At 42.5% G+C, this 259742-nt stretch overlaps 1 protein-coding gene across 1 annotated transcript; it reads right to left on the bottom strand.

Annotated features, from left to right (window-relative positions):
- Positions 1-40362: 40362 nt before the first annotated feature.
- LOC121338032 (vasoactive intestinal polypeptide receptor) lies at positions 40363-145596 on the bottom strand. Its single transcript, XM_041408575.1, has 13 exons — positions 145496-145596; positions 103975-104071; positions 89542-89649; positions 81087-81190; positions 75252-75352; positions 72769-72901; positions 57044-57197; positions 54649-54709; positions 52320-52389; positions 48407-48498; positions 43209-43338; positions 42399-42440; positions 40363-40598 (listed from the first exon to the last, which is right to left on the bottom strand). Exons 1-13 carry the CDS (start codon positions 145550-145552, stop codon positions 40407-40409), a joined length of 1341 nt encoding a protein of 446 aa, XP_041264509.1. The 5' UTR covers positions 145553-145596; the 3' UTR covers positions 40363-40406.
- Between the last annotated feature and the right edge of the window lie 114146 nt (positions 145597-259742).

The raw sequence follows: 259742 nt of genomic DNA, 5'->3' as shown, positions 1-259742 counted from the left end.
AGCAGTTGGGCGGAGTGGAAATCTCAGGCTTAAATATCTGCATTTTAGCCAGGAGGAGGTGCCACCCTCACCTTCCCTGCTGCCCTCAGAGCTGCACCTCCCTCAGGCTTTCAGGAGAGCCATAGCTGCAGAGAATTTGGTCCACAGCACACTGCAGGATCCAAAATACCCACTGCATCTTTAATCTTTTGTATGCTAATACATGTCTAGACAAACCAGGGCAGCTTGTGCTGAGCTCAGCTCCCTGCTGCTCCTCTGGGACACTGAAAATTACATGAGCAGCAGTGAAGAAGATTTTATTTTATTTTATTTTATTTTATTTTATTTTATTTTATTTTATTTTATTATGTTGGAAAGTACAATTTTCAACACCAGGCTTTCAACTTGGCAAATGAAAATATACCTGGAATAGGTGAGGGACTCATCTGACAGAGACTCTGTCATGATTGATTATGTACAAACACATTCTACATCCACAAAAAAGAAAAAGTTAAGTAGCCAAAACAAAATGAGTGAGCAATGAGTGCTCACCCACCTTTGGATGGAGGTACAAGGTTCATATTCTTTCTGCCCTGTCCTCCTTTTATCTTTATTTTCCCATTGGTGGAGATAAAATGGGAAAAGGAAAAAAGTAAGAGGAAACCAAATGTTCAAAGTGCTGAATAAGCTGCGAGCAGTTCCCCTCTGAGACCTGTAATCAGAAAAGGGATTTAATAGTCCCCATCCAGTCCTTCACTGCCTGCATTTGGAAATTGTGATTATAGCACCAGTGGCACATGTCACAGTGATGCATATCAATCATAAAATGCCCTCCTCTGCTGGGAATACAGGATGGGCTTATCCATCTTCATCAAAATAAATCAAGAGCCTTTGTAAAGAAGGTTTTCAGCCATAGGTCACCACGTTGCCTGGAAGCTGCAATTTAGGAAGAAAAATGTGATTAAACTTCTCTCAGTTTCTGACATGGGGGTATGTGGCAGAGTGTTTAAAGCTGTGGAGTTACACACGGCCTCAAAATGCCTTGAGGGAATGCTGTGTGTTCCCAGAGGAGAGGCAAGAAAGCCAATTTGGTCATTCCCCTGCTAATTATATTAGGATTTGGTGAATTTAGCTGAGCCAACATCACTAACAGTGACCAGAGACTCCTCAGCAGTGGTACTCAGGAGCTGGAAAAGCTGGAAAATCTGGGAAAGCTGGGAAAATCTCCTGGGCTGTTCCTTTCATTGCATCAGGATGAAATTTCAGGGCAAAAATAGAGCTGAAGGAGACATCACAGCTCTGATCCATCACTGAGATGTTAGGACTTTGAAGCTGAAATTACACAGAGAAAATGAGGCTTCCTTGGATTAGGGCAGCTCTCTGGAACTGTCTGGAGCAGCTCTTGGAGCACCACAAAGAGAAAAGGAACAAACTCCTGTAGGGCACCGTGGAGGCTGAGACCAAGCAAGGAAAAACTGTGATGTTCCAGCCAGGAAAAAGAGTGTGAGTCTGGCTGCCAGCTCCTCTCCCAGAAAACATCTGGCTCACACCAGCCTGGCTGATTCCCACCCACTGATGGAGAGATGCTGTGTCTGGGTTTGAAAAGACAGGTGTCTGCTAAAGAAAGCAGGAGCTTCTCTTGAAATGGAAAATGTAAATCCCCTCCCTCTGAATCATTATAATTTTGAAATTAAGGGGCTCTCGGGCAAAGATACTCTTGGGAGTAGGAATAACAGATCTTTATTAAGAAAAATAAAATTAAAAAATGCAGTAATAGAAAACAACATTGTCAGAATACACCCTGTGGGTCAGGGTGATGGCACAGTCATGAAGAACTGTTATTCCTATTTCCATATATTTGCCTGAGAGCCCCTTAATCTTAAAATTATAATTATTCAGAGGGAGGGGGTTTACATTTTCCATTTCAGGGGAAGCTCCTGCCTTCCTTAGCAGGCACCTGTCGTTTCAAACCAAGACAAGAGGGCGTTCATTTATCTCTGTTTTCTCACCGAGAGGGTTGAGGGGAATGTGTAGATACGAGGCTGAGCAGTGCTCTGCACATTCTGGGGACAGGTACTATGACAAATGCACGTGGCTCATTCAGATGGAAAGTGCTGCCTGTAGAGATGCTGTCACCACGATGGATGAGTGCATTGCCTGATCCTCCTTCCCACTTCTTGTGGAGTGTCAGGATTCACAAGGCTTTTTTCCATATCAGCCACCCCTTTTTGTCTAGGTTAGCAACTCTTGAGCCCTCTGACTTTCCCCATGTTTCCAGTAGCCACTAAAAATCAAAATCTCAGTGCCAGGTTTGGGATTTTGGGGGCAGCTGAAGAATGAAAGTAGATGAAAAGATGAAATCTGAATGTACTAGGTGGCACCATGGAGCCAATCTGGTGTCTTGTTCTTCTGAGAAGTTTGCTGTGGGTAAATTTAAATGGGATTTTGGGAAGGAATTCTTCCCTATGAGGGTGCTGAGGCCCTGGCACAGGGTTCCCAGAGAAGCTGTGGCTGCCCCTGGATCCCTGGAAGTGCCCAAGGCCAGGCTGGATGGGGCTTGGAGCAGCCTGGGACAGTGGAAGGTGTCCCTGCCCATGCCAGGGGGTAGAACCAGATTTTTAAGGTCCCTTCCAACCCAAACTCTTTGGGGGCTCAGTGATTTCCCTCAATGGATCTGAGTGCTGACTGCACTAAAATGTGCTTGAAAACATTTTAAATTTGCAGCCCAAGTTCAGCCATCTCTGCTGAAAACACCAGGGAAGCAGCAGATGCAGCAGTGGATTTTTCAGGCTTCTGGATCTTCACTCCCCTGATTGATACAGCAGCACAGAGAGTTCAAGCAATCCCTCAGAGAAAAAAGAGTCTCTCAAACAAACAGGAAAGAAACTAGTGTTTGCTTAAAATGCTAAACATATCCTAATTAGTAAATAAAGTATAATTCAAATAAGGCTTAAGAATTCCTGCCTGACACTGTTATGCCACTTGTGATATTTGTGTAGTAGGAGAGATGAAAAAACCCCACAAAATAGATGAAAATCAATGCAAAAGGAAACAAATCTTTAGATTAAAAACGGAGATTCAGAATCAACTCTTTCTTTGAAGATCCTTTGCAATCAGCAGAAAATAAATATCCCTAAACTTAATGAAATTCAGTTTCCCAAGAGCAGGGCTTTTTTACAGGTAGGAGCTTAAGCATGGACACAGCCACAGCAACAACTCCTCTTTTATTATCACAAATACGAAATGACATGAATTTATTGAAGACAATTATAGGAACAACACACAACGTTCACCTCTGGGCAGCAGATCCCCAGAACTCTTTACAGCACTGGCTTATCTCAGTTTGTATGAGCCAGGCTGTTAATCATTTCTTTGATTTCATTTTCTGATCTGTGACCAAGGAAAGTCTGTGGCTCAGTTTTCACTCTTGAACATTTTACCCCTTGCTGACCCTTTTGTGCTGACACTATTGAAGTCAAGTGATGTCTATTTTCCCTTATTTGTGCTCCAGTGTGTGTTGCTCTCTGAAGCTCTGGTGCATTAATAAATGCATTGCCAATCTTAATATACCCCATGCTGGTCATGGGGCTGAGCATGGCCTTGTGAGAGCTTCTCCCCCATAAACAACAGAAATATCTCTCCAGGTAAATTTTTGCCTCATAGCTGGGAGGAAAATCCTTATTGTCTTATGTTGCAAAATGTGGCTGGGGGTGTGTGTTCTATCACCATCTGTCACAGGTGGGGCAGTTCTCTCTGTTCATGGGACAGTTTTCTTTATCTCTCCCACAGCCAATCCTCCCTCCAGGAGATCTCTGCTGTCCATGGCCACTGAGTGTCCCTGCAGGGCTGATCAAATTCCAGCATCCCATGGGGAGATGCTCCGCCCAGGGCAGGAGCCAAGCATTCCTACCTGGATACAATCTGAGCCTGGAACAGCACAGCAGCCTTTGCCCACTGCATTCCCAGAGGAGCAGCTTTCTCCTGCCCTGCATTCCCAGAGGAAGAGCAGGCCCATCTCCAGCAGCCCTGGAGCTGCAGAGGAAAACTGCAGCCTTGTGCAGGATACCTGCTCCAGAAGAAGCACAGCTGGCACTGCAGGAGGGCTGAGCCCCCATGGGATGGGACTGTGCCACCACCTGACCCACAGGGTGTATTCTGACTCTATCAATGTTGTTTTCTATTACTGCTTCTTTTTTTAATTTATTTTTCCTAACAACTGTTATTCCTATTCCCATATCTTTACCTGAGAGCCTTTTAATTTCAAAATTATAATAATTTGGAAGGATGGGGTTTGAATTTTCTATTTCAAGGGAGGCTCCTGCCTTCCTTAGACACCTGTGTTTTCAAACCAAGGCACTGATGGTTCTTGGAAAGAGTTCATACTGGATGGAGTGGTCCGGGACAGAGATTGGGTGTGAACTGAAAAAGGGAAAATTTAGACTAAATATTAGGAAGAAATTCTTCCCTGTGAGGGTGGTAAGGCCTTAGCAGAGGTTGCCCAAAGAAGTTATGGCTGTTCCATCCCTGGAAGTGTCCAAGGCCAGGTTGGATGGGGCCTGGAGCAACCTGGGATAGTGGAAGGTGCCCTGTAGGTTAAAATTAAATTCTCTCCCAGTACAAACCATTCTGTTCTGTAACTTCATGACTGAAGGTCTCCAAGGGCTGTGCAGTGCTTTCATCCATGGATTCTCAGGTGTGAGAGAGTCACTCCTGAAGGTTTCTCCCACACCTACACTTCCCAATCTGTGTACAACAAATTGCTGTGACACTATTCTGACAGTGTGGCACTTGCTCTGTGACACCAGGTGAGCCTGCACAGGCCCAGGAGGGACACCACAGGCTGGGCAGGACAGGGAGGGGGAGCACATCCAGCCCTGGATTTGTGAGCTGCCATTTATTTGGGCCACGTCTCCTCCCCAAAAGGTCCCTGCTCTCCCAGGTGATGCTTTGTGCTGCAGTGGGAAGGGAAGCACTGAACAAACCACAGGAGCTCCTAAATTTACTTCTCCCACATCATTTCCACGGCTTTTTTCTCCTCCTGTTTCAGGCCATGTTGGACTCCACATCTTAAGAGTTTTATTATTTATGAGTCGCTATCAGCTGAATGGAGGCAGATCGTGTTTTATTGATGTCCTTTCAGATTGAGCACAGGCTGGATGGCTCCTGGAGCATTTCCAGGAGTCCCTTCACTTTGGCAGGGATTGCAAGGCTTGTACCAGCCCTCCCCACTGCAGAAAATCCTGCAGATTTCCAGAGTTTTAGCTGGAAGTGTTTACTATCAAGACATTTTTATCTTTACTATCTTTACTATTGACTTTACTATCAGGTCTTTACTAATGTCTTTACTATCAAGACATTTGCTTTTTAAGAAAAAGAACCCAAAAACCACAAAAAAAACAAAAGCATTTTTCCCTCCTTTTTTTTTTTTTTAATAGATCTGATAAATACACAGACATAAAAAAAGAAAGATTAAAAAATGACAAAAATAAGTGACCTCTATTTGTCACAGATCCCTTTTACTCCCTAATTTTTGTGTGTGTGCTGTTACATCACACGTGATCTTTGACTTTGCCTGTCTAATGTGTTACTCCCCCGCCTTTAATCAAGGGAACAATTGGCAAATCAGGGAAAACAGCACTGGGAGATGCTCTGGGGCATTTTGGGCTTTAAGAACATTTTGTAAAAGCAGTTGTAAACTCAAGTACTTGCCTTGTATCTTGTCTTTATAAAAGTGGGGCTGCTGCTCTGGCTGTGTTAAGCAATAAATGCTGAAATGTGTAAGAAAACAGCTCTAAAATATTCCAAGTGCTCCAGTTTCTTTGAGGCTGCTGCATGGCTGATACACATAATTCCAAGCATATATTTTGTACTTATTAACATGCAGAAAACAGCAGCTTCTGCTCTTTTCCTTGGAATCCTGCTCTCCAAACCCAGCAAACTGCACACGGCTGCAGCGGGAAGCTCCAGGCTCCCGGAATTCCTGGGCAGGAGCAGCAGGATCAGGTGGCTCATAGGGAATTCCTGTGCTGCAGATGCTGTCCCTGGGGACAGGCACTGCCTGCAAACCCACAGTGCTAAGGGGGGAATAAATCCCATTTCTTGGTAAATTTGCAGCATCGGGAGCTGCCTTCCTGATATTTTTTTTTGCAGACTGACAGCAGAAGTTAAGGATGCAGATGGTGTGCCTGTGGCTGCCCTAGTTTTTGGCAGGGAAGTCTGGACAAAAGAGGAGAATTATCCCAGAGCTGGATAACTCCCAGTGGCAGGATGTGTGGGATGGGCCTAGGACAGTGGGCACTTCCAGGGTTTTGGAATTTCACCTCTGAACGAGTGCAGAATCTGGCCAAAGTTATTATCCTGGAAGAACAGAAGGGGGAATCCCATTAATGTCTTTTTACCTGAGGTATGGTTTTGCTGTGCCTCATCCCAGCCCTGCTTTTTATGGAGCTGAGGGGGGATTGCTCACCATGGGTTCAGCTCTAGGGAGGGTCCCCAGAGTCTTTGCAGTGTGTGGATGAGAGAATAAGAGCTATGGACAGCAGATTTTTGCTCAGGGTTACTCCCTGGGGAAGGTACCAAAACTCTTGGAAGGTCCTGATGACTTGTGAAGGCTGAACTAGAACAGAGGCTGGACAGAGCTCTGGAGCAGCTGGAGGTCAGTGTTAGGGAGTGGAGAGGTGGTGGGAGCTGCAGTGGGTACAGCCAGATATCAAACCTTCATCCTGAGGCTCTGCCTGATGTAAAAATACCAGCTCTGTGGGGCAAAACAGATAAAAAAAGTCTCCATCCAGAGCCTGGCCTCATCCTGAGCACAACTTGGCAGAAGGAACTGTTCAGGGAGCTGAGAATGCCTCAGGAGGGCTGGTGTTTCCAATCCAAGCTTCCCCTCTTTTCTCCTGCAAGGACAAATCTTTCTGGTCCCTGCTGCCTGCAGGTCTGTCCCGTCTCAGGTGTTGAAGGAGAGCTGGCCTGACCCTCACCCTCAGCGAGGGTGGCACCTCCGCCTGGTCCCTGGGCCACGAGAGCCACAGCTGAGCTGCCCATGGTGCCAGCAGGGCTGGGAAGGGCTCAGAGGGGCTTGAGAAAGTGGGTCTGAATCACAGAATCATGGAATGATTCAGGATGGAAAGAATCTTAAAGCCCATCCAGTTCCATGGGCAGGGACACCTCCTGCTGTTCCAGGCCGCTCCAAGCCCTGTCCAGCCTGGCCTTGGACACTTCCAGGGATCCAGGGGCAGCCACAGCTTCTCTGGGAACCTGTGCCAGGGCCTCAGCACCCTCACAGGGAAGACTTTCTCTCCCTAATATCCCACCTAAATTTGTCCAACCTGGCCTTGGACACTTCCAGGGATCCAGGGATTCAGGCTCCCTAATATCCGACCTAAATCTGTCCAACCTGGCCTTGGACACTTCCAGGGATCCAGGGCCAGGGGCAGCCACAGCTTCTCTGGGCACCCTGTGCCAGGACCTGCCCACCCTCACAGGGAACCATTCCTCCTTAATATCCCACCTAAATCTGCTTCCTTCAGTTTAAATTCATTATGGTTAAAGCTGTGCATGGTGCTGACAGCTCCTCTCTCCCTATGGCCACCTGTGCTTCATCCCAAAAACACCTCTTGGAAGACACGTCTGGTGGGGACCTTCTAATCTCAGGTCAGGAGGGTTTCATGCTCACTGCTGAGAAACCAGCTCTGGGATTAGAAAAATCACCAACCTGACCAACTCTCTGACTATTTCTGTGGCTCTTTAAGCTCCGTGTTCCTCCGGGAAGTCCCTTCCTAGAAGGAGTTTGCAGCTCTAACCCAAGGCTCCTCTAACACTCTCCAGTTCAGGGAAGTTGATCTCCTGGAGGGGAGCCTGCCTTTGTGCTGAGCTGTGGAGAAAATCCCTGTGAATCCCTGGCTTTGTTAAAAGCTGGAGTTTGTATGAAGTGAGCCCAGCTCTGGGATTTTCCCAAACACACCCAGCACTCGCTCTGACTTTGATCAGCAAACAGAAGTCATCTCAGGAGGGTGTTTATTTTTTTTTTAATCTTGGGTTAGGGCTCAAATGTCTTTGGTGGGCATCTTCAAAAGCTGCCCTGGCCCCAGCTGCTGTGCAGATAACAACGAGCTGCTCTTTGAAGCTGGGATCTGTGTGCCTGCTGTGTCAGGACTTTGTAGCACTGAGCATCCTTGCTTTGGGATCAAGGACCCCTCTGCCTCTGTTAAATTTCCTGTCAGAAATGAAGCTGTATCCCTCTGACTGGAAACAAGAGAGACTGAATAGCTTGGACAAGGAAAGTCCACAAGAAGGAAGAGGAAATTTGGGCTCATTATTTTGTGTCCTGATTTTGGCTGGGACAGAGTTAATTTTTTCCCTAGCAGCTGGTACAGAGCTGTGTTTTGGGTTTAGCATGAGGATAATGTTAATACCACACTGATTTTCTGGTTGCTGAGCTATGCTCACCATAAGTCAAAGAATTTTCAGCATTTGCCAGCAAAGAAAAGAAGCCATTGCAATGTATTTGTTGTAAATATTCATTATATTTGTTGAAAAAATTGCTGGCCCCCAAGTTAATTTGTCTGCTCTGAGAGGTGGTGTGCTGGATCTTAGAACTGTGCTGTGTGACCCTTGCAGGGTGTGTTCCCTGATGTGCTATTTTTCACCTGTGGGAACTGGGATAAGGTTATCCCATTGTTGACTTTGTAGCACTGACAGGATGGAATTGTTGGTTGTGGAAATAATCTGGTGTTTGTGCTCATTATTCCCATCCAGACTTTATGAGCCATCTGTTGGTAATTACTGATTGTTATACCTTTTTATCTTTTCCCTTTAGAGACTCAATCCATGGGGATGACACCTCCCTTTGTCTTCCCCTTCTCCTCTAGGCTAACTACGAATTTTGAATATCCTTGGGATGTTCAAACCATCATGTTCCCATTGCCGTAACTTCTGAACGTGATCCAGGCTTCAGCTTGAACAACCATTTCAGAACTCCATGCAGAGATCTGCCCCAGGGCTGGATAATTTCCAGGATGTGTAGGATGGGCCTAGGACAGTGGGCACTTCCAGGGTTTTGGAATTTCACCTCTGAACGAGTGCAGAATCTGGCCAAAGTTATTATCCTGGAAGAATAGAAGGGGGAACCCCATTAATGTCTTTTTACCTGAGGGATTTTGGTGTCTCCCTGGGGTGGGATAAATGGCCAAGTTTCCTGTTTAAGTAATTTTAAGTTTCTGCAGAACTCTTACCAGGAACAGCTGTAATCTGCTTCCAAACAATGTCTGGTTTTCTGGAGCCCTTTTTACACTTGTTTTTTCTCCACAGATGGAGCTGGATTAAGAACAAACCTCTCCTGGATGCTCTTTATCCATTCCTGATGGTTCAGACCATCCCTTTATCCTGCCAGAACTCATCCAGCATATCCTGCAGCAGTTCTGTGGCATCAATGCTACCCCTGTAGTTGTGGGGTACCACCACGTAGGATTTTGGATCCTTTGTATCTGGAAAGAAGGAAAAATGTGAGCATCATGTGAAGAGCCCATGTTCAATTATGGCCAATAGAAACGTCCATCATCCCAATCTGAAAATGATTCAGTTCTGAAAACCCAGGCCTAAACCCCTGCAGGCATCAACCAGCACCACTCCAGAGGTTCTTCTCTGAGGTTCTTAACGATGCCACCATGTTTTCAATAAAGGAGATGCTCTAGTTTCAGTTTTGGAGAAGATGAAGGGTATGAAGAGTGGATGATGTGGCAGAGGAAAATAATAGAATTGTGGAGTTGCAGGATGGTTTGGCTTGGAAGGGACCTTTCAGATCACCTTGTTCCAAATCCGTGCAGGGACTCCTTCCACCATCCCAGGTTGCTCCAAACCCTGTCCAGCCTGGCCTTGGGCACTGCCAGGGATCCAGGGGCAGCCACAGCTGCTCTGGGCACCCTGTGCCAGGGCCTCGGGGAGGAATTTCTTCCTAATACCTAATCCAAATCTGCCTTCCTTCAGTTTAAAGTTATTTCTCTTGTTCCGTCACTCCACACCCTTGTAAAATGTCCTTCTCCAACAGTGCAACCTCGATGAGGTTAATAACTTATTTGTGATCCTTCAGCCTTGCAAAAAGGGCAAAATTATTTTTTCTACAAGCCAGATATTGGAAGATTTTGAACAAATCCTCATAAATCTTTAATGCTGATAAAGAACTCTACTCAAGCACTCTTAAAGCTGCGAGGAGCTGAGCTGGGTCCTTTTCTCTGTGAGATTCTCTACTTTTCCTGTGCCAGAGCTGCAGGCAAACCACCATGCATTGGTTATTCTGAGCATCTGGGAGTGTGACCCACTTACTGCACAGGATCTGTCAGTGGAGAGCTGCACAGAGCTCAGACCTGCCTGCAGATAATTAGTATTTCCTTTGTAACTTCCTAAGGAGGTGGGCAGAGGGGGGATATGTTGAAGAATATATATAAAAAAAAAAAAAAGTATTTCAGGAGCTTGCAGTAGTTTTAATTTCAAGCCTGGCCAGGGTCCTTTTTGCCTGTACTTTGGGGCTGAACTTTTAAAACCCAAAACATATCTATCACTATCCACATACATGTGTGTGCATAGAAAAAGACAGGAATATATCTGGAAAATCTGTCAAGCTCGGAGTGCCAGCATATAATTAACAGAGCAATCAATCTGGAGCATAACAGACTGAGCTGCTCTTACTGTCAGTGAGGAGAGCTATTTAACCTTTTCTGGGCCAGAAAAGTAGTGGATATTTATATGTATATATCTATCTATATCTATATCTAATCTATATCTAATCTATCTATATATCATCTATATCTATATCTACAGCTATATATATATCTAAATATATAGACATTTTTATATATTTATATTATATTATATTTTTATTCATGATTATATTTTATTATTAACTATTATGTAGATAGTTATATATATGCATATTAAATTATTGTATAATCTATTATTGTATAATAGATATTATAATACTGATATAATTAAAATTTTATATATATTTATATATAAAAAATATTTCCAGTGGTGGAAATATCTACTGTCAAGCTGATTTGTACAAAAAAGGAATAAATTTTAACCCCAGGCTTGACAAACCAGTTCTGGGAAGAGCCAAGAATTCCCATAATGTTGATGTCAATGCTGTGCACAACTAATTTCTCCTGCTGGAGTGGAACTGCCGGGGCCAGGGTGAACCATGAAGGGGGATTTGTAGATCTGCTGTTTGGAAAGAGGAGGGGTGAGAGTTTCTCCATCAGCCCCTTGGAACTGTGCTCCAGAAGGGATTTGCTCGTGGAGAAGGTCTTGGGGGGGGAGGGTTGAGCAGCTGAACATGAGCCCAGGGGTGCCCAGGTGGCCAAAAAGCCACTGGCACCTGGCTGGATGACCAGTAGGGCCAGGGCAGGGGTTGTCCCTCTGTACTGGGCATTGGTGGGGCTTGGAGCAGCCTGGGATGGTGGGAGGTGTCCCTGCCTATGGAATAGGGTGGGAATGAGGGAATCCTTAAAGTCCCTTCTGACCCAAACCACTATGGGATTCTGTGATTTATCCAGGATTTCTGTCCAGTTTGGGTAACTCACAGAGAGGGGCTGATAATTCTGCATTTGTGTGGGTGGTGATTGGTTTCTCTGGGTCTGGATTGAAGGCACTTGAGATGGTATTTCGTGTTCGGACTCAGGTGTTTATTATTCCTTATCAGTAAAACAGGCTCACTACTGTGAGTTCAGCTTTTCATTAGAAGGCACAAAATGGCCACAATCTCTTGTTCCAAGTCTTTTAAGACTAAACTATCCAATTAAGAACTGACACCTGGATTATTTTCCCTTTTAACCCAATAACTGATCCCAAAGAACCCCAATGTGGACTTTTCTGCCCAATTACAAAATGCCACCAAAACCCATGAAGAAGAAGGAAGAATAAGGTAAAGAAGAACAGCCTGCCTCCACCCTAAAACCTCCATCTTGCTTCATATTTATTTCTATATTCTAAAATCCCCAACTCTTAAGTTTTCCACCCTGTGATATTACACACTTCTAACCAACCACACACCCATAATCCCAGTGCTATCAATCAATTTTGGAAGCCTTCTCCACAGCCTCAGGTCAAATGCAGTGTTGTCTTGTGGGTCTGTGCCTTCAAACACAGAAAGTTTAAAAGTCTCAGCATCCAAGGTTCCAACAGGTGATGCTAATTAACAGTGTCCTCCCTGGAAGGATCAGAAAAGACACAACAAGGTGTAAGGAGCACAGCTCGGGAGAAATTCTGCCTCTCAGAAGAGATACCACCCCAGAGATTGGATTTCTAGCAGCCATTGCCACCAAAAAGCCACTTCTCAGAAGGAAAATGGGAATTTGGCTGAGTTCTCCCTCAGAAAATTACACTAAGGACCACGAGAGTGTTGACATAGACTTCTGGCTGCTGCAACTTTTGCTGCAGTTTGGAAATTCTCACTGCTAAATAGAGATAATACTGAAAACACCTTTCTGTGGAAATGTCAAGAATTTAGTGATTTATTTCTGTGGAGTATACTTGTGCTCCATTTCCAGCTTTGAATCATCCAGTTTCCTCAGGAAAACTCTTCTCCTCTTCTGGATGTTGGATCTTAGAGAAAAGTGTCTCCTCTGCAAATATTTCTAGGCAGGGAAGAGTGTAATGAAAAACTGGGCAATATTTTACAGTTAAAACTTCTTTTTTTCCATGGGAGACATTCAGATATAGAGGCCAGAATGTTTATTCTTCTGGTTTAATAATAAAACAGAATGTTTATTACTGGTATTTTCAATTCATTTGTGTAGAAATGGGACAAACAGCAATTTTGAAATGTGCTTGTATTGCCTCTTTTCCTGCTTTTCGGAATTAAATCTTTCACCTTGTGGATTTGAATGAAATTTTGAATTTTTAATGGTACCATTTGAGCAAAAAGCCCTTTACTACAGAATCTCTTAAAGAAAACATTTGAAGCTGAGACTGGTGCTTTTGCACCATTTATTACTTTGTGGTCTTTTTAAATTTTTTTTAAGAATGGGATTTGTTTTATCCTGAAATGATTTTTTCTGTCTGATTTATGCACAAGCTGAGAAAGCAACTCTCTTGGAGCTCTATTAATAAGTGCTGTGAGAGGCCGTGGGCTGCAGCTGATGAAAAGTTACTGCATAAGTACAAATCCATATTATTCTATATATTTATTAAATAAAAGGAGTGTTCCCCCCCCCACCCCCCTTTGACTTGTGCTGCTACATTTATATGGGAAAGTGGAATATTTTTCTTTAGGTGCTAGAAACTTCTGTTTGAAGACACAAGTACAAATTTGCTTTTCCCTGCTGAAAACTGAATTTCCTCCTGCTGAAATTAGGAGGAAAAATAAGTCTTGGAGGGGTTTTGCCTGCCAAAGATACATGCAAACCTTTTTAAGGTTCTGCATTCCCTGGAGTTTCTGGGATGAAGGGATTTTAGGACATTAAATGTAATTTTGCTGATATCACTGTGTTTGTAGTTGGATCTGAAGTGTTGGGGTTTTTTTTTAGCCGTGATGTCAACATGGAGAAAACCTTAATTTGGGGGTGTTAATTTTCCAGCGGGCACAAGGGAAATGCTTTTGGAGAACAGGAAATGGTCCTGACCCAGATAAAGGACACCTGGGCAAGGACTGGGAAGGTGCTGGTGGGAGGCCAAAACTGTAACAAAAGCTTTTCTAAGGGCTTGAAGAGTTTGGGTGAGCCTGGGACAGTGTTTGGTTGCTGGTGAAGGTGTTTCTGGAGAGTTTCCCTTTTTTTTTTTTTTTTTTTTTTTTTTTTTTTTTTCTCTCTCCTCAGGTCAGAGTTCTCCAGTGCACCAACCTGCTTTGGAGGGCTTTGTAGCTTGGAAATGAAGGATTTGCTTCTACTGACAGCACAGACCATATTTTGGAGAGATCTGGTATTAACCCACTTTTTCAGAATGTATATTTAATGTGAATGCCAAATTAAATAATTATGAAATTCTTCTGTAAATTAAATAGACTCAAATAATTGTTTTGTTTCCTCATGTCCTTTAAGACTTCCAGAACAATTATCTCAAGGCTTCCAAAGCATCCAAGAGGAGGATGGAAGCTCTTATAGAAGCAATGGTGGACTTAAGACCTGATTGTCTTTTAGGACTCTTCTCTCACACTATTGGTGAGCTATGAATAGCACTGGAGAACTATATCTATAAACAATGGTTGTAGAAAGAGAGATAATTGAATTATTTTATTCTAAGTTTCTCTCAGTTTCTACACTGCTTCCCAGGATTTTCCTGAGAGAACTATGTCTCTCTCTGTTCAGAGGATGTGTAATTACTACATAGGGGTGCTGGTCAACAGTGACTGACCATGAGCCAGCAGAGTGCCCTGGTGGCCAAGGAGGCCAATGGCTCCTGGCCTGGGTCAGGAATGGGGTGGCAGCAGGAGCAGGGAGGTCACTCTGCCCCTGTCCCTGCTCTGCTGGGGTCACACCTGGAGTGCTGTGCCCAGCTCTGGCCCCTCAGTTTGGGAAGGACCTTGGGACACTGAGCACAGCCAGAGGGGACAGCGAGGCTGGAGAGGGGCTGGAACACAAACCCTGAGAGGAACCCCTGAGGGAGCTGGGGGTGCTCCCCTGGAGAAAAGGAGACTCAGGGGTGCCCTCCTCACTCTGCACAGCTCCTGAAAGGTGCCTGTGCTCAGCTGGGGCTGGGCTCTGTCTCCAGCAGCACTGACACAACCAGAGCACACAGCCTCCAGCTGCCCCAAGGGAATACAGGCTGGATAGCAGGGAAAAGTTTTTCACAGAAAGGGTGATAAAGTTATGGAATGGTTGCCCGGGGAGGTGGTGCAGTCCCCATTCCTGGGGGTGTTTAACAAAGCCTGGATGTGGCACTGGGGGCCAGGGTTCAGTTGAGCTGTTGGGGCTGGGTTGGACTCGATGGTCTTGAAGGTCTCTTCCAACCTTGTCATTCTGGGAATTCTCTGAAGATGTGCCTGGAAAGGTTTGGGTTGGATATTTAGGAAAAATTCTTCCCAGAAAGGCTGGTTAGGCATTGGGACAGGCTGTCCAGGGAAGTGGTGCAGTCGCCATCCCTGGAGGGATTTAGAAGATTCCAAAATGTGGAACTTGAGGACGTGATTTAGGGGTGAACATGGTGATAGTTTTGGCTTAATTCTTGGACATAATAAAGTCTTTTCCAACCTTAAGTATTCCATGATTCCAAGGTGGTGGCCATGCCCATGAGGATGCTGCCTGAAGGTGAGAATCAGGTGTGAATTAAAACCCTCACAGGTTTTCCAAGGCTTGGAAGGCTGGGCTGTCAAATCATCAATGGATTAACTCAGGATTATTTAACTCAGGATTATTATTATCCAAGAGGGCTGATTCCCTGAATTCAAGGAACAAGGATTGCTCTGCACCTTTTTCCCTAACAAAAAACCACATGCAAAATTCAGCTTAATTGCAGAGCAGCTGGATTGGTTATTTCATCACAAAAGAATCATGACAATGCATAATCATGGAGAGCAGGATATTTACAGAGACATAAAAAATGAGACCTTTTTCAGTGAATAATAGAGGGCAGGGATACATAGGAAATTATTATGCCTTTTTTAAAATATGTACTTGAAAGAATCAGCTTTATCCCAGCTCCTTCAGTGTTCATTTTTTCAGGGGAAAATCAGGGTCTTGCTCAGGTTTCTTGAATACAGAACTGTTTCTAACACTTGCATATTGATGCCTGCAGCATTGCAAATTTAATAGATGCACCTCATTTGCATAAATCATTTAAGAGCACAGCTCCATGGGGGAACAGAGAAAAAATTAGCCTCAATATTTGATCCAAATCCTAATGAGGCCAATGGAGAGACTCATCAGGGCCCTCCCACACCATTCCTGCCTCAGCTGGGAAGCCCAGTGGCTGCTGTGGCTGCATTGGGGTGGCAAAGGTGCAGTTTTTATTCTCACCTTTGACTTCTGGGTAACCTTTAACTACCTGAGCTGTTTATTTATGTCTCTCATTCCTCTGTCTGATAAAGAAGAGAACTGTTAAAGAGAGTCTTGTGAAATTATTTGGGGCTGGTTCCCAGCACATCAGATTTGTTAATTTATCCTGAAACTGGGGTCTTCAAAATTAATGTTTAACCCTTGCTGGCTACAGTCAGGTGCTGATAAAAGCCCAGACTATTTCAGGCAGAGTTATTTCAGCTGCCTCATTCCAAATTAACTTTGCTGCCTGCAGGACACAGTAATTTGCCATAGAAACTTCCACCCAATTCCATGGAGCAGGTCTTTGTAAAGGCACTTGTTCTGCTGATGGCAACGTGTTCAACCTACAAGACAAACACAGATCTTCTGGATTTGATCTCTGAGGTCTTTCTGACCTTAGAAATTCTGTGATTCTCTGTAGGTTTCCAATTAGCTCCCATCCTTGCCCAGCCTGGTGGATTTGTCATGCTGGGGAAGTGTTTGCTGGTTTGAGGTTCTTGTGAACAGTCAGAAAGGAATCTGGGAAGTGTCTCTGTGGGAAAAGCCCTCATGAGGCTAAAACCTTGATCCCAGTATAAAACCTTGATCCCAGGCTGAAACCTTCAGGCAGCAGCCTGAATGCCCTGGTGTGACTTAACTGCCAGGCTTGGAGATTGACAGTTGGATGGAAGTTGATTAATTATTATAAATATTGGAGTAAAAAAAATCAAGGGAGGTTTTAACCTTTTTTTTTTTTTGAGTGAGTGTTTTTCTGGGGTGTCTCCTGCTGAGAGCTCACTCCAGGAAAAATAAATGTCTTTAATTCATTGAATGAAACCATGAATAGAGCAAGAAGTGTTGCTGCTAAATTTGATATCTGTATTATCTTCCAACAAAAGGGAGAAATTTTGCTCCAGTGGCTTTGGGCTAGATCCTCACACCTGAGGAGGAAAATCTTCTTGTGCCTCAGAAACCATCCCCTTGGGCCAGGCCACTGCCAGAGAAGAGCCCAGAGCTGTGGCTAACACTGCTTTAGTGGTTTTTGGTTAAATTCATGCATTTTTGAGGTGCTCTGTCAAAGTGACAAAGGTTTTTCCAGCACAGAAGGAGCACAGTGAGACTTCAGGAAGATCTTTCTCACTTTGTGTGCCACTGGTGGGAGTGATGTCTGCAGAGAGAAGTGTGGTTCCATGAAAAGCATTTGCTGGAGTTAAAAGTAACTGGATGGGGGCAGTTTAATGCTGCTTCATTGATTAGCACCTAAACCACCCAAAAAAAATCTCATTTATAGATCCATTCATAGCACACAGAGTGTTTATCTGGAGTAGAGACACTCAGCTGACTGGTTTTGGAGCACAGGAGGAAATAAACCTTGCCAGGCTCTTTCCCCAGGCACCCAGTACTCCACTTTCACCATCACAGTGAAAATCCCATTTCTCCCCTCTGCCAAAATTTCTTTTTGGCCATGATAGGCTGAGAAAAGAAAAGGGGCAGTACCAGGAAACACTGCAGAGATCCCAAATTATTCCTATTCTGGACCACTACCTGGACATGGATCTATTGTTTTCCTGAGTGGAGGTGAGAAACGGCCCCACAAATCTGCCTGAAGTTTCAGCCTACAAATATGCCCCAAACATTTTAATATATGTAAAAATATTTTACTTACACTACGCTCACCTCATTTTCCTGTTTCCCCCACAAACTGAACAATTTGGGCTAGGCATGCCTTTCCATCCTGTTTATCCTCTTGGGAATGTTTTTATAGGGAATGTGTTTCTGGAATGGTTGAGCAGGTTCCAGTGGCAGGGGCACTTTCCCTTCCTTCATCTTGCAGTCTGTTTCTTTGAGGGATTCCAGCTCTGCTGCAGAAAAGGGATGAGAGCCTGAGGGGTGATTGATGTCATGGGATGGTGTTTCTGCTGTTTATCCCTATTAAAAAAAGGTAATATCCTTTTTTTTTATGGGACATTACCCACTGAAGTTGCATTTCAAAAGCACTTTTAAAACTGCAAAGCCAACCCTTCGAAAGGGGCAACACCAGTGGGACTTGGGCAATCCTAAAGAGAAGGATAAGGGGAAAAATACTCTCACATGTGCCTGCTCACGCTGGCCCTGAGGTGAAATCCCAATAAACAAGTTACAAACCAGACCAATTCATTTACATGGTTTGTCTGCCTTGGGGAGAGACTCACAGAAAAGAGGAATTACAGAGGGCTGGAATGAGTCACTGCACTGCCTGCAAGGCTGAAGGGAGCTGGGATCACTGGGCCTGTGAAATATTTGCTGCTAAAAGTAGATAATAGGAATATAAATATCTAAGCATCAATTTAAATGTAAACATAAATATGAAATAAGCATAAATATAGATATATTTCTTATAAATAAAACATAGAAATAGAAATATCCTATAAATTCAAAGCTGTACCAGGAGAAGAACATCCACGGTCACCTCATCAATCCTCCATGGAGCAATACATGAATTTTAATGCCCATTTCTGAAAAGTTTGGGGAGAGGAGAAAGAAAATCCTAATCCATGGAGAGCAGGGGTTGCCCTGAGGTCAGGTTTCTTCCTCGTGACTGGTTTTGGTGGCACTTCAGACACCCTAAAGCCAGCTCAGGGATGCTGTTCATGCCATCCTGCTGTCCCAGCAATGCCCTTGTGACCTGTAAGGTCTGACAGTGAAAAGAAACCCAGAAAAAATGTGGAATAGACACTAAGGATACAGCTACTGCAGTGGTGGAATAGGTTTGAGATCCTTCTCTGGTATTGAGGCCTGCTGCAATGGCCCATTTCTATTTTATTAAACTTTGGCTTTCCAAAATGTTTCCATCCAAAATGTCCATCAGGAATGACCCTTGCCACCTTCTTCCATGAGACACTCCCAGAAATTCTTTGGGAATGTGCCATTTATCCTCAGCACAAGGCACACCAAGGAGTATTGTAGCAATATCACTACAGGACTGATCAGTTTGAGTGTCTGGAAATGTTCCCTGGCACTTTTTGGACGTAATTTCAATTATTCACAGGACTGTCTACGTGGTTAAATCCAATCTGCAGACCTGGTGTTATGGTAGCAGGGTCACAGGGCAATGCACCATTGTCTCTGTGGTCCTTCATGGAGCCACAGAATGGTTTGGGATGGAAAAGACCTTAAAGATCATCTCATTACACCCCTTCCATGGCAGGGACACCTTCCACCATCCCAGGCTGCTCCAAGCCCTGTCCAGCCTGGCCTTGGGCACTTCCCGGGATCCAGGGGCAGCCACAGCTTCTCTGGGCACCTGTGCCAGGGCCTTACACTCTCACAGGGAAGAACTTCTTCCAAATATCTCATCTAAACCTGACCTCCTCAAATTAAAGCAATTTCCCCTCGTAAATGTGACAAAAGTCCAGAAAACTATCCTTGGACAAAAAGAGAGTTTTTGCCACAGTAGCAGAAAATGTTTTGGAGGAGGAGCTGTAGCACCTGAGTGAAAACCCTTGATTCTCTGTTTTTTTCTGTTTATTTCTGATCTGTTTAATCCAGGGATGCAGCAGAGCTTCCAGACCAGAGATCACCCAGGGTTCTTGGAGGGAGGGCAGAAATGCAGCCCCTCCTTTTCCACAGAGGAAGACAGGCTGGTGCAGAGATGTGGAAAAAGCTCATCTGAACCACATCCAAACCTGCTCCTCCTGCTGTGTCTCCATCATGGCAAAGCCCAGAGAAAAAGAGGGATTCAGAGAATTAAGGAGTGATTTGTGCTGGAAGGGATCTTAGGGATCATTCCTGAAGTTAGGAACAGTTGCTTGAGGTATCATTCACAGGAAAGAAAAAGAAAGATTTTTCTTCATGCTGTGGAAATGAGGAATGGGAGAAGGACAATGAGTTAATATTCTTTTATCTCTCTTTCAAGTGCCTCCAACAGCTGTCAGGCCCTCCTCCCTCCTCCTTTTGGGCTCCCTGCCAGTGCACTGCACCTCTTGAGCAAGGAGAGAGCAGCTCCTCTGCATATTAATGTCTTACAGCTCCTACAGGGGCCAGGCTGGGCGAGGACACCTCTCACAGACTGCTTTTAATTCCTAGCATGCAGAAAGGGCAACGTGCTGTGCAACCCTCTGGGACACTGTCATTATCACCCCTAATAATGAAGGGATGGGGCTATTTTTGGGCTAAGAACGATTTATTGCTCAGATAAACATCAGTCTCAGAGGCTGTGAGATTTTAGAGGAGCAAGCAGTTGGCCATAGCTCAGAGTAGTCATAAGTTCTTTGTTATAAGGCAGTGTAGAACTTTCTAACCCATCAGAGAGTTGTCACAGGGTTTCTTTTGCTTTTCTGACCTATCACCTTTACTTCTCCTGCCCTGTGGATATTTTTATCCAGGGGGCTTTTGTCTCACGTGAACAAGTATATTTCTATTATAACTTCTAAACTGTTATCTCTTTCTATTCAACGTCAGCCCTACATTATAAACCCTACACCATCTTATCAATACAGTTTTTTACTTAAAGCATATTCCTACTTACAGCTACAGAAACATAAGTTTATGATTTTTCTGCTTAACATCTGTGTATTGTATTTTTACATCAATCCCAGCTTCTCCCAAGGCTGCAGATCAAATGCTTTCATGTCTGTGGAAGTTTCTATTTTTTTTATTCCCACAGGACACCCCATGGTGCATCCCCTCTGCACAAAGGCTCCAACACAGCCTGCAGTAAAGTGCAAAGCTGCAGCACACACTGCACACACCAAGAGGTTTGCTGCTTCTACCTGACAAGAAAATCCTGCAGGTGCCCTGTCTGCAGTTGGAAAATGGCCCATGAGGGCAATGAAGGCACCTGGTCCTTACCTGTGTCTCACCTGTCACAGCTGCATCACCTGAGCTGGCACTGCAGGAGCTCAGGTCATGGTGTTTGGTAAATAAATACTGTTGGTAAAAGGCAAAGATTGTCTGAGGTTGTATTCTGAATCAGAGGGAGCTCTAGGGACCCCATGCTTGTTCCCATCTCTTGGGGTTTAGCTCCTTCTCTGATTCCAGTTGAGGAGCTCATTCTGGAAAAGCCGTGGGCAATTTGGCTGTGCAGTCTGTCCTTGTGCTAAATAGGATTAAGCTGAACTCACCCAGTAAGCAAATCCTCTTCTGTACAAGAGAATTTCATTTTAGGGTAGAACAGAATTATTCTGTCCCGAGCACACACACGGAAGATTGTGCAGTGATTTGTGTGCATCCCAAAGTCCCACCTGACCATCCTAGACATGGATTCCTGGAATGGTTTGGGTTGGAAAGGACCTTAAGGGTCACTCAGTTCCAACCCTCTGCGCATGGACAGGGTTGGAATTAGGTGGTCTTTAAGGTATTTTCTAACCCAAACCATTCTGTGACTCTATGAAAAACCACGGTGACATTGATACATTGACCTGTGACCCTGCTAACATAAAATCAGGTTTGCAGGTTGGATTTTAACCCCCTAGACAGCCCTGTGAACAATTGAAATTATGTCCACAAAGTGCCAGGGAACATTTCCAGACACTCAGTTGATCACCCATATAGTGAAATTATTATAACCCCGCTTGGTGTTTCTTGTATTTGTTTTTCTGCTGCTACTGCTGCCTGCATAAAAATGTGGTTACAGAAGTAAAATAAATGAGCCTGATCACACCCCTGATCAGCTTGAGAAATTTCTCTCACAGTTACACCCATTAAAACAAAGCTATTTTAGGACAAGAAAAATTCAGAAGGAATGAGTTTGAGAGGCTCATGAGGCTTTGCAAATCCAGTGCAAAACTTAAGGCATTTAGGCAGCAGTGGCAATACTCTTACATGGTATGGACCAGGCATCTTTTTCCTTTAATTTTCTTTAATTTCTTTAATTTAATGCTGGAAGCTTTCCAAATGGCTTATCATTGATGATTTTAAATCAAAACCAGACAGTTCACAGAGGTCAGCTGCAGGGGTGGCACTAACTGGCTGAACTTGGCAATGATGGCACTGGCAGCTCAAAAGAACGTTTTTCCAAGTAGAATCTTCAAAGCTGTCAGCAGATTCCCCACTCTTGGTTTTGATCCAGGAATGGTCACAACGGGGAAGCTTGTCACAAAATATTAACCCCAGGCCTGTCTGGATGGAGAGGTGACAACAGGCAGAGAGATCTCCCTGGTGTGACCCACACAAGGAGATGTGGAGATCTCCATCCAAGACCAAATTCCTCCTCTCCAACACACTGTGTTAACAGAAAACTCCCCATCCCTGGAAGAGCCCAAGGCCAGGAAGGGTTGGAGCGACCCGGGATAGTGTGAGGTGTCCCTGCCTGTGGCAAGGGGTGGAGTGGATGGTTTTTAAGATCCTTTCCAACCCAAAACATTCTGGTATTCTGGGATTCTCAGAATGAGTCTGTGTGGCCAATGTCTTATTTAGCAGATTTTGATCAGTCTTTGTGGTGCTGCAAATTCCTCCTTGGGCATTTTGTCTCGGCTGCACCCCTAATTCCAGCTCTCATCTTGCTCAATTAGCACAAGTCATTCTCTGGAAGTTAATTCTGTGATTCTGTGGCAGGATTTCTTGCAGCAGAGGTCCTCGTCTGCTTGTCAAGCTCTCCTTTCTCTGCTTTAATTCACCTTCTAGGCAGACAAAACAAAAAAAAATCACAATTGAATGCTTTTATTTGAACAAAACTTACCAATTTAGCCCACTTCAGTGAATGAAAAAGGATGGCTTTGCCTGTCTCTGTGTGCTGACATCATCCCAGTGTCCATGGATCAGAAGGCTTCATTATTAAAAGATGTAAATGAATTAATAAGGAAGCCTTCATATGCACCTTTGTGACTGTTCCAGGGGTATGAGTGCTGTGTTTCTCAGAGTAAACCAGGTGTGGCACAGAGCTCAGGAAAATTGAAAACACATACACAAAACCAAACCTCCCCTATGAAAAGCTGCCTGATATGTTTTCACATGAGGTCGTGTTAACCAAGCTGCCATGACTCAGACAAATGGTCTCATTTGCTCAGATTTTGCACAGAAAGCAATACACAACAATTCTAGCCTGGGCAGAAATGGCAGAAATGATGGTGTCTGGAAGAGGACAAATCAAAACAGCTTTTTGCCTCAAACACAGACCCACTCATGGTTATTTTGTGGGTGAATGGAAATCTGTGAATGCCTCTTCAACGTCCTTGTTTCTCTGTTGTTTCTCTGTGGTTTTTGCTTGGCATTTCCCAAATATCAGGCATTCCCCAAAGATGCTGTGAGGAGATATCCTGTTATAATTGCAGCAAGACAACAAGGTCAGGGGGATAAGTGAGAACAGGGACAAATAGAGGTGAAATGTGTTTGGCCTTTTTAAACTTTGGTTGCAAGTTTGCTTTGTACTTGGAATGTCTTTGTAATTCTTTTTTACTTTGGATTTCAAGCTTAGCTCTACCAGCAGCTGTGAGTCAGGCACTCCTTCCTACCACTGGCTTGAGCCTTTAACAGCACTCCTTGAATTTCTGCATGGTCTAGAAGCTGCTCTAAATCCCACCAGTGGCTGGGAAACGAAATCTCAATTGCCTGACTTTCAGTTGGATTTTGTGGGGGGAGTGTTTGTGAAAACTCTTCTGGAAGCCAGTATGGAAAATGTGACTTTTTCTTCCAGTGTCAGAAAGTTTATCTGTAAGGACACAAGCTGTCCTAATTTCTCTTAGGGACAGAGAAAATGAGTCTTTCACCTTTCTATTTAGGGCACTGGTGAGGTTGTTCAGTCAGCTTCTTCCTCAGCAAGACCACCTTTCCCCACCATTACTTCCCTCTTTGACATCCTACAATGTGGATGCTGCAGTCTGGTCAGAAACAGAGTCAGATAAACTTTCCCAGATATTATTTTGAGAAGCTTTAAGAAAGTGTAGAGAAAAAATGAAAACAATTCTTAATCTTTACAACTAGTGTTTTAAACGTGTTGTTTTCTTGTAAGATGTTTACAAGAAGGGTGTTATTCCTAATTAACCAATAGCGTGAAGAGTGTTAATTAAGGACCAGTCAGGTCCAGCTTTATTGTAATTGTCTATAAAAAAATGTGTAGTGTCTAATAAACTTTACATTTACCTTCTGACTTTATTCTGTCACTTTATTCACCCTTCCTCAGTACAACAGCGACACTCCAACTCCTTGGACAACTTACAGCTACTGTGATGTATTTTTGGAGCCCAAAGCAAATTTGGAGAAGCATCGTCAGCACAAACACAGGCTGCTGTGAGGAGAAGGAGCAGCAGGGGAAAGCAAAAGAGGATTCTGGCCATTTTTAAAATTCAAAGACATTGAGGTGGATGACCCTTTTGCATACCGTGTTCCTAGATGGTATGAGGAACTGAGCCAGGACAAAAACTCCCAGCAGCAAACCCATCTTCTTGCATGAAGTTCTGGGTGTTTTGATGACTGATGTTTGCAAGGTCACCCTGTCTGGGAGCAGCCCTTTCCCTCCCCCTCGTGCCGTCTCTCGCAGTCGTGGGCAGTGACATAACGTGCAAAAGTGTTTACATCCTCCTGGAGAGCAAGAAACTGGGAATAAAACATGGGAAAAATGTAATTCCAGCTCAGTCACTGAAGAGCTTTGATAAAAATAAGCAAAGACATCAGATAAATACATTCCTAAGTTACCAGGGAGGGATGAAGCGCTCTGAAAACCACATTGGGTAATGGAATGATATAATCCCCCATGATATCCAGTAGTTGTTCATTCCATTGCTGTCAGTTGCCTTTTTCAGACATTTAGAAAATGCAGGGAAACCGTGTTGAACGTTCCTGAAGGAGCTGAAAATAGGCTCTTCATGTGCAGGAAGAGGGAGGCAGTGGAGAAGGTGGAGGAAAGCAGGAGCTGCATCCTGAAGGCCACAGACCTTGGCTCCATCTTCAGCTACAGCCTCGTTTCTCCCACAGCGGCAGCTTTATCCAGAGTGTTTTTTTCTGTCTGGGATCTTGGAAGCCATAGCGTTGCCCTTGGACTGTAGTGCCTTGCCCAAAACTGTCCCAGACAATCAATTAAAATTTAGCTCAATAGATTTTGTAGCCAAAGGAAAAAAAAAAAAAAGGCTCCGTGTTTTGTAGTACTTACAGTCAAAAAAAATTATGCAACAGTGGGTGGATTGTCCTGGCCAGGCATCAGACATTGCCACTGCTGGTCTCCAGCTGAGACTGCCCCAAGGAATCCTTTATTCAAGGAAAGAAATGGGCACTTTGGGTGAGGTTTTCCAGTGCCCAAAAACAGGCTTGGAGAGTTGTGGCAGATGCTGTGGGCCTTGAAAAGAGAGTTTAGATGGGATATCATGAAGAAATTCTTCCCTGTGAGGGTGGGGAGGCCTTGGCACAGAGAAGCTGTGGCTGCCCCTGGATCCCTGGAAGTGTCCAAGGCCAGGCTTGGAGCAACCTGGGACAGTGGAAGGTGTCCTTGCCCATGAAAGGGGTGGAATGAGAGAACGTTGAGGTCCATTCCAACCCAAGCCATTCTGTGATTCCATGGTATTGACCAAGTCTCCCATGGTTATAAAGAGATTCGCTGTAAAAATGCAACCCAGGAAAGGAAAACATGATTTCATCTTGAACAGATTCATGGCAAAGTTGAAAATTGAGCCTGAGAAGTTTTTCTGAACTGGTTGCACGGATGCTGAGCTGTTTTTTGTAGCCACAAAATAAACCTGTGGAAAAATGCCTCGATGTAATCACACATTGGAGAGACACAGAGTCAGCAGAGAGCAACACACATCTCTTGTCACACGTGCAGCAGGATAAATGGAATAAGCAAAGGTCTGATCTGTTATTGCTCCCATCTGGAGGGTAAACCTGACATTTCTATCTGCCAATAGCAATTTATTGTGAAGCAGAGCTGCAGGGAAGGTTTCCTCACGCTAAATCAACGAGTAGAAGAAATGAACCTTGTGTTACAACCAAATAAGAAGCTTAATCACAGCCTACATGTCTGGCTGCATAAATAATTCAAATACATACAGCTGCAATTTCAATATATTAAACCCCAACCTCCCAAACAGCCCTGTGAAAAACAAAAATTAATATTCCATTAGTAAAGAAACGGAATAAATTGAAGTTCAGATTTGTTCTCATTTTGTCTTTGGGGAAGAAAGAATTTTTTACAACCCACAAGGAAAAGAACTGTATTAATGATCATCTGGGGGTTATTCTATCCCAGTAAATCTCTCTTTGCTGGAGCCACAGTCAAATTCTCTCTGTTGAACCCAGAGTGCCCCAAAAAATTCTTCCTCTCACTGAGCCAAGGTTATGAGTTTTAGGTGTATTGTTGGAGGTAGAAAATGTTTTCGCTACTTTTTTAAAAGCTCTGAATTTATGTTTTCCTTACCATTCACTAAGTGCTAATGTAGCAAAGATAATTATGTTCTTAACAACAGCAGTGTCCTTTTGGTGACAAGTATCTTTTAATCCTGTAATTTTTAAAGTTTCCATAAGCATTGCTCACAAAAAAAAATTCTTATTATAAGAATTTGAAGTGAAATGGGTTTGTGCAACATCTTCTTTATCACACCTTTTTTACTGGTGTTGTTTCCCATGATACACATTTTTCTTCACAAGAACTTGTTAGCAATTTCTGTATTCACTAACCTGTCAGGAACCAGAGCAGCTGTGTCTCAGAAGGCCAAAGACAGCTGTGGATGCTGGTGGTCCATCCATTCCTTGGATGTCCAGTGTTGGAACCCTGGCTGAGGACAGTTGATCCTTCAAAGGCCCTGTAGAGAGAGAGATGGGCTCCATTTTTATTTTGTCAGAGTGCAGTGCTGCAGAATTCAGGGTTTGTGAGACTGTTATAGAATAAGATAGATAAGACAGGTAAGAACTAATAAACATCTGAGTCTAAACACGAAATATCGTCTCAAGTGCTTTCAATCCCAACCCTGACAGAAGCAGAAAAGAAGATAAAGAACTGACAGTCCAAGTTCTGCTTGGCAGCACCTCTGTTGTCATCACCTTAGACCTTTGCAGAGCAGTTCACACCCATCAAGAGTCCCTAAATCCCTCCTTTATGGTTTCCATGCAATGCATTCAGCAGGGGGAGGACTTGGTGTGATGCACATTTTGCACCTCTCAAACAGAAAAATTGGGAATTTCAGTGTCTTTGTCTTTTAGTTTCCAAAGTCTCAAATCAGACAACTCGGGGTTATTTAAATATATTTAAATTGAGTATAAATTTATCTGCTGCACCTGCACAGATGAATTTCCCCCTAAACTGAATTAACTACATTGACAAGAACTCCCTGGAAATGAGTTCCAGTGAGTGGCTCTGACATTAATAGCTGCTTAACAGACACCTAAAACCAGGTGAGAGGATTTTCCTCCAGAAAGCCAATACTAAAATAACAAATATGTAAAAATTAATTAACAATTCTTGTTGTGTTTACAAGGTTTACAACAGTTTTTCACACCCTGTCCCACCCAGCAGAGGGAAACCAGTGTTGCTCTATGTGCAATGAAATGTAGTTTTTCAGCTTCTCTCTGTAGAGACACATTATTTTTCTGAACAAAAACATTGGGTGGAAGGTTTATCCACATTCTAGGGCTGAATTCTGGCTGTGGGATCTATTTCTGATGTGAGGAATTTGTGCTCACCCAGTTAAGATTGGGTGAAGAAAGCAAACCTATCCAACTGAAGTGCTCACACCTGGAGAAGGTCAGAACAACTTTAAATCAGGGTTCAGAATTAACAGGAATTCAGAATAAAAGAAATTTTCATTGTTCACATCACCAAGCTGTGCTGTGTTAGTTTCAAGGGGTTTTTTTGTTTTTTGTTTTTGTTTTTGTTTTTGTTTTTGTTTTTGTTTTTGTTTTTGTTTTTGTTTTTGTTTTTTGTTTTTTTTTTTTTTTGTTGTTTTTTTGTTCCTGAAATGTAAAAGCTTTGGTAGTGAGCTTCTGCATCCAGATGACAACAATGAGCACTCTCATTTATCTTCATTGCTGAAGGCTTCAAGCCTGTGTGTCAGCCTGCACTTCTGCAGCACCTTGCCAGCCCTTGGCTCCTCGAGGACTTGTTTTCCTCCTGACAAGAGATGTGTTCCAGCTGTGTGTGTGGGACCCCATCTCAAAAGCTCCCTGGAAATTTCTTTCTTGCTGGAGCAATTTCTGCTTTAAACTTTGCCTTAATGACACCTAAAATGCTTTTTCCTTGTGAACAGACCATAGCACTTGATGTTGAATCTGAAGAATTTCACTCTTGTTCAAGGCTTGGGCATCTTCCAGAGCTGGCATATTACTATGGATGTGAGCAGCTCTCCAAAGAACATTGCATTAATTTACATTTTGCACTGTAATTAGATTGGATTTGAATGATGAGAGTTGCTGAGTTCTATACATAGTTTTTTGATGTTAGCAAAGGTGCTCATTGACTCTTGCTGCTCCTGAGCTCCACAGAACAACCCTTGTGTTTCTCACCTGCCATGAGAATGATGTGTATTATAACTACAGAGAAGTAAATCATTGTGTTCATAGAAAAAATGAACTGATGCAGTTGGATATTAAATCCTAGAATGGTTTGGGTTGGAAGGGGCTTAAAAACCACCTTGATCTATCCTGCTGTCATGGGCAGGGACACCTTCCACTAGAGCAGGTTGTCCAAAGCAAGGACTCAGTCTTGATCTGAATTGTTGCCCTCACTTTATTTAGTTGCCCTGAGTCCTTTTTTGCAAGTCCTTTTGACTTTACCTCTTCTCTTCTCTTCTCTCCTCTTCACTTCTCCTCCCTTCTCTTCTCTTCCCTTCTCTTCTCTTCTCTTCTCTCCTCTTCACTTCTCCTCCCTTCTCTTCTCTTCCCTTCTCTTCTCTTCTCTTCTCTCCTCTTCACTTCTCCTCCCTTCTCTTCTCTTCCCTTCTCTTCTCTTCTCTTCTCTCCTCTTCACTTCTCCTCCCTTCTCTTCTCTTCCCTTCTCTTCTCTTCTCTTCTCTCCTCTTCACTTCTCCTCCCTTCTCTTCTCTTCCCTTCTCTTCTCTTCTCTTCTCTCCTCTTCACTTCTCCTCCCTTCTCTTCTCTTCCCTTCTCTTCTCTTCTCTTCTCTCCTCTTCACTTCTCCTCCCTTCTCTTCTCTTCCCTTCTCTTCTCTTCTCTTCTCTTCTCTTCTCTTCCCTTCCCTTCCCTTCCCCAGCAGCCAAAAAAATACAATCACTTGTTCACACAAGCCCTAATCACTGATCCAGCTGATGAATTCCAAATTTTTCCTTGGAGATGGGAGAGCTTTTGAGAGCCCAGTATTGAGTTGTACTCTATAATTTTGATTCCAAGCTTTATCCTTGCCCAGTTCTGGCCAAAATTACAGTAATTGTCTCAGAAACTGAAGGTTCCTGGCCAGTAATGGAAGCAGGGGAGGATAAAACCATCCAGTCTTCTCCAGGTCAGGAAATTTGCAATGAGATCCTTGGAAATGTGACCATCACCAACTGGGAAAGGGCTGAGTTCAGACCCAGCCAAGAGGGACCTTCTCCCATCATGGACCAACATGTTTGGAATTTTCTCAAAAGCCAGAGAATTTCTGAAGCCTCCTGTTTAGACTCCTACCTGTGAACTAAACAGGACACGAGGAGAGCTGGAATTTAGTGGCCAGCTAGATCACACTTGATGGGAAACACTTGATGGGATGGAATGAAAACCTGCATGCATTCCCCCAAAAAATCACATTACACACATAAATCTATTCCACGTAATAAATTCCTTCATCACTGCCAACTGAGGTCATATTTCTACCAGATCCCCATATTTTTTTTAGCTGTGAGCAGAGAGGACACAATGAAATATTATGGATTTTAATGGCTTTATGCCAAAGAGCTCGGGATTAAGTGGCTGATAAGGAGCAGCCATTGAATTAGGTATCCCAGAGCAATAAAACTGTAAGAGCTGGGGGAGGCAGATTCTTGGCAGCAGTGCCCAACTCAGTGTTGGGCCTTGCTGCTGGTATTTTACTTCCTTTGTAAAATAAGTTTCACAAGTGGATTCAGGTAAAAAAAATGGTGATTGAGTGCTTTGTCTCACTTTTCAGGAGACAAAGACAAATTTGCAGCTGTTGGTTCAACCCTAGTTTATTTCACATCAAATACTGGCATCCCCGTGCTTTAAAAGCCACTTCCTTGATTTGGAGCTGTTATTAAGTGACAGAACTCCTGTTTGTCACCCAGGACAAATTATCAAGGTATTGAAGTTCTGAGTTTAATTAATTGCCCGATCCCTGGAAATGTTGGGTGGGGCTTGGAGCAACTTGGTCTGTGGCAGGTGTCTGTCCTAGACTGCAAGGCAATATATATTCTATTTGCCATCTGTCGGAGGTGGGGCAGTTATCTTCTGCTAATTGGGAAGTTTTTTTTATCTCTTCCACCAACCAATCCTCCCTCTGGGGAGACATCTGCTGTAAATGGGCTATTGAGTGTCCCTGCATGACTGATCAAATTCCAGCATCCCGCGGGGAGATGCTCCTCCCAGGGGAGGAGCCAAGCATTCCTACCTGGATAGAATCTCAGTTTTTGGGACACCAGAACAGCCTTTCCACTGGATTCCCAGAGGAACAGCTGCCTTTTCCACTGGATCTTCAGAGGAAGACTCCACCCTTCTACAGGATCCCTGCTCCAGCAGAACCACACCTGACACTCCAGGAGGGCTGCAGCCACAATTCCAACTGGACTGTGACCAACACCCTGACCAACAGAGTGTCAGGTTGTATTCTGACTCCGTCAGTGTTTTGTATTATTGCATGCATTTTACTTTTTAATTTTTTTTTCATTTGCTAATAAACTGTATTTCTGACTTGGAGTCCCTCACTGGTTTTGCTTTCAAACTAGAACAGTGTCCCTGGCCATTGCAGGGGGTGGAACAAAATGAGCTTTGGGGTCTCTTCCAACCCAAACCATTCTGTGATTTTATGATTCCTCTTAGTATTTGGACAACAAAATGTGCTTTATATGTTCCTGTCTTCCCCAACAAGCACATCAAATCACAGGTTTACAAGCCAAATGTTTTCCTTTCTTTTTCCTCCCTCTATCTCAGTCGTTGTACAATAATTATGTAGATTTGCTCTGCAAACCAAGGGCAGGGGTGATTGATGTTGGCTGCTTTCAGCATTCCAAGTTACTTCCTGTACCCTTAGGCTGTGTGTGGGGAGGATTCAAGGTGTTGATCTAGACTGGCAGGAGTGGAGATGTTTCCAAGAGGAGAGGTTTAATCAGTATTGATGGGTGGGGATGGACTCTAGGAGAGGTTTACATCCATAAAAAGGGATCTGTTGCCACGTACAGGAAACTTCTGCCTCTCTGGTCTTTGGATGCAAGGCCAGTTTAGTTATGAGCTTCCCACACCTGGACCAGTGCCTGACAGGAGCTGGTGGAGTCCCCACACCTGGAGGTGTCCAGGGAGGGACTGGAGGTGGCACTCAGTGCTCTGGGCTGGTGACAAGATGGGGATCAGTCACAGGCTGGACTCAGGGGTCTTGGAGGGCTTTCCCAACCTCAGTGATCCTGTGATTCTGTGACCTGGGAAAAGGCTATTTTAGATGACATTGCCACTCACCTGCCTTTGTTCTTGTGTGGCAATACAGGGATAAAGTGTTTCTAAAATCATGGGATATTCAGGGGAGTTGGAAAAAGGTTGGGCCTGGTAGGCCCTGGGAAAATGTTAGGTCTTGCTGGATCATGTGAAACTGCACCTGTAAAATCATTTAATGACTATGATAAATATGATTGTTAAATGTGATGATTGTTTGGTAATTGGATATAATTATTGTTTAATTGTAACAAGAATCATGAGAAACTATGTTTGGGAGGTTTGATGGAAATTACAAAAATCCATGCTTGGATGAAACCAATATACACAATAGAACAATACAAGTTTAATAATGAATATGTAGTTATATAATGATAGGGGTATAAAAAGGTGTTCACCCCAAACCCATGGCAGAATCAGATTTGGGTCTGTGCCCCTGACACCCAGAGCTCTTCAATAAAAGCACCTGCATATAATCATTCTGTGATTATGTGTTTCTGAACGCTAACGAGTGCATGAGGGGTTCTACAGTAGGAATGATTGCCCTGTGAGCACTGTCAGTGTCAGAAGAGGTTTCTAGGCTTTCAGAAAGTGCAGTGTTACAGCTGTGACACCAAGCCTAGGCTCTGTGTGCCACATGTCCTTGGGATCCTCGGACAACCCAGCATTTCTCTGGGCTGAGGACAGCCAAATCACCTCTGTGGATTGTACTGAGTCACAGTTCATGTATATCCCCACTGGGAGGGTGTAGATACAACCAACTGCATGTGGAATGAAGATGATTTAACCACTAGGACTGATCCACTACATGGGAAATTGCTTTAATGTCATGGAGATCACAAAATTCCTCATCCTGGTATTTTGCCACGGAAACCACAGGGGATCAAAGGAAGAGGTTGTCATTTGCCATCTTTAAACATGATTCTTTCTAATAGAGAAAGATGCTTTTGCAGTCATGAAAACTGAACTTACACAGAGAAGCCCTAAAAGGCAAGCTCAAAACCTTCCAGAAATTGTGATTGCATGTTCCATCGAATTCAGAATAATGGTGTGTGCCTAAGAAAAGCCATGCCTTGCTCTTTGCCAGCCAGGAAGGACACAGAGGGGACCAGAGAGGGTTGGGCTGATTTTTTTTTTTTCCAGACTTCTCAGATGACCTTCAGCAAACCCACTTACATTAATTTCTGAGCAGTGATTGGAGTTCCTCATGTGGAAGATGTTTTTTGGTGGAATGGGATTATCCTCAACTCTACAGACACAGAATAAATGTAATTGGCTGGTTTTCCCTTTCCCCAGCCCTCACAAGCTGTTTTCCCAATTTCTGGCTTAACCCACAGAGAGATCCAGTGGAAGTCAGTACAAACAGCTTCACTTCTCAGAATGGCCCAGACCATCAGGCCCCTTGTTTTAAATGAAAATGGTTAATCCATGCAGAAAGAGGGACAAATATAGCCAAGACCTGTCATTTCAAGTTGTAGGTTTGGCCTTTATCAGCAGTGCCAGCACTGGGAGTAAATCAGTTTAAGAAGGGGGTGAGTGGCCCTATGGACATGGAAAAGCTCACGACCTCTTGCTGAGATCTGTTTGCACTGCCTGATATTTGTGTGCATCAAATCATTTGTCTTTGATATGAACAATTATGGTTCACTTGTGGTTGCCTGTCGAGCTTTCCTCCAGCCCAGAGGAAGGCTCGTGCTTTGTTCTGAGCAATAAAGATGTTTGCTGGGGGGTATTCCAGCAACAATCAGCACATCTGTGTTTCTGTGTGGGGTTGTACGTTCCTGTGATTGCAGGAATCATCTCACACCTGTGGATTGTGACAAAATTGTCACAGTGTGGTTGTGATTTCATGGTTGTCACCTCCATGCATCAGTCCTGCACCCAAAGGACAATCCGTGCACCCAGCTCATGTAGTGAGGGAGGTTTTGGGGTAAATTATGTTGGATTTGGTACTGGTTCTTCTGCTGGCACAGATGTTCTCAAAGAAGGTCTACAGAGAACTCCCATCTACTTGAAGATGTCCCTGCTCACTGCAAGGACTAAATGGCCTTTAAAGGTCACTTCCAATGTTAATATTTCTATGATTCTCTGATTTTAAGAGTGATTTGGTCTATCAGGTTAACCTTTCAAAGTATGAGATCATTATGCTTAACTCTAAGCAAGAGCTTCCCCAGTTCACAACTTCCTTCTTAGTTTTCCTTCTCTGTGTCTTCTCCAGGACTGTGAGGAATAAATTAAAATATCAGGTGGAACACCTCAGACGCAATGTCTTCACGATGGTTTTATTGCTTGTTTTCAGCAGTGTCAACCACAGAGAAGAACCCCCTCTGAAGCAAGGAGGCGAACCAAATCCAAAGAAAAAAAAAAAAGAGGAAGAAAAAAAAATAGCCATTTCATTGCATATGTACAGAGTCAGACCAAAAATAAATAACATCAGGCAAAAGGCCATGGAACAAGGCAGAGATTTCACCTGTGCTGAGCAAGCAGGCCTGTTCTTGCTGGCATGGAGGATACATCACAAGCACCTGGTACAGAGAAGCCCACAGAGACAGAGATTCTCTGCTCACAGCCAGTGCCCATCACCCTCTGCTGCCAAAGCCTATTTACAGGAGGGCAGAGCAGAGGTGTTTACAGCTGGAGTGAGAAGGGTCAGGTGGCACCAGCTGCTGACCCACAGCTTGAGGTGTTTGAAACAGGTTCTGAAAAATGCACTTTTGAGTTCAAAACTGCCTTTTCGAACTCGATTTATCGTCATTGTATCAAAAATGTGGTGTTTAGTTTTATCTTTTTAAATGTGCTCTTCAGATTTCCTCTATCTACAAATGTACAATATCCACAAAACTTGGGTGTAAAACACTGGTGCTCTGCTGCTGCCAATGTGTGTGTGTGTGTGTCCTCAGGGTTTGGCCCTCAGAGCACAAGTGGGCACTATTTTCTTTACAGACCTGTAGCCTCCAGTCCCAAATGTTTGCTTTTCTCCCCTGTGATTTCACAGTATTCTAGAAATAACCAGAGTTTCAAACCCAGGGCTCTTCAGGATATAGGACAACATCATGCAAGTTAGGACGTTCAGGAAGAGGTGGAAAAGATGATCTGTTCTCCCAAGAAACTCCTGATTAAAAGACATATTTTCATCTGCACAGGTCTCCAGGGAAAATAACAAGGTCAGTCACTGTAATTACACCTTATCAGACTGAAATGCAAATACTGGGTTTGGAGAGGGGATGAAAAGCTGACTGGGTGAAAGGAAATGGATTGAAATACACATTTTGGGACATCTGACTCCACCTGCCAGTCTGGGACTGGAATCTTTTCCTTTTTACAGCAGTTTAGTGCCTGAATGATGCCAGCAGAGTCCTTCTGCATGGATGTGGGTGTGTGTGAGCCCCTGCTCCTCAAGGTTCATCTCCAGGTGAAGCAGCTTCGTGGTGCTGGCCCCATCAGCACCGGGGTGGGAAAAGTGCAAATTTGCATTGTAAGCCAGGGAATTCAGGATTGCAATCCCTGTCCCCAGGAGTTTGGCACATTCATGGCTGCAGAAATGCCATGGGGGGGGGAAGCACAGGGCTGGGAGGGAACCTGGGCTGTGCAAAACACCCAGTGGGACACAGCAGGAGGAATGTTTTTTGTGGGCTTTCCTGTTACAGCTGCATTCACCTGCCAGAGAAGGGACATTGCTTCTGGTCCACCTGTGTTTCCACAGTCCATTTACCAAAACAAGATGCTCCTGTGTGGTCAGAGTGAAATAAGCTTCATGGAGACACACATTGGCACTTCCCAGTTTGAGAGATTCCCGTTTAGTCTGAAATTATTTTGTATTTTCTTTCCCCATATTTCCTTTCCCCTTGTTTAAACCCTGGGGTGAAGCTGGAAGGAATGGAGACAAAAAAATCCCCCCAAACCCCTTTAATCCCTGCCATGGAGCCAAGCGGTGTTCATTCACTCCTGAGCTTTCTTTGAAACTTCATTTTGCTTTTGAAAAGCTAACAGCAATCTTTCATTAATCAGCAGGTGCATTTCTCTCTGAAAGCATTTCCATCAGATTGGAGCAGAGATTTGGGTTTAATCCCTCTGCCCTGTGGCACAGACATGACCCTCATTGCTTTTGAGATGAATGGGAACCCAGTGGGATACAGAGAAAAAAGGAAATCTGATGATTAGTTCATGTATAAAATATCTTTTCTCCAGCAACACCATCCTGGAGAAAAACATAACTTTTTTCCTAGCAAAAAACCCCAAACAAACCACAAATAAAACAAAATGCTCAGATCTTTAATCTTCTGGCCTTTCCCCCTTTTCATTCCACAACTGCAGTAATGCTGCTGCTCCTGCATTGAACCTGGTACATCTAGACCTTGACAATAATTTATTGTTTATATTTTAATTGTTCTACACTTTTTAATAATTTTAAATAATTCAATCACTGAAGTATAGAAGGGGGGGGGGGGCGGGGCTTACTCTATCCCTGATGTAAAAAGGGAATGCTCCAGAATGAAGAAAAAATAATTATTTTGAAGGCAAATCCCAGTTGAATGCTGGTGTAATTCAGGAGTCACTGCAGCACTGCAGTGAGCTGACTGGTGCAAGCAGGATCAGAATTTGGCTTTATTTCTATAAAGAGTTTTGGAGACCAAATTCATGATCCTCAAAAACATCTGTGCCTTTTAACAGAGGCAGAAGAAGCTTTCACAGGATTCCCAGAATGCCCAGGTTGGAAGAGCCCTTCAAGACCATCGAGTCCAAGCCAGCCCCAACAGCTCAACTGAACCCTGGCCCGCAGTGCCACATCCAGGCTTTGTTAAACACCCCCAGGGATGGGGACTGCACCACCTCCCCGGGCAGCCATTCCACAACTTTATCCCTCTTTCTGTGAAAAACTTTTTCCTGCTATCCAGCCTGTATTTCCCTTGGTGCAGCTGGAGGCTGTGTGCTCTGGCTGTGTCAGTGCTGCTGGAGAAAGAGCCCAGCCCCAGCTGAGCACAGGCACCTTTCAGGAGATGTGCAGAGTGAGGAGGGCACCCCTGAGTCTCCTTTTCTCCTTTAATACCTTTTAGGAGGCACACCTCTGATCTTTGATGCAGCAAATGGATGCAGTTGCCCTGCTGGGGTCATTTCTGGGGTCAGGGGGTCAGGCTGGAGCTGGGGGAGCAGCAAAAGTGCAGAGCTCTGTTCTGTGCTCTGTGTGGGGCCAGGACACAGGGCCAGGTCATGGGGCCAGGACAGCTCACTCCACGTTATCATCTGCAGTGAAGTCCTTGAATTCCATTTTATTGATGAGCTGGATGAAAAACAGAGTAGACCAGGCCAAGTTATGGAGCCAAATTCCTGCACTAAGCCAGTCAAACAGGGCCCAATCCCAATGCCATCACACACTTGATTGCTCACGTCCCCAGAGTGAGAAGATTTCACTCTTTATAAAGTGATTCCACCCCCAGCTCCTCTGTTTTCCTGGAACACGGGGCCAAGGCAGCTGGGCTGGCAGCTCTGCATCGCTGACATTGCCGTGCCTGTCACAGCAGGTCCATTCAGCACATTCATTTCATCCCTCAAACATCCTTGACAGCAGAGAGGAGGCGTGGCTGGATGTTCAGTAATGAAAGAATTGTCAGTAGGGTGCCTGGGGGCACAGCTCTGGCATGCTGATGTACTCCACACATTTTGAAGGAGCCCCCTCAGCCTAGGGAACATCCCATCTTCAGGTTCCTGTGCAGAACAGCCTGGTGGGGAGTGTGACAGGCTGCAGAGGAGCCTGTGGTGGGGGTAAATCACCAGCTGGGGTTTTTCCCTGTCACATCTCCAAAAGACAAACCTTTCCTGGCTGTCTTTGGCACATGGCTGGTGCTGGCAGGGGTTAGCACAGGGCTGGAACACAAGAAAAGCTGCAAACACACAACTTTCCTCCTGAAAATGGAGAGGAAAAGGGAGCACAGGGAGAGGAAAGGGAAGGTGAAGATCAGAGGGAAAACGCACCGTGTGTCTCACAGGATGGCTCACAGGCTTTCCCCCCAGCAAGGCTGCCTGGAACAGATGGGAAGGGATTCCCTCACATCCCACAAAGGAGGCTGCTGGCAGTGGTGCTGCACTTCTGCTCTACAGCTCTGTGCTCCAGTTCCTCTGCTGCTTGGCTGGGACGTGAAATTCCAGTTCACACCTCAGTGGATGCATTCCCAAGATTAGGCAGTGTTCCTCTGCAGCCCATCAGCTTTGTTGGGTATAAATATTATCATGACAGATGAACAGGGGGAATGGCTTTGCAGCCTGATGGATCCAATCTTTCCCAGACTGACATTGCTTCAAAACTCTAAACCAGTGAGACAAAGCGTTTTACATAACTTGGAAGCTGAGACAGAATTTTTCTTTGCTTCTTCTGGGCTTACTTGAAGTTAGTAATTCACCTGGAAAAATGCAGGTCAAATCCTTGCTTTGAACCAGGCACAGCAGAAGAACTGGAGGTACAGGTGGGATTTCTCCAGTATTTCCTGGGTGAGTCCTAATTCAGGTCAGAAAACGCTCAGCAGATCAACACAAGCACCAAAAACAAAGAGAATCACAGAATATCCTGAGTTAGAAGGGACCCACAAGGACCATCGAGTCCAACTCCTGGTCCTGCACAGGACAACCCCAAAAATCACACCAAGGACCTGAGAGCATCATCCAAACTCTTCTTGAACTCTGACCAGGACCACTTCAAAGGTTCTTGCCTCTGAGAACCTTGCGGATTTCAATGGGATATTGTTTGAGGGCTGTCAAGGCATAAGTGCCTCAATGCAAGAAAAGTGGGGAAATTTTGAGCATCCTCTTGTTTTCTCTGCATTTTGGGAATCAGGGAGCTGCATTTTGATGATCTTATGGCACGTCAGAGTTGGATCCTCACTGTTGATGTGGGCTCAGTGTAAAGTAGCCACAACAAAGCTGGCTCACACCTGGCCAGCCTGGGGTCACCAGCACTGTAATTCCAGGAATTTTCACATCTTCCTATCGTTTTAGGACCTACAGGCCGGGTAGCCATGGCTACACTGTGACAGGATCTGAGCTGGCTCCCTGCAAAATCAGGACTGCAAGTTTGCCCTTGGTGGATCAGAGTTCCTCATGGCCCTTTACTGACTCTAGCCGCCAATGCTGTTCTCAGCCCCATACCTGGAGAAATACTTTGGGAGCATCCAGCTCAGCTGATAACAGGCTCTGGGAATGGTGATGGCATGGAACTCTGCCCTGTCAGGACTCAGAAAGGAACTGGATCTGCAAGTCTCCTCCTGAGCTCAGTGTGGTTTTAAGGCCAACACCCCCCAACCCCACTGGGCTGCAGGTGCTTCCCTCCAATGAGCTGCATTTCATTTTGGAGAAATAAAGCAGGCAAGTTGAGACCTCTGAGCTCTAAAAGAGGAGCCAACCTCCCTCTCCAGGTGCCTGTGTTGGTGACCCAGACACTTCTTCATGAGGACACGTTTTAGTAGCATGGCAGCAGCCCAATTTCTGAGGGTACATATGAGCTGGGCAGGGGTTTCCCACTCTCAGCACAAAACTTTTTCAACCCCACTCAATGCAGTTGAGTAGGACACAAACATGAACATCTGTACCCTGTATTTTGACTTTGGGACTGTGGGGTTGCCTCAAATGAGCAGGACTGGGCTTTAACATTCCTCCTTTGCCTCTTTACCATGAAAACAAGAATTTAAAAAAACCTACTTTCTTGGTTTTAATGGGATCCTTCAAGTAGGAATTGCCCCTGTATGGAAACTAACAGGTCTTCAGAAAAGAGGTAAAATGCACACATACATCTTAAACGTCTAACAATGCCTTCACATTGGATGAAAGCTCCCCACAAAAGCTGAAGAAGAAATCCATTTAATAGCTCCTTCACTCCTTCCTCCCTCCTGGAGTGCCAGTTGTGTGCTGAGGCAACCTTGTTCTGATGAAAGCAATTTCACCTGCTGCTGTGACACTAATTTTTTTCATCTGGCTCCTTATGGCAGCTGTGACTCAATTAAGGATCACAGGGCTCTATATTTCCCTTTCCTGACAGTGTGTGCTAAGCAAGTGCAAATGAATTACAGCCCAATTATTTCCCCCTGATCCCTAATGATCCTGGGTGCATCCATGCACCGAGATCTTTGGGACAACTTAAAGAGAATGAAAAAACACAGCCGTGCTCTGCTTTTGGCATCTGGCCCTGGTTTTTATACATGCAAATCGAGTTTCCTGTTCATGGAACACAACCAAGCAAAGCACCATGTCACCAACACAGCGCAGAGAAGGGCGTCCTCACGCTGGTCCTTCTCAGTGGTCTGCTCTTCCACAGGGTTCCTGGGAAGCTCCTGCTCCCAAGGATGGTGGGGAAATAGCAGAACACACTGGGGCATCCTCCGAGGGGCTCTCCTGGTGCTGCAGATTCATCTCCACCTGTGTAAAACGTGGGGGCCATGTGCTGGCCTCTCCATTCCTGCTCATGTTCCTCCTGTCCCTTCTCCCCATGTCCCCAGCACCACCTTTGGTGCTGTATCATCACCTCATATTCACAGGAATTTTGGCACATTCATATGTTTGGTGGGTTTTTTTCCCTGCTTCCTGCCTCTGTCTCTCTTTTACTGGCTCATTTTTTTTAGAAAAAAAAAAAGTGCAATTTGTCTGTTTTAGAGATGCCAGTTCTGGTAAAGCCACTGAGGACTGAGGCTCTCCCTCCCTTACCCCAGTACTTCATTATTTATGACACACCAGCATCTCCCAGGCTGTCCTCAAGCAGCTTGGACAATTCCTCAGAGCTATCAATCCCTGAGGGCTTGAAACTGAAGAGTGAAAGGCCTGAAAAGAGGGAGAGCAAAAGTGTTTCTCTGCCTCTTGGCTTGTCCAATCTCATCCTGGATGCCAGCGGCTTTTCCAGTTGCGTGTCCTCTGTTGGCTCATGTGGAGCAGGTCATTTCACAGGGGTTTGCCATGGGATCACTGATTCCTGGGGATCCTCGTGTCCCAGTTTTGGATGCTCAGTGCCTGGGGAGCCTCTCACACCAGGGAGAACTCGGCCTGGAAGCCGGAGCAGCGGCGCGTCTTTGGCGAGCACTTGGTCAGCATGGAGATCTGGGTGCTGAAGTTGGTGCCGTTGCTGCCCAGGGAAGGGTGGTGGTACTTCATGTCCGAGCCCAGGAACCGCTCCAGGTGCCACCTCCGCCACTTCCTCTTGAGCTCAGCTTGCACCTGGGCATGGGAAAGAGAAAAGGCAGCACAGGGCATCACTTGATGTTGTTCACAGAATTCCCAGAATGCCCAGGTTGGAAGAGACCTTCAAGACCATCGAGTCCAACCCAGCCCCAACAGCTCAACTGAACCCTGGCCCCCAGTGCCACATCCAGGCTTTGTTAAACACATCCAGGGATGGGGACTGCACCTCCTCCCCGGGCAGCCATTCCACAACTTTATCACTCTTTCTGTGGAAACCTTTTTCCTGCTATCCAACCTGTGTTTCCCTTGGTGCAGCTGGAGGCTGTGTGCTCTGGTTGTGTCAGTGCTGCTGGAGAAAGAGCCCAGCCCCAGCTGAGCACAGGCACCTTTCAGGAGCTGTGCAGAGTGAGGAGGGCACCCCTGAGTCTCCTTTTCTCCAGGGGACCACCCCCAGCTCCCTCAGGGGTTCCTCTCAGGGTTTGTGTTCCAGCCCCTCTCCAGCCTCGCTGTCCCCTCTGCCTGTGCTCAGTGTCCCAAGGTCCTTCCCAAACTGAGGGGCCAGAGCTGGGCACAGCACTCCAGGTGTGACCCCAGCAGAGCAGGGACAGGGGCAGAGTGACCTCCCTGCTCCTGCTGCCACCCCATTCCTGACCCAGGCCAGGAGCCATTGGCCTCCTTGGCCACCAGGGCACTCTGCTGGCTCATGGACAGTTGATGTTGACCAGCACCCCCAGGTCCCTTTCTGCCTGGGCACTGTCCAGCCACAATGTCCCCAACCTGTTCTGACCTCATTATGTGAGCAGCCTTGGATAACCCACCTGCCCCAGGGCCAAGAGTTACTTTATAAAGGCTACTAAACTTGGCTTGGACATAACTTTTACCCACATAAAGGGACACTCCAGTCAGTAAATTACTGGAGCAGAAATCCCTGAGCTTCATCAGAAAGGAAATTCTCATTTATACAATCAAGGTGCTGGATTACTTAGCTTCAATGACAACACTTGGTGAGTATAATTAATATGCTTTCTTTTTCACTGCCCTATTTTTTGTTCAAATAGAAATGATTTAACTACAGCTTGTTTGTAAAGCTGTCAATACAGCTGTGCTTTTTTTGACAGAAGCTGCTTGTTGCTGCTCAGAGTGTTTACAGAAATAACCTGGTCTATGTCATCCCAATTCAAATCCTGAACAAACCTGGCTACTGTCCTTGTCCCCTCCTGCAGCCCTCTAGTGCAAATTTTTAGGTAACAGCATGAATTAGAAGGAACAGCTGTGTCTGAAGGGCTCTGGGATAAACAAACACAGGAACAGAACAATCCCAGGATGAGAATGCCAGGACTAAAACGTGGGAAAGTCAATATTATTCCTGCAAGGCAGAAACACGTTCACCTGCACTGCTCTGTGCAGTCACAGCAATGCCTGTGATGGTTTTGGCAGTGGGTGTGATCCTGAGGAGGATTCCTGGAGGCACTAAGCATGAACAGGGCTTAGATGGGATTTATCCTGCTGTGCTGAACGTGGTGCTTTAGGATCAGGGATTGTGCAAGTTCACACAGGAGTTCTGCTGATGCTGTCTCATGAGGAGAGGATGGGACCAGCAGCAACTCTACAGTGCACACACAAGTCTGATGTGTTTATTAATTGTTGTTATTAATTGTGCTGAAAACTGTCAGGCAAATGGTTGAATTATTTTCCTGGAGAGACAGTTGTGATTGCATGCTTTCCCCCAATTCTGTAACACCAGGATCAGGAATGGGACACTTCTCAATCCACTTTCCACATGCATTCATTTTGGCTGCAAATATTAACCAAAAAACCCTGATGGTCTGGTCTTACCTCTCCATTGAGGAAGCAGTACAGAACAGCCACCACAAAACCCTGGGGAAAGGAGAAACCAGGATTTTAGCACTACAGACAAGGAAAGAGTGTAGATCCATTCAGCTCCCAGAGGAAAAATCGCACAGCCACAGAAGTGTTCAGGTTGGAAAAGACCTCTAAAGTCATTAAGGCCAACCACTCCCCCAGCACAGCAAGTCCACCACTGACCCAAGTCCCCAAGTGCCACATCTGCACAGTTTTTGAACACTTCCAGATGCCAGATGTGCAGCGATGATGATGCAGACAGGGATGTTAATCATTCACCACTGAATGAAACTTGCTGCTCAGAGCCCCATCTGCCCTGGCCTTGGACAAGTCAATGATACAAAAACTGAACTGATGTGCTTGTTTTTCTCCCTTAAGTAGAAAAAACACAGAGACACCAGTGTAGAGAGGAATATTTTCTTTTCATTTCCTAAAATGAGGGAAGAGAATCTCCTTCTGGAAAAGCCCCATCTGCCCTGGCCTTGGACACATCAGTGATACAAAAACTGAACTGATGTGCTTATTTTTCTCCCTTAAGTAGAAAAAAACACAGAGACACTAATGCACAGAGGAACATTTTCTTTTCATTTCCTAAAATGAGGGAAGAGAATCTCCTTCTGGAAGGCAAAATATAAATTTATCTTTCATTCTGGCCAGGCTGGAGTGAGTAGATTTTCCATAAAGGTACAAGAGCAGTATGGGGCATGTCCAGAAAAAAACCCCAGGTACAGCTTGTTGCATTTCTCCCTGGTGACAGACCTGGTGACCCAAATGGTGGCTTACCTGGAATGACCCAACCACGAGCTCAAAGACCAGCTTCACTTCTGCTTTGAAATTGTCAGGGAAGAAAGCAAACATGATGTAGTGAATGCCAAAGAGAGGGATCAGCAGCAGAGTGGACTTGGCCAGCCTCCTGTTGGAAAGAAAAACATGAGCCACGAGGGAAGAGGGAAGAGGGTAAGAGGCTGAGGAATCTGCAGCTGAGGATAAAATAAACCCTGAAATAAACCCTGAAAAATTTGCTATTTCTCCTTGTCCCACAGACTGCAGATGGCTGGTGATTTCAGACCTGGTGGCACCATAAAATGTGACATTTTTATTCCCAGTAGCTCCACTGGTGGTATTTCTTTCTCCCTCCTCTCTTCTTCCCCTCCCACCAGAGATCTTTTTTTCATCCCCACAAGCTAAATCATCATCTAGCAATGTCTTTGTTTGCCTGGGATTTCTGAAAATTACAGCTTCTGGGAGAGAAATGGTATGTTTAGCTCGGAATAATGACAGGCTACTGCACAATGAATGTCTCCAAAGGAGGGGGATGAACAGTATTAGTGCTTAATGGCATCATGCTGGGTAATCAGGGGTCTAATTAGGAAGAGATGATAATGTATTAAATGTAATCATTATTTAAAAAGTAGCTGGCAGAAAGAAAATGAAATCAAGGGTCTAAGGATGCTTGTGGGGGTTTTGTCTCCCTTGGTCACTCGTATCCTGTGACATCTCCCCCTCTCTCAGAGGCTTCTGGAGGAAATAAAGCTGAGGCTGGGATGTTGGAAATGCTCATTTTTCCACCTGGAACCCCTCCACCTCCAAAGCCTCCTCAGGCTCAGACCTCTCAGACCCTCTTCATTCATTTGCCACCTGCAGGAGCCCACTGGGAGGCTGATGTGGCAGCTTTGTGCAGAGGATGCTCATCCCTGTGCATCCCAGAGCTCCTCTGTAGCTCTCCCTGGGCCTGGCCCAGAGACAGCTCAACATTAAGGCTGTGATTGGAGGCTGTGGCTCATTCCAGGAAACATGACAGCCTGCAGGAAGATGAGGAACTTTACAGGAGTTTGCCTTTCCCACACCCCTCACTAGCAGGTACATCCCTGCTCATAGGGATCAAAAATCTGAGTTCTCTGAGGAACATCAGCCTAGAGGAGGAGATGTGATGCTACCTTTGAGTCCCACATTGACAGAGATGCTGTTTGCAACCTCCAGTGGATTAGGAAATTTTATCTTATCCTTGCAGACAATACTGGGACCTTAATTGCAATATTTTCCCTCCTGGCTGGACTGTGGTGATGAAAAGGACATTAATGACAAAACTTGAGCCCCCTCCTCCAATTTGCACACCTCACACCAATCTCTTGTTCCCAACACTGAGCTTCACCAGATACTGAGTTTTAGATTTTATTTTGGCATCAAGGCAAGGGCTCTGTGATTTTTAAAAGACTCCACCCCCTAAACACTGCACTCAGGGAAGTCATCACCCAGTCCCAGAGTGATTTCTCCCAGGAAGCTCAAGCCTGGCTGTGCAGGAGGCAGAACTGCTTGGGGGATTGTCTAAAGCTGGTTAAATCTGCTGGAAACCATGGATTCTCAAAACCTTCATTACTCTGATTCCCAGCACATCCCAGACAGATGATGTGGTGACAGGTAATTTTGGGAGAACACGTGTCCATTAACCTGCATGGAACCTGCTCCTGTCCTTGGGAGTGGGCAAGAGTGAACCAACATTTCAGTCACGCTCCTTGAAATCATAATGGAAAAGTTACTCAGAGGACTTTGATGACAATATTGATCCACAGACATGGACAGAATGGAGAGATGAATTTTGCTCAAGTTTTCTGTTGCAGAAGACAAATTCTATTTGCCTGAAATATTGCTGTCCCATTCTTGCACATGTCCCTGTCATTTCCAGAAAACTGTTTTGGGAGACTTGTTCTCAGAGCTTCCAGTACATGAAAGCCCATTCTCTGTCTGCAGCATTAATGAGGGAGTCAGCAGCACACCTGAACTTCCAGCCTGCAGCTAAGCTCAGTCCTTCTGGAGTTGAACAATGCTGTCAGCACGTCAGCAGGCTGTGTTTGTAGAAAATAAACAGTATAAAATACACACAAGAAGGAGGGAGAAATGCAAATGAGATATCCAGGATGCTGTTTGTTTAAAACAGATTTATCTCAGATTTGGCAGGAGGAATGCACATGGAATCACAGAGGTGTTTGTTTGGGAAAGACCGCCCAGACCATCGAGCCGAAGCTGTGCCTGATCCCCACCTTGTCCCAGCCCAGAGCACTGAGTGGCACCTCCAGGGCTTCCTCGGACACCTCCAGGGATGGGGGGTCCACAACCTCCCTGGGCAGCCCCTTCCAATGCTTCACAACCCTTTTAGTGAAGAAAGTCCTCCTGATGTCCAACCTGAATCTCTCCAGACACAACTTGAGGCCATTTCCTCTCATCCTGTCACTCGTTGCCTGGGAGAAGAGCCCGATTCCCATCTGGCTCCAACTTCCTTTCAGGGAATTGTGGAGAGCCATAGGGTCACCCTGAGCCTCCTCTTCTCCAGGATAAACACCCCCAGAGTTCCCTCAACATTTCAGCAGCAGTTTTCTGCTAAGAATTGTTGGGTCCTGCAGTCAAACCCCATAAGTCTCTACAGATTTCTCTCTGAAAGTAAAAATCTTAGGATCACGCTGAGAACTCACCTTGGTGAGATCTAAACTTCAGTTTCAGACAATTAATGTTTGTTTGCATAGGAAAGTGTGGTGTCTTGTATCTACTGCAGTGAATACAGTCGAGTTTTCCAGAAGTGGCTGGTGGCCAGGTGCCACTGTATGAGGGGACAAGTGTCCCATAGGTCCTGTGTCCTTTCTGACAGGTCCGTGCAAGTACTGGAAGTGTCCTGAACCACCTCATGTGCCTTGGAAACCTAAAATTTTGGGGCCAGGTTGGAAGGAGCTCTGAGCAACCTGGGATAGAGGAAGGTGTCCCTGCCATGGCAGGGGGTTGGAACTGGATGAGCTTTAAGGTCCCTCCCAACCCAAAATGTTGTGGGATTCTATGATTCTGTGAAGTGAGCAACTGATTCATTCCCTGAATTTTCATAAAAATATTCCATGATATTTTTATGAAAATCCTTTTGCCAGGATCTTGTCTCCTGAGAAGCTGGGAACCTTCAGCTTCTCCACGTTTTGCTGCTTTGGAATGTGATCTGGGCAATTGTTTACCCAGCATGTGAAATTGTTTTTACTTGATGACCAATGACAGCCACCTGTGTTGAGGCTGTGAGCAGTCACAAGATTTTATCTTTCCTTTCCTTTCCTTTCCTTTCCTTTCCTTTCCTTTCCTTTCCTTTCCTTTCCTTTCCTTTCCTTTCCTTTCCTTTCCTTTCCTTTTGATGCCTCTTTTCTTTCTATTCTTTTTAGTATAGCAATATAATATAATATAATATAATATAATATAATATAATATAATATAATATAATATAATATAATATAATATAATATAATATAATATAATATAATATAATATAATATAATATAATATAATATAATATAATATAATATAATATAATATAATATATATAATGTCACAATATAATAAATCAGCCTTCTGAAACATGGAGTCAAGATTCTCATCTCTTCCCTCATCCTGGGACCCTCGAACACAACCACAATTCCCTAGTGGAACTGAGCCATCTCTCCAGGTGGTGAAGGAAGGTGAGGATCTGTGGTGTCAGGATCAGTTGTCCTTCAGCAGAACCCCCTGTTGAGCAGGTCAGTGAGGGGAACTCTGTGTTTTACCAACATGCCCTACATTTGTTTACAAGGCAAAAAGAGCTTTCCTGGTAGCTCCACCTCACTGGAAAATGTGTTCTGAACCCAAAGCCCAGCATGACCTCTGAGATAATCTGGGCATAACTCATCAGGTGCACGTTGGCAGCACTTTTGCTGAGGTGAACAGGAGCCAGCAGTGCCAGGACGCTGCTCAGTACTAGAAATTATTTAAATATGCTGATTTAATCTCTGCACCTGCTGCAAACCTGGGGTGCAAAGATAAAATTCCCAGTTGGAAATCCAGAAGGGCAGATGGTAGAAAGCACAGGGTCTGGTAATGTAGGTGTGTTGTGATGACAGAAAAATAGGTAATTGGCTTTGGCTGCTGCCAGGAAAATTAAGGTCAAACACTGGCATTTCCTTTCATAAATTTGAGAATCTCTCGAGGCAGATGAAATGAATAATTCACCACCACCAGAGAGAAAGTCTCAGTGCCGTGGCTGGGCAGGATTTAAGGAACATATTGTTACTTTTTTCCATCCTGCAGGAAGACGAACTGAGATTTTCCAGGGTACCCAAAAGCACAGCTCCCTCCAAAGACAAAGATTTACAAGCAGTGACTGTGCAGACACTGGACTCTTTTCATTTAATTCTTTTCTAGGAAACATTTAATAAATACCCAGGATAGCTGAAAAGCGGAGCCAGAACAGTGGGAAGAGTCAAGAATAACCTGGTCTGGACTTTTATTTTATTTGCATTGAAGCCAGAATAAATCCATGCAGATTTCTTTCACTCTTAAAATACTGCAGCTGTGACCAGCTTTGGCCACTGAGAGAAAGATGTTGATTTCTCTGGCATGTTGTTCATTATATAAAGCCCCATTAAGGTCAACCTCATATCCCTGGAATAAAAGTATTAAGTAAATTAACACTTCTAAGACAGTGATTCTTCTCAAAAGAGAAGAGAAATGTATTGAGCTAATCCAATCTTGTTTAGAGATCTCTTTTAGGATAAGGAAAATTTGCCACAGATCCTACTGAATGGTAATTTTCTAGATCTCTCTTTTAAAACTCAGATCAGGAAAAAAATCCTGTACACTGTGGAGAGCAACTTTTTGTTTTCCATCAGGGTCCTTCTGCCTTCAAAATCCAATAAATATTTAATATTCAAAGAAAAATTATATTTGGCTTCATTATCATTATTATTGCTCTCATTTCTTCATCATTAATCCCAGAAGAAATCCCTCTCACCTGCCACAAACTGACATAAAACCTGCCCAGCTCTTTTAGCAAATGCTCCATTTCCTGATTTTTAATCTGCTTTAAGCAATTAAAATTAATTGATTTTGATCATTAATCAAGACACAATAATGAACTATCAAGCAGCCAGGCAGGTTTCCCAAAAACCACTTTTAGGATAGGCTTGGCAAAGTGTGGGACTTACGAATATTGGCTGGTTTCATTGTGCCCAACATCTGGGGAATGCAGCTTCTGGACTAAGATACGGATGATGCAGATAAAGAGGATGAAGTTCACCTGTGGAGATGGGAAGAGAGGGGTAAAACATCAGCATTTTTCTTCAAGGAAAAAAGCCCATCACTAGAGGGGAATTCCTCTCACTGGAATGGGTTTTGCCATGGAAGGAGCTGCCGTTTAACAAGCCATGAGCAGAGAGCCCCTCTCGGGGGCGGGGGAGCACATGGAAAACCGACACAGGATGGCATCTTGGGCCTGACATCAGCCTGCTTGGGACTTCGTGTCATACATCCCAAGTATGATGATGTCAAGCCCATAGAGCACAGCTCCGCACGACGTTCCTGCTGCGCGCGCGGGGAGGAGCCGCGGCACCGGCGGCTCGCGAGGCGGTGACATGGGGCCAGCTGCTGAGCGTGGTGAGCCAGGGAAACCAAACCAAAACACGAAGGATCCACTCCAGCGGGCCTCTGCCCAATCCTATTTGATGCCGTAGGATTTAGCTTTTTAGGTTTTTCAGATCCTGTACTGCTTTAGGGGATAGCTCTAAAACTCCACAGCCTGTCAGCTGCTGTTCTCCTCTTTTATTCAGACAAAACAATTTCTCTCTGGGCCTGAAAGTCAGGGACACCTGACTGTCTCAGGCCCTGAAAAGTATAAACAAAAGTGAGCAAACTGGGGGTATATGACTTCATTACCTGCAGCTGTAATTTGAAGGATTTAATGCCTCAGGCTTTAGCTTTTTAATTATTTTTTTCAGATTCTCTGCTACTTTAATGTCTGGATCTGAGCTTCATATTAGGGGATGGTAAGCTCTCTTCACAGAGTAGGCAGACACAACAATTCCTTCTCTAGCTGGGGACCCAAGGACAGCCAATCCAGATCTCAGGCCCAAGAGCATAAAAAACGATGGACTGAAGAGAGAAAAACAAGCAGGATGGGACTTCATGGGCTGGAGCTGTGGTTGGACAATTAACTCCAACATGCAAATGGACCAGAACTTATAAAAATGTGAGATCTCATGACCAAGCCCTATTTTGCTTCCATCTTGGAGCCATCCAGGCAGAGCCATGACTGTGGCTCTGGTACTGCCAGGGTGTGGCCTTTGAAGGCTCTTCAGTAAACATCCTCTTTATTCCCCTTAACTCTGTCTAGCCTCTGTTCCAGCTGCTTCAGGCACCAGTATAACCCCCGGTATGTAAATAGACGAAACTTAAAACTGTGAAAAACTCATGAGCATTGTCCATCCTGGGTGTAGCCCCTCTCTGAGATTTCTGACTGCCCAATGGTATGTAAACGGACCAAACTTATAACTGTGTGAAAAACCCATGACCATTGTCCATCCTGGGTGTAGCCCCTCTCTGAGGTTTCTGACTGCCTAAGGTGAACCTTTGAAGGCCTTCAATAAATACCCACTTTTATTCTCTTAATCTTGTCTAGCCTCTGTTTCAGGTAGCCACTCCAAGGCATCATATTGGTCATGTTCTGTCTTGTGCAGCAAGGGATAGACCTCACCAAGGTAGTGGGGAATATTCCATCTTGGGATGTTAGACCAGAGCAGTCTGGCTGATATCCAGATTTTAGGTGGTTCTTTTCACCCCAAAATCTCACAGTGCCCTACCAATGTACTCAAGCAATGTAAACCTTATTTAATAGCAAAGGTGTAGAGCTAGGAGTGGGTATGTCCTGATGGCATGAATTGAATTCAGATCTGCTGCTTTCAAGGTCCTCTCTGTTGAGTCATCCTGTTACTCATGCAACACAGACAACAGAAAAGCAATGACAGATTTCTGGGGACTTAGTTCACTTTTAGTTTGGCACACAACCCCTTTTTTTATCCTTTCATGGTCAGTGAATGTGCAAACAATTCTAGTTTTTAGAAGCTCAGCAGCTGGAAGGGATTGTGCTAAACCAGCCAATCTGATTCCTTGCAAAAATAGATTATAAGATTTCTTCCAGCAACTCCTACACTTATCACAACAATAGATGAATAAAACAGACTGAAGCCCATCTCTCAAATAGACACTCTTTTTACAAAGCCTATGAGTGACTGGATACCCATTGCATTTCTTGGTTATGATGCATTGCTTAATAATTTCTTACCTATCCTGAGCAATTTATCATAGTTTCTGTTTGTATTTATTTCCTTTAAAAATGGTTTGTGTGTCTGATTTGGTAGGAAGTGAAATTTATTAGTCCCAACCAGTATTACCTAGATCAACTACACTAATGATCATTGATAACACACAAACTGCTGCAAGGAAGGCAAGAATGTAGCAATTAAATTCTGACTGCGTTGGCTTGGAGAGGTCAAGAGCACACACTGACTGGAGTGGGTATATGGGCTTGGTATAACCTTGGAATTCCATGGCAGAAGATACAGGAATCAGGATTTTTAGATTATTTTTTATCCCTAGAATGTAATCAAAGAGAATCAATGTGTTCCCAGTGCTTAACACCTTGTACACAAGATATATCTCATGTTCCTTGAAGATCTTATAGATCTTGTACATGTATTTCTTCATTACACTGAGATATCAGCTGTATTCCTGTGGATTTGGAGGAAATGCTGCATTACCCCCTGGAGAAACCTGCTGTTCATCAGCCAGTGGCTATCATGCCCTTCCTTTAGGACAGATTTATAGGATATCTGCTGAGAGAAAATCAGGAACTGCTGGGTAAATTCTGTTTGGCAATGAAGAAAAGATTTATTGGCCAAAAGAAAAGACAGACCCATTGATCCAAGAGGAATAAAAGGGTGTGTTTTTTGACTGAAAGCTTATCTCAGGAAAAGCAAAATACTATCTATAGCTTTCCAGGATGGTATAAATATTTGGAGATGTGTCATCTAAGTACTATATTTCTTTCCAATGAGGTAAACAGAGCAAGATGTCATTACTGAAACTTTCAGTCTGGAATCCCTGCATGATAAATGCCACAGGAAAAAAAAAATAGTCTTCTTGTAAAAATCATAATGTACGTGGAATAAGAAGATAAGAAGGATGTCTAAGGAAAGATTTATCTTCAGAAGAGATTGATTTTATTTCTGTTGCCTTTTTTTTTTTTTTTTGCTTCCCTTGCAGCATCTTTCACATAATTTAAGAAAACTCAAAACTAAGTTTAACTCCAGTTCATTTGATTTTAAGGTTTGGATCCATGCCCAACAGAGAAATATTCAACAAGGATGGAAGGACCCAGAGTTCCTGAGAAGTGTCCTGGTTTCTATGGTCAGGATTGACCATATCCAGAGAATTAAAATAAAACACTTCTGTTGATTTTTCTGGAAATTAGCCAAACTCCTCTAGAACTTATTCCAAAATACGCAGCTGGAATGCAACTCTGTACTGGGTGCAAGAGGGAAATTCCTGAGGGAATTCATCTACTCCCTTTTTATCTGAGTGGAAATTCACGGTAGGACTCATGTTAATTTGTAGTGTTGACGTCTGAACAAGTGTTGACATGACTGAACAAGCCATCCTGGTCAGCTCAGAAACAAAACCACTCCTAGCACGGGTGACCTGATGGAATTCACCGATTCCTGAGGCAAAATGAGCCTTTCCTGGATGTCCAACCACATTCCTCCATCTCCCATGGCCACCCCACCAAGGAGATGGAGGTGGTCACAGCTACATCAGGTCAGTTCCACCCTGGTGGCCTCAAACTCTCAAAACTCAAACTCTTCCCGTGGTCAATGCTGTAGGTGAGGGTGTTTATCTGCAGGAGGAATTTCCTCACCTTAAAGCAGATGTCCAATGTACAGTGGGATTTTACCTGGCAGTGCATTTCCCATGGACATTTACAGGACACTTCTCAACAGCCCTTCACCCCTCCCCAGTTAGGACTAAAGACGGCTTTGCAGCCAGCAGAACGTGCTGATACTTTACCAAAATAGACACCAAAATAGGAGTTTTAATGATCCACCAGAATGGGGATTCCACTATTTCCTCCCAGCACCTAAAAAGAAACAAAGCCAGACTTAAAACATCAAGCACAGCAAGCAAGCAGGTCTGTAACCTTCTCAGCTTTCCCTAAAAGCTAAGTTTTGCTAGGCTGGGTTATGTGAAGAGGACTAAACCTCATGTGTATGGACTGGGAATGGCCAAAACTTGCTTTGCAGTGGCTGTGAGCACTGGTAGGTACCAAATATCCCAGAGGTAATGCCAATTTTTTTTCCCTTGGCCACAAAATGGGCTGGAGGATGTTAGGCAGGGTGAATGTGGGGGAGAATGGTGATTTTTCTTAATTTCTTCTACACTGAGCTCTGCTGCAGGCAAATTTTATGGAAACCATGAACACTGATCAAAATTTATGAAAAGATTCATCAGGCTCTCCACCATCCTGGATGGAGGGGGTTTGATAGGCACTGAGCAATTGGCACCAGCAGAAGGAAAAAAAAAAAAAAAATCAAACCAAAAAAACCATCAGATCCTTCTGAAAAAAAAAAATTCCAGCCAGTGGTGGGGTTAGTCCCATAAATCCAGCAAGCTGCACCTGAGCTATGGATGGTGCTAAAAAAGTCCCCAGGGTCCAGGGTGGGATTTATTTCATCCTGAAGCCAGAGCTGTCTGCACATACCACCCCTCACCTGGGACTGCATTTTAAAGCCAGCAAGGAAATGAGAGGAAAGGACTGATGTGGAAGTGACTGATATTGCTTGGGACACCTTCATCTGCACAGTCAGGTGACAGAAGGTGCATTTTTAGGAAAGAATTCATGGAAATTGGGCTGTTTTCATGTAAGAATAGATTAATTGTGCCAACTGCACACAATTTCACCCAGATTCAGCTCCTCTAATTCCAAATGTTGGCAGGGAAGGCAGGAGGAGATGAAGAGAGGCACTTTTAGGGCACAGTTCCTGAGATCTGTTTTAAGCATCAACTTTAGGATGATAAAAATTGCACTCTGTGGACTACACTGACTAAATCTGCCCTAACTCTACAGGGAGATAAAGAAAATTTCTCACATACAGACTCTTGCAGTTAGGTGTGTGCTGCCCTTTCATATAGAATTAAAGTGGCCCTAATTACGTCTAGTGCACTTCATTTTTAGAATAAATTGAGACAGTGTGAATGAAGGTCACTTTCACTTGGACTTACAATGTTTAAATAAAGTCTTAGTGCTGTTTAACCAATCTTACCTAATTAGGGTTTATTTAATCTGGATTAATTTCCTGTAATTTTTCTCTGCAGGTAATGAAAAAAAAAATCTGTGTTAGGTATTAATATATCCTGTAAATTCATTCCCTGTTTTACTCAGCACAAAAATGTAGGGTTTTAAAGGCCCGAGAAAATGCAAAGAATTCTGTATTTTTATTAAGAATTTTTGGAGCTGAATGGAATGTATAGTAAGAAAAACTGGTATCCAGAACGGTTAAATCCTCCTGTCTCTGTCTCATTGTAGAGGCTATTTATTAACAGAGTAAATAAGGTCAGTTTTATGCAGATAGAGTGAAACCATAAAGGAAGTGAGTAGCCCTCAGGAAATGTGCTGGCATGACTATAAATCAAAAATGCAGTGAGAAATCTGAGCTGCTTCTTGTAGTGAAAAAGGGGCAAATCAGGACACATTTGGAGGGGAAGAATGCATGGGAGAAAATGGATTTAACTCCAGGATGCAAATGCAAGAAGTGAGGGAAGGCACACTGAGGACAGAATAAGCACTTGATTCTGCATCTCTCTGGGGTGTTTTCCCATAAAACCCTTTCCAATTACTGCAGTCTGACCTCTTGAATAAAAGCAAGAATGAGGATTTCAGGATCAAATCCTCTCTACTTGCACATATCCTTGGATAACTCTGGTGTCTGCCTCATTTTCTTAGCTGCATTCTATCTGCTTCTTATACAAAATATCAAAGGCTGCTGCTAGGTGAAAAGGGATGAAGAATAGATCCTAAAATCTGCTTGAGAAAAAAGAAGAAAAAAAAAATTTGTAGCCTTTTCCTGTGGGAGAGAATTGGGTGTGTTTATAAATTCCCTGCCGCATGTTTAGGGTCAATTCTGCAGGGTGCAAAACTCTGCTCTGAGCACAGGACCAAATGCAACCACCAAGGTCTAAAATGACATTTCAGGGAGACCCTGGAGCGTTTCCTGGTTCCTGGTCAGAGGGGAGAGGTGCCACTGCTGCTGTTTTTTGGGTTGCTAAGGTTGCAGGGCTTTTCTTGGCCATAAAGGAAAGCAGACTTATAAAGGAAAGATAATTGAGTGGACAGGCTTACCCAACATCGAAAAAGTAAATCCTGACAATTGTCCAGGCAGTGATGAACACGGAGGGGGCACCTGAGGAGAGAAGAGATGGTGTTGCTGTCAGAAATCATGATCAAATGGTTACCTGATTTCATTACCAGATTATTTAAAATCTGCCTCATTTCTCAGGGCTGTTCTCCCTCGCTCTCCACCTCTCCTGAGTGTCTGAGGGGATGCCTTCCCTCAGGGGTGGGAAAATACTTCACATTTTCAACCCTCACATGCCAAACAGGCAATGTTGCCTTTCCCTCCCTGTGGCCATGCAAGATCAGCTCTCTGGAACTGCTCCCAGCATGCTGAAATTCCTGTTGCAGTGCTTAAAAAATCTTCCAGGGGTGAAATGCAAGGAATAAGAATCACTTGAGCCACCTACAGTGTGGACACCTGTACCTGAGGAGGTCACCACAGGCTCTCCTGAGCACCAAGGGGCAGAATTGTGTGTTTCTCACACACTTGCATCCAGCTACGTTAAACGTTTGATTTAGAACAATAAATATGAAATATCCCTGGGCTCTTGTGCCCTGTAAGGGAGCCTGGAGTGCCAGGTTCACACCCAGCTGGCCAGGTGAAGCTGCCTCTGCTTCTCACTCCATGGTCTGCCACTTTTGGGTGGTCTTGTCCCATCCTTGTGCTGGCTCTTTTCTCTCTCTAATCCTTGACTGGATTTAGGTTGCAAATACTCCCAGGAGGACACGCCTCTTTGCTCTGTGTTAGTCACAGATTGTGTACGCTTTATTACCAGTGATTTCCAAGTGCAATGGTACTAAAACCAGTAAAAACTGTAATTAGAGCATCCAGATTATTAATTCATGCATGATCCATTCCAGATCCATCCCTGATGCTCTTGCAAATGATGGATGACTGAAAGGCCAAAAGTTCCCTCAGGCACTTGCCAAGTTCTGGAATTGCCCTTCTGCACCCAAGCAACCTCAGGACACGTTAGGAGTGCAAGAAATGTCCTTTGATTTAAATAATTACCTTTATGCATTTTTCTTTAAACTTTCAGCTCTCCAGTGCTGAAATAAAGAATATCTGGAGGGCAAGGTGAGTTTAACAAAGGTCTGACCTGAGGAACTGAAACAAGACCTGCTCCCATCATCCTCCTTCTGCCCAGAGCATGGAGAATCATCTCTGCTTTGCAGTGTGAAGCCAAGCATAGCTCCTGCCACTTTCTATGGAAGTTACTCCATGGATAATTGAGCAAATCCTGAGTCCTGGCATTCCCCTGGACATGACACAATTTTATTTTACCTTTTCTTCTCAAGATTTTTCCCTGCTCTTATTATTTCTCAGTTTCAGCTATTGAGAGCATGCAGTAGAAAGTTATTCACTTAATTAAATATAAATCTTCAACTAAATGGCATGAAAGGGGAAAAAAGGTCTGTTTCATTTTTGAAAAAATAAAAGTTGAACTGGTAGGATTAATTTGCATAAGTCAGCAATTCAGTTGTGAGTAACTTTGTGAAGATTTTAATTCTCTCTTCCTTACCATTTTTCTAATTTTATTTTGTTTTGCTTATTTTATTTTATTATTTTTTATATTTTATTTTATAGTATTTTATTTTATCTTTTCATTATATGATTTTAATTTAATTTTATTTGATGCATTTGAGACCGGATTTGCATTAAGACTGGAGAAATCACCAATGCAATGAGCAGAAGGTTATCAGCATTAGCACACAGGTGATGGGATCTCAGGGCAGCTGGCTGGCCTGAATTCAGTGTCTGGTTCAGTCCAGGAGTTCAGCTTTGCTGGGATCCATCCTTACAACTTAAGGTCAATCCGTGATATCAAAATTGGAATTCCTTCCCAATATCCAATCCAAATCTACTCTCTGTGAGTTTGAAGCCATTCCCTGTGTCCTGTCCCTCCATGCCTTGTCCCCAGTCCCTCTCCAGCTCTCCTGGAGCCCCTTCAGGCCCTGCCAGGGGCTCTGAGCTCTCCCTGGATCTTTCCCTTCTCCAGGTGAACATTCCCAGCTCTCCCAGCCTGGCTCCAGCTCTGGAGCAGTTCCGTGACCTCCTCTGGAGCTGCTCCAACTGCTCCACGTCCTTCTCATTTTGGGGACCCCGTGGCTGGATGCATCTCTGCAGTGGATGTCAGATGAGGAGAGCAGAGGGACAGAATCACCTCTCTCAGCCTGCTGGTCGCGTTTCTTTTGGTGCAGCCCAGCCCAGTTGGGTTTTTGGGCACGTTTTGAACTCATGTCCAGCTTCTCATCCACCAACCACCCCAAATCCTTCTCGGGACTTAGTGGGGGGTGGGTGCTGCCTACAACATCCCTGCCCCACCTGAGTGCCCAGGTATCTGTGCTAAATCCCTGCTACAAAGAGCAGGCAGGATCCCCTCCTGCAGGAGACGCGTACCCCAGCCGATCAGGATGTACCACCAGAAGTACTTCCTCTCCGAGAAGAAGGAGATGACCAGCAGGGTGTGGAGGTACAGCCCCTCCACCAGCAGCCAGAAGAAGTTGGCCATGACACAGTACTGGAAGAAAACCATCATGGCCTTGCAGCCCACCTGGAAGAGAAGAAATGAGCAGTGGTGAACTCCCTGGCTGCTGAGAATTCCAGACTTTCTGTGCTGCCAGGCACTGACCCCCAGGAGAACACTGCACTGACCTGAGGCCGTGGAGAAGCTTCCAAAATGGAATGACAGAACTGGGATTGTGGGGGTGGAGTTTGAATAGAAGTGTGTGATATCACAGGGTGGGAAACTTAGAGTTTAAGGTTTAGAATACAGTAATAAAGATAAAGCTAGATGGATGTTTTAAAGCAGAAGTTAGTCCTTGTTCACCTTCATCATAAATTTAAGTAGTATATTGTAACTAGATTAAAAAATCCACATTACAGACCACGAGTAGCGGTTTTAAAGCAGAAGTTAGTCCTTCTTCACCTTCTTAATCATAAATTTAAGTAGTATATTGTAACTAGATTAAAAAATCCACATTACAGACCACGAGTAGCTAGTTATTGGGTTAAAAGTAAAAATAACATGTCATTTCTTAATCAGACAGTTTATCCTTAAAAAAACCGTATAAAGAAAAATATAAAACTCCATTTTTAACTTATTAGAAAGAAGTACTATAAAACTCACACTTTATGAGATTGTAATGTAAATAAGAACTAATAAACATCTGAGTCCAAACAAGAAATACCATCTCACATATTTAATCCCAACCTTAACAAAAACAAAAAAACCAAAGCAAACAAAAACAAAACAAAACAAAAAATCCACGTAGTGCTGCCCTGTGTTAGGAACTGCAGCACATTCCCACAGGAAAGAAATTTCCACTAAACTACCAGTGACCCTTGCTCTGGGTGTATCTTTGGGATTGCTTTGTGCAGCACCTGATCTCCTTATGAAATGAATTCTGTGGTGAAAAGTCTACAAGAAGTTGCTCCTCTTTAGGAAAAGAAGGACTGGGATATGTATTTTTACAATAAAGGATAGGCAGGAGAAGCAGGGCAAGCACACAAAAGCATGCACAGGTTTTATTGCTCTGGAAGGGCAGAGATTTGAAAAGGGAAGGTGAATTGTTTACCTTAGGAAATGAATAATTAAACACAGTAACTTGCTTTGTGGAGATTTCACTGCAGCACAGGTAATGGGAACAGTTCCCTCAGCAAAGAAATAAATACAAATGGAAATTTCTGACACTTGGCACCCACTGCATCATTACACATCCTCGAGGTGTTGGCTCAGCAATTGTCCTGCTGCTTTCAGTGGGTCTGCCTGGGTGATACCCTGCATTTTCTGGGGCAAGTGTTTGCTCTCACTCCCTGGTTGGCGGCACTTCCCTGGTGTCCTGCGCATGTAGAACGTTCAATTTAGAGCAACAAGACCCCATTTTACTCTCTACTCCTTTCCTACTGAAAGCAATTGCTATGAAACACTGGTTAAAAGAAGTGTGGAAAGAGTTTTTTTCAGTGCCACATGTTTAGGGAGGGACTGTCCCCACCCTCACCCATAAACACATCAGTGTGCGACCCTGGGGACCCTGTTGGGCTCCTGAAAACCAACTTTTGTGCAAATCAGCTCCCTCCTGTGAGGCACAGACACAGACTGAGGGGTGCTGATGGGGGAAGGTGAAGGCAGAGCAGGATGTGAACTCCCTTCCAACTCAGAATATTCTCTGCGTGACTTCAGGGACTGCCAGGGAGGGAAGGTGGCACAGGGCTGGGCTGGCAAAGCTGGGGATGAAACAGCCTCATCCCAATGGCATCACTGTGGCATTCACATTCTCTGAAAAATCCCTTCGCCCAGGATTTTTCTCCTGGGAAGCTGAGAAGCCTCAGAGAAAAAGAAAAACAATTCTTATCTCATTTGCTTCTCCTGTGTTGTGCTCATGTGGAATGTGTTTGGAGATTGTTTACCCACAGGTGATTGTTTCATTGGATTCTGGTGTGAGTTGTTTTCACTCTTTGGCCAATCAGTGCCAAGCTGTGTCAGGACTCTGGAAAGAGTCACGAGTTTTCATTATTATCTCTTTAACATTCTGTAATTATCCTTTCTGTATTGTTTAGTATAGTTTAGTTTAGTATTCTTTAATATAATATAGTATCATAAAATAATAAATTAGCTTTCTGAGAACATGGAGAGAGATTCATCATTCCTGTCTTTGTCAGGGATCCTGGCAAATACAATACATCACCACACCTTTGGTTTCTCCCTGATTTTGTGTACTTGTGGCTGTGTGACATTGCCACCCCTCCTTCCTTTCCCCCAAAGCCTGAGTGCCTGCTTGGTGTGTCTGCAGCCAGCAGGGATGTGTGTGTGAGTGAATTCCTCCATGGTTTCACTCTGTGGGTGTTTGGCCCTAATTCAGCAGTTCCCAGGTGAGACACGAGGTTTGAAGGGGCAGATCTGATGCATCTCAACCACCTGCCTGTAAAACAAGGATTTCCCTTGGGGATTGTGCACCAGGGAATCACTTTTGGATGGTTGCACTGACTTATGGCAGAGTCAGGAGCACAGCACAAGGGGCTGCAAAGCTTCACAGGACAAGGGAAGGCTGCTCACAAACAGTGCACGTGGTTTCTGCCCAGCAGGAAAGGAAAGGAAATCCCTCAGGAAGGGATTTCCAGCCTGACTTTGCAGAGCTATTGCTGTGCAGAGAGAAAGCTTTGCTGAACTCGTTTTTTTTTAAGCAAATATTTGCTTATTTGTGCATTTCCTACCACTCTTGGAATTTTTGGTTTTACCTGGAGAAAAGACCTTTTTGAGCAGCATTTTGAGTGCATGAAAGTAATGTCTTGCAGCCAGGGATCTCCTGTGGCACTGGAACAGAGCTGGATGCACTGTCCTGTCCTTAAAATTAAATAATAGCATTTTTCCACTGCCTGGGCTTGCTATTGTTGCCTAAAGCGGGTAAGTTTAAAGCAGATATTTCCAGGAGAGGTGCAGTTTGATTGCTGATGATTCCATTGATCCTCTTTGACAGTGGCACATTTGGAAAACAGTCCTTCCTGGCTTTTGGGAGACCTTATTCCATGCAGCACTTGGTAATGGGTCTCCACCTTCCTGACTGATTAAATTCAGCCTCAGAGAGGCTGGTTTAATGCTGGGGAATAAAAATCCTCTTTTATGTAAGATATCTTACCCTTTAGATGACAGGCACAGGGCAGAGATGAGCCATTACATCTCTAGAATTTATTTTTTTCCATAAAGAGCAGAGCTCACGATGTGTCACTGTTGAAAGACTAACATGGGGCTATTTTTAGAACAGACATTTTCAAGAGAAAAAGCTGAATTACATCAGTGCTTTTGCTACTCTCTCTTCTTCCACAGGCTCATTTACAGATTATTTCCTTGTCATTCCTCAGGGATCTTGCTCTGCTCATGTCCACAGCAGATGTGGCAGTGAGATGGTTTTTCGCTTGATTTTGTGGCTCCTCTCTTGTTCCTCTCTTTAGAGCTGCATCAGGGATGTGCCGTTTGCTTTTCCCATGAAAATCCCTCCCTTTCCACATGTGTTTCCAATGGCTGAACTCTGGGAAGGGCTCTGCCTCCAGCCAACGAGGCACTGGGCTCTTGACCCCTCCTGACAAACACTTGCACCCCAACACATTTGTTCCCCTCTGCAGATTCCTCACAGCCAATAAGAAAATCTAATTTTGATTATTGTAAAAGTTTGCTTGAGGGTGGGGCCTGTCTTAGACCTGCTCGAGGGCTTTCAAGAGGAAGAGGCAAAGAGAAGGGACACAAGGGTGGGGACAAGAAGGCTGAGAAACAATCCTGCCAGGCTTTTGTCTTGTGCCCATATTTTACTCTTGGGTAATGTTAGCCCTGATAAAAATATCTTTCTCTTAATTTTTAGGTGGGTCAGCTGGTCACTACATCAGTTTTATGACCCACCTATAAAAATACAGTTCAGGTGCTGGAGGCAGTAATTAGCTCAGAGCTGAATCTGCATTAAATATACATATATCATTCACCTCAGTAGCAGTAACTCATCCATAGCTCCTGAAATTTGTTTGTCTGGACAGGCTGATAAATTTATCAATGTCAATAAGAGCAGCTTAGTTAGACAGGAATTATTCTGAGATAATTGAGATACACGCACACCCAACACGCATCCATGACCAGCCTCCCGTGAATGCAACAAAACTCTATAAAAAAAAGCAATCACTCCACAGAAATGCCAACACAAGCCTCCCTTGCCTTCTTCAGCAGGGATATGGTTTGTTACAGGTTCAGGATTTGGGTTCAGGAAGGATTTAGACCAAACAAGTACAAAGGAGCAGTTGAGTGATTGATACCCCACAATCTGGTCAATAAGAGCAGCTTAGTTGGACAGGAATCGTTCTGAGTTTTTGAGGTACACACACACCCAGCACGCATCCATAACCAGCCTCCCGTGAATGCAACAAAACTCTATAAAAAAAAGCAATCACTCCACAGAAATGCCAACACAAGCCTCCCTTGCCTTCTTCAGCAGGGATATGGTTTGTTACAGGTTCAGGATTTGGGTTCAGGAAGGATTTAGACCAAACAAGTACAAAGGAGCAGTTAAGTGATTGATCACAATCTGCCACAGTTGGACTGGGAACACTGGAGTCTCACTGCCCCAGCCACAAGAATCCCCCATCACCTGATTAGAATAATGGAATAGTTTCAGTTGGAAGGGACCTTTTAAAGGTCCCATCCCTGTATGGCCTGTCCTGTGTCTGGACACAAGCCCCGTGCAGACCCCACGTTCCTCCCTCGTACCCACAAACTCTGTGCCTCCCTGCAGGGTGGAAGCTTTGGGGCAGGGTACCAAGACTTCTCTAAGTCAGATTAAAGATACATTGAAGACATTCCGTGCGATCCTGGTCAGTGACGCAGCTCCTGGCGTTATTTATGGGGTTGGGACAGTGCATCCAGCAAAAATGTGGGCTCAGATTTGCCTCAATCCATCAATCATGAAACCTTGAGACCTCAAAATCCTCCTTTAAGGTAATTTGGTGCTGTTACCTGGGCTACCACCAGCCCTGCAGCAGGAAGAGATTTACACTGAGATTCCTGCAGGTGTCTTCCACAGAAGGCTGATAAAAGCTCATTTTCCCAGTGACAGATTTATCCAGTATTTTTGTTTTATGCTGCCCAGAAGACACTGTGGAAGGGCTGCTGACTGACTGGTGCTGCATTTGCACACAGCAAGAGCTGATCTTCTCCCCAGCCTGGTCAAAGAGGCTTTCTTGACCTTATTTAATCTATTTTCATAGATCCCACTCATGACCTGGAAGATGGGACAGCACTGGGCAGGTATTGCCTGCTTTGGAGATGCTGAAATCATGAATTTCCAGCACAGAGACTGGCCCAACCCTCCATGTCCATAACTACAGTTCCACTTTAGACACTCATAATCATAATTAAATTCCGGAATACATCACTTTTGATCTCTCACCACCCCACTCCTTCTGTTGAGACATCCACTTTAACCAAAGCATAATGAAATCTGTAATAATGATCCAACAACCAAATGACTGCTCTGCTTGTAAGATTACACAACGTGATTAATTCCCCATCTCACTATCATGGCACTGGAATTCATGTAAGTGTCGAATTCCCAATAATTTTATAATGTAACTGCTTTGTCCATGGCTTAACATGGCCCATTGATCTCTGTGCATGTGGCATGGAGATGTCAGGATGGACTTGGTTTCCAAACACGTTTTTAATTTTCACAGAGGTTTTTCTCTGCTTTTAACTTAACATTTAGTTCACAGAATTAGAGAATCATTTGGTTTGGAAAAGATTTTATTATCATTGAGTCCTCCTGTAAATCCAGCATGCCAAGGCCACCACTAAACCATGTCCCCGAGAGAGAGAAAGAGAAAGGAAAAAGAGAAAGAGAAAGAAAAAGAAAAAAAGGAAAGAGAAAGAGAGAAAGAAAAAGAGAAAGAGAGAAAGAAAAAGAGAAAGAGAAAGAGAGAAAGAAAAAGAGAAAGAGAAAGAGAAAGAGAAAGAAAAAGAAAAAGAAAAAGAAAAAGAAACTACCTTATGTTAACTTAGCCTTAGCACACCCAACCTGTTGTGTAACAACAGCAAAAAAGCAAATTAAAAACAAACAAGCCAGACTGCCTGGCAAAAAGCCATCACTTTAATTTCTTCCCTCAGTTTAATTGCAGTTGTAGACCAGGTTCAAACAGGTGGGCTATAAAAAAGCCCCACAAAGTTTATGTTTGATAATCAAAGTGAATTGTCTTCAAAACCTGAAATGAGATAACTCCCAAATCAATTGGGTGCCTTTGACTCCTGCCCTCCCTCCCTGTCACGGGCTGTGACAAGCAGGGAATTTCCAACAACAAATTGCTGCACTAGTGGGTGGCTCTGCAGGTTTTCCTGGGAGATACACAGAAATTTAGGATGTTAGGAACAATATCTATGAATGAAGAAATGTGATTCAAGAAATTCTTAAAAGGCCATCTTGACAGAAGTAAAGTGGCTCACGATGGAAGCACGTGGGCTCCAGTCTGAAAGCCTCTGTGAAAGCAATTTATGATCTATCAGGACTTATGAAAAATAAAAGACCTTCATGGGAATGGTAATCTTATGTCTTGATGATGAACCTTTCGGAGGCTTCAACTCTAAGTGTAAAAATGTATTATTATTCATGTAAGTGTCGAATTCCCAATAATTTTATAATGTAACTGCTTTGTCCATGGCTTAACATGGCCCATTGATCTCTGTGCATGTGGCATGGAGATGTCAGGATGGACTTGGTTTCCAAACACGTTTTTAATTTTCACAGAGGTTTTTCTCTGCTTTTAACTTAACATTTAGTTCACAGAATTAGAGAATCATTTGGTTTGGAAAAGATTTTATTATCATTGAGTCCTCCTGTAAATCCAGCATGCCAAGGCCACCACTAAACCATGTCCCCGAGAGAGAGAAAGAGAAAGGAAAAAGAGAAAGAGAAAGAAAAAGAAAAAAAGGAAAGAGAAAGAGAGAAAGAAAAAGAGAAAGAGAAAGAAAAAGAATAAAAGAAAGAGAAAGAGAGAAAGAAAAAGAGAAAGAGAAAGAGAAAGAAAAAGAAAAAGAAAAAGAAAAAGAAACTACCTTATGTTAACTTAGCCTTAGCACACCCAACCTATTGTGTAACAACAGCAAAAAAGCAAATTAAAAACAAACAAGCCAGACTGCCTGGCAAAAAGCCATCACTTTAATTTCTTCCCTCAGTTTAATTGCAGTTGTAGACCAGGTTCAAACAGGTGGGCTATAAAAAAGCCCCACAAAGTTTATGTTTGATAATCAAAGTGAATTGTCTTCAAAAACTGAAATGAGATAACTCCCAAATCAATTGGGTGCCTTTGACTCCTGCCCTCCCTCCCTGTCACGGGCTGTGACAAGCAGGGAATTTCCAACAACAAATTGCTGCACTAGTGGGTGGCTCTGCAGGTTTTCCTGGGAGATACACAGAAATTTAGGATGTTAGGAACAATATCTATGAATGAAGAAATGTGATTCAAGAAATTCTTAAAAAGCCATCTTGACAGAAGCAAAGTGGCTCACGATGGAAGCACGTGGGCTCCAGTCTGAAAGCCTCTGTGAAAGCAATTTATGATCTATCAGGACTTATGAAAAATAAAAGACCTTCATGGGAATGGTAATCTTATGTCTTGATGATGAACCTTTCGGAGGCTTCAACTCTAAGTGTAAAAATGTATTATTAACAGTGCAGGCAGATCAATTTAACTGGATTCATGGTCACTGCCTGCCTCAGGCACAGTAAGAAGAGGTCCCAAACCCACATTTTCCCTGTTAACTTCCTGCTCTGCACCCATGGTACCCCAGAAACATTATGCAAGAGTACTCTAAAGCCTTGCCAGTGGCTAATTAATTCCATTTATCTTATCCTGCTTTCCTTCAGGTCACAATCCATCACATTTTCATGCACCCATCATAGCCCCAAGAGCACGCCATGCAATACTTGCCTCATGTCAGCTGTCACTGGGCAATTTATGAAGCCATTATAACCTGGATTTGTGTCTGGGCTCGTGGATTTGTTACCACTTCATAAAGCAGAAATGCCATTCCCAGATGGATGAGCTGGGCTGTACAGCCTGACCTAGGCACATCTCCCTTCCTCAGCCTGCTAAGGCTTTCCTGCTGCCATCAAAACTGTGCAGCAATGGAGACATCAGAAAGAAGCTTTTGGATCCATTTCTATCTATTTCTATTTCTATTTCTATTTCTATTTCTATTTCTATTTCTATTTCTATTTCTATTTCTATTTCTTTCTATTTCTATTTCTATTTCTTTCTATTTCTATTTCTATTTCTTTCTTCTATTTCTAGTTATTTCTTTCCTGTGCCTCTTCCACCTGCAACAAGGTCATGCCACTGATGAACCTGCATGGAGCATTGTATCCCTCATTAGGGAATAATTTCTGCAGAAAGAGCTCAGTCCAAAGTCATATGAAATCCAAAGTCCTAAGACTTAATTTAAAGCCAATTTAAACTTGTCTTTTCTCTGTACTTTCACCTCCTCAGTGCCAGCTGAAAGCGGCAAGGCATTTATAGAAACAGAATTCCAGAATATTTTGGGTTGGAAACCTTAAAGATCAACCAGTGCCACCCCCTGCCATGGGCAGGGACACCTTCCAATGTCCCAGACTGCTCCAAGCTCTGCCCAACCTGGCTTTGGACACTTCCAGGGATGAGGTGAGGATTTACAAGGAAATTACATGAGACAGCTTCTATTTCATGTGCAAAGCACGGCAGGAGCAGATCCTGCAGTGATTAAAAGAAATGGAGTTGCACCTGTAAATTTTGTATTAAAATAAATGGAGTTGCACCAGTGAATTTTGTATTAGAATAAATGGAGTTGCACCTGTAAATTTTGTATTAAAATAAATGGAGTTGCACCAGTGAATTTTGTGTTAGAATAAATGGAGTTGTACCACTTTACACTGATGAAAAATGTGGTGCACAGGGCTGCTTTTCCTGCCTTGCCCACTTCCCATGCAGGCTTCCTCAAATCCAACACTGGATTCAGGATTCAGGAAGAAACTCTTCTGCTTTCCCTCACACAAGAAGCAACTTTAAGCCCCGTGACTGTGATCCTCCAGGCTATTTAAGAATTTCTCTTTGCTGATTTTAACAGGGGTTATGTAACTGTCAGTCTTGAAGGACTCAGCCTTTTTATTTTGTCTCTTAGGAATCCTTGTTCGATTTTTGGGAGCCATCTTGTGAGTATTTCTGAGATGCTGATTAGCTCTGGCTGGTCTAACCTGGGTGTCAGATGACTCAGAGTTGAGTTCAGGTGCAAAAATAGAATTATCTTGGTAAATGGGTTAACTGTGCCTGTTTTGTGCTCATCAATCACAGGATAAAGGCTCTCATGAGCACATCTGCAGTGACAAGCCAAGTCAACCACAAGGCAGCAACTAAAAAGAGAAGGTGGTTGGGGTTTTAATAAAGCCCCTCCTCACACTTTTCCCATTTTCCCTCTTTTTTGATGTGTTGGTGCCAGCCCATGATGGTGGCAGTGCTGTGTACAGGATTACAGAATCACTTCAGTAAAGAAAATTCCTCCTCCAGAGCTCTGCCAGTCTGACCTTTATTCCAGGGTTGTTTCCTTCTGCCTCCATTCCTGGGTTATTCCTCCTGCCTCCATTCCTGGGTTATTTCCTTCTTCCCTCATTCCTGGGTTATTTCCTCCTGCCTCAATTCCTGGGTTATTTCCTCCTGCCTCCATCCCTGGGTTATTTCCTTCTTCCCTCATTCCTGGGATATTTCCTTCTGCCTCCATTCCTGGGTTATTCCTCCTGCCTCCATTCCTGGGGTATTTCCTTCTGCCTCCATTCCTGGGTTATTCCTCCTGCCTCCATTCCTGGGGTATTTCCTTCTGCCTCCATTCCTGGGTTATTCCTCCTGCCTCCATTCCTGGGGTATTTCCTTCTGCCTCCATTCCTGGGTTATTCCTCCTGCCTCCATTCCTGGGGTATTTCCTTCTGCCTCCATTCCTGGGTTATTCCTCCTGCCTCCATTCCTGGGGTATTTCCTTCTGCCTCCATTCCTGGGTTATTCCTCCTGCCTCCATTCCTGGGGTATTTCCTTCTGCCTCCATTCCTGGGTTATTCCTCCTGCCTCCATTCCTGGGTTATTCCTCCTGCCTCCATTCCTGTTTCTTTTCCTTCTGCCTCCCTTCCTTCCCTTTGATTTCTTTCTGTTGTTTTGCATGATTTACAGGACCTTTCTCTAGGGCTTGTTTGGGGTTTGTTTTGTTTTGTTCTTTTTTTCCCTTCCCCTCTGTTTTGCTGTAAACCTCAGATTGTAGCAGTGATCATCAGATATCACCCAAGGAAACAGCTGACTCTCTAATATTTGTTTTGCTTTAACACAAGTGCATAAAAAAAACCTTCTACTGTTCCATTTCTCCATCAGCCTGCAAATTGTGGTGCTCCCACTTGGAGCTGAGTAGCCTCACTGCTGGAAATGAAAATGTATCTGTCTTCAACTTCCATAAATAAAATTCATTTAGGGGCCTGTAGCTGTTATCAGTTTGTCCTGGGGGAATTACAGTAAAAAACCACCAATTTTTTCCTCTGAAAATATGAGATATGCATGTAAATTCGCAACTGCTGAACTCCCACTCTCCTTTGCAAAGAATAATTTTTGTGCTGGAATTTTTTTGTTTTACTGGAATAATACAAAAGGGAAAAGATAAATGATGTGATCTCCCTTGGCTGAATCTCCAGCAAGGGGAAACTTGCAGAGCTCAGATAAAAATGCCAGCCTGAATTTAATCTGTAGATTCTGATCTTTGTTTATAGCAAACTGTTGGCTTTGTCTTCAGCAGGGCTGGAAATGTAAGTGGTTCATCATTATTATGCCATCCAGATATGACAGTAATGAAACTATATCAAAACCTATCCCTAAACCCACAAAAAATTAAATAAAACCACTATTGAAGTGTTCAGTTCAATCCTTCTACCACATTTGTTGTTTTGACTTGTTTTCCACAGGGTGTTCCCAAGGGAGAGAAGGAAAGGGGAAGATAAATTGTGGGAATGCCAAGAGGGAAGGGCACTAAACCTAAGGAAATCAGTGAGGAAAACTAAAACTTCTAAGGAGGACTCTTGAGTCTGGCAGGGGGAAAAACAAACAAAAAACCCAAACCAAACCAAAACCAAAAACCAAAAAAACCAAACCAGAAAAAAATGAAGGCAAATCCAGACTCTAAAAAATTTTCACACACAATTAACAATTTGAAGATGTAACAAAACCATGTGCAGCGAGTTTTCCATCAGAATTGACCAATTAGTGAGACAGAACATAACCTGAGTGAGTCAAAACTAATACTGAGGAAGTCGAATTGAAGAATTATTGAAGAACTCAGGGTGGGTGGTTCCACAGAGCCCTCTGAGCCTCATCATCTCCTCATCCATGTGCTTAAAGCCCCAGCTGACAAACACACTCCAGCAGATGCCTGCTTTTAATCCATTTAAGCCAACAGGATAATTCAGTTACACATAATCACAATTAAAAAGCTACATAAATACACTATGAGAGAGAGGGAGGAAGTGGATTTGGTCTCCTGATGGTACCTTGAGCAGAATGTTGTGTCTGTGCATGGCCATCACACCCCTCTAGAAAATTCCCTGCAGGGTTTTGTTTCTTACTAGAAAATCCCACAAAAATCCACTTTTGGAAGAGGTCTGTCTAAGGATTCTCCATGAGCTTTAGTATAAGTCTCTGTTTATTTGGTGAGAGTTCTTCTCTATTTGTCTTCTTATAATATGTATTGTGAATCTGTTAAGATTGTGGTGGTAATATATTTGCAGTCATAAGTTACTAGATCATAATTACTAAAAGTGTTTTTTAATAGTTGCTTGAAGTAGGGAGAACTTAAGCTGCTCTCTTTGATTGTTTGTCTCAAGTCTTTAGTTATGCCTTGTGTCAGTGGCACATAATTGGGATTTGTATTTTGTTTGCCATATTTTATTGGTATGGCTATTAATTTTAGTTATGCTGTGTGTCAGTGGCACAAAATTGGGATTTGTATTTTTGCCATATTTTATTGGTATGGCTATTAATTGGGATTTGTATTTTGTTTGCCATATTTTATTGGTATGGCTATTAATTGGGATTTGTATTTTGTTTGCCATATTTTATTGGTATGGCTATTATTTGTGTTGGTGTCATGTCAAAATCTCCTTCCTTTAATGTTTTTTTCTTTCCTAATTTCTGCTTAACTGGTAGAATTTGGAATGTCTCTTGAAGGATCTTTTGTATTATTATCTGAGCTGACTCTTGGAATACGAGGAAATGGGACTAATTATCTGTTTGTGTTCTGTGGGTTTGTGTCTTGCAAAGATGCTCCTTCTTCAGGCTTTGAGGCTGTATTCCTTCCTTCATTCAGTGTGCCTAGAGACAAATCTAACAGACTGGGACATCTGGGAGGAGGAGAAGGAGTGAGGGACCTTTACAGAGTCACCAGTGCTGAGTTTCCTTGTAGGAAACAAGGAAAACAAGGAAACGAGTTTCCTTGTGGTGTGGGACAAGGGGCCTTGCGCAGGTTCTGGGTTTAAAGATCATTTTAAACCTGCTCCATTTAGTCATAAAAACAAGCCCTGCTTGTCAGCTCAGGGTCTCTGCCCAGTGAAAACAAGTTGATTTTTTCACCCAAGCAGCAAGACTTTTCTTTCCCCCAGGAGTGAGTTTATCCATAAAGCAGGACCAAGGACCACACACCACTCTGCAAACATCACCCAGTGCTGGCTCACACCATCCCTCACTGATGCTCATCACATGTATTTTATATTTTATATTTTGGCTGCACTGGCCCTGAAATGCTTAAAGCCACGTTCTCAGGCACTGTGGCCCATAGAAATGCTTAATAAATTAATTTTTCAGGGTGTTGGTTCCTGTTGAACTCAGTAGCAATCCAAGCCTCTGAGTTTAAAATGGTGGAGAGTTAACACCACACCTAAAGTGTCCCAAACTAGATAAAATGAAGTAAAAATGCAGTAAAGCCTATTTAAAAAGGGTTTTTTTTTATTACATAGACATCTTCTTGTGTTGAAGTTCCTACTTGATTGAAGCATTGACACATTTGTTGGTGGAGAACTTAACGTATTTTTGTGTGGCTAGAGCACAAAACATAACTTAAAGTCTTCTTACTGCAGCAGGTAATATCAAATTGAGGACTTTGGTGCCTTCATCAGAAATGCTGGGAGAGGTTTCTATTAATTTGGATTTTATAGTCCTAAATTTGTTCTGTCTTTACCCTTTCATTCCCTAAAGGAACGAAGCGCGGCACTTCCTCATCTAGAGAAACACTTTTATTGCTTTGGGTTTGCCCTGTTCTAAACCAGAGTAGCAGTGAGAGCATTCAGCAAATTGTTTGTTCAGATTTCTCCCCAGACTGAAGGAGCTCAAGGCCACATCCATTACATACACAGCCTTCAATGAATTTTGTATAAAATTCTGACTCTTTGAATTAGCACCAGGTCTCCCAAGCCAAGCTTTATCCTGCAAGTTCAAAGCACAAACTAAAGCCAACCTAACCCAACCAGGAACACAATGGATTGTATAACAATTTTTCCTAACAGATTAATGTTAGGAGAGGCATTTTGTGTCAGTGTTTTTAGACTGTGACCTAAAAAGTTGCCCAAAATGCTGGTTCAAGACTGGTGCAGATTTTGCAAGGGGTATGCTCAGCCTAATGTTGTACAGACAGATTTGTCTCACATCAATTTATAACTGTTATGTGTCATCCAGCCATTCACCCTGAGCTGGCAATCAACTCAAAAATCTTCTGATTTCTACAACAAAAATGTTGTAGCCATGGGGCTACCTGAAACTGCAGGTATTCTGGATTCTGCAGGTAAATTCTGTATTTACTCCCAGAAATGTTTCTGCATGGATGAGAAGCAAACATTTCTCACTCAGCTCTCTGCAGCTGTGCCTCAGTCCTGATCCAGCAGAATCCAGGGCAAACTCCCACAGGGATCAGAGGTGGGTTCACACTCCATGGCATGTCATGGCTTGGCTGCTCTGCCAATTGGTATTGACAATTAATCTGTGTCAATTTGTTCCAGTTTCCATGTCTTTCTACCCATTCATGGACCTTCACAAGAAAATCCCATTCCAAGAGTTCAGATCCTAGTGAATCACAGAGAGGAAGGAGCACACAGGGAAAGGAATCATTTTTTGGGAAAAGCTGAGAGGAGGCTGCTCTGGGTTTCAACTGAGAGATGCTCAAGCAGAAAGGTCATTATAACAGCAGGGACAGGACTCAGGGTAAGAATACAGGAAAGCCAGCAAGCAAGGATGAAATTGGGTGGATGGAAAAGTGAATCTTTTTTTCTGGTGGTGTATGACATAAAAAACAGGTCCAGAGCTATCAGCAAGCAGCTCATTAGTGCTCTGAATTTACTATGGAGGGCTCCTGTTTTTTGTTTTTTGTTTGTTTTTGTTTTTTTTTTTTGTTTGTTTGTTTTTTTTTCCCTGGATAACTTCTGAGCACATCTCTTCATTTTGGTGATTTCAATTTCCTGCCTAAATTTATTCATGACTGGTGTCCTCTTACGTCAGTGTTGCCTGTAGATAAACAGCCCTTCTCCCTCCTTAATGTTTGCTCCAGCTGATAACACTGAGTTTGAAAGGCAAAAAAATGACCCAACTCCTTTATTCCCCTTATTTATCATCCCAGTAGGGAAATCTCGCAGTTGCAGACAGCGAGCGTGGGATACTGATTCAGATGAAAAATGGATGATGATGTCTGCACAGAGATTTCCTGCCTGAAGTCCTGCAGGGATCTGGTCACTGGAGCCCAGAGAATCACCCACATGCAGGTGCCTTCTCCCAAAGGACTGAACAGCATTCCAGACTCCAGGGAACAGATTAATTAGAGTCCACCATCTATGGATGCACATAACAAACACACAGCTCATGTGGAAGTACTTATCCCATAGATAACTAAAATTAGTTATGTGAATTTGGATTTGACTCCCATCCTCATGGAAGGAAAAGGTTTCATTGAATCCCTAAACAAAATCCCTAAAATCCTTTGACCAGGATATCCAAGAAATTAGTATGTGGCTGGGAGATGGACACAGGACTGACAGGAGCCTCAGAATCCTGTACAACCTCATTGTGGCTTTGACCTGATGAAATCCTTAAGGCTCAAAACCACCTCTAAGACCATCAAGTCCAGCTTCAGAAAGGACCAGATATAAAATATAAATATATACATGTTGGACTCTGGTAATCAATTTATTCCTTCTAAAATCCTTAAGGTTCAAAAACACCTCTAAGACCATCAAGTCCAACTTCAGAAAGGACCAGATATAAAATATAAATATATACATGTTGGACTCTGATAATCAATTTATTCCTTCTCCATGTAAGTCAAATGGCAGAAATTATGGATTTTTTTTCCTTTTAAAAATGAGGAGGATTTGAAATCTTCTCAAGGTACCACCTCACATGCATTTGCAAGGTAATTTTTGGCGCATTTCTTAAGAGGGGCAACAAAATGAGGTGGAAATTTTGAGGCTACTAAAGCACCACTTCACATGCATTTGCAAGGTAATTTTTTGGCACATTTCTTAAGAGGGGCAACAAAATGAGGTGGAAATTTCAAGGCTACTTACTGAACTCACGAAGCAGTGCTCGGACTCCCCACTTTCAAACAGGATGACATCCTTGATGAAGACTGCGATGGCTCTCATGATGAAGGACATGAAGAGGTGCATGTGAATGTAATTTCGAGTACAGTGTAGTTTTCTGTTGGAAAGAAATGAAACATTTCTGAACAGCAAATCTTCTCAAAAGCATTGTTTTTATATTTACACGTTTCTTCTGCTATGACATAGAGTCCCAATTAAACATTAGAAACCCTGAGACAGGCTCTGGTGATGAGCATCACCACAAATCCACTTAAGCCTCCTTAATTCCACAGAACGTGGCAATCCATGTATCTGTAGCAGTACTGCTGCTTTTTCAATCCTCAGAAAAACAGGAAAAAATACAGGATGACAGAAAACAGGTCCATCCCACTGCTCTCCACTGGAAAAGAAATGTTTTTGACTGAGCAGACTGCGCTCATGATAAAGGGCTTTTTTCTACAGAATGTTTCTGCTGCTGTAATTCTTTTCAAAGTGAAATGTCTCTTCAAGCAGGCAAATAAATTCTTAGCATCTGTTGCCAGAATTAACACATATTACAGACTTTCTGAAATAATATGAACTATATTTTCATTTAAAAATTACTGGTTGTTAACGATACTGAGAACTACACCAGAGTTTTTCTATCCCTTGCCTGCTAATATTTTGAAGACGAATTCTGATCAAAGAGGAAACTTTTTTCAAGAGAGAATTTCCATCAGCCAAAGTGAAAGGCCTGATAGTCTGGAAATGGGCACTGGCAGAGGTTGTGCAGCTAATCTCTGATGATGGCAAAGTAATGGGGCTGAGCTGAGTCCCCTGTGCCTGCAGGCCAAGGCAAGTCAAGTTAAACTGTTTTCCCCCAAGGAAAACCAGGATCCTCAATGGTTTCACCAGCCTGGCTGGCACTTTGTATCTTTTGGAGGTAATTGGCATGTGTCTGATTGACTTCTCCATTGTAAGAGGAGTGGAGAGAGCACTTGGGAAGAGAAGTGCTGAGCTCCTGAAGGGTGAGGCCAGCATTGATGTGAGTTACCCTAGAAAATGTGCTCTGTCTTACATGAGGAGATGGAACCTCATCCAAAGGGCTCTTCCATCTCAGCTTTTTGCTCATCTCCCTTTACATAAATTAATTTATAATAGGAGATGATATATATGCAGACTTCAAATTTAGATGCCTGAATCTATTGCAAAAAAATAGAGAGCAAGGTACATATATGCAGACTTCTTCATTGGGGGCACCCAAATTTAGATGCCTGAATCTATTGCAAAAAAATAGAGAGCAAGGATTAATCCATTTGCTGCAGTCTGGGATTCCAATGCCACTTGGTGAGCTGCAGATTATCTGCCCATCCAAATTAATCCATTTGCTGCAGATTCCAATGCCACTTGGTGAGCTGCAGATTGTCTGCCCATCCATCCCCGAGGCCCTGGATCTCCTGCAGGCCCTGCATCCTACCTGCCACACTTGTACCTATCCCAGGGACACCAGCAAGTTTAAATGGTCCTGGGTGTCTCTGTTGTGCCATAGAGTGACAGCAGGAAGTGTTTTTGGAAAAGTATTTGGGAGGAATCAGGCTGCCCAGAGAGGCTGTGGGTGTTCCATCCCTGGAAGTGTCCAAGGCCAGGTTGGATGGAGCTTGGAGCAGTCTGGGATAGTGGAAGGTGTCCCTGCCCAGGGGATGGAATGAGATGATCTTTAAGGTCCCTTCCTACCCAAACCATTCTGGGATTTTGTGATCCTGGATGTTTTTAGATACCATTTTGAATACCTACTTTAGGTAGAAATTCCCTGATATCAATGTACAGGACTCTATAGACTGTAGCCCTCTAACAGAGATCCATCATAGAGCAATCTGCCTTTGGTGAGATGAATCCACCCAAATAATTGGATTGGGGTTACAACTCCCAGGCAAATGTCACAAATCCCACACCAATACATGCCACCAGGATATTTTATGAAAAATCCCTTTGCCAGGATTTTTCTCCTGATAAGCTGGGAAGCTTCAGCTTCTCCATTTTGCTGCTTTGGAATGTGATTTGGAGAATTGTTTATCCCAGCATGTGAATTGTTTTTACTTGATGGCCAATCCCAGTCCAGCTGTGTCGGACTCTCTGGTCAGTCACAGGTTTTTATTATTCATTCTTTTCCAGCTTTCTGATGTATCCTTTCTCTCTATAGTTTAGTATAGTTGTAGTATATAATTTTCTTTTAATATAATATCATTATATAATAAATCAGCCTTCTAAGAAATATGGAGTCAAATTCATCTCTTCCCTCATTCTGGGACTGTTGCAAACACCACAACAAAAACACAGTGACACTGAAAGTTGGAGGAACCTTCCTCCCCTATCCAACGCAGACTGACAGAAATCTTGTGCATCTTCTTTTAACACTCATAGCCTGCACAGCCTGTAAATCTGCAGCCTTTGAGCCTTTTCCCTGAGCCTTTTTCTGTTGGTGGCCTTACCTGAAGAGACACAGAATGATCATGGCAGCCGTGAGGGCGATGAGGGACAGGGTGTGTCCGATGGTGTAGCCGGTCTTGACCGTTCCGTAGAACGCCGTTTGCTGGTGTGAAAGAAAGAACACAGAGCTTTCAAAGAGGTCCAAAAAATCCTAAATGCAGCATCGCTGACTGCTGGGACAAGGAAATCATCCTTCTCCACTCTCTTAAAACACCTCTGACTCCTTCGCCCTTTAAAATCGCCTCCAGTAGTACACGTGACTCGAACACCGCCGGTGTGAGCATGGAGAACTCATCTGGTTGCAGCAGGGCTTGGATCACTCCAAACCCAGGCTAAAGTTACACAAGGGAAAGGTTCATGCTGGAAGGAGGCTGATTTGACACCTGCTCCAGCCTAAAACCTCATGGAACAGGAGTGATCAATGTTTAGCTAAACAGTGCACGACACTGGGTCTGATGTGGTGAGAGCAGTCAGATTAATTTTATTCAGGAGGTCTGAGGGCAGAACTCTCTGGGAAATTGATTTGCTTTTGTGGGATTTACACTGTTGTTTCGGCAAGTAAGACGTTCTCACTGTTAACTCAGAAATATGTGTTAAGTTGGAAATTGGTTCGTGATTTTTCTCTTTGACAGCACATAGAGGGAATCCCTGAGCATGGAACACTGCATGGATTGGATCCAAGAGGGAATCCCAGTCTAAATAAAATGGGCAAATAAGCTCTCCAAAGCTCTCTAGCAACACTCTAAATCAATAGTTTTTGATTCTGCTGGAAGGAGGCTGATTTGACACCAGTCTAAAACCTCGTGGAGCAGGAGTGATCAATGTTTAGCTAAACAGTGCACGACACTGGGTCTGATGTGGTGAGAGCAGTCAGATTAATTTTATTCAGGAGGTCTGAGGGCAGAACTCTCTGGGAAATTGATTTGCTTTTGTGGGATTTACACTGTTGTTTCGGCAAGTAAGACGTTCTCACTGTTAACTCAGAAATATGTGTTAAGTTGGAAATTGGTTCGTGATTTTTCTCTTTGACAGCACATAGAGGGAATCCCTGAGCATGGAACACTGCATGGATTGGATCCAAGAGGGAATCCCAGTCTAAATAAAATGGGCAAATAAGCTCTCCAAAGCTCTCTAGCAACACTCTAAATCAATAGTTTTTGATTTCCAGCTTTAAAAAAAAAAAAGAAAAAATCAAGAGGTAAAATTATTTAGACACCCCACCATTAAAAAAATAATCTAAGTTTTTATGAGAACCTAACTCAGTTTATGGAAAATTTTATTTTTTCCAGCTCTTGACTGACCATCCTCTGCCCTTCTTGTGACAATCTTCTACAAAGAACCCAAACAACCAAAACCACAAAGAGCAGGTTAGGCAGAAAATCTAAACCCAACCTTGTTTGGAGAAATACTCTTCCATAACATTGAGAGCTGACATTTTTATGTGCTATTTTCCCAGGCTTTGACAAGTATTTGGTACTTTACAGAACCAGTGAGGCTGGGATGAGTTGCAATCCTTTAGCATTTGCACAAGCCAGCTTGGAGGGGGGTTCAAACAAGAGAGTTTTCAGAGATAACACTGGTCATATCTTCCACAGATCTCAGAGGTAGTTCAAGCACCGTGTCCTTCCAGCCATGTCACTGAGAGCTTTGGGTCACTCTGAATCGATAATTCAAAGGTTGCAGGATGATTTATCTGCCTGGTCTTGCCCAGGTAAAGCTCTGCAGGTGGGGCCTCACCTGAGGGGGGCAATGGGACAGAACCCCCCCTTTCCCTGCTGCCCAGGCTGTGGGATCAGCCCAGGATACAACTGGATTTCTGAGCTACAGGGGCACATGGTCAGCACATGTCCAGCCTCTCATCCACCAGCACCCCCAAGAGAAAATCTTCTTTCCAGCCTTCCTGGAGTTTGGGATCCCAAAAGCTCTGACTTTCCTAATTAAAGCAGTCAACCTCCCTCATGTTGATTTAATCTTTCTCTATTATCTCTGTTTTTGATGGCACCAGAGAAGAACTGTTCCAGGAAGGATTTGGCCAGCAGAAAAAAGGAGTTCGTGGTAGGGCACTGCAGGGGGAAGAGGTTGTCCCACACTTCATTTAGGAGAGCAAAGCAGGCCTTCTGCCTCTTAGAGTTATTCCCAGGAGCAAGCTATGCACAGAAGGTTCTTGGTGTTATTCAACAAGCAATTCCCTGCTTTTCCCCTCATATTTTATGGTGACAAATTTATCATTTTTGTGCAGAGAAGGATGGTTCTGCATGCAGTTTTAATGCAGGATGTGGGGTCATCTCTGCTCTGGAAACAGCACATAATGGCTTCTCACTCTTCACTGCACTTGCTAATGACAATTGGTTCCTATTTCAGAGATATCAAAGCAGAGAATTTGACCCAAGATCATAAATGGAAGTGAAATTTCACTCAGGGTCCAGATTATAAAATGTTCTTATTAGAAAAGAAAGGGATGCAGATAAGTGCAGGCATTGCATGCCAGGATGCCTGACTGTTTTACAGAATGAAATCAGGCAACTTCATCATTGTCTCTTTGACTTCTAAAAGCTTCTGCCTAATTTCACAGGAGTGTGATAATAACAATTATTTGAGGTAGGTGCTAAATTGAGATTAACTGAGATTTATTTTCCTTGGTTTCTATTCAGTAACCTTAACATTTGTCCCTTGGTTGACAATGGGAAACATTTACAAATTTGAAAGGAAAAGAAGAAAAATACTGATATAAAATCTTTCAGGAGCCAAGTGTTTTGGGGTTCATGTCTTCCAGCCCAAAGTCATTGGGGTTCCCTCGAGAGTAAATGAAGAGAAATTTCTTTGGAGAAAAATGTGGGCAGAAGAGACCTCTGGAGGTGTCTTTATTTCACCATTTTCAGGCAGAACCTACAGAGACCAGGCATTGCAACCCTGGATACTGAGAATTTTAAACTTTCTGTGTTGAAAGGCACAGATCCTCAAGAGAACACTGCATTTGACCTGAAGCCATAGAGAAAGCTTCCAAAATTGATGAATAACACAAAGATTATGAGTGTATAGTTTAAATAGAAGTGCGTAACATCACATAGTGGAAAACCTGGAGTTTAAAGTTTATAGTAATATATATAAGGCAAGATAGAAGTTTTAAAGCAGTAGCTAATCCTTCTTCACCTTCTTCTTCATGAGTGTAAGTAGTATTTTATAATTAGATAAAAAGTCCACATTGCAGACCACAAGTAGTTAGTAATTTAGTTAAAAATAAAAATAATTCAAGTGTCATTTCTTAATGAGGTGGTTTTTCCTTAAAAGGCCTTATAGAGATAAATACAAAGCCATTTTGTAACTTATTAGTGAAATGCTGTAAAACTCACAACTTACAAGACTACAATATAAACAAGAATGAATAAACATCTGAACTCAAACACAAAATACCATCTCTACGCATTTAATCCCGACCCTGACCAAAGCAAAAAAAAAAAAAAAAAAACCAAGAATAAAAAACCACAATAACCCTGGGGTGGCCCCTCTGAGCAGATGGAAACACAGCAGGGAGAAGAGCATCACATCTGACAGAGGAGCAGGATAACAACCCCACTCCCCACTTGCTAAAGCACCACTTTTAAAGGTCAGCTTGGAGAAGGGCTCATCATCACTGCACGGACCCCAAGAGCAGCACTTTGGTGCCCGCATCATCTGCTGCTTTAGGGACTGCCAGAATTCACAGCTAAAACCTTTCACCTTGCCTTTATTTATTTTTCATATTTTTTCTTGCTATTTCTGACCTGAGACCAAAAGTTCATGAAGTTTTTGACTCCTGGAAGCTTATCAGTCTTTCCTGGACCTCATGTCCTGTACAGCCTGCTGGTTTTTTTCTACTCCCTTTACTTCTTGCTCCCCAAACTCACTGCCAATTCAACAACAAGGAAACAAAAATCTATTCTTCTTCACAGGCTGCTACTGAATGTTCACCCCCCTCAGCCACCTTTCACACGAATCGGACTTTAACAGCAAGAAAAAAAACTGTGCAATCAAGGGAAAATAATTAAGAAAGCATTAAAAGAACACAATAGAGGTTCTCCTGGTAACACGGCACTCTGGCAACGCTGCACTCTGGCAACGCCGCAACCTGTTGGGTGGCAGGAGCATGTCCCAGAAATTCGCAAATGCCCTGTGCAGCAGGAACACAAACCAGAGCTCTGGGTGGGGGTCCTTGCACAGCAGAGCTGCTTTGGTTGGTTTCTGCAGGCACACAGCTCAGTCTGAGGGATGGACACTTGAGCATGTGAAGTGCTGGCTGACCCCGAAGGCAGACTAAGGCTCTCTTCAGCACAGTCCTCGAGTTCTTTGTGCACCTCTGCTTTTGCTCTTTTCTGCTTTCTTTCTCACTCAGAGCTGGCTCAGCTCTGCTCAGATCCCCTGTTAACTCTTGGAGTGCCTTGGCAGTGTGTGACCGTGCACAGAGACCTCTCACCATAACGAGTCACAGAACCCCAGAATGGATTGGGTTAGAAGGGACCTTAAAATCATCTCATTCCACCCCTGTCCTGGGCAGGGACACCTTCCACTGTCCCAGGTTGCTCCAAGCCCTGTCCAACCTGTCCTTGGACACTTCCCAGGATGGGGCAGTCACAGCTTCTCTGGGCATCCTGTGCTGGGGCCTCACCATCCTCACAGTGAGGAGTTTCTTCCCAATATCTCATCTAAACCTGCCCTCCTTCAGCTTAACACCATTCCCCTCGTCCAATCACTCCATGCTCTTGTGAAAAATCCCTCTCCAGCCTTTTTGTAAGCCCCCTTTAAATACTGGAAACAGACGTTAATTAATTATTGAGATTCCTTTGTCCAACATTCACTAACACTGGGGTATGTCTTAAACAGAAACAACAACAACAACAAAAGGATGAGCAGTGATTTAATATAAACACATTAACCTATTATATAAAAATATAAATACTGTAATGTGATTGCAGTGAAATATAACCTTCCATGCATAAGCTTTTTCTTGTTGACTGTGGGACTGCTACAGGTGATTAGTTTAGATTAGATGCTGAACTTTGAGTTAGGAGAGGTGAATCTTGCTTCTAACATTTGTTATCCTCTTTAGACTTTACCCCTCATGTCTCAGCATGCAGCAAAACCATAACAAACTCCTTCCTGTGGAGTGATAATACTCTGCAAAGCTAATTATACCTAGGTCAGTGATTGCTAATTTATACACAAACAATATCCCAGAGAACTTTTGGATTTTCTATCAAAATTTAGTAAAATTTTGAAAATGTGTGTTCCCTATTGTGATGTAGATATTTAGCTGGTTGAGATCTGCAGAGCAGCAAAACATAATTTTTATGCCTTTAGAGTTTTTGATGCTTATGTTGCCATAGAAAAATTGGAATCACCATATCTGCTTAAGCATAAAAATAAATGTGGAGGGCTTGTTTCAAAGTGCACTGTGGAAAATAAAACACCTGAAGTTATGTGTGGGCATCGCATGGGCAATGGTCTGATCTTCTCAGGTCCTGACATCCTGGAAATGTTGGATGTCCCATCCCTGGAAGTGTTCAAGGTCAGGTTTGGAACAGCCTGGTGTCCCTGCCCGTGGCAGGGGGTGGAATGGGATGATCCTGAAAAGAAGTTCCCCTCCATCCCAAGCCATTCCATAATTCCACCAGTCTATGACGTCAAAGGGAAGATCATTTCCTTGACCAAACATTTGAACTCTGCTCCCAAGGATCCTCAAGAGGATCCTTCCCTCTTGAGGAATCAGACGGGGAACGGGAAAAATTGGGCATGGGAGGATCATACAATTTGGATACTGATCCCTGTTAAATCTTTATGTCCACCCATCCAGGTTTACAAACCTCTTCCCCTGGAGTGCTGTTGGAATCGTATCCACAAGCTACAGCGTAGGGTGCAGGGTACACATCTGACCAGCCCTGGCTTGTACAATTCCTGGTCACATTCCCTGGAAGAAAAAAAAACAACCCATGATTTAAAAAGAAACCTTCAGCTCACTGTTAAAACAACTTCTGCCTCTTGTGGTATAAATGCCAAAGCAGAATTCTTGTAACACTTAGAGAAAAACTCTCATACTTTTCCCCTGTTATTAATTTTTCATATTACACAGAGCTTATAAATGGGAGTCACCTATTCTGTTTTAAAGTCCAGACCTCAGCAGAAAAGTACATTTTAATACAGAGGTGCACACAAAACATCTCTTCTAGTGGTACCATGCTGCCAGTTGTACCCAGACCTTTGGTTCCTGGCACTGCACCAGTATTGTTTGAATGTTTTATTGTCACACTGACTTTGTTCCTGGAAAATTTTTATCTAAACAGAGCAGTGAAGTATTTATGCCTTTCACTGTGCCTGTGAGAAGCCAGGACAGGTACAGATAAAGGGTTTATTTCACACCATGCGGATAAGGCTGGGGGTCTGGGAACTAAATCCAGTCCTCCACACCCAGACCTTGCCTACAACTGAGCCCTGATCAAATGTGATTCCTGGGAAATGTACTGCACTCTGCTTTGTGAACAGAACACTTCAAATTTTGGCTGTGAAGGGAGAAAATCCACACACTGACAACCTGTATTGCCTGTTTTAACTTGCATACTCCAGGGCAGGAAGATTTCCTGGACTGTCAAGCTCGCTGAGTGCCTGGGGCCTCTGACCAGCTAAAAAGAGCTTTAATTAACACAAGAACATCTCAGTCCCTCAGCCAAACTGTCAAAACTGAAGTTCATGTGGCTCTTTGGCACTCAGAACTGCCTGATCCATCCAGGATTGTAAGAGCAAAGCACTTCTCACTTTGTAAAACATCTCTGCTTCCTGTCCCAGCTGGACCTCAAACCCACATCAGCTTAATCCAGCAAAAGGAGAGACCAGCACTCAGGATAAGCCTTACCCCAAGAGGTTTGTAGGCTAAAAGGCCAAGATATGGGTTTGTCAGGAAATAACAAAGCAGAAGTGCACCCAACACTGCACATTGTAAATTCACCCAGCAGCTTCTCTGACCACCAGTGCCCACCTCACTAAAATCCCATTATTGAGGCATTCCACTGGTGCCATTCACCACACAAATCTGGAAAACTGGTCAACACACCAGAATGAACAAAGAGAAGTCAAGCCTTGCTTCTTAAGGTAAAACGCGACATCAGTGAAGCTCAAAGAGCTTTGCAATCATTTCCAACAGCAAAGCTCTTTGCACACAAGAGTAAAGAAAACTCCTGCATGTGGGACCAAATCAGTTATGCAGCTGTGAGTCACAAAAATATTTGAGTATCACCTCCAGCAATTTCTGACACCTGAGTCATCAGAGCATCTTCCCAACCACGGGCCTGCTCTGCCCTGAGATCAGCAGCAGACAATGCCCTGCCTGAAGTCACTCTCCAGTCCCTGTGACAGATGGATTTTGACATTAAACTTGCCCCTTTAATCTGTCTTTGTAGCAGATCTGAGTCCAGGAGGGCTCTCAAAGGTGCTTTTCTTCATTTTCAAGCTGCTCCAGAAGCAGAAAGTCCAGCACAGCTCCAAGGGCTGCTGTTCCAGGCTTTCCCTGCATGGCCACTGTTTGCAGTTCCTTCCACCAGGGTTCATGTCAGGATCATAAAGGATCTTGTGCAAACAAATCAAGGACATGACTGTGCGGTGCTTTCAGCTTTTCTGAGTTGTGCAATATCTGTTATTTCTCCTTTGTTACAATGGATCCCATTATCTGAACTTCACTGCTTCCCATTTCCTGCTCAAAACTCTGTTTGGGGATGGCTTAAGATTTCACGGTGGTTTTAAATCTTTGTTTCTTATTCTCAGTGAGCTAAGGTGTGTTTCTTTCGTCTAGTTTTTCTCCTATTTCTTCTTTTCAATTGCATTTCCTCACAATTTCGTGATTATTTAAAAACTCTCTCCTCTCTCAGTACCTTCAAAAATTGTCCCAATGCTTTAGCAGATGTGGAGACCAAGGCAGAAGGAAGAACAATGACAAAGCATCAGTGGAATTAAAAAAATAATAATAAAAATTACTCTGATTTTAGGGAAACTCACTTCCCAGAGAAGTTTTTCTGCCACCCTTTGCAGCTCATGTCACTTTTAGATGTGGAAATTCACAGACATGGTGTGATACAAGACACCTTTCTAAAACCTCTCATGTTCACCTGATGTCTGAGAGGTACAAAAAGTACAAGGTTAAAAAAACAAAGGTTTGATCAGACCACAACTTGCCTCAAGTAATGGATGATGTCTCTCATCAGACAAAACAACATTTCTAATTCCAACTATTTAAAATATCACTTTCTATACTGAAAATGAGCATAAAATTTGGGAAAGTGTCCCACAAGCTTAGCTTTCCTCTGAGGCTTACAGACTCAGGTTAGAGTGAAGCATCACACAGATTTTTATGTTGCAGTGTCAAATCCCAGCTCTGAATATCTCATGAAAATGAGATATTTTTTTGTTGTCTCATTGACTCTTGTTTCTTTCCAGACTTTGGTCATGATGTCTAATTATTTATCAATGGAAAGGCAATTTTTTCAAAGCAACAGAAGTCATATTTGCCATTTTTCAGAGCTGTTTCTCAGTAATTTGTGTAACACAAGCTCTCCCAAAAATGAGCATCAATGGACTACACTGAAAATCTGGAGTACATTGAAAATGACAGTAACAGAAAACACAAACTTTCTGCACTTGGAATTTATCTCCAGCCTTTCAAAGTTCACTAGATTTCCCAAATGTCCCCATTTCCTATCAGACAGGAGCTAAAATTTTCAAGCTGTACTCCTGGAGATTTAATGAGAAAGGAGACCAGGGGTTTATAACTCCACATAATTAGCAATGCAGAGTGGAGGAGATTCATTGAGAGATGGGAAGCATCCCAGTGCCAGCAGGTTTGTGCTCCAGGCTCTCCTCTGTGTTGTGGAAAAAGAAGAGGCAAGTCCCTGGTGAGAACAGAGTCCCCTCAATGTCATGGTATTAGCTAAAGCCATGAATTAATCTGGGTTTTTTTGGTGGATTTTGTATTTAATTTTATCAATGTTACCACTGTCAAAGTGGTGTGACTGTTCCTAAAAGCAACGAGGTGAGGTTTTCCATTAAAAAAAAAAATTGAAAAAGCCATGACTAACTCTAATTTATTTTGATAATAACCTCGTAATGCCTTGCAAGAGCTCAGTGTCCTGCTTTCTTTGCATCCCAGAATGTCTGAGGCTGGAAGGGACCTCTGGAGGTCATCTGGCCCCAAACCTTTGCTCAGGTGTGGTCACCTAAAATGGAAGCATGACTTCGAATCCTTCAAGGATGGAGGCTGCACAAGCAAATCTTGTCTCAGAATTTAGAACCATGAAATCATCAAGCAATGGTTTGGGTTGGAAGGGACCCTAAATCCCAGGTCCAACCTCCCTGCCATGGGCAGGGAACCTCCCAGGAGACCTCCTTGCTGTCACTGAGGAATTTCCTTCCATGATTTATTCATGACACAGCATAAGAGGAAGGAGGAGTTTGTGGAACAGAGATAAAACCAGAACATTTTCTTTATCAGAGGTGTTTGATCTGAGTGGGAGTCAAACACTGAACAGATGAACTGAATAAATGCACGGAGCTGTTGTCTTGCTCTTTAGGTTTTTTTTTTCTTACTTAATTTCTTTCTGCTTCTCATCTGTTTCAAACACACCCTTTTAACTCTGAGACATGTCTGAAAGTTCATGTTACAGGTGAAGTTTTACCTCTTTGATCTTGGAAAACCCTGTTATTGGCTTTTAATGGGAATTTGAATTCAGACAAAGAGATCTGAGGTCAATCATGGCTCAGGGGTGTTGGGTTTTGCCCCCCTCTTGCTTTCCTTGCCCTTTTCTGTAACAACTTCTAAAGCAGAGGGGAAGGTGTGCTCTGCCCAGCTATCACTGCTGCTTCTCCAGCACCATATTCCACGGACATAAATCAATTTTTTCAAGCAGAAATTATTAAAGCAGTAACACTTCTATTATCTACCATTCCCGAGACACCGCTGAGCCCACTGGCACATCTCTGCTTTCATTTTTGTTATTGATCTGCCCCACTGTTCCTGGGAAACACTTGAATCTTGCAGACATCTTGCACTTAGCTGGATGCTGAAGTGCTTAGGCCCGGGAAAAAACTTGTGGGGAAAGTTGTGGCCGGATAATTTCACAATTTGTTTCCTCTGCCTCAGTCGTGGTCACACAATATCATTCCTTCAGTGCAATTTCTGCCCACTGTTTAATGTTATTTTACATTTTTGTATTTCATAACCTCATGTCATTGTAGAACCTGTGGCATTGGGTCAGCACATCAAACAAGACCAACTTAATTTTCTCCCTTTGTTGTTTTTCACACCACTTGGCCTGCAGATATTGCTGCCACATGTCCAGTGCCCTGAAACTTCCTGCACCCCATTTTTGTGGCAAAACTCAATTTTCCCTTATTTTCCTTTGCCCTACCTGCGCATTTCACTTCTAAGAGCGAAGATCCTGATTCTTAATAAATACAGATAATTCTCCCTTTCTTAACAATAACAATGTTCCCCTTGATTAGGCACCTTTTATAAACTGTTTTTCTCATCCTAAAAACAGAGCTGTCAAATTTTAGGACAAAATTCTCATTAGATCTTTTCATCCTGCAATTATAGGATTCCAGGAAACATTTAGGAAAAAAATACGCACATTTTTGGGTAGAGGTGGAGGTGTAGCACCAATCCTTCAGAGGAGTGGGGCACAAGCATTGTGAGACCTCAGGTGCAAAAAAAATCATGGAATGGTAGAATGGCTTAGGTTAGAAAAGCCCTCTAAGGTGATAAAGTCCAATCACTAACCCCACACTGCCAAGGCCACCATCAAACCATGTCCCCAAGTGCCACATCCACACGTTTTTGAACACTTCCAGGGATGGTGATGCCCTCTCTGAGCCTCCTTTTCTCCAGGTAATTTTGCTTTTCTGATATGAAGGCACATGTGGACAGCAGAGAACCTGAGCAGGTCAAGAGTTCTCAGTGAAGAGAACTCCAAAAAAACCACACTCAACTTCTTGGGTATTTTAATGACCATTGTAGCAAATAAATAATGGGTATGGTTCATTTTGGGGTTCTTTAGAGAGGTGGTGTTGTCTTCTTCTCATCTGCTCTCTCTGCTCATCCCTATCCTCATTTTATTCAATTTTTGCTCCAATTTCAGAAGCAATGCAGAGTAAAAAGTGTTCACGAAGGAGGGGAAAGGAGAAGGGAAATAAATTTAGAACACCCAAGGAAAAAAGGAGTTTGGCAAGCCCAAAACTCAGATGGATCTCACCTCGCTGAGTGGGATTCCAGAGCTTGGTTGTGCCCATCCTCACCCCCTTAGGTCAATTAATAACAGAGCTGAAGCTCAAAAACGGTCAGTGCTAATTTAACTTGTGCATGGTGGACAATTTGCTTTTGGAGAAACTGTGAGACATAAATCCCTGTTACAAATGTCATCCATGTATGGAAGGAGAGCTGGAACACTCTGGTCAAGGGGTGGAAAGCAATGCACTTTAATAATGAAAGGTGCCAAAAATATTTTCATCCATCTCCCTCACATGGCGCTGATGAACGTCATGAAATAATGAAAATTTTCTGGATCTGTGAATGCCATAAAAAATTAATGTCAAATGACATCAGGACAGTTTAAGGTTTTTAAATGCCATGAGACATTTTATCCTTTATTAACCATGAGATGGGATATTAGTCATTTGAAGAGCTTATTCTCCATGAGGCAGGAAAATCACATTAACTCTTTGCTCCCTGGTATTTCACTCTTTTCCTGCTATAAACACATTAAAAAGATTTTCTCTGGCTCACAGCTTGATAAAAGCTTTCCTGTTCCTGCAAAGGGATCAAAGAGTACGACACAAACATTACCCAGATGATTGAGTTCCTTGAAAGCTGCTCAATGACACTCACTGCTACAAAGGAAGAGCTGCTTCACAACATTTAATGGCATTAATTTTGCAACAAATCCTATAAAACAGGAGGCAATCTTCCCCTCCCTTTATTTAAGACCATCACTGCTTTCCCTGTTTGTTGATGGTTGTGTACAAAGTGTCTGGCTCAGAGAGAATCAAAGCTGCTGCTTCTACTTTGGGGATGGCATCAGTTGTTGTGCTGGTGCTCTGCTGAGGCAGAATTCAATCCTGTTGGAAGACATTCCCATCTGCCAGAGCCACTCTGCAATATTTTGATTGTAAATGGAGAGAAATACAGGGTTTATGGACGGTATTAAACTCATCCTGGAGTGGGAATCAAAAAACCAGCTGAACTGTATCTCTAAAGGTGTTACCTATTTAAAGGTATCCAAGATGGTATTAAACAGGAGGAAGAGGCTCCAGGATGAGCCTGTTCCTCACCTCTGACTCCAAAACCAGCTCAGAGAGTCCTTGAGGTTTAAAAAGACCTCTGAGAACAGCAAGTCCAACCATTAATCCAACACTGCCAGGTCCACACTAAACCACGTTCCTATTTTTGAGCATTTCCCTTGGACAACGAATCCACCACTTCCCTGGGCAGCCTGTTTCACTGCTTGACCTTTATATATAATCAAATTATACACAATATTCTCCTCATCAGTCAGCTCTGGTGGGATGATGTACTAAAGAGCATTTTAAAGAGATTTTTATTGGTATTTTGCTAACTCTGCTGGTATATAAAACCCAGTGAGTGAATGCTGTGCTTCGGGGAGGGCACAGAGCAGGAACAGCAGGAAATTATTCCACACAGCTGATCCCATGCACAGGGGTCTTGTCCTGCAAGATGTGATATCACAGCAGCTTCTGCCCCTTCTCCCTGGGTGTTGACACAGGCGTGATGAGCTACAAGGGAATTTTGGAAATGAGGAAGTCCGTGCTAGGATAGTGTTGGAACCCTGGCTGCTGGGAATTTCAGATTTCTGTGCTGCCAGGCACTGACCCCCCAAGAGAACACTGCATTGACCTGAGGCCGTGGAGAAGCTTCCAAAATGGAATGACAGAACTGGGATTGTGGGTGTGGAGTTTGAATAGAAGTGTGTGATATCACAGGGTGGGAAACTCAGAGTTTAAGGTTTAGAATACAGTAATATAGATAAAGCAAGATGGAGGTTTTAGGGCAGAGGCTGGTCCTTCTTCACCTTCTCCTTCTCCTCATTCTTCTTCTTATTTTTCTTCTTCTTCTTCACCTTCTTCTCCATGGGCTTGGGTGGTTTTGTGTAATTGGATAAAAAAGTCCCCATTGCAGCCACGGGTGGTTGGTTATTGGGTTAAAAGTGAAAATAATTGAGGTGTCATTTGTTAATTGGACAGTTGATCCTTCAAAGGCCTTGCAGAGAGAGATGGGCTCCATTTTTAGTTTGTCAGAGTGCAGTGCTGCAGAACTCAGGGTTTGTGGGAGTGTGACATAGATAAGAATTGATAAACATCTGAGTCCCAACAAGAAATACTGTCTGGCAATTTAATTTCGACCCTGGCAGAAAAAAAGAAGCAAAGAATCCACAGGACAGGACTCCAGGGCTTTTTAATTTCCCTTCTGTGCCTGTAAGGAATTTTGGTGTGGCCTTGGGCAAGTCATGTAATCAGCATGTGCTGGTTAATGAATGCAGTGCCCAGATCTGTTGAACAGGGATGATATTGTGTTCCCACCCCCATTCCTAATTTATCCTGTGTGTTTGCATTACAAAGCTTTAAAAATTGAGGGTCAGCTCAATGCAGGATCTCCAGTGCAAAATAACTTAATTCTCTGTTAAGACCTTCAGGGCTTTTATAATAAAAATAGTGAAAAAACTATAAATTACCAGGAGGCACAATCAGCCCTTGCTGCACAGCCCCTTGAGACCTGAGTTTTAAACTAAAACTTCTCAGAACACCCTGAGGAGTGAGTTAAGGTATCTCCTCCATTAACCTCCCTTGCCCATTATTTGTCAGGTTAATTCCTTGGCCTGTGGTCAGATTTGTCACTCCAGCAGAAAAAAAACCCCAACTTTATTACGTCCAGTTCCAGCTTGTTCATTTTCTGTCAGAGACTTAATTAATGATTGTGCTAAACTGCTCATTTTGCACAACAAACACAACTGTTCCACAGGTTGATTCAATTTTCACTGCACAACATCCATATTATTGGATTTCACCAGGAGCCATTTTTGCATCCCTGTGGTCCACAGCAGTGCAGGGAGGATGTTTTCATGTTTGGGAATTCACGGATGGCTTGGAAACCTCCTTCACCTCGGGCTAAGAGCTGGTTCCTCCCTCTTTATTGAGAAGTTCCCCACGTGGAATGCTGAGAAACCCCGCTGGGAGTGAAGCTGTGGAGCTGATTTGGGATTTGCTTACCCAGGTAGGAGGTCAGGAATCTGAAGTACTTGGGGCATGGCCGCACCACGACTTCTCCCACCTCTGCTTCGGGCCAGCACGTGATGTTGTCCCACTGCCTCCTGCAGCCTGCAGAAGAGAGAAAAGCAGATGATGGAGCACTCAGGAGTGCTGGACGCAGCAGAGCAGCTCTGCAAAGGTGTGGAGGGCCCCTCACCCCGGCACAGGCACCTTTGGGAATGAAAACCCACTGAATATCTCCTTCAAACACACAGCTTTCATCTCCCCCAGTCCCTAAAACTCAGCACTGTAATTTTCCAGAGACCAGTATGGATAGAACAGCAGATAAGGGCAAAAAAATAAGGCAAATCAGGCTTGATACAAGAACAGTGTCTTCTCCTAGATTAAAAAGGCAGAAATTCCTAATTAAATATCTCTCTTCCTTGCCCTTGTTGCCCTGTTGTATTAAAACACTTGATCTGGACCTGTGAGACATTGTCCTTTCCTTCTGTGTTTCCCCCACATCCCATCATCTTTTCCTTCCCAGTGCAGTGACTGTGCAGCTCTCACAGCAGCAAGGAACACAGATGACAATCAAGGACCAAAATCTCTTCACCAGGAGCAGTTTTCTGCTTAAAAAGGGAAAAGGCACAAAACATTGCTGGAGGCTGAGCAGGGACAGTGCTGTGGCCAGGAGAGGATCCCTATGGAGGAATGAGGGAAGGTGTCACATCCAAACTGGGAATGAAGGAATAACCAGCATAGGGAGGAAAAATAAAAGGGTTTTGTCAAAATGAGGCACTGCTGAAGATTTTCTGTGTAGGATAAAAGATTTAGTGGAAAGAAAAATACCATGTCCTTTCCACAGATTTCTAATGTTTTGATTTTACCCTTTTATTTCTGAAAAGGCATTAATAACACCCCATGCATGCTGCATTGTTGGATCATGTAACATTAACGCTGAAGCCAAAAGGAGTTGGCAGGTTTAAATTAAAGAAAAAAAAAAAAGACTCAAACACATTTTTGCATCGATATGTCACCATTTGAGAGTTCTTAGCAGAATTTTGACATTTTTCCCCCTGCTTTACATTTCCAACAGGCAGGCACTTGAGTTGCTGCCTGGTGAGATGGATGGGTTGTCAGCACAGCTCCCTGTTTCCAGCACCTCTGCTCTCAGCTATTTGTCACAGCCCATCAGATGGAAACGCTCCCCCAAATGTGACTCCCGAGCTGTTGAGGTCACCAGCCCCACAGCAGAGAGCCTGGGGTGTGAGGAACAAAGGGGTGACAAAACACTGAGGAAATCCTTCTCAAGTGCCACCAAAGGGAATTCTGAGAACCCTGCACTTGTTGGTAATTACACCCAAATTCCTCCTTTAAATCATCTTTTACTCCTTGAGTAAGGGAAGGGCTGGTGCCATCACCAGGCAGATCTGCCTCAGATCAAGAGAGAACACACAGAAATGCTTTGAAGCTGAAAAAGAACCCTCAGCTGGCTTTCAAAGTGATTTTACAGGTTTTTCCTCCCCTCCCCTTTCACGAACAAACTGAACTTTTCAAATAATGAAGTCCTGAGCTGAGTTTATCAGAGCCTGAAAAATGGAATAACTGATGGTATCTCCTTCATGCAGAGCTCATTAAAAGTCAGGTTTCAGGTCCTTGTATCAAGTGCCCAGCTCAGCTCTCACAGCCTCACACTTATCTCCCAGCAGCTCCAACAGTGTCAGGATATTAAAGATTCCATGGAAAATGATTCCATGATGGAATATTTCACGTTCTACAATCTTTTCCTCTGTCAAGTGCAATAAATTAGAGTGCAGCCATTACCTCTTGATAGGTTATAATGCAAAATAAAAGCCATCTGATAGCATCAGATGGCTTTTTAAATGCCCTGAATTATGCACTCTGAGAGTTTTGGTGATCTGTATCTTTTTCTCTGTTGACATTTTTCAGCACCACCTGTGATGTGTGAAGAAAGCTTTTAGGTGCTCACTTTTGTATAAAAAGCTTTTTTTTTTTTTTTTCCTGATAAAAAGAAAGTGAAACTGGCCTTGCAAGGCGCATAAAGTGTATTTTTACAAATTATTGCTTCTGTAAACACACCTCATACCTGCCTTTTAGCTCTTACCACAACAATCTTCCTCATTGCTGTCCCAGACCTGCTGAAAATATTTTTGCAATAAATAAAGAAGGGAATGGAAAGCAGAACTCTGGCTGGCAGTGCCTGGCACCACAGGATCAGTGAATCTTGGAATGGTTTGGGCTGAAATGGTCCCTAAAGATCATCTCATTCCAAGTCCCTGCCACTATCCCAGGCTGCTCCAAGCCCTGTCCAGCCTGGCCTTGGACACTTCCAGGGATCCAGGGGCAGCAGCCACAGCTGCTCTGGGCACCCTCTTCTAACAGGGCTGTGTCTTTCTTGAGCTAATTATCTGCACTTCAGGAAAATCAGGAATTTTTAGTGAGTAGAAGAGAATAACTGGAGTTTAAAGAATTGGAACAAATGAAGATTGATACTGCAAAATGCTTTGCATGCACAGTCCAGTGCTGTAATAATCACAAGTGCAGGCAAAACTTTGTGCCCTTTCATCTGACCCAGCATACAGACAACATTTATTAAAGAGCCTTCCAGAAAATGCTTTTATTCATCCCAAAGATTTTATCCTGAAAAGTGCTGGGATTGGGGGCTTGGCAGGCAAAAAAAAAAAAAAAAAAAAAAAGTCTGAGAGCAGAAACAGCAGCACTGTGCCTTGAAGGAAGGAAATCCCTCCTTTCCCTGTGGCATCACTTGGATGCAGCAAAGATGACAATGTTGTGCTTGGAGATTGATAAGTGCTTCCCCATCAATTAATTAATTATAAATGTTGTGCTCTACCTTGCACTCATGTTTGCAGGGAGGCTACAAAGGTATTTCTCAATCCTCACCCAGTGCAGCAAGTGCCAATGAGTCAAAACCACACCTACTCTCCATTTCCATCAAAAGAGCTGCTCTGCTCACGTGCCTGCCCCAAAAACCAGGGGACACACACTGCCAGGGGCTGTGCTTTGCCTTGGGAAGGATCCCAGGTGAATCTGGAGGAGCTCTATAAAAATTAGTGTGGCTTTTCCAGGTCAGCAGCACTTACTCTGGGTGTCTCAGGTGCAGTCTTTAAACCCTTGTCATTATAAAAACAAACTTAAAAAAAAATTAAATAAGTATTTTTTTTTTAAACAAGAGGGTTTTCTTCCCATTTTAATTATTGTTAAAAAATTAAATAAATATTTTTTTTAAAACAAGAGGGTTTTCTTCCCATTTTAATTATTTTAACTGTGACTCCCACACCCTCAGCTTTGCCCTGCCCTTCCTTGCCAGACCCTGAAGTGCTCTCTGGGGCTGAATATCTTCTGGAGGGCTGCAGGGAGAAATCCTAAAGAAGCTGGAGCTCAGATCCCTCTACCCAGCAGCTCAGCCTTCCTCTCTGCAAGACAAATACCCCACCAGCAAGCCAAGGGCTGCACCAGCCTCACTCAGAGCCCTCCTCTCAGAGGTTCTGGCTCAGAAGTAGCTGCAAGTGACACAGTGACACAAGAGCTCTCATTTCCTATCCCTTTAAAAGGCCAATAAACAGAAAACAGGTCAGTTCTCACACTGGTTTGCAGAACTGGCAGACTGGAGCATTAAAAACCCATTTATTGGATCCATATCTACATTTACAGCAAATTGTGGTCAAAGCTTATCTAGGAAGCAGCAGAGAATAACTTTGCCTCATGAATAAACATGAATTCCAGAGCTTTGGCACAGCCCTGAGATGGGACCTGGCTGAGGAAAGAGATAAATGGCAGCAGGCTGGTACCAGGCACTCTCTGAAGCCAGCAGAACTCCCAGTTCAGGGAAAAACCCTTTCAGCACATCAGTCTTTCACTGAATCATGGAATTATTCAGGTTGGAAAAGACCTCCAAGGGCATCAAACCCAACTTCTGATAGCACACCACCCCCAAAGCCTCACACCAAATTCTCCCTCATGCTTGGGGTAACTCCAGGTCTCTTCTGAAAGACATTCCCCCACATTTTGCTCTTGGAATCCCTGTCCAGATGCAGGGGTGCCCATTTGACACCTGGGGTGTCTCAGGAGCTCTCAGCACCCTCAGGGATCACAGCAAGGCCAAGGCACAGCTCAGTGAAGCCAGGCTGAGCTATCCCAGGGCACCATCACAGCCTGGTGTTCTGCAATAAAATCTCATTTTCGCTCCAATTTCATACCAGCAGGCAGTTTCCAAAGCCTCAGGACTGTAAACAGCCACGGGGTGACATTTATTGTCCCCCTGACAAGCCCAGCCTTGTGGCTTGCCTCGTTAAAAGCATCTCATTACAACCAATTATCACAGCATCAGTCTCCCTGTCCCAGCTGAGCTCTGATCTCTCCCTGACTGAAAGGACAGACCCCAAAAGATGGTGCCTGCCACAATCCATAGCTCAGCAGCACCCAGGCAGTTTGAATTTAATCTCAGTGGAGGAAAAGCCACCATCAGCCCTGGGTCACTGCAGCCACCACAGACCAGAGACCTCCCAAATGAGGGATAATTTTCTATTAGAAAGTTGTATGAAATATAAAATACCGTAGATAGATTATTTTTTCTCCCATAAGTCTTGGCAATTAAATGTAATTGGATTTAATTCTGAACCCAGGAAAATTGTTGGAATTCACAACCTCTCGTGTCAAGGCACTGCACAATTTACATGCCCACTGACAGAAACATTCTATCCTTTGCTGAATTCATTTTGAACCTGCTCATTGCTTCTTTCACTAGGAACTGCTCAGTTCTTTTACAAAGACAGAAATATTCACAGACTAACCACAATATCCCTTTCCCTGGGGAGAAAACCCATAAAACGCTCTTTAACATCCCTCCTCGGGCTCTCTTTTTCAAGCTGAAGTGTCCCAGCCTATTCAGTAGCTTCCAGCATGGAAACAGCTCCCTGTCATTTCTCCCCTGTATCTTTGGTGGGTTTAATTCTACCCCATCCTGCCCTGGGATGTTTTACCCTATTTTTCTGTGACAGATTGGGTTTGACTGGGGTTAGTTTGGCTCTGAGGTGCCACTAAATGCATCCCTTGCAGAGTAGGGTTTTACCCTATTTTTCTGTAACAGATTGGGTTTTCTGGGGTTAGTTTGGCTCTGAGGTGCCACTAAATGCATCCTCGCTCCCTTCCCTGAAAAAGTCACTGCTGTGCCCTCCTGTCCCCAGTCCCACTCACATTCCAGCACCCTTTGGGCATCTCTCCTTCCCTGAGCTCCATCTCATCACATTTTTTATTTTTTATTTGCATCACCACTGGCAGAGTGCTCTGCAGCAACCCCATCAGAGCTCCCCTTCCAGCTTTCCACAGCTCTGTGTTTAATTTGGGTATTTTTTGCCTGTTGTGCTGCCTGCTCTGCCTCCAGCCCTGCAGGCAGGATGTGACAGGGAAACCAAGAAGCTGAGGGAAATCCACAATTCTGCCAGGGCTGTGACCCCTGCCATGGTGGCATTTCCTTCCCACCACCCATGAGCTCTGCTGGTGCTCATCACTCACTGAGGGATTTGCAGCTCCAGCTCAGCAGAAAAGCAATCACAGAAGGCAAAAAGGATCCCAAAACTCAGGGTAAGTGAAAAGAGTTTGCTTTGGGCTTTGCCTCAATATCTGTGGCAAGTCTGTGATTTCATTTTTCCCACAAGCTGGACTTGATGATCTGAAAGGTCTTTTCCACCTTAACAACTCCATGGTTCTATAACAAGAACACCATTAATTACTATAAAACCTGGTTTATACTATTGCAGTTTGAAGCTGTCCAAGCACTCAACGGGAATATATTAAAAACTAACTTTCTTCCAAAATGTTTTGGGAAATTTGACCCAAAGACATAAGAAGGAAACCTCACCTTAAAGCCTCCAGACTGAGTCAGTCTAATCAGCATGAAAGAAATCACCAGTGACTGTTGCTGGAGGGTGATTTTTAATAATGAAAATCCTGAGATTTTCCATCAACAACATCTATTGGGAAACAATTTTGTTTTTAAAAAAAGTTTGTAATCTTTCAGCCTTTTCTAACCAACAAACTAAATAAACACTGGGCTTTTTTAATCCCTCCTTTTCATAAATCAAGTTTGTGAGCTGAGCCCTTCTGCCTAGCTCCAGAACATGTAAACTGAAAGAAAAGATCCAAGATTTAAGACGAAGGTTTACACAGGGTGTTGCCAAACCATGACTTATCTCCCAGCAGCCTCTAAACAAGATCTCCAGTGCTCTGAGACAGAGCGTGCTGGAAGGATTGTTCCAGGGTTTCCTCACTCAAATCCCTCTGCTCTTCCAGGACTTGTAGACAGCTGGATTTGTAGAGAATCAGACTTTGAATTTAGGGACCTTCCTAGATGGTTTTTCCCATATTGGCATCTCCAGAAAGAAATTCATAGCAAAGATGAGTGGCTCAACCTCTAGGAATGCTTTTCCCAACTTCACTTTTGGTGTGTGCAGTATTCCCCAGGTAGAAAGGGTGGATACCATCATGAAAGTGCTCTGATACAGTCAATATTAATAGAAAAACTGAAAGAAAAGATGAGGAAGGAGAGTATTTTTAACCAGAAATCTCATGGGATTTGAGAGGGACAAACACGGGCTGCTGTCAGAAACAAAACCTCTGCATGGATTTAATCTGAGCTCCAGATTAAATTATTAATTTAACTATCCAGAGCTTTGGAAATACTTGGAATTTATTTTCCATTGCACCAATGCCACTTTCTCTTTATTTTTAAAACCTTTGCATGGCTGTGTGCATTTATCTATTATCTCATGTTAAAAAAAAATAGAACCAAAACTTCTGCTGGCATTTAAAAGTGTGGCACATTCTCCAAACTAAAATGCCTTTTCCAACATAAATTTATGTCCACTAAGTGGCTGCTAATCCTGACAAACCCCGGGACAGCTGTTCCCAAATCAAACAAACCCTGCTGCTTGTTAGAGAGCTTCCAGCCAGGAGTCAGCAACAGCAAAACCAAGGCAAAGCCTCCATCCCTGCTGTGTTTTAAGGCAGAAAACAGATGTTGGAACAGCTTAATATCCATGGAAAGGTGAGGTCAAGGTGAAAATCAGGGAGGAGTGATGCGATGCTGTCTGGGTCTGTGCTGAAATTTCATCCTGTTTTTGGTGGGTGTCTGCACTTCAGGTAGGTGGGTGGGCCCAGACAAGCAACTGAGGGATGGATCACTGTTGGAAACATGGAATTGCTGATGTTGAAAAAACATTTTAAATCCATTGAGGCCATGAGTTAACCCAGCATCACCATGTTAACCACTGAATCACATCCCCAAAATTCAACTGAGAATTAGCAGTGCTCACTGGAGAGGTGGAGCTAAATCCCAATTTTCACTGAGGCTGGGATTGCATTCCCCCCTTCTGAAATACAGAATCGTGGAAGAGTTTGGGTTGAAAAGGACCTTTAAAGGTCCTCTCATTCAACCCCTTTGCCATGATTTCACCTCAGCTGGACAAATCCCCTCCGAGCAGCGAACACCAGCACAGAGATTATCTGTGAAATGTGGGGTTTTTGTTTAAATATCCCCTCATTTTAAATATTTTGACAACAGGCAAGACAATCTGAACAGGATTCATCATGTTCTGAAAGAGCTGCCTCTCCCTGGCCAGAACACACCAGAGATACCCAAACCCAAGTGAAAATCCCCTGCCAAACGTCATTCCCATGCCATGGCTGTTTGCCCATGGAGCAAGAATGGACAGAAAAATAACTATTTTCAGGGAAAATTCTGTTGATTACTGCTTCCTCAGAAAGAAACTCCTGGTCTGGGAGAACAGCATCAGCTTCAGGCTGGATGAAGGCAGCCAACACCAAAGTCTGGGGTTCGTTCTCAGGGTTCAGGCTGGTTCTACCATTGTGACAACTCTGCTCCTTCCTCAGGTTTCAGGGGCCAGCTTTCACAGCAGAGTCTGCAGAAGTTCTGCTCTGAAAAACCCATGGCAGATTTCTTTATTTTGAGTTTCCAGGGAGTGGGTTCCACCTCTGCAAGAGCTGCAGCATGAAGGTGCTTGGGAAGAGTCCCAGGGAGAGGAGGGAATGGTGAAGGAAGACCTGTCCTACTGTGTATTGTGATCATTGCCAAAGAACTGGGAGAAAAATTCCTGATAAATAAAAGGGAGCTTGACTTTGGTACTGCTCCTACATGACAGTCTGGGGTTTAAGATCTTGATGTCCCATGGCTGAATTTTCTACTCTTGTAGGAGAGGTCACCCTGTCAAGGAATGCAGGGGACTGATGCCACACCTGGGAGTTGCCCAGTGCTGCTGGTCAGAGCAAGAATGAAACTAAGAGACCCTTTGTGTCTCCTAGCCTGGAGTAATAGGAAAAAAACTAAATTGAAAATTAATAAAAGAGAATGTGGCAAAAAGTCCAGCAGGTCCCTTTGCCTTTAGAGAGACCATCAAGATCAAACACATTTTAGGCTGAGTTAACTGATTTTTCTGAGTATGTTGATAGAGGTTTGATTGAATTTTTGATTTAGCACACCAACAGCTGCCATTTAATGCCATTCCTGTTGTCCCAGGATTTTTGAAGAGGCTGATGAATGTGGCACAAGACTTATGAGAGTTCTACACAGTTCTGAAATGACAGAATCACAGAATCTTTGAGGCTGGGAAAGACCCCTAAGGTCAGCAAATCCAACCACCAGCCCAGCACCACCATGCTCACCACTGATCCACATCCTCAAGTGCCACATCCACAGATTTTCCCACCCTGCTTTGGGCACTTTCTGGAATTTTTGAGCTGGATCAGCCTTCTCCAGCACCTGGAGAGCTGCTGATAACAGGATTGTCCCACAAATCCCACTGACACCTCATCTGCCCCAAGAGGGCTTATGCAACTGGGAGGTGAGAATTCACTTGAACTTTTCCAAGCAAGGAACTATTAATTATTTCTTATCTTGCTGCACTATAAACAGATGGTGATGAATAAACAGGCTCCTAATTTAAACTTCATCAATGTTTTTTTTCCAGCTTGATTTTTAATTTCCATATGTTCACTGCTTCTCCTCCTATCAAACTTGATTTGACTTCTTTAGGGGGGACTGACAGAGACCCCCCAGGCTCCAAATTTGGCTTTTTTAGTCAGCCTCCACTGTGGAACAGCAAAAGCAGTATTCAGAGTTTAAGCAGCATGGGCCATTTCCCACCTGGATTTTTTTCCATGTCACAGTGGTGATGATGAGCTTGCAGAACTCATTTCTATCTCACAGGTGTGAGGCACATGAAAGTCAAGCAGTTGTAAACAGGCATTGGGAGGGGGAATGCCACTATTTTTTCCCCATGTTTTCCATTTTTCAGACTCTGTAATTGGGTTTTATTCTGTTTCCAAGACAGACAGGGCTAGAAAGCAAACAAAAAAGAGCAGTTTTGAAGGACTAGGGGTATCAGGCCAGGTTGGACGGGGCTTGGAGCAGCCTGGGATAGTGGAAGGTGTCCCTGCCCATGGCAGGAGGTTGGAAGGAGATGATCTTTAAGGTCTCTTCCAACCCAAACCATTCCATGATTCTGTGATTCCACAAAGGTTATGCTCCTTGCACAGCTCTTGGTCTCCAGAGCTGCTCATCCCACCCAGACACGAGTCATGGCTCCTTATTCAGCTGTTATCCCCTAAATAACTCTCCTGCTTCTGAAGGAGTATCTGACTGCAGAGCAAATTAATTAGCAATAATGGGATAAACAGATAATGAGCTGAGCCGGCCGACCTAGACCTGATTGATTTTCCTGCCTTTTTAAAAAAGAGAGGGCTACTTTTAAAAATTTATTATCATTTAATTTGTGTGCTTCAGTTTAAGCTGAACTGTTTGTAAATTAAAACCATGGAGAAGTGAAGCTTTCTCCAAAAAAGAAAAACAAAACAGAAACACTCCTCTGTGCATGACATAAAAGAGGCAAGTGAAAGTCAGCAGGAAGCAGTGCAGTGGTGATTCCTGCCTTGCAGCCATCAGGAGCTCAACAGAGAGGGATTTGCCTCTGTCTGTGAGTCTGGGAAGGAAATCCTCTTATTCCAGCCCTTGGGAGAGCTTCCCTCCTGCTGCTCAGTGCATTGTCAGCTGAGCAGCCACTGTGTTGCTCACATATATCCTGGAAAAAGCACCTGGAGAAGCACCTGGAGCTAAATCCCAATTTTCAGTGAGGATGGGATTGCATTCCCCCCTTCTGAAATACAGAATCGTGGAAGAGTTTGGGTTGAAAAGGACCTTTAAAGGTCAACTTGTTGAAGTCCCTTGCCATGATTTCACCTCAGCTGGCCAAATACTCTCCAAGCAGTGAACGCCTGCACAGAGATTATCTGTGAAATGTTTTTTTTTTTTCCTACACACCTGAGCTGCTCACTAAGATTTTAAATGTTTAAATATCCCCTCATTTTAAATATTTTGACAACAGGCAAGACAATCTGAACAGGATTCATCATGTTCTGAAAGAGCTGCCTCTCCCTGGCCAGAACACACCAGAGATACCCAAACCCAAGTGAAAATCCCCTGCCAAAAGTCATTCCCATGCCACGGCTGTTTGCCCATGTGAATCTGGTCTCTGTCTACCTGTTCCTGATTTCAATGGCAAAGAACCCACTACTGTGTTGAATCACACATTGCATTTGATGTCTTTGCCAGTTATTTCAGCATGGAAAGAACACCAGGGCAGAGCAGTGCACGGCCAGTATGTTGGGTGTCCTCTGATGGTTTACAAACTTCCTTAAGAGCCCAGACTTTGATCTTGGTGCTGTTTGGTTCTCCTCTGTACACACTGCCAGCTTCAACTGCTTTTCCCTCTGGATTTCCCTCTCACTGCATCTTCTGCAGCATTTCCTGTGCTGGAGAAGTGACTCTGGACATTCAGAGTGATGTGTTGGGTTCCCACAGAGAACAAATTAAATAAACTTCTCCTCAGAGTCAGGCAATATTTAGTGACCCCTGTGCTGTAGAATCACAGAATCATCAGGGTTGGAAAACCTTTAAAATTATCAAGTCCAATTGTCAAACCTCCTCAAGTATGGGTAAATCCACAGATACTGAATCACACTCCTAAAAGGGAATAGATTTACATGGAACATCTCCTTCGAACCGCCTGCCAAGGGCAGGGACACCTTCCCAGGTTGGTCCAAGCCCTGTCCAGCCTGGCTTTGGACACTTCCAGGGATGGAAGAAATTTAATCTGAAAAGAAACCTGGTTTTCATGCATGTTCAGCCCCTGTGAGGAAGGGGTGGATGTTTGAAGACAAAAAAAAAAGAGGGTTAAGAAGGACATTGTTGTTTATCAGAGGAAATCTACCTGCTTAACCCCAGCCAGTGATCAACCTCAGCACCATCAAGTGCTCTTAACAAGTGACTAATGTGCCTGACACATCAAATTACAGCTGTGATTAAGCCCTTCTGATCAATACAATTGATAATGGCTCCTAAACAAAGCTTTCTTTCCAGAATGTACCAAGGCACCGTGTTTATTTCCACTCATTTGATTAGAAAGGATAACAAATCACTCCTTAAGCCTCAAGTGATTCTCCTTTTCCTGAAAAGCTGTGGGAAGTGCAGAAGGCAACACAACCACCTGGCCATAAATTAAATTTCAACACTGCAGATCACAGGGAGCCTCAATTGCTTTCCATCCTCCTGTTCTGGTGGATGGAACTGGGTTAAAATCATGTTTTTCCTCAGAGTTTTACTAGGATTTCTCTTTCCAGCAACACTCAGATGAAACAGTCATCACCTTCATATGATCTCATATCATCACCTTCATGAGATTTCTCTCCAACAAACTCCCCCCTTGCCCCCACCCATCCAAGTTCAAAGTTTGATTTTACAGCTCAGGCACATAAATTGAGTTGTGGAGCCCCACTCCAGAAAAAAACACATTCCTTGACCTACTTGTGCTCTAATGCTGTGAACACTCTGAGAGGGAAATGTCACCATCGTATTTTCTGAAAATTCCCTTTGCCCAGGATTCTTCTCCTGGGAAGCTGAGAAGCCTGAGAGAAAAATGAAACCAATAATTATCTGATTTGCTTCTCCTGTGTTTTGCTGCTTTGGAATGTGGTTTGGAGATTGTTTACCCACAGGTGATTGTGTCATTGGTTTCACGTGAATTGTTTTGACTCAATGGCCAATCAATGCCAAGCTGTGTCACAACTCTGGACAGAGAGTCACGAGTTTTCATTATTATCTTTTAGCCTTCTGTAAGTATCCTTTCTGTATTCTTTAGAATAGTATAGTTTAGTATTCTTTAATATAATATAGATCATAAAATAATAAATGAGCCTTCAAGAACATGGAGTCAGATTCATCATTCCTCAGTTCATCTGGGAACCCCGAGGATACAAGAGGGAAACACATTCTATTCAGGCACTTGGAAATTGTCTGTCCACACAGCACTAACAGAATTCTCCATACACTCATCCACATCACCCATTTCAGAGCCAACAATTCTGCTTTTCCTGTTGCCTCCAGGGCAGTTGTGAGTGTCTGGATAATAAATTCCAGTGTTGAGCTCCTAAATACCTGCTGATATTTTAGGGTAAATGGATGCCAACTGCTTTCCACAAAGGAAAAGACCTTAAAATCATCTCCTTCCACCCCCTTCCATGGAGAGGGACACCTTCCACTATCCTAGGTTGTTCCAAGCCCCATCCAACCTGGCCTTGGACACTTCCAGAGATGAAGAAGCCACAGCTTCTCTAGGAACCTGTGCCAGGCCTCACCACTCTCTCAGGGAAGAATTTCTTTCCAATATCCCATCTAATCCTACTGTCATTCAGCTGGAAGCCATTCCCCATTGTCCTGTCATTCCAGTTCCAGTACTGTCTCCATGGACAAAACCATTTACCTGGGCTTAAATCTACAATTTCTGAATCAGTCCAATTCATCAGTAGTGACTGGTGGAAATGCAGATTTATCCCAGTCCAATATTTCAGCAATCCATCAGGAAAAAACCCTCCAAATTAAATCTACAATTTAAATCTACAAAATCAGTCCAATTCATCAGTAGTGACTGGTGGAAATGCAGATTTATCCCAGTCCAATATTTCAGCATTCCATCAGGAAAAAAACCCTCCAAAGGATTTCTATATACTTGCTTTGGGCATTAATGACTTTCAGAATTGGGAAAAATACTTCCAGTGGTTTAGTTCTGTTGTTACAGGAATGGAAAAAAAAAATAAAAGCTGTTTTGGATTATACTTTCCAATGAGAAAAATCATTTTGGAAAAGCAGAAAAAGTATCATCACTTCAACTATTTATTCTCCTTTTTAATGTATTGTATTTAATTTAATTTCTTTAAATATCCATGAAAACGAAATTAAGCATTTAGCTGGCTTTCAGATGAAGGTTTTTATCCACCCAGAGCTCTCCCTTTACTGGATTCCAGAAGAACATTTCTTCAAAAGGCTCCATTTAAATGCACAAGGACACTTGAAACAGCTTCCAAATCAAAGACAACCATCCCTTAGCAGATAAAAGCAGGGGCCAAAAGCCTTCCTGGCATCCAGAGAAGCTCCTCCTGGGATCAGCTTGTCCCAGGACTCTGCTCCATCAGAGCAGTCCTTCACTCTGTGGCCTGGCTGCAAACATTGCCAGTGGAGAGTTTCCTCTTCCACTTTTCCCTCTTTCGGGAGGAGGGATGAAAATCTCAAGCAGGATTTCAGATTCATCTTCCCAGCCCTTTTCCCAGCAAAATTATCTCTGCTTTTTGGATCCTGACAGTCTCACCTGGGTTCCTACACACAGACACGGGGCTGGTAACTTGAGAGAGGTATTTGGAGGGGGAGAGATCCAACTGGATGTCTTAATTTGGGGTTCTGACAGCTCTGCTGCAGGACAGGGTGGGAGGGGATGGGGCAGCACCAAAACCTTCCTCCTTTCCTGATCATTGAAGCAGGAAGAGGCTTAAGGAGACTGGAGACACTTCCAGGGGGATTTCTCAGTGTGATGAGTGCTCCATGAACAAGGAGAGGATCTCAGCTGCCTGTCCCAACTCCAGAAATCCTTCACAGCCTCTGCTCCACCATGAGGACAGGAGCAATTTGGGCATAGGGAAGGGAGGCCAGCTCAGTCAAAGGAGATGCTCACAATGACTTCCCTTAGCGTGGTCCAAGACTTAGGGGAACTTCAGGCTTTCAGCTCCCAAGGAAAAACTGGAAAAATTCCAGTTCAAGGAGGTGGACAACTGTGGTTAAACCCACTGAAACACCTCAGTCAGGCATTCCCAGCCAGGAGGCTCCAAGGGAACCTGCAGAGCTGCTGGAACTCTTGGTTGGCTTTGGAAACACCCATTTCACTCCCTCCCGAAGAGCAGCTGGAGGAATCCTTGCTCCAGCAGCAGAAGGGCTGGAAACAGCCAGGACAAGGCAGCTGTGAGGCTGAGGGAGGTGGGATTACTGGCCAGGGAGGGACAGAAGTGTTGCCATACCTGAGGTCTGGTTGTCCCAGGTCAGCTCTGCCAGGCACTGGCTGCGCTCCTCCTCGATCTCCTGCATGATGCTGCACTCTGGTCTTGTGCTGGACGCCTGAGGGAGGGCACAGAAGCAGAAAGTGAGCAAAGCCCATGCTCAGGGAGGCATTCCTGGGGATTCATGGCCTCGTGAAGCGAGTTGGAGCTCTCCAGGACCATTGCACAGATGTGCACCCAGCCTTATTCTATATTTGCTCAAGAGGAGGGAGAGCAACCCAGAGCTGCTGAAAAAAATCAGCATTTCCCTCCATTTCCTTAGATAAAAACCCCCACAGCCTATTTTTTTTTTTTTTTTCTGATGATCAGTGTGATAATTCACTTGTGGGGAACTTTGGAAGAATTCAAGACAGGACCTCTGAATTGTTTTTGATGATGCAGTTTATTTCTCTTATCCTCTGCATAGGCAGGAAGGGTGAGTTCAGCTCACATCTTTACTGCATGGTTCAGAAGGTCACAAGACCTCTAGTTACAAGACCTTTTAAGGAGTTATTGACCAATAAAACACTGCCAACAAGGATATTTATGTTTTTGACTCAATCCTTAAATATTTAGTCTTATGGACCCATGCTGCAGTGTGAGCTTTCTTAGCCAATCATGTCATGACACACAAACCTACAGTACTGCATTCTAAACTCCTTGTTTACATCTGTAACTGCTTTTATTTTTTCTATATCTTAAACTCTAAACTTTCCTTTACTCAGCTTAACATGTCTCTGCTTTAAACTCTAAATCCACATTCTCCCTTCTAGCACCTGAGTTTGGGAGCCTTTTCCAAGGTCTCAGATCAAATCCTGGGTTTAATTCTAAGCTGTGGCTTACAGGCCCAAAGTTCTGAGAGTTCTTTGCATTTTGGATTCCAACAGATCAGGAGCAATTCTGCTGATCTATGCTCTGGAAACCCTGCCTGGCTAACCAGCAGCACCAGCTATGTAGGGCAGGGCAGATTTAATATTCATGCCAGGAGCAGTGGGATCTGTGCTTCATGGTTTATTCCCTGGCTCCTGGCTCTCAGGCTAATTCATAGCACAACAAACCCCAAATCAAATAAGAACAGAATCTCTGATGCAGATTAGGAGATCAAGGAGCTAAAAAGCAGGAAATTCCCAGTGACAAGGCTTTTTCCCCTCAAGTGGTTTCTCCCCAGTCAGCCCTAATCAAGTTCTGTTTGCAATACAACAGTGGCCATAAACGTTCAGGTAATTAATTGTGGACTCCTCATAACATGCAATTCATTAACTGCCTCAATCATAAAATGTGGAAATGGTGATTTTTACTCCAAAAAAAAGGAACTCACACATATCTCAGTGTCTCCTTGTCACCAATGTACTCTCAGCTTGGAGGGGACACCTTGACCATTGCTATGGGCAGAAACTGAGGCTGCTCCCAACCCCAGCTCTTTTAAAGGGATTGGAAAGGGCATTCAACAGGGAGAAAGCTTTTCAGAAATCCAGCTTCAAAGAGGTGGAGAGAAGGGAATGATGTCAGGAGAGCCAAGCCTTGGCTTGAGTTCATACTGTCACTGTTAAATGTAATGTGGGAAAAAACATCAGCGGGGTGAACTTCAGGAAGAGACCATGAGGACACAGGAGAAGTGATTGATTCAGTGTCCCCTCTTGAGGGTTTTGGGATAATCACATATTTTCATCAGAAATAGGCAGAGAAAATAAATTAAGAAACCAAAAATAATTTCTTGCCTCGTTTCAAAATGCGTTGAGTTATTGCTCTGTTGATATATTTGCCAGTCAAGGTTTTAAGACAAAAAAAAGTCCAGCAATCCTTTGAAGGAACAATTGCTTGATGTAAATTTGGGTTAAGATTATAAAATAATTTAACACATTAAATTAATCTCACCATTTCCTATTAACCTATCCTGCTCTCTTCCCTGTTTCATGCCATGCCTGGTTCAGATTTTAATTTCCTTTAGGTTGGGAGTGGGCCTTGATTAGTAGTGTATAAACAAATAATTGTGGTTTTCTAGTCAAATTAAAAATAAATAAAAATACAAACACCAGAAGAAGGGGAATCATTTGGAGTCATCTTCATTCTCAAATATTTCTTTTCCCCAAAGGGAAACAGATCTTTGGAAATTTCATCTTGGCTCATCTGACATACCATAGAGTTATTTTGTTTTGATTTACAGTTGTTCTTGCCATTTTATTTCAACCTTAAAAAAGCACAAGGGGAAGCGTGAGAGATTTGCAGAACACTTGCTGGAAAAATAAAGATTGAAATGTTTTCAAAACATTCTGACTTTTTCAAGGGGAAGTTTTAACTCTCTGGACTTAAACGTTTGCCAAATTCATCTCACATCTATAAATACCTTTGGTTTTCACTTTATAAATTAATTCATACTACTCTAACTTTGATCAGGGCTGGCAAAGCACTCTGGAGTTCTACAACAGATCTAAATTTTTTTTTAGGCAGTAGATTTTACACCAAGCCCATTAGCAAGTATTTCACTGCCACTTCTTCCCTTCCCCAAAATCTCATGCCTGAGTTGGATAATTGTATATTCACCTCAGTGGTCCAATATTTACTTCTGAGTAAGTGGTTTTATCACCTTTAAAAACCAATGAGGCTCTGTTTTGAAAAGTGGGCTTGTGACAGGCTCAGGTAAACTTGATTATATGTAGAATCTTAAGTTTTTTTCCCATACAATCCAAAAGAAAATATATCTATGTTAGGCAAAACTCTGAAAAAAGAGTGTCCAGTAGCTAAATACCAAAATACAGAAGATCTTGGATTTGTGGTGCTGGTGCTGACTTCTTGTGAGCTTTTAGGGAAGGCGGGTGCTCACAACAACCCCAAGAAAAACTGCACTTTTGTGGCAGGCATATACTCTGGAAAAATCCCTTCACCCAGGATTCTTCTCCTGGAAAGCTAAGAAGCCTCAGAGAAAAAGGAAAACAATTTTATCTCATTTGCTTCTCCTGTGTTTTGCTGCTTTGGAATGTGGTTTGGACATTGTTTCATTGGTTTTGTGTGAATTGTTTTTGACTTATTGGCTAATTGGGGCCAAGCTGTGTCGGACTCTGGAGAGAGTCACGAGTTTTTCGTTAGTATTTTTTATTCTTCTGTCTGTATCCTTTCTGTATTCTCTAGTATAGTTTAGTATAGTATTCTTTAATTTAATATATATCATAAAATAATAAATTAGCCTTCTAAGAACATGGAGTGAGATTCATAATTCCTTCCTTCATCTGGGAACCCCGAAAATACAATACACTTTGAGAGCAGAGGGGCTGGAAAAAGCCCTGGGGGTGCTGGTGGCAGCAGCTGAAGATGAGCCCAGGTGGGCAGGAAGGGCAGTGGCACTTGGACTGGATCAGGAATTGGGTGTCCAGGACCAGAGTGAGGATTGTCCTCTGTGCTGGGCACTGGTGAGGCCACAACTCCAACCCTGGGGTCAGTTTTGGGCTCCTCATGGCAAGAAGGACACTGAGGGGCTGGAGTGTGTCCAGAGATGGGAATGGAGCTGGGAAGGCTCTGGAGCACCAGGAGAGGCTGAGGGAGCTCAGCCTGGAGAAAAGGAGGCTCAGGGGGGACCTTGTGGCTCTGCACAGCTCCTGACAGGAGGGGACAGCCAGGTGTGGCTCTGCTCCCAAGTAACAAGTGACAGGACAAGGGGGAAGAACCTCAATTAGCACCAGGGGATGTTTAGTTTGGATATTAGGGAAAATTTCTGCACTGAAAGGGTTAACCTCAGCACAGGCTGCCCAGGGCAGTGGTTGAGTCACCATCCTCTGGAGATACCTAAAAGCCCTGTAGATGTGGCCCTTGGGGACATGAGCTAGTGGTGGCCTTGGAAGTGCTAGGCTAATGACTCCTCTTGATGATCTTGGAGATCTTTCCCAGCCTTAATGATTTTATGATCCCATAAAGAAAGAGTGGGATGTATCTCAGCTCCTCTGTCAGTGGGACACATCATCCTCAATTTCAGCTGAGTCAGAGCTCTGTGTTTAGTCTGACCTGATTTTTTTACCATTCTTCCAAGTCCACAGAGAGCAAGCAAACACCAGCTCTGAAGGCTTTCATCCCACTCCCCTGCCTGTGGTTGGATGGCTTCAAACTTAAACACCCAGCACTCAGCTGGAAAAGGTCAGTGATGCGTGAATTTAATGTCCACAGACCTTTCACTCAATCAAAGTCAACAAACAGATTCACACTGGAGGACTTGGAGTTTATGGCTCATTTTGCACTTTAACTAAAGAAGTAAATAAATAACTCTATCACTCGTTGTTCCTCCTTCAGCCTCCTCAGTGATGACAGCAATAACCATGACATGTCACAGCAGTCACTGATACAGGCTGACAAAGGCAGATGGAATAAAAATAACCCAAAAAGATCACAGTTTTGGGCATCATTAGGAAACAAGATGTGGGATTTTTTGCTGGGGGGTCATCAGGGAACAAGTTCAGCTGCCTTAATTCCCCCCCAAGTGACAAAATGCTCATGTGGTTGGAAAGAGCCCTGAAGAGCTGTCAGTCCTGCCTGGCAAAGGGGACATTCCCTGGAGGAGGGGCTAAATAATTCTCTTTCTTTGGTCTATTCCTCCTGGAAAAGTTGAATTAGACTTTATAGACAGCTTTGTACAAACTCACTTTACTAATTCTCCATTTCTAGGCTGTTTTTTACTATGTTGTGTTGTTCTGTTTGGGTTTTTTGGTATGGAAAAGGCAGAGTTTTTGGGCTTCAGCCTGCCTCCTTCACTGCAGTGGGCAACTGACCACACAGACAAAGGGCTGGGAGCACATGAGTTCACTTTTCCCATCCAAAAAGTAAATATAAAGCAAAAAAGCACAACAAGCTCTGGTTGCTCATGTTGACGTCAGAGGGTGAGCTGTAATCCAGTTTCTTGGGAATGTCCATTATGGGTGAAGCTGAAATGTGGTAACCACCCCCTCAAATCCCTCCTGGCATGCCCCAAACACCCTGTAAGGTGTGGTGGGTCTGTCAGGGGTTTTCCCACTCTGATCCCTGAGCAGCAGGATGAAGGGAACATTTTTCTGGATGTGATTTCTTGCAGCCCTGAGCTCTGCAGCAACTCTCACAAAATGAGGAGTTGTAACCAAAGTCTTTATTAATGAGAGTTTTCCTTCCCAACAGATCCCAGGAATTGTTAGAGGATTACTGTGCAGTCTGCTGCTGCAAATAAAGCCTTTGTGTACACTGCTTAATTACATACAATTCCAAGGATTGCCAAGAGTGGAGGAGCTGCAGAAATGTTTAGTCTCATCTGCAGGGCCAGAATATCCAGGGGACACGTGGCAGATCCTCAGAGACAGGTGGGAGTCACAGAAGAAGGGCTGTGAGCCTCAAAATGTCCCTTTCTCCTGATCCCAGGTGTGGGAAATGGGTTTGTAGGGAATTCTCCAAGCCTGACAGAAGGCTCACACAGTGTGTGCATCTCTGTGCAAACCTGGAGATGAGAAATGCTGACTTGGAAATGCCATGGAATAAGACAGTGTTGAGAGAGAAATGGAAGTAGAAACAAGTTTCAAAAGATGACCTAACAAATAAGACTAGATACTTTAGAGAAATTGAACTATAAAATATACATTGTAGTAAGAACACAAGAAGTCTTTTAGATTATTGGCTTTGAAGCATTTTCAGCATGGTGTGGCTAAAGCTGATAAGCCAAGAAACACTTATAATGTATTATAATTAAAAAATAGTTAGCTTCTAATTATAATTAAAAAATAGTTAGCTTCTAATTATAATAACATAAATTATTACATCTGTATTGTCTCACCCTTCACATAAAACTAAAAGTTCTTAAAACACCTCTCAATCACCCCAACTTCAAATAAAAAAAAATAAAAAATCCAACACCCAGGGTGTTCCTGGGCTCACTGGTTGGAGACTCCAGAGATGAGAACCAGGGTGACCACAGTGATAACAGGATTTGGAGTCAAACAAAGGAGGAGAAGAACTGAAAAGTCTTCAGATGATGAAATCCCACCCCTCACCCATTTCTGTCCAGCTCCATGGAAGTGGACACAGGTTCACTTCCAGCTCTCTGAGTGACAATTTCTCCCCATCCCCACCTTCCCAGAGCTTCTGTGAAAATAGGAATGCAATAAGAGAAGAGCAAGTTGCCTTCCTAGAGTTTCTGTGACTTGACTTCAGTCACTGCTCAAGGTGGAGATGAAGTTTCTTAACCCTTTCTCATGTGAACCACAAAGGAAATGAAAGATTTTAGCAGGCAGACTCTTATTTCAAGCATCAGAAAGATAACCTCCCTCTGGCTTTCATCCATACTCATTATTTGTAGGAACACAGGACTGAAGGAACTTCTCTCAAAACAACCCTGGCTTTGATTCCTTCCCTAACTTCATTCAGCTCTGTCTTAAAACTAGATTTTTAGATTCTTTTTTGTTTTTGTTTTTTCTTTTTTTCTTTTAAACATCCTCAGGAAAATACAGATTTATTCCTAAAACCCCTCTGATTCAGCCAAAAAAACACAGTGTAAAAGTGCAAGAATGAGAAAAGGATGACACCAAGGATGTTTTTCCATAGTGATGAGTGACACAATTTCCAACAATAAGGCTGTCAAAAGCTGCAAAAGCTCTGGTGGCCTGCGGAAAATAAATTTTTTAAAAAGGGAGTATTTATGAATTATCATAATTATTTGCTCTTCTGAAGGAGCTTTGTGTAAGAATCCAAAACCATGTTACAAATGTCATGAAGTAAATTTTAAGTATCAGTAATATAGACAGAATGGAAGATAAATCCAAGTTTAAAACATCCCAAACCTCCTGTGTGCCCTTTGTAGGATCAATCCAGGAGGATTTGCAAACCCAGTGGTTTTTAAACAGAGAAAAGTTATTTTCTCTTGTGTTGTGAATAAATTTCTCTGTGACCAACCAGCAGTGAGGGACCACAAGCAGCAGCACACGTCCCTGGGAGACTTTCACAAATAAAAGAGGACCAGGCAAATGCCCAACTCTCCTGACTCCCACTTAGCTGCTCAAACCACTGCACTTTATCTTCCTGCCAAACATAATCCTGCCAATGACAGATCCATCCCTTGATGAGGAAAGCAGATGTCTTTTCCCAGCTCATTCCTGTCAAACAAAGGCAACTCGGCCAAATCAATCCAGCAGCTTGGAGGCTCAGAGCCTTCTTTTAGTCAGATTGTCCCATTTCTGTGGGAGATCAGGGAAAAAGGAGAAAGGGAAGCTGAGCAGCTGTGTTCCTTAACTCCTTAGGGACAAGCTTGCAAATGCCTCTGCTGGAAAAAAAGAGATGAATTGGGGGTTTTAAGGAAGAAGAGAACCCTGGAAATTCAGTTATGACACACAACTAAAAGAGAGGCAGCACCTGAGTGAATTCAAACGAGCAGGAGGCAGCTCTGGTGGCTGGGTAAGCACCTGAAATGATGAGCTGGAGTAGCCAAGAAGCTCAGAGTGAGGATCTGAATCCAGGCTGTTGCAGGAACAGAGGGATGCTGCAACACTGGGATCAGCAGTGCTTAGATCTGCAATTAAAGCACTGCAATATCCCTCATGGCTGAAGGAAAATAAGAGAGGAACAACAACAATTATCCCAAAATGGGTAGGCACAGGGACAGAAAGGAAGGAAAGTGGGCTCCAATACCTGCAGTGCAAATTATCTTGTAGCTTTCCCTGAACTACTGATCATTGACTACTTTTAATTTTCTTTTCCCTTTGGGTTGAGGGAAGTCTGTTCTTTTTAATAAAAATGTTCTAAAATTTACCCATTAAACTATTTAAACCTCCTGGAAGAAATTCAGCTCCAAAGCATCTGCTCAGTCAATGACAGGAACAGCAGGAACACAAAAGGAAATACAGATCCAGACCTGCTTGACCCCCAGGGCTAGGGAACAGGATTTAGGGATCTGTGGGCAAAAAATGATGTGTTTGTAATGTAAACATCTACATCTATCTTCACACTGATTATCCTACCTCACCTGAAGAGAGAAGCAGGAACTTTCAGGGCACGAGTCACTCCCAACTGAAGGAAATGTCTAAAATAGACAAAAGAAAACTTGCCCTGCAGTGCTTCACCCAGGGAGCCTGAGGCTGGGTGGGTGGGTGCCTACTCTGCCAATATCTGAAGTTAAATGAGCCAAACCCCACAAACCTGGGCTCACCTAAACAGAATCATCCCCTCCAGACAGCCCCATCCTCCCCTGGAATTCTCCAAGAGCAGATGGAGGTGGTACCTGGCAGGATCCCCCTAAAGAAGTTGAGTGAATGCTTGTGAGTGCTCTAATTTGTTCACAGGCTGGGTTTTTATTCCAAGACACAGCAACTTTCACATTCTGCTGTTCAGGAAAGGCCCTGGGCTCCAGCAGAACGTGCAGGTAAGCTGTTAATACTGTCCTGAATTTCTGCTCATCCAGCCCTGAGTCACCATCTGAGCAGCCACCTCTTCACTACTGTGCATAGGAAAAGTGTTTCCTAATTCAGATGCAGGCTCAGAAGGGACTGAAAAACCTCAGATGCCAATTCCTGATCCGTCCATCCATCCATCCATCCATCCATCCATCCATCCATCCATCCCTCTCTGATTCTTCCCCTGAGCAACCCCAGAGTGCCTCCACCCAGCCCTGCCTGATTCCACTCCAGTCCATTCCAGCTCTGCCACCTGAGTTTTATTTTCCTCCTGAATCCAACTCTGATGTCACCCCCCAGCAGGTCCACCTGCCATGACATTCAGCCCTGGAGCTGGACTCAGACCTGGCCAGCTTTCCCACAGAGCTGGGAGGCTTTTTGGGTGGGGTATTGCAGGGGGGATCCCAAATCCAGAGGAGTTGAGTCTGGCAGGTTGTCCACAAGAATCCATAAGCTGGGAGCTCTATGAAGAGCCTGGCACAAAATTAGAGCTTGATCTAAACCACAGTGAAGTCCCTGAGGTTTCTTTTCTGTCACTCCCCAGACCTCTCCCACTGCCTGGGATTGGTGTGCACACATCACAGAAGACACAAAACCTTCAGAAAACAGGACCCAGAGGCCTCCTGCAAGGCTGATAATTGGGGATCACTTATGACCAGGGAGCTGGACGAAGCAAACTGGGCATTCTCCAGTTCTCAGAAAAGCTGCAGTGGTGTGGTTTGAGGAACAGCAGTTTTGGTCACAAACAGGCAGCTACTGTAAAGTTCTAGAGGAAGTGAAAGCCCTGAGGTTGTCTAGAAATCCAGTGTGACCACACCATCAGGAAAGGAAGGGCTGGAGTGACAGATACAGGCTTGCCCTACTGGAAACCCTCAGAGCTGGAATAAGAACCAACTTCAATTGGAGTTCTGGGGATGTTTGGAGAGGAGGCAAATCCTGTCCACAGCTTCTCACAGTTTGGTTTTTTTTTCCCCCATACACTCAGGTAAGGACAGCAAAGGGAAATGTTACAGAACAGCTTTAAACTGAAAGAAAGTGGGTTTTGATTGGATATTAGGAAGGAAATGATCCACTGGGGAGGCCCTGGCACAGGTTGTCCAGGGAATTTGTGGCTGCCTCATCCCTGGAAGTGTCCAAGACCAAGTTGGATGGGGCTTGGAGCAGCCTGGGACAGTGGAAGCTTTAGTGTCAGTATCACATCCTGAAGAGCAACCAGGAGGAGACAGAAACAAGAAACAGAGAAAGCAAGAAAAAGGGCATGCATAAAATAATCCTTCCTATGGGCTGTGTTATCCAGCAGGCACCACAGTGCCCTTCTAGAACACAGTTTGGGATAAGGTTTTAACCTTCTGGGCTATCAGTACCTTCCACATCTTTTATCAAACCAACCTAAGAGCAATGCCAGGATGATTTTAGTATTTGTACATCACTTCCACTCTAAGCTAGTGGTCCTAAACAGGGCTTGTTTGTGCCACTATTCAGAGCTTTCTATGAAAATCCAGGTATGTTCCTGGAACAATCCACAAGCACGTCTCATTTCAAAGAATTCACTCTCAGAGGGCTGCTTTCCTACAAAGGGGAGCACAAAAAATACAAAGGTGTTGGCACAAGATGAGTGTGGTTCATTCAGACATTGGGCAAAAAAAGGAATGTTCCCTCTTTCAAATGGAGAAGAAGTGGCTCAGTCAAGGCTCTGGATGAGTACATTACTCATGGCTTTATAAATCATTTTTGTCAGAGCCCTCTAGTGAATGGTTCTTCACAGATGGTCTGAAGCATCCAGGTGTGCCTTCCAGGAAGAAGGACATGCTGGGGTGAGCTCTCAGCCTTAGGACAAAGTCATTGTTCCTAAAAATGAGGGAGTCAAAAGTGCCCCAGTGGTTTGGAGCCGCTCCAAGCTCAAGAGCTTCTCTGACAAAAATCAGGACAGGGCCACCTCTCCTCCCTTGGCTGAGGAGGGTGGGACACAAAAGGACAACTGATTTGTAAAATGAGTGAAGCATAGCAAGGTTAGGACAACTACAGGGAGCAATGCTGCCATGGAGAAAAAGGCCTCACAAAAATGGGCAAAACCACACGGGGAGCAAGTGAAGAGATCCTGACCTAAGCCAGCACAGGAGGGACACATGGACAGAGCTGAATCAGAACAGAACATGCTGGAGAACACTGATTGTCCAGGAATCTCCTGGAGGAAAGTTTTAATTAAATTTAAGTTTGTCAGCTTTGAGTAAAGACATTTTTGATAACCCTCCTGTGCCCAATGGCCAGAGCACATAGAGGACATCATGTATCTGAGCAGCTGCTGAAGAGGGATATCCTCATCAGGACTTAGCAGCCTGCCCACAGATTTTAGGAGGAATTTAACAGTCCTGGAGGAGTAAACATTACTGGAATCAGTAATCAAAACTATCAGCACTCCCCCTGCACAGTCCTGTGTGCAGGGTCAGTATGAAGACATGGGAATAATTCAAAATGTGGTTCCACTCCTGTTGCCTGAAAAGGGAGTAAAAGCCACAGGTTGAACAGGTTGTAACATGAGCCCAAGAGCCTGAAAAGGTGACAAATAGGACATGACACACACTCGCCCACGCTGTCTAAACCAGGCATGCACGCAGCTCTTCCACCTGAGGAGAGCACTGACATCTCCTCAGGAGCCCAAGGGCCACACTGAATTCTTCTGACAGCTCCCACCACCTTCCTGCTCACAAAGAGATGCTGTGACAGGGCTGCATCCCTGCCATCGACACTTCTGAGCACACAGCTGAGTGCCAGGTGATCCCAGTGAAGGGTCAGATGGTGGAAACACTCACATTCCAAACGCAAACAACCCCAGTATCTTCCATGTTTTAAACACAGAATTGTGGAATGGTTTGGGTTGGGAGGGACCTTGGAGAATCATCCCAGTGCCAGGTGGGACAGGTGAACCCAGTGAAGGGTCAGATGGTGGAAACACTCACATTCCAAACGCAAACAACCCCAGTATCTTCCATGTTTTAAACACAGAATTGTGGAATGGTTTGGGTTGGGAGGGACCTTGGAGATCATCCCAGTGCCAGGTGGAAGAGGCGATCCCAGTGAAGGGTCAGATGGTGGAAACACCCACATTCCAAACACAAACAACCCCAGCAGAACACAGAATCATGGAATGGTTTAAACACAGAATCATGGAATGGTTTGGGTTGGGAGGGACCTTGGAGATCATCTCATTCCAACCCTCTGCCATGGGCAGGACACCTTCCACTATCCCAGGCTGCTCCAAGTCTCATCCAACCTGGCCTTTGACATTCCCAAGGATGGGCCATGGTGAAGCTTGACCAGGGAAATGGTTTCCAATAGTTTTAAGGAAGCAAGGATCAAACCCTCTGGCTTCCTGCAGGGATTCACCACCCCAGCTTGGCTGTTGGGTGAGAGCTTTGCTGCCCATCCATCCCTGAACAAAGCCAACTTCCAGCACCCTCAAACTGTGCATCAGCTTGTGGTGTACCTGATGGTTAGGAAGATGATTAATTCTGCTTTATTCCCCCAGGCATTTCCTTTTGTATATCCTTGCCTGCTAACAGCACAGATGGGGGAAAGAGATTAGAGGGAAGATGTTCCTGCTTTGTCTGGTTAAAAGGGAAAATAGAGAAGAACACAAATGATACAGAAATGAGTATTTTGATGCCAAAACCAAATCTTAGTGTATAGCATCACCAGGCCTCTCTCAGGTGATGCCACTGGCTGTAGATCTCAATGTTTTACCATGATAGTGTCTTTAATGTCTTTTGACAAATGGAGAAACCAAAGCAGAAAACACACAAAAAAAAAGGGCCCACATAAAACCAACCAAAAAAAATCCCAAACTCAAAAGAACGTAAGGAAACCTCAACCCACAAAAACCCCACCCAAAAACCCACAACAAAACTGTCAGTTGGTCTCTCTGCCTTCAAAAACTCCTTCCTTATAGAAAAAAATAGACAAAGCAATAACAAACGCCCCCTAAATATGTCACACTTTCTGTTCCCAACATTTAAATGTCTCTAAAAGACCTTTCCAGGTGCCAGTGTACATTGACATCCACATCTGTCAGAGAGAGATGAAATATTGAAATGTTCTCCTCAAAACACCCTGGTCTGCCAGCAAAGAGCCAACAGAAAAAGGGAAAATTCGTGTGGAAAAAGGAGTGGGAAAGAAAAGAGTTGGGCCCTTTTTCCATGGGAAAAAGAGGAAGACTTCAAATCTTAATTTAGGAATATGGGATATGAGGAAAACAACAGGTTAGGCAATTAGGAAGGTAAAACCTGAGATGGGCATCAGTGATCAGGACACCTGGGAAGAGAATCTGGGAAAGAAAACAATGTTTAGAGCAGCAGGAGGGGCAGAAAACCTCTGAGCATTGCTAGAAGTCTCAGCCTGGCTGTCAGGATCAACTCAGCTGAGCAGAAAATGCCTTTGAGCAACAGGGCTAAAAAGAGAACAACAGGAAAAGATACCAAGTGAGATTACTATGCAAAGAGATGAAATTCAAGAGAAAGCCAAATATAGCATCAAGAAAATGAGAACTCACATGGAGCCCCACCCCAGCTTCTGTTCACTGGCTTCTCCAAAGAACTGGAGGTGAAAATACAATTTTTCTAATGCAAACTGGAATAGTTACACATTAAAATGATTTAGCGTGAATAATTGAGAACAACAACAGGGCTGGGTGTGAAGCAGTGTGGAAACTGATGTGAGGTGGAAGCCACTCAGACAGGAAAAACGTGCTCAGATGGCATGGTGGGAGTGGCACCATCTGGCTGAAAGTCAACAAAAGTGAAGATTTTTTTATATGTAGGAAGGAGAGGGGAGGGAAAAGATCCAGACAGCTCTCAGCAGGTTAATCTGAGTTAAATACACGGGACTTTTGAACAGGACTTGAAAGAAAGAGTGATGGAAAGTGGCAGCAAATGGAGATGAGGACAAAATAGAAAATGTGGTTTATTGAAAGTAAATCACAGCAAGGTAACTTACAGGTTTGTTTTATAAATGGTTTGGTTTGTTTTTTTGGTTTTGGAGAGATGAAAGTCAGTGGATTTAAACTTTCTAAACCTCATTAAAAAGTCTGATTCTCTGCTAAAAGGAATGACTGCCATAACAATGGGCACAAGGATTAATAAATCTGGGAGGAAACTAAAGGACATGGCCCAGTGAGACTGTGAATTCCTCATCCCTGGAAGTACCCAAGTCCAGGCTGGATAGGATTTGGAGCAACCTGGGATGGGGGAAGGTGTCCCTGCCCATGGCAGGGGGTGAAATGAAATTTTTAAAATCACTTGTGTGCACACATCTGAAAATGGCCAATCCAGATCTGCTTACGACTAAAGATGGGGCAAACATCCTTTAAAAGGGACAGAGAAGGGTGATTTAAAGGATGCTGATGGTGCCTTTAGAGTAATCAGCCCTTCACAGCCACCTCCTCCTTGCTTTAGCAACCCCTACCTGCCTGACACCTTTTCCATCAGGAGCTGGATCTTTCCTGGCTCTAGCCCAGCATCCCTTGGTCACATAAAACCAGGACAGCAATAACACTTGACAGCTCCCCCAGGAACTGCAGCTCCTGCAGCAGGGCTACAATTTCCTGACTGGAAAATAAAGGAAAAAAAAATAAAAGGAAAATTAAAGAAAGAGAAAAAAGATAGTAACTACATTCAATTTTGGTTCTGATGAAGAAAGCATCAGAAACAGCATGAAGAAACTAAGGCAAAAAAATTTTCTGATTCTCCAGAACTCCTCAAGTGTGTAAAATCAATGAGTTGAGAGACAGGCAGCAGCATGCTGAGCAGCAGGAATATCAGTGAGGGGCACGGGGAACATCTCCTTCCACAGCAGTCACCTCCAGCAGGGTGAGAGAGGAGGAAAGCAAAACTGCTGGGAAGAAATCAGCTCATTATTTATGCTTCTTCTTACGTGCTGTTCAAACACTGACTGTAACATGGGATAGCAGAGGAGGAGGCTCTCAGGTGTCCCTGTGAGGTCAGCAGGATTTCAGCTCCCAAATACCTTCTGAGATGGGGTGATTTCAGACTGACACTCAGCCCCTCTGTGGATGCTTAAAAAAATATCACAGCTCTGCACAAAGTCAGTAAAAAAGTGGCTATTTTGGCTGCTATGGCCTAGGGAACTCCTGATACTCTCTCAGTGGTTCTGAGCAATGAGCTGACAGCACAATTCTGAGACAGCCAGGAGCTCTGGGCAGCTGAATGCAAGAGGATGAGCCTCAAAAAATACTCAACCCTGTATTGGTGACACTGTCATTGTCACCCCCTAAACACAACCAAGGATTAACCAATTCTCCTCACTGCTGGAAGTTTATCCAACAGAGCAGCAAAGTCTCACAGGTGTGAGTTATCCCTTTATCGTTTAACAACCTGTCCTGCAGTAAATCTGACCAAGGGATTGCCCCAGTCACCCCAAGGAGAGGATGCAGCAGAGGCATCGTGGTGACCACAGCACAGGCAGTACCTGGTGCTGTCTGATCACTGAATTACAGAAAAATTGGCTGGAAGGGATCTCAGGAGGGCTGGCCCAGCCTTCAGCTCGAAGCTGGATTCACACCAATATTACTCTTGCTCAGCCACAGACTCCTCTACCCACAAAACCTTCCAGCATGAAGACTGCACAACATTTCTGGGTGATTTGTTTTGTTTTACAACCCTTGTAGTGCATTGTTTGTAGCTGCTCTTCAAGCACCTTCTGACTATAACCTTATGTAGAACCTTGAGGTCAAAGAGGAGCCACATCCCCCCCTTTTACACAGCAAATGTTCCTCTACACAGCCAGGTGTCCCCCTTGTCACCTTCACAAATAACAGCCAGGAGATTTGCATTGGCAGCCTGCTTGCAAGGGAAAATTCTAAGACAAAATGAAGTCAGAGAGGTTTCCAAAGACTTGGGAGGATTAGGCAGGATTGCACCTCATTTCCAGGTGACTGTCACAACGTACACCCTGCCTCACCACTGAGAATGGCATTGTAGGAATGATTAAAGGTCTGGAAAACCTAGGAAAAAAAAATGATAAAAAAGCTAGGATAAAAAAATAATAATAAAAAACCAAATGGTAAAAAAGCCCATCTAAACTTAGGGAGAGAGAAAGCAAATGTGCAATCAATCACAACCAGCAAGTGCCTAAAGGATAAGACTTCTTCCCAAGGATATCTATTTAATGTGAAGAAAAAAAAAAAAGGGTTTAAATTCCAGGGACTGAACTCTCTAAAGAGACAAATGAGGATTAGAAGAAAAGCTTTGCCTGGGGATGGTTTAACACTGCCTGCCAGGACTGGCCAGAAGAGCCTTTCTGGAGTGTCTCTCCCAGATCATTTGGCTGTGTTTGTACTGCAGGTCCAAGGAAGAACCTGATGGCTGGAGTTATGCAGGTGGTAAAACTAAATTTCACAGAGGCAACAGGTGAACTCCAGAGATCCCTTCCAAACTCAGCTGGCCTGGTTCTGCATGAAAGCGATATTGAGTTTGCCAAGAGTAAAGGGAAAAGGTGTAATTCTTGGGATTTGTAACTATTAGAAAAAAAAAAAAAAACACAAAGATTAGGACAGTCCGTAAGAGCCTGACTATTTTATCCCTGTTTAAAAGTAAGAAATCCCAGAAATGGTTTCTATAACCTTTTGTTCCATCCTTTATCAGTGTCCCCATAGACCTTAACCCATTCCTGGATTTCTCTCTGCTGACCATCAAAAAGACTTGACCTATATTTTGAAACTCTAGATTTCTGTGGCTACAATTTAAGGCTTAAATTTGTAGTTCTACCTTACCAAATGTGTGATTCTAACCAGACTGGTTATGGAGCTTTTTTTTTTTTCCTTCTGCTTTCTATTTGCAGAAGTTTTATCAAATACTTAAAGACAAGTTGTGAGTTGTCCCTCACTGCTTCATTTTCTAGAATAAACATCCCCAGTTCTTTCATTTTTTTCTTCCATGGCATTTTTCAGACATTTTATCATTCCTCTGGCCCTGCCTGGACTCCAGTTTCAAGTGTTTTTACTCCAGAACAGATACACGTGCTCGGGTTAAAAATCTGTCAGGGATTATTTGCTTCTTTTTCCTTGGCCAAAACAAAAGTTTGGTTCCAGTTTATTGTTTATCTTACTTGCAGCCTAACATAGTCAGCAGCCAGAAGTAAAAGGGGTTGTCTATCAACTCAGCCCAGCCTCTGTGGAAAACTAACTAAAACAGGCAAAAAAACTCTGAGAAATTCTGATTTTGCAGGTGGAGAAGTGCATAAAGCTGGGGAGGACAAAAAGTTCTGTCAGGAACAGAAACCCAGGGTAATTTTTCCAAGTCCCTTATCTAAGTCTTAGTGATGTAACCACCCTTCAGCAAATTAAAATATCAGTGCACCAGATGAACTTTGTGTTGCAGAGTCACAGCTGAACAGGGAAGATGAACTGCAGGGAATAACATCAACCCCAAGGAAAAAGCAGGAAAAAAATCCCAGAAAATGGCATCCCCCTCCATCCCCTGAAGTGACACCACATATTCCAGTAGCTTTTAGATATGTATTCATGTTGAAGCAGAAGAGTAAAAGTAAAGCCTTGTGCTGCAAAATCAACACCAAGTGATAAAAATAGGAATTATTAAAAAACAAACCCCAACATTTCCTCATTTTAGTTCCTCTCCATTCACACAGCCCAGCAGCTCACATGCACATGAGTGAAGCTCACTGAGGACTACCCAGTTTAACAAATTCCTGGGAATTCCCTTTTCAATAAGGGCTGTATTGTCTTCAAACATCAGGAATTTTGGACATTGAAGGAACGAAGGTAATCAGGGAATCACAGAATCAGTCCTCTATGGCTTTACTTATCTTTGAGGGTTTGTACAGCCAACAGGACCAGTCAAACCACAGACCTTGGCACCACAGAATCATTTAGGTTGGAAAAGACCTTCCAGACCATTGAATCCAACCATCATTGAGTCTTTCATTAGTAAATGTGAGAACAACACTAGGCTGGGAGTGTGTGTTGGTCTGTTGGAAGGCAGGAGGGCTCTGCAGGGAGATCTAGAATGGTTGGATGGATGGGCTGAGTCCAATAAGATGAAGTTTAATAAATCCAAGTGCCAAGTCCTGTATTTTGGCCACAATAATTCCCTGCAATGTTATAGGCTGCCACAATACACAGAATATCACCATACAATTTCAGAAGGCTTTTAAGCATTTGCCCATACAGAGTAACACCAGACCTCACCAGAAGGCTTCAGGAATCCAACCATGGAAAGCAACAGCACATTACTTTAGAAAGCTGCAAGCAGCCACCTCTATTGCTCTTTAGCCCAACCTTTTATACCTTCATGTTCATGCATTGCCCCTGTGTGCCCTCTGTTCCCTCTGTGATGGGTCAGCACATCTGGGCACTCCATGGCTCATTGCTGTCAGTGCTGCTCCCCTGCTTCTCACAGCTGCACCCACTGGGGATGAGATTCTGTGTGGTTCTGTGTGATTAACTCATCACCCTGAAATCCACCAGCAAACCATGTCCCCATGGCACTGGAAGAGCAACCAGTGTAAGATCTTCATCTGCAATCTCCAGCCAGCAGCAATGTCCTGTCAGAGTTTTAATTCAGGGTGAAACTGGAAATGACACCTGCAAAGCCACATAATGGATGACTCACAGTGAATCCAGCCAAGTTTACCCATTCAAGAAGGATAAATGTCAGGGCTTCAAAATGGTCTGGATTGGGCCATGGGTGAGGGGTGGAGCTGGCAGGGTTAAGGGTTGGGCTCGATGATCTCTGAGGTCTTTTCCAATCTAAACATTTCTGTGATTCTGCGGATGCAGAGGTGAAATTGCACAAGCAGATTAAAAACTTCTTTAAAACTCCTTCTGCAACAGCTTGAGCTGCCATCAAAGTTTCTAATCACAAAATGCCCTAGAGGAAATAACCACAAAAACCATTCTAAAGGACTAAGGTGCTTCATTAAAGAATAAAAATAATAACAACTAAGAAATCCAGCCCCTCTTCCCTCGAGAGTTTGACCTTGAGCAGAGTTCTCTTGGCCACATCACACACTCCTGGATATCCCAGATTTCCCACAGAAGCCATCAGCCACAAGAACACTTCAAGCATGGACACGTAACAAACATAGCCCAGAGAATTCTCTGAAAACATTAAGTGACAAAACCCAGCCAAGTTCTTAAGCTGCCATCCATGCCCCATGAAGAGGAATATGTTCTATAAACACATGGATATCTCCACAAACAGTGACACCAAACAGGAGAGCCCCCATTGCCTGTGTTCTACTGACTGGAAGCTGAGTTTAATACACAGCACATTCTTTTTCCTTCTCTGGTTTTATTAATTGTACCAAGTGTAAATCTGTTAATGAAACAGCAGTTAAATTGTTCATAATAACATTAAAACCACCCCCCTGTGAAATGAATGAGGTTCCCCACTCAGGTCCTCTCTGCGGACTGTGGGAAATTTCCATGTGCTGTTTAGAGTGTTAATTAAGGTGGGATTTTGAGTAAACAATTGTTTAGGGAGTTGATCACCGCTCTGTTGATCCTCTGCACCTTTCTAGGGAATACCATCCCAACGATGCCATTAGGATGATATTATCCTGCTCCCACTGACAAGTTGCCATCACTGTCTTCCAGGAAGCAATACCAGAATGTTGTAGGAGCCCATTAAAATATCCCTGCTGTCCCCCAAATGATGCTTCTGCAATAAAACCCATCTTTCTCTCATGATCTCTGCATCCTGACAAAAAACTTCCTCCTCCTGATGGCCAGGTACCAACTTGAGGATGGGGGACCTCCTTCACCTCCTCTTGGTTGTCCTGTTTATGAAATCATGGAATCATGGAATTGTTTGGGTTGGAAGGGACCTTAGAGCTCCTCTCATTCCAGCCCCTGCCATGGACAGGGACATCTTCCACCAGACCAGGTTATTTTTCACACACAGATCATAGTTCTGGAAGGAAGGGCCAGGCCACCAAAGACACGATGGTGCCAAGCCAGGCACAGTTTCCCAATGGAAATTATTAACTTGGAGTAAAAACTTCATCGCAGCTCAACCATGAATTAAAAAGGGGGGAATCGGAAATGAAAATAAATAAGTGAACCAACAACTGACTGTTTACTAAACTAAGGCAAACAGAGATGAAGAAATACAAACAAAGCATCATGAAATTTAGAAACATTATATGAGAACCTGAAGATATCGGGAAAACTCTGCAGCTGGTAAAGATAAGAGATTAATGAGAAGTTAATATTTTTAGTTGTTTTGTTGGTTTTGTGTTGCTTGTTCTGCTTTTTTTTTTTTTAATTTAATTTGTTTTGAGTTTGGTTTCCTTGGAGTTTTTTGAGTTTGGAAATTTTTTTTTTAACAAAAAAGTTACAACAGACAAAATTTTACAGACTGTGCACTCCAGTAGAGGAAAGTTCAACATGTAATAATTTTGATCTGTATTTGGAAAGCAGCAGGGCAACACGCATGGCTCTGCTGATGACAGAGAAGCTTTTTCCAGCTCATTAGTAACAAAGGCAGATGTTAAACAGCATCCCCGAGAGATAAACATTTAAAATTAGCAGGCCTGGACAACTTGCACCTAAGAGCATTTGTAAGAGCTGGCTGAGATCTGTTTGAAGCCAGCCAAATGCAAAACCTGGACTGGAGAAAGAACAGACTCAGTGCAGACCTCCAGTACAGCAGCCCGGATTTTGGGAAATAAGTGATGTGGCAGAGAATTTGGGGATTAAAAGAGGTAAATAAGTCCACTTTAACTCCCAGTGTGTGCTGCTGGGAAAAGGCAAACACAAGTGTTTGCTGGATAAACTGAGCAGAGAGGAAGGACAAGAAGAAAATTCTCCTTTTTTACATGGCACTGGAAGATCTGTCCCATGACACACTGTCAAGAATTTTAAAAGGCCAATAAAAACCAAAGGAGGGTGTGGAAAGGAAGCACAAAAGGAAGTAGAGGAGCTCTGCATCCTTCTGCATGCCCTCAGGTTATCTCAGTAGCCACTGGGAGCACGTTCAGGCAACTTAACCAGGTGTTGGATGTGCTCAGAGGCCCTTTGCCATCACAAAATTCAGTCCAGCAGAGTAAAGCACAATGGACATGAACTAAAAACATCTGAAAATCCATAACCCTCTCTAGATGATCTCCAATAATAGCAAGGGCCAGGGAAATGTGTTGGGCTGCTCATCTCAGCCCCTTAAAAAGCAGAGTTCAGCAGAGCACAAGTTACATTTTATCAGAAACAGGTTGTTGGACTCAATTTACTGGAGGTAACTGGTGAAAATTAGCTGCTTTTAATAACCTGCCAAATAAAATAATCTGTCCTTCCCATCAGGGATTACTCTAATCTTAATATAGCTCCAACTGCATGGACTTCCTGGGTTTTGATGTCAGATTTTGGCCCAAGCACTGAGATGTTACATTTTCCTTGGACTTTCCCAAGTAGCTGTTGGCTTCCACTCATGAAAGCCCACTTGCTCTTGTCTGGAAAAAAAACCCCTATATTTAAATAATGAAGTTGCAATAATGTTCTCAACTGCAAAAGGAGGAAATGCTGCTCAGATGTCCTTGAAAACTCCACTTCAGGGGCATTTCTCTATGATTAACACCTTGGGTTGGAAAAAGCCAGGTCAAGGTCTAACTATCCATGTCATGGAGCAAGAAGAGACAAATTAAAATCATATTGATCCTGATGGAGCCACAGGTGCTCCCAGTTCCCAAAGTTTCATCAGGAAACTTGCAGTATCTTCTTTTTTTTTTTTTCCTTTTTTTTTTTTTTTCTCCATATTCAGTACATCCTGGTCTAGTGGAAGGTGCCCCTGCTGAGAGCAGCAGCTTGGAATGAGATGAACTCTAAGATCCCTTCCCACCAAAGCCATTCCATGATCCCAGCCAAGAGAGGAGCAGCAGCAGCAGTACCTTCAGGTCACCTTGGTGGCGCAGAGAAGAAAGGTGCCAAACCTCTGTAATCCAGCTGATAAATAAATCAGAAATTCAAATTTTTTTCTTTCTTTTCTGAATAATTTTATGTTTTTTTGCTGCTGGCTTTGCTGGTTCTTGGGGTTGCCAAAAGTGACCAGGAGCTATTGGTATTTCACCAGTGCAGACAGCGACATGGAGCTGGTCCCTGTGCATGCAGGAATAGACAGAGAAATTGCACCCCAAGGCAGAATTCCTTTGCTGCCCGAGTTCCAGGTGAAATTCTCATGAGTTGGGAGAGCCCATGGTCCAAGGAAAGGTGTCTGAGGGACCCGTGCCCTCTGCTGCCCTCAGCTTCCTGAACTGGCCCTACCTGGGGGCAGATAAACCCAACCTCAAAGCTCCAGTGACCACAAAAGCAGATTTTGACATTTTAATCTGAAGCCTGGGGATGTTTTTACAGGACAAAAGGAGGATCTGCTTCTATTCTCACTAAAAATGAAGAATGTCTGGAGTCTCCCTGTCCTCTGCATAACATCTCCCTCAGTTCCATGTGTGGGAGAAAGAAATCCATCTTGAATGAAGGAGATGTCCTGAAATTCCAGGGAATAGACACCATTCCTACTCTTTTTTTTTGTTGCTTTTGTTGTTGTTTTTCTGTTCTTCAAAGCAAGAACATCCATGTCATCAGTTCTGGGCTTGCTGGACCCCACAAAGCCAGCCTGGGGCTGGGGACACAGTGAACTCTGGCTGCACCTGCCCTTCAGGAGCTATTTGGATGTTACAAAAGAGAAAGGATTGTGCAATCCCTGTGCCTGCAGATGTGCTGTGGGATCCCAATTTAACTCTCTTGCTATCTGAGGTGCCCCATCCCATAAAGGAGGATTGCACTGCTCGTGGTTTGTCACTTTCATCTGGGTCTTAACCTGGGAGTGGGGACCTAAAAAGCATCTTCAGGGCTGGGATTTCACTACCCAATTGTTTCACTCTTCTGGCAGAGTTCAACCTTTTCCTTGAGGATCCTCAGAGCTGAAAATGCCTCTCAGTAGCACAAGCTTACACTGCCATGGCAGAGGTTGGTCCAGCAAGGCAAGCTCTTCCAGACAACAAATTCAGGCTATTGCCAACAGGAAAACCATGTTTAAGTCAGGAGTCCTTCAGAAACTCTTCCCAACTCCACAGCCTGCCAGCCAGCCCAGAGAAAAATGAGGATTTTCTGTTCAACAGCCCAGGCTTTGCCCACTGCTGTGAACTTTGTGTTCAGCATCATCTGGTTCCTATCATTAACTTCCCTTAACTGGGTTTCCTGCCCCAAGGGGTTGTTTCCTGCCCCCAAGGGGGTTACTTCCTGCCCAGAACATCCCATTCCCAGCCCTGCACACATTATTGAGGGCCAGTTTTTGTAGATGGGAATTTATGGCACTTTTAAATCACAGCCAAACCAGCGCCAGGATCCAGCTGTGCCCCGTGCATCCATCAGGTTTATCAGGCTGTGAGCATTTCTGGCAGAAATTGGCTTCTCCAAGTGTGGAAACGCAGCTTTACCCCTTAATTTCACTCCTTAATTCCCAGCTTTGGGCTTCAGGGAATCACACAGAAGGCACAGCAGCAGCAGAAGAGGGTGAGGAAAGAGAAGAAGCAACCAAAGCCTAAAATCAAAAACCTGAAATCATTAGTACCTTTCTTACGAGGTGTGTGTGCTAATGTAAAGGCCGATATTGCTGTAATTATAGCTGTGCTTACTGTCACTGCTAATGGATGTGCCTTCCACGCTCACAGGGCTGCAGGCAGGGAGGGAACCTTGTCCTTCCACAGCTTTCCCAACCTGGGCATGGAGCCATCCACACACGGCTCCCAGCACGCCCAGAACTGAGCCTTGCAAAGAGCTGGAGGAAAATCAAACTCAGCAACCCTGCCCCAGTGATTTACAGTGACACTCCAGACCACAGTTGTGGTTATACAGCCTGGAAATATTCTTGTGGGTGAATAAACAGAATAAGCGAATAATTTTTTTTTTTTTTTTTTTTTTTAATTCTGCAGGAGATTTCGGAGTTCTGCTTTGAGTTTATAGCCATCACCTTGCTGTGTTTCTCCTCTTTTCTGTGTATCAGCCTTCGGGGGAGATTTGTGTCATTCATCTCCTTGGTGACACAAGTTGATATCAGACAGTTGTTTCTGCAGGTATTTGACAGCAGCATCTCATGCCACAGCTAAGCCTGGACCAGGTAAGACTGAGCAATATAAGGAGCAAAATAACATCTTTATTTTCTCCTAGGTGAACACACATTTTCTACCAAGCATGGCAAGAAATCCTCTGGATTCAGCCAAGCACCAGATCCAGGCTTTGCTCCACAGAATTAAATACAGGATAGGAAATAGAGGGAAGTGCTTTCCTCAGCATCAAAGTACAGCAAAATGTGCAGATTTTCTCTGAAAAGCCTTCATGTAAAAGCAAAAAAAATCAAGGTTGGCTCCCCAGAGTGCAGCATCCCCCTGGGATGGCACCATGAACTCCTTAACACATGGAGTCAGAGCAGGGATGTCTGAAAGATGGGAAGAAAAAAAAAAGAAAATCACATTTCTTCCGAGAAGCAGAGAAATTATCCCTGCCCTGGGATCCAAGCCACTGAGGATTAAAACTCTTTGGAACAAGAAGACAATCACACTTTTTTTCTCCTTATACACAAAGCAATTTGCCTCTTCAATGGCATAAGAATTAAATCCAGCTGGAATGGCTTTTTAATTAAAATCATACTTTGCTTATCAGAGTGAGAGCACTTAGCTGATTACAAAGGGAACGTGGCAACCTCTGGCATCCCATTCCCTGCGCCCCCAGCTCCCTGTGCTAAACCCTGTGTAACCCTTTGCAGACTGCAAAGCTGAGCTCTCCTCACCCCACTTATGGAGCAGAAAAAGTCATGTAGGGCACACAGAGTCTCTGTAAAAGTTGAGACAAAAGCTCCTTCCCTGAATCTGCTGGAGTTCAGTTTGCTGAATCCCGGGAATTTCCTAAGCTAAGAATCTCCATGTATTTAATTTAATCTCCTTGGCTGTTTTTGTTTTTTTTATATTCACAGACAACTGAAATGTTTCTCACTGTCCTGGAAGGGGCCTGAGGCCAAAGGCTGAACCCATTCCTGGCAGGTTCCCCCCACTCCAATGGTTAAGGAGCCCTTTCTTCCCAAGCATCATCACCCACACTTGCTGCCAGATGGGGACCACAAAATTCCCAGCTCATGACAGGGACAAGGCAGGGTCACACCCCCTCGAGGTGTCCCCTGAGGAACACCCCACATCCCTGGGGTCACTGGGAGGTGCTGCCTGTGCCACCTGTGGGTCTCAGCCCCCCGGGCTGCTCCTGTCACAGCTTCCAGGAGCATTAATGTGGCACAGCCAGGCTCACGTCAGCCCAGCTAAGCTGATTTATCCTGGAGGCTGCAGGGCAGGATTTTCCCAAGCACAGCCAGGAGTTAAATTCTGAAGCCCCAATGAATATGTGACCGAATTCCAGAGGGCTTTTATCTCCCTGTGTCCTTTGCCAGCTCCTTTGAGGGGAAGGGATGCTGGGGGAGATGCTGGAGCTGAGGTCTTGGACTTGTGCTGTTTGCAGGGATCCTTTGGGAATTCCCTTGAAATAGCCACAGGAACTCAGCAGCACTTTCCTTACAGACAGAAGGGAGATCAGATGCTACTTGCATCAGGTTTTTAGCTCCAGTAAAATTATTTCAGCCACAAGTGCTGATTTAGGCTGAGTTAACCATCTCCAGGTCAAACCCAAGAACACACGTGTTGCTCTTCACGTGCCTCCCACATAATGAAGAAAATGCAGCTTTTCCCTTGCATTCCTCCTGTCCTCTCCCTCCTGTCCACCCAGGAGTGCTGCTCTCCATCACACCACTTCAATACCACCGTTCTGCAGGGAAATATAACCCACTGATAAACCCCACAGGAGACACCTGATCTCAGTGGCCAGAATTCCTCAGACTCCTAAATACTTTTAAACTCCAGACTTAGCCCAATATTGCATTTCCAAGCCAGAAAACTTTCTTCCCCAATTAAGTCTGCTGCTGTTGAAGGGAGTTAGAGAACCCCAGACTCCAAGGCTCAATAGGATTGAAACTGATAGTTATGATAGAACTTCCAAAATTGAAACTCTTCCACTCTCTGATCTGTGGCACAGATCATGATCCCTTCTCTGAGTGGGTCAGACTGACAGCCTGAGGATCAGGAAAGTGGCATTTCCCTCCTCCCCAGAAATGGCTCTGCCATCAAGTAAAGATGTGGCCATCCTGGCCACATACTGGCCTGAAAAGGAAATTTAAAAACAAGACGGTTTTCTTTATTTATTCACTCCTCTGTTAAGAAAAGTAACTTAGGACTTCTGAACATATCCAATCTCTTAATGGGAAGAAAAGGGGGAAAGACTATTCTGGTTTTTCTTCCTCATGAACTAAGAATGAAAATGATAAATTCCTTCACCCACTCTCAACTTCACAAAATAACCACCTTGCTGAGATTATTACTCAAGTGAAAGGTTGCAGTTTTTGTTAAGGGAAAATATCTTTGGAAGGAAGAGTCAGCACGGTCTAAAGTGAAGAGAGCACTCACCAATCCTCATATCTTGGCCTTAAGATCAATTAAATCTCATTTCCCAGTAGCCACATGCCCCAGTCTCAGAGGGCAGCTCTGGTCACTCACTGGTGAGCTCTGCAGAATTTTAGTGGGCTCCCCACTGCAGACCTCACTGTTGGGGTACAAATTCAATTTTAGATTTCTCCCCCTCCTGCCTCTTGTAAGCAGCTCATGTCCCTGTGCATGTGAGGCTGGAGATGCTCCCTGCATCTTTTCTGGAGAGAAGCACAATTTTAAATTTTGCTGTTGTTATTTTAGCACAGTGTGAAGAGTCTGGGTGAGACCCTCTATTGCTCATATGAGGACAATCAAAAATATTAAACTTCTTCTCCATTACAGTTATTTTACAGGAAATGGGCCACATCTGCTGGGTGAAACACTCTGCTGGGACTGTCACCCAACCAACTCCTGTGTGACCACTGAGCACATGGCCTTTGCCATCCTTATGGAAAACCATTCCCTGGCTCTGCTCCTTGACACAACACCCCTTTCCCTTCATGGTCACGATCCCCAGGACACCTGGCTGGCCCAGGAAGGGCAGATGGATGGATGGATCCCTCAGAACAAGGGGTGATGTTTGCAGAGGGCAGTGAGCCCTGTCACACGTAGAGCAAAGCTGCCCAGTTGGCTTTGAGTTTCTGCCACACACACACGTCCCCAGCGTGCTCACAAATTTCAAAATAATGAGCCTAGAGGAAGACTGTCAAAAGAGGGATCATCAGTGGGACCCTTCCACCAGGGATCTGGCAAATCCACAGCACTGGTGGGACTGGACTCTGAGGAGACACCGTTGAAGTCTTCCAGTCTCCTATAAACTTAAAGGAGGTTTTTAAAAAAAGAGGGAGAACAATTCTTCACATGGACAGATAGATATAAGAACAGGGAAAGGGTTCTAAACTAAGAGGAGAGATTTATTAGATGTCAAGAAGAAATTGTTCCCTGTGAGGGTGCTGAGACCCTGGCACAGGGTGCCCAGAGCAGCTGTGGATGCCCCTGGATCCTTGGAAGTGTCCAAGGCCAGGCTGGACAGGGCTTGGAGCAGCCTGGGACAGTGGAAGGTGTCCCTGCCCATGGCAGGGGTTGGAACTGGATGATTTTACGATCCTTTCCAAGCCAAACCATCCCATGACTGTGTGCTGACTACACAAGCCCCTTGAGAGATCCTGCCCATCCCTCAACAAACCACACTGTATTTCTGCACTGGATTTTAATTTTTATACCAGAAGAAATGTTCCTCTTTCCAGGATGACCTGTTCCCACCTCCTACTCTCACCTGGCTGAAAGTCAAACCCAGATACAGCTCCAAGCTTCACCAAGCTCCCATTCCTGCACTTCCAGGTAGATCCATAACTGCACTAATGCTTTGCTGCTGCTAAAGGTGGTCCTGCCTTGCTCAGTTTTTCCTGACAGGAGAGCAGGAGGGTGAGCACAGCACTGGGAACAGGATCACTTCTCACTCCCTTCTCACAGGATCACTGCTGCAAACCTTCCCACACCCAGATAAATCCAATCTCATTGAGTATACAACACTACTGAGGCACCACTGGCTCTTTAGGATCATAAAATCCTTAAAGCTGGGAAAGGCCTCTGAGATCACTGAGCCCAACCATAAACCCAGCACTGCCATGTCCAGCACTAAACCATGGCCCCAAACACCACTTTTACACATTTTTGGACGCATTCAGGGAGGGTGATTCCACCACCAACAGAAGCAGCCTGTTCCAAAGCTCGACAACACATTCAGAGAAGGAATTTTTCCTAACACTTCCATGAAGAAAAAGATGCTTCCATTCCCTGATGTCATCACAAGTCCATGTCATCCCCATGACATCAGTTAGCAATGCTAATCTAGCCAAACACTAATTACAATGCCTTTAGGATGTAGGAAGAAAAAAGTGAAAAGAAACAAGGCAAAAATAAGTCTCATTTCCAGGTTGGGTTTTAGGCATTCAGGCACAAGACCACCCCCAGCAGAAAGTTCATTTTCAGAGTCTGGAACTGAGCTGAGCTTCCCAGCTTTATCCTGAACTCTCCATCTGTGGCTGAATTTGTTGGTTCATCTCCTCTCCTGCTTGTTGCCCCAGTGGATGCTGTTCCTTGCCTGCACTTGTCCCCAGGCTACTCTGCAAGGGAAATCAGCATTTATTTTTAGGTCCACTGCTCTCTGACAGGTTGGGCTCTCCTCCCAGGACTGCAATATATATTTAATAGTTGTTTTCAGAGCTGACAGCCCAGGAAGTCTGAGTGGTGAACTGGCACACACAAAAAGTCATTAAAAAGGAGAGGGGCATCAACCTGCCAAACATTTAACTCCCCTTCTGGAAAGAGAGACTTGAACAATTAAATTGTTCATGGGATTCAGCAATCCCATGGTGGGGAAGGAAGCAAGAATCAAAGACACAGTTGCTGTTTGATGAGGATGATGATGGTAGTTTCATTGTGCAATAACAAATCCTGTCAGACCTGCAGCAGAGGAACACGAGGGGGATACAAATCACTTCACCAGACCTGCAGCAGAGGAACACGAGGGGGATACAAATCAGAGCAATTTGCAGAGGGAAAAAAAGTCAGTTAAAAAAAAAATGCAGTACAGGAGAGAGAAGTGCACCTGGGCTGATCAGCATTCCCAGCACAGGGAATGCCCCTGGGAGTGCTGGAGCTTCTGGACATTAGTGATCCAGGTGGGACCAGCAGAGCCAGGGCTCATCCCACACGAGGGATCCAGCTCAGATCTGGGACTCAGCATTCCCAGCACAGGGAATGCTCCTGGGAGTGCTGGAGCTTCTGACATTGGTGATCCAGGTGGGACCAGCAGAGCCAGGGCTCATCCCACACGAGGGATCCAGCTCAGATCTGGGATCACTCCACAGTGGATCTCCCCAAGGGCTGTGCTTCCCAACCCTCTGCAGCTGGGGCTCAGGACTCCTGCCTGTGGTCACCGCAACCTCCATCCTCTCCCTCATCCCATATCCCCATGGAATTCCATGCTGGGATCACAGCTCTTGGCCAGACCCTGAGCTCTCCCCCACAGCCTGCAGCAATCCCATGGATTCTTCTTCCTTGCCACCGAAACATGATTTTAAAGGGTTAAGAGTTAGAATCCATTCATATTGAAATTAGATAGACAAACCACAGGTTAATGATTATTAGCTGCTTAAGCTAAAGCTAATTGTTATATTATGAGCTCGTTTGTAGAAGGAAGTGGAGCAAGTGAACCATTATAGGAACATACTGAAACCAGTGGAACAATGCCCAGCACCTGGACTCTGTGTCAATCCATCATGAAGCAGGGGGCCTTGGATGGTGCCAGAGGATCACAGAGACCTGATGAAGACATTCCTGACTTCATCCCTGGGACCACTGACCCAATTCGAGACCACCAACCCAACTGGAGATAAGAATTGCACACACATGAAGGACCAATAATCTCACTTTAATACACAGTGGGGATGGGAGGTGCTGGGGTTATGTGTATGTATTATTTTGGGAAATAAATAGAAGGCAAAAATCCTTATGTGGTGCAGTCATGCATTTTGGGGGACAACCCCCATGGTGCCGCCCTTCGGCGTAATAAACATAAAACTTTCTAACTTTGAATGGTTAGAGGGTCTTTGTCCGTGATTTTCGGTTTTAACAATTCACCACCTCTCTTTCCAAAGAACGGGGAGGGTGCTGGTGAGTTTCATGAGGGCTCTTCCTTCAGGAAAACACCACCTTTTCCCAGCCCTTTGCCTTGCTCCTCTTCCACAGCTCAGCTGTGATTTTTGGAAGATGTCCCCTCAACAAATCCTGCCTTTGTTCCACCTCCCTGTGGAGGTTTGTTTCAGCAAACAAATTTGCACAGACAACCAAAGCTTCAGTTTTTGTAGCTGGGTTTAAAAAGATTTCCAGATATTTTCTAGATCCCTTAAGGCTCAGGTCAAGTAGACCCAAGGCAGTGAGCTTCAACTCTAATTTTGTTTTTTTGTCTACAAAACCATCAGGGCTTGGCTAACACAGTTTAACCACCAGACATGTCTGGCTCTGGGAACAGCTTTCCAGTGAAAGCAGCACAGTAAAAAGGGGGATTTTAAGAAAATGAAAATAAATAACTGTATGGTTAAAATAGGAGCCCTGTGTTGGCAGACAGTTTAAGGAGACAGAAAAGTTGTTCCTGTTATTTAATATAAAAAATATTTATTTTAATTGCTTAATATTTAGTTTAATAGTTGTTTTAATAGTTTTAATAGAATGAGGTAACTTTAATTTTTAAACTTTAATAGTTATATTAATAGTTGTTCCTATTATTTATTATAATTATCATTTATTATTTATTATAATTATAATTTATTATATTAATAAATATTATATATTATACTAGTTTAATAAATATAAACTATTTTAAAATAAAAATTATTATAATAAATATTATTACTGCATAAGTAATTATATTATTAATTAAAAACAATAATTATATTATTAATTATATCAATCTTATTATTAATTAATTATTCCACAAATTTTTATAATAAAATTATTTTCAAAAATTTTTTTAAATTATAAAAAAAAAATATAAAATATTATTATATCTCCAAGTCTGTAAGATTCAAATTAAAACCACAGCTGAGGTGGAAGGCACAAATACACATAGTAACACCAGGAGCCCCTTCCTCATGCTGTATAAATTTAATTATAGTGGAGATCACCCACTTCCAGAGCACCTTCAGCCTCTGGCAGACACCAATGGACCATCTCTAAAAGAAGTAGGGACCAAGATGAATGGATCTCTAAAAGCAACATCTCAAAGCAGGGTTTTATTAAGTGCTCTTCCAGCCATGACTGATTGCTGATATACGACACGAGGTATTTTTTATTTGACTGACTAGCACAGCCAGAGACAGAAAAAAGCTTTTAACTCTCTTTACCCCTAGAACACAGCGAGCAAACTTCCAGCTAAGCATTTCATGGGTCTGAAAAAACTGTTCTGAGTTCTGTCAAGATCATTAATTACAGAAATAAAAATCAAAAAAGAGCAATTAGCACCTGCAGAGATTAAATCAGCCAGGCAGGAGCAGCCCTTGGTGGGGCTGTGAAGATTTATCACCTCTGGGGCAGCATGGAGCAGGCAGGTGGGAAGGAAATTGTGGCATGACATAAAAATCCACATCTCCGTGGAGTTTGAGGGGTTTAGTGCCCAGAAGAGCAATGAATGTCAATTTGGGAGCTTGGCTGTAAATCTGTGCCTGTCATGAAGGATGGGAGCCATGGTTTAGCCACAGGACACCTTCCTCAACCGGCACTCTGATTTCATAATGGATTTTTTTGCTTCTATAGACAATATTTTATATTGTTCCCTCCGTTATTTTAGTACTCTGCACCCTCATTTATCCTTTTTACAGAAAATAAGCATGCTTTTAGCATCTGGGTAGCCAAAACTCGGATAGACTTATAGTTTTACAGAAAAAAAAATAAAAATACAGTTGGATCATACATGAATCTAGGTATTCTACCTTCTTAGTAAGCACTGATTTTCAGGCTAAATCCACAGCAATGCCTTTATTCCTCTTTTATCCCTCAGGAAGTATTGCTATACCTGAAAGAACACATTTTTATAAGCATAAATATATATACATATATATATGAGTATCCGTTTTGTTCCAATAGAAGCTGTTATTTCTTTTGATAAAACCTTTCCTCATCTGCATTGCACACAAAAAGATAAAGATAAGCCTTTGATACACCCTGTGCTGTGTGAATTCCCTGGAAAGGGAGGAGAGAGAGGGGCAAGGAGGAACAAAACTTAATTTTGCTGGAGATGCTGCTGAAAACAAAACTGTTTGAACAATTCCTGTGTACCAGCCACAAAGCATCACCTCCAGCAGGTAAAAAAAAGATTTGCACAGAGAAACTCTGCAAAAAAACAAACTGTCCAAGGAGAGTCAGGGAGCAGAGAAGAGCAGAAGGGGTGGAAAATTTCCTTGAGAGGGATCACTGGGATTAAATGCATGGCTGAGACCCACATGCAGACATGTTTAATGTCATATCCCCCCCAAAAAAATGCACTCAGCCTTGCAGTCAGCACTTGAGCACATCAGAAATTTCTGGTGTACTGCTTGGCCTCCTCTTGGTGCCCTGGAAAGCTGGGAGCTCTCTCAGCAGCAGCCTTTTCCTCTGCCTCTGAGGATGTCAAGCAAAAAACCAACCTGTTCCTGCTGTGAAAACGGGCTGGAAAAACCCAATAGTTCTTAAAAAGCAAGAGGAAAATGGTAAAAACAGAATAGATGGATGCAGAGGTGGAAGGAGACAAGGGAAAAGTCCAATTGTTCTTGAAAAGCAGGATGAAAATGGTAAAAAACCCAATAGATGGATGGAGGTGGGGAAAGAAACAAGTGAAAAGCCCTAAAAAGCAGGATGAAAATGGTAAAAACAGAATAGATGGATGCAGATGTGGAAGGAAACAAGTGAAAGCCTAATTGCTCTTAAAAAGCAGAATAAAATTGGTAAAAAACTCAATAGATGGATGGAGGTGTGGAAGAAAACAAGTGAAAAGTCCAATTTTTCTTGAAAAGCAGGATAAGATGGTAAAAAATAGATGGATGCAGATGTGGAAAGAAACAAGTAAATTCACTCTTTGCCGTTTGCATTTTGCTTTGGAATGACCCCAGGGCAACAGGAAAACCCCAGGAACTCTCAGGGAGAGGATCCCAAAGCTCCATCACCCCTCCACAGAACTCCCAGCACACGCTCAGCAAGGGGAGCAAAGCAGCCCCATCATTCCCTGCTGAATTATCCCGAATTACAGGGAGGAAAAAAAAAAGCAGCCAAAAAATGTCAGGCACAGCTCAGGACTGAGCCCAACCACTGATGGTGAGGAGGATGAAGTGACTTTAGCCACTTTAAACAAGGCACAGGTTTAATCTCCACTCAGGAAACTCCTGAGGGCAGTGAAAGGTGACTTAAAAATTAAAAAAAAAATTTAAAGAATAAAAAAATAAAAATTAAAAAAAGCAAGTACATGTGTGCCTCACAGCCATGTGCAGGATGAACGAGTTCCCCTCTCCCCTGACAAATGGATGGGGTAGAAGATATAACAATAATCACCACATTCATTTAAAATGAGAGGTGGATGTGGCAAAATCAAGGTGGCAGAAGTGTAATCCCCAGCAGGGTTTGGATCCTGGCCATTCCCAAGCTGAGTACATAAAAATGCTGAGGGTCAGCCTTGAGGCTGCTTTTCATTTTGGTGCAGATGTGCAGAGTTGTATGTTATGTGCTTTTTTTCAGGGGTGGTGGTGACCACAAGCAGCGCATTTAATTTGATTTCATTTCCTTCCTGCCTGGCAAGGGGATGTGTGCTCCTCAAAGTCTGAGCTGCCACTTGGGAGAGATGAAATAAAACCTGTTCTTGGGTAAGGAATAAAGCAGGCTGCAGGGAAGAGCTCAGCATGGAGGAAATTTCCTTCGGTTTTTTTCACTCTTACACAGCACAACAATCCAGTTTGAGGCTAAAGATCTGCAAAGAGAGGTGTCTGCCAAAGGAATGAAGTGCCACTGTACCTGTGCAAGGTGCAGAATGAGGTAACTTTAATTTTGGTGTTCACAGCATCACTGAGTCCCAGAATCCTACAATGGTTTGGGCTGACAGGGACCTTCAAGATCATCCTCCAACCCCACAGAGCATCTGCAGGGGCTTCTCTCTCTCTCAAAGGGATGATGTGGGATATTTTTCTATCCCTCCAGAGGTCTGGAAGCGGTCAGCAGCACTGACCCTGCCCTCACTGCTGACCCCACAGGAGCTCAGACCATCCTGGTCACTCAGACACCCCAAATGCCAAAACTGGGGTGTCCTGATCTGTCAGAATCCCACCTGCAAGGGAGCTCCCATGCTGAGCATCTGTGACAGCCAGGGACATCTGTGAGGGCCCTGGGGACACTGCTCAGATGTTGGTGGGGATGTTCCAGATCACCAGGGATTAATTGAAACATCTGTTAAACACAGGATCCAGGCTGGAGCCTCAAATAAGTCTTTTCAAAAGACACCCAATGGATTTCAGCTTGCAAAAGGAGACACCAGGTATTGATATTCTGCCCTCCAGACAAGAATTGTGTTTAAATAGATTTTTTTTTTTCTCCATCCCTCTTGACGAGATGACAGGGATGAGGATGAAAAAACCCGTGGAGCTCATACAGGAGAAGGAACACCACTGCTGAAAAAATAACAGGATCATGGGGATGGTGGCTCAGCAGAGCTGGGATCTCTTTATTCAATTCTTTTGGCCTCTTCTCCACTTTAAATCCATGCAAATTAATGGAGCCAGGCCATGACAGCCAGCAGAGTTTATCAAAACCACATCACACCCCCAGCTCGTTAGTGAAACGCATCAAAAAATAACCCAACTTTGGTTCTGAATTAGAAAATAATCACAATTCTGCGCAAACACTGGAATTGAAATGGCAAGCAGATTTACAGAAGTGTAACTCTCCAGCTCCCAGCAATGCAAACAGTGAAATGGAGAGTTAGGGAGTTCCCTGGTGGGGGGAGAAATCCACCTAATGTGACTAATGGAGGAATTTAAAGCTGTTAATGTCCACTGGTGCAGCTGACTGAAAAAGCGACTGTGGTAATTTAAAATACAACAGGGTCTCTAAAATTCCTGTAGAGGAACAGGACTTTACAGCCTGGAAATCCTACATACATACATATATATATATAAGTATATATATAGATATATATGTATATATATGTGTGTGTATATATATGTATATATATATTTATATATACAAATAAAAAAAATTATATGTACATATAAATATATATACATACATATAAATATAGACACACATATAAACATATATATGCATATACATGTATATATGCATATAGACATACATATAAATATATATACACATATATATGTATATATATACACACATATATAGGCATATATATACACATACACAAATATGTATATAAATATACATATATATAAAAAATAGATATAAAACCATGAAATTATATATTATATATATATATATATATACACACATATGTAACAGTCAGTGCTGGAGATAAGATCTGCCCCAGTAAAGTGCCAGTAGAGCAGCACCAATGCGAGCTCTGCAGCCTTGAGCAACCCACAGCACACATCCCTGCTCACAGAAACCTCCCAAAATTCACTCCACAAACCAACCATCTCCAAATGACCCAGCTGGGGGCTGATGCCACCCAACAAGGACACCAGGGTGGGACACCAGGTGCATCTGCCTGGCACCCACAGCACTGGGGGCAAAAAATAGCAGAGGCAAGGGCTGGAAGGGCGAGGAAATCTCACATCTGCTTGCTCCTCTTCACCTCACCTGCTCGCTCCCAGCAGGTCAGGCCTTGTTCACAGGGAATATTTATTTTTGTGCAGATTGGCAATTATTAAACAGAAGGGATTTGTGGCTCTCCCCTCGCTGGGGTTTGTTTGAGGCTGAGCTGGTTCAAAGCCACAGCCAAGGGGATGCTCCTGATAAAGCTGAAGTTTTGGGGTGGGAAATATTTGTGCTGCGTTAACAATATCCTCATCAGTCACTGGTTCATCCTCAGAAAGTTGCATTTCTTAATTAAACTATTTATCCTTAAAAAACTTTATTTAAAAACACAGCTCATTTTTTTAACTTACTAAAAAAAAACTACTATAAAGCTCACAATTAATGAAACTATCATAGAAATAAAAACCAATAAACATCTAAATCCACACAAAAAGCACCATCTCACACATTTAAACCCAACCCTTACCAAAAAAAACCCCAAAAAACCTCAACATGCACCTTTTCTTTTACATCTTCAGGAACTTTTTAGGTTTTCTAGCAGTGTTGAAGTAGCCTGGTATTGCCCCATTTAACAAATAAATGTGTTTTATAATGATGCAAGGAGCATCCAATGGCTTTGGGAGCTCATCCCCTCTTCAAAAATCTCCTCAAAACCTTCCCCAGGCACTTCCTGAGTGCTAATGAATGAACTCTCCCCATGTTAGAGTTCTGGGTACTGAGAATTTTAGAGTTTCTGTACTGACAGACTCGAACCCCCAGGAGAACACTGCATTTGACCTGAAGCCGTGGAAAAAACTTCCAAAATTGATTGATGACACTAAGATTACAGGTGGGTAGTTGATTAGAAGTGTGTAATATCACAAAATAGAAAACTTAGAGTTTAAAGTTTCAGAATGTAGCAATATATATGGGAAAAAATAGAAGTTTTAAAGCAGTAGCTAGTTGTTCTTCTTTACCTTCTTCTTCATAAGTTTGAGTAGTATTTTATAATTAAACAGAAAAGTCCACATTGCAGACTTTGAGAGGTTAGTTATTAAGTGAAAATAATTTAAGTGTTATTTCTTAATTAAATAGTTTAGCTCTAAAAAAACCTTGTAGCAAAAGATTGTGAACCATTTTGTGCCTTGTTCAACACTACAAAACTCACTGTTGTGAGACTGTAACAAAGATAAGAAATAATAAACATCTAAATAAAAACAATAATAAATTATTATCTAATAATAGTCTAATCTAATGATTAGATAATAATAAATTATCTAAATAAAAAAATATCTAAATAATGAACTATCATCTCAAGTGCCTTCAATCCCAGCCTCAATAGGAGAAAAAAATCCCAGGAAAGGAGAAGGATGTGCCCAGGGAGATGAATCAGCCCAGAGAAATCTCTGGTGCTCATTCTGTATAAAGGAATGGTGACAAAAAGGCTGCTCAGGTGAGGACCAGCCTTCTCCAGCTGTGCCCAGCCATAGCAGGAGCTGTGGAGCTCTGGGTGGGTGCCACTCTGAAGGTTGGCATCACATCCCTGGCCCTCTCATGGAGCCAAATGTTTGGGGTTTCTGCCTCTGCAGCCTCCTGAGTTTTCATTTTCAGAGGTAAAATCGTCTCCCCTCTTGGCTGAGGTGCCACCCAGCTGAAGCTGTGGGAGCTTGTGACTTCTGGAGAACATCTGGGAGCGTGGAGGGGAGGGAGTGGCTGCACTCAGAGGGAAACCTGCACAGGGCAGCACAGGAGGACAAACCCCTGCCTTGGCACAGGCCAGTCTGTGTGTCTGTCCATCCTGCTGGGCACAGCTCCAGCCCCTCCTGCTCTGGGCTCTCCAGTCACCTCCAGCTCCTTTTGTCCCCTGACCTGGGATTTTTTCTTGGCTGCAATTCCTAGATTTTGATTCTCGTAAAGCTCTTTCCTCTTCTTCCCAACACAGAAGAGAGAAAGCTGATGAAAGCAGGGAGTGGGGCTATATTAATCCCACAGCCTTTCCCAGGCATTGGAAAACCACAAATCCACATCCCCTGAGGCAGGGTGATGCAGCAGGGGAAGTGACAGCAGCACAGAAGTGACACTGCCACGCTGGTGCTGACCTGGTCTGAGGGCAGGGCATGACCTCCTGAGTTCCTAAAGCCCAGTTGAATCCTGCTCCCCACCAAAACCTAAGATTTTTTTATTCTGCACTGATAATCTCAGCCTTTTCCTGAATTTCAGCCACTCAGGGTGTGACAAATCTCCTCCAAGTGCACTCAGGTCTGGCTTAAAAAAAGATCATCAAATCTCAGGTCTCGTTTTCCACAGTGTCTGGTTCCCTTCCCCAGGCTGCCAATAAATGGGACACTTGATGCTGAACAGGGAGATCTCTCTCCTGTCCCTCTTCCCTCTGTTCCAAAAGATTTGTGTCTACATTCTAGCCCAAACACCAGAAAATTCCCAGTCCTCCCAGACTATCAGCATATCATGTGGAAGATTGGTTTTGACAAGTCACCAGTCTCTCCAGTTGTTTCTGCTGGAGACCATCTGGTAAAGGCAAAAACCTCTCTATTTTTTTTTCTCCTTTTTCCCCCCCTGAAAATGAATATAAACTCTGCATGTTTGCCATTTCTAAGGCAGCCTCGCAGCTGAAACACCTCTCTCCTGACATGGTCCCACCTCTCACTCAGTCTCCACTTGCAATTTGCCAAACGTGCAGAGCATCCCCCTGTTCTGCATCCCCCGACTGCCCCGATCCCTCCTTGGAAAGCCGAGTGTGAGAGACAAAAAGCCACTCAAAAATTCACTGTGAAACACTGAGAACGAGAACAAAATGTTTTGTCAGCCTCAGGAGCCACCACAGGATAAAAAGCAACTCACCTGAGTTTGGATTTCTATCCGGAGCACTCTGGCTCTCACACCTCTCACTGAGGGGTTGGAACCAGAGGATTTTTAAAGTGTTATGAAAACGGAGGAAATGCACCTCCACACCCAAAATTCACAGCCCGGGTGGCTTTCCCTGTCCATGGTCCCACCTGGCTCCTGCTGCTGAGTGTCTGGTAAAAATCCCTTTTTAAGTACCACCCTGGTGGACTCGGCTGCTCTTGCAGCCCATCCCAATTCCTGGCTGGTTGTCCGGAGTTTCCTGCTGGAGCTGGGAGGGCGTGATAACGATGCTGTGAATGCCCCTGCTGTCTGCTGGTGAGTAAAAAACAGCTTGAAACAGCTTTAAGTATTTCCTCTAGCACGTTTTTCCCCCTCAGATACTGTTCCCCCCACCTATTTTACAATTTTGCCTTTTTATGCCCTTAGTAAGAGCTCCCACAATATTATTCTTGCTGATTGTGTGTCCTCTCTGAAAACTTTATAGAAAGAGGCAGAGAGGCTTTCAGAGCTACCTAGACACAGGGTTGGGCAACTGGTTCTCCTGAATAAAGTCAGTCATGCATTTATACAAGCAAAAATTGAATAAATCATACACCCAGTGATAATTCAGGGTTTGTGGCAAGGCCTTTGTTAAACACATGTTGTTATTGCTAAAGGATCTTTGTGCTGGGTGCAGGAACTGGCCTGGAGGATCCCAGTGAGAACCTTGTCTTTTGGCCAAAACCATTTGTGGTTGTTGTGTTTAAAGTATATTTATGTCACTTCACAGATTCTCAATCAATAACAGGAGGAAAGAGGCACAGACACAGCTGAAGTGGTTGTTATGATTTCTGTGGAGCTCAGATTTCACTGATTTTCCACACTGATCACATCTCCAGCATTTGCACTCGGACTGATGAAGAATCAGATCTGAGTTGTTTTATTCTTTTCTATCACAAACCTACTTCAAGGCTGGAACAGAGCAATGCTCTGAAGAAAAGCACAAATTACACCAGCTGGGCAGATTTGGCTAATTCAAGGAGCTTGAAATCTGAAGACATGTGGAATCCACCAACTGCTTCAAATTATCCACATCTCATGTTCTAGACACACACTGGGGAAAAAAAAAGTGTCTAATTTGTAGCTCTTCAGGCCAAATTATCTTAATTACACTCCTAAAAGCAACACAGAAGAACCTAAAAGGGATTATTGTGCATTTACACCACATCCACACCACCATTAACACTTTTATTCCAACTTTTCCAAGCTGATCCTGGCAGGAGGGCAGGACTTTGGTGAGCATGGCTTGATGACCTCAGCAAATGGGATCTGCCCGATTCCCTCTTCTCCACAGCGTGCACAATGAGAGATGAAAGTTTATAACAGCAATTAGAAACCACATGGCTGCAAGAGTTTTATGGTGCTGAACTTGTTGATCAGCCACTTGTTCAGAGTTTTTTCCCCAAGGACGTACAAATATAATTATCATAAGAAATTATATGAAACAAACCCAAACCAATCAAGCTCTGCTGAGCCATCACAGAGTCAGGTTATGACTGCAGAGCTACTTTTGTTTAAAAATCAGCACCAAATCCCAGGTTTAAGCTGAGAAACAAACCAGGAATTTTCTCCAGCACTGAGGCAGTTCAGTATTAGTCACCTTGCAGATCGGTGCTGATAAGGAGCATGTGAATCTTTTTAACCCACCAGCGTGAACCAGATCCCAGGAACATTAACAACAACAACAACAGAATAATAAAAGGGCTGGAAAGGAAGCAGTTACAGGATTGCACCCGGTCTTGTGCTGCCCCAAAGCTTTAGGGATTTGTGCTTATTGATGGCAGCCCAAGAGCATCACCCACAGCCTGATCCTGCCACCCCTTGCAGAGTGAGCTTCAGCAGCCCTGGGACCTCACCCTCTGCAGGATCTGGCCCCACAGGAGCCCTTCATGCCAACAATCTTTAAAGAAACGGGAATTTTGCCAAGGGCTTCAGTGGAAGCAAGAGCTGGAGCAGCTCCAGCAGCTGATGAGAACACTGCCCCCTTCTCCTTTCCCCAGCTCCAGCCCTGGACACTTGGGCTATTTTGGATCTTCCCTAAAGCAAGCTCTGTAGAATCCCAATAACTGATTGCCTTGTCCTTTTTTTCTGTACTTTAATCCATTTTCCCAACCTGTTCATCCTCTAAGAAAGTCTTTGGCGATGCAGTTGGGTGGGTGGCTCATGGTGACAGCCAAAAAAAATTACAATGAAATCCATTTGTTTCATTCCTTGTGGGACATGGAGAGAAGAAAGGGGAGAAGGAAAGGGAGACAAGTGATGCACTGACACATCTGGGTTAACTTCCACTCTCTGAGGCTCAGCTTGCTTGGTCTGACTCTGCTTTAAGACCAGGCTGGATGATGCTCTGAGCAACTGGTCTACTGAAAGCTGCCCTGTCCACAGGGCTTTGGAATCAGATGCTATTTATTTCCAGCCATTCTACAATTCTGTGATGGTTCTGTGACCACAAGCACTGTCACCAGCCCAGCAAATCAAACACAGGTGACTTGCAATGGACGGTACAACCCAATTGTGGTGGGCAACCTCACCCAGCTCTACGGGATGCTGGGGAGGCAGCCTCACCTTCCCGAGAGAAAACAGCTGTGGGAGCAGCTTACAAGTGAGAGGGAAACTCAGCCACAGCCAGCACCAAATCTCCCCCCAACCCCAGGCTGCTAAATTAAAACCAGTCTCGTTCTAAATCAAACGCTGTGAGGAAACGAGCCGTGAGAACAAAGCGAAATCAGGGAATTGCAGACTCCCTGAATGGTCTGGGATGGAAAGGACCTTGAAGATGCTCCGGTTCCACCCCGTGCCACGGGCAGGGACACCTTTCCCTGGAGCGGGGAGCTCAGCGAAGCGTGCAGAAGCCGTGTCCTGTGCCCGCTGGCACGGAGGATCAGCTGCGCTCGCACGTGTGACTCTGTGCGGGGCTGACCCAGCTCCAGGAGAAGCAAACCCCCTTTGCTCAGCCTGCCCCGAGCCAGCACGGACATCACACCCGGCAGGGACCCGGCAGCCCGGACACATCCCCGGCTCCGGAGCGCTGGAAAGCGGCGCTTTGCCCAACTTCTGGGCAGCTGCAGGGAGAGCCCATCCCAGAGCCCCTCGGGGAAAGCTCATCCCGTTATCCCCAGGTGTGCGGCGAGCAGTCACCGAGCTCCCGAACAGAAACCAAAGCGAACCTGAACGACAGCGAAACCCGGAGCCGCTTGCGGAACAAAACGCTAAAATCCCGCAGGGAATCCCTCCGGCTCAAAGAGATCCTCTCACCCGCCAGGGGAACGCGCACCTGACCCTAAACCCCAACCGAGCGCTCGCTATTCCCCGCACTCCCGTCTCGCAGGGGAAGGAGCAGACCGTGCCGAAGTTGCCCGAAGTTTGCCCGAGGCGTGCGGCAATGCCCGCTCACTCACCGCGGCCAGCAGGCAGCCGAGCAGCGGCACGGCGCGGCGCAGCACCGAGCCCCGCATCCTGCCCCGGCCCCGCAGCCCCGCTCCGGCTCCCGGCGCATCCAGCGGGCACGGCAGCGGCTGGAGGAGGAGGACGAGGAGGCACGGCAGCAGGAGGAAGGAGGAGGAGGAGGAGGAGGAGGAGGAGGAGGAGGCAGCGGCTCCGAGCCCGCGCCGCCCCCGGCACCGCCCCCGCCCGCCCCAGGTGCGGCAGCGGCGCTGCCCCGAGCCCCGGCTCCTTCCTTCTCCTTCCTTCTCACCCGGCTTTCCTTCACCTTTATTAAATGTCCCTTCCCTGCTTTTTTCCTCTTCTTTCCCCCTTTTTTCCTTCTTGCCCTTCCTTTCCTCTTTCCCCCTTCTCGTTCCCCTCTTCCTTCCTTCCCTCCCCTTTATCTTTTTCCTTTCTCTTTTTTCTTTTTATTTCCTATTTTTTATTTTTCCCTTTCCCTCATCTCTTCCCCCTTTCTCTCCGATTTCCCACATTTCCTTTTCACTATTTCCCCCTTTCCTCTCTCTTCCCTTTTTACTTGGTCTCCCTTTTTATCTTTTTCTTTTCCCCCCTTCTGTCTTTTCTCTTTCTTTCCTATTTCCTCCTTCTTCTCTATTTCCCCCTATTTATTTCCTTTCCTTTCCTTTCCTTTCCTTTCCTTTCCTTTCCTTTCCTTTCCTTTCCTTTCCTTTCCTTTCCTTTCCTTTCCTTTCCTGTCCTGTCCTGTCCTGTCCTGTCCTGTCCTTCCCCTTCCCCTTCCCCTTCCCCTTCTGGGAATGTGACCCAGGACTGCTGGAAAGGGAAAGGAATGAATGATTGAGGCATTTGGCTTCCTCTGAAATAACTGCTTCGTAAGAACTGGTTAAATGGGCCAAAAATCCCAGTTCAGTGATCTGTATGTATATTTTCCCCAGAAAAAGGCAGAAGAATTTCATGTTGTAGGTCACTGACTTGGAATTCCTGGATTCCTCAGATTGGAGGAACAGCTCAAGACCAGGCTGACCTTCATTTTTTAAAATAAAAATGTGGAAATCCTTCCCCTTTCCAGCACACTGCACAGCATTTCATTTAATATTAAGGGCAATGCTCCTTTCAATTCAAGACAACCCTCAGGTCTAAGCTTGCTTTAGTGTAGAAAGCCAAATAAACCTTATAAATAAAGGTAAAAGTAAGAAAAATAATACCCTCCTTGCTGTTCCTTTCCCCCCAGCCCCACTAGATTTTCAGGCTCCAACAGATGGACAGACTTGTTGTTTTGTAAAGCACCTGCTGAAAAAAACCAAAATCCTCAAGGAAAGAAAATAAAATCTTCATATTTTGGAGGCCCTGGAGACAGCTCCCTAATTCCAGACTCTTCAATTTACTGAAACAACCAAAAAAAAAAGCTATTTTTAGGGAAAAGGCTTAATGGCTAAAAATCCAAAGTTATATCCAGTCTTTAACTCTTGTTAGCAGATCACTAAACCATCGATTTTTTAAAGTTAACCTGCAAAGGGAAAGAAAAAAAAAATTAGTGTCTTTTCCCCCCACTTTTCTGAAAAGATGTGAATTTATTGGCATTGTAAATATTTTCCCCCTTTTTGTGCTTTTTTTTTTTCATTTGATACGAAAAATCCCCATCCTCTCCCTTGTTTCTCATCATAGGTCTGATGGTGGCCTATAATTGCCAGTATAAAAAGAGGGACAAGATGTTAATTACCTCAATTAGTTGTACAGAGGTTTATAAAGCTATATAAAGCTCAGTTTGGATCCTAAAATAACTGGGTAGAGCTGATTAGCTGGTCACTGCATCCCCCCACTAATTACAGCCACTTTGGGTTTCCTTATTTAATTTATTAATGCAGCCCGAATGCTTTCAAGTAGCCTGTTAAGGATAAATTTTGGGGGGAAGGAGGAGGGGAGCGAGGTATTGGCAGGTGCTGCTTTTTGGGTTCTTTGCAGAGAGTAAATCTGGAGGGTTTGGGATTTTACAGGAAAAGTCTGAAGCACATTTTGCCCCGTGGACTGTGCTGGATCGAGGTCCAGCAGGTTTGCTGCGTTGAGGGTATGGAATTTTGGCAGGAAATAATCCTCTTGTGATGCTGCTGGTCCTCAGGGATCAGAAGGGCTGGGTTTAATTCTTGATTAAAACCAATTCAGCTCTCAAGTCTGGTCGTGTTCAACAAGAGCTTCCACAGATTCACAAATAGTTCATTTACAACACCATAAATCTGGTTCCATTCAGTGAAGGAGGAGAGAAACAGCCCTGAGCAAACAGCTATTTTCCCCTTCCTTTTTTTCCTTTTTCCTTCATATTTAATTTTATCCAGACTCCTCCTGTACTATAATTTTTGGCCTTGCCAAAGGGTTGGACCATGTGTTACAGGTGGGGTTTTGTTGTCTGCATGTGAGGCACGGTGTATCATCATTTGCATCCTTAAGGGTGTGGAAGTTAATATGCAAATGAGCATTAATGAGGGGCTAGGGTCCTTTCAGTGAGAATTTACAGTGAATACAACAGGTAAAATAAATATTTTAGTCCTCCTCCACACTGAAACAACATCAGGCTGTGGGACCTCTGCCTCCCTCCAGACATCATTCTTTTGTCATGCCTTTCTCTGGCCAGGTGCAAGACAAAAGAGGGAAAACTCATGTTCTTCTCATCAATTCTTCTCCAAATTCAGATAACTCTCTAAAAAAAATCTGATCATTTTTTACAAGTGAACTCCACAGCACTGGGAGAAATCTACTTTCTTGATTTGAGCCCACCTCCTGCTCATTTCATCCCATGCCCCCAGATCTTTCACTGTGGCAGTGAAATCACATTCCCTTCTCCACGTGGCTAAAGGCTCTGTGTCAGTGCAGACTGAAAAGTCCCAAACTCTCTGGAGCTTTTGGCATCTTTTTTTGCCCTCTTCTTATCCCTGTGTATCCTCTTTAAAACAAAAATGGGTGCCTGAACAATTCAAGATGTCAGGTTTACGGCACGGCCTAGTGCTGGTCGTGGTTTAAACCCTCATTTTTGCATTGGGTGGGTGGGAACAGGAGAACTCCCAGCTGAATTACTCAGGTATTCCCATTCCAAGATGTATTTCCCCCAAAGCATGGCTCTGTTTTGAGCTGCTGCAGTTCAGCTTCCATTTCCTCTCTGCTGGTGGGAGCTTGGTGCTCACCTCACTGTGAGTCCATCCAACACCTCCCTGCAAAAGATTTTCCTAAGTTTTGGGGCTGTGAGGGGAAGCTGGAAGGTGACAGCTGCTTGGTGTTGGACAGCGTCTCAGCTAATAAGTTGATAATGCAGCCTAGAAAGTGATTTTTTTTTCCTTAATCTCATCTGTGAACAATTTGAGAAAGTCTTGATCTAATTCCTCTTCACATCAACAGTTACCTCAGTGATCGCTGTCTTGGGCTGGTACATCTTCTCTGGGCCTGCCTTTCTTCATTATTTAACCCTCTCCCTCAAAGGTAATTAACATTTCTGCTGTGGTAGAATCCTTCACAAAATGACTTATCTCTCAGAGGGTTGCTTGGGGAAATGTCATTCAAATGTAAGAAATTTTGGTGGACACTAATGCAGAGGTAAATAAAAGCAACTACTTTGTTTCCTGCCCGTGGTGGTTTGGGGTTTTATGTGGTTTTTTTTTTTTTTTTTTTTTTTTTTTTTTTTTTTTTTTTTTTTTTTTTTTTTTCTTTTTGTCCCCTGTTTTTTTTTTTTTTTAAATTTTTTTTTTTCCCTGTGTGCCTCTGGCAATCAGAAATGCAAAGACTAACAGCAGTGGTGTCTAGAAGGACAATATTTGAGGGCTGATTCATGCAGCAGTTTGCTGCAGGCTGGATTTGGTGTTCTGTGCCCTGTTCCCCATTTAGCTTCCTCTCCAAAGCCAACACAATGCATCTGTTCTGCTTTCCTCTGGCTGACTTTATTTGAACACAGCAATAGCATCACATCCCATCAACAAGCCGCAGAATGAATTCCTGTGCATTATTTGCACTGGGGATTAGAGGCAGGCAAACACTGGCTGTGGTGTTTTGCAAACAGGACCATTCCATCCACCTACAGGACTTCATTATTTGCAAAAAGAAGCACAAACAATTGGGGCTTTCCTGTGGTTTAAAGCCCCTTATTTTATTCAGCGTGGGGTGGAAACACCAGAGTGGCCCTAGGGAAAATCTGAAGTGAGTTGACCACAACCCAGCAGGGCTGAAAGCTCAGACTTTCTTCTCTTTCTGTCCTCAGCTGTCCCCAGAAGTTTTCCAGTGAAGTTCTCCTGGAAATCTCCACCTGTTTAATGACTAAAGCTGTGAGGGCACCAGAGGTGGATATGTCAGTGCAGAAGATGAAATATCTGAGGAGCAGGAGTGGGATTTTTCAATTAAAAGGATCTACCTGATACAAGTGGGCTAAAATCTTGTCCTTGGTCTCTGGGGCAAGGGCAAATTATCCAGTTGCTGATGCTCACCTCACTTTGTAAGCTAAAGATAGCAATAATTACCTACCCAGCTCCCAGGAGAGCTGAGGATTAATTGCTTCATAGTACTCAACATTTATTTTCACACAATCAAAGCCACTGGGAGCAGAAAAAAATAAGCTTTGCAATTACTATTACATATCCACAGGGGACTATCCACTCACAAAATGCTTGGATAAAACAGTTTTCTTAAAAATAATTAAAAAAAATAATAATAATCTTACTTGCACTTGGGCAGAAAAAGAGAAAATCTTCAGGCTCAGGAAGAACAAATCAAATTAAAAAAAGCTGTGCAAACAAACTAACAAGCAAGAACTTTCTCCAGGCTTGGGATGGCAGGGATGGAATGAATTCAGGTGAGTAGCAAACCGTGCATTATGAAAGCAGAGCTGTTTACACTGGGAACATTGCAGAGCTGCTCCAGGGCACAGCACGTGCCCAAGGCACAGGGGAACAGGGCACCTCTCCCTCCTTTCTCCTTGGGGCTCTGCAGAGCCAAGGAGGACAGAGCAGGTGGCCAGGAGGTTGTGAGGACACAAAGCTGCCCAGCACAGTTCTCAGCATGGCTACAACCACATTTCTTAAAATCACAGTTCCCAGCACAGTTCTCAGCATGGCTACAACCACATTTCTTAAAATCACAGTGCCCAGCACAGGCAGGTTCTGTCCCAGGTCGTGGTCACCACGAAGAAACATTTCACCCTTGCTACTGAGAGATTTTTATCTCCTCTAACGCTCACTGAGAGTGGTTTGGCAGCAGAAGAAGGCACAAGAAGCAGGGAAACCAACGCGGTGATTGACACCAGAGATTACACAAGCTAAATAAAAGCTTGGGCTAAAACACGCTCTAGAGAGGGAGATAAAGCCTCCACCTTATCATCAGAGGATGTGACACAGCTGATGCTTTTGTGGAGGAGGCAGGAAATGGAACATTTTACAGAGCCTGGTCAAATGCATCACGGAGCTGCTCTGCACGGAGAGGATTGGCTGCTGATGTCCACAGAACGAGCCCCACTTTCTTCTGACTGGGTGAGGAGAATCTCTGTTGTTAAAATAATGAACTGTTTTTAGGAGCTCAGCAGCTGGAAAGAGGAATTTCTAGAATCTCAGTAATTTTTGTGATAAATGTCTTGAGGCTTGGTATAAACTGACAAGTGCAATAAACAGTGAATAAAAAATTCAGGGCTCGTCCCCAGGTGTCTGCTTGGACTTGCTGGTGGCACTCAGGGACATGGTTTGTTGGTGGACTTGGTAGTGCAGGGTTAATGGCTGGACTTGATCTTGGAGGTCTTTGCCAAGCTAAAAATTCCAAGATTCTGTAAATCTATTGCTCTCCAAGATCCTATCTCTTATCCATCCACCCTTGGCTTCACCACGGACAAAATCCTCCAGAACCTCTGAGACTGGATGTGCCTGATTTACTGAAACCAGTTTTGAGAAGACTGAGCTGCCACATTCATTTCAGGAAAGGGTTAAAGAGGGAAGCCCACATTTCAGAAATCAGCATGTTCATTGAATTTGTGCTGCTAATGAGGATCTGCCTGATCCATCCAGCTGGTTTGTGCTCTGGGGCTGCTGGAGTCCTGAGGGGTGCAAAGAGCCCTGGGGACAGTGGCTCTCATCTCTGCAGAGCCAAATGCTGGGAAGAAGGTGGAATAACAGAGAAAATGCTCAGCAAAGCATTTTTGGCCACACTGTGGAGCATGATCCTGTTTTTCACACCTGCTGGGCTGAGTTGTTACTTTCTCTTTTCTAAGCCAAATGAAAGGTGCAGCTGAGATCCAAAGCACTGGACATCCACTACGACACTCTTTGGGATTCATCAGTCACAAGAGCTCCTGTGAGTTTTTCTCTTTTCTTTTCTACTCCTCTTGTGAAATGAGCAGCAAGCTCAGGCTCCTTTCCTGTCTTTCCTGCAGAGAAGGAGATCTTTCATCTCAGCAGACAGCAGCCTTGGTCTGTTCAGCTCTGTCCAAGCCAGTTGCTCTCACACAGGGCTGGGCAGCCCTGCCCCATGCCTGGACCATGCCAGATTGTTCCTGCAGGCATCAGTCAGGAAAAAAAACCCCACAAAAATCACAAGCTAGGGCTCAAACATGGTGATGAAGAAGGGAATAAAACCCCCTCTTCCCCTCAGACTGAGGGTTTTTTTTTTGCAGCTTGGTAGGAAAACACCTGAGCCTGAAACTTGCTGGTTGTCTATCACCTGGAATCTGGTTGTTTCCACAGGACAAAGATTAAGTCAGAGGCTCTGTGTGTGGATAGAGGGAAGGTATCTGCCTGTCTCAGGGCTCCCCTGTGAGCTCATTCTCCCACACCCCAAACAAACCAATGGCACTGTAAAGAATCAATTTCTGCCTCTGCCTGCTTGTGCTTTTGGCAGTCAGTGAACACTCCTTGTAAGATTATTGATTTTCCTCCTGCTTGTTTAGCTGGGATATCCCTTGTTTCCTGCTCAAACCTGCTCTTTAGAATCCTCCTTGCACTAAGAAACGAGAGCAGCCCTGCTTTTCCCTTTTCACTCAGCTATAATCTCTCAGAGAGAAAGAATCCAAGCAGGTATTAGGGTTGGAAGTTCTTCCTCCAGCCCTCCGTTTTATGAATCAGATTTAAAGCAAGCCTTTCTGCCTGCTGCAGTTCATTTCTCTTGCTTGAACTGATGAATATCCCAGGGTTTGTGCTGCTTATTTCATTCCCTTGCCTGATGCATTCCTTACATGTCTGCTGCCTCCAGGATAGATTTGTGCAAGCAAATTAAGCATCCTCACTATATGTCAGCAAAACATTACATCCACTAATGGAGGGAAGTGTTATGTTCTAAGTCCTTTCAACACACATGAAAAATAAAACTCTGTTTCTTGGGGGGAATAAGAAATGACAGCACATTCTCCTGAATTAATGCTGTCTGGGAAGAATTTGTAGCACATAAATGTAATTTTCCAGATAATTTTGATGTGTTTTTTTTTTTTCCCTTTCCCTCATAACTCTTCTTTCTTTGTAAGCAAAAGACAGTTTCATGCCCACAATCTGCCAGTCTGACTGTACAAAGCAGGGAAACCCTCTCCTAATCCAGACTAAATCGTGTTAGATTTAACAGGATTGACAACGACTGATTTTCCATGCTTCCCTTCAATTTCTGGCTGCGCAAATGACAACAACAAAATATCCCAAAAAAGTCCCTTTCTCCTTTTCTGTATCAGAGCTGGATGAGTGAAGGAGCTGAAGTGTGTGGCATTACTCTGATACCTGTGAGTTGTGAGTCTCTCTGGGAAGTTTGGCACTCCATTTTTCAAGGAAAAAAAGAGATTTTTAAACTGTGGATGCTGCTGTAGTCATTTAGAAAAAAAAAAAAGAAAATCAGACATATGAAAACATGCTTCCCAAGGAGAGCTAAACATTATCCAAGGGGATGCCATAACATAGGCAATCATTGAGGAAGTGAAGCATTAGGCTTTTAGGGAAGATAATTGAATTTATTGAGCTTTCCTGACATGCAGGCTCTGTGGCGGTGCCTCCTGTGTTGCCTGGTGCCTCTGAAAGGGATTTCACAGAGAGGTGAATGACCTTTCTGAAGGGCACGAGAGCTTGGGACTGGATTTTACCTCCAAGGTGCTGCCTTGAACTCGCTCCTCACGTATCAAAGGCTTGGCACAGCCCCAGCCAAGTTCACCGGGGCTCAGCGAAGCTTTATTTGTTTTAACAGAAAATATGACCCTTGGCATTTGTAACATCAATCTCCTCCCTTATCTCTCTATTTACACTCAGCCCTCTGTGTTTTTACAGCGTCTTCTCCCCCGTGCTCACCCCCTGGCTCCCTCAATCCCCTCGGAGCAGGGCAGATTTTCGCGTTTGTGCCGCTGCCCTCGCGCGCTTTTGGGTCAGCAAACAAGAACTTTGGCTGGGGGTGGCAAAGAGCAACCACTCCTGCTCCACAGCTCCACGCAGGGAGGGAGTGGCATCTGTGCACTGAGTTATCTCCAGCCAGAGGCAGCCTGAGAGCTGGGCTCTGTGCACCTGGCAGAGGGAAAATTGTGGATGCCACGGGACAGAGAGAGAGGAACGGCAAAGTGTTTCTCACAGCGGCTTGTGAGAATTTTTAGGGAGTTGTAAGGATGTGATAAGTTATCACATAAGTATAAACAATCTGCAGGTGGTGTTTTTCTACTTCATCTTTCTGTTCTTCTCAAAGATGGTGTATGAGGAAGGTGTTTTTGTTAACTAGCCAGTCAAATAGATTGTATCACTCTATAAAAACCGCGCCGTTTTCTTGAATAAATCTTCTTTTGCTCTTTCTGCAATATTGCCTCCTGCCCATTCCTGTGTCATTCTTGGCACAAGAGTGACAAAAATTATCCCAGTGCCAATGCTGAGGGCAGCACCAAGCATCAGGGAATGTGCTTAGGGGATTTTTGCTCTTTGGAGGCAGTAATATCAATTACTTTTAAAGCATGACCCCACTAAGGTGCTGTCACCTTCAGGCATTCACAACAGGATTTCCAGGAGAAATGGGGGTGATGGAGGTGCTTGACAGCTGGCCTGCAAGCAAAGCTGAGTTAATAGAAGTAATAACAATTAATGATTTTCAAGTGTATCCACAGCAAGGAAGAAGACAAGGCAGCCAGCACAAAAACAGATACATGAACATTTTTGTAAGCCAGGCTACGTGCATAAGCAGATGTGTATAGGTGCCTTATTAAATTTCTGCAAAACTTTTGCCAATTATATTGATGTTAATTGCATTGCAATGAATATAATAAGTTATTGTGATGTAGTTAATGACTTAAGATCATGCTTTGTTAAGAGTATATAAGCTAAAAAGTACGCAAAATAAAACTTTTTTCTTCTTAACCCTAATCACATGTGTGTATGTCACATCCAACCTAACAATAACAGAGGTGTTTTCACTGTAAAATATTGCTAAGAGCAGCTGGGCTAGAAAACTTGCAGTGTCTGTCCCCTCTTGAATGGGAATAGTTCTCTGAGGGGGAATTTAGGCAGCTGTGCCACATCTCCCTCTGTCTGGGGAGGTGAGTGGGTTGGACTCGCTCTGCAGTGAGTCATCCCCATCTCATTTAACTGCAGCTTCACCAATTTTCATTTGTTTATTTGTGTGTTCCAGGCATATCTGATCGATGATGTGGCCCTGGAGTCTCACTGCACCAAAGCTCCACACTTCTCATCAAAGTTTTCCAGCAGAAAGGGGAGAGATCACAGGACAAACATCAAACATGCGGATGCAATTTGTAAAACTGAAGAAGTTCTCCTTTTACCATTTATCCATGCTCAGGTCGAACCAAGGCTTTCTGTTATTGTTAATATCAAGGATGACTACAAAATATAAGCCTGTAATCAAGTCCAAGATGAAATTCAGTCTTTCAGTGTATTTACAAGTGAGAAAATAATCATAATGATTTTAAACAATGCCAAGATAACAAGGAATCTCTGAGAGTTATAATCAGCTAAGGTTTCACTTTAAGAAATTATCCACAATCAAGGAAAAATCACTACAGACTTGGTCTAGATTTCAGTTTACTTAAATCTTGTTGAAACTCAGGAGGTTATAGTGTCCAGATTTCAGTTTACTCAAATCTATTGAAGTTGGGGATGGTTACAATGTCTAAATTACAGTTTACTCAAATCCTGTTAAGTTGGGGAAGTTACAGTTAGTGCTGAAAGCTAAATGTCTGTTAAAACTATTTCCTCTTTGGGGACTTTTTCAGGCCTTTCCTGAACCGGGTCAAAACTATTCCAGAGCACATAATTAGGATTGTGTGTTAGAGCAACCATTTGGATCCAGAGTCAAACATCACATTAAGAATAAGCAGGATGAGTTTCATTGCCAGACAGTCTCCGTGCCACCCACATTGATTTCCAGGGAAATTAATCTTAGTAGAGATCTTTTGGGGTGAGGAAGATAACAAAACCCAGCGTTGCCCAGTGTGCCACCTGTGCCTTTCATGCTGTTAAAGGTTTGCTGTATTCCTGGACAGCAGAAGAGCCCTGCAATAAAAACCAGTATTTACATGTGTTTCTTCAGCTGTGGCCCCAAAAGCAAACACACTCCCTGTCAAGAGGCAGCCTGTAAATAGTGAAGTGTTATCAGAGTGCACCCCAGCTTGCATCTTCAGATAATCTTCCAACTTTACTGGAGCCATCAGTCCTTCTCCACATAAAACGAGAGCACTGCTCCTTTATACAACCTCTTTGTTGGGCTTCTGGGTGGGATTTGTTTGCTTAAACACAGGCACAAGACAATGTTATTTGAGATTCCCTCTCAAAGCCCTGTGAGCGTGGCAAACGGGGTAGGATCTGCAAGATCTGCAGCACATCTGTGTTTTACAGGCTGGGCAAGATGTGGGTGCTGTGTCAAAAGTGTTCTTTCAAATGGGGGTTGTGGTTTTCAGCTGTGGAGCACCATGGTACAGGTGTTAATTTGGCTCCTCAGGTTTTTAACTGTTGTTGGGAGTTTAATCACTTCCAGCCATGGAAAGATGGAGACAATCCTGATGAAAACATCTGAAAGAAGTCAGATAAACTCCCCTCAAAAGTGCCTTATTTCTGTCCTTCAGCAGCAGCAGAGCTCAGGGCTGACAAATTCAGGTGTAAAAGCCCAGACTGTAAATATCTGAGTGACAAATTTCACTTTGGTTCGGGGTTTTGTTGTATCCAGCTGCGATTAGGTCAGCAGAAAACACACATGGGACCCACTTGACCTGGCTCCTTTCCCCTGGGCACAGCTCTGATCTGGGAGACCTGGTCAGGACTAGTGAGATGTCCCCAGAGGTGCCCTGTGCTCCGGGTTTGGTCAGGTACCAGCTCACCCCCAGGCATTAAAACTCACGGAATGAATGGAATTCCTGATGCTGGAATCCTCCCAGACTTTGTGCTCTTGGGAGTTTCAGAGACAACCTGAGAAGCAGGACCCTGAATTCAAATCTGGTGCAGTTCTTCAGCTCTTTCAGAGGCTGACCCTTCTGTTTTCCCTTCAGTTTGGTTCGATTTTGGGTTATTTGTTCAAGCTGTAAAACCTTTTATGTGCAATGGTTATGCAAACAATAACAACCTGAGCTGAAGTTATCTGCTTGGACTGAATTCTGTTTTGAGTTGGAAACGGGAGCAGTGACCTGTGGGCTGCTGCAGAGAATGGTTATCAGTGTGGGATCCAATGCTCCTTTGATTATGGTACATAATTAAAAATTAGATACTATCCTACATGTTTCACCCCTTATATTCTGTTCATCTCCAAAATCAAGACTTCTCCATTCATCCACTGTTTAAAAAGTGGGGAAAATAAAGCCAGATTGCTTTAAAAAATCTGTAATTTTCATCAGAAGGATTTAAAAAAATATCCTTCTTTTACCTACTCAGTGTTCTATTAACAATCACATTATGGAGGCAACCTGAAGAATTTTTACAGAGACTTAGCCATAAAACCTTTACATGCTCTGTACCCGTGATCACATTTATCTCATAGCAGTGATAACATTTGCATAGATATGCTATGGAGAACTTGAGGCAGCTTTCAGGCACGTCCTCTGAATGTGTTTTAATGAAATCTGTGTGGCAAAATATTTTGAATATCTCTGAGTGACTTCCAGTGTGAGGAATTTTGAAAGAATTCAAGATGGGACTTCTGAGTTTCTTTAGGTGGTGTGATTTATTTTCCTTATCTTCTACATAGGCAGGAAGGATGAATTTGGCTCACAGCTTTACCCCATATTTCAGAAGGTCCCAAGACCTTTAGTTACAAGACTTTTTTAGGGATTTATTGACCAATTAAACACTGCTTTTGACCCAATCCTTAACTATTTCGTCTTGCGGACCCATGTGTGAGATTTCTTAGCAATCATGTTGTGGCACAAAAACCTACAGTACTGCACTCTAAAACTTCTCATTGCCTTTGTAACTACTTTTATTTTTTCTGTGTTTGAACTCTAAAACTCTAAACTTTCCTCTACTTAGCTTAATGTGTGTCTGCTTTAAACTATAAATCAACATTTTTAATTCTAACACCTAAGTCTGGAAGCCTTTTCCAAGGTCTCAGATCAAATCCTGGGTTTAATTCTAAGCTGTGGCTTACAGGCCCGAAGTTCTGGGAGTTCTCTGCATTTTAGGTTCCAGCATTCCAAATTTGTTGTTCAACATGGTCACAATGCTCAGGGCTTGATTTCTGGCTAAAAAAATTATTCATGTGGCACATCTGGGAGCACCAGGAGTGTGCTGGCCAGGGAATCCTGCCAGGCTGGGCTCCAGCGCTGCAGGAAAACTTCAAATTCTCTGGATTTGCACAGAAGATGGTTTAAGGAAGGCACAGTCTGGAGCTGAAGGGAAGATAAGCCATGGTGAAGGCACTGCCAGCATTCCAATGCTGGCTCTAATCAGCTCACTATTTATATCCCCATGCAGTTATTCATCAGGAGCTGCATCAGCAGACAAAAAAGATTGATTGCAGCAGAGGAACCAGGGAAACCTCACAGCAGCAGCATGAGAAAGGAATCCAAAGCAGGGCACAGACTTGAGGGAACACAGGTTTCCTCCTCGGAAGAGGATGTATTTCACACAGTGAGTCAGGTCATGGAGGAGGAGCCTGTTTGATCTGATCTTCCTCGGCTGCCAAACACCTCCGAGTTCTGTCTGTCCTCACAAGTTCAGTGTGGTGTAGTAGTGTCTCCAGAGACAATTTAAGAGTTTGTGGGTAGATCAGGCCTCTAGAATGGCATGGCAACATGAGGGAAGCATGCAGCTCCTCACAGTTAGTTAATTAATATACTAATTGCCTGATTAACTCGGGCACATCACCGTGATGACGTGATCAGTTTTCCTCTTATACCATACCTTGTCTGCCAATGTTTTAGATATCTCTGATAGGGTTTGAGGTGTATTTTTTTTTTTTTTTTTTTTTTTTTTTTTTTTCTTTTACAATCCTCCTGGTAAAATAAAAACTGAAGAGTTTGGGATGGAGGAGACCTTAAAGATCACTCATTCCAACCTTCCATGGGCAGGGACACCTTCCACTATCCCAGGTTTTTCCAAGATCTGTCCAACCTGGCCTTGGGCATTTCCAGGGATCCACGGGCAGCCACAGCTTCTCTGGGCAACCCGAGGCCTTGTATTGGCCTCAGATCCTTTTATGGGTTCATTGGGGTGAAATGTGAGACATCACAGAAGATCACAGGACAAATGTTTGCAAATCTCCAAAGGAACAAGCCCAAATCATTTTATCTTGAAAATATCATCCCTCCACAGCCAGCTGAATCCATTTTACTAATGGAGCTTCATTTGTGCCCTCAAAGTTAATGGGATGTCCTAAAATCACCCAATAATTGGGATTATTTCCTCAAGGGTTGAGCAGTGATGTGCTGAAACACACAAGCCTTGTAAATTTGTTACTAAGGAGCCTTCAATGATTTTAGCACAAAAATGTGTTCCTTTTAAAGAGATTAAATCAAAAGGGGTAAAAATATTCAGAATCCTTCATATTTTAACAAATTCATATCTACCCCATAACCAGAGGAAACTCCTTGTCACACTCAGGCCATGTTCCAGCTTGAACTTTTTGACCACATTAAATCCTCGTGCCTGAAACAGCAGGAAAAAGCAGGAAGTTAAACTGGGAGAAGTGTCTGAAAATGTTCATGTTTATATCATTGATAGTGAAATTCCAGCTCACCACACTCACAGGGAAGATTTTCTTCCTAATACCCAGTGCAGGATGCAGTGGAGAAAAGGGGAGAATTCCTCCATCAGCTTGCTGGTCATTCTTTTTTTGCTGCAGCTCAGAATTCAGTCTGTGAATCCACATTTCTGAGCCATGTCCATCGACACTCACAGTTCATTTTCTTCAGGGCTGCTCTCAAAACCTTCTGATAAATGCCTCGTGGTTGTGAGGCCATCCTCAAATCCCCCCTGCCATGGGGATAAACTAAACCCTAACCTATGCTTATCACTCACTACTAAATACTATAAAATAACAAATAAAACAAACAAGCAAACAAAAAAAAAACCCTAAACAAAACAAAAGACCCCAAAAATAAATCAACAACTACCTCAATGACTCAATACCCCAACCATCACCCCAACTACTCAAATTATAATTAAACCAAACAAAGCCACCAATTTTGTGTAGTGGTTTTGGTTTGTTAATTTGAGATTTTGTTCATTTTGGGATTTTTTGGTTAATGTATTATTGAGTGTGGTGGGTTTAGTGTTGGTCAATTATTAGTGTATTTATTTTTTTGTTGTGAGGTAGGATTAGGAGAAAGGTAAAGTAGGTTTATAATTTTAAAGAGTATAAAGAAAAATTTATTAATAGTAATAGTAACTAAAAGAAAGAGCAATAAGAATTAGAATAAAACTTTTAAAATATTTTTCTTTCTCTTATAACTTTTCTTTTTCTATTGATAATGAAAAGAAATAATATTTAAAATTTTAGTTAGTTTACTATTTTTAGAATAGTTTATTTTACTTTATTTAGGGAGAGAAGATTTTTTTGTTAATGTTATGGAGATTTTTTTATAAGGAAAAATAAGTTTTTTGTGATTTTTAATTTTTTTTTAATGAATAGTAGTTGTTTGGAGAAATTTGCAACTGTAAAGTTTTTTTTATTATTTTTTATAGTTGTGTTTCTGGATTATATTAATTTATGGGGTATTGTTTTATTGTCCTCTGAATGACAGTGACAGTGAACTGTCAGCCTGGAACATCTCTGGATGTTGATATATCCAAAGCCACGGGTCCTATAACTGTGTGGAACCTCTTACTACACAGGTAACTGGAAATTTATGGGGCACCACTAATCATATTTAATTCACATCAATCCCCAGTGAAACTACTGGAATCACTGAGACATATTTCAGAAACTGAATGAATTTCAAAAATATAGCCCCTTTTTCATCTAAACCCCTATAAAATCAATCTTCCACTTCAGAATGTAGCCCGAAGGCTTGAAGATGACTGAAATTACTTAAATGCAGAAAGAATCTTTAATTACATGCTCATTTGAGAGGGGGAATGTAAGACTGTGTCCCTGGATTCATTTTTAAGCTGCTTTAGTAGTCTTTGTGCAGAACATTCTCCTCTGATGGTGGACTTGAAAAATACATCCAACATGGAAATTTGCCTTGTGAAGAGACCCCATTTTAATTATAGCTGTCTGGGTAAAATTGAGATAAAATATTCCTATACTGATGAAATCATGATCCATCCCTTGAGCTCTCTGTGACAGTGACAAGCCTGTGACAGACCTTTCCAGTTAGGAAAGACTTGTGGAAGACACACACTGGGCTGCTCCATGGAGAGGGGCAGCTCTTCCTGGGATGGACATGGCCTCAGGTCGGATTTTCAATGACACAGGAAATTTTAGGACCATGCCTTATGATTCCAGCATAAAATGGGACAGGACTGGTTTGGTTGGCAGCAGAAGGAGTCTTGAAGCTGTCAGCTCTGGGATAATTTAATCACATGGATGCTTTCTTCCTAATCCCCATTTCTTGGTTGTTTTATCTCTGGAGCAGAGAATGTAAATCCTTCCTCCCCCTCCCAAAACCACTCAGTATATTTAAAGCACAATAGTCAACTCTGCATGTGCTTTTGAAATCTTGGCTGGCTCCAGTTTTTTTTTTGCAGGAATTGGTTACTTTGGCTGTGTGGGAAAGGAGCCCCTGAAATCAGCTCATATTTCAGTGATTTTCACACATTTAAGGGCTAGATGGGATCATTAACTCTCTCACCTTGCTCTTTTACACAGCCTGTGGGATGGGATTCACCTCCCAATTATTTAAGGAATGAAGTTAGTGTTAGAATACCTGAGCCAAAATGAGCTGTCTTCCCTCTGCTCCTTTTGCAGGTAATGAAGAGGGATCATTTCTTTCACAGGGTAATTCATTCTTCCCTGTGATAGATTTGGGTATAGGATGTAGAAATTACTGGGGCTGTGGCCTTCTCACAGGGGGCTCATCATCCAGTCTTTGCCTGAGGAATGAGCACTTTGAGCCTGAAAGTGTCAAGAAATGGAGAATGCACTTATTTTCTTTCTTGTGCTACTGATTTATCACCCTTGGTCTCAGAAACCAAACTCCAAAGGTGTGACTGGCTGGGCTGATATTGGTTGTAAGGGAATCTTGTGTAATTAGCCCAGGGGAAGAGACACAGCTTGCACCATGATGAATCCATCTCCATTCCCTGCCTGATATCCCAACAGGCAGAGTAAAGAGCAAAGAGCTCCTGAATGAGGTGACAGCAATGACTGCTGACAGGGAAAGGTTTCTGCAAGGGCCAGAGGGAGGAGATGGATGTGGAGGGATGTGACAGATGAAGAGAAAATGAGTGTTGAGAAAAGGATTGTTCAGAGAAATCAGGTTGTGGTGAGCTGACCTCAGCTAGACACCAGGTTCCCACCAGAGCCACTCCATCATTCCCCTCCTCAGCTGGACAGGAGAGAGAAAATATAAAGAAAGGCTTTTGGGTCGATGTAAGGACAGGGGGAGATCTCTCAGCAGTTGCTGTCACGAGCAAAGCAGGCTTGACTTAGGAAAAAAAGAATAATTTAATGTATTACCAATAAAATCAGAGCAGGGTAATGAGAAATGAAAACCAAATCATAAAACACATTCCTCCTACCCCTCCCTTCCTCCCAGGCTCAACCTCACTCCTGGATTCTCTGGAGCTGCCTGGAATTGCCTCCCTCAGACATCACTCCCTCTCTTCTCACAGAAGCTACCCCTGAAGTTCTCTGTTACCAAAGCCTGGCCTCCCAAACCAAGGCACAGAAACACTCTGCGACTCAAACAAGACTGATAGAAGTGAATGATGACTAATTTAAAATCAGTAAAATCAAGCTTGTTTAATTACAGACCAAACAAATAACCTGAATAATTAATGATGAGGAGATAAACTCAAAGCCCAGTGTGTGTTTTAGAGGGATAGTGCTTATCTGAGGTGGCATTTGAGGATGACCACATTCCACTGAAAATCAGTGGATAATGGAGGACATCTGCAGCAGTGTCAAACAGAACAAACTGAGTAAAACTGATGACAATGACCAATGAAAATGTAGAAGAATCTGTACTTTCTCTGTCAGCTTCTTCTGAAAAATGCAGGACTGGTCAGTGCTTGAGCCAGACTTGCTGTGAAAATTATATTCTCTGCCACATTACAGTGCCAATGAAGATATTTTTATGACACTTTATAATATAATATAAAATAATTAGATGAAAAGGCAGTAGCCAGGGAAAAGGTAAAGAATATACTTTCATGTTCTGACATACATTAATTCAGACACAATGTCTAACCCTCTTTGACTGCACAGTTAAATGGAAATAGAAACCCTAAACTCTGAGTCATGGGCTTTTCTCTCTCGATCAAAAAGTCTTGGGATTTGTAACTTAGATGTTGAGTACCTATAAGAAATGGTCTGGCTAGATACTTTAAGGATTTGTCTGAAATAATCCAAGTAGTTTGTAAAGGATCATGTAGTTAAATCCTGGCCCCTCCCCTAATCACTGGTCCAAACAGATTTTTTGGATATGGAATGAGATATAATCAACATTCATGAGGGTCAGGGTGGCCTGCAGATAAGTCAAGCTGTTATCCTCCCCCTGTCCAGCACTGCTGGGGCCACTCCTGACACCCTGTACACATTCCTGCTCTCCCCACCCCTTCTAGCCCAAGAGGGATGTGAAGAAACTAAAAGTGATTGGGAAAAGGGCCACCAAAATGATCGGGGGCACAGCACAACATGCTGGCAACTGCCAGCCAGGAAATTCCCAGTTTGTACTGATCCATGGGATTTTCCCACACCCACCTGCACAGCTTTGTACTTTGTCATAGGGACACACCCTCAGGAAATAAAACAAAAAGAAATCGAGAGGTTGGGGTTATATTCCGAATCAGTTTGTGATGGTTGTGTGGTTATGCCGAGTTACATGAGTCATATCCAGCACCCTGAGAGTGTGCAATGATTTAAAGGAATATTTCTCGGGCCTGGGCTTGGCTGGCATGGAGAAGGAATAGACTAAATCACATTTTGAGGTTCCTTTCATGCTTGTTTGCGTGATGCTGCATCCTGAACACTTGTCTTGGCACTTTTGATTCAGCCTGGGTGTAGAGCAGCGATGCTCCCGCTGCCACAGCGTGCACTATTGATTTATCACGCTGAAGTGAGTACAATTGAAACATGGAGATTCATTAAGAGAGACCATTTACGCCTCTGGACTCGATATGTTTTCAAAATGATACTCTACAACCTCATTAGTGTCTTGTTCTCATTCATGGATTCACCTGCCGAGCGACAAGAAAAGAAACAACAAGAGCAGAAAATTGATCCTCGGCACTGGTGTCTGATTCCTTGGGAATTCAGCATTTGTCTCATCATTCCGGGGTGCCAGGTGGATTCAATAAGTGCAGTGAAGCTCTAAAGTAGAAGTATTGATGGCTCAAACATTGAGGAAAGAGGTTAAAATTACAGGATTAGTCTAGTCCCTTCCTTAAAAGTACAGCAGCTGCCTTTGTGTCATTCCTCACATGCTCTCAGATAAAAAAGAACATATTTTGATTATTTGTAACAGTGTTTTGGTCTCTTGTGATCCCTTGAATAACTCTCTGTGAATTTTCCAAAAGGTAGTCACAAAACCATTTTTCATTCCTTTTTAAGGGATGTATTTTCTTTGGGACACATGAATAATCCTCTCTGATGCTGTCTGCCTTAGATCTCTTTTAGCACTGAAAACTACAAAAAGGTAAATTAAATGTATCCATTTAGATGCTTTTAATTGGCAGCCAACGTCAAGGAGAAACTTTGGACTGGATTTACCCAAAGGGAGTTGTTAAAAGATTTATGGAGAGAAGTGAGATTTTTATTGAAATACCTCTTCTTACTATTTTTCCTGGACAGTGTTTGTATGAAGTTGGCAATTCCCATGCTCACAGCTGAATCTCTCTCTTCCCTGTTTCATGACCTCCCTGGAATGTGTTCTAGCCATACTTTTTTCCCAAGACTGAGGTTTCAATGGTTTAGGGAAAACCTTCAGATGGGATTAAAGGTGTAGGGAGCACAAAGACCTGTGGAGGTTCTGCTCCCAAACCATCAGGAACTGACTCCTTTGCAGAAATGGGGCATGAATGCACAAACTCCCTGGATGTGAACGGGAATTCCCATGGGAGGGTTGGTGCAGCAACAGCGACAGTGGTGAAGATAAATTTGGAACATGAGGATGAGATTCATTCGTAGCTCCAGACACCAACGTCTGACTCGGCCTCCCTTGGGACACCTTGGATTAATCCTGAAATATTCCAGCTGAGTCACACTCGGGTAGCATCACCTCTCATCCGGCAGGAAGGATTCAGAAATGGCTGGATGGTTGGGCACAGAGTGGTGGTGAACAGGGCTGCATCCAGCTGGAGCCCGTCACCAGGGGGGTCCCTCAGGGCTCTGTGCTGGGGCCAGCTCTGTTCGATGTTTTTATTGGTGACATGGATGGGGGGATTGAGTCTGTCATCAGTAATCTGCAGACAACACTAAGCTGGGAGCTTGTGTCCATCTGTTGGAAGGTAGGAGGGCTCTGGAGGGAAACCTGGAAGGGTTGGATGGATGGGCAGAGTCCAGTAAGATGAAGTTTAATAAATCCAAGTGCCCAGTCCTGTATTGTGGCCACAATAACCCTGCAGTGCTCTGGGCTGGGGATGGTGTGGACGGACAGTGCCCAGGCAGAAAGGGACCTGAGGGACAGCAGCTGGAGACGAGCCAGCAGAGAGCCCTGGTGGCCAAGGAGGCCAATGGCTCCTGGCCTGGGTCAGGAATGGGGTGGCAGCAGGAGCAGGGAGGTCACTCTGCCCCTGTCCCTGCTCTGCTGGGGTCACACCTGGAGTGCTGTGCCCAGCTCTGGCCCCTCAGTTTGGGAAGGACCTTGGGACACTGAGCACGGCCAGAGGGGACAGCGAGGCTGGAGAGGGGCTGGAACACAAACCCTGAGAGGAACCCCTGAGGGAGCTGGGGGTGCTCACCTGGAGAAAAGGAGACTCAGGGGTGCCCTCCTCACTCTGCACAGCTCCTGAAAGGTGCCTGTGCTCAGCTGGGGCTGGGCTCTTTCTCCAGCAGCACTGACACAGCCAGAGCACACAGCCTCCAGCTGCACCAAGGGAAATACAGGCTGGATAGCAGGAAAAAGTTTTTCACAGAAAGGGTGATAAAATTCTGGAATGGCTGCCCGGGGAGGTGGTGCAGTCCCCATCCCTGGGTGTGTTTAACAAAGCCTGGATGTGGCACTGGGGGCCAGGGTTCGGCTGAGCTGGTGGGGCTGGTTTGGACTCCCTGGTCTTGAAGGTCTTTCAACCCAGTGATTCTGTGATTTTTTCTGGAGCTCTTTTTGGGTAAGCGATGACTGGGAGAAGTGGTTAAACTATTTAGGAGTGAGGGGTTTCCCTTGGAAGGAGCCCTGGGGCTTTCAGCAGTGTTTTGGAAGGTGGGCAGTGCAGGGCTGTGTCTGTGGAGAGCTCCTGGTGTAGAGAACTGAGAACTGCAGGACAGATCCAGGAGAAAATCCATGCAAGAGCTGCAGGACAGATGCAATAATTGTAGGATGGCACCTTGTAGGGTCCCTGTGGTTTTCCAGGTGTGAAAGGAACCAGCAGCAACCCTTCCATCATTCCTGTCCACTCCAAATCCAGGGCAGCTCTGTCCCTGATGCCTTGGTGGCACTTATGGACTGCACACAAGGACTGTACACATGCCAAGGTTTCCAGTGGAAAAGGCTGAAGATCAGCTCCTGACCTTCACCCTGGAGTTATTTATGAGGGCTCGACTCCCGAACTTCACCCTGCAGTGATTTATGAGAGCTCAGCTCCTGAACTTCACCCTGGCCTGATTTATGGGTGCTCATACACTCATTTCCCCCAGCTCTGCTGGGAGGGTAATCCCAGAGGAGTGACAGAGCTGGGAGACTGGCTGGCAGCTGCCTGAGCCTCGGGGTAGAGTTTGGCTGAACTCAGCTTTTCCCATCTGCAGGATGGTGTTGATAACCCTCTTACCTGCTGAGAATTTTGTGTTCTCCTCCAGAGGAAAGCACAAGGTGGGAGTGTTTGGTGCTGATGACCCAGTGAGAGTTTTGCAGACACAGTTTTGGTCAGTCAGAGATGCTGTTTGAAGCCTGTGCCGGCTGCCCTCTTGGGAAGAAGGAGGGCAATGCACATCAGTGTCACCTTTAGAGAGAAAAGACTCCTAAAAGGGTGGAAGGAGGCACTACCAGCAGAAGAAATCCACATTCTCAACCAGCTGAAAGAGAAAACAATGTGCTTAACAACAATTTGAAGAAATACACATAATACAGAAAAAACAGAGCCAGGATACCCAGCAGGGAGTTGTTTTTTATTAGCTCCAGGGTGTTCTCATCTGGAATGGGAATTGAACCACCTCCAAAAACATCCAGGCAATGCAATTGCAGGGACACACTATCAGTGGGCTTTAATAATGAGCTGCTCATGGAAAGGGCTGCCCTGGAGGGGGAAGCTCAGGGCTGAGCAGAAGATATTTAGCAAATGGGGAGGATTATTGTAATTCTTATCCCAAACAGCAAATATTTCATTCTGCTCTAACCAAACCAGAGGCCCAAGGAGAGTGGCCAGCCTGGAGGTGTAACTGGAAGGAATATAATGGTAATGGAAGAGAGAAGAGGTGAGAAAAACTTGAGAACTGCTGGGTTAGAGGTTCTGCAGGACAGGAGACAAATGGTTTTTTCATTTGCTGAAAAACCTAAACCCCCTGAGGTTCACCCTGGTAGATCATTCATCCAGACAGCAAACAATAGATAGAATCCTACAGTGGTCTGGGTTTAAAGGGGTCCATTTCCACTATCCCAGCCCCATCCAACCTGGCCTTGGGCACTTCCAGGGATTCAGGGGCAGCCACAGCTTCTCTGGAAACCTGTGCTGGGACCTCAGCACCTCCCAGGGAACAATTTCTTCCCAAAATCCCATCTAACCCTGCATCTTTCTTGGAATTGTCATGGGGCTCTGTCAGGAGTCAGCTGGCTTGACTCATAAAATCTAAAGATGATGTGTGGGCTGGTCCTAAAGGGCTCCTAAGGAACACAATTACCATCAAAATTAATCATTTAATGCTAAAAACATTAATATTTAACTTCTGGGATGAGATTCTGGGTTCTTAGGAAGCCAGAGAATCCATGCTTAAATTCTGTGGAACTCATACAACATGCTGAGTCCATGGAGCAAGAAGTCTCATGTTTACACTCAGTCCTCTCTTTTTAGAGCTGTAGCTTTTTGGCTGGGATGGTTCTTCAAACTGTACATTTTTTAAACCACTTTAGCTTTAATATTTTGAAACATAGTAATGCTGGACATGAGCCAATTACATATATTTTTACCTAACACTGGGCATAACCCACAGCAGACCTTAATGTCAGTCAGTAGAAGGCTGGAATCTAATTTAGAGGCAGAGGAAGTTCTTATTTGCCTCCTGAAACCAGCTGGGTGAAAGAAATCATTTGCTGAGAAGCCATGGGAGCTCAAAGGGCATTTGGACACCATGGGTGAAGATTTGTCATCTCTCTACAGCTCATACTGATGTTCTTAGTCCAGCACGCTCAGCCATGGTCATTAACATGCAAAACACACGTGCTCCTTAATTATGAAGTGATATTTTTGGATTATTATGCCCAGCTAGGAGAAGTCTACATTTGCTGCTAAGAAATCCATGGAGGGCATCAGCACCACGAGGGGAGCAAATGGAACATTGTGAAAGCTTTGCTGCAGCACAGCTGCTTTCCCCATCACATTTTACTTGTTTGAGAAAGTTTGCAATCCCAAAATATACAGGGCAGGGAGGAATCATGTAAACACAAATCTAGGATAGCAGGAAAAACATGGCTTAATGCTCTGAGGGCAGAAAACCTGGAAAATGGAACACTGGTTAATGGTTATCTCCTGTGAAGGGATCACAGGATGAGGCTAAAAGGTTGAAGGTTTTACAGTGTTTTTTTAACGATGTCTGCAGTGTGAGATCCAGGTTTTTGGATTGGTCTCAAGTCTGATATAAATAAATGAGTTTGGAAAGTGAGCTGTGAAATCTCAGCTGATGCACAAACTGGCACAAACCTTAACCTCTGTCAGGATCCAGCCCATGGAGAAGCTCAAAATACTCTGCTGGTGTTGAGTCCAGCCCACCTTCATTTTTTACATTTCCTGTGTTTTCTGAGGCTGGCACCAGCTGTTGGGACAAGCAGACAAGATGGGCAGGTTTGAGTTATTTTTATCCCCACAGCTGTTCAATCAGACTCTCATTTAGCAGCTCAATTCTGTGGATAATCTCAATGTAATTAGAAGGTTTAGGTAAAATTCAGAAATGTACTTAAAATTTTGGTAATTATTATTCTAGAATCAGCACCGGTTACAAGCACATAATTATGCTTGGTGTAGTACAAACTCATTATGGGATATAATTCTGGCCCATGTTGTTTGCAATAGACCTAAAATTTTTTTTTTGCACAAACCCTGTTTCACAAAGAATTTTTTTTTTTTAAATCTGGCAGTTAAAGGACTGAGGATGTTCCTGTAAGTAAGTTCACAATAACAAAAAATAAATTAAAAATAAATTAAAAAAAAAAAGAAGCTGATACCTTTGAATAGTCTTATAAGGTTGCATTGCTGACTTTGAACAGAATGTTGCTAACAAATTATTCTCCATAAAAGAGAATAATTAGAATGAGGGTTAATTAGGATGAATGAATTGGTTGCCACAAAATAATTTTCCCTCTTTTTGCTTCATTAAGAAATTAAAATTTTGGGGGCTGACCCAAATAATTTTTTTTCCATATTTCTGGTGGGATTTTTTTTTTGGGCACTGCAAAGAAAACAAGATTTAGCTATTAAGTTGTGAAAACCAGAGATTGAATGAATGAGGGACCTGGCAGGAAAACTCCAAGTAGCTTGAGGGAGAACAGAGAACTCCACTGGTTTCCAGCCCTGTGTTCCACAACTGGCTCATCCTCCCTCCTTAAGACCTCTTGCATTCTCTAGCAATTAAATCTGTGGCTTGAAACACAGATATCTTTCAATTAATAAAATTATTTTTTTATTAATTTTTAACCTCCATCATTAATTGTTTAGAATGACACAGTTCTTAGGTGCTGCTCTCACAAGCTGTTTGTGATCTGCCAGCACACCCCCAGCCAAGGAATATTGATAAGTCGTTTTCCCCACACTTCATCTTATTTATTTCACCTACCAGACATGTTCGTGTACTCACTTCCTACTCTGGTGCTGCTCTGTGCAGAAAAAACCCCAATAAATTCAAAATATGTTAAGTGAGGGGGTAAAACCGATGAGCACATCACTATGGATCAGTGTCCAGATGGGTATCCTGTCCTCAGTGTGTCTAATATGTCTCAATATGTCTAATATGTCTTCTCAGGGACAGGTGCTGGTATATGACAGGTTTCCTTCACACAGTCTCCTAAATTCCCCCAGGATGGGGCTTGGCTGTGAATGGAGGTTTGGAAAACATCCTGAGATGTGCTTGCCTGGTTTATGGATTTTCCTTTTCTGAATATCTCCAATTGTTTTTGAACTTGTCTGACCATTTGCTCCAAGCTCCTTCAGAGAGTTCCAAAGCTCCTCATCCCTTTTTCTGGCATCTCCTTTGTTTGTTTTGAGCTGGGCACTCACTGATTTGATTTGTTGTGAGGTAATTACTACCCAAGAACACATTTGCTGCCTTTTCATCTTCTCAGCCACTGCTCATGTCACTCTGGATTCTGCAGGTGTCCATCATCCCTTCCTCACTCATCCCACTGCCAGGTTGGATTCCAACCCATCCTTTTGTTCCTTATTCCAATACCACCAATCCATGAGGGATCATCCCTTCAGTGATGGAAGTTTTTACAGAATTATGATAATGCGACCAGAACCACACACAATTTTCAAGATGTGAGGACATTACCCACAGAAAAATGCCTTCTACTTTCTTCTTCATTTCCCTAGAATATCTCAAATTTCATTTGTGTTTTTGACTGATACTTCTGCTGAATTGACATTTCCATAAGAGAATTGCTGGCTCAAGACCTCATTTTTCAGTGCTAGCAGCTGTGCCAGAGCCTGCCATCATTCAAACCCTCACCAGCTCTCTTGAATCCCGCTTTAGGGACTGGAAGGGGCTCTCAGGTCTCCTTGGAGCCTTCTCTTCTCCAGGATGAATAAACCCTTATATCCACAGGAGAGCTGGAGGCTGTGAATGGATTTGTTTGAATGCAGGTCCCAGGAGCCCCCAAATTTACATCAGGACCCGTTCTCCTATGATTTTCTAAACATTTATCACAGCACTGGGTAAGGCGAGGGTGGAAAAAGGCTGCCATGGGTTTTAAAAGGAAAAAATCATCATTTAAATTAACAGCAAAATACATAGACCTTCAGCATTAAAAAATTATACATCTCACCCACTCACCTTAAAAAATACAAAACTACTATTCAATAGAGTCAATAAAAGTTAATTTTTCTTATGTGTTATCCACTGTTGGCTGAAGAACATTAGCATTTCAAATAGATTTGCTCATTAAAATGAAGATATCTTTTGATAAAATACCATTTCCTGGGATTTCAATTATTGCACTAAAAATTGGAAAGAAGAAAAGGCAGAATTCAGTGGAAATCTCCTTCCCTTCCCTTCCCTTCCCTTCCCTTCCCTTCCCTTCCCTTCCCTATTTTTGGCATTTCAGCAGGGACAGCTGTGCAGAGATGTTGAGGCTGGTGGTCAAGGATTGATGCTCCGGGGTGCCAGAGTTTTTGTCAAATTCTGGATGGGTGAGGACTCAGAAATGTCCCATTTCTGGTTAGATCAGTTGCATTTACAAGAACAGCTGAGGAGCACCAATGCAGAACAAAGGGTTGGAACTATCAATCCCCATCAGTAAAAAAACCCAGATTTTAAATCCAGGAGTGGCGTGTTTAATCTCAAATCCTGGAAAGTTGTTGGTTTTAATTTCATAAACTAAACACGTATCCTAATTGAAAAACCAAACTAAATCCAAAAAATCCTGGCAAATGCTAAAAATACAACCCCGTGCCTCATGCAATGTGATTTTAACATTTCTGTCGATGCAATCAGTGTTGTTTATATCCCTAAATCCCATAAACAACAGCCCAGCAGTAAAGAGCAAGTAAAGGCCAAACCCAAATCATGGGTGTGCTGGCAAGAGGCTGGAATGTTGGACACACAGGCTCCTGGGGTGGAAAAAACCCAAACCTAAATCAGAGTTGGGGCTGCAGGAGCAAACTGAGCACCACACACACAGTGCTCCATAGGCTTGTTCGGTGGGAATGTTGTAGGGGGAATTGTTTTCCTCCTGTGCAACACTGATTTAATGCACTGCTGAGCTGATGGTCAGTTTGATGCCTTGTGAAGGCTGAGCTAGAACAGAGGCTGGACAGAGCTAAAGAATAAAGCAGGGATTGATTCAAAGGATCTCCTCCATGGATGCACCTTGGGCAGCACAAGAGCCCAGCCAGGGCTGCACCCAAGATGAACCCAAATGGTCCCAAAATGCACGAGCGCTCACGGGGTCTCTCCCTGGGATCAGCTCTGCTCCATGTGCACATTGCAGTTCAGTGTCCAATTCCAGCTCAGCCCCTGCACTCCCATCCTGCTTGTTTTTCTCTCTCCAGCCCACGGGGTTTGTGCTCTTGGGCTGAGATTTGGATCATTTGTCCTTGGTGCCCAGCTGGAGCAGGAATTGTTTTGTCTCCCTGCTCTGTGCACAGAGCTCACCATGCCCTGATGTCAAGCCCAGATTCACACCCCAAAGCAGCACAGAATCTGAAAATATAAAAGCCAAACCTGAGGCATCAAGTTAATATCATCACCAAGGCAATGGGGAAATGCTGATTGCTTCCAGTCATGGCCTGGCCTCGGTACTTTTCCTTCCAGGTCCATTTGTTTTTATTAAACAGATGGATGGTCCTCTGATCTGTGGGTTTTAGGGGCTTGCCCTCATGGAAAGGCTTCAAAGCCTCCAGTAGGTGATGGGGAATGTGACCTGCAGCCCAGCCCATGGTGATGGAGACTCTCACTGTGGTGTAGCCTTTGGATCCTGCACAGAAGTGCTGATTTCAGCTCCTTATTCATTAATCTCATCAAAGGGAAACAGTGCTAAAAACTTCAGCTCACACACAGGAGAGGAAAAAAATTAGCTAAGGGTGGCTGAACACTGGCAGAGCTGCTGGGCATCTGGTGATGGAGAAAAAGAGGGATTGAAATTCACAATTCCAGGGAATTCACTGTCTTGTTTAGGAGCCAGGGCAGAACAGAGAGATTTCTGGACTAGGATTTCAATGGTTCAGTTAGTAGGGCAGGTGAAGAAAAGGTAAAATATTGATTTTAATGATGCCAGGATCAATTTCATCCAATATCAATGATGTTAGCAAGTCTTACTTTATCCCAGCAACACCATCAAATCTGAGATTACATTGCAGTTATTAAATCCATCCTTTGATCTGATAAATTTAGTGTGAGGACATCAGCAATGTACTCATAATCCCTCTTCATCTCTCCAGTATTTGTGGCTGTAGTGTTGAGTCTGAGATAGAATAAATGAGATTTGAGAAGATCAATAGTTTTGAGCAGCAATACCTGTCTGCCAGCTTCAATGAGAGAAAGAAGAAGATATGTGTTGATGTTTCAACGAAGTCAGAAATATTATCCTCTGTGTCTTAAATCAGGTAGATTAGTTGGACCAAGACAATTTAATAATTGGAATTTTTGCTGTTGTGGTTAATTGTACCATGCTGATAATATCCACAGCCAAGTGTTGCAGGTTCTCTCCCTTTATGGATCCTAATGGATGGAAAATGGGTGTAGGGGATAATTAGCAGGATTTCATATGTACAGATACACCCCAAAATTTTTATCTCTCTGTGAGCTGAGTCCCACCCAAATATGTTCTTTGAAGAGGCATCAGCCTGACTGGCAGAAAAACAACCTTATTTTAGGTACTTTGGAGAAAGCAAATGGGCCTGGCAAGTGGAAATGATTGGCTTCTCAAATCTGGGATTGCAAAGAGGAGAACCTGCCTCCAGTTCCTCATTTCACAACAAACTTCCTCTTTTGGGGAATCTGTATCAGAGCACAACACCAGAGGTGTTTAGGTTCTTCTGACATCCTCAGAACCTCCACTTAGAGACTCCATCCCAAAGTCCAGCTCTGTCAGGATACCTCTAATTCACCTGGAAATACATTCACAGAATTATACCAGTGGTGTTTAGGTTCTTCTGAGATCCTCAGAACCTCCACTTAGACACTCCCTCTTCATCCCAAAGTCCAGCTCTGTCAGGATGCCTCTAATTCACCTGGAAATACATTCACAGAATGGGTGAATGCTGAGTCTTCTTTTTGCCAGGGTCAGGATTAAATGTGTGAGATGGTATTTCTCGTTGGGACTCAGATGTTTATCAGTTCTTATCCATGTCACAGTCTCACAAACCCTGAGTTCTGCAGCACTGCACTCTGACAAACTAAAAATGGAGCCCATCTCTCTCTGCAAGGCCTTTGAAGGATCAACTGTCCAATTAACAAATGACACCTAAATTATTTTCACTTTTAACCCAATAACCAACCACCCGTGGCTGCAATGGGGACTTTTTTATCCAATTACACAAAACCATCCAAACCCATGGAGAAGAAGGTAAAGAAGGAGAAGAAGAAGAAGGTGAAAAAGGTGAAGGAAAAGAAGAAGGAGAAGAAGGAGAAGAAGAAGAAGAAGGAGGAGAAGGAAGAGAAGGAGATGAAGGAGAAGAAGAACCAGCCTTCACCCCAAAACCTCCATCTTGCTTTATCTATATTACTACATTCTATCCCCTTAAACTCTGAGTTTCCCACCCTGTGATATCACACACTTCTATTCAAACTCCACACCCACAATCCCAGTTCTGTCATTCCATTTTGGAAGCTTCTCCATGGCCTCAGGTCAGTGCAGTGTTCTCTTGGGGGTCAGTGCCTGGCAGCACAGAAAGTCTGGAATTCTCAGCAGCCAGGGTTCCAACAGATGAACATAAAAAAATCCTGGGAGAAAAATTTGGTGAAGTCAGAATCATTTATTTGAGGTTGTTTCCCGATTAATCAGTGTCTCTTACAGGTAAAACTTAAAAACCTACCAGTGCACAACTGGAGCCCCCTGTCCATTGCATGGCTGAGGCAGTGACAGCAATGAGGTGACACCAACCTTCAGCTGCATCAAAATCTCTGTGAAAGCTTCTGCCATGGCAGGGCATCCTGATAAGGAAGGAAAAATGGAGAAGGAAAATCAGCATTATCAATCTGGAGTATTAAACTGGAAATTACTTTAAGAGGGGTTATCCAGACCTTATATTCATGGGTCTCATGTGATCTGTCAGGCCAAGATTGAAGTGTCAGCCCTGTTTTGAGGGTTGCTGAATATCCACAGTGCCCCAGCTACATTTTTCTGAAACTCATAAATCTTTCTAAAGTATGTAATAGGGAAAAAAAGGGATTTTCAAGGTTTTCATTGCTGTGAGGGTAAATTTTGTGAATTTCTTTCCTTAGCACAGCAGAAAGAAGAGACTTAAAACAACATTCTATTTTTTTCCCCACAAATTATGTGGAATAATTTTCAGGAATTATGGCAAATCTATAACCAGGAAAATGCAATTGACTGAACCCCAAAAGATAGAAAAAAAAAAACCAACAAAACATTCCCACTCTAAAATTGTCAGAGTAATTTCCAGTGTGAAGGCTCATAGAATTAATGAGAAATTAATAGAAATTTAGCAAGGCAAAAAAAAAGGAATTGTAAGAACATCACCAAGTTCAGGGCAAAAATCAGGATTTAAAAGGTTTCAAACAGCATTTTGAGATACAAGACAATCTCTGGGATACAGTTTCAACTTCTAGCCCAATAAATAAACAAAGTGCATAAATAGTTGCATAAAAATAGTTTGGAGAAAAATAAAGCATAAATCCAGCCAGAGCTGGGTTCATTGGGGTGAAATGTGAGACATCACAGAAGATCACGGGATAAATGTTTGCAAATCTCCAAAGGAACAAGCCCAAATCCTTTTATCAGAACACCTCTTGAAAATATCATCCCTCCACAGCCAGATGAATCCATTTTACTAATGGAGCTTCATTTGTGCCCTCAAAGTTAATGGGATGTCCTAAAATCACCCAATAATTGGGGTTATTTCCTCATGGGTTGAGCAGTGATGTGCTGAAACACACAAGCCTTGTAAATTTGTTACTAAGGAGCCTTCAATGATTTTAGCACAAAAATGTGTTCCTTTTAAAGAGATTAAATCAAAAGGGATAAAAATATTCAGAATCCTTCATATTTTAACAAATTCACATCTACCCCATAACCAGAGGAAACTCCTTGTCACACTCAGGCCATGTTCCAGCTTGAACTTTTTGACCACATTAAATCCTCGTGCCTGAAACAGCAGGAAAAAGCAGGAAGTTAAACTGGGAGAAGTGTCTGAAAATGTTCATGTTTATATCACTGATAGTGAAATAGTAGCTCATTTATAGCTGCAGTTTTTATTTAAAAAGATAAATTTAAATTGCACCCAAAAAAAAAAAAGATAAATGTGAGGTGAAACAGAATGTTTTACTGTGGTTTGTTCAAAACAATTTGAAGTGACTAAGATCTGTGTGGAAGGAAGAGTTTTTCTCCCCTCCCTATAGTTTTTGTTTAAGTAATCCTTATTTTTTATTCTCTTGTTCTTTTCCTGTTGTGTGTGAGGAGAGGGGTTGGTTAATACACAAAATTTTAAAAAGCTGTGTCCATCTTGAATTGTTGTAATTCCATTCCATACTAGCTTAGCCTTTTTTAGGTACAAATCAAAATATCCTAAGAAAAAGTAAGCAAATAAACAGAATCCCTAAAAATATCATTCTGTTTTAATGAGGGAATTTTTGATTTGTGTTTTACCCTTGAATCTTTACAAGATCTATCATGAACCCACCTTACCTTTTATGCACTTGGTTATTTTGGAGCTGAGTCTCACCTGCCAGACTTACCAGGATAAATTTAGCAAAAGAATTAATTATTTTAGGCTAAAAATCCCCACCAGGGCTAAGATGGCCACATGAGCTCCCCCACCAAGAACTGAGATGGATCCTTTCCCAGAACTGCTATTTGGTGCTTTTAGAGGGGCATGAATTAAAATAACCAAACAGAAATTTACTTACTACAGGTGTTTCAGAAACCAGGGACTGCTTTCAGCAGAATTCTGTGAAATAAGTGGAATTTCATCATTACAGCCTGTGAGATCAGTGAAATATGTGACATTTGCACACAGACCTCTTTCAGTTTTGTTCAATATTGGTTTGGAATAAGCTCAGCATTGCATTTATCAAATAGCAGGGGAAATTATTAGGCCATTTTACCTAATTTTGTGCTCATTTGGTCCCAGTTATTTGCTCTGGTACAACCTAAACTGAAGCACCCGAATAACCAGATCAAACAAGTGGACCACAAATATCAACCAGAGTCAAAAATAAAGGAAAGGAAGAATTTTTGACATCAGCTTTCCCTGCTAAGTTTTAACATAAATTGAACATTACTATTTATCCAGCCTTTAATATCATTGTGGAGGAAGATTCAGCTGGGTCCCAATGTGGCACTACTTGTTTAAGATGTCCAGGGAAAAGCAGAGAAAAATGTTAATTAGAGGAGAGCTTATTGAAATAAGATTTTCCTCTGTTTATTAACAGCCTAGAGGCTTAGAGGGGGGATATGCAGCAGACTTTTAATTAAACTGTTTACTTTTAATGGGAATTGCTAGAATTCATCATAGTTAGGAATGTGTTAGTGGGACAATAAAGTGGTAAGAGTGGAAAATGACCATTTTGGAAGGAGTCAGAGGAGGAAAAGAGCAAATTAAAAAAAAATAAATCCTGGTCGCAGTGTGATTTCACAGAATTCCCAGAATGACCAGGTTGGAAGAGACCTTCAAGGTCATTGAGTCCACCCCAGCCCCAACAGCTCAACTGAACCCTGGCCCCCAGTGCCACATCCAGGCTTTGTTAAACACACTTAGGGATGGTGAGTGCACCACCTCCCCGGACAGCCATTCCCCAACTTTGTCCCCCTTTCTGTGAAAAACTTTTTCCTGCTATCCAGCCTGTATTTCCCTTGGTGCAGCTGGAGGCTGTGTGCTCTGGTTGTGTCAGTGCTGCTGGAGAAAGAGCCCAACCCCAGCTGACTGCAAATTTTGGGATTTGCATTTGACCACACCATATCTGGGAAATTTCTTCAGGGTTATTAGAAAGCAACAAGAGGCAAGTAAAAATTTAAAAAGAAAACACAAGCAAGACCAAGCCTGGCACATGAATATCTTGCATGGCCATGTGGGTCCTTGGCAGAATCATTCAGAATCACCCAAAGAAGGCAGATTTGGAATTGCCAGACTGGCAGAGGCAGTGCCCTTATTGCTCAGCTGATTGAGTTCATCCCTGGTGTAAGGATGGGGCATTGATCATCTCCAGTTTAAGGCAGCTCTTTTAGGATCACCCTCTGGAGATGCTCATCTCTCTGCCTTGAGTTCAGAAAGAGTTGAAACAATTCTGGGCTGGACAGGTGTTTGCTTCCAGTATTGGAGAGGATGAATCCCATTTTGATGGACAGACATTGTTATAGTTTGGGTAGTTTCAGTGTAGGGTGATTTTGAATGGAGTGCAATTACCTTCATTTAACTGTATTAAAACATCTGCACCACCGCAAGTCAGCTTGCTCTGTAAGTAAAAGAAATATTGATGCTGAAGGCAGTATTTGACCTATTCAGATACCAGTTTAGCAAAAAATTAATTCTGTTCTGCACTCTGCTGACTGAAGTTCTACTGGCTGCAAAGCCACCATTCTCCAGACCTTCAGGCTGGGCCAGAAAAATTCATCCCTGGGATGGTTTCAGTGACTCCCACACTCACAGACACCAGGGATGGACAGGATGATGATGTATGAAAGCTCTTTACAACCAAGTGTTTGCCAACGACAATGAAACCAATAATCACTTCTTTGGGCACTGAGGTTAATCAGAACCACCAGAAATCTGCTGAAGGCTTTTTGTCAGAGCTCTGACAGAGGAGGAGCCCGAGGTCCCGAGTGGAGCCGGACAACTCTCGGGCAGGAAGCAGCACCATGGACAGGGGCAGCTGCCTCCCTCCCAAAATCCCAGCTCCTGGTCGGAAGCAAATGCTCCTGACTTCAGGGATTGTGGATTTATGGATTCACAGGATGGTTTGGGTGGGAAGGGATCTTAAATATAATCTCCTTCCACCCCCTGCCACGGGCAGGGACAGCTTCCAGCAGACCAGATTGTCCCAAGCTCCATCCAACCTGGCCTTGGACATTTCCAGGGATCAAGGGGCAGCCAGAGCTTCTCAGAGTCTCCCCACCCTCACAGCCAAGAATTCCTTCCCAGTACCCCATCCAACCCTGCCCTCTGTCATTTTATACCAACCCCTCTTGTCCTATCAGTCCTTATCCAAAGTCCCTCTCCAAGTTTCTTGTAGCCCCTTCAGGTGCTATAAGGATCTATTGCATTTATTCTACTTTGTGGTTTTTTTTTTTTTTTTTTTTTTTTTTTATTGGAAGATCTGAGTGGCACTCCGAAGTATTGGTTGTGACATCTGCATTTTCTTAGCAGGAAGCACAACAAAATCCTTGTTGTGCACAAGACAAAAAAACACCCCAAAACAACAAAAAACCAAACAAACAACACATACAAAAGGGCATAAGTACTCAGTATCACACAGGAAAATTAGAAAAGTGTTCTTTCATGTCTTTTATCCTCTAAGTTGTACCATTTTGGCCTTATCTTTCTGCTCTGTTGTTATGAACAACGTCAGTAAAGAGAATTTTGATGCAATTCTTGGACTGCTGTTCACATCATCACTTCATCAAGTTACAAGGTCATAACAGGAGACCAAAGCTAATCAGATGAGCAAATTCAGGTGACTTGACAGCTGCCAGCTGAACTGTTTCATTATTGTGATTAGCAAATGCCTCAGGAGTCATCTTGTATTTACAGGGAAAATGAGAAAATGCCATTGTCACCTGCTTGTTTTCAGAATTGCCTGTTCCTGTCTTGACTGTGAGATTTTTATGAGGATTTTTCCCTCCCCGTGCTGTTAATCATCAATTTGCTCAACTTTAATTTCTTCAGGAGAGAAACTGCATATTGCTAAGGAACAGTGAGAAGAAAAGGAGGAGGTGTCTGCCCATTTCTGTTTTGTGAACAGGGGAAATCATGGCTGCATCTCTGAGCATCACCTGGACAAGTCCCCTGCCTCCAGCTCTCCTGTGGGGTTTGGGTTTTTTTTTATGTAATAATGCATCCAAAGTCTTTACAGTGATTTTCATGCACAAATTCACTCCTCTCAATGCTAATGACCTTCATTAAGTGGTGACTGGTGTAAATAAGCTTAGGCTATTAAGGATAATGTGTGTTTCATAGGCCTACTAGATGATAAAATTTCCTTATTACAAAGTTTATTGCCTTTGCATTTTCTCCTGACATTTTAAGTGAAAAGGGGTAAATTTTAGAGGTTTCTCTGACTGCTTTCACAGGTGATTACATTCCCAAGACTTCATGAGTCACTAGAGATTACCTTTTAGGCCTCTGGCAAGTATAAAATAAAACACTATGCCTGCAAATCCCCATGACCTCTGCAAGTGAATCAGTTTACCTCCACTGTTATAAATGTACAGATTTTGTCCAGAAAAATTAAAAGATGTGGCAGATAAGAAGTTCCAGGGGGCTGCAGGTTGGTGCCTTTCTGTTTAGATCCTGGGGTTTTGCGGTGCAGCTCTGTGGGCTGCTGGATGCTGTTGACCTGATGGTGCTTGCATCCTCTAACCCCAGAAAAACGGGATCAAAGTCATGGAAAAACAGCATCTTCAGCCACAAATGCTCTTCATCTTCTTCCTCACCTGTGCTTTGATTGTTAGAGTCTCTTTTCGGGTGGGAGGCTCTCAGACTGTGGTCTGGGCAGCAGGGTTTTACACCAGAACCAGGTCTGGCAGCCCTGCTGTGGGCAGGAGGAAGGAAATTCCCTGTGCTTGTTACAAGTCCCAGCCGGGTGTCTACTAAGGAAGGCAGGATACTCCCTTGAAAGGGAAAATGTAAACTCCCTCCCTCTGAATTATTATAATTTTGAAATTAAGGGGCTCTCAGGAAAAGATATGGGAATAGGAATAACAGCTCTTTATTAGGGAAATTAAAAATGCAGTAATACAAAGCAGCAGTGCCAGAGTGAGAGCAGGAGCTGAGCCCTGTGGGTCAGGGTGGTGGCACAGTCCCATCCCATGGGGGCTCAGCCCTCCTGCAGTGCCAGCTGTGCTTCTGCTGGAGCAGGGATCCTGCACAAGGCTGGAGTTTTCCTCTGCAGCTCCAGGGCTGCTGGACATGGGCCTGCTCTTCCTCTGGGAATGCAGGACAGGAGAAAGCTGCTCCTCTGGGAATGCAGTGGGCAAAGGCTGCTGTGCTGTTCCAGGCTCAGATTGTATCCAGGTAGGAATGCTTGGCTCCTCCCCTGGGCGGAGCATCTCCCCATGGGATGCTGGAATTTGATCAGCCCTGCAGGGACACTCAGTGGCCATGGACAGCAGAGATCTCCTGGAGGGAGGATTGGCTGTGGGAGAGATAAAGAAAACTTCCCCATGGACAGAGGAGAACTGCCTCAGCTCTGACATGATAAATAGAACACACACCCCCAGCCACAGCTTGCAGTTGCAGCCTAAGATAACAGGGTACTCTGGCTCTGAACTACTCCATCGAGTCTGGGCTCAACCTGCTGCTCCAGAACTTCAGTGGGTTATAATTACCCATTTCCTTTCTTAATTAATCAAGTCAGCCCAGCTGAAGGAATGAGAGGCTCTGCAGGTGTCTAGAAATCTTTCAAGGGAAAAGAGATGGTGCTGAGGGAATTTAAGTGTCTCTGGATTTTGATGACTGAGTTATTTTGGATGTTGGCAGTTTGAATTCCCATTTTAAGTTCAATTTGGATCATGTAGAGAGCCCAGTATTTTGATGCCAATAGAAATTATGAGAGAAATGAGACCAGGAGGGAAATCAGAGAGTCCCAGAATGGTTTGGGTTGAAAGGGACCTTAAAGATTCCTTAATTCCTACCCCCTGCTGTGAGCAGGGACATTTTCCACTAGACTTGCTCAGAGCTTGGTACCATTTTTCTCCTTTTGCCTGTTTTATTTTTGGGGTTTATTTTACACAACAATGAGTAGATTGCCCCACATTGCCCATTACCTTCCTTCCAAAATGTGAAGACTTTACTTCATATTTTTATGAGATGCTGAGGCACAGATTCAAATATGATTGTCCTGTTCCTGAGCACCTCCAGGGTCTTCCCGAGACTGGAACCCTACACAGGGACATATATAAAACTTCCAGCTGCTAACACAAAATTCTTAAATATCCCTTCAGGCCACACGTGAACCTCTAGAGCTCAGGTCAGCTGTGATATTAATTGCTAATAACAGCACGTTTGTCTCCTTGCATAATGCAGCTGTGGCATTAATTACCACTGGGGTTATGGGTCAGGCATAGAAACCAGCTGTAAACTTGAAGTATTTGATCCCTTTTTTTCCAGAAATTGTAAAATTTTCTCCTTATTGACTCCGTTGACATTAAATTCACATGTTCACCTTTTTAGCTGGACCCTTCTTGCTCTGCATAATAAAGGACAACAAAACATAGCCCAGTGTAATGGGAAAAGAACAAGACACACTTTACATGAAGACTTTACAGGCAAGAAAACAAATAAACAGAAGGATTAAAAAATAAAAAAAAAAATTCCCCACCAAACCCAAAATATTGCAACCAACAAATTTTCAAATACAGCCAAAATACTCTAACCATTTATTAAGACTCAGGAACCCCAAGTGCCATGCACAGAGTGTCATTTTTCACTGTGGCTGTGCCCAGAATGGGGATTTACAGCTTGGTCACACAGCACTGTGTGTAAGGATGGCTGTACCTGAGTGAGTGTGTGACAAAGGCAGTTTCTTGGCTGCAATGTATTCCCTAAATCATCATATTTTCAAAAATCTCTGACAATAAAATGGCCTTTCACCTTTCCACGTGCAAACACACAGAACTGCTGGGTGCTCTCACCACATCATTCATCCCATTTTGTCCCAGTATCTGGGAGGAGGTGGGGAAGGAAGACAGAATTTACAGGCTGCTAAAGAGATGCTGTAGTTTACCAGCCTAGCTTTGGAGTACATGTATGTATAAATATAAATATAAATATAAGTATAAATAATTAAAGAGAAATACTTGTACATACATGAGTGTATGTATGCATGTATTTTATATCTCTATTTATAATTTGTTGTTGTCTTTCTAAAAACCCTCTGTCTTTACAAAGATGTTGCATACCTCAGATCACTGCCTCTAAAAGCCAGTCCCAAATCTGATGCTAAAGAGTGACATTGAACAGCAGAGCAGAGGATCCATGGCTTGGCCCACATTCTCTAAAGAGGGTGGAAGGAATGGATTGGGACCATGAATTGGGACCTTTGACTTGGATCTAAGTTAATTATTTGTGCTACAGGGTGGATCAAACCATGCCTTCTTTTTGTGTGTACCAGCAAACTTGTTCCAGGCACAACTGGTATATTTTTTTAACAATTTGAACAGGTTTTTACATAAACAAGTCGATGTAGCAACCACTAAAACACGCAGCACTCATAAAGATCCACTCAGGATGAAGGTTTACTGCTTTATTCAATGCTAACTCCTTTTAAGCTGCTGAAAGGCCAATTATATGTTGCTGGTATGAGTTTTCATTTCCTAACAGTGTCATTTTCTGCTATACAACCTGCAGCCTGTATTAGAGTTTGAACAGCACCAGTTCATCTCTGCTGCTCATTCACTATTTCATTTTCCCTTCCCTTCCTGCCTCACAAACACATCTCCAGCAGGCTCAGCTGGGTGCTGGCTGCTGAGCAGTGCCCTTTTGCTGTTCCATGGGTGCTTTTGAAGGAGGGATATTTTCCTTGACGTCACCTGGTGCCTCGTGGCTTTTTTGAGAACCTCTCTGCCTCCCCGACGGCGACGCTCCTGATGTGCTTGGCAAACAGCTGGAGCCACCAGAGGCTGGAGCTCTGAATGCCACAACCTTTCCACAATGAGAACCCCCCTTCCTCCCAGGCATAGACTGCAGGAATGGCATTAGAGGAGCTCTTGGGTCTGGAATGCAGACAGTACTCATGAGGAAGAACATGAAGGTGTTTTTAGAAAACTTCCATTGTAGGGAATTGTAAGAGCTGGAAAAATAAATACTTATATAGACACAGGCTTTTATTTTTTTTCTTTCCATAGCAGGAAGCAAACATTTATTCTGAGCTCAATCCCTGCTCTTAATACATAATCCCCAAACAGCTCTAGCGTCATTAAGAGTTGCAATAAAATGATTTTCCTTTTTAAATAGCCTGGCGTGGAATTTCAGGCTGAGCAGAAATAAGAGACAACTGGAAAACCAAACAGAAATTCAGGTACAAAACATTGCTAAGACAACAGACAGTTGTATTACGTGACTAAACTCCCACATGTGGAAGGAGCTACAGGCATTAGGTGATTCACTGTTTAGTGCTATATATTTGTATATATTTATGACCAAGAGATTGTTCTGCAAGCTTCTCTATAATGAAAACCAGGAAATTTTACATGGTGATTCTTAAAGAAACACCAATCCAACATTCTTACATGTTCGGCAGTGCTGATTGCTATGTTTCTCTCATGTTTCCCCTGTATATCAAGACCTCCCCACTTTAGGTGGAAGAAGAAGAGGTAGGGATGATGAACAGTCTTGATTTTTCTCACTGCAGGGGACATTTCATATCAACTCCCATTATCCCCATCCTGTCACATGTTTTATTTCACATTTCATGTGTTTCATTCTGGTTTTATTTCCTACTGCTGTACAGCCCAGCTGTTGTAGAGTTTGTTTTCCCTGTAAAAACTCTCAGCAAGACTGGTACCTCCACAAGGATGGTCTGAACTCCATTTTAAAATGGAATTATAGAATCCTAGGATGGCATTTTGTGGCCCAACCCATCATCTAATGCCATGGTGAGTGCTATCAGAGCACTGGTCTTCTGTGGGTTCCACTTCATATTTGGGAGCCTGGTTCAGGAGTCTTAGGTATTCCCAGACAGCTGAATACTGTAGTTTTGTAACATGGATTTGACCCTGTCAGTTAAGAACTGTAAAATTAGGTTTCTAAACCTGCAGGATGATAAGAAAAACAGGAGGTGAGCAAAATCGTGGATTAAGATAATGATAATTGATTAGGGAAAGCAAAAGCTGCACACACAAGTACTGCAGAAAGAGGAAATTTTTTTTACTGATTCCCATCTCTGGGGAGATTCCAGCCTCTTCCTGGAGAGCAGGGCCACTACAACAGTCACTTGAGTCACTGAGTGCCATAATCACCAACAAGCTTTTATTGCTGAGCACATCATTATAAAAACTGCATGTGTGGTAAATGCAGTGGAAAATGAAACACAGTGGAAAATGTAGAAATTAGGAAAAAAGGAAAACACCCAGATGCAAATATCCTGTGGAGACAGGCCCCTGGGTTCAGAGGCATTGACCTAAACTGGGTTTAATTAGACTGACAACCTTGGAAGTAACATGTAACTGACAGCAAAACAAACCAGTATAAAACCCAGTTTTTATAAAACCAGTACAAGCTCAGGGAACTGGGAGGTCAGAGCTGCCACTCTCTTCCTTTCAAGAAACACTTGACCCATTCAACTCCTGGGGGTTTCACCAAATTATGTCCAGAGGTTCCTTTCAGCCCAAATTATTCTCTGTTTCAAATTTCCCTCTGAGGCTAGCCAGTTTGCATTTCAAACAGAGATTCATTCCTCAGCAGGAGAGGGCTTCCAGGCAGGACTTTTTTCCATCTGACACTGGTGAAGAGGATTCCTGGAAATCAGGGAATGGAGCTGGATTTCCCACCCAAGGTTCCCAGTGTCTTGATCCTCATCTGGATCACCAAGTTCTGCAAAGGGATCTGCGTCAATTACAACAATTTAAATGATTTTAAAAGAGAAGCTCATTCATTTCTTTGGGGAATGCATTCTTTTCACCATTGGTTTCTCAAATGCTTTAGAAAATATGCTCTACAAAGTCTTTCTGATACGTGATTGAGATTCAATGAATTACAACAACATAGCTTCAAATGAAAATCTTGTAAACATGAGACCCAGCTCATTAACATTCTACACAAATCTCATTCCAGTAAAAATCTGCCTTCCCATCTAGTTACAATTCTGTTTCTGCATTTAATGGGTTGAAGGGTAATTAGTATGGGGTGGGAGAAGCTGAATTCAGGCACAGCATTCTGAACCATCTCCAAATAGCATGCAGGTGCCTGTTTCCTGTAATTTCATTACTTACTGAAAGCCTTGTAAATTCATCTTTTAAAACACCAGGGGAAGCAGAACCCTGAAATATCTGTTCTGATTAATTTCTACAATTAATAAAGGTATTTCCACTCCAGATGAGTTTAAACTCATCTATCCCAAACTCAGCCAGGTGTCAGATTCAGAAAGGTATTTATTTCTCATGTAATTAGCACAAGGATTCTAAGTTTAAAATTAATTAAAAACTTAAGAAAGCAAAAATAAAAGATAAAAATATTTAATTTTATCTTTCAGTGTCAAGTTAAATGTTTAAGAGGTTTAAACAATGCCTTTATTAGCATGCTTTAACTTTTGGTCAGGCTTGGATTGATCAGGGAGTTGGAGTAGATGATCATTGCAGGTAAATTCAAAGCCAAATATTTCTATTCTATTCTCTCCTATCTTTATATCTCATTCTTCCCTGGTTAGCACTGACCTCTGGCAATGTAACCTATAAAATAAAGGCAGATATTTACTGATGTGTTTGTGTGTGTGTGTGTGTGTGTGTGTGTAGAATATGTTGGAATATGGGGAAAAAAGTCAATTCTACAGGATATCCTGGCAGAAAGGCAAGTCTTGGTCACTGGTATGATGTCATGCAATATCTTCTCTGTCCTAAAAATAGTCAGAAAGTGACAGCCACCGTTTATCATTTCAGCCAGTCCATTGCTTTTCTGAAAGTGCTACTTTAGTCCTAGTATCAATCAATTTTTATAAAATGTAGAACAACATTTACACAATCCCCTGTGATATCTGCACTCATGGTTAAAAGGAGAATAGCCAATAAAACAAATTTAATAAGTTGATTAAATAATTCAAAATTCTGCTTAGATAAAGTGGTGAACTCGTGAGCCACAGTTCAATGGACTTAATGTCATCCATGACATTTCCTCCCCACTTTGCATCCTGCTCTGAACAATTCAATGTGCTCAAATAGATATTTATCTGTGATTTTTTAAAATCACATCTCAATATAAGGTGTGAGGTCATTGTAACAGCACAAAACTCTCACGGGAGTTTTACAAAGTGGAGAACAAAAGAGAAATGTGGGAGCCGTGCCCACAAGGGGAATGTCTTGGCAAAGGTGATGAAAAATCCCTTTTTATGTATGAGTGGTGGGCTCAGACTCCTTTACTCTCTGAAACAGAGGGATATTCAAACTTTCAGAGAACAAAACATCCCAGGAAATGTGCAGTGTCCCCAGGTGTGCTGCAGAAGAGAAATGGAAAGGTAAAAGGAACTGATCAAGTGGATGGGAACAAGGCTGGTGGTGCTCTGGGCTTGACTGGGCCCATTGGGGTTCATCCAGCAACCTGTGCACTCACCACTCGTTTTGCAGGAAAAAGAAATGTTTTCCTGTGTAGAGAGAATACAGAGAAGAGAAGGAAATGGTGGAATCCTGCTCAGAGGATGATTCAGTCTCCTGTCACCAGCACAAGCACAGCCCTTTCCTAAGCAGTTCAAGCTCCATCCTGAAAGGAGTTTACACTTTCACTGTAACTTTGGTACTTTAATCAATGTCCCTGAACTTCATCACTTCATGATGCCTAAGATTACTTTGATCTTGACTGAGTGGCAGACAAATGTAGAAAACCGGTAAAGTTCATTCCTGTTGGAGGAATGTGAATGTTTTGTTGTGGTTACTCACAGCTGGGGCAGTCCTTGACCACGAGAGTTTGAGAGGAGTGCATTGAAATCCACTTTACATCCTCAGCATTTAAATGCATGGGAGTTGTTGCTCTCATTTTGTAAGGAAGCACTGCCTCTGTGTCACGGCTTTCTTTCAGCTGGGTTCATTTTCCTAATGAAGAGGAAAACGATGGACCAAATCCCATATTTCAATTAAAAGCTTTCCATGCAGAGCCCATTCAGGTGTGCTGTAACATAAAACCCCATTCACGTCACTCCCTCATTTTAACTTGCTGATGTAACCTGTGGGTCATGGTGCTGAATTTTATTTCTTAGCATTTTGATCTTTTGAAAGGAAATGTTTCACAGTGACACCTCAGCATTTGTGTTGTGGCATGAACATTGTGAGCACGCCACAAATCATGTTCCTTCCTTTCACACTGCAGTGTCACAGCAAAAGTGAAGGTTAAAGCTATCTTTCCTGAGCTCTAAGCACACTCAGACAATGAACAGAAAAGGAATCTAACAACCTTCACCCACTTTCAGTATAAACCATCCAGGTAAAACTCAGAGCATGGAAAGGAACTAAGTTCAATGGGTTACAGCTCAGTCTTTATGAAAGTATTATTTTTAAAGCAAAGGAAAGGACACTTTCAGACTTCTCATGTGTGGAACAAGTCCTGGCACCAGAAAATTCAGAGCCTACGAGGAGGAGACAGCATCAGGTCAAGGAGGAGTGCTGGAACTAATCCCACTGACCCAAAGGATGTATCCTCCAAATCCAGTAATCAGTGTCCTGCAGCATGTGTCCCTTAAGCCTCAGCCTGTTTTCTGTGCGATAAAAAAAAAAATCCCAACAGTTTCTGCCTTGCAATTTTGAGGAACGAAATGCTCACAGGGCTCTGCCAGTCTGAATGTGGCCTGATTTTCTAGTTGAACACATGTGGATGTACAGAAAACATTTTCACTCATCCCAGTTGCCCCTCAGTATGTTTTTTGTCTTGTTTTCCACTTTCTAAGTGCTGTAGACTGCGCTGCCTTTTCAGAACTTCCTTTTCTCTTTCTCTGACTAAAATCTAGTGAGTACAAAATTAAGTTACAGAAGGCTGCTTGGAGTCTTCCCCAAGCATTTGTGAAGAGTTTGCTTCCTGCTGGTTCTCATTTATGCCTCACACTACAGCTGAAGTTATTTAGCATAGCTGGGCTTTGCCATTCACTTGTATTTCACTGGTGGTTTTGGTCAGGCTGAAAGGAGTTCAAATTATGGAATGGTTTTGGTTGAAGAGGATCTTAAAAATCATCCCATCTCACCCCCTTGTCATGGGCAGGGACACCTTCCACCATTCCAGGGTGCTCCAAGCCCTGTCCAACCTGCCCTTCCAGGGATCCAGGGCAGTCACAGCTTCTCTGGGCACCCTGTGCCAGGGTCTTCCCACACTTCCAGGAAAAGATTCATTCCCAATATCCCATCTAACCCTGCCCTCTGTCACTTTATAACCATTCCCTCTTGTCCTACCCACACTACGCTTTCCACAAGGACACTCCCTTATTACAAATGTTATCCTGAATGTCAGGATAAAAACCAACTTGAAGAGCTTTTCTGTCCAGCTACATTTCTCTGCATTGCTGCTGATCAGTTGGACCTAGGCAAGCTCAGGAAATGTTGGGATGTGGGCAAACACAGCCAAGGGAGATGTATGTTTCTTTCTTGCCTTCCTGTGGCATTTGGAGCAAAACTGATCACAGCCCATGTAGAAACTGCCTTTCAGGGTCAGCAGCAATATTGTGTGTGTAACCTGGAGGTGGTTCCTTGAAAATACCTGAATCAGCTTAGAAACTTGAATTTGGGAAGCCTGGAGAATGTGTGGTAATGTTTCTATGAGTCCTGGGCTGAGGGCAGGATGATCCCCTTGCACTAATGATCTCTTCCCACAACACCAGATTTCCCCCAGGGGCCACACCAGGAACCTCCAACCAGAAAAGAGTTTCTATTGAGTGGAGATTCACAAACCTCCTGATACAGCACCCTGAAGGAGGGCTGGAGGAAAACTGAGTTCAAAAAAAGCAAGTCTGTAGAGAACTTGGTGGTCCTTTCATGGTGGTCTCCAAAGGTGGTCTCCTTTCGTGATATGATTTCTCTGTTATCTTATCTATCTCCTTGTTGTTCAGCCCTGTTTTGTGAACAGCTGTGACTCTATTCTTTCCTCTGTGCAGGGGACACAGCTTTGAGTACAGATGGGTCCCTTCTGGATGTATTTGACAGTTCTGGTTACTCAGTCCTGAAAAGGATTTGCGGAGCATGAATGAATTGAAGACACAAGTAACACTCAGTTTTTCACAGGGAGTGGCATTATTTTGGTGTCTGAGAGACTCCAATGTGACAAATGGCTGGTTCTGCAGCAGCTGGACTCAAAACCTTGGAACATTCTTGAGACTGTCCAACATCCTCACAGAGATGTAGTTATGGTGACAGAGAATTTTCAAGATTAGGTATTTAGAAAGTATGAGTGAAAAGTATGAGAGAAAAATTACATTAATGTCAGAAGTTTCCTGCTTTAGGCTTTTCTGAAATCTCACTCTGGAATAAACTGCAGCCACAGAGTGACATTTCTTAAAATCTAAGGTTGATTTCTCAGTGAGGTAAATACTTGGTATTGCCTGGAAAGCGGTCTGTCCTTGTTCTCTTCCATGAAGAATTAAAATGCTGAGATGAGACAGGAGAATAGGGTTAAGAATGAATAAAAATGAGAAGATAAAACCAGCCAAACCCTTTTAGCACAGCTGATTTGATTTTCCTTTAAATTGGCATAGGTTTTCCTTGAAGAAGGATGAGATGGGACCATTCACTGTGATACATCTCCCTGCAAGAGCCATCCTTTAGACTTTGAATGAAAATCTGCTTAATGCTAACAAGATTCGAGTCCTTTATTTATTCCCAACACACAGAGGCAGGGATCAGACTTGAAGGCCTGAGATGGTTTTATTTGTAGACTGTTTTGCCTGATGCTGGTTATCTCTGACAGCATTTGCTTGGGCTGGGTTCATTCCTCTTGTCACGGTTACACATGTGACACGTGTGGAATGACACCACTAATGCCACTGCCCTTAAATCTTCTTGTCCGTATGTGATGCAGAATCCCTGTCCCAGCTCCCAGCCGTATAAATCTGCAGGGTTTAATCAATCAGGAGCAATTTAATGCAGTCACAGCTCTGTAGTCAGCGACAAATGAAGCAAACATGCTGTCACCAAGCAGCACTGAGGCAGCCCTGCACCTTTAGGTGGGCAAGGAGTTTCTCTGCAATGTTCCTCCCTGTTACACTCCAAAACCTGGAATAGCTCCTTTGGCCTCAACCCTTTTACTCCAGGAACTCAATTCAAACCTGTTGCAATAAGGTAGAAAAATAAAAAAGGCTTCATAAAATCAAGCCCGCTCTGTTAAAATCGGTGGCTGGCCTTGTCAAAGCTGGCATTTTGCAAGTTCCCATGTGAAAGCAATCCTGGTGTGAGCAGTTAATTAACATAACAATCTATTCCTGGGCAAAAAACAACTGGCACCTGTATAAACTGTTTTTACACCATTAGATACAAAAATGAAAACTATCTCTCACAAACAACTTTTCCTGCGTATACACCCTGGGGGTTTGAGTGACCAATCAATACAGAATAACAACTTTTACTAATGAATAAAAGTAATTAACAAGAAAACTAGTGAACAATTGGAGTCACACATGAGGTCTGTAAAATTGTATAAAAAGGAGTTATGTGAATAAAGGAGGGGCTTTTTCCACCATGAAGAAAATGGAGTCTGTGTGATTTATTAAATGATTTATTCCCATAAGCACCTGTGCATGGAGGCCTTGGATCCATGCAGGGGTGATGCTCCACTTGAAGTAGCAGACTGGAAAGCACTTCTTGTTTTTCTATTCTGTTTTTGCTGCATAAAGGTCTTTCTAAAGAAAATCTCACCCAATCTGGGTTCTTTAACTCAGGACTACAGATGGTGCAGCTGCTGATTTTTGAGGGGTGAAGCCATCTGTGAATGAAGGTCCAGGTAGATTCCAGGAGGTGGAGAGCACTTGAAATCATAGAATCATAGAAAAATTCAGGTTGGAAAGACCTCCAAGATCATCCAGTCCAACCTTCAACCCACTAAGTCAATCACTAAACTTTGTCATTCTCACTCATCCCCACTGAGACTCTCAACCCTCAGGACAGATTTTGGCTCCAGGTCTCCAAGCTGAGCCTGTTGAATTTTTCTTGCAGATGTTTTTTGGTGTCTTTATCTCCAAGGGATCCTATCAACAGAAAGATTCAGAATTCAGGTCATACACAGGGGTTGAGCTCCTCTGTGTGTGAGATTTTGAGCTCAGCAAGACAAATATATTTTTTTCTTCTGAGAATTCCTTCAGGTTTGGGTTGATTGATGTGTTTTATTTAATTGTCACTTGGAGGACTTTGGATTGTGTAATTTATTTTTCTAAAAGTGAAGAGAGGTTCCTTGCACTCTCTTTTACTATGAACTAAATGTTTCCTTGCAGGGACTGCTCCAAAATAACTCCAGTGTGCAGGAGTTTTCTTTACTACACATCAGATCTCTAAAGGGAAAAGCTGTTAGAAACTCAGTAATGTTTTTGTAGGCTCTAAACTCCCTCTTCAGGAATTATTGACATTCCTGACACTTGTGCTGAGCTGACAGCTCACACTGTCAGTGCCTGAAGATCCCAGTGCTGAACATCCCTAAATATTTCTGCTGATGCCTTTTAAGGCTCAGATTGAGGTGTGGTACCACTGGAACATCCTAATTCAGGCAGTTTCCCTTGTTAGCTAGGAACTTAAAGGCAAAAATTAAAGATATACAGGCATTTTTGCCTTTTTTGTTCCCTGACCTGCTCTCTTCCATAACTCTTAACTTAGATGTTAAAGACTTTTAATTATAAAGCTCTATACAGTTTCCATGTGAAATATGACAAAAATAGAATATTTCTGAAAGAAAACACTAACAATTCAGTTCTTCCCATCTGCTGTCAGCTTGGATTCATGACCCAAGGAGCACAGAGAAGATAAGACAGCAATTTTGGATGGAAAATCATCTTGACCCTCAGCACACAGTGGCACCTCCAGTTCTCAACATGCTTCTCCCCGAGTTGCTGCCTGTTTTATTGAGCTCTCATATAAATGGTTCTTTTTCCTCTTCTGAATTAAAATGAATTTCACACCAGCCAGGTTTCATTACTTTGTTTATCCTTCCAAAACACTTGTGTATCTCAAACTCACAAAACATGTCTGATTTTGTTTGCAGATGGTTTTTGCCTCCTATGAAATAACCAAGAGAACATTTGGTTTGATTGCACTCATTTATTTGCCCATTAGTCTGTTTGTAGCTGTAATAAGAAAGCAAGTGATTTCCACTGTATATTTTATTTATGGTATTTTTCTGAAGATTAAGCTGCAGAGCCTGATTCAAATGTTAGAAATTATGGAGTTTTGGCATCCAAGGACCTAATTGGAAGCATTGTGCAGAGGATTTGTGAGCTGCAGATCTTGGGTGCAGAGTCAGAGGAAGAATCTGAACTTCCTGCTCCTCCTGTCACTGAATTCAAAATTCAGGGCTGCTCAAATCCACGCAGAACACCTTTGCCCACCCTTGCCCCAAAGCAGGTAGAATCCATCAGGAATGGAGACATGGAGAAAGGGGTGGGAGGGATGGAACACTGTGAGGAAAGGCTGGGAGAGCTGGGGGTGCTCACCTGGAGAAGAGAAGGCTTTGGGGAGAGCTCAGAGCCCCTGCCAGGCCCTAAAGGGGCTCCAGCAGAGCTGGAGAGGGACCTTGGACAAGGGCATGGAGTGATAGGACAAGAAATGATGGTTTTAAACTGCAGGGGAGCCAATTTAGACTAGGCATAAGGGAGAATTGTTTTTATTTTAGGTGGTGAAACACTGACATGTTGTCCAGAGAGTGGTGGATGCTCCATCCCTGGAAACACTGAAGGTCAGGTTGGACAAAGCTCTGAGAAATCTGATCTGATTGAAGATGTTCCTGCTTATGGCAGGGGAGTTGGACTAGGTGACCTTTTAATGTCCCTCCCAACCCAAACCATTCTATAATTTGATGTTTCTGTGATTCCAAACAAACCACGTTGGGTTGTTCAGTGGTGTCTTTAAGTGGGTGCTGGATTTTGCTCTCTCCAGGGGGCTGGTGCCTCCTGGTTCAATGGTTTGTGAAACTTCCTTGTTGTCCAGGGATCTAAAGTGGAAGCAGTGGCAAAACACCTCAAATTTAGTAATCCCAGGATTCCATTCAGGATCTCCCCTCAGAATTTTTCAGACCAGCTAGGGAAGCATCATTAATTCTTTCCATTAATTGTAATTAATGGCATTTATCAGGTTTTGCAATTCTTTCACTTCCAGTGTTTTTGAAGCTGAAAGTCCTCCTATGTTATAAACTTCAACATTTATTACCAACATCATGGGAATACCTTATGGAGGAGTTTTCAGTAACAGGTTATATCCTGTCAGAGATGGAAGAAAAATGAGCTTGGATTGTTGTTTTTGAAGCAATGTTCTTTTTGTGAGTGTTCCTAACGATGCAGACATCAGATCCATTCCATAATTGTTTCTGCGTCCTGCTACGTGCAAGACACTTTAAAAAGTACTTTATTAGTATAAATGAAAGAAAAATCCTGGCTCATAGTTCACTGAAACCTCTGTCTTGATGAGTCAGTGTGTTTCTTCCTTCCACCTCCAAGCAATTATTTTGATCTATGGAACAGCCTTGATGAATCAGATGGCTTCTTTTAGTTATGGAGAAATAACTTGCAAAGTTTTAGGGAAACAAATGACTTAGACTGAATTTCTTATTAAATACAAGAGAAAGTCTGGTAAACAGTGCTTGGCATGAGGTGCTCAGGCCCAGTGAAATAATTTTAATCCACTCTCCATAGCTTTTCCCTGCCACACACAGACTCAGAAGTTAAACAGAAGTGAATGCAAATGAAAACTGAAGTAAAACTGATGACCTACATATCTGCTGCCACAGTGACAAGGAATACCCAGTCTGAATATTAAATAGTAATCAGTGAAATTAAACTGTTTCCTGGGAAGACTTGTGAAGATCTTAGCTTTGGATTGAAGCTCTAGAATTAGTACTGTGTATGGGAACAGATCATGCTCACCTTATCCACAGGTATTAATAGATTGTGTCAGAATTTTGGGATTGTATAAGGCATTTTGGGGTTCATTTATGGGGGAAATTACATTTTTTACATGCACTTAATTTTCAGACCCAGCCTTTTCTCTTGATGGAAAACCTCTGAGTTTACACACTTCCTGTGCAGATCTCTCTGTCCAGGATGGAGAGCTCAAAAATGGATTGAATACAACCCCCAACCTTCCATAGCCTAGTTCACTTGGTCTATTTTAGACACTTATTTTAGGACCTGTATGCCTTTGAACATCCTGATTAGATTTCCTCTACCTGAAAGGCAGACTAGGAGACAATCCACATTTATATTTAGGCAGATCAATCCCACGCTGTTGTTGCTTCTCTTTTTTGTTTTTGTACTATTTTATTTGCTACTGCTTGTTACATAATACTTTTTTCTTTCTTTTTAAGATAAGCTATGAGGTGGAGACAAACCTTTGGCTTCTGGGTTTGCACAGCCCTTGAGGACCAAAATAGCAAACCTTTGAGCCTGGAGTCCAGAGTTTGGAGGCAGTGGTTCCTCATTGGATCCAGATTGGTTAATTAAGGGTAAAGTCTCATCTTGCCCTGTTTCAGTAACGCCTCAGTGAAAGCTTCAGCTAAAGGTCACACGCACTCCCATCCTGTGCTCTGTGCTCCTGAGGTTGCTGTTGCTGGGTTCTTTCATTTCAGACTGTAGGTAGATAAATCTTTCAGCACACTTTCTGCTGGAGAGACTCCTCTTGGCGTTCAGGTGGAAGTGGAGAGGAACCAGCACTGGGCATCATTCACCCAGAACACATTTCCTAAGTGTAAACTTTGCTTTCACAGCAAGAAAAGCAGAACGTAAACTGAGCAGAGAAAGCTGAACCTCCTCTCCTGTAATCCCTTTCTTCCCCAGAATAGCCACAAAAACTCAGAGGAGGAAATTGCTGCCTCATTTTTTGGACAGTCAGAAAACTCTCCCAAGTATTGCTGGCAAGGCAATAAATAAAAACATCAAAAATAAAACTCCCGAAGCTCCCCTGTGTGTTTGTGTGTGCTCCTTGAACAATCAGAAGTCCAGCAGGTCCACAGCTCGTGTTTTGGACAGCCTGGGGTGGGTGTCTCACCTCCCAGTGCTCCACCAGTGACATCTACTGGTAAATGCCACCCTCGGCATCCCAGGCAGTGGTGGGACCAGGCGGGGGGACCCGACATGCTCCAGGCACCTAAGAACCACCCCTGCTGAAAAGAGCAGCCATGTGGAGGGCTGGCTCAGTTATGAAACCTTCCACATTCTTCAGGCCAGTGCCATGCCTGGATCACGGCCAAATTATGAGTTTCATTACTGATTAATACTCAAAAGGGCAAGATGCACATGTGGGAACAACTACCTTGAGGAATGTCAAATAAATCTGATTTAGTGCTGTAGTGCCTCTTGAGTAAGCGGAGTTTTGGGGTCACCCCCATCTTTACCTCCATTGCTTTATTTTATTTATTCTTTGAGTTAAAACTATTGTGCAAGTTGGTGTTTTTATGACTCTTGCAAAAGGGAAAAATTTGTCTACTGGTTTCAGCCCACGATAACCACGTGAACACTGAATGACATACATCCTGTTATTCAATCAGCTGTGACAATTTCCAAAAGATTCCCATTCCTAACTTCCAGGCTGTGCATGTTATGCCATAACCATAGGATTTGTAAACACCTACAGAAACCACAAATAATTGCCCTGAAAAGAGGAATTTCTGAGTGTTTGCATGCAATGATGTTTTATATTTGGTCTCTGGTACAACACATCAGTGAGTTTAACTTGTCATTCCTGAACTTCAATCATCATTAGCATTTGGTTGAATTCCCTCCTCCAAAACAAATACAAAATAAATGACAAACATCAAGCTGAATTCTAAAGTTCAGCCATGGCTGTGCCCTTTAGCATTCACTGTTTGCAAACATTGCTCAACATCCAGTCCCTGTTTGAGATGAGCCGGTGGTTGTTTGTTTGAAGCCATTGAAGCATGTGAGGCAACAGCACTTTGTAGCCTCGCAGAAAGCCAAAAATAAAACCTGCTGTGTCCAACCCTGACAAGCAATGGTGCTTCTATCTTTTGGCTTTTAGCATCCTGTGTCTTGGCTGAATAGAAGGGGTGGTTCAGTAACTGGCAGCAGACACGTTTTTACAAAATAGCTTTCGTCAAAACTATTCCACTGGCCAAATCTCAACGTTTGGCTTCTCTTTGTGCAACTCGTGGAATTAAAGAGTCACAGAATATCCTGAGTTGGAAGGATCCACAAGGATCATCATCCTGGCTCTGCACAGACACCCCAACAACCCCACCCTGTGCATCCCTGGGAACGTTGTCCAAACATTTCTGGAGCTCTGGCAGCCTTGGGGCTGTGCCCATTGCCTGGGGAGCCTGGGCAGTGCCCAACCACCCTCTGGGGAAGAACCTTTTCCTGATCTCCAACCTAAACCTCTCCTGGAACTGTTTCAAGCCATTCCCTCATGTCCTGTCACTGATCACCACAGACAGGTGTTTTGGTTGTATTTTTTTTTTTATTCTAGGGTTTTACTTTTCAAGTCAATTATTTCTTTGAATCGAGTTGGAGATGGCAGGCAGTGTCCTTCCTCGAAGGACAGAGAGGAGTTTTGCCAATGACTCCAGGTCATTAATGCACATGGAACTGCTTCGTAAGCAATGCAAAGTATGATCAAAGAATCATAGAATCACAGAATGGTTTGAGTTGGAAGGAACCTCAAAAACCATCGAATTTCAACCCCTTGTCTTGGGCAGGGACACCTTCCACTGTTCCAGGGTGATCCAAGCCCTGTCCAACCTGGCCTTGGACACTTCCAGAGATCCAGGGGCAGCCACAGCTTCTCTGGGCACCCTGTGCCAGGGCCTCCACTCCCCCACAATAAATAGATGCTTAAAAAATTTGTTATAAATAAGAATTATCAGCTTTGCTAAGGAGGTTACTGTCTTTCCACCTGCACTAAAGAAACACATTTCTACATGGCTTTTGCTGTGAAAAGCCAAAGGAATCCACTTCAGCTGTTCCCATTGCAGGAGACTTTGCTCCTGTTATTTCACCTTAGCACAAATTCCCAGTGAAAAGCTGATGGATAAGATCTATTTCTGCTAAATCACAGGCACCACCGTGGTCATTACAATGATCACACACCCCCATCTGACTTCCAGACACGCATTTAATTTCCTTAGATTCATGCTATAAAAACGTTTCCCTTGTGGGCTGTGACACAGCCTTCACATTGTATCAGACATTTTTAGTTGGACAATTATCCAAATGCTTTTTAAAATGGTAATTATTTCCCAGGGCCACAGATGCACTCTGCAGAGCCCAGAGAAGCTGTGGCTGAACTGCTGTCAGATGGATGCAACGCTGTGATTTAATGATGGTTAAACTTGAGCAGGATGGACATGAGCTGCAGTTTCCATTTGGGCTGGGAGCAGGGAAATCTCCCTGCAGTGAATTCATTCCTCAGTGCAGAGATGGCTTAAGGCTTTCTAGGCTGCATCCTGAGGCACTTCCAGAGTGAGCTGTGGGAGTTCACCAAATGGTCATTTCTAAATTTTCTCCAGAACAGCCTGACGTTCTACAGACCTGATTTGAATCCAAATGTGCTCCCAGGCTGAATTCTCCTGCTGCCACTTGGATATTACTTACTCAGTGGGCTTACAAGATGCTGTTGCCTGTTGAGTTCCTGTAAATTCATAGTCACATCTATATTTTGGGTTGGTTTGGAGAATGAGAGAATTGCTCATTTGGGAAAACAAATGGAATAGAAAAATAATTTCTGCCAAGTAACCATAATTTCATTGGGCTTTAGCTGTCTGCAGCTGAATTAGTCATAGTGCAGACCCTTGGAATAATCCTGGAGAGAAAAAAAAGGTTATTTGGGCTATGATTGAGATACTCTGGTGTAATGACCCTCTGAAAGAGCTTTTTTGTTTCCACTGACTGAAGGGAAACAGTTCAGGTCTGGATGTCTATATGACAAATATCTATATTTTGTCTACGTCCCACAGTTCCTCATTTCCACATTATGCACTTCTTGGGGAAGAGGTTAACCTGCTCTGGACAACATGCACAGCCAGCTCCTCTAAACAATGTCAAAATTCCTACCCTGCTCTTAAATAATGTATTTATATCACAAAAAAAATCTTTGTGGCACTCTTCTCTGCCTGCCTCATTTGGCTTTGTTGGCTTTGAGCCAGGTTTAACCACCCCATCGTTTCCTCTTACGGAGCTTCCATCAAAACGGAGTGGAGAACAGGAGGTAAAACTCAGCACTGGGAAATCCCAATTTAATTAAAACAAAGAAGCTGGGCATTACCTAATGTGCCACATTAGAAAGTCATTTAAGGGTTTAAATGTACAATTCTGCTGGAAAATGTAACCAGTGCTGCTCTTTGGCTAAATTTTGAACTCCTTACTTAATAATTATTCTAAAGAATATAAAGCAAAGCCACCCAGAAACCTTCCCTGGAGTACTGGGAAGTTTAGTTGACTTGGGAGTTATTAGAAAGGGAGATAAATCTGATCTCCTTTAATTCTTTAAAAGTCTCTGGCAAATCTTCAATATCTTTGAAATGCCACACAAAGGTTGGTGCTTGGTTGTACATAACTAAGACATGCTCTTTCTCCCTCTTGCACTCCTCAGTTCCCATTTATTTTCTCTAAAATAAAGACCTTTTTTGGGTTTAAAATAAGGATTATTTCTCTAAAATAAGGACTGAATGCAAAGCTTTCCCTATCTAAACTCAAGGACACTGAGGGGAGATTTTGGCAGAATTTGAACTATGGTGTGTTTGATCCTTTTCCTTTACAGTGGGCTGCAAACAAGACTTTTCCCTTAAATATTTTTCCATTCTCCCTGAGAAAAAATTGAAAATTCACTCAGAATCAGGCTGAAACCTGTAAGCTCACTAACATCCCTGATGTGAGCAGGGTAACTACCACAGTACCTCATGTGCTGCAGTAAGAGATAAAGGTTCGTGGCTCTCTAGGGTGGAAATAATATTTACGAGGAAAAATAAAAGAGGAAATTAGAAACACAGGCTCTGTTAAACAGCTCTATAAAGGAAGAAGAACAAATCAGCAGGACTAAACAGGTGTGGAAATGACCACAAATTGCACCTGGGGGAAGTTGGTGACTTGTAATGAGAGAACATTTAAGAACATCATTTGTATGGACTGTTTCTGGAAGGTGTTTCTTGTTGTCTCTTCTGTTGCCTGAGAACCTCCTGCCTGTTGAATGCTTAAGGGGAAAGAAAAAGGACAAAATTTCTTCTAAGGAGGAACTGCCCTCGTGAGATGTAACATTTAAAACACCACTATTAGATGGTTATGGAGTGTTTATAACTTGTGGACAGTCTCACACTTCAATAAACCAGAAGAGTGAGGTTTATGCAATTCAAATGGTGATTCATATCCCATTTTTTCGATGTTTAATTCTTAAGGATGCAACTCTAAGTTGTTCTAAGCTCAGGAAGGATCTGTTTATGGAAAATAGAGATAAAACAGAAGAAGTTGCCTCCAGAAATGGATTCATTTGGTGATCATTTTGTTCCTGTAATATATGGAGATGAATTCTCCTCTGGAGGTGTTGATTTGTCTCCACTGTTGCTGAAGGGAATCTGTTCTGACCAGTTCAGGTTTAAGCATTTGAAAATGAGAGTTTGAAGTCAGGTTGCATGAATCATATTGATGTGATGTTGCATGAATCATATTGATGTGATGTTATGTTCCAAATGTAATTAGTGGAAAAGCAATACAGAGGATTGGCAAACTATGGAAAAGCTGAAAGTACTGAATTTTTCTAAGAAAGCAGAAGTTAGATCACTACTATTAAAATCACATTCTGGTTTAGCTCATTAAACAGGCACATGAAAATAGGATGGAATTTTCTTCACCTGTGAATTATCAAGGATTTATTTTCATAGTTTCTCATTTCTGGGCTTACAACTCAAATGATTCCCAATTTCACAGGATCACAGAATGGTTTGGGTTGGAAAAGACCTTAAAGATCATCTTGTTTGAAATCCCTGCCATGGGCAAGAGCATCTTCCACTATCCCAGGATGCTCCAAGCCCCATCCCTTTGAGTTTTGACATTACAACTCCTTGAGAATGGACTAGAGAGGAATGATTCTCAGTGTGTAATCATTTCACCAAGGCCACTTTTCCTTATTTTCTCATTAAACTCTCATAAGAAATAGTGTGAAAAGCCTTACCAATGCCACAGCACATCTCCTCAATTTGTTTTTCTTTCTTTTTTCACAAAGTGCATAAGAAAGATCAGACTTCATTAAGATGATTCCTGCTTGACAAATCCACGCTTTCCTGTTACTCATCTTTTTGCAACCATGATGAGAGAGATTTAATTGTCATGTTTTACTCCCAAGGGAGCCAGGGCCCTGAGGAGCACACATCGTATTTTCAAAAGCTGCTTAGTCACTGAAGAATGAAAATCCTTCTGACTTTCAGCCAGACAAGTGCCCCCTGATCAAAGTGGCCTGTGGATGGATTCTGAGCACACATCAGGTGTGGAAAGATGTGGGAAGCATATGGCATTGGGGGCAATTTCAACTGATATCCAGCTAAACTTCACTCCCTGAAGGGTGTGGAACCACAAAGGTCTTTCTACACTGTTTGGTTTCCTGGGCTTTAATAGTTTTAATAGTTTAAATAGCTTAATAATTTTAAATGCTCAGTTCTTTTGGAGAGCAAGACTAAAGCTCATGTTGGTGGTGGAATTGAAAACTGATCTTGTAGTGAGTCTGTATATTTCCAAGGGAAATATTTACATCTATCTATATTTATATATATTTATCTGTTTAATATTTATCTATATCATTTATATTATATCAATGTATGCACACCAAGTGTATCAATTCAGGAGAAAAGATCTGTATTAGTCAGGACCTCTGATGGTGTTTGTCAAGTTTTAATGAAACTCTTGACCCTGAGTCATGACAAAGACTGGTGGTAGAGAAAACTTCAATATTGCAGTGGAGATGTTTACAGGAGCCATGGTCATGCCTTGGGACTGTGGTGTAGGAACAGCCCAAACCATCACTCCTCACTTGTGCTCTTCTTACTTCAGAGAAAAAGCCCAAATGTTTTCTCCCTGTATTTCTCAGATACACAACAGGAATCCATAAATTCCCCAGATTCCTTGTCATGCCCCAATGGAACATGGCAGGCCAGCCTAAAGAGTATTTAATCCCAGACATTATTTACCAAAATAACTGATTTTAATCTGTGATATTACTTCAGCTGGATTTTCAGGCCTATGCACCTTTTCCAAAAGTAGTTTCATGTTGGCTTCTTGGCTGAGGAATGTCTTGGCTCTGTTCTCCTGCTTAATTTCAGCTCTTAGAGTCAGCCAGTCAGAGTACTCCAGTCCTGTCTGTATTTTTCTGCTCTACTGGTCATGACAACACTGACTGACAACTCAGTTAAGTCTGCCAAGGGAGGAATGGGCACAGGACTGACCATGGAGGAAAGATCCTTGCATGTAACATGGAATTTGGCCACTCCTTCATTACTTTGGATAAAAGGATCAGAAATGTCAGTTTAAATGTACAAAACATCGGGTTGTTTTTTTTTTTTTTTTTTTTCAGGACTGTAGGCTATCTAGCATGCATATTTAAGAGATTCTTACTTGTGGACACTGCTGCTATTTGATCTTTTTTCTTATTTGTCTTATTCACTACTGAGTATTCTCTATCAAGGAAAGTCAAGTGTTAAATGACTTTCACTATAATCAAATACAATTATTTCCTGCAGTTAAATGCAGCCAGAGAAAGACTGTCCAGCCTTGGATAAAATGGCTGAATGTCTCCAAAGGAGTTTGCTGATGTGCTCCTTGCAGGAAAAGTACACTTCTTTGGTTTCTGTTTCTTGAGGAAGGGGTTGGTTGGATCTTTGGGGATTTTTTTCCCATCTGATTTTTTTTTTTTTTTTGTACCTCTAGAGCGTTTCTTGAGGAAGGGGTTGGTTGGATCTTTGGGGATTTTTTTCCCATCTGATTTTTTTTTTTTTTTTGTACCTCTAGAGCCTGAAAATGAATGTTGGAATTGGGAACAAACAGCAAACATCAAACAGACTTGTGCTAAATCCCTAAATACACTCTGCAGTCATGATGGACCGAATACCTGACAAGACCAAAGGGGCAGGGGAATGTCCCTTAGAATTTCCATTGGATATCCAGTCCTCTCACATCCCAGATTTTAGCTGTCCACAATGTTAATGTCCATGTGAAGCTTTCTCTGCTCCATGTGAAATGATAGAGGAGAAATGAACACCCAATTCACACCATCCTATGTAAGATATATTTTATATTTCTCCCCACTGATTATTGAGGTAATATCATTCCACTTCCAGGCTTCTGCTACTGAAACAATTGTATCTATTCGTTAATCAAACTATATCTCAAAATTAACCAGCCTGGTTGCTGTCTTCAACCTGCTAAACGCTTGACCTGGAATATGCTCTGCTTAAAAAAAGCTTAATTAGGTGCAGCCTAAATTTACTGGTGGCCATTTTAAATCTATTTATTCTTGTGCCAGAAATGTCTTTCTTGTCTTTTCACAATAATTAGGAAAAATTACCGACACAGTTGATGATTCTCCAGCTGAGAAATGGGACAACATGAAAGCACCAAGAGATGTCTGAATGGAGTGCGTGTTGGCAAAGTCAATTTTCTTTTTGCCTTGAGATTTTCTTTTATTCTGCTGAAGCCAATAATAAGATCATGAAAGGCAGAACTAATCTTCCCTACTGCTTTGAAATTTTCACTTTAGGTTCAGTTTTCCTTTCTCTAAGGGAAGCCTTTCAGACACCAAGACTTTTTTATCCTGTTAGTTCTGAATGTTTGTCATTCCACACATGGAATAGTTCCTTCTATGAATTACACAGATTCAGAGAGTCCATCTCAAGAGCACTTGGAAAAACCTCTTAGAAGGATTTTAAGAAGAATGTGCCTTGTCCTTTATTCTGATGCTTCCACATTAATGCTGTTACAGAGAAAGTTAATTAAAGATGAAGGACTGGCAATGTATCTGAGATCTTGTTGCAGAGAACAATTGATGGGAGCAGATTTTCAGCTGATTTAAACTGTGGTAGCTCTCTGAAAAAGGAGATTTGACAATGTGGGTCAGCAGGGCTCCAGGGACAGAATCTTCCTTTCAACTTGTTACAGAATGCGCAGTAATTAGAGTCCATGAGGAAGGAATAAAATATGTGTGCAAAGGATGATAACACTTGATATCAGTTTTGAGGTGTCATAAAAATTCTTTTTCTCCATTCTTTTCTCTTTTCAGAGGAACGTGCTGAGATTATATTGAAATATCTTAATTTCTTGTAATAAGGGGGGAAAAAAGCCACTGTAGAAAATAAAAAACTTTCAGAGCTGATTTTTACTGAAGTCACATTTATTCTGAAGCAAAATCTCCTCCACGCTTGGCATATTTAATAATTTAGAGACAGAGACTTAGTTTAAACCAACCAAAGAAAAATAAATTTGCAATATATATATGACAGGGATAAAGGTATAAAGTCATTTCAGATTATTTAATTTACCCTGAAATATAAATGTTAAAATTGTCTTTCCTGCAGAGCTTGTTATTTTCAAAGTTTCCTTTGCTAATTAGGGACTGTCAATCATTGAGACTCCTGGAAAAATCCAAACAAGACAAAATAAATACTTGGAATCTTTCAAAAAATAAATATACATGGCTTGAACTCCTGGAACTTGTCTTGTGCTGGTGCTCCAGGGCTCCACTTTGCCCATCAGCATTCCTGCCCAAAGATCTGCCTGCTGACATTTACATGAGGAGGTGGCATTTGCTTTTGGGGGATGTATTTGGTGTCACGTATTCTTTGCAGTAACTCTTTTGTCATGGCATGTAAAGGTCATTTCTGCAGAGCAGGGAGCATTTGTAAACTTCCTGAGAAAGGATATGGGCATGAATAGGAAGGATATTGTTTGTCTGAAAACTGCTGTGTTTTTCCCTCACACATTCCCCCATTTTTTCTTTTTTATTTTTCCTCCTGGTTTCTTTGTATGAAGCCTGCAGGAGTAAAATTTTTTCCCACAAAATAATTTCTGCATTGTGGTACTGCAGAGTTTCTTAAATAAAAAAAAAAAAAAAAAGAAAAAAGAAAAAAAAGAGAAATATATCTATCCCTGAAAATTACAAATTTATTTTGCTTGTGAAAAGCCAATTATTCTGATTTGCCAAGAGAAGCTGTGGCTGCCCCATCCCTGGAAATGTCCAAGGCCAGGTTGGGCAGGGCTTGGAGAAACCTGGGATAGGGTTGTCCTCTACAGACATCCAATGCCATCATAGATATCCCTGAGCATCCCCGCTGGCTCCTGCTGTCAGCTCTTCTGGATGCTTCAAACACATTAAGGCATTTCAAAGAACCCTATTAAAATTTGTGTTGTAGATAATGAAGTTTAATTGCTTAGTTTGTGTTTTTTAAGTCTGGTTATCTTGATAAGAAAACGTGTATATTTATACTGTTATATTGATATGAATATAAATATATTTAGGTATATGCTTACATATTTATATATAAATATAGGAATATATTTTATATTTTTATGGTTTTATATTTATATAGTTATATATTTACATATTTATATAAAATCATGTTGATACCAATGAACTGTGTAATAAATGCTCAATACAGAACATCAGTAGCACCAATAGATCCTGAGCAGTTACTGAGCTCATCTCAAAGTCCCAGAGTGTTTGTTTATTGAATCACTCTGTAAGCTCCACTAATTACATTGACTGGGGTTTTAATTACTGTCATGAGGATATAAATGCCTCACCCACATGGAGATAACTGCATCTGTTGCCTAAATGTAAACACCCAAATCTTGAGCTGAATCTCCACCAAGGAGCCTTCCTTGCCCTCTATTCCTAGATGATGGAGTGACCTGAGCTCTGGGTTATTGATTAAATTCACACTGCAATACGTCCCCATGTCAGACTCAACTTTTCAGGCTCATCTTATAAAGGGCTTTGCTGGTGCTGGTGCATGTAAGCTGAGAGTGACAAAAAATACCCCCAAAATTCTTCCTTAAAACTGACCTGGTGTTATGGTTTTGTATGGGAAACATTTAGGGAAGTAACATAAAGCTTTTCTTTCTTTACTGATTTATTTTTTTACATTGTTGATGAGAAAAAAAAAATTGTGAGAAGGAAAAAAGCGTTCCAAAAATTTTATCCTAATTTTCCTTACTCTTTCTTTTAATTATTGTTAATGAATTTTTCTTTGTACTCTTTTAAAGTTTTAAGCTTACTTTGCATTTCTCCTAGTCCTACTTCACAACAGGAAGTAAATACACTATTAATTAACTAACACTAAAACCCACCACACTCATTAATACACCACCCATAAAAAAAATCTCAAAATTAACAAAATCTCATATTACCAAACCAAAACCACTACACCAAATTAGTGTTTCCACCCAGTTCCAAACTAAAATCACAACATCTGCAAAAACACCACTGTATTCCTGGCATACAGATAAAAAAGACGAAAAAGCATTAATTATTTATTCACTTCTGCCTTTGTATTTCTAAAGAAGCAATGGAGCAGATGTCATCTGAGGACACCCTGTTTTCTTGGGAGAGTTTGTGTTCCCACATAAAACTCCTGCCAACAGACAGAAAGGAGAGTAACTCCAGCTCTTCTGGGGCATTGTCCTGGCTTGTAAAATATGTGTGCATTCTATCCCCATCTGTCTCAGGTTTGAACCCCTGGAAGAGGTGATGAAAATGTTTTTCCTGATTGCTACAGTCCTGCACAGCTATTGTCAAAAACTCAGTGTTTACAGCCCCACATCCCAAAAGGGGCAAAACCCTTGGTCACTTCTGGGACCTGTTTTTTGGGAGAGTCCAGAAAATCAGGTTTTGCTGTTGTCCTGCAGAAGAATGAAGAGCCATTTAGCAACAGACTAGCTCTAGCTATATCATAATTATTGCATCCCAGGCTCTGGGGAAATAAATTACACCACCACACGTAAAGCTAAAATTGGCTGCTCATGGGGTAGAAAATCAGGTTTAGAGCAGGCATAGAAATTATGGACTCCACAAAAATATAATTTGGTCCTCAGATAAACATTGTGAACCCCAGTGGTTATTACATCTTCTACACAACGAAACTCAAGGGTATGAAGCTTTGCATGTCAGTTCTTACACATTGTTCCTGAGATATTTGGGAGGAGTTCAGATGTCCTAAAGATTCTGAAAAGTCTGAATATTGTTTTTTTTAACATGTAAACAAATTAAGAATGACTACTCAAATATCTGTTCTGGGAGTGCTCATTTCAGTCAGGTATGAGTAGTAATCTGATTATAATTTCCTGTCCTCAAGCTGCCTGGTTCACATGGAATCTGTATTCTTTTGAATATCTATATAATAATAATATAATATTTTTAATTTTTTTTTTTCCTGCACTGTGTCCAAGGCTGCAATTTAATTTACAGCAGGCATGTACGAATATCTATATAATAACAATATAATATTTTTAATGATTTTTTTTTTCCTGCACTGTGTCCAAGGCTGCAATTTAATTAACAGCAGGCATGTATCTGATGTCAGAGCACCTCCCATTTTGCCCAAAAACATCATTTAGGAGGCATCAGAACTTTTGCCAACTACATTGAAGTCATATCATTAAGCAGTGAATGAACAGAAAAAATAAATAAGTAGAAGAACCAGGGAATGAATTTATAGCAATAAAGATTTTTCAGCTGCGGAATGAAATGTAAACAGATGAAAGGGAGGGATGGTCAGTTTAAAAGGCTTAAATGTGGAATCAATCCATTGTTAGATTGAGCTGTTCTCAAAATTATTTTTTACATTAGTTTTGTTAAGTGATTAAAAAAAAAATAAAAGTAAAACCTCCCAACAATTTCTGAAAATTATTTATGTTACTGCTGCCTTGGAAACACCATCACAGATCCCCTAATTTTGTAGGATTTATATAAATATATTTTGTTTTCACTTGTTTTCCACTCTGAAGCCAGAAAGACAGAACGAGATGAATTGTTCAAGTTCCAGAAAGTAATCAAAACACCAGAAAGTGCTTTTAGAAGTTGGAGTATATTTGTTAGAATATTTGAGCATACCCAAAAACTTAGACTGAAAAATATCAATCTTTTAAAATGGGGCCATTATGAAATTCTCTGATTTTTCTTTTCCCTCCAAGAGGATGAGATGAACAAGTTGGCAAAAAGAGACCCTAAGGAGAGCATCACCCTCCCACACATCAGGGTGCAAACCATGGTAAATCTCAATTTCCTGATTGCTGAATCTGTTTGCTGGGCTTTTCTGGAGGTTGAGTTTTGGGGAGGTTTATGTCCTTTTCTCGTTTTTATTTATAAACAAGAAACATTTGTGATTCATGTCGCTGTGTCATTGGTCTCACAATCCTTTGCTCTTACTCTAACTGTTCATAAATATTTTCACTATTTTAATAGTTTCATTATTAATAATGAGGTTTTTCTTATGGGGGAGAAAACAGGAGGTTGGATAAAATATATCTGTAAAATCCTGTATGAACAAGATCCAAACTACACTAGAACAGGACTCAGCATCCTCTTGAATATCTTCTGCTGTTTCTCTATTTTTTTTTTTTTTTTGCTTTTCCTTACATAGAGTTTTCAAAGCTGTCTCAAGCATCAACTCCACTCAAGGCTTGATAATGGAATTTCATAAAATTTCATTTCTTTTTTCTTCTTGAATTTCCTTGGTCCTTTCTTTCCCTTCCCTTCTTTATTGCTCTTCCAGAGGGTCAGGCTAAGCCATAATTTTATTTAGCCTTATTTATACCAAGTAATTTCCTTATTTTATTGGCTTTGCCACAAGGACTACAAGGGAGCCCTTACTTTTGTTAAATGTCAGGTAATTTGAACATGTCTTTTTACCTTTAGGCACAGAATTTTCAATATTTACCACAGAGGCAACAACTTGGTTATGGGAAACATGGGAGAAAAACAGTAATTAACACAAAGAGAAAATGGTAAAAATATCAAGAAGGAAAGAGAATACAATGGCTTGGAAGACAATATCAATAGTAATTATAAAGAAAGGCAGTAAAAGTCACTATAATACAGATTTCCCAGTCAGCAGACAAACTGATCTGAATTTTTTTAACAATAGATGTATGAGTTGTGAAGGAATGTGAGAGAGAGGCACATTTCAGTTTGGAAACACAGTCAAGATTTTGAAAATTAGATTTTTGTCACACTTGGCTTAATAATTCACTTTTGGTGTGAGCAGTACAGGCTGCCTTTCATTAAAAAAAATATTATCAGCATGGCATTGTTTTGTTGCACAAAAAAAAAAAAACAAAAAAAAAAAAAAGGTCTTGTGTATGATAATCTTTAAAATGAATAAATGAATATTTTTATTGGGAAAATGCAACCTGTGCAAGAAATGAGGACCCAGCTTTAATGGGAAAAAGACCAAATTAAAAGAAGCTTACAATTTGGACAGAACTGAGTTTTTTTTTTTTTTTCCTTAAAGACTTCAGTTGACTTTGGAGTAAGACATGTGATTATCTGTCTGTACTGCTCCCAAGGCCTGGAAATTGAATACTCAGCATATTGCAGTTGAATGAACCTCATTTAACTCGGGCAAAAAATATAAAAATCATATTTTATTAATGTGAATAAGAAGAGAGGAGATACATTTTTGTTGTTTGCTTTCTGTAGCTCTTTAAAGTTGCAGCCAGTCCCTAAAACTGTGCCAGGTTTTTGCTGAGGGAGCATATTTTTAATATTTGGCGATTGTTTAAAAAAAAATGTTTTAGCTGCTGAAAATGAATAAAGCTAATGTATTTTCACCTTCATGGTTCCCAGTTTACAGCAGGAAGAGTGACAGAGAATGCAAAATAAAGGAAAAAAATTAAACAATATTTTTCCTGGCTATAATAAAAAGCTTATAAATGTGATCAGGGAGAACTTTAAAGGAAAAAAAAAAAAAGGCAAGATATGAGTTGTTTATTGTATCAAAGGAAGGCAGGTGGAGACAGGCTGAACATCACCAGGTAAATTCCAGGAAGGATAAACTGTTCCAGGCAGTAAAGGCTGGGAAACACGTGGGCATCAACTGAAACTGGGAAGAAAGTTTATAACCATCAAAACACTGAGTTCCTGAAAAGACTCACAGGAGGGTGTGGAAAGTGAAAAAAGTTGTGTTTCTTTGAAGGACGAAGATCTGTGAGAAAGGAGCCTGCAAGGAAGAGGGAGAGGGAATTGTTCCAAGCACAGGGAGTGACAGGACACGGGGGGAATGGCCTTAAACTGATGGAGGGTAAATTTGGATGGGACATTGGGAAGAAATTCTTCTCTGTGAGGGTGGTGAGGCCCTGGCACAGGGTGCCCAGAGCAGCTGTGGCTGCCCCTGGATCCCTGGAAGTGTCCAAGGCCAGGTTGGATGGGGCTTGGAGCAGCCTGGGATGGAGGAAGGTGTCCCTGCCATGGCAGGGGTGGGACTGGATGGACTTTAAGGTCTCTTCCAACCCAAACCACTCTGTGACTCAGTGATTCCCTGAATTACACTGCAAAGTGGGTGCTGAAGCTGAACACAGACACCAGATTATGCTCCAAGTAGGATTAAAGATTCTTCTTCTGTCTCTCTGAGATGAGTAAAGAAACTCTTCAGATAAGGAAATTCAGAACGCTGAACTCTCTTAGTGGCAACCACTTGTGCTTTCAAGGACAAGGACTCTGCATGGGATCTTATGCTGCCTCCAGGAAATGATATTTCTACTTCTGTCCCTTGTTTGGTTCAACCATTCATCTCCTTTTTTACATTAGCAGTAGCCTTGGGAAAAACTTTCTTCAATATTTTGAATTGGGACTGGGAATTAAGTGCCACTCCCTGAAGGTTGGAACCAAATAATCTGTAGGGACCCTTCCAAGCCCAGCCATTCTGTGATATGATTCTTGTCCCCTGCCCAAGACTGAAAGCAGCACATAAATGCCATGCAAGGTCAAGGACTTTGGAAACAAAGTCCCAGACTGGTTTATCTTAATTACATTTACAGTAGCACAGAAATGATATCAGATAAAATAGAAGGAGGCAGAAACCCAAGAAGAAGAACTTAAAATTTACTATTTGATCTGGCCAAGCTAAAATACCATTTGTCCTACTAAAAATTCAAAAATAGGACAAAAAGTGTAATTTAATAGGAAGAGGATAACGAATATTATTAGAAATTAATTGTTTTGCTCCTCCAACATGAGACACATATTTCTGATGATCATAAAATCATTGAATGATCATGGAGTCATTGAATGGTTTGACTTGGAAAAGATGGTAAAGATCATCTCATTCCAGCTCCTGTCATGGACAGGGACACCTTCCACTCTCCCAGAGTGCTCCAAACCCTGGCCTTGAACACTTCCAGGGATTGTTGCTGTCTGTCTCCACAGGTAGAAGATACTCAGGGCCAAGATCTTTCTATACAAAAGCTGGGATATACACAGCAGGAAGAAATGACTGTGAGGAGAACAAAAATAACAGATCCAGAGCCTCACCACTGCCCTGAGTAACTGCACCTGAGGGCTGTTAAACAAACTGCCAGGGCCTGTGCTGCATTTACCACCTGTGATGTTTATAAAAGCAAGATAAGGAACGCTCCTGGACCTTATGATGGAGCCAAACATGAAGTAGACTTTAATCAGACGAGGTTTGCTGCCTCCCTTCAGTGTCTGGAGAGCAGCTGGGGTTGTGCCTGTAAAGGGAATGTAGCTCCTGCCACTTCAACCCACCTAGGAAAGCAGCATGTGTTGGTGGCACTAAAGGATGAGCTGGAAGGTGCCTTTCAACCCATGAATGTTTCTCAGCATCTTTGCAAAAGTTGATTGGGGCATTTTAAGGGGTTTCACCTCTGCACTGGTGTGTCCACAGCTGGATACCCATTGCCAGGTGGTCATGAGCAGTGACCTGACCCTCTCACTGTCCCAGGGAATCACAAACACCAGGCATGGCCACGGCTCAGAGCTGCCACCAGCCTCCAAAATTTATCCTCTTTATGTATTATTCAAATACCACAAATAAATCTTCTCAGAGAGTAAATTTAGTGGTTTGGAGCAGAGTCAGCCCCATGGTGCATTTCCCATTCTGCAGCCGTGCCTCCTGCCCACAGCTGGGTACAAATGAGAGGAAACTCTGGGAGGATTAGGAGGAACTGAGATGGATGGCAAGGATGCTAAATCCTGCAGCCCACACACTGAAAAGCTCACAAGGTCGGTGCTCACAAAATACAGTTCTCTCTGTGCCTAAAATTCAAATAAAATGTTTCAATCATTAAATCTTCTTGAATCATGATACTTGGAAAACCTTGTGCAGGTAGGAGGTGTGGGGAGCTGGATCTCCATGGAGACACAGCAACTAAAGCACGGCCCAACATTACTGCAGCTGTTTTATCACATGTTGGGTCTGAACTCATCCGTTCCCAGCTCTGAAATGGGCTGGATGCAGCTTGCCTCAGCTTTTCAAAGACCAAGGACACCCACACCAAACCCTCCATGGGAACACAGCATTCCCACTTGGAATGCGTGCAGCTGGCAATTGCTAAACTTCCTTTTCCTCCTCCCAAAAGAGCAGGAGTTCTCTGCACCTCCCAGGTTGTAGGGATGAGGTTTCTCTCTGAATTCCTTTCCCTGGGACCAACTGCTGTCTGCTGGTGCTGTGCATGAAGAAGAGGATGGGACACTCTCCTGCCTTATGGGGGGATTCCATGCAACCTGTGAATTTACAGGAAACAGTGGGTGCAAAAATTACTTAATCTACTACCTGTGACCCTTTTCAAAAAGCCCAGGAGAGCGGCTCCCAGTGTGGCTTTGATATGTAATAAATTTCCTTTTCTGCACCAAACCATTTTTCCTAAAATCCTGGAATGGTTTGGGTGGGGAAGGGACCTTACAAATCCAGTGCTATTCCATGGGCAGGGACACCTTCCACTGTGCCAGGTTGTTCCAAGTCCTGTCCAGCCTGACCTTGGACACTTTCCAGGGATGAGGTGGATTTGGATTTTCCTCAGGTGTGTGATTTGCAGTGGCAGGCAGGACTGGGAGATCATCAGCAGCAATTTCAAACTTCCTCCTAAAACTCTGAATTAGACTGTTCTGCAAATAACCCACTCACAACCCTCAAGTGCTTGCAAAAGGTGTGAAAACATCAAAATCACCTGGTTTAATCAACTCAAAATCATCTGGTTTAATCAACTCACAATCAGTTTCTTTTGGAAAAGGGATGTGTTTGACCAGGGCTATTCCTCAAGGAGAACATTTATCTCTCAGCCTCTCCTTCTGTTAAAATTTCAGTCTCCAGAAAAACACAATGAACATGATTTGAGTTTGTTTTCTGGGCTCTACAAGGGCAGACAAAAGAAAGGAAAAGGTTTAATTTTGTCCAAGCTTAAATGAACAAAAGAAATTATCACAGAGGCATAGAAAGGAACAAAGAAATTTTGGATTGAGTCTGAATCAGAAGGAAAAACTGTCTGGTTACTTGATGACTGCCACTTCCACAAGGTAATGTGAATTTTTCTTAGACATAATTTTCTTCTCTGAGGCTTTTTATTTGTTTGATAGGAGAAATTCAAATAACACTTAACATTGGTAAAAAAATATTAAGCATTTTCTTTTGTAAGTCTGCAACTTGTGAATATTTCAGTTGAGAATAACCAGTTTTTTTCTTCTGGGATAAGAGATCCAGATCCATGCTGGGTAAAACTGGTGGCCACAGCTTAGTTGAGATGTCCTGTAATAGTTTTTCTGGCCTATATGTTCTGTTCAAGGAGGATTTTGGTCTTCCTTATATCTCACCTGCTTGTCCTGATTCCTGAGGGTCATCTCCAGCCATGTAGAATCCCAGCCCATATGGCATCGTGCTAAATAGAAAAGCTGGAGAAGAAGGAAATGGGGGCTTTTGTAGTTTTCTCCATTTCAATTGTCTCCATTCAATCCAATTTTTATTCCCAAGTAACCATCATTCCTGGTGGATCCCTGTTTTCCTGGGGAGGAGTTTTCTCCATTTCAATTGTCTCCAATCCAATTTTTATTCCCAAGTAACCATCATTCCTGGTGGATCCCTGTTTTCCTGGGGAGAGCTGAACCCCTGCCTGCCTATGGGAAGCCATTAATGGATTCCTTGATTTGGTTTGTTGTGTTTTTGGCTTCTCCTTCACCTATTTAACAGTCTTCATTTCAACAAATGAGTTTTCTCACTTTTACCCTCCCAATTCTCTCCCCCATCCCTCTGGAGGGCTTTGGGGGAGAGGCTGAAGTGGGGCTGAGCTGCCAGCTGGGCTTAAACCATGACCACAGGTAGGACTGGCTTGTTCAGATGGATAAAAAGTTGGCTGGGAATCAAGGAAATCTGTTCCTCCACTCCTACTTGCAGGCAAATTATTTTTTCTGCTGGCAAAAAATGTTATTTTAACCCTTTGCTTTCTATGAACTACTTCCAAATTATTTCATGGGTCTATTTTGGAGCTCTTTCTCGGTGGAGCCATCAACTGCAACTCACCATGATTTCACTCCAGAGAAACACTGGCTTTTGTTTCCAAAATACTCCAGGATCATTGCTCAGAATGTTTCAAAATACTAAACAAATAATGAATGGCCCATCTCAATCATTAAAAAACTGATCATTGAGTGAATCACTCTGTTTTTATCTGAGGGAGCTCATGTTGAAACATGTGTCATGTTGGTATTTATTCTGGCCTCTGCCAGAGTACCAAAACCCAAAACTTCTGAAAATGTATCTTAAATAAATAAAAATAAATAGGATTTTGTTAAGTAAACAATGATATTATTACAGTGATTGTATTGGTAGCTGTTTATATTAAAAATTCTGTATGTATTTTGTAAAATGCCAGTGGTGAGCCCTGGAAAACAAATTTGGAGACAATAATATGGGAAAAATAAATAGTATCCTGTCTGGGAGAGATGAACAGTGCTAGAGATAAGAGCTGCTTGCACTGTCAGTTCTTCTCTTCTTCCTTTTCCTGTCAATAATCCAATATAACTGAGGGAATCCAGACTAAAGAATGGTTTCTTTACTGCATCCAGGCCTCCATGCATCTATATTGCTTGAGGTGCTTCTAACCCAAGAGAGTTTTTCTGCTTTTTTTTGAGCTCAGAGCTGACTTTTCAGTGTTTCATTTGCTCAGTTTTCCCAGCAGTAGTTTGGTGTGATGGACCTGAGTGGAGCCTCCAGTCAGCCTCTATTCCAAACTCTGCACTATTAGAATCATCTTACAACATTTTAAAGTCAATCCCATATGAAACTCTATCTATTTCAAATAGCTGAGGCCAAAAGTATTGTTAGAGTTGGCATGGGAGAAGCTAAAAAAACTTTAATTTCACTTTAATGTCACCTTTGTTTCCTTGGAAACGTATCAGTCAAGAATCAGGGAACAGGAACACTGAGCTCTGCAGTGCTCACAGGACAGAGATCTCTGGGAACAAAAAGATTTTTGGCTGGCAGCAGCAGGAATAAATTATCCATAAAACAAGCAGTGAGCCTGGAGTAAGGTTATTTTTGGGACATACTTTCACCCAGACGTGATCTAATAATGGATTAGAATCAGTCTTTGTATGAGTGTCCAAAATGGAACATGAAACTAAAGGTTTTATTTCAGAACACGGTGAAAAGTCCTCTGTAAAAGCTCTCCATTCTCCTGACCCTCCTGATAGATCAGCAAGTGTCCTTCTCTTAGAGGTCTCCAAAAAGGAAATTTCTAACAACTGTGCTCATCATGATGGAGTCATTTGTTTCTTTTCTTTCTCTCTTGAATCCCAGGGAAAGGTTAAGTTTCCAAATGGAACTTTGATTCTTTGTTCAAGCCATGTTTAGTTCAGAATGCCCTGTACCTCAGCACTGACACCTCTCTTTGCAATAAACTTTGGATAAATTCCCTAGGGGAAAGTGCAATTAGAGCAGGAGAGGAGCACAGTGACTCAGAACACGCTTTTTGGAGCTGGCAGGGAAAGGATGCTCTGCTGAAGCTGGGAGATGCAGCAGCTGTGGCAGCAGCAGTGAAAAGAACAAAGAGTCAGAGTGTTTGCCCAAAAAATGTGTCCCACTTGGCCTCCAGAAGTGCCTGGGCTTCTCTGAGGTCATTTTGCACTCTCTTGTCTCCTGCTGCTGATCAATATTCAGCCATGTGAAAATAACTTTGCACGTCTCTCTGTTAACCATGGAATTGTCTCCAGAGCCAAACCCAGTCAGGTGACACTGAATGTCAAGAGTTTATGAATATTGTACTTTGCTGACAAGAGTGAGAAGCAGCACTGGCATCTCTGGGGCTTCAGGAAGAGCTTAAAATTGGGGATCCCAAGCCCAGGTGAGGCACTGCAACCATCCTGAGGCCCAAGGAGAACCCTGGAGTTCTCAAAAGAACAGTTCCACCTGTAGCTTGATAAGAGGTTACCAGCAGATCTCCTGGAAGATATGAAATGGAAAGGTAACTGCCATTCTCTTTCTTGCTCCCTGTTTCCAGAGCTGTTTGGTATCCTGGAAAAGAGCTGGATCCTCTCAGATCCTGGGCCCTTGCTGAGAGCTGCCTGGGCAGTGAGTCCTGGTGGATGTAGAAGCTGTGACATCTGAGAGGCTGCTCCAAGTTTAGATCTTTATCTTTTGCTTGCCAATAGATTTTTGATTTTTTTCCATTCCTATGATTCTCTTTGACTGAACACTTCAGAAAAATGTATTTAGAGCTCTAGTAGAGATAATTCCCCAAAGGGCAGTTCCCACTCACCTTGCACACATGGCAGCTGTGTAGGATGCAGGAAAAAGAGCAGGTGAGTCACTGTTGAGAATCTTTTTGACATTTGGTGTTGCTTTATGGTCTGTAAAATGTGTCTATATCTGAGAACACGAATGAGATCAAATGCTTCTCCTTCACTAATGCAGTTTTCCGGCTGAATTTCCTTCTGGTCTTGGTCATGTTTCTGTTCATAAGCTGTGCCAGTAGCTGGTGTCCATTTCCTACCAGAGGCAGGAACTTCTCAAGCTATGTCCATGTATTTATCCCAGAACACAATCACATACAGTCTCAAAATACCCATTAATAATCTTGGTGCCCAAATATCAAAAACCTGATTTATTAAAATTCTCACATTGTTTTGAATATGACTAGTGTTTGTCCATTGAGGTTCTCCTAAAGTGATGCCATTCCCAGATTATTACCTGGTAAGGCAATTTCAGAAAGAAAGAAATGTGCAGTTCTCCAAAGAGAGAAACAGAGCAGCACTGGGGCCTTCACTTAAGCAGTCTGACAGTAAAAGACCATTGAAAGATGGGAATGGACAGGAGAGAAAAAAATCCTTTCAAGTACCCTTCTCCATCTTATACTTTTAATTGAAGAAAAATCAAAGTGAAGAACACTGAGCAATGGAATCTTCAACATCCCATAGGCAATTTTTGCACAGGCATGGAGTGACAGGACGAGGGTGAATGGCTTCAAACACATAGAGGTAGATTTATATGAGCTATTAGGAAGAAATATTTCCTTGTGAGGGTGAGGAAGCCCTGGCATAGGTGTCCAGAGAAGCTGTGGCTGCTCCTGGATCCCTGGAAGTGTCCAAGGCTAGGCTGGATGGTGCTTGGAGCAGCCTGGGACAGTGGAAGGTATCCCTGCTCATGGAAGAGGGACTCAAATTAGATGGTCTTGAATTTCCCTTTTAGCCTGAACCACTTCTTGCCTGTCCCTTGAACAAAGCAGAATTTATTTACCCCATTTCAAGTGTTTAAGAGGAAACGGAAACTCCTGAGTGACACTGGAAACGATGTGGAGACCTCAGACCACAGTAAAGTGTAAAGGGCTTAGAGACAACGGGGACAAATGAACAGCAAAGAGGAGGATGACCACTAGGCCAGCCTCTGAAATATTTAATTGCAAGCTGAACCTTCATTTATTTAGAGAAAATGTAGATCTAAGTCACTGAACTCTGTGCAAATTGCCACAGGGTCTTTCTAATGCCCACTGGGCCCGAGTTCAGCAACGTGATGGATTGTTCAATTTACTGAGTAAACCAAGGGCTCTCTGTGAATTTTAGATGCTAATCTTCTGATTGAACTCCATTGCCAGCGAGACCTGCCCTACAAAGTTTGCTAATAAGAATTGATCCAACTATTGATAAGGATTTAAAGGGTTGATGCAGGATATTAACCACATATTGAACTCAGCTGCTCCCCAGCTACTGTTACAGAAAAAGTGAAAGGTTGTTTTAAACCTGCTAAAAATTAATAGATATCATCTCCACATGAAGTGGCATCATTAATCTGTCATTAAAGTAGGGGACACCTTCATGTGAACAAGGTAATCGTGAAGATTCGAGATGTGAGAGAAGCATAAAAAGTACATGCCATCGGTGTGCATATTGAATCACACTTTTATCCCCATTGTCCTTCTTTCAGCAGGAATTTCTTCACAGAAAGGGTTGGAAAGCATTGGAAGGGGCTGCCCAGGGAAGTGATGGAGTCCCCACCCCTGGAGGTGTCCAAGGAAGGACTGGAGGTGGCACTCAGTGCTCTGGGCTGGGGACAAGGTGGGGATCAGGAAGATTGGACTTGATATCTGACAGATCTTTTCCAACCTAAGTGATTCTGAACATTTTAAAAGTGAAGACAAAAATTTCAGAAATTCTGAAGAAAGGGATACCCTAAGGGGCTCAGAGAAGACTTCAAACTGAACCCAGCTCTGATCTATCAGTGTCATCATGGTTTAAATTACTGTGGGTGGGGCTGGTGACCTCAATGGCAAAATCAATATTGTGTTGGACCTTACATATCCAAAAAGCTAAGACCTTTCCTTCCTGCAATTTTGCAAAAAGAAAAACCCATCAACGTGATTTCCTTGGCACTGTGGCAAGTCAGACCCAGGCATTAGGACTTGGGTGTTTACTCCAAGAGGTGTAATGGGGAAAATCATGGACATATTTCTCAGCAGCCTCCCAGAGGGGTTTGCTGCTGATCATGTAGAAAAATCCTCCACATCCACAGGTTTTTTTGAACACTTCCAGGGATGATGGTTCCACCCTGCACAGCGTATTCCAATGTCTGACCACACTTAGAGTGAAGAAATTTTCCCCAATATCCAATCTAAACCTTCCCTGGTGGAAACTTAAGGATGTTTCCTCTGGTTCCATCCCTTTTTACCTGGGAGAAGAGACCTGAATTATACCTTGGAAGAACTCAGAAGTTTTTTTCTCTTTCTTCTTTGCTTACTACTCTTAAAAGAGATGGGGAAGGACAACAGAAGGAGAGACACAAAAAGCCCCAAAGTAACTGTCTTTTGTTGAAAATCAATACAATTCAGATGTCAGGTTACTATTAGGGAATTTTAAGAGCTTTCTTAATTAGTCTTACGTTAGAAGGCAGTAATTAGTATGTGTGTGCAGTACCAGTCACTTCAACAAAAATTGATTTGGTTTAATTAGATTTACGCATCTGCCATTTCTCTAAACCCCAAAATAATTTGAAGCTGTAGGTGGGCCTCCATCCCTAAATCAGAAGGTGAAAAACAGACATGAAGACCTATATTAAGATCTGCTAAATCTGGTGGAGTGCAGCGGAGTCACGACCAACACTCATATTCCAGAGTTCCTGGATACTTATCCCCCATAAATTCAGTCTGACTTTCATTCAGTGAGTCTGGACCCAGCCAAAACTAAGCTGGTTTGAGCACCCAGAACATCTCAAGGGATGGACACCAGTTTCTGGAATGATGGTTTTTTTTTTCCTTGTCCTTTACTGAAGGGACCTGTAAAGGCCAATGTTCTCAGAGTCACAGCAAACAGCATTTACTTGAGCAAGTATTAAATTGGATACACTGAGATGATAAAATAATCAATTAACACTAAAAAATCCTTATCAGTCAATGGAAAAGAGTGAAAAAACCCCAAAGGATGTGCCTTATCAACACTGAGATTTATGGATGGTTTGTTAATAGATTTTCCCTTAAAACTCAAGTTACAACAAGAACTGATATGTAGAGGAGGAATCACAACAGGCAGGATCAGAGATGCTAAATAAAAGAAAATGGATTACAAACATTTTTTGTTTGTCAAGATCCTCCTGGTGTTCTCAGTAATTCCATGAAAGTTTCTCAATGTAGAAGAGGAAAAATGGAATAACAGCTCTCAGACATTTGCTTCTTGGCTCTACCAAAACAGAAATGCAAAATTAACAGTTTGGATGCAGTTCTCTCATCTGAGTGATTCCATGAACCAAGGGGAGGCCAAGGCACAAGAGGTGGAGAGATCAGGAAGAAGGGATAGGTTTGGTCAATACTGCAGAGAAAAATCTGAGAACTTGGCTGGGCTTTGTCCTAAAGGATCTTTCAAGCTGTGCATGTTCACCCAAGAAAATTATTTCTTGCATGGAAGTTACCCACAAATTGCCTACATGTGGTGGCTGACACCAAAAACCCCAGTTTTCTACATTCCCTAATTCTAGACAAGAAAGACTGGGAATGTTTTTGTTAAAATTATTTATACTTCATGTAATAAAAAAATTAAAAATTAAAAAAAGCTTTGTGTTTTTGTGTTTCAAGTCTGTCCTAGCAATCATCAAGATTCAAAGAAGCCTGTCTAGCAATAAATTTAATTTTGGATAGTCCTGACGTACCACGTTTGTATTATGACATGTCCAAATTTTTAATGGCAATTTGAGCCATCTCTCCATTTTAATTGAAAGGCTACAATATGAACTAAGACCTAGAGAAAAAACCCTTTTATTAAATAATAAAATCTGCTTTGATGCACCTGGTATCCCCTTTCTGGCCATGTAGGAAGTGACTTTGCTCTCTCTCCTACACCTTCTAAAAACTGGTTTTGTGATAGACAGTTTAACCTGATAACTACCAGTGCTCAAATTGGATTATGGTAGAAATCCTTGGCTGAAGTGACATCTCAGAAAGCCTGACCCTGACCTCTGAATTTTGAATCTTGTCTTTGGGAGAGGTTTTCAGAGAGAAGAAAAAAAAAACCCAAACAAACCCAAAACCTTGTGTATCTCTCTAAAACCGTTCCTTCAAGAAAGTGAAATTTCAAGGTGATAGAGGTGTGATATCTCAGCTGTGTCTCTGGGCTTTCCAGATCTGTGAATAAAGTGTGGAGCACAATACATCCCATCCTAAAAGAGGCATCCAAAAAGGGCCTAAAGAGCTGCATTCTGGAAGATTCCATTCCTTTCCCCTGAGTGGCCACAGGGGAGTCAGGGGTGACTTCCATGGGTAAATGTATACAGATGGGAATGATACATGAGTTGGGTATAACCATGTAATTAATTAATTATTTTTTTAAAAAAAAATTAATTAATTTTTAAAATTTTAATTACTTAAAGGAGATTAATTCATTTTATATGAATTTTACCTGGGTAAAACCTCTCTTTCAGTCTGTTCAGTGTAGATAAAAAACAGATTTTTACAAGCCTGGGTAGCAAACAGGTTGAAACACTTTGTCTTGAACGTTGTTCAATGTGAATAACTCTTGCGTATCATGTGGGATGGAGCTTGGAGCACAGTCAGGGGTGACTTCCATGAGTAAATGTCTACAGATGGAATGATACATGACTTGAGTATAACCATGTAATTCATTAATTTTTTTTAATTTTTAATTAATTAATTTTTAAAATTTTAATTAATTAAAGGAGATTAATTCATTTTATATGAATTTTACCTGGGTAAAACCTCTATTTCAGTCTGTTCAGTGTAGATAAAAACCAGATTTTTACAAGCCTGGGTAGCAAACAGGTTGAAACACTTTGTCTTGAACGTTGTTTAATGTGAATAACTCTTGTGTATCATGTGGGATGGAGCTTGGAGCAGCCTGGCATAGTGAAAGGTGTCCCTGCCCATAGAAGAGGGTTGGAACTGGGCTACATTTAAGGTCCTTTCCAACCCCTCCCAGGATTCTGTGATCACCGAGGTTGATTTCAAGTGCTGATCTGATGACAGCAATCAGAGAGTTTGGTTTGGCTCAGAAGAAATTTACTGGGGAAAAGGAGTCTTGCAGAGAATATTGTTATAAACTGAGGCTCTGTGACTGAAATTCATAATAAGTTGTGAAATGTATATTCTGTTATGATCCTGAAAGCAAATTAATAATGCAGAACATAATAAAAATATCTAACCATGGCTGCTTCTTGCTACTGGGAATGACTGATCAATCAAACTGGACAGTCCTGTCCTCAGTCAAAAGCCATGAGCAGCCTGTGTCCCTCTTCCTAATCTAGAAAAAAAAAAAAAAGTAATTCAAAATTTAAGTGAGAGACTACCTATTTCAAAACAGTAAGTTGAGGAGTCAATATTCCTCAGGGATTGTTAATTAAAGTCTGCTTTCTCTCGCTCTTTTTTTTTTTTTTTTTTTTTTTTTTTTTAATTACCAAACCTCTCAGCGAGGTCCAGTCTACCAGGAGGAGCCTGTTGAAGTGACAGATCTCAGTGGGTGGAGATGGAGGGAGATGAACCCAATCTCACAACCTGCTTTCAATGAAGCAAAACTTTCCTTCAGTGCCAGCTGGCTCATTAGTAACAAGCATAATTTCTCTCAGTAACACAATTATCAAAAGCAAGGCCAGAGGACACCTCGTAAATCCCATAAAAATAAACATTCCTTCCATATCGCAGTAAAGGTTGGCAGGTAGAGAACCTGGAAGGATAATCTGGATTGTCAGCTCTTGTGTGCAGAGTGGCTCAGTGATAAAGGACACATTTCCAACATTCCTGGGGATGGGGGGAACAGAAGCAAAGAACCTGGCAGGAGGTGTCTTGGACCTGCACATCCATGAGCATCCTGAGATGCATTGGTGTGGCATTCACATTCTCTGAAAAAATCCCTTCACCCAGGGTGTTTCTCCTGGGAAGCTGAGAAGCCTCAGAGAAAAGGAAAACAATTCTTATCTCATTTGCTTCTCCTGTGTTGTGCTCATGTGGAATGTGTTTGGCCATTGTTCACCCACAGGTGATTGTTTCATTGGATTCTGGTGTGAGTTGTTTTGTCTTACTGGCCAACCAGTGCCAAGTTGTGCCAGGACTCTGAAGAGAGTCACGAGTTTTCATTATTAGCTTTTTAGCTGTCAGTAAGTATCCTTTCTGTATTCTTTAGTATAGACTAGTATTCTTTAATATAATATAGTATAATAAAATAATAAATTAGCCTTCTGAGAACATGGAGTCAGATGCATCGTTCCTGCCTTCGTCGGGGCATCCCTGCAAGTACAATACAGTGGATGCCTGGATTCCAAATTATTGCTGTCACTGAGATCACAAACTCACAGGATTATGGAATGGTTTGGGTTGGAAGGGACCTTAAAGATCCAGCCCTGACACCTTCCACTATCCCAGGTTGCTCCAAGCCCCTTCCATCCTGTCCTTGGACACTTTCAGGGATCCAGGGGCATCCACAGCTTCTGTGGGAATTCCATCCCAGGGCCTCCCCACCCTCCCAGGGGAGAACTCCATCTGGACTGAGCTGGGATTGCATCCCAGGAGCTGCCAGGGAAGGACAAATTTGCCACGTGCCACCACCTACCAAAATCAGGGTCTGGCTTTGACCTTTCCAGCAGACCTCTCAGGAACAACTATTTCATAAAATAATTGTGTTTATTTGCTGTACACCAGGAGCACAGAACCTGATAAACTTCTGAGGTTTCCTGCCAAGATTCAGTGTGGCAGATTGAGCTCCAAACCTCCATACATGAGTTCTTCCTCCTCATTCTGCTGCAATTCCACTGCATCCTGTATTTTTTTTGGTAGTGTTTTTTGACAGTGTCAGATGCTCAGTCAACAAAAAGATTTTTAATAATGTGACAGAATATATATCATGTATAATGTATAATATATAATATAACACATATATTTATATAATATATAAACTATATTATATATTATATTATATGTAATATATAATATATAACATATATTATATAATTAATATATAATATATTAATATATAATATATACTATTTATATATATTTTATATATTATATATTAATTTATATATATTATATATTAATTTATATATATATATATACAATATACCAGGTTATAGAAGTACTAAACACGTTGAGGTAAATTTTAATCCAACTTAAATCAAAATTTCTTATCTCAGTACCTTTAAAGGAGAGGAAAAAGCCTGACCTCATCAATTCATTACTAAATGAAGAGAAACATCAGTGAAAAGGTATTTTTGAATTTTTTTTTCCAGCATCTATTTTTGAGACATAAAAATGAAAATCTAATTATTAATTCTATATTTTAATTAGCTGGAGATGTAAGTATTCTTTCCCCCCCCCAAGTTTCTGGAGAGCTAATTTTAGTTATTATTTTTTGAGAAGATGGAGTTGAAACTGCACACTTAAATACTGAAATAGAGCTGTTTTTTACAATTTCTGATTCATTGCATATGGTGAAATTTTGTGTTCTAACTTGAAATCACAAAGCAGTTTTTCTACTCTTCAGTGTAGCAACTGAATCTGTTTTTCATCTGGTAACACAGATGCTTTTGGAAAATATAGAGCTGAACATACCATTGCACAGGTTGCATCTGAAGAAAAGTAATTAAAGTTATGAAGTTCCATTGAAGTTACAATTATTCAGAAGTCTGGAAACACTGGAAGAATTTGTCTGTGCAATCTCGGTTTTCTTTTCTATCTGAGAAACTAAAATTCCACCATACTTTTTGACTTTGGAAATTTTTTTTAGTAATTTGGGGGGGATTTTTTTTTTTTTTTTGCATTTGGGGGGGGTTTTTTTTTTTTTTTTTTTTTGTTTGGTGCGTTTTTTGTTTGGTTTTTGGGTGTTTTTTTTGGTTTTTTTTTTTTATTCAGCATTTTTTTTATTCAACTTTTAATCAAAACCATTTTGGTTTCCATTCTGAGGTGGCAAATTTTCCTGGTACTTTCTAGATGGAGTTCCATTTCCAGCAGCAAATCTGGGCTGCATTTTAGGAAGCTGCAGCTCAGATCATACAGAGATTCATGCAGAGCAAGGTCTCCTTGCAGTGGCTGAAATGTTCCCCCTGCAGTCAGGGGGGTTTAGTCTCGTCTTTCCTACTAATTCTATTCCTGGTTTTAGACCTGGTGAAGATGATCAGCATAAATTGCCCAAGTTCACATGGCTTTCCTGGGAATAAATTTCTCTATTTCCTTTTGGGAAGTTCATTTATTTGAAGCAAACATAGGAAAGTTCGGATGTCCCTACAGCTAGGGGACAAATGTCCTAAAACACAAAGAAAGGATGTCTCAAGAAGCAGAAATCAGCTTTTATATTTGCTGGCCTCATGCTGGGTTTACAGCAATATTTAGGGCTCTTCCCAAGAGTCATCTTCAACCATTCTTCACCACCGAGCTGTTTCACCCTTAAATTCACTTTATTTCAGCCTGCCAACCCCACAGCAGTGAGGAACATCCCTGGGTGTCTGCCTGGTCTGTCCTTCCCAGTGTCCCTCTGCCAGTGGGCAGCTGACCTGGATGGAGAGTTCCAGAAGCCCTGGGAACCAGGCACAGGGAGCTGGGGGAATGCTGAGGAACTTTGGCAGTGCTGGAGTCCATGGAATCACAGGGAAAATGGTGTGTAAATTCAGGCTCAAGCCTCTGCTTAAGTTTATTTGAGCTCTTTGTATAAAAATTAGTGCATATATGTATGAATAATTGTATAAATTCATTAACACCAGTTCTGGTTACTGAACCCAGGTTGTCTCTGCTCTGGAATGGGCAGAATTAGCTCCAGCAATTTATTTTTAGTGCCTGCTAAAATTCCATTTGAAAGCAAATACAAATTTATTCTATTCCAGGGCTGCTCTCTTCCTTACAGCTCAGTTCAGAATCAAGCTCTGCCTTCCACAGTGTGTGGGTCCCTGGGATCCTGGCTCACATTCCTGCCTGCAAGGGGTCCTGGCTCTGTCCACAGCACACTGACAAGCTGATGATTCCAGAAGAATTGACCTGGAACCCTCTGGGAGGAAAATTCTCCAGATTCCTGTGTTGCAGTAAGGTAGAAAAATCATAAAGAAAGGCTTCATAAAATCAAACCTAGTCTCCTGGAATTAGTGGCTGGCCTTGTCAAGCTCTTATGTGAAAGCAGTGTGAGCAGTTAATTAACATAACAATGTATTCCTGGGTGAAAAATAATTAGAACCTGTATGAACTGTTTTTACACCATTAGATAGAAAAATGAAAACTATCTCTCACAAAGAACTTTTCTTGCACATACACCCTTGAGTCACCAATCAATACAGAATAACAATTTGTTACTGGCCAATAAAGTAATTGGCAAGAAAGCTACTGACCAACTGGAGTCCCACACAAAGTCTGTAAAACTGAATAAAAAGGAGTTATGTGAATAAAGAAGGGGCTTTTTCCAAACATGAAGAAGATGGAGTCTGTGTGATTTATTCCCATAGAAAGCATGGACCCAAGGCTATTTCAAAGAAGCAAGCCACCAGAATATTTCCAATAAAATTCACTCAGTGGTTATGTGAAACTCCTTTTTGTGACTTTTAACTACCTAAAAATAGCTGTTGATCTTTGTCACTGCCATGCCTGAGGCTAGTTTCCCCCTGAACCTTTTTATGGCCTTTCCTTGACCTCTGGAATCTTCTGCCAGCACTGGTGCCATCAATTGATCTCTCACTGCGTGATGGAGCCAGCAAATTCATCAAACTCATTTTCCATGCCTGAGGTCAGATGGAGCTTCAGAATTCCATATTTACCTGATAAACATTTACAACCCCCAACATTAGTTATTAGCACAGGAGGTGTTGGTATTTGTATTAAACACTAATTAAATGCTTATTTCTAGTGCTGTCATGTGTATTGCCCAGAGCAGAGGATTAATTATGGCAGTGACAGATTTCAGAGAGCAGAAATATTTGCTTGAGGAATATTTCCTTGGAGATTTTTTTCTTCCTATTCCCTTTATGGCAATACAATCCTCTTTGTAATAGAGAGTAATCTTATTTATCTCTCCATGCTTAAAATCATAAAGAGTATTTGTTCAGGAAATGCAATTGGTTGAAATAGTGAGAGAAGAGCAGAGGCAGAATGATTTTTTTGGGGTTTATTTGGTTATTTACAGCATTACTAGGAGCTAAAAAGGGGAGAAAACCCCAAAGAGAAAGGAAACAGGAGCGCACATTAATTTTTTTTCTCAAGGCACAGCAGGAGAGAAGAGCCCACAGTGCCTGTTGCACTGGCTGGTTACTCAGGTGTGTGTTTTTACAAGCTGATTACTCATGGAGTAAACGTGAATCACACTTGCCATTCATGATTTGCTTTCTTTCCCTCTTTGGCTGGAATATCTGAGCGTGTGTGTTTATCTAGCTCTGCTCTGGAAAGGCTTTGAGGAGCAATTCCAAGGAGATTCCTGGTGGATGGGGCTGCAAATTTCACACTCTTCATTTTCCATGGTCACTCAGGGAGTGAGGAGACTTTTTTATCCCCTTAGCAAAGTAGTGCATGAGGTCAAAACTTCCACCTCAGACCTGTCCTGAGAGCAGTGAACCCTCGCAGGCTGAGAGGTGTGGTTATGAGCTGCTGCTTCTGCCGAGTTCTGCTCTGTTTGCATTGTCAACATCCATTTTAATATCTTTTTCTGGCAGCACCACAATGCATATTTTCATTGAGTTCCTAAACAAAAGGCACTGCCTAACCCACACCCCTTGCAGTGTTTGCAGGAGTGGTGCAGTGTGTGCATTCTGGGTTTTTGGCATTCCTGAGCACACCTTGCAAGCCAGAAACTTCTATATCCCTGAAATGGGCATTACAATTTACACCACCAGGCTAAGGGGGTGGCAACATTTGGGGGTGGTATTTGGAGTTTAAAAAACACATTGTTGGCCATTCAAACAGTAGAAGTAGGCAGCAGCTACCATTTTAGTTTTCTTATGGAGAACTCTGTAAGTATCCTAGTTATCTCAGAGAAAAATTGTAAAAGACTGTATCAGCTTGAAAAAAAAAATCAAGGATTAGAAAGGCAATTTATAGTCATATATTTCAAATCAGAGCCCTTTGCTTTCTGCTTTGTGCAAAATGCTGAAAGGTTTTGCTCTTGGAAATCTGAAAGCTCATAATATTTACTTTCATTGTACAGATCCAGGTGTTTCAAGCAGATACACCAGAATCAGATTCACACTGCAGAATAATTTGGTTTTTCTGAGAGAGTGAATTCTCATTTCACACTGGTTGGGGATGTTAATCCCCCACATCAGCACTTAGAAATTATCCAGAAGTGGTGAAAAATATTTTAAGCATGTGAGCTGGCACCACCTGAAGACACAGAAGGAAACAATGGTGCAACAAAGGCTGTGAATTCTGCTCCCAAAATTCCTACTCTAGGAAAAAAACCTCATCTTTTCATGGCTGGTGGAAGTTTGTGCAAATAAGATTTGCAGAAGAGTCTGTTTAAATGAGGGAGCTGGGTCTCCTTAGCAGCTTGGTACCACTCACACATTGGAAATTCCTTCTGCTGGCAGTGCCAGGGAAAATCCCCTCTGCCACTGTCTCAGTGCTCTTAAGTGTAGTCTATCTTGTAGAACAAAGAGATTAATTACTGACCTCCAGCAATTAATTATAATCCAGAAAAGGATTAATTTATGTATGGGCTGTAGTGAAGAAAAAAAAAAAATCTCTTTTCAGTAAGCACAGTCAAATAAAGGCTTGTCTTTTCTTAATTATATCTAATTGAAAGAACACCTAAGCTGTGACCAATAAAATCCATGGGCAATTTTCTGTGTCTTGGTGATTGATTGTGTTTGTGCAAGGAAAACAAAAATGGGGGAGGTCAATTTACTTAACATCAGCATGAGTAAATAAAATATTGCTGGTTTGTATACCTCATTAGATTTTATAATCAGGACTAAAATTAGGTAGTGGAAGCCTGCACCAAGTCTATATTTTGACTTGCATGAAGTGTGGGAATAGGCTGTTAATTTGGATATTTGTCCTGGTTTAGGGCAAATTTGGGAGCAAACTTCCAAAGGGGTCCCTCTAGAAAGCAGATACAAGACTAAGGCATCTCCTCTTTCTCCTTCTAGAGGAGGAGACTTCTAGAGAAAGTCACCCAGGACAGTTTAAATTTACATTTCTTCTGGGAGAGATTCACAGGTGAGATCACTCGGGGGGGCTCTGAAAGAGCTCAGTGTGCAACAAGGAGGAAGACAGACCGTGGTGAGATTTGCATGGCTTGGCAAGAAGGTAAATTCCTCTTCAAAATGGGTAGAGTGCAAGAAAAGCTTTTGGTTTTACAGCAGCTGCTGAGAGGAAGGTGGGGCTGTAACACAGAATCTGTCATTGGAAAAGATCTTTAAGTTCATCAAATCCAGCTTCCAGCTTGGCACCATCACCATAAACCACATCCTCAATGGCCACAGATTTTACACTGCCAAGGTTGGTGACTCCACCATTTTCCTGGGCAGCCTGTTCCAGTGCTTCACCAACCTTTCAGTGAAGAATTTTTTTTTTCCATATCTCCAGCTTAAACCTCCTCTGGAGCAACTTGAGGTCATTCCCTCTTCTCCTGTCCTTGTTCCCTGGGACCAGAGCCAGACTCCCCTGGCTGTCCTCTCCTGTCAGCAGAGCCACAAGGTCCCCCCTGAGCCTCCTTTTCTCCAGGATAAACAAGTCCCATCAATATTCTTATCCCTTAAATATCCCAGGGTTGCTCTTCTTCATTGTGGCACCACCATCCCTTTTCCCTTGCAACATTCATGATGATTTTTCAATTTACTTCTTTTTTTGCTTGTTTTCCTCTTTCCATGAGCTCTTTTTAGTGGATTTGGTACCTCTTCATGTGTGCTCCTCAGCAGCACAGCAGCCTCTCTGAAATGCTGCTTTGTTTTCCTCTTTCCATGAGCTTCTTTTTAGTGGATTTGGTATCTCTTCATGTGTGCTGCCTCAGCAGCACAGCAGCCTCTCTGAAATGCTGCTCTGGATTGAAAAAAATCTCCAAACCCATTCTTTTTTTTTAGGAATGGGGAAGTGCCTGCTGAGTCAGCACAGTGAGAGCAGGGATCCGTGGAATGAGAACTGGGTGGGAATTAGTGAGCCTGTGATAATGTCAGGGAGCATTCATTATGCTGCAGGGAGCAGGAGGAAATAGGAACATCATTATAAGCAAATTCCAGCTGCTGGGAGGAGGGAACCAGCACCACTGTGGGAAACAGCACAATTGCTAATGGGATTTTAAGAGCTGCAAACCTGATAGAAGGGCAAGTCATCCCCAAAAAGTAATAAAGCTTTGGTAATCCATTATTTATGTGTGCTGGAAGGGAATATCCTGAGTGTTCTTAAAGAAATACAGAAGGCTGCTTGTTTTCAAGGTGTTATTTTCCTACTGAACACCCCTCCAAGCCTCAGTGCAAGCAAATTTTAATGCAGATATCAACAAGGCTTATTCTTATTTTTTATTCTTACTTCTCTTTTTTTAAAAGTTCGATTGAATAGTTAATTCCTGGAGACAATCCTATGCTTATCTTCCTGTTACCACTAAAGTAAGAAGAATTATTCCTCACAATTCCACCAGGCAATCTGTATCAATTAAGGTTTTTCATGAGTTATTGGGGGAAAACATATAAACCTTATGGCAGCTGGGATTCAGGCCTTCAACAGATAAGGGAATTTTCCTCTCTGCTCTCCTCAAAGCCAATGCTTTGTTTTATGAAAGGATGAGATTTGCTGGGCACACTCCTTACTATCTGTTGAGTCCTTCCTGACAAAATTTACTTGAATTTGTGGAATCCCAGAATGATTTGCGTTGGAGGGGACCTTAAAAATGATCCAGCTCCACTCCTGCCAGGGACACCTTCCACTAGTCCAGGTTGCTCTGAGCTTCATCTACCCAGGCCTTAAACACTTCAGTGATGGGGCATCCAAAACTTCTGTGGGCAACCTTTTCCAGTGCCTCACAACCTCATAGTAAAGTATTTATTCCCAGTGTTTAATCTAAGCTTAGTCCCAGTTTGAAGCCATTCTTCCTTACCACCCTTGAGTTGCTGCTGTTTGGTGATTTTAAAATAACACTGTGGAAGAATTTTGCACTGAGGAAACCATTCAGCATTTAATTATGCACAGCCAATGCTTTGTTTTATGAAAGGATGAGATTTGCTGGGCACACTCCTTACTATCTGTTGAGTCCTTCCTGACAAAATTTACTTGAATTTGTGGAATCCCAGAATTATTTGGGTTGGAGGGGACCTTAAAAATGATCCAGCTCCACTCCTGCCAGGGACACCTTCCACTAGTCCAGGTTGCTCTGAGCTTCATCTACCCAGGCCTTAAACACTTCAGTGATGGGGCATCCAAAACTTCTGTGGGCAACCTTTTCCAGTGCCTCACAACCTCGTAGTAAAGTATTTATTCCCAGTGTTTAATCTAAGCTTAGTCCCAGTTTGAAGCCATTCTTCCTTACCACCCTTGAGTTGCTGCTGTTTGGTGATTTTAAAATAAATCATTTCAGGCTCTGTTTTATCTTGTCCTAGCACTGTCAGCTTCTGCCAAAATGCAGAACCTGTGGCCTGGATTGGAAACCCACTACTGAAAATAAGAAAAAAACCTCATTTGGATAGCTTATAATAATAACACTAGTTACTAATACACGGAGGTTTTTATATCATAATTGGTAAGCTCAAAGGCTGATGTGGATGTGAAGGGAATCTTGACCTTATTTCATGAAGGGCAATAAATTTCTCCTGAAAATGACAAGTGGAGCCAATCATTGCTCTACAGTCAGCTGCAGAGCAGTGAATCACCCATCACCCTGCAGCCTCTCACAGCAAGCCAAACCATGTCTCAAACTGGTAAATAAAAGGGGCAGCCTTATGAGAGAGACACTTTCCAGGAAAATGTTCCTTAATAATTTCTTTTCTGATCCTGGCAGTACCAGGTTTTGTTCCTGTCCTGATGCCTTGTGCAGGCTGACCTAGAACAGAGACAGGACAGAGTTAAAGAATAAAGCAGGTATTGATTCAAACCTGAGCCATCATTTCTTCTCTTCTTAATGAGGTGGAAATAAAATTTGATCAGTCAGTCAAAGGCAGAAACTTTGAAGACTTTAAGGTCTTTCAACTCTTAGGGTTTAATGTCAGTCTTGCAAGGATCTGCTGCTTCTTACATCACACATGCACATGAAAACCTCATCTTGTGGTGCCACTCACTTGTTTTTGTCCAATAAAGTCCATGTTGTCTCCTGTCTCCTTGGTCACAGCAAAAAAGACAACAGGGAACACTGTGACCCCTGAGCACTCAACGGTGAGAAAAACAGATTAAAATATTCCTGTTCAAAAATATCCTGAATTTTAATTCAGCGTCTTGGTTTTGAAGAACCTGGCTTCAGTGGTTAGCTCTAGCAACTACACACAATTTTAATTTGAACTTTAGGTCCAGTAAAGACCCTTTGGTGCACTATCTGCAGGATTTTCTCTGTTTAGGGGGACTTTCCCTACACAACCTTGAATATTTGTTCAGTTTTTCTCGAGGGATCTATAAAGGCCTTCTTGTGTAAATTCAAAATTAAAGTTGGGTATGACAAACCTAAAGGGAAATGGGGAATTTTCAGTCTCTTACTTTTAATCTAGTCTCATTACTTTTTTCAAATTTTTCTCTCCTTGTTTTCTGTCCCCTTCCAACCCCCCACATTCCCACTCAAATTTTGTCATTATCTTGGCATTTTCCTTTGCCCTGCAGCCAGTCTTTCCTCTATGCCAGGCTTCATATTCCTTAACAGTGAAGTGAAAAGAAAGAATGAATAAATAAATAAAAACCCTTCATGGGAGGAATAAACACAAGAACCTCATGCTTATTTAAATTAAATTTGGCTCGGGGAGAAATAAAATTTCCTCAAGCCCTCCAAATTTTAATACTTTTTATTTGAAGCGTTACAGATGGAGCACATCACACGTCTGCTGGGCTCCTCTCAAAAAGGGGTAGGAAGCAACACCTGGAGTTATTTCTGCTTTCACTATTTCTGCTGTGCCCACTGAAGAATAAAGATCCTGCTGGCAGCCTTGTTCTTAACTGATTTTTACATGATGGGGGACATCAAGGAGATGGAAGTGATTTAACTTCACAGATGTGGGCTGGAAAAAGTCAAATTAAGCATTCTTGCTGGGACATTAAATAGTTTAAAAACTTAATCTTCCATGATGATATTCTTATGGGTCTGGCAGAAAAGAAAAAGAGAAGGGACATAATTGAGGCATGAATTATGGAATAGTAATAGCATTATAAAATAGACGGTTTTGTGATTGGCAGCAGAGCCCCTCAAATTTAAATGCAGCCCTCTGCAAATGCGGTACTTAGAGGAAAATGTTTTTTAGGGCATAGCTCAGTCTGAAATGAAGACTTCTGTTTTTGGGCTCTTCTGGAAGAGCAGCTCACAAGGAGGAAATAAGAGTATTGTTTGGAAAGTCATCAGGCAAAAATTGATAGCTACACCTTTCTGGGAAGCAAACAAATCTACATTGCAAAATTCCCTCCCATTTATAAAAATCTCTCTTCTGAACTCTTGACAATCCTCAGTATTTCCTGCTGATGCCAAATTAATTTAGCTTCATCTTCTGGAGTGGTCTGGGGGAAGGGACAGTCTCAGACAGGCAATTAGGAACTGCATCTTCTAGAGATTGTCCAAAATTGGGTATATTCAGGCAGAACTGTACAGAGCTGTCTGCTTGTGTTGAAGGGATAAAAAAATGTTAAATGATAAAAGCAAACCAGCAAAACTCCAGCATACAAAGGACAGAGCTCTGAATACTGAGTGGATTAAATTAATTTGCTGCTCTTGCAGAGCAACTGGTGTCTTGTCACCACACATATTTCCATCTTCCCACAAGGACAGCTCTTGCTTTCTGGTTTAAAGCACTGTTTGAAAATAAAATATTCACCTCTTGGAGTGGTGAATATCACCTCAGCTTAAAGGATGATGAGGCTCATCCTGACATGATTCAAGAGTCACACTTGCAGCAGGTTTTGTCCCCAGGGTGGAGGCAGGAGGGTGGGACCCTGGTTTGGGCTCCTGTTTGTGAAATGAGGTGGCAGAAGGAACAGCTCTGCTTTCCTCTCTGAAGGCTTTGGAGGAAAGGCAGGGTGGACATGGGTATGTTGAGCTTCTCTCGTGGAACACAAGGTCAGAACAATAAGGATGAACTGGTTTGTCCTTGAGTGCAAATATCCCCATTACTGGGGGCTTTAAACAAGAGCAGAATTTTTCTGATCATCCTTCTCTTTCTAATATTTGGTAGTTTACCACTTTATTTATTTTTTTGTTTCTCAATCTTTTAAATTTTTTAAGATAAACATTTCATAGCACTGTTAGTGTCTCAAACTCAAGCAAAAGAAATATTTTTTTTTTAAATTTTCCATCTAAATAACATTAAAGTGTTCCCCATGACCAGCATTGTTGTTCAGAGCAATTCTTTAAGGTCAGCCTTTTAGGGAAATCGGAAGAATATTCCAATGCTGGGGCACAAATTCTCTGATCAGAACCTGGGGTTCCTCTCAGGTGTTGTCTGATCACAGAGCTGGAGTTTGACATAAATTTGTTGCTGAGTTTCTCCTACAGTTGGTGAGAGATGTGGGTCCTTCCAAAAGGTCATTCTGTACCCAAAATGGAGATACGAGATGGATGGTATCAATCACACTCGTTTATCTCTCTGTCCTCCACCCTTCCTCCAATTATCAGTTTAAAGTGGGATATATCTGATTATAGATCTGAAATGTGCACCCTGATGGGGACACGCTTCAGTGGTGGACTTGGCAATGTTGGGTTTATGGTTAGATTCAATGATCTTAGAGGTTTTTCCCAACCTAAATATTTATATCATTCTATGATTTAATGAATAGCTCAGTTGGGGAAATGATGCCTCAAGTTTTAGCTTTTATATTTTTCAGATTCTGTGCTGCTTTAGTGTGTGGGTCTGAGCTTCACATCAGGGCATGGTGAGCTCTGTGCACAGAGCAGGGAGACAAAACAATTCCTGCTCCAGCTGGGCACCAAGGACAAATGATCCAAATCTCAGCCCAAGAGCACAAACCCCGTGGGCTGGAGAGAGAAAAACAAGCAGGATGGGAGTGCAGGGGCTGAGCTGGAATTGGACACTGAACTGCAATGTGCACATGGAGCAGAGCTGATCCCAGGGAGAGACCCCGTGAGCGCTCGTGCATTTTGGGACCATTTGGGTTCATCTTGGGTGCAGTCCTGGCTGGGCTCTTTTGCTGCTCAAGGTGCATCCATGGAGGAGATCCTTTGAATCAATCCCTGCTTTGTTCTTTAGCTCTGTCCAGCCTCTGTTCTAGGTCAGCCTGCACAAGGCATCAGAGTGACCATCTAATCCAACTGCCTGGTCACTAACCTTCCATTTTCAGAGGGAACTGGGTAATTTTATATGCCTGGTCTGAATTTTATGCCTAAAATTTTAAAGGATTTCAGTCCATAAAGACTAATTCCTCCTTAGAAGCCCATGTTCATATTTATCTGAATGAACATGAACCAGCTTACCTTCATTAATCTCAATTAATCTGGTATCTGAACTGCGAAGGAGAGAGGAAAAGTGCTGTCAGACTTGACTTGGGGAAATTAATTTAATTTATTCCATGTAAAGCAGAGTGGGACAAGGAAGAATAACAACAAATTTTGGAATACCTTCCCACCACTCTTTCCTTCTCCTAATTTCCTCCTTAGCCTGTTGCAGGTTATATTTATTTTAAGGCACAAATCTGTTCTGAAATTACTTTAAAGTTCACTTGCTTAGGCACTTGAGAACAGTAGTGAAATAAAGTAATTAAAAATCTAATATAACTGACAGGTCCTTGTTAAGTCAGCCCTGCCAAACCTATGCAAAAACAATTACAGTATGCAAATGATCCACCTTAATGTTATTCCCTGTTAAATGTCAAAGAATGAAAAATGCATTGGATTATCATAATTTCCTCACTGTTATGATGATGCTGTAGTGATAAACATAAATGTCACTTTTCTGAGGTAGTTTATGGACAAAATCACATCATCACTGCAGGCAAATCAGAGATGGTTTCTCTGGTCAGCTGTGGACAAGGAAGTTAATTCAGCAATATTTTACTATGTCTTTCTGAAATTGAGTGAAATTTTGCCTTCTCTTGAATTTGCAATAAGAGATGGGCATAAAAATCTCAAGCTTTTCAAATGTGTGAAATCCAAGCATTTTTCCTTTGATTGTGTGTGAATATTAATGCATTGATTGCCCAGGCTGATTCCAGTTCTCCACCAAAGTCACTCTGTCACTTCCCTACTCAGCTGGACAGAGAGAGAATGTGCAACAAAAATCTCATGGATCAAGGTAAGGGCAGGGAGAGATCACTCAGTAATTGCCATCATGGGCAAAACAGACTTAACTTGGGAAAATTACTTTAATTTATTCAAATAAAGCCCAGTGGGACAATGAGAAATCAACCCAAATTTCATAACACCTTCCCAACCACTCCTTCCTTCTTCCATTTTCCTCCTTCCCAAGAGATGCAGGGAGATGGGGAATGGGGACTGTGGTCAGTTCATCATGGGTTGTCTCTGCTGCCTCTTCCTCCTCATGGGGAGGATTCCTCACACTCTCCTCCCTCTCTCCTGCTCCAGTGTGGGATCCCTCCCATGGGAGAGTCCTTCAGGCACTTCTCACACAGGAAGTGTGGGCTGCAGTTCTTCACAAATTCACACAGAATTCACAGAATTCACAGAACGATCCCTCCCATGGCAGAGTCCTTCAGGCACTTCTCACACGGGAGTCCTCACCCTGGGCTGCAGTTCTTCACAAATTCACACAGAATTCACAGAATTCACAGAATGACCAGGTTGGAAGAGACCTTCAAGATCATCGAGTCCAACCCAGCCCAATGCCTCAACTAACAAACAAACCACCCCAAACCAAACAAAACCAAAAAACCACCCCCCCCCAAAAAAAAAAATCCAAACAAACCCAAACCAACCTGTCCATTTTTTTACTTCTTCAGCTTTATCTAATTTCTCAGTGTATGTCATTCCAGAGGTCTGAGCTTCTATCACATACCCCTGTTTCTCTTTAAGAAATAAATCCAAATAGATTATTTCATGTCTCCCCTAAAAGTGTAAAACCATGTCAAACAACAAACAAGAATATCTTTTGTTTTTCCACTTTCTGCCTTATTATTTGCTGTTTGACACAGATGGTTACCAAGAAAGATCTAAAGAGAATTTTAACTCGTAGGGAAGAAAGAAAATAAAAATATTTCCTGATACTGCTTTGTTGTTGTTGTTGTTTGTTTTTTAAGGATGATGGATTCTGTCTTAGTATTTCTAACTCAGTAAAATCTCTTATTATGTTACAGCAAGGATTTGGAGCTGGTGAGCTTGAGGGAGAGAAATGGAGATGAAGGAAAGAATGAGGGATGAAAGAGTGAGAACTGCTCATATCCCCAAATTCATTTGAGTTCCAGTCTTGGGGGTCAGTAAAAAAGTACAAGGCTCTCAATACCAATGCCTAAATTTGAAGTCTAATGCTCACTTTATCCAGTCTGGTTTACAGATTTGTCTATGATTCATCCAATATTGAAGTCTTTTTTCTTTTTGCTTCACACAAATGCAATTCAATCAGTTCTTATCCTGAGGGACTTGAAAAGAAATATTGTTTTATTACAACCCTGATGTGTTCTCTACAACTGTACAGCTCTAAAATGTGGGATCACTCATGGAAAATAATAAGATATTTGTAGCTATTTATTTTTGGGGACACTTGCCTTGGTACCTCTGGTATCCAAGTACGTGGCACGTTGTAGAACAGAGTGCTTCGATCTCCTGTGGGGCAGGATTGACAGTGCCTGGAGAAATCAGTCCTACAATGGCTCTTCCTTCAAATGGGGACAGCAACCAGCAAGAGGAGAAGGATAAATAGGGAAAACTCAATGGATCTTCTGGAGCTCAGGCCTGGAAAATATGTGATCACCTGGGAAATGTGTGCTGACCTCCAGGGCCAGGTGATGCCACCGGAGCCAGGAGCAGCCCTGCTCTGGGTGGGCTCCCAGCCCTACACACACAGCCACAGCTGGACCAGAGGTGTAGGTCACATGTGCCAGGCCTGATCCATTAAAACGTTTGTCTCCAGGTCAGTAATGTAGAAAATATTGTTATCCAGATGAGAGGAGACCAAGGGAATTCCTAATCTCAGTCTGCAGCTTCGTCAGGAGGGGAAGTGTGGCATTCACATTCTCTGAACATGATTCCTTCACCCAGGGTTTTTCTCCTGGGATGCTGAAAGGCAGCAAGAGGCCTCAGAGAAAAGGAAAACAATTATTATCTCATTTGCTTCTCCTGTGTTGTGCTCATGTGGAATGTGTTTGGAGATTGTTTACCCACAGGCGATTGATTGATTGATTGATTGGACTCCAGTGTGAGTTGTTTTGATTCATTGGACAATCAGGGCCAAGATGTGTCGGGACTCTGGAAAGAGTCGTGAGTGTTCATTATTATCTTTATCATTTTTATTTCATTATTATCTTTATTATTTCATTATTAGCTTTATCATTTAGCTTACCATTTTTATCTTTTATTCTGTAAGTATCCTTTCTGTATTCTTAAGTATAGTATTCTTTAATATAACATAGTATAATAAATAATAAATTAGCCTTCTGATAAGATGGAGTCCTCCTCATTATTCCTTCCTTCCTCGGTGGCCCTGCATTTACAACAGGGAAGAGGAGCTCTGGTCTCTCCTCTCTGGTGACCAGTGGCACGACCTGAGGGAAAGGCTGGAGCTGTGCCAGGGGAGCTCTAGGCTGGAGACCAGGAGAAGGTTCTTCCCTGGAGGGTGGTGGGGCAGTGGACAGGCTCCCCAGGGAAGGGGCACCAAGCCTGACAGAGTTCCAGAAGGTTTTGGACAACACTCTCAGGCACAGGGTAGGATTTTTGAGGTTGGCCTGTGCAGGGGTAAGATCTAGACCTGATGATCCTCCCAGCTCAGGATATTCCATGATTCTGCAGTGGTTAATGCTGTTACTTAACTCAGCTACATTTTTTTTTTTTTTGTGAATTACCATTTCAGTTGTGTCCATAGCCCTGTTGATCCCTTATGAGCAATTTCTGTATTTATATACCTGCATAATTAAAAAAAAAATCTCAAAAACTTCCTGGATCTCTCTGTGGGGTATGGATATATCTGGGAACACAAGAGAAAGAAATATAGACCATAGGGAGGAAAGCAGAGCATTTCCAAATATCCATTTCCCACTCTTTCCTTTATTTGCCATGAGAACTGGAGATGAAGTTTTGGGGCTGTTGACACATTTCCTTTCCTGAGTCGTTTCATTTAATGAACCCTAAACACATCAGTTGGAAGGGCTGACATATGAGACCTTTCAAAGTGAGATCTCAGTCAAGGCAACTGAGAAATGGTGGCATCAGTCAAGGAAACTGGTTATTTGAACATCCTTCTCAGGGATTCTTTATTTTCCTGTTCATTTATCTGCTCCAGGGAAAATAGATGGAGAGGGTGAGAGAGACAAATAGAGCATCTTTCCCTGGATCCACAAAACCTCTGTTCCACCAACCCCTAGATGGAATGGCCTAATGGGGGGTGGAAATGAAGATTAAAAGGTGTTTTTGACACAAATAATAGGTCAGAAATACAGGGAGACTGGTCAGTCTTTGCAAAGCTCTGTGGATTCATTAGAGCACTGAGGGGTGTCAGCATGCTGGGAGTGTGGAGTGCAAATCTACTGCAAGGTTTAGCATCTCAGAAAGAAACAATTTGCTGCTGATCGTGTGAACAACCAAGATTAGATTAGGTAAGAATTCAGTTTTATCAAAAAAAAAAAAAAATACAAGGATGCAACACCTGCTATTTTCTCTGTACTGATTTAGTGGTGAATTTTGCTTTGCTCAGAGATAAAATGACTTCTAGAGAAAGATTACAGCTTCCTAAGCAAGATGCCAGAGTAAATTGAAAACTACATAAAATAATCTGAGGCTTTGAAAAGAATATATTTAATGCTTTTCTTTGCCAAGAAGAAAAAGAGAGAGAAGGGAACAGAGGCACTGGTGATCTTTGACTGTTTGGTTTATTTGAATAAAGCTTCGTCTTCTTTTTGGAACCCATAGTACACATTTTGCTACTTTGGGTTTGCTTGTACTGCATTTATTATTATTTATTTATCATCTTCTTAGCATATATTTATTAGCCATAAATCTTTCTAGAATTTCCCATTGCTGTATTATTTGTGTCTCATTTGTAGCTGAAAATTTCTGAAAAATTACTGTTCCTGCAGAAGGGGCAAGGGATAGATGTGAATCCAGGGGATTCCTCCCACACCCAAGGGAATTTCTGTCCTGATGTTCCTTCTCTCAGCCCCTTGCTTTGCCCAAATTTTAATTAAGCACAGGCAAGACCACATTGTGAACTTATGGAGTTGGAGCATCTTCTTCAGGCTGCTACACTTTTCTCCTGGGAGGAAGATCTCAAAGACCAGTTTTTGGATGGTTAAAATTTAGTGGCACAAAGCACAGATTTAGTCACTGCTCCAGAATCCCAGGAGGGGATTCTCTGCTTTTTTTGGTGATTTTTTTTGTTTGTTTGTTTGTTTGTTTTTTTTGAAGGGGATTCTCTGCTTTTTTTGGTGTTTTTTTTTTGTTTTGTTTTGTTTTGTTTTGTTTTTTTTTTTTTGTTTTTTTTGTTTGTTTGTTTGTTTGTTTTTTTTGCTTTTTTGATTTTTAATATAAGAGTAGAAAACTTGTATTTGTTTGTCATCTACCCTCAGCTTCAGAGGGTTTGAAGGAATTTTGCTGCAGAGAAAAAAAGGAAGTTGCCTTTCTTTCAGACAGATACCACATGGAAACAATTTCAGTTCCAAAAACAGCTGTTTGGGGAAATTCTGAGATTATTAAAAATGCCAATAGGCTGCTTTGAAATTTGATGGCAACAATTTTTCTGTAGAAAATCCTGATTGTAACTGGCTTGTCTGATCTGTGGGCACTGTCAGCTGATCTGAAACCTCTGACAGCTCTCTCTGATCGATCCATAATAATTCATCCTTCCTCCAACTAGGTGCCCAGGAGGAACCAGTGCCTGTCTGATCCATTTTGAATTTGGGCAGAAATTAGATGGAGATTATCACTGGGACCTTAGGAAATTTTACAAACAAAGAAATAAACCATTAAAAGAAAAAGAATGAAAGAAATCCCACTAATCAATGGAGATTCATAATGATCAAAATTTCCTTTCAGGAAAAGATACATTTAAGAAAAATCAATAATTGCTAAAAACCTAATCAATAGATAAAGAAATGCAGTATTTTATTGGGAGGGGATTTTCAATTTTCATGTCTTACAGCTACAAAATTTACATAATATTTATGGTATGTTAAGTCCAGCTGGTGAAGAATTAACTCTTTCCTGATTTCACACCCAAGAAAAGATAAATCTCTTTTACCTCTGCCTTTGCCTGTGTTGAACTGAGCAATGAAAACTAAAAGTTTTCCCATTTGAACACTGCCTGCCAGATTAGAACATAATAAAGCAGCCCACTATTTGTACATTTTGTAGAGATATTAAAAATACAATCCATAAAACCAACAAATCTGCAGGACCCTTCTTGCTGATTAGGTTTTATCAATTTTCCTGGACATACTAACTCTCCACAGAGGCTCCTCAAGATTAAATTGCCTTCTTCTTTTGGGATTCAGAGGAAATAATTCAAGGCTGTACGTTTTCAATTAAAATGCTCAGCCAAAATCCAGAGAAGGCAGGTGGAATATCCTAACCAGACTAAACACTGTACAAACACCCCCTCAGAGGGGAAACCAGCATTTCACATGTCCCAGTCTGACTTTTGGAGAGGCTTTTGCAGAAAATTTTCATAGATTTTCCATCTATTTCACAAGCTGCCTTTCTGTATTACCAGCCATGAAACTCCATTTGAAATATTTAATCAATTTCCAGGGGAATTTTTTTTTCCCCAGCTAAAGTACCTTTAAAAAAAGAAGAAAAAAAAAAAAAAAAAGAAAAATGGGCTGAAGAAGAAACTAAAAAAAGCATATTCTTTCTAACCTTATGCAGGTTCCTTTAGAAGACATAATGAGAAAGAAAGAAAAATTAATGAGAAATAAGGAAAACCATTGGATTTTCACTATTTTCATAGCTTTGGTTCTGTCCCATTCAGCCTTGTGGGGAAGGTGTCTCAGTTCAAGGTCTCAGTGACTAATTATACATCCAGCCTCTGACTAACATGGGCTTTATTATCTGATATAATGACACAAAGCTTTTTCCCCTAAATATTGGTCTGACGTGGAGAGCAAGGGGAATGTGGACTTTGTTACTCCATGCAGTCACAGCAGTGAATTAAAACTTGCCTTGTGCCACATGTGAAACATTTTTGGTGTTTCAGAAATCCTGTGGAGGCTTAATTTTTTTGGGTTTTTGTTAGGGTTGGGATTAAATGTGTGAGATGATATTTCTTGTTGGGACTCAGATGTTTATTAGTTCTTCTTTATATTACAGTTACACAAACTGTGAGTTTCATAGCACTTCACTCTAACAAACTAAAAATGGAGCCCTATCTCTTTTTATGCAGGGCTTTTTGAAGGATAAAGTGTTTAATTAACAAATTTCACTTAAATTATTTTTACTTTTAACCTAACAACGAAATACTCGTGGCTCACAAAGTGGACTTTTTTATCCAATTACACAATACTACTTAAACCTGTGAAGAAGAAGGTGAAGAAGGATTAGTCTCTGCTTTAAAACCTCCATCTTGCTTTATCTATATTACAGCATTCTAAACCCTTAAACTCTTGAGTTTCCCACCCTGTGATATCACACACTTCTATTCAAACTCCACACCCACAATCCCAGTTCTGCCATTCCATTTTGGAAGCTTCTCCACGACCTCAGGTCAGGTCAGTGTTCTCTTGGGAGTCAGTGCCTGGCAGCACAGAAAGGCTGGAATTCTCAGCAGCCAGGGTTCCAACAAAATCCAAGGGCAACCTGGAAGGAATAACACCAGAGTTCCCCTGGTGTGTCTGCCTGATTGAACTTCTCTTTGCTTTTTGGCTTTATTTTGCAATAAACTCTGACTTTTTGATTTATCGAGGAAAAGACAGCTAAAATGTGAATCCATTTTTTTACAGCTCAAAAATCTGTCGTCATTACACTGTGAAGCATTTGGGGTTGCATCAGTTAACTTTAGGAATTGCATTACCTCTAAATTGCCTTCTTTCCAACCAGGAAGAGAACACTTCAGAAGAGCCAATATTTTCCCTGCCCTAATGATCATATTTCTTCTAACCTTATTGTATCACTGTTATCCCATTTGAAATGAACTGGATAGAAGAGGAGTAAGTTTAGCCAGAGGTTGGCTCTTTATTCTGCTTGATTGATTTTATGTACCTGCTTGTATTTTGCTTCAAATCAGCTCGTTGTAACTCACTGACCCAGTGAAGGAATTCTTGATTTTCCTCTTTCACCAATAAAAAGCAAATTGGTTTAAAGGCTTCAGGGCTATAACTCAACCCCCAGAATTTTTATGTCCTCACATCTGGGTTGCTCTGGTGATTGATTGAATGTCATAGCCTAATTACAAATAACTATTGAAAAACGCAGGGGCAAACTCAAATAATTTTTAAATGACACCCAGAGAGCATAATCCCCATCATTTTTAGCTCTGCTTGTAAAAGGTTTTATGATCATTTGGCTTTTGCAGTGTTGTTTACATTGGAGGGGTGTGGATTTGATAGTAAAATACTGAAACTGAAACCCATGGATGCTATTTTTAAATCCTCAAAGACCATTTCAAGCCTCTTTGTGTCCTTGTTGGACATGATTAGATTGAAGACCTCTGACAGCCTTCTGAAAAGTGCCACCATCCAAATCCAAATTCAAATTCAAATCCAAATCTAGCCAGTTGTCCCACATTTCAGGTTAAATTACAGCTGTAAATCCAGGGATAAAAAAGTTCCTTTTTGCACTAGTTTGCAAAAAAGAAGCAGGGGGAAAAGCTAAATAAAATTTAAAAAATCACTTTGATAATTTATTCTAGAATGAAAACTATTAAACTATAAAAAATGCAAAAAAATTTTTGCAAGAAAAACCTCAAATTTTGAGGTTTATTTTTATACCTTTTCTTTATTTTTTAGATTTATGTGCATAAAGTTTTGCAATATATCTATTGTACTATTATTATATAGCTATTATATTATAACTTTATATTGATAAACAGTTCTCTTATTATGTATCAGCTATTCATGGGAGTACATAAAAATATGACTAATTTGTTTTTCAAACAAATTTGTTTTTGATTTCCAAAATTTTCACTTATGCTTCTGAAATAAAGGGACAGCGTAATCCATATATTAAGTGATATTTCATTGGCCTTTTTTTTACTATTGTTTATTTGCATTATTATGAAATTATTTTTCTGATGTTATTTTACTTGAGGACCCATATCTGAGAGAGGTGGTTGGGCTTTTATAACTATTTCATTTTGGTGTGAGAACTGTTTCTGATATTAGAGAAGAAAATAATGATAATAATGATAATGATAATTATAAGGTTAATGATCAGGACAATAATCCTGATGACAATAATAATGTTAAAATGATGACAATAATTATGATTGTGATTCACAGTTGGCTTTTACTTATTAATTATGCACAGAAGCCATGAAAATCTCATGTGATTTGATCCTAAGTGTTTAAAATAATAAATGTTTTATTAGATAAAAGTCTAGAGCTGCCTCAGAGATTGAGACACCTCTGTTTTGTCCCTGGCTTTGCTTTTTTTCTGGTTCAATCACCTTGAGCAAAAAAAATTGAGTCCCCTGGTAGCCCTACATCTTTACATGTTTTTTTTCTCAGAACATCAAAGTTTCAGACAATTTGTTCTTTGGGACCAGATCTGTGCCATAATTTATGGTCACAGAGCACTTAGCACAAGTAACTTCAGCCGGGAGCTGCGAGGGCTTTCAGCAGCACAGCTGATAAATAATAATGGGATGGAGCCTCAAACAGGGAAAATGCACATGGGCTCCGAGGTGACAGAGTATGGAAGGGATGGCTCAGGGTTAGCTTTTATATTTTCAGATTCTGTGCTGCTTTAGTGGGTGGGACTGGATTTCACATGAGGGGATGGTGAGCTCTGTGCACAGAGCAGGGAGACAAAACAATTCCTGCTCCAGCTGGGCACCAAGGACAAATGATCCAAATCTCAGCCCAAGAGCACAAACCCCGTGGGCTGGAGAGAGAAAAACAAGCAGGATGGGAGTGCAGGGGCTGAGCTGGAATTGGACACTGAACTGCAATGTGCACATGGAGCAGAGCTGATCCCAGGGAGAGACCCTGTGAGTGCTCGTGCATTTTGGGGCCATTTGGGTTCATCTTGGGTGCAGCCCTGGCTGGGCTCTTGTGCTGCCCAAGGTGAATCCATGGAGGAGATTCTTTGAATAAATCCCTGCTTTGTTCTTTAGCTCTGTCCAGTGTTGCTTGATTAACCTGATTTTTATAAAGCATGTTTGCTTTGGTTTCATTTTTTAACCTTTGGATTAAGCAACCCTATTCCTCCATCTTTGCATTAATTTACAATTTCTTGAGAGATGAAATTAAGAATTCATTGAGTCTTTTCCACCTCTCTACTTCAGACCTAGAGACGAACATTCCTTGTGCCTTCTGGAATTCTCAGTCTCCAATTCCTTCCTGTTAAGAGAATTTTTAGTTTAGTTTTATTTTCAGAATAATTTCCATGGCTTCATAAACAAAATACAACAGAATCTCAGGAGATGTGTATAATAGTATTTATAACATGGAAATGATTTTTAGTAAAAAAAAAAAAAAAGATTCTGAACATTGCTGGCCATAGGAATGTTTTGAGTGAACTTTACACAGAGTGCCACCACAAGAAGAGGTGACAAGTCAGGGATAAATTCCTAGCAGTGACACTTCTGTGCAATGCTGCTTTGGATTTAAGCCCATCAAACCCTCATGTATTTTGACAGGCCTGACATGGTTAATCACAAGCATGATTTGAAGAGTTTCAGACTCAAAAGAAGTGTAATTAGAAGCTACAACAGGGCAGGAATTCTATCCCGTGGTGTATCAAGGTAGTAAAGGCTGCTGACAAGTTGACATGGAAAGATCTCACTTCTATTTTAAAAATAAAGGTGCTAACTCCTAAATATCATTTCTTAATCATTTAAACTACACAGCCCTCTGTGTGCTTAATAAGATGAAAAATGCAATAAAAATGCCACCCTGAGAAAGCAGCTGCCTCTCAGCATCACTAATGACAGCATCAGCTGCTTGTGGGCCTTACTCTTCTGGGGGGAAGTAGGGAAAGATTATTTCTTTCAAAGTCATAAAAAGGCTCAATTATATCTTAATTAAGCCTATTAGTTTCTCCCTTTGGGGGACAGCCTTACATTTCCACTGGAGGCAAAGCACAGATATCATGCCTGCCTTTGTTCCCCAGCCCCTTTGCTAAATTACATACAATCAAAAATGGCAGCAATACCACACCTGGTGCTTTTATTCCATCAGCATCTCTTGGTTGTGACCTTTAGGGCCACAGTAATTTTCAAATCCGACAATAACCATGGAATGTTTGACTTGGCCTCAGTCAAGTCAAATTTATTTTTTATTGTTGTTTGTGATATACTTCAGAGCTTCAAGAACACCCAGAAAAAATACACAGTTGTTTATCTTGGGTTAGCATTGACTTGCAAGTTTATAACAAACTCTACAAGCTCCTGTGTTTCTCCTTCCTTCCTTCCTTCCTTCTTTCCTTCATTCCTTCCTTCCTTCTTTCCTTCATTCCTTCCTTCCTTCCTTCCTCATAGACTTGTGAGCTGTGCTGACAAAAGACATTAGACACACAGCTGGCCATATCTGTAAATAAAACCAACAGGAAAACACTGCCTACATCTTCAACAATTCTAGATATTACTGATCATTTCTCTTTACTAGGAAATAAAAATAATCCCTTGTATTTACTTCCAAAACAGGTGGCAAGGTGGATTTATTCTCTTCTTTTCCCTTGATAGCCTTTGTGGTCCTATAAAAGATTCCATCATCTCCTTGGATAGTGTTTGGAATTCAAAGAAACCTCTTGAAGAGGTGTTCATGTCTAAAAGGAGCTTGTATTCAAGTGGTGGGCAGGTGAAGTATTGGAGAAAGGGCAAAAGAAGGGAAATATTTTGTGCTAAGTACGTTGATCTGAGCTGGAGTCCTTCAGAAAAAAAATCTGGTATATTAGAATATTTGTGTTTCTTCCTCATTTGTCAGGTATCAGAATCATGGGTTTGGATCATACAGAAAAAAAATAAAAACTTTTGAAATATTTTGGAAAACAGAAACATTAAGAATAAAAGGTAAATCCAGGCAAAAGGGAAGAAGGATTTTATTTAGAGACCAGTTACAGCCCAGTTCTTTCCTTTCCTTCCTCTCACTTTTTGTCATTTTAACAATTTTAAAATGAACTCTCCAAATTCAGATTTCTGAGGTTTTGTTGGGATTTCTTGGCTCTGGTTTAGATGTGTAAAGGTTGGGTGAGATGCATCCCCCCTTCCAGCTCAGCTCCTCAAGCCTTGGCCTTCCTCTGGAGATTTTAGGCAGGACCAAGATCCATTTGTGGTGGTTCAGCTCCCAAAATGAGACAAGAGCAGGTTCTTTGAGCCCGATGTAACTGAGGGATTGTGGTCAGAGGAGAAACAGAGTAACTGTAAAAGGGAAAAAAAAAAAATAAAAAAAAGAAGCAGTACTGAGTGTATTTTGTTTAATTTTATGATTTTAAACATGTCCAGAGGCAATAATTCAGTGCCTGGAATGGCCATTTCAAGGCTACACCTCTGAGCAGCCATCGTGTACACAGAGGGAAGTAGGAATTGCACATTTATTTAAAGGATTTGTTGATGTTAAGGCCCAAAAAGATCATCACAAGCCTCAGGTTTGATCCAGAGCAGAGAGCACTCACTCACTTATTTATATCTTTAAAGAGTAACCTGAGCCTGTTTGAAATATGGCAATCAGTGCAGGAATCCTCAGTTTTACTCCTTCCTTTCTATTTCTGCCTCGAAGTTTATGTATGGAGTGTTCTTTCAAACACTGGGAAGTGCAAGCTTTGCACTTTTGCCTTTGCTTGGAATAAAATCCAGCACCATTCTGGTGCTGCTGGGAATTCTGCTCTTCCTCAAAGCCTCAGTTGCCATGGCTCAACCTTTGGGTGTGTAAACCAGAATGTGCCTGCAAAGCATTTGTCATTAAGTTTATTTTAATTTTTAGATTTTTTTTTCCCGATTAAAAAAAATATCAAGAATTCTCCAAATGATATATGCATGCAAACATCTGGAAGATGCAATATTTATCCCATGTATTCAGTACCAGAATTTCGGTTATTCTATTGCAAGAAATGACTTTTCATAGAGTTATTTCTATATTGGTGACTTCAACAGAGGCAAGGAATATCGCAGGGTGTAAATTCATTGGTTTATTTGTAAAGTTTTAAGATTTTCCCCAGTGTGAGGAACAGCCCTTCTGGGTTGACAGACTCCAGCAACACCCCCAAAACATCCCCTGGACTTCCAGTGCTGCAGGAGCCATTCCCAACAGGCAGTTTGTGTTTGGAATTGTTTGTTTTAGTGCTTTTTAAAATGGTTTTATTCTTTAGTTTTAAAGATTAGAGTCTCTGCAGGTATTTGGCCAACAAAACAGAAAATCACTTGATTTTACATTTGACATTTGTAGCTGTAAAATACCTAAGAAGTGCAAGCAGATAGCTCCGCTTTCTGGGGTTTGGGGTAATTATGAAACCAGAGTGTATTTAAGCCAGAAATTCCCTGCCAAGGGTCTTAAACCTGGTAAAGAATCCTCTATGTTAAATTTATTTACATTTATTTAACATATATTATTAGTGTGTTATTTATGCTAAATCATAAAGCAAATTATTATTTGCATTCCTGGCACAAAGTTTAAGAAATCAGTGAGGCAAATGGAGTAAATCTGCCCCATCTAGAGATTTGCAATCCAGATTTGCAGGGCTACCACCTCTAAAAATAATATTATTAGTCTTGTTTCTTTATGTTTTACTACAGCAGCAGTTTGAAAACTTTCCTGTCAGGTGCCATATCCTGCTTTGTTCCCTGAAAACTGACCATTCATAGAAATTAGAAGCCAAATATACTGTCAAACAGCTTTTCTATTTCCGTTTTAAAGAGCAGAAATGAGACCAATAGGGACTAATTATTTATCCAGTGGAGCCTGGAACAATAGTTGTTAATTTGATTAATTATTGACAATTAGAAAGTAATTTTAATGTAATTTTTTGCTTATTGGCACTGCTGTCAAGAAACAATTCCTGTAGGGAAACAGACAAGAATCTGCAAAGTGGGTTAATGATTAGTCCTGGGTCTCATAGAAATTTAGATTTTTATTGGGTTTTTATTGCCATCTTCACAACAACTGCTCAGTGCAGGCCTGTGGAATGAAGCAGCGCCCTTCCTTGTTTTAAATATTTTTAAATATTTTTAAATTCTCTATTTTAAATTTTTATGACAGAGAGATCATCTCCCCTCCTCTGGAGAAAGCACCTGTCCATGGTGGCTGTACCTGGACTTCCATCTTACACAAACCTGCTCATTTTCCATGGTTCCAGCTGGGTATTGAATCCCATCCAGTGCCCATGGGTTTGCAGTTTGTATTCTATCCTCTTTCATGCCCTCAGGGCTTCCTGATTTTTTATTTTTCCGATGCAATAATCTAGTTTTCCTGCGGAATAACAGCTGGGAGGATTCATCCCAGCATATATTGGCAGCCCAAGGCAGGTGGCAAAACTGCCTGGAAAAAGAGAAGCTCCCTCAGAGATCAAATGAGATGAGACTCATCTGACTCTGGAGGAGTTTCTCTTCTCTAAAGAGACCAGGAAAAAAAAGAAATCTATGCTTAACCCTGATGTTTCAGATTGTGAGGAGTTAGGGAAATGAGTATATCTCCAACTCTGGAGGAGTTTCTGTTTCTCTTCTCTAAAGAGACCAGAAAAAAAAAATCTATGCTTAACCCTGATGTTTCAGATTGTGAGGAGTTAGGGAAATGAGTATAAAATTTGCTGTATTAGAAAACCGAGTAAATGCCTTTGAATTATTTAATCCAATGTCCCAAATTACCCCTAGGCCATGCTATTTTTTTCCTGCATGAGAAGGTGTATAAAAATTTAAGCATGATCTGATTATTTTTTCTTTCGATTTTTGGCACTATGTTCTTTTGAATTTCATATCAAACAGCATCAAAATACTACTTGTCATCCATATGTATCACTATAATAATAGAATAAGCAGAGCTTCTCCAAAGAACTTTGAGAAGTAGGAAAGCAGATGCTTTGTTTCCAATAACATATGTAACAACCCTTCCATAAACTTTCAGCTTGAGATATAATAACAATATAACAGTGAAAAATAATTTTTTTTCCCAGAAAAGTCTAAACTCATGTTTGTTTGGTTTTTTTTTCTGATGGTGAACAATGGTAAAACATTTCTCTTTAACCTGCAGTAAAATCCTTTGGAGCTGCAGAAGGTGAGCTCTGCCACTGAGATATCTTCCAGGCAGTTCAGTGTCAGATGGACTCCTGCCCAAAAACTGAGAGGAAAACTTGTTCTGCTTCCAAAAAAAACTCCTACTCACCTGGAGAAGTCACACAAAAGAAGAGTTTTCAGCTTTCATGAACTCACCCGGGTGAGGTCAGGAACTGGCAGCAGAAAGGGGAACACACCTGTGTTGGAAAAGGGAGTTCACAATGAAGTGCTGAAAGGATTTAGAACCAACAGGACAAAAGGGGATTGTCTGCAGCATTCCAGTGTGGAAAAGCACATTCCAACACCCTGTGCTGAGCACGGGGCTGATCCACCCCAGGGCTGTGCTGGAGGGCAGCTGGAAGATGTTCTTATTGTTCTTGATGCATCCTGAAGGCTGACCTAGAACAGAGACAGGACAGAGCTAAAGAATAAAGCAGGGATTGATTCAAAGGATCTCCTCCATGGGCAGCACCAGAGCCCAGCCAGGGCTGCCCCCAAGATGAACCCAAATGGTCCCAAAATGCACGAGCGCTCCCGGGGTCTCTCCCTGGGATCAGCTCTGCTCCATGTGCACATTGCAGTTCAGTGTCCAATTCCAGCTCAGCCCCTGCACTCCCATCCTGCTTGTTTTTCTCTCTCCAGCCCACGGGGTTTGTGCTCTTGGGCTGAGATTTGGATCATTTGTCCTTGGTGCCCAGCTGGAGCAGGAATTGTTTTGTCTCCCTGCTCTGTGCACAGAGCTCACCATGCCCTGATGTGAAGCTCAGACCCACACACTAAAGCAGCACAGAATCTGACAAATATAAAAGTTAAAACCTGAGGCATCATTCTACTTTGACAACCAACAGATAGGGACATCTGGTTAATTAAAGAGGCATTACAGGCCCATCCAGTAGAGGACTCCTGGTACTTGAGGGTTTCTTTTAGCCTAAATCAGTGTCACAAGGTCTTTGCTCCTTCCAGATCCAGTGCAGGAGTCCAGGCTTGTGCCCTAAATCCAGGGTGATCATGACCTCATCCTGTGTCTCTCATGACCCTTTGGTCTCTTCTTCAAGGCATCCAGTTCCACTTCTGACCCTAAAGACACCCCAAAATTCCCACCCTGTGCCTGGGAGCATTGCACAAGCACTTCTGGAATTCTGGCTCCCTTGTGGCTGTGATCATTCCCTGTTCACCTGTTCAGTGCCTGACCATCCCCTGGGGGAAGAACCTTTTCCTGACCTCCAACAAAAACTCCTCTGACACAGCTTTGTGCCATTTCCACTCCTGGCTTCTCTCTTCAGACCCTTGATCTGCCTGTGGAAAATCAGCTCTGCTCAAGAGGGCTGGACTGTGCCCTTACCCAGCTCTTTCCCTGAATTCTGCTCCTTGGATGTGCATTTGAACCCTCAATTCTGCTCCTTGGATGTCCATTGGAACCCCAAATACCAAGGCTGGACTCTTCCTGATGGCACAAAAAGAAGAAAAACTTGAGACAAATGGAAACAGCCTCTTCCTCTGGTGATGCTTTGGATGCTAAATCCATTTGGGTGAGCACTCACTTCCCTCTCCCTCTGGATTTAGGGTCTTGAGATGCTTTGCTGTAGAGTTTGAGGCATCCAAGCAGATTTCGGAGTTGTTTCTTCTGTCTGTGATACTTCTTCTGTTGGTGATACTTCAGAGGTTTTTGTCTTTCTCAAACCAGGCTGTTCTCCAGAAGTGACAAAAAAGCCACATCTGATAGAAAAGTTGGTGGTTCTGTCCTTTCATCCCCTTGAGATTTCAACACCATCTTTTCTACCATCAGCGGAAGAGAAAAAAAGGTGAAAGGCATTAATTTTTTTAACATGAGCAAGGCAACGAATTTTCTCTTACTGTTGTTCTCAGAGATGGATTTATTTTTAGCTTTTAAAAATTAATTTAAAAAGGAGAAATCATCATGAGGCAGAAATGGGAACTGGACCATTTCAGCCCACACTTGTTAATTTTGCAAAGCTATAAGCTATGAAATATGGGCTTATATAGATAAAATTATTGGGCAGCTGTAACCATGAACATTGTGACTGTCCCTGCCTGTGATAATAATGCAAAAGTGAAATAAAATTCTCCTCATCAGCTCCACCAAGAGTTAATTTTCAAGATGGTCAAATATTTCAAAAGACTGAACTAAAAATAGCAGTGTTCCTGTAAGTTGTTTAAACTGCTGGAAAAGCTCAGGCTGTAAGAACAGGGTAAAGCTTCTCACACGTGGACAAATTCAAACATGTACAGTCATTTCTTTGAATTAAACTATTTAGAAAAAAAGGAAAAAAAAGAAAGCCAGAGCTACTATGCTGTTTGGTCAGCTGGGCTCATGTTGCCAGTGAATGTTTGGCTTTAGCACTATGGGTACCAAGCTGAACAATTGCAATGTTTATTAGTACACTGTTAATAAAAATATTAATTAAAGGGCTTCTTTTTTTTATGTTTCACTTAAAAAAAAAAATTGGGGATCCTAGTTAAGGAATCCTGCCTGCAGGTACTATGTTGTCTCTTTTCCAAAATGTTATCTCCTTCCATTTGAGGAATAATAGAAGGGATGCACAAACTGGGCTTTGCAGCTGGCATTTTCTTGTACTTTTTCCAGCAATTATTCTTCATGTAAGGAAGGAATCTATTATTTTCCTTACAGAAAGCTTAAAAGCAATGCAATAAGGATAAATTCAATTACAAACCCAGAAAGAGAAACAGAACAAACACCAAATGAATTGGTGGAGTCATAAAGCAAAAATGAACTGACATCTTTATCACATAAGAAGTTACACTCAGAGAAAACAGTCTGCAATGGGCAAGGATGAACTAATAAAGGTGAAATTCTCTATATTTAACTTTAAGTGTCCAGTTTTTAGCATCAGCCATGACAATCTGTGCATTTCCAGCATGTGCCTATGTTGGAACGATTCCCTTTTAGGAAATGCTTCTTTTTCCACAGCAATCATGAGGTCAGCATAAATACTTGAGCATAGAATTAAAAGAAAATTCCCTAATTATTAGGTAGCTGTGGTGAATTTTGGCTTGCATAAAACCACATGAATCACATTTGGCATCTTTTGCCATTCTTTACATAAATAGAGAAGTGGGTCCTGAGATCCATGGGGTGTTACCAGATGGATGGTTTGCATGGGATATTTTGCAAGTTCCTGAAGAAGGAATTTGCCTCACCTTATCTTGGTTGGTCTTTCATGGGTCTTTCAGCCCCATGTGCTGGCCTAAATACCAACCCTTCTTTCCCCATCCGTGCCTCTCCTGCCTCACAGCAGTTTAACAGCTGCTCCAGGGGAGCCAATGCCAAGGCTTCTTCCAGCTTTTCCTCCAACAGTTCCAGTGCTGGCCAAGGTTTGTCCAACAGCTCTGTCAGAGAGCCAGCCCAGAGCATCACCAGGAGCACTCCAGGGATGGGGAAGTGTTCTCCAGACCCTGCCTCAGGTACTGATTGCTCCTGATGCCTTATGCACCATTTCCTAAGTAACACAGGAATTGTGCCATCAAGTGCTTCCAATCCCTTTGCCCATCCTCCTCCTCTCAGGAACTGTTGTTGGTGCATTCCTGCTCCTCAGCCTGGTCCCTGCTTGGCTTGGGACCTCTGCTAATCATCCTTGATCCATGGGTGGGATGGGAGGTTGCTCAAAACCATAAGTGGTTGTAGGATTTGAATACTCATCTAAATCCAATAATTACAATTGCAATTCCTGTCCTTGAGACCAAACAAACCAAAACACCTGCAGGTGATTGCATGGTCAGATCTGATTATCATGATAAACCTGCAACACAAGGCAATAATCAGAAATATCCAAGCTAAAATAGTAAATATAAGAATTCTGGGGGAAAATAATCGACTTTTTCAGTTCCTTTCCAATATGGTAGACTGTGGTAGAGAACTGAAAAGCATTCCTGGAAATGTCTTTCTCTGAGAAAGCACAGATCTACTCTGAAGTCGGGAGCAGAATAAAAAATATGATTTCAGAATCTGTAATGCAGATGTAGCTCAGGCACAAAAATCAATCCTATTGACTTTAGGAAGTGGAAGTGGAGATCAATGACTGTGGGGTGGATCTCTCAGGGTCAAGGTTCACTCTTTAACCTCAGGTTGTCTTGAAGTGGAAACACTGAAAAATTATTTTGTCCCACCCAGTGTCCTTTAAAGAGATCTCTCTTATCTTTTGGATTCCTCAGGGGATCTCTCTATCCCAGAACACTTTTAATCTCTCCTGGTTTTATCCTCCTATGTGGCCGTTCAAGCAGAGGAGCTGTCATTCAGGAATTTTCATTCATTCATTCCTCTCTGCCTTGTGGAGTCACCTGAGGAGAAATGAGAGAAAGCCACTGAAAAGTCTTGTTTAGTCCTTTTGATAACACAAACAAGGAAGCTCCACCAATTTCTCTTCTCTTTGCCCAGCTGACACAAACGTAGCTACAACATAATTTCCACAGCCATAAAATTCTAAGTAAAGGCATAAATCCACTACGCAATAATTAATTTAAGTGACTAAGCAGTCTTAATAACCACTCTCTCATTTTAAAGTTTAATTATTTAAGAGTTTGTCTGTCAGAATAAACTTTCAAGTAAAATAATAACAAGACCATCCAGTAACAATGGTTCAGTGTTTTATGAAAGGTTGAAATTTTTAATAGTTATTGTATAAACTGTGGATGGGTGACAACACAGCATGTCAGGAGGTCTGGAGAATGCTGCAAAAGGGATCTATTGTGGGCCACTGGAAATGTTCTGAATTTCAGATTTGCAAAGAGTTTTGTAGGAATTTATGAGCCCAAGAGAAGAGAGTCGTGTAAAAGCCAGGTGGTTCATAAAAATTATCTGTGTTATGTTTTCTGCATAGATAAGAGAGGGAGGCATCTCCAAAAGGTGATTTTTTGGCAGTTGTGAATGTTAAATTTCTGTCTGAAGATATTAGTAATGCTCTATTGATTACATGGGGAATTTTTAAAATCAGATCTGAACAAATGCTTAACTTTGACATGTTTGAGTCTTTGGGTCTGAGAACAAAATTGCTGATGTGTGTCTGTAATTTTGACATTTGGAGAATTCTGAGACTTTGTGTCTCACTCTGACAAAGTGTTGCATTTATTTCTGTTGAGATTATTTTTTAATTCTCAAGGAAGAGAATGCAGATAGTCATGCAGATAGTTCCTTTTTTTTGATAACACTTTTATCTACAGATACCACATGCAGCGGCAAAACACTTCAGCTTATTTTTATTTGCTGTGAATGGAAGGAAGATCAGGAGAATGGCTTCAGAGCTGAAGGTGTCCAACTGTTGCTGAATAAAAGATATTTAAAATGCACAAATGGAAACAAACATTCTGGCACCCCAAAAAAATTGCAGATTTCTTTTCTGGAAGGCATTTCAGAATCTCAAAAATAGTAAAAATGCTTTTGATTACACAGAGTTCTAAAAAAAGGTGGTCCAGCTCATTGTATGGAATTATTAAAATAAAAGCAAGTATTTTCTTGAAACAAATGAAGATTTGCTGACCCATACAATACTCAGACCTCTTGCTGCTATTCCTGCAAATGTGGATGCACAAGCTGAACTTCATTCATTGTCCAGTAGAAATCCAAGGACATTTTTTATTAAATGGCATAACCTGAAAAATAGGTGTATGCAGATTAGGTCTAAAAAAGAAAATCAAAGTAATTATTATCCATATAGAGAGACATAAGAGCAGGAGAATAGCAAATATAGGGTTAAATATGTGAGTGTTCTATTAAAAGTGAGGTGACACCAGCTGCAAAAATCCAGGAAGTAAATACATTTTATAACTTTAACATAAATATGCATAGTGTCCAATTATGTGCACAATGCTCAGAAACAGGATGGAATTAATATTTAATTTTTAGAACTTGCTATCAATTATTAAACATTTCCCCACTGGAGATTTTTAAGGGCCAACTTACAACAGAAATTAAAAAATAACCAAATAGTTCTGAGTCACTGTCTGCCCAAACTAATATCTTCAGAGTGACTCATTCTGATGTATTTAGCCCATAAAATACCAGCATTTAAACTGTTCCTGAAAATACATTTATATCCCCTGGAATCAAAGTTTTGTCTTTAAACTCACTGTGAACTATAACACTTGTCTTATAAAAGCCCATCAGTTGACCATTACAGGCTCTTTCACAAGAGAAGATGGAAGATTTCTTGTAAAATTTATTTCCCCATTAATTACAGGGATTTGTCTTTCCCTGAATGAATCATTTCTACCTCATGGAGCCAGGTTCCCATAACATTTTTCAAGGCAGTTGAGGCAATCAGACAGCAAAGCATTTAAAAAGCAAAACCTCTTTCTCAGAACTGCTTTTGTGTTTCCAATGAGTTTCCTTCCTTCTAACTGTGCAGTGCCCAAGGCAGAGTTGCACAGGATGGTGGAATGGTTTGGGTTGGAAGGGGCATTCAAAATCATCCCATTCCACCCCCTGTCATGGCAGGGACACCTTCCACTATCCCAGGTTGCTCCAAGCCCCATCCAACCTGGCCTTGGACACTGCCAGGGATCCAGGGGCAGCCACAGCTTCTCTGGGCACCCTGTGCCAGGGCCTCTCCACCATCACAGAGAAGAATTTTTTCCCAATATCCCCTCCAACCCTTTTTTCCTTCAGTTTGAAGCCATTCCTCCTTGTCCCATCTCTCCATCCCTTGTCTCAAGACCATTTCCAGCTCTCCTGGAGCCCCTTTAGGCCCTGGAAGGGGCTCTGAGGTTTCCCTGCCTCTCCTCTTTTTGGTCCTTATTTCTTCTATCCTAAGAAATAACAACCCTACAGCTGCCAACTGGGATTTCACTGGAAATTCCTCACCAGCTGCTCATTCCCCATTTTTATTTGTCCCTACTTGTTTAGCAGCTGGAAATGTGGTTGTGTTCGAGGGTCCCCTGGATGAGGGAAGAGATGAGAATCTTGACTCCATGTCTCAGAAGGCTGATTTATTATATTATGATATTATATTATATTAAAATGCTATACTAAAACTATACTAAAAAGAATAGAGAAATGGCACAGACAGAAAGCTAGAAAGGAAAGGAATGGAATGAATAATAAAAACCTGTGACTCTCAGAGAGTCTGACACAGCTGGACCATGGTTGGTCATTTAGTAGAAACAACTCACATGGACCAATGAAAGATGCACCTGTTGGTAAACCATGTCCAGACCACACTCCACAGCCATCAGATAGTTAATTGTTTACATTTGTTTTCTGAGGCTTCTCAGCTAGAATAGGAGAAAAATCCTAGCAAAGGATTTTCATAAAATATCACAGTGACGAGGAAGGAATTGTGGAAGCAACATCCCATCTCCACATTCGGGTAACAAATCCTTTTCCAGCCTCAGCATTCTTCTCACTTCCCTTTGTAGCCACCGAAGGGGAAATGGGAGATGTTCAATGATCCTGTGAGAGACATCCAGCTCTCTGGAACACGTTATTATTCATAATGATTTGACCTCTGCTGGCTGCAAAGGCAGAGCAGGGTGACAATTTCAGTAAACACCCCCACTGGAGATGTTATAAATAGGCAGGCACCTCTCAGTTTGTCCAGTTCATTGCTCCAGCTCCTAAATCTCTTCCAAATGATTGCAGTATTTTTTTCCCCTGCCATTAATCTGTCCTGTCTGCAGAGCAGACGAGGAACAGCCTTATTTTATGTTTTGCTGTGAAACAAACAAAATAAAAATAAAGCCCTGGAATAGCAGCTGGAGTTAATCCAGAAAGAAACACTCAGCTTAAAATGGAGTGTTTAAAAGGCATCATTTAACCCCTTTTTCATTAACAATATGTTTCTAAATAAATAAAGGCTTTAAAACCAAAGAGAATTGTTTTGCCCTCAAAATGTCAAAGTTAATATGTGACTTTTAATAAGTATTTCACACTTCCTTCACTTTTTTTAGACAATTAGGGAAGCTGTCTGAGTGTTACCCCTCTTCCAAATGTATTTTCGGTCATACTCTCTGCCAAAGAAAATCTTGCCCATCTCTAACTGTATAAGATGGAAGAGAATGTCTGGAGCCCTTCAGCCTGACAGAGACAATAATCAGTAACAAGGAAGAGCCTGAAAATCTTTCCTAGAATCTTTAGTAAATCTGAAAAATCCTCTGTCTATTTTGTGCCAACAAATCAGCAGGAGTTTGAGGTTCAGTCTGTGTTGCTTTCCTTGTCCATTTGCCAAATATTCTCATTTATTTTCTGGGAATAAGGAACTGGTCAGCTGCTAAAAGAGTTCATCCTTCACTGCATTGCCCAGTAAGTTTACAAATTACAGAAAACAGATGAATTTAAATTGTTCATTAAAGAACCAAAGCCATCTGACAGAAATGGCAGTGCAGGTGTAGATTCTGATTTTTGGGAGAACAAAAGATGGATGTGCTCTAAATAAACCTGATGGGAAGATGAGGATGAGTTGGATGATTACCAAGACTGGTACTGGCAAATATAAATACCTAATTATGTTCTCAATCAGAAGCTGTAGAGTGCAGAAGCAAAAGTAAGTGGTTTTTTAAGAGAATGAGGTTTTAATCCAACTTTTCTAGGAATATTTTCACAAAGAAAATAGTGGAAGCATTCTAAATACATCTACGGTGGCTGCTCTCTATTTAATCACCTTTTTAATTACCCCAAAATCTGTGAAGTGAAATCCTCATTGCCTGGTTTTAGAGGCTGCATAAAGGCAAAAAAAAAAAAAAAAAAAAAAAAGTGTTGGCTATAAAAGCTGTGTCATGTAGATGTACACCAGCAATTCCAGGGACTACAATCAATGCACTGAAAGTAATTATAAGCCAAGAGACACGAAATGCTGGGTATTGCAGCAGTGTTTGGTATTTTTCTCCGGAACAAATATTCTGGAGACCTTTTTGGCTAAAAGTGGAAAACAGAATGAAGCTCAAGGCTTGGAAGGGA

Source organism: Onychostruthus taczanowskii, unplaced genomic scaffold, assembly GCF_017590055.1.
Source record: "Onychostruthus taczanowskii isolate IOZ18803 unplaced genomic scaffold, ASM1759005v1 scaffold3, whole genome shotgun sequence".
NCBI classification, from domain to species: domain Eukaryota; kingdom Metazoa; phylum Chordata; class Aves; order Passeriformes; family Passeridae; genus Onychostruthus; species Onychostruthus taczanowskii.
Note: the sequence above shows the minus strand (reverse complement) of the source record. Positions and strands in the feature narration are given on the sequence as shown.

Bases quoted from the DNA above. Each gene is read 5' to 3' on its own strand.
- LOC121338032 (XM_041408575.1), bottom strand. From the start codon at position 145,552: ATGCGGGGCTCGGTGCTGCGCCGCGCCGTGCCGCTGCTCGGCTGCCTG. The intron at 72,902-75,251 runs GTAAGGCCACCA...TCTTTCCAACAG, and splicing joins ATCATTCTGTGTCTCTTCAG to AAAACTACACTGTACTCGAA. The intron at 42,441-43,208 runs GTAAGCCACCAT...TCCTTTCCCCAG, and splicing joins TCGTGGTTGGGTCATTCCAG to GGTTTTGTGGTGGCTGTTCT.